Source organism: Lingula anatina, chromosome 8, assembly GCF_051362555.1.
Source record: "Lingula anatina isolate TDL-2025a chromosome 8, LinAna3.0, whole genome shotgun sequence".
NCBI classification, from domain to species: domain Eukaryota; kingdom Metazoa; phylum Brachiopoda; class Lingulata; order Lingulida; family Lingulidae; genus Lingula; species Lingula anatina.
Window position 1 is genome coordinate 17,175,731 of NC_141774.1, and position 228,074 is coordinate 17,403,804.

The 228,074-nt window shown below is 38.2% G+C and overlaps 15 protein-coding genes and 2 non-coding genes across 33 annotated transcripts; 7 read left to right on the plus strand and 10 right to left on the minus strand.

Moving 5' to 3' along the window:
• Positions 1-22,273: 22,273 nt before the first annotated feature.
• On the plus strand, positions 22,274-24,315 carry LOC147760493 (snaclec 2-like). The gene is made up of 4 exons (XM_087018795.1): positions 22,274-22,609; positions 22,927-23,089; positions 23,453-23,658; positions 24,170-24,315. The coding sequence occupies exons 1-4, from the start codon at positions 22,402-22,404 to the stop codon at positions 24,313-24,315; spliced, it is 723 nt and encodes a 240-aa protein (XP_086874921.1). The 5' UTR covers positions 22,274-22,401.
• A 342-nt stretch (positions 24,316-24,657) lies between these two features.
• LOC106166413 (uncharacterized) lies at positions 24,658-54,392 on the plus strand. The gene is made up of 19 exons (XM_024077615.2): positions 24,658-24,935; positions 25,240-25,427; positions 25,948-26,220; positions 26,473-26,598; positions 26,882-26,993; positions 27,570-27,688; positions 28,233-28,691; positions 29,259-29,714; positions 32,566-33,021; positions 46,046-46,146; positions 47,703-47,844; positions 48,102-48,248; positions 48,672-48,806; positions 49,260-49,448; positions 49,812-49,994; positions 50,353-50,535; positions 51,008-51,157; positions 51,599-51,754; positions 52,022-54,392. The coding sequence occupies exons 1-19, from the start codon at positions 24,658-24,660 to the stop codon at positions 52,210-52,212; spliced, it is 4,044 nt and encodes a 1,347-aa protein (XP_023933383.2). The 3' UTR covers positions 52,213-54,392.
• A 1,641-nt stretch (positions 54,393-56,033) lies between these two features.
• LOC106158750 (uncharacterized) lies at positions 56,034-90,569 on the plus strand. Its single transcript, XM_087018796.1, has 47 exons — positions 56,034-56,218; positions 56,715-56,830; positions 57,129-57,408; positions 57,881-58,125; positions 58,437-58,721; positions 60,479-60,664; positions 60,848-61,039; positions 66,295-66,432; positions 66,785-66,976; positions 67,243-67,348; positions 67,601-67,689; positions 67,998-68,081; positions 68,719-68,826; positions 69,184-69,357; positions 69,819-70,049; positions 70,474-70,626; positions 70,892-71,020; positions 71,413-71,538; positions 71,924-72,325; positions 72,862-73,017; positions 73,445-73,546; positions 73,926-74,045; positions 74,343-74,516; positions 75,050-75,298; positions 75,884-76,156; positions 76,532-76,697; positions 76,969-77,174; positions 77,512-77,619; positions 77,819-78,023; positions 78,396-78,589; positions 79,034-79,300; positions 79,552-79,677; positions 80,081-80,192; positions 80,389-80,507; positions 80,883-81,341; positions 81,651-82,016; positions 82,623-82,721; positions 83,539-83,642; positions 84,002-84,143; positions 84,371-84,517; positions 84,970-85,104; positions 85,391-85,579; positions 85,996-86,178; positions 86,690-86,881; positions 87,297-87,449; positions 87,764-87,919; positions 88,424-90,569. The coding sequence occupies exons 2-47, from the start codon at positions 56,794-56,796 to the stop codon at positions 88,651-88,653; spliced, it is 8,289 nt and encodes a 2,762-aa protein (XP_086874922.1). The 5' UTR covers positions 56,034-56,218; positions 56,715-56,793; the 3' UTR covers positions 88,654-90,569.
• A 124-nt stretch (positions 90,570-90,693) lies between these two features.
• On the minus strand, positions 90,694-99,796 carry LOC106158766 (zinc metalloproteinase dpy-31). 2 transcript variants are annotated; one of them, XM_013534861.3, is made up of 11 exons: positions 99,479-99,796; positions 96,969-97,103; positions 96,197-96,392; positions 94,742-94,874; positions 94,033-94,129; positions 93,562-93,756; positions 93,087-93,216; positions 92,580-92,714; positions 92,269-92,390; positions 91,712-91,857; positions 90,694-91,117 (listed from the first exon to the last, which is right to left on the minus strand). In XM_013534861.3, exons 1-11 carry the CDS (start codon positions 99,602-99,604, stop codon positions 90,973-90,975), a joined length of 1,560 nt encoding a protein of 519 aa, XP_013390315.2. In that variant the 5' UTR covers positions 99,605-99,796; the 3' UTR covers positions 90,694-90,972. The 2 variants fall into 2 exon arrangements, with proteins under 2 accessions (XP_013390315.2, XP_086875542.1); XM_087019416.1 differs by lacking the exon at positions 99,479-99,796 and adding an exon at positions 98,043-98,091.
• Positions 99,797-105,526: 5,730 nt separating this feature from the next.
• LOC147760494 (uncharacterized) lies at positions 105,527-121,795 on the minus strand. Of its 2 annotated transcripts, none has more exons than XM_086994331.1 (16): positions 121,103-121,795; positions 117,550-117,630; positions 116,953-117,133; positions 116,177-116,321; positions 115,574-115,646; positions 114,833-115,036; positions 114,172-114,310; positions 113,787-113,912; positions 113,143-113,273; positions 112,305-112,450; positions 111,469-111,590; positions 107,949-108,572; positions 107,555-107,737; positions 107,180-107,312; positions 106,748-106,816; positions 105,527-106,383 (listed from the first exon to the last, which is right to left on the minus strand). In XM_086994331.1, exons 1-16 carry the CDS (start codon positions 121,184-121,186, stop codon positions 106,317-106,319), a joined length of 2,508 nt encoding a protein of 835 aa, XP_086850457.1. In that variant the 5' UTR covers positions 121,187-121,795; the 3' UTR covers positions 105,527-106,316. The 2 variants fall into 2 exon arrangements, with proteins under 2 accessions (XP_086850457.1, XP_086850456.1); XM_086994330.1 differs by having other exon boundaries at positions 107,555-107,740; positions 121,103-121,715.
• A 2,224-nt stretch (positions 121,796-124,019) lies between these two features.
• Positions 124,020-124,092, minus strand: Trnav-uac (transfer RNA valine (anticodon UAC)). The gene has a single exon. It is a non-coding gene; the product is annotated as a tRNA-Val (tRNA).
• Positions 124,093-124,456: 364 nt separating this feature from the next.
• LOC106158770 (uncharacterized) lies at positions 124,457-127,383 on the minus strand. The gene is made up of 4 exons (XM_013534871.2): positions 127,198-127,383; positions 126,576-126,737; positions 126,007-126,194; positions 124,457-125,612 (listed from the first exon to the last, which is right to left on the minus strand). The coding sequence occupies exons 1-4, from the start codon at positions 127,315-127,317 to the stop codon at positions 124,604-124,606; spliced, it is 1,479 nt and encodes a 492-aa protein (XP_013390325.2). The 5' UTR covers positions 127,318-127,383; the 3' UTR covers positions 124,457-124,603.
• A 150-nt stretch (positions 127,384-127,533) lies between these two features.
• LOC106158771 (uncharacterized) lies at positions 127,534-138,251 on the plus strand. 4 transcript variants are annotated; one of them, XM_087018936.1, is made up of 13 exons: positions 127,534-127,636; positions 127,909-128,022; positions 130,268-130,392; positions 130,765-130,891; positions 131,191-131,380; positions 131,695-131,766; positions 132,468-132,706; positions 133,142-133,306; positions 133,528-133,602; positions 133,819-134,036; positions 134,172-134,216; positions 134,537-134,589; positions 134,999-138,251. In XM_087018936.1, the coding sequence occupies exons 3-13, from the start codon at positions 130,282-130,284 to the stop codon at positions 135,006-135,008; spliced, it is 1,305 nt and encodes a 434-aa protein (XP_086875062.1). In that variant the 5' UTR covers positions 127,534-127,636; positions 127,909-128,022; positions 130,268-130,281; the 3' UTR covers positions 135,009-138,251. The 4 variants fall into 4 exon arrangements, with proteins under 4 accessions (XP_086875062.1, XP_086875061.1, XP_086875064.1 ...); XM_087018935.1 differs by having other exon boundaries at positions 127,909-128,018; XM_087018938.1 differs by having other exon boundaries at positions 127,558-127,632.
• A 168-nt stretch (positions 138,252-138,419) lies between these two features.
• Trnaf-gaa (transfer RNA phenylalanine (anticodon GAA)) lies at positions 138,420-138,522 on the minus strand. Its single transcript has 2 exons — positions 138,486-138,522; positions 138,420-138,455 (listed from the first exon to the last, which is right to left on the minus strand). It is a non-coding gene; the product is annotated as a tRNA-Phe (tRNA).
• Positions 138,523-139,088: 566 nt separating this feature from the next.
• On the minus strand, positions 139,089-155,436 carry LOC106158761 (E3 ubiquitin-protein ligase RNF19A). Of its 3 annotated transcripts, XM_087018929.1 has the most exons (12): positions 155,264-155,429; positions 151,786-152,002; positions 151,083-151,329; positions 149,988-150,600; positions 145,537-145,733; positions 145,061-145,202; positions 143,989-144,151; positions 143,502-143,610; positions 142,952-143,113; positions 142,080-142,335; positions 141,553-141,708; positions 139,089-141,232 (listed from the first exon to the last, which is right to left on the minus strand). In XM_087018929.1, the coding sequence occupies exons 4-12, from the start codon at positions 150,551-150,553 to the stop codon at positions 140,581-140,583; spliced, it is 2,403 nt and encodes an 800-aa protein (XP_086875055.1). In that variant the 5' UTR covers positions 150,554-150,600; positions 151,083-151,329; positions 151,786-152,002; positions 155,264-155,429; the 3' UTR covers positions 139,089-140,580. The 3 variants fall into 3 exon arrangements, with proteins under 3 accessions (XP_086875055.1, XP_013390307.2, XP_086875056.1); XM_013534853.2 differs by lacking the exon at positions 151,786-152,002 and having other exon boundaries at positions 155,264-155,436; XM_087018930.1 differs by lacking the exons at positions 151,083-151,329; positions 151,786-152,002 and having other exon boundaries at positions 155,264-155,412.
• Positions 155,337-163,245, plus strand: LOC106158762 (uncharacterized). 5 transcript variants are annotated; one of them, XM_087018931.1, is made up of 7 exons: positions 155,337-155,481; positions 157,961-158,626; positions 158,840-158,931; positions 160,389-160,525; positions 161,014-161,174; positions 161,378-161,626; positions 161,963-163,245. In XM_087018931.1, exons 2-7 carry the CDS (start codon positions 158,048-158,050, stop codon positions 162,059-162,061), a joined length of 1,317 nt encoding a protein of 438 aa, XP_086875057.1. In that variant the 5' UTR covers positions 155,337-155,481; positions 157,961-158,047; the 3' UTR covers positions 162,062-163,245. The 5 variants fall into 5 exon arrangements, with proteins under 5 accessions (XP_086875057.1, XP_013390308.2, XP_086875060.1 ...); XM_013534854.2 differs by having other exon boundaries at positions 155,342-155,481; positions 157,961-158,620; XM_087018934.1 differs by lacking the exon at positions 155,337-155,481 and adding an exon at positions 155,535-155,883.
• A 273-nt stretch (positions 163,246-163,518) lies between these two features.
• LOC106158763 (uncharacterized) lies at positions 163,519-169,206 on the plus strand. The gene is made up of 6 exons (XM_013534859.2): positions 163,519-163,777; positions 165,759-165,831; positions 166,280-166,343; positions 166,604-166,728; positions 167,343-167,376; positions 167,878-169,206. The coding sequence occupies exons 1-6, from the start codon at positions 163,660-163,662 to the stop codon at positions 167,947-167,949; spliced, it is 486 nt and encodes a 161-aa protein (XP_013390313.2). The 5' UTR covers positions 163,519-163,659; the 3' UTR covers positions 167,950-169,206.
• A 344-nt stretch (positions 169,207-169,550) lies between these two features.
• LOC106158754 (uncharacterized) lies at positions 169,551-173,643 on the minus strand. Its single transcript, XM_013534836.2, has 2 exons — positions 173,220-173,643; positions 169,551-171,526 (listed from the first exon to the last, which is right to left on the minus strand). The coding sequence occupies exon 2, from the start codon at positions 171,509-171,511 to the stop codon at positions 170,225-170,227; it is 1,287 nt and encodes a 428-aa protein (XP_013390290.2). The 5' UTR covers positions 171,512-171,526; positions 173,220-173,643; the 3' UTR covers positions 169,551-170,224.
• Positions 173,644-174,284: 641 nt separating this feature from the next.
• LOC106158741 (uncharacterized) lies at positions 174,285-193,691 on the minus strand. Of its 2 annotated transcripts, none has more exons than XM_013534822.2 (3): positions 191,275-193,691; positions 179,076-179,382; positions 174,285-176,483 (listed from the first exon to the last, which is right to left on the minus strand). In XM_013534822.2, exons 1-3 carry the CDS (start codon positions 191,317-191,319, stop codon positions 176,413-176,415), a joined length of 423 nt encoding a protein of 140 aa, XP_013390276.1. In that variant the 5' UTR covers positions 191,320-193,691; the 3' UTR covers positions 174,285-176,412. The 2 variants fall into 2 exon arrangements, with proteins under 2 accessions (XP_013390276.1, XP_013390277.1); XM_013534823.2 differs by lacking the exon at positions 191,275-193,691 and adding an exon at positions 180,923-183,983.
• Positions 193,692-198,083: 4,392 nt separating this feature from the next.
• LOC106158760 (AAC-rich mRNA AAC4 protein) lies at positions 198,084-200,194 on the minus strand. The gene is made up of 3 exons (XM_013534852.3): positions 199,515-200,194; positions 198,822-198,984; positions 198,084-198,616 (listed from the first exon to the last, which is right to left on the minus strand). The coding sequence occupies exons 1-3, from the start codon at positions 199,710-199,712 to the stop codon at positions 198,426-198,428; spliced, it is 552 nt and encodes a 183-aa protein (XP_013390306.2). The 5' UTR covers positions 199,713-200,194; the 3' UTR covers positions 198,084-198,425.
• A 154-nt stretch (positions 200,195-200,348) lies between these two features.
• LOC106158758 (uncharacterized) lies at positions 200,349-212,525 on the plus strand. 5 transcript variants are annotated; one of them, XM_087019335.1, is made up of 10 exons: positions 200,349-200,537; positions 204,930-205,050; positions 206,057-206,204; positions 206,777-206,822; positions 207,124-207,227; positions 207,468-208,306; positions 208,692-208,840; positions 209,172-209,292; positions 209,644-209,703; positions 210,192-212,525. In XM_087019335.1, exons 3-10 carry the CDS (start codon positions 206,074-206,076, stop codon positions 210,869-210,871), a joined length of 2,130 nt encoding a protein of 709 aa, XP_086875461.1. In that variant the 5' UTR covers positions 200,349-200,537; positions 204,930-205,050; positions 206,057-206,073; the 3' UTR covers positions 210,872-212,525. The 5 variants fall into 5 exon arrangements, with proteins under 5 accessions (XP_086875461.1, XP_086875465.1, XP_086875462.1 ...); XM_087019339.1 differs by having other exon boundaries at positions 210,195-212,525; XM_087019336.1 differs by having other exon boundaries at positions 200,437-200,554.
• Positions 212,526-215,931: 3,406 nt separating this feature from the next.
• On the minus strand, positions 215,932-226,842 carry LOC106158744 (uncharacterized). Its single transcript, XM_013534826.2, has 15 exons — positions 226,644-226,842; positions 226,221-226,353; positions 225,915-225,993; positions 225,527-225,730; positions 225,154-225,292; positions 224,779-224,913; positions 224,368-224,483; positions 223,691-223,827; positions 222,615-223,261; positions 222,156-222,280; positions 221,793-221,920; positions 221,135-221,478; positions 220,603-220,753; positions 219,175-219,231; positions 215,932-217,232 (listed from the first exon to the last, which is right to left on the minus strand). The coding sequence occupies exons 1-15, from the start codon at positions 226,795-226,797 to the stop codon at positions 217,157-217,159; spliced, it is 2,625 nt and encodes an 874-aa protein (XP_013390280.2). The 5' UTR covers positions 226,798-226,842; the 3' UTR covers positions 215,932-217,156.
• Positions 226,843-228,074: the final 1,232 nt, after the last annotated feature.

Sequence of the window (228,074 nt, forward strand, 5' to 3'; positions counted from 1 at the left end):
TAAAATCTTCCGTGGCTGCTTTTCCATCCCGGTATACTTTTTGTTTAATTAATATTTCTAAAAAAAAAGCTTTTAGTATGTGAATTGAAAATGCCTGGTTTTCAGTTGCTGTTTCTTTTCCTTTCTTTTTTCAACCTTTTGCCTCAAACATTACGGATTGCATAAAACATAGCATAAAAAACTGCACTCTTATTGATCTATCGGATAAAAAAAGTCACGGTATTACTTAACCTTTGACATTGTATTTTCAATCAATAATCGGACCAATTACATGTGTACAAATAGACATTTCAATTAACTTGCCTTATAATACATTATATTCTAGCAACAAGCATCCTTTTACTACCGCATTGTTCTGTGGGTTTCTTTTCGTCCCTATACACGCATCCCTCGGAAAAACTGAGTTAACTTGGTCAAGCTTATGTAAAGACGACCAAGAGGTATAAGAGTGAGAGTCATACATTCAAGGACGTTGATAAAGTCCTGGTTCATACCGTACGGGCTAAACAGAACCTAGCCGCTAAAAACCGCTCACAGGTTAAAATGTGTGCACAGGTAAGCCCTTGCCTTTAGAAAAATCAGTTGATTCTTGAGAATGAATTATTATCTGCCTCTCAAGGTCACCCCGGCCACCCTCCCCCCCCCCCCCCCCCCATTAGGCCCTCCATGTTGATACAAGGGTTCGGTGATTAAACCGAATTTATAAATATTCCTGTTCGATATATTGATATATTGTGACTGATTACAGGCACGAGGTCAGTGCATGGAGAAAGTGTCATTGACTTTAAGATAAATAGTGACGCAATGCACTTTATATTGAAGGTGGCAGACCGCGAGGAATCAATACTTGAACCGAGTCAATCAATGGGGTCATGACCGGACTTCCTTTATTACCGCGATGTCTTGAATAGGTGTTCTGTTTCGTAAATCTGGTTATATAACTAGCATTTGTGCATCAATTCTGCGTTATGGTAAAAAAAATCAATTTGGATTAAATCTGTCAAAATGAATTTCATCGGAAACCGATATTTGTCTCTAGTCAGACTGCAATTTCATTTGTGGCGAAACGGAAATGTAACGCGTAGAAGACATAAAGCTAGATGTGTGCATAAAACGAAAACTCAGATGAAAAGAGTTAAGTCCCCTTTACACTGGACGGCGTCCTTTCTGCGTCCAGCAGTACGGCCCCATTTGAGAGTTAAAAAATTATAATACTTTACGGCCGACAACTGGCAGATCATTGAGCATTCATTCTGATACAAAATCGATGCTTGTGCCTCCTTATTAAGACCACCGCTATGCCAAATTTCATGGTCGCAGAAAGGACGCAGAAAGGACGCCGTCCAGTGTAAAGGGGGTATAAGAAAGTTGATAAATAGACAAATTGTCAAGTGTATCCTGCCCATCGAAATGAAAGCTGCTACTCTCTCTCTCTCTCTCTCTCTCTCTCTCTCTCTCTCTCTCTCAGAATCAATATTAAGTCAACGTCATGCAATTCAAAACTGCATTAAGTATAAATTAGAGTATTAATTAAGTATTCGATATCGTCACCATTGTGAAATGAACCGTTACTGCTGATATCAAGTATAGGAATCGATCTAGTTTTCTCATTAAGACCACCGTATACGTGACAAATGTCTATAAACGCGAGAGTTTAATAAGAATAAATTTCAGTTTGTCAAGCATTTTAGCATTTTGAAAAATGTATTCAGGGTATATATGTGACAGCGCCACGGAAAATCACAGCTTGTGGTATACTGAATTAACTTTTATTGACTTTCTGCTTGCAATTTCTGTGGTTAACACCGTGTCATGACTTAATACAATTTTCCCCACTATAGCTCCTTGGGCTTGGAAAGATTCCACTGTCGTCTGCACGATTTCCCGATAATTCGACACTAGTCTTATCGACAGACGTCGCAATTCCTAAACTTTAGTGTGATATTAGGAGGCTAATGAACAGGAGGCAGTCCGATTATGAGATTTTTTTATTGTTAAAGGCTGCTGAAAACAAAATGACTTAATGAGCTTGTATAATGGTATCCATGCATGGTAATACCATTTTATTTTAAAAGTGTGGTGAATTTCACGGAATACTGTACGGTACACTGGTAAAAATATACACGTGTTCTCTCTCTCACACACACGCGCGCACGCGCATACACACGCACACACATACACACAGAAATAAAAAAAAATGAAAATCAAAAAAGCAACAAAATATAAATTGTGTAAAACTACATAAAAAACATGTACATCAAACAGTGCGCTGACAAAAATAAAATAAAATAAAAGCTTTATAGAAATAATTGAAACGCCTAAAGTCCTCTTTTAATACAGACAACCCTCGACGTGATCTAATCTGTCATGTACATGTTGTAAGGGAAATAAAGAAATACTTTCTGGATTGATTTGTATCAAAAATAATTAAATATAGCTTTGACAACAAATATACGGATCTATACATTGAAGCAAATACTAGATTTGTCAGAATGTGTTTATTGATTTATTTACCTCACTTTTGTTGTGCGTTATAGCATTAGACAACAGTGGCATATCTCTATTAATCGAGATACAAGAAACTCCGGTTACACAATTCGATAAATATATAAATATTTAATGTCTTGGTATTTTAGTCGTCTGGTGTGTCCACCAATAAACTAATAAATGGCGCTATCGATGACTGACATGTTGGCGCAGTGTCCCGTGACCACACTCGCGTCACAGGCTGCTGATGTATTGACACATGGAATACACGCCCCCCCCTTCCTCCACGTCTCTCCTGTGTCTGTGTTCACTGTAGACATAACTAAGACATACCGAGTAAAATAGAGAAAAAATCACATGTACTGGAGGTTGGAGAACAAAACCTAGCCATTGCGCATACGCCGGGGACACCCCTTGTCATGCCATGTAGTCTTACCAGTGGCGGATATAGAGGCGGGTCCGGGGGGGCTTGACTCCCCCCTTCGATTTCTGGTCCCCTCTTGAAATTAGATTTTTTTTACTAGCTGAATCAAAGTTCTAAATCGCACCAAATGGCACCGTTCGCCCTCTAAAATACCAAAAATTCTCGGGGCCCTTCAGCTCAGCGGGCCCTAAACTCCAAGCCAAGTGGGGGGGGGGGGGGGGGGGGGGGAGGGGGACCCCCGGACCCCCTTCAAATAATCCTGGATCCGCCCCTGCTTACTGTGGAGTGCCGAAGATTTCAAACGGGTTTAATTTAGAAGCCGTATGAACAGTCCACAGTCAGTTGAATTTTCAGATGACAAGAGACATTTGAGTTCGTCATGAACAATACAAACCTAGCGTAGACGTAGAAAATATTCAGTGCAAGTGTAATACCTATGGCAAAGGGCTTGTGAAAATTTCAATCGCCTGTAATATACCATCACTGTTAGCACTGGGCACACTAATCAATTTTGCAGTGAAATGCAACTATTTTGTATATATTATCTATATTCTTCTTGTATCTCCAACAGCTTCGAATGAAGAGATTATATCACTTCTGGGAGCTGCACTTCAACACAAACGACCATCAATTTAATACAATATATGGTTTATAAATGATTTTTTTTCGTTTGCCCGTTCTTAATTAGTCTTCAGTTAACATCGATCCACATTAAATATTTATGCTGATCACGGTTATACTGACCAATACAACAGGTATTGATTAGCTGACCGATACATGACCTAATGTCAAGTGACCACCAAGGGTAACGGGAATACTAGTCGAGAGCGAGTCGAGAGCTACTCGGTGGCGACAGGAGCCAGTACTTCAACTACAGCCGGCAGCGCCGAAATCAAGCCCTGCGGGTAACCCGCTCTCTGGAGGACATTTTTTAGGCAACGTATGCCTTGTGATATCCCCCCACACTCTCGTGACGTTGTCAATTAAACGGGGGTAAATAGTTAAAAGGACAATGGCTCTCTTCTTCGATAGCGCTGTGAAGCAAGTTTTCGTCCTACTAACAGGTATGTGTTTTGATATATTATTTCTAAACTAAGGATCATATTTTCGTGGCGCTTACAAAAGATGTTGAAAAAGCAGACATTATTTTCTAAGCGGTGAAGTAGCAAAAATTCTGTACTAGTTTCATTTGCCATGAGGCATGTTTGATAGATCAAACAGGTATAGTGTTAGATATACGTATTATGAGAATAAATACTGTATATGATAGAAAAATGTATACATTAAGTGCATTATATGCCCGAGGGCTGAGTGTTTTTCTAAGCGGTGTTAGTATGCCATTATAAGAAGTAAATGAAAAGATACTATAGTACATAATGTTGGAGATAAATAACGGAGATATAATTCCTTAATGGCCACTTGGGTTAACTATTCCCGGCTCTACCGGCAGTAATAATGGGGCAAAGTGAGTCGATAAACCCGGCTCATTTTCGTTCAATTTTGAAAATATTTCAGCGTTATTCTGTACTGATTAATCTTAATTTCTTGAATTATAGTATATGTGTACGTTGTTTTTTAATGTTGGTCACAAGTTAACATTTACTATTAATCCCTAGTTCAAGTAGTAATTCAACCGAATCTCTTCGGGGTCCCAATCAAAATTACTCGTCCGACGATGATACTGTAAAGATCTTTTTTACGTATTTTCCTAGCATTTTGATTCTGCCTTAAAATGACCATTTTGAGATTTGATATTTCTGTTATGTTGGCAACCATGACTATGTACATAGGGCCTACGGGTCATTTAAAATAATAAAAGCAAGAATTTAAAAAACCACACGCAAAAACCCGTATATATTCTATGTTTTCATTACATAGTTCACATTTATTTGGCCCTTTTTGTACTAAATAAATTTATTGAAATTGTACAAATCTGATAAAGAAAACAATAGAGCATAAAAGTGAATCAGAATAATAAATCCCACGGAAAAAACTATAGTTTGGGAGAGCAGAGATTTTTTCTCACAAGGAAAGTTATTTTGGCGGGTAAGCATCACAACGAGTACCTTTAATTGAAATAGCTGTTTAAGGGAGCCCAGCTTGAAGGGGGGGGGAGAGTATTTGCTGATATTCCAATTCTGTGTTTCTTTCTAATATAGAAAACATGTGAAGTACCCCACGTAATAAGCTATTGTTTCATACAATTGATGCTTACTCATTATATATACATACAACACACATGTATTCTTGTTATACTTAATAGCGTGTGATACTGATTCACTTAATGCATCGTTGTTTATTTTTTTATCAGATGCGCATTTGAGAAGGATTTATCGACGTCAGGTATTTTTACTTAGGAGGGTTTATAATTTTGAAAGTCTCAACTGGGAAAGATAAATTAGCTTAAAAATAAAAGTAGCATAAAAACAGGACTTTCGGAATATTTCTTACCCGTAGAGTGTACCTTAAACTGTATATTAATTTATCATCGTTTCTCTTCCAGTGTTTGTCCTCTCAAACATTGAAGTCAGCGGGAGTCCAGACACCCCTGCGATGTGTAGTGCCCCCGATCCCCTGACCAATGAGGACGAGGCTGAAATGTTCTGTCTCCCGGGATTTGAGGATTTTGTGTGGTATATAGACCATGATGATACAGAGGATTATGCTGGGGCTGAGAGCGAGTGTAGCAGCGGCGGTGACGAATGGAAAATGGCGTGGATCGAGTCCGATGAGATACGCCAACTGTTGTATGACAGAATACAGATGGTTCCAGGGCTGAAGTAAGTGTTGGTTTATTGATATTGCCTTCACCAACGTAATTTTTCATCGGGATTGATTTGTTTGTGGACGATGTTCTTCATAACGCTTTTTAGCAGGTGTGAACCCATGCTGTGTAATATTGTCTACCGGAATGTTCAGTCAGAATGTTCAAATTGATGATTACAGACAGACTGTCTATCCGAGTCTGGGTTGCTTCAAATTGATAATTGTAATATCTGTTGTCAGTCACGCCTACTGTGGACACTTCATTGAGTCAGTCCACAGCTGTCACTAAATCCCTTTCCCATAGACCCCATCCAGAAAGAGTCCTCGTACTAGTTGGTTCTGCCCAGCTCTGCAGGGTGTCTCGGTAAGTGCAGTCAGTGCAATCGGCTTCATTGTCTGACGCACGCTTCCAAGAGCAGCTGAGCTGAGGGCACAAGAAAGTTAATTACCCCCTCGGAGGCGTGTCATTAAGTTAAGCTGTTTGCACTTAGCGAGAGATCCCGCAGCGATGGATGGACCCAACTAATACGATGTGTCTATCTGAATGTTTCTTTCAACACTATCTGTCAATTTAGATCGACCCAACTCCGTGGGGTCTATAGCTTATTGCAATCAGGTTACTTGAATGACGCTCCTTCTCTATTTTATTTTATTTATTTATTTTTTTTGGGGGTGGGGGTGGGGGGGCAATGGGCCAATTGCTCTTTGAAAAATGGAAGTCGTTTCATTGGTAAAACGCATTATTTTCTATAAATATTTTTAAAAACGTTTCTAGAGCCCACCCTTTCCCCATACAAAAGGAGGATTCCATCAAGGACAAATACTACCTGAGGCACATGGTTTTCCGTCAAAAAATGCTCGTTCCGGATATTGCAGTAGTAGACGACAAAGCATCCAGCTTACCTTACCTCTTATGATAGAAATACACGTATAAGCACTGATGTCCTTATCATTACAATGTTTTTAAACAACACCTTTTTCACTTTCAGACAACAATACATCGTGTCTCTGAAAGACATAGTGCCATCTACTGGCGGTGGAGCAAACCGATACTGGCAGTGGCAGACCCCTCATCTACAAGCAGCCGGATACATGCCTTGGCTTAACGAGTGCTCTAACGGAAGATGTGGGGACTGTGTAGCGTTGGATTGCACCTCAAGTGCCACTGCTTGCCAGTTTAATATGGTGGCGTGTGATGATCGGAGTTTTGCGATACTGTGTCGTCATAGTGGTTCAGGTATTTTTTTTTCTTTTCCTACATTTAAGCATGTCGGCTTAAAGGCACACTTGAACGCACGCCACAATGAATATCATTATAACTTTAGGATTAAGAGTCAATGTGAAAGCTAAACTATTACTATTGGGGCAGTTTTTTTTTCATTCTTATATAGTACCAGTACGTCATTGGATACGTACTGACAAATTATCCAGTACACGCACGCTTGCAAAAACAAACGAACGCATGCAAAACACACTGACAAGTGCAAGTTTTAAATTCCTGGTTCAAAGAATTAAGTACATGGTATAGCAAAAATTATCAACAAATTTTTGAACCTATTTGTCAAATCCCAGCCTATTTGTTTACGGGATTAACGTCCTGTAAACAATTTTAAATGAACCGTAAAATGCATTTGATAAATATTCCAAATATTATTCAACATGGTTATGCCACCGATCGACAGATCAAACCGTTCGATCACTTAATCATTTGGAAAATGTCACTGTTAAATCAATAACGTCCTGATTTTTTCTTTTTCAGTGATATATTTGGTCACTTAAAAGTACTTTCATAATCATGATCGATAATTAAACGTTCGTGGTCATCGTCGTTTCCGTCAAATCATAACGTATACGCTTCGCATTGTTGTGTTGAATGGAGTAATGAAGTTATAAATATACTACTTGTTTTTTTGTGAAATGATCTATCATATATGTACACGTTTCTATGTTTTTATTTTCACTGAAGTCCACCATTAATTTTGCTGAAACTTTTACCTTAATAATACCCATTCCATATATTTTTTTACGTCGTTCAATGTGATTAATCCCGTATTTTTATTTCAATACAAACAGCTGGCGGCAGTGGTTCGCAACCATCACAAAATTCACCAGGTACAACCTTGGCGTCATCAACAGTTACGACCACCGCTGCACCCACGACCGTTAACCCTACGACCACCCCTGCACCCACAACTGAACACCCTACGACCACCGTTGCACCCACAACCGATAGTCTGACGACCACCGCTGCACCCACAACCGATAGTCCGACGACCACCGCTGCACCCACAACCGATTACCCGACAACCACAGATGCGGCACCCACAACTGAACACCCAACGACTACCGATGTTGAAACGACCACCGAGGAACCCTTGACTACTACAGTGGCTGAAACCACGACTGAAGCCGGTAGGTAAACTATATGTACCGGTAGATTGATTCATACCAAAACCTCCTTGTACTTAATTCTGAATTTAATACAGGCCCGTAGCCAGGGGGAGTTCGGGCGGTTCGAAAGAACCGCCCCTTTTACTGGGAAAAGGTTCACTCTGGGTAAGATTTGATCTAGGTACATGAAGTTTTTATGGGAAAAGGTCCACTTTTTCAGAAAAAGAACCCCCCTTTTGAAATTGCTGGCTACGGGCCTGTAATACAACATCCTATGACCAGGGACGGGCGTCATGTTGATTATATGTAACACAGGGCCCGGTTTCCATTGATATGAGCTGGTATGCTTGTCATAGAGTTTGGCCTACTTACGTCAATCTCACCCTAACCTGTACGAATCTACTGTAATAGAGGGCAATAAATTAACCCTTACTGGTAGTTTCTTAAATAATAAATACCGATGTTCATTTTAGTATTGTAGTAGTACAATATTTCATGTAAGTATCATTCTGTTTTTGATATGTTTCGTCTAAGTTTACAAGTCATTTAAATGGTTAATTTTCCTACAGCGTGGTTATGGTTTATTTTCGGTCAAATTTGACCGGAAATACTTTCATTTTTAAATATGCCGCACACTGTCTATGGTATGTCTTCACCGTGCATGAGTATCTTTGCATTTTACCGTTTCTATATATTAAGGCCCAATTAAGGCCTATCTACCGGCAATTCAAAATCTTTGTTTACAGATGGAGACGAATGTGCCGGAAACCCGTGCCAAAATGGCGGAACATGCGTGGACGGTGTTCGAGAGTACTCGTGCATGTGCGACGCAGGGTATTATGGGACGAACTGTGGTTCAACTTGCGGGGGCGCCTTGAGCAGTAACACGGGGACCATTACCAGCCCCGGGTGGCCGGAGCCTTACCCCGCCAATACAACATGCGTGTGGACGATAACCGTGGCCGATGACCGGCAGATAGAGCTTACCTCGGCCAACTTCACTCTGCAGGCGGAGAACGGAAACGGAACATGTGACCACGACTACCTGGAAATAAGGTTAGATATAAGGGAGCCTTGGCTAAACTGCCTGGAATTTTTTTTTTTTTTTCTATTTTCAAAATCGTTTTTTAAAAATTAAAATAGCGTTAACTCCGTAACGTTTGCTTGCAAAGTCTAATAAATCCTTTTTGTGCGGTAAACTGGACTAGACAGGTACATTTTGACAGGCCCTAACACAAAACTAAGCTTTTTTTTTTTTGTTCTCCCTTGTACACGAACTCCACACGTTCTCTCCCTGCTGTTCAAAAAATTAAGTTAATTAATTAACCATGTTAAGCGCGGCGGCCCGTTGAGGCTACTCTTACGGCAGACAATACAGATGTGGAAGTGTACCGGTCTAGTAAGCGTATCGCTGGAAAAGTCCTTGCTCCCTTTCCACATTATTCAACAAAACACCATGTGTCAACGGATATTTTGATAATTTCAAAATGTTTCAAAGGTAGTACCAATCCCGTACAGTACTCCAGTATACATAGATGAGCCATATATATCTTCATTTCGTATGTATGTGAACATTCTAGAAATGGTCTACATGACACCTCACCACTTCTTGGAAGATTTTGTGGCAATGGTCTTCCCGGCCAGATTACCTCACACTTCAGTCAGCTGTATCTCAAGTTTACGTCGGACGGCTCCACTTCGGCTCCGGGCTTCGATATAGATCGTGCTAGGACAAGCTACCAAGGTATGCTTATTATTATTATTATTATTATTATTATTGTTGTTGTTGTTGTTGTTGTTGTTTCTTTGTTGAAGCAACAATAATGAATGCCACCTCACTCGTATAACACAATGTTTTAAAAACTGATATTTATAAATTAAGTTATATACATATCAATGTATAATATGATTCAAATAATCAATTAAATGTAAACAATGAATACTAAACAACAATGCTTTGTGGATATTACATTCAGCGTGGTATGAGACACGCCTTCAGGTCGAGGTTATCAAATAAAAGTGGGGACATAATGTGTATATAAACCACTTAAAATAACCAACGATATCTTGAAACCTGGACTTATTGCTGAGTTTCGTCAACTGTTTCTTATAGGTGTTATAGGTCTCTTAATATCGTTCCATTTCTTATTTCTACGTGGTTGGTCGTTCCAGATGGTTGCGGGGGCACCTTAACGGCACCAACAGGGTCTTTTATTACACCAAATTATCCCAACGACTATTTCTCGAACTTGGTGTGCCAGTGGACGATACGGAATGATTACGGGGGACCCATCGAGCTGAAATTTACCGACTTTAAATTAGAGAACGACCGTGCTTGTTCCTACGATTATATTTTGGTAAGGATGGTCTCTCTCTCTCTCTCTCTCTCTCTCTCTCTCTCTCTCTCTCTCTCTCTCTCTCTCTCTCTCTCTCTCTCTCTCTCTCTCTCTGACAAACACGCACACATTTTCCCGTCATTTCAAACTATGGATAATTTGTATCCGACAAAAATATACAAAGTTAAAGAAACACAACGCAACCCAACAAGACCAACGCTGGATATCCGTGTAACCACGCCAGTGGACTTCATGTTTCTCTTCTCAGGTGCGAGAAGTTGACCAGAACGGCGAATTGCGTTTACATCACTGTGGGACTAATCTGCCTTCAACATTATATTCCAAGACTAATCAGCTCTGGATTAAGTTCGTGGCGGATTTCTCCGTAGAGGACAATGGGTTCTGGGCGGATTATACCTTAGCCGGTACGTACAGGACCGTTCACTCGTGGCTAATAACGGCTGGGGATCGGTCCAACTTGCATGAACATCTTTTTTTTATGTTGCCCGTTGTTATCATGTAGAAGTTATACAAGAAGAGCACTGTTGTTGACTTACATTTTGCATGTACCTTCTGAGCGTCATTTTACATCCCGGTGTGACAGGAATGCTAATCATAGGAATGGAAGTCATTCAATTTGTTAGCACTTATTCACAATACCATTTGAGACTTACAATCTTAATTATGCATACACGTCATAAATACCCGGATTGCATTAATTTGTTTTAATGGTTTCATCAATTTAGTAATGTTAATGAGGCACCAAATGTTCATTAGTCGTATAAGATATTTTAATTAAATAATAGACACTCACACATGCGGTTTGATGTTAACTGACAATTTTTTTCAGTCTGCATTTACGTCATTAGATGTCGCTCGTGTCGCAACTGGTTAAATATGAATTTGCAAGAACTAAAGTAACAACAATAGGAAAACAGGAGGGACATAAGCGAATGCTCTTACCCTTGTAAGATAGTCTCATGGTGCCGTTCGCTGGGTTTGGGGTCACGTACGTTGGGTTGAAGGTTACCTGCGCTGCGTTAAAGGGTCACGTATGCTGGTTTGAGGGTCACGTTTGTTGAGTCGATAGTCACGTACGCTGGGTTGAGGGTCACGAACGCTTGATTGAGGGTAATGTACGCTTGGTTGAGGGTCACGTACGCTTGGTTAAAGGTCCCATTGGGTATATTCGTTAAGCATGAAAGCCAGTTTTTAATTCCCGAAATTTGTGAAATGTTCATTTTATTTATCATTATCTTTGAAGCAACCCATTCCCCTGGCTCAGGAATGTGTTTTTTTATTATCCACCCTTATTGAAACGAAGTCTTTATATCCGGTGATTCGTGATGTTCAGGATTTTTGACTCGCATTATCAGGGGAATATGAATAAAGATTTTATTAACTGTGATTTGTGAATTGATGACCTTCTTTATCGTGACCTGTGATAACCCCCACCCCACACACACACACACACACACAGACACACACACAACAGGACCCTGCCGACACGAGCGGCACTTACCTGCAGTGGCGTCAACACCAGTGCAGACTGCAGAAAATATCAGAAATAATATCCAAACGTACACTTATCTATGGTATCATAAAATGTACAGGTTTAATTGTCACAACATTTTGTGGAATGTCTTTCTTATTGTTATAGGATGTGATGAGCCTGAGAACATAACAGACGGAACGTATGCGTTTTCCGAATTAAGCGTGGTTTACACGTGTGACCCTGGATTTGAGATTGGATCCGGGGATGCTATCCTAAACTGTTCAGGCAACAACTGGGTGGGGCAGTTTCCAACATGTACTCGTGAGTGAAAATTAATTAGCTAATAACTTAATAAATGTAAACAAAATAAACAAAAAGTAAGTAAAACTTTGTATTCAATTTATTTGTCTTAGTTAAAAACCACAGATTTACAATTAATTAATTAATTTATTATTTTTATTTATCTAATTTAAAAGTGTAAGCAAAAAATATGCAAATACGTTTTGACATGCTTTAGCAAATGCTTTTAAGATGTAAATATAGAAACTGAGGCCATTATGGTGCGTGTGCACGTTTGTACATCGACTAATTTAGAAATAATCAACGATAGATTTTAAAGTGTTCAATTTGATGCTTGCGACTAAAATTGTGAAAGCTTTCCTGTGGCCTTTTGTTTAAAAACAAAAGACTGTCACTCTCATGTAAGCTTTTGCGGGATATCAAGGTAGGGACCATTGATATAAATAAAATTTCTGGAAGCATATACTACGGCATACGCATCTTTTTATGCAAAACAAATAACTGTGACATCTCCTTGTAAAATCTCTATTCATATAGTGCCAAAATGTGGAAATCCACCAACAGAAGCTAACAGTCAAAGAACAAATGGGACAGACGGCAATAACCAGGGGTCAGAGGTCACGTACACTTGTGACGTGTGTTCTCGCGTGAACGGAACTCAAACCCAACGAGACTTCACGAGACGTTGTGGCCCAGGTCAGACTTGGAACGTCACGGCGGGACCTGGGGATGCATGCGTCAGTAAGTGGACTTTTGTAGAGAAATTTTTCAGTGAATTATAAACAAGTGTGTGTAAATGTGTGTTATTTCACTGTATCCCAAATGAGTTTATCGCAGCAGATCTAATTTTCTTCGAGTATCTAATGTGAAATGTTACCTACCAGTACAAGTACGCTCACGGATACAAGTACGCTCACGGATTATTGTTTGATACTTTTTTGTGCACATAGATAAAGTGCTTATAACATTTATATTTGAAGTAAAATGGTTTTCTAAATAATTCAGTTTTCATTAATATCTCCATAGTTTACTTTATATTTAAAAAGGTAACGTCAGGCAACTGACACCTGAACTACGTTAACACTTGGTTTCAGCTTCTGGTTAATTTAATACTTTATTGTCATATAATAATATTCAAATTTATATTCCTTTCTACATAACGCAAATCCGGAGTCAAAATTTGAATATGCACGGTTTTGAATGGCATATGCAGACATATTACACATCGCATGCTGGAATGTTTCAGAATACGACTGTGGGGCGGCGCCAGATGGTTCCACCATGGGCCAAGCCATCATCTCGGAAAATCAAGGCCAGGAATGCGGGGACAGGGTGACATACACGTGCTACCCGGGATACATCAGTTCAGATGGGTACATGAGCACATCCGGGAACCACACGCACACTTTGCAATGTGCTCTGTACAGCAGCAATAACGGTGTACGTTGGATTGGACACAAGACGTGTGAAAGTGAGTATGGAAATACCGTAGGTGCTCCTGATTATATTTGTATTTTTAATTGACTCCCTTTCTTCACAGACACGGTATTAGAGCTAAACGTATGACGCCTAAAAGTAGTCATCGTAGAAAAAGATTCAACAATATTTTTTGCATTAAATGTTTCGGCACTGTGTCATCTTGGTGGCTAATAACCTTCATAAACCTTAGTTATCAAACCTAAGTAATGTAAGATTTGAAAATACTACATTCAATTGAGGGTTGTTTATTAAAAATATGTCTTTCATTTAATATAACTTGTTCTCAAATATCGACACCGTTTGGCTGCCTTTCTAGTGCAAGTCGACTGGGAGGGGTGTCTGGATGGAACCGGTGCCAGTTGGACTTCCGGTTTTGTTAATATCACTGACAGCTACACTGACACCGTGGCGGGCTGCAGGAGGCATTGCAAAAACCAAGGGAAATGGTTCTCAGTTCTGGGTAAGTATGAAGCTGAAGCAAATCCTAGCAATTATAGGTTACGTTGTCACAGAAGTGTGCCGTGAAACACACACACACACACACACACACACACACACACACACAAAAAATAAAAATAAAAATAAAATAAAAAACAGATGCCATACTAGGTTTGTTCAAAGAGCCGGTTCACTTACGTGTGTTTCATTACATGAATACATTTACAGTTTTATTCAAGTCGTCATCTGAATTATGACCTTCGTCATCGTTGCCGCCCTCGTTGTTGCCATTATTGTCATCGCCGTCATCACTATGATCATGATTTTCGAAAATCTGCCTCTTTATCAAACAAAGCTACTCAGTGAATTTGCAGTCTGACGTGTATCTTCAATTTCAGGCTATGGCAAGCGGTGTATCTGTCTCAACGACCCTGCCGGCAATGACACAGGGGTATATGTAGCCAACAGGACTGGTAACTTTAGCGCAGAGGATCATTTTAAGTGTAACCAAACGTGCATGGGCCAAGATGACTCTGGCTACAATTACTGCGGCAATTCTCATCAGGAGTATTACTCGGTGTATCCGACAATCAGTAAGTGCTGTATAGATTGTTCACCACCTGAAAATAGTAAGAGGTAGATAAAATGAGAATCTGATGACTGCTTTAATGGGGCATAGACTATGAGACTTGATTGAGGGGTTAATTGAGTACATTGCTGACGTTATATTATGGGTTCAGGTTTATTATATTTAATTTTCGGGTAACCAGTACAGCATACAAGGTATCAGGGCTTTTAAAACAGAATTCCCTGTCAAAATAAGAGTTTGCAATTCACATATTTCAGTTAGATAATAATGAAATTCGCTGTGGTACTGGATCTTACTTTTAAAACGGGGGTCAAAGTGGTTCGAATGTAATCGTTTTCATTATGATCTTATGTAAAATAAAAATGAAGGAATGAAAACTCCACTTTCACATGTTACAGCTTACAGGACATGGGCGTTGCCCGGCAGCAACGTCGTGACGTCATTGATGAGTAGTGCGGATAAGATCACTTGGCCGGATCTGACGCACAAGTCGTGTTCGCGGTACTGCCGTGGACTACAGCGAGGTCACATGTACATTCTGATCCACGTCACGACCTGTTATTGCATGAAGGATTTGGACCCGGAACTTGGTATGTTATTTATTCATTTTTTTTTCAATTCACCTTCTTGCAAATTGCTAGTATATGGGATGTACTGTGCTAATTGGTACTGTATTAGATGTGATATTGATAATTTTCACCCGTTCTTTTAAAATATCATGTATTGATAAAATGTGCCAAACTAAGATGACTTGTACTTGGTTTAAATGGTGTTATAAAATGAGGAAATAAAGACAATCGCGATATGTAAAAATTACAGACAGACCGTCGTGAATATGACACGTGATAAAGTCGACTTGTTAATCACATGGCACATTGTAGAATAACACCACCCACCCACACTTCCTTCAATAGGAGTATATAAATATATAGAAAGTAAACCATACAAAAGATGATATAAAGAGAAGGAAGGGACTATAGTATTATTGTAATGCATCAATGTGTTATTTCCATTACAGGAGGCGTGGTGGGGGCTACCCGGGGGTGCCCAGGCTACTCATCGTGGTACACCTGTGGGGACACAGACCGTGTCTACGCCTACATCATAGGTGACAATCCAACGCTTATAATAAAGCAAGCACAGAACGTTATTATAACGTTACCATAACGTGTATATGATCAAAAACCGTAATGGTAACGTTATGGTAGATCTTACGTTTTAAAACATTCAGTGTTTCCTGGGAAGATCTATACATTTGATGTTTACTTACCGGTATATACTTTTCAATGTATAGTGTCTGTTATAGATTTTACAGAAGATATACACGTGTAAACCAGTGCATTAACACTTATGAATTTGTTGCTCTCAGAACCAACAGACAAAAATTCGAACAAACAGCACTGTGTTTCGTTCAAAGTAAGTTGTGTTAGAATTTTAACCAAGTAAGACTAACAAAACGTACATGTATGCACGACTCAAACTGAGAGAGAGAGAGAGAGAAAGAGAGAAAGTGAGAGATGTGGAGATAACCAATAGTTCTTATTTAACAGATGGAGATTCGGATGTTTCCGGCTGTGACGTGCCCTACAATGACGGCCAGTGGCTTCATAATTACTACTTTATTGCTAACAGCAATGAGACAGTGTATTGTTACATCGGAGGTGAGTGTAGCACATTATATACACATATTGAACATGGAACTTTCTGTTCACACGCTGTTTTCCTGCCATTTTTAAATTCTTAAAAGACTAAGAACTTATATATAGCTGCATATTTTTCATCCTTTTGAGCTTTCTTTGTTCACATGTAGGCAGGGGTAATTTCAAAGCAAAAGCTCCCCCCTCCCGCTCCCCGCCTGCTGGATTTTCCAAAATTGAATCGTACGTCGTTTTTATTCTAGACAACAGTACGGCTTGTGCACAGGACTGGATATCATGGCAGGGACACTGCTACAAGTTTGAGAACGTCTACAAGACGTTTGACCAAGCGCGTGCCGCGTGCGCAGCAGAGAACGCACACCTTGTGACTGTGAATTCAGCCAACGAACTTATTTTTTTGCGTACAGCAATTTCTAGTGAGTTTTCTTTAATTTTCTTCAGGCGTGTTTGTCTTTTAAAAAAAGGGCTTAGTGTCTTGATAAGGCAGAAATGTTTCACCTAAGTATAATTTGTTTGATTGATGTAATAATGAAAAAGTACAAATAAAAATAAATGAATAGAGAAATAAGTAAATAATGCCCGAACTTCATAGCAGTAAACAGCAAATATTATCTTCTGGTTCTGGTCAGCTTACTCACGTGTTTTTTTTAAATCTAATTCAAACACACTGATGTTTCGAACATTTTTTCAGAGCGGCATTCTCTGAGGAGCATTCATTATCATTACATCGGTCTCTATGACAACGGCAACAATAAACAGTACACCTGGATGGACGGGTCGTTGAACAGATATGCGTACTTCTACAGCGGAAGACCTAACATAGCTGACAGGCAGTGCGTGGTGCTCATGTATTATTATAGCAGCAGGTGGGGCGACATGCCTTGTGGTAGTACCGCGGGGTCCATTTGTGAGAAAGATCCAGGTATGACATGAGGAATTTAAACAAACTTTTACTAAATATTGTCTTGATCTATTCTAAGTGAAATAATTAATTTACTTTTAATACTTATAGCAGGTAAGGCACTGGGATTTTTGGAAATGTGTTGGCTATTTTCCCTGTCCTTTTCAGTTTATTGTTACAAATAGCAGTCAGTTAAGAAAACATATCTCTACAAATACGCATGAAGATGGCTGCACCAGCAAATTGGAAAACACATCATTGAAATGGTCTAATTAAAATGAACCTACATGCTCTACGTCTATCTTTTTTTATTTCAGACTACATCGGATGTTTTACAAGAACAGGAGACGGAGAAGTGTCATTCACAAGCGCCAAGATGTCCATACAATATTGCCGGGAGACTTGCAGAGTTCACAACGCGGATTACGCGGCGCTTTTGAATGGGGACACGTGTCACTGTATTGGCATCGGTACCGTTTTTCTTCCATTCTGCTTTGATTAAGTTTTCGCCAGATATGTAGATGTATTTGTGTAGATAATGACTTTTTACAAACGTCTTTGTTTCATAGAAGTGAAGTTAGTCAAGATTTTCTATTCATTTATAAACAGTTTTTGAATTTCCGGTTGCTGAATAAAATGTTTATATATTCCTTTTAACAAGGGCAATAAACTGCTAGGACACATGATGAAACAAAATGGCATATGGACTGATATATGGCTAATGAATTGGTCTTTGAATTCAGGTGGAGCTAACATCACTGCGTTTAACATCAGCAACCAGTTACCTATGACGTCATGTAACACACCGTGTCCTCGCCAGTCTATGCAGTACTGTGGTGCTGCAGATAAATACAATGTCTACAGAGTTACGGGTACGTAGTAAAGTATCGCTAACACAAATGTCTTCAACATAATAATGCATTTACGTTCATTTTCTAAATGAGTTTGGTTTCTTTTTGTCATGCTTTTGTTATTATCATTTTATTGTCGTTTTACATTTTCCCAAAACAACAGTTTACATTTACTTGTTTTTGTTTTTTTTTTTTGTACGTTGTAAAGTATCGCTAACACAAATGTCTTCAACATAATAATACATTTACGTTTATTTTCTAAATGAGTTTGGTTTCTTTTTATCATGCTTTTGTTATTATCATTTTATTGTCGTTTTGCATTTTCCCAAAACAACAGTTTACATTTACTTGTTTTTCCTACTCAGTGGAACACTTTTGTGAATGGTGCTATTCTTGTTAATTGAAATTTACTTCTGGGGTGTTTTTCTTGTCAGGCGTATCAAACCCTGAATATGCAACGTCTTGTGAAGAACTGCAGCAAGTTGGCATTCCTGCGGGACAATATCTCACCAAACCGGGTACCTCAGCTGCCTCGGAGACTAACTGTTCTTATGTCAACGGTGAGTGGTCAGTATAGTTAAAGGAAGGATTGGCTTGGACTGAGCATCGGTCTTACTTGATTCATGAAATGATAGGACTACGAATGGGATTTAGTACGTAACGAGACGGGATCTCTCTCTCTCTCTCAAGTGAATAAGTGAGTTCATACATGTACAAGCATATTGGAAACTGTAGTTTGTAGCTTTAACATTCCGTAATGTATGTTTTACTTCATCCTTCGACCACTTCAGACGACTGTCCTGCTTCATGGATTACGTTCAAGGGACATTGTTATCTATTTTACCCCGGTACTGAGAGCCTCAGCTCGGCGGAGTCAATATGTGCGACTGATGACGGCCTGCTGGTCTCAATTCGCGACAACGAAGAGAAGACGTTTACACTGGACGTCCAGGCTCAGGTGAGAACATGGATCGTTATATATATATTATTTATTTATGATTTTTGCGGGAAACGTTTAAATAAATGATCTTACTTCTGAAATCGATGAATGAGAAGAATCTGTCATGTAACGCATGTTTTAGTGTATCCTTCAAACAAACATATATTGTTTGTTATCTCACCGGTTAAGTTGAAATCATAAATTGATTAACCTATTAATATAAGATAAAAAATGTTCTTATAGAAAAGCCTGTCGACTGGTTAGAGTACAGCTTATCAAGGGGACTTATCTGTATTAAAAATAAATAAAAGATGTAGTGTAAAGTGTAAACTTAATATCAGAACATGTGTTGAAAAGTTATGGAGGGAATTTATTATGCACACCACTTTCATCTCTCAAGTATAGAATACAAAGTTAAAAACAGTCTCAAAGCTTTATTTTATAATGTATATTGCTAGGGTGGAATGACAGAGAAGAAATTTAAGATATTCTCATTATAATAACCGAGTAGCAGTAAATTATTGCAAACAGTGGAAAGCGGTATTTCCATTGGAACTGTTCCGCCAAGTTGAAAACAAACATATCTTAAAAGTTACGACTCAGTGTGAGCCTATTCTATTGTCGCCTTTTGCCGTCTCATGGCCATTCTGTGACTGCGAATACTGACGTCATGCCAAGCCATAACGTCATAGTCCTTCGTTATACCGCCAGAGGTGCCTTGGCAAAAACCCATGCCGTTTGTTTAACATTGTACTTTTTTATTTCGACAGGTCCCTGTATACAGTTCAATATGGTGGTTCTACACTGGTGGATATGCCAGCTCCCAAAATTCTTTCTTCCGCTGGTCGGATGGAAGTCTCTTCAAGTACAACACATGGTATCCCGGTCGTCCATCCACGTCCAGCAGGCAGTTAATATTGTTGTCCGGGAACGCTCATAGTGTGAAAGGGACGTTGCTGGACTGGTATGGCCCTGATTATGGGCGGCAATTTATATGCAAGAGGGAATCAGGTGAGTGAAACATCTAAACAGTAGCTGATATATGTTGTCCTGTTTTTCCCGCGAGAAATTGACACTCACGATCAGGATAATGTTCGTCATTTTAAGCATGGGTTGTGTAATCTTACCAGGTAACCCAGGTAATTATGTCAGTACACCAATAAGGTAATTCTGTTATTTTGTTGAGATATGCTAACTCTCCGATTACACTAATACAAACCCACCATGTTACCTATCAGGTTACAAGGGTTGTTACACTTTGGCTTCCTCAACGTACCGAGAGGTTACCAATATCCCAAGTGCCACAGTGGAGCAGTGTATCGAAATCTGCAGGGGCATGGGACGTGCGTTTGCCGCCATGCAGAGCGCAAATTGTTTTTGTCTGCCCGATGTCGGCAGCATCACTGCCAGGGGGCGCTCTGAGTGTAGCACAGCCTGCGGGGGTTATGATAAACAGATGTGTGGAAGCTCGAGTCGACTGTCAGTTTATGAAGTTGGTAGGTTAATTTATATTACAATATGTGTGATGTTTATTTATAGTGTATAATGTATAATGTGTATGATGTGGACTGATAAATGTCCATTAAGTGATATGAGGTGTTTGTTAGTAATGTTTAGCAAGGCACCTTGTATGAAGTGCTTATTTGTAAACATTCGGTGGTAAGTGGTGTGTATTATTTATGATTACCAAATACAACCACATGTACCAGTAAAAACACATGCAACACATATCCAGTTTTTTTATCTTACTCCTTATGTTTAATGACAAAATGTTCTGTTCGTGAAGGGAAATACTTCAATATGGGCGAGAGCTGCGAGGAACTATATAACCTTGGAATCCGTATATCCGGTAACTACAAGATTAAGCGCTATGGTATAGAAATTACCGTGACGTGCAATTTTGCAGGTGAGTGTTTGATTTCCCCACGGCTATTTCCGTCATAATTCATAGTTCAAGTTTTATATATAACCGAACATATGAAAAACACATTGCCGAATTTTTTGTCGGAGTGTGACTTACTTTAGACTATTACGAATAATAGACAAACGGCAGATAAACAAACAGAGAAGTAGATAAGCAGAAAACCTTTTTTAACTAAACCCACACCTCTGAAATTTCCAGATGACTGTGACCTATTTCAGACAAAACATTTACCTGTACATCATTTGCATGTTCCTTTCCAGACAACAGTCCTGGTTGCCCTAATGGGTGGGTAGGATGGCGAGGCGACTGCTACATATTCAAGACCACCCCTCTGGACTGGTCAGCCGGGAACGACTGGTGTTATGGACAGGGCGGATATATGACGTCCGTGCTGGGCAATGGCGAGTGGAGCTTTATAAAGACCACTTTGAGAGGTATAGACGTCATAGCTTCTGATGGGAAGACGTCTTCCCGGAAGAATTATGATGGAACCAATATCACAAAATACATTTTTTACCGAAACATTGGAATACTATTACGTAGTCGATATTAATCATTTTAAATACGATAACATATTATTAAACAGAAGTTCTTATCTTTATATTTACCCATTTTGGCCCTACACGAAAATTTGGACCAGACTTCTATCTTACGTACAATCTGTGAAATACATTTTATTTAAGGTCCAATTGATATCAACCAATCGTGTCCCTTAATTGAGTTTTGTTAATAACCGATTTTCCAGGTATAAAGACATACGCAGACGAAACTAACTGGTTCATAGGTCTGTATGACCCACAGGGCATTGACCACCACACGTGGGTTGATGGTCACGTGCACACGTGGTCTCCTCACCTGATCCAAGGATCTGCGTCACAGTGTGTAAAACTAGTGCGCCAGTCGTACTCATCCAACGCTGGAGCAAATGACATGTATAAATGGACATATACCAGCTGTACAGCACAGGCTAATTTTATCTGCAAGAAACCTAAAAGTACGTCATTTATATATGATATTGTTTTGATTTTTAAATGTCTCATTTTCGGATTTCAGTCTTCATTGCTGTTTTTTACAATTATTCATCAAAAGGTGAATCCAATTACGCCTCCATACAGGGTTTTAGTATGTTTTAAAATGAACAGTTATAACACTTTCCGTATGAAACAATAACATTGACATCGATATAGATATAAGGACAGTACCTGTATCTTAATATCTAAGACACACGTACAACAAGGTATTTAAACACTAAATCGTGCCAATTTGATGGCATTAAAATAAGGGAAAAGCAGAAAACTCCATGAAAGATAAAAAACGATAAAAATTCATCTCCAGGCTCTCTCATCCAATTCTTTAGGCATTATCGGCTGCGTGCCAAGACCGCCCGAGACCAAGCAGACGTTTTTGAAGTACGCTGGCGCCATGACAGTCACTCAGTGCAGGACACTCTGTCTTGGACAGAACTCGACTTACTCCGGGGTGGTGGATCGGATGTGCTACTGTTATAATGATCTCGATGCCAGCGAGAGGCAGACAGTCGCCAATGGGCAGTGTAATACGCCCTGTGCTGGGAACGAGGCTCAGAGATGTGGCCACAAAACGGCGGAGAGGGTGTCGTTACATTATACAGGTAAAACAGGAAATACGGGAAATCTTTGTTTCGCTAGTTATTATTTATCACTTACTTTTGCAACTTTATTGCAAAAATTCGATTTCCAGACTTTACTCAAAACGTTATGATCGCACAGTAGCTTATTGTACATTTTCCACAATTACGATCACGAGTTATGCTTGACTTTTGCATCCATGTGAGAAAAAGACGTCAAAGCTTTAATAACTTTTTAGGTTGACAGTTTGTGACGTAAATAATTTTGTTCAAAAAGAAACCCGCTCAAGCACACACGCACTCTCACAAATGAAAAATAACATCTCGTCTCGTTAAACCAGGTCTTGACTGCCCTGAAGGATGGGTACTAGATAACAACCGATGTTACATGTATGATACTGCACCCAGAACGTACTACAACGCTTACGAGCATTGTCAGCACCAAGGTCCAGGAGCAACCGTTGTCAGCATAAATAACCAAGCTGAAAATGATTTTCTTTCGACGTGAGTTTGATATCTAAGCGCATATGTACAACAGAACAAAATTGTTAAAAACCATGGACACCAATTGGTTTTAAATCTTGTTTAGCAATTTATCAGCCTCAAATAAACGGATCACAAAATGAAGGCATGTGTAATGACTTGCTGTAGTTCACTGGCTGAATTTAGTAAGACCAATGTATGAATCATACATTTACCTACACTACAAGTGCACATAAACTTCATTGATCTAGTATGACGTAACATTTTGCCTAAAAGAGTTTATGATTAAGCCCAAAGAATTCCGAAAACACACGATACTATTATAAATGGAATTAATAAATGGAAAATGCACTTAAATAAACGAAATTAAAAATACCACACCAGGTTGAATATAACCGACTCGTGGCTGGGAGTTTACAAAATGGACAGCACGTCCTCGTGGACTTTGGAGGACGGCAACAGTGTCACGTGGACGAACTGGAACAGTAATCAGGTCACGAGTGCGCTGTGTGTCACGTGGGGCGTCAACGGCACGTGGATGGAGACCACGTGCTCTGAAAGCCATGGTGTCGTATGCGAAATGGCATCAGGTAAATTTTTTTTTATTTTTATTTTTTATTTTTTTTGCGTTGCATTCCCTTTTTTTATTATTATTCACCAAAAGACAAACAAAAATACATATGTAGACACACACACTAACACACACACACACACAATAACACACACAAGACATTCATTATACATTAAGTAAACATGTAGATAGCCGGCCTACGTACGAAACAGTAATTATTTTTACATACGTGTACACTGTGGAAGTGATGGTTTTTGTGATCCTTCAATATGTGCGATATACCTGTAGATATATAACCAAACCACACATGTACATGCAACGAGGTTTGACAAAACACACCGGTAAACTGAAGTGACATTACGTTTGAATAATTGGCTGCGTAGATAGTAAGTAAATCAAATAATAGATTTAGATGTTCCGGTAATTCATTTTACAGCTTAGCGCGAACGCCTTTAAAACAAACATGATGTACAGGTACATGTAACTTCACAGTGACATATCACTTACACTGTTGCTGCATCCTTCCCTAGGTCCTCCGGAATCACTGTTGTCTACGTGTCAGGAACTTTTAGACCAGCGGGTTCACTACAAAGGCACCTACCTCCTCTCGACTGGTCACCAGCAGTGTGGAATTTCAGGTACAACCAAGAGAATAAATACCGCAGTTTTTATTTAATGTGTGTACCAGCTGGCAGTGATACATCGAGTACTCTGACCGCCTTATTATCGCAGTAATATCGTAATACCATTGTTCATCATTCGATATCGGGTCCAAGAACGATGATCACGGCTCTGACAGTATGACTTTCTACATCCTGTTCATTGACGGGCATAAGTATTAAGCACTGTAGTGATGACATCGTTCACTGTAGCTCTATGCACTGAATAATGTGCAATGACGACAAAAAGTACCGCTGCCAAGTTAAAATCACATATGGTCGACGTCACATACATTGCCAATGATATGTATTGTTTAGAGCCTTATTCATTTATTGCGCGTCTGCAATGCATATACAGTATGTTTAATATAAAATTAAATTTGGGCTCGGTCTGCAATCTCAGTTTCACCAGTATAGCCATTTTGTCTGTAGATTCCACGACTTGTGCAGACGGCGTGTCCTACGCATTCCGCGGCAGTTGCTACGAGTTCGTCACCACGGGAAAGACGTTTGAGGAGGCACGGTACAACTGCGCCAGTCACGGGAAGCAGATCTACGTACCTGAAGACGGGGAGGACAGCGCCATGTTGTTGGACGTCATGAATAATATGGCAGAGCTAAACGGATATAATGAGTGGTGAGTCATGTAGACCCGTTCTTGGAAGATGCAGGCATGTATAGAAAAAGTATAATGCAATAATGTTAATAATGTTGTTAAATTATTCAGAAAAACGAAAGTGGACATTCATTATTATAGTTTCATTTATCTATTTATTAAATTTCTGTTTATATGCCTGTTATTTTTATAATTATAATGATTTATGAGTACCACTTTGGCTGCTTTTGACGGTTTCATAAATGTCAATATACAGAAAAATAACTTTATGCACATGGGCGCCATTCTCTTCACCTAACAGACACAATGAATCTCTACTCTACAGGCTAATCGGTATCTATGACCTTGGCTTTGACCACCATTACGTCACCACAGACGGCTCATTTCTGTTCCAAACCAATTGGAACTCTCCACCAACGTCACGTGAGCTGCAGTGCGTCAAACTGACAGCAGCTGGTTGGTCAGAACACGACTGTGCCAGCCCCCTGGCCTCCATATGTGAAAGTTCCAACGGTGAGGCGGTGGTCAAATGGGTTTTCAACTCACGTACTCTACTGTTAATACTATATTATTATTATTATTATTATTATTATTATTATTATTATTATTATTATTATATTGTCAAGTTGTAAAGGGGGTTTTGATTTACTGTTTGTCTCGTTGCTTGTCACCAGCCTAACTCAAAAAAGTAAGGGATAGGTTGTGATTAGGTTTTCAAGATGCATGCAGTTCAAAAATAGGTTATTGGTTGTGGTTTAAATCCTGCACAGTCCTTAATGTTCGCCAGCTAACACGTACCATATTATGTCGAAAAATGAAGAGTGCGTAGGACATTTAAACTGACAGCTGTGGTAGTCAGACTTTTCTAATACATGTATAATAAATATAAACCCCAAAGGGTTTATTTCTGCTCATTCAACGCGCTGTCTACTGGTATTATGTTGATACCATTACATCAGCTAGTCCTCAGTTCTCAAATAATAAGTTTTAAATGTTTAATATATATTTTGATAATATCTTTCTTCCTACACAGCTTACTTGGGTTGTTTCCCCATCCCCGCCTCCCCTGCTGGCTATTCCTACATGATCAACTCGACCTCAATGAATTCCTTGACTTGCCGGAAGTATTGCCGAGGTCTCGCGAGACCACAGCCGTATAGCGGCGTCAGCGGGATCTCGTGCTACTGTATATCGAGAATTGACGTGAGCACCAAGATCTCTGACAACGCTCAATGCACCGCGGCCTGCCCTGGGAACCCCGTTCAGACATGTGGTGGAAGTGGAACGATGTCAGTTACCATAACATGTAGGTGTTGCTGTGTTCCTTGCTATGTGGAGATTACAGCGGAATCTGCTGGTTGTGTTCCACATCAATGCGGTTCTTTCTTTCTTCCTGTCTTTGTGTCTATTAATGCATCGCTAGCTCGCTGGCTTTATATCTCTCTCTATTAATGCATCTCTCTTTCTCTGACCGCACCTTATTTTTGTTCACATTTCGTTATCAAAGGGGAATTTTTTTCTATTGTGATATTTAAGACTCCTTGTTTCTGTCCCCCAGCTATGTACTATATCAAAGAGGAGTCATGTGAAGACATTTACAACCAAGGTGTCACGATGCCGGGCTGGTATCGTATTCAGCCACGTGGATTGGACCGCATGGCTAGGGTGTATTGCTTTGGACCAGGTATATTTATAATCATATATTCATTCATATTTTTAATATATATATATATATATATATATATATATATATATATATATATATATATATATATATAATCTTTATACAGGTTGGTGTATAAAAAACGACCTATTTTACTTCCCATACCACGCTGTATTTATTTTATACAACATTTAAAGGTTAAAGTATTATAGCGTTTCTCTATACATGTAGTTATAAAATATGTCATCTAATTATTAATCATTTATCCGTCCATTTACTTATGACAATTACTTCATGCTTTCAGAAGTTGCTCAGGACTACCTACTGCAAGGCATTGCCGACAGCGCCATGGAGTTCTCCTCAGCATATGAAACACCGGGTCCAAACGGCAATCTGCAGGGGGCCAATTACATACGGTAATACTGTAGCTAGTTGTCAGGTTTTTGTTTATTTATTTATGACTTTGACTTTATATGCATTTAAGTAGGTATTATATCACATACATTGTGCGAGGGCCAGAGCTTTCCAAAATATTTTTCGTTTTGAGGGAGGAGGGGCATGCCGACAATACACGCAAGCAGGTTAATAACCCTATTACATGTATTTGCACCGCCGGTAGTATTCAATGAATTAAGAAATTCATAATAATAATAATAATGATAATAATAATAATTAACGGCAATCTGCAGGGGGCCTGCAGATATATATATGCGTACTTCCGATGGACTGTAGGAAAAGTAAACACAATATCAACTATGATACCTACGTTTTAACCCTGCCCCGCCCCCTCCCCACTACGACGAAGGACCTCTCTGCACCAAAATTTATTGTGGAAATTATCGGTATTTTTGCTGCAATTTTTTTTTTTTTTTTTTTTTTTTTTTTTTTTTGTCATCATCACTTTATTTTTTTCTACCTAACTCTCCGATTAGTATATGAACACATTCGATGACAAGAGTCCATAATAATTATTGAGCTTAATTGTTTTCCAGACTAGATGAGAGCAGCTACCAAAGTGTCAATGCATGGCGACAAAATGATTCGGATTCCCACCCTACAGTTACCATCACGTTCCCTGAGCTGTCCTATATCACCGCCGTGGTCACCAAAGGTAGGATTTTGTTTATTATTATTATTATTAGTAGTAGTAGTAGTAGTAGCAGTAGTAGCAGTAGAAGTATGAGTAGTAGTAGGAGGAGGAGTTTAAAAAGGGTTAGTAATTGGAGCGGCATAATCAGTAGGAGAACGAAGTATAGTAGTAGCAGCAGTAGTAGTAGTACATGTAGTAGCAGTAGCAACAGTGGCCGCAGCAGAAGTGGTAGTAGTAACAGCAGTAGTTGTATACTGGTAGTATAGTGGAAGTAGAAGCAGTAGTAGATGTGATAGTATATAGTTACGTTGTGTATATCTTACGAGACCATCATGCATGCGTAGGACTTGGACAATGTTCGTATTTTGCTCCTAATGAGATCTTTAAATATACTGTGGTTTGAAAAAATTATCCATTCTACTTAATGAAAGCAATGTGGATTTAAATGAGCTAATGTGCATTCGAGAAAATTGCCCTAAAACGACGTTCCGTTCATTTTTGAAGAATTGATAAACCACCATCTTGAAACTTCAAAGCACATCAATCCTGATAATATTTCCTCCAGAACCTGAAGAGTGGCTTACTTACACCACTCCGCCAGGCCAGAACGTCCCCCAAGTAGTCAGAGAGATCGACTTAACCGGAACAACCTTCCTGACTTTTGACGCCAAGGCACTGAGGAACGTCAACATCCTGTTGTCGACGAGCGAGCACGAAGCGCTAGGTACCGTTGGCTATTTCGTTGCATTCGGAAGCTCCACAAATGCGGGTACAACCTGGATTAAGTTTCACAAGGACGGTAGCGTCATGACTCAGGTCAGTACACCAGGAATCACTAGTAGTAGCGAGTTCAGATCGTACTGGGTCAGCTGGGCAAATGGAGTCGTGGAGGCAGGAACGGGGAAAACATATGGAGCCAATAGGGTCTTGACATGGACGCATTCGTCTCCGTACAATATCCGGGCACTCGCCGTGATGACGTATAACACCATTTCCGGAGTGGAGTGGCGAATTCCACACAAAAGTGAGTCAACGAAATAAAATCTAAATACCGTATAACATTTTTATTATTAAGTGATATTACATGTACATGTAGGTCATTTTATCTGTACTTAGCTTCATATTTGAAATGTTTGTTCACCAGAAAAAAATACTAAATTGTTTAGCATGTCGCACCCTTTTTTTTATTGAGAAAAAACGAGTAGGTCTACTGGAATTGCACTTTTATCACGATACACACATCGGTACATGTGCATAAACATGAGACCAACCGACGTTTGAACTGGATGAAAAGTGCAGTGTACGTTACATTTTCGACTGAGAAAATTACATTTTATACAGAAAGGATTACGGTATATGAAGCACTGAGAATTAAGGCCATCTGCATGTTTGTGGACTCTTAAAAAGAAATATAGAAATAAAAAAAATAATAATAATGAGCTTGTTAAAGGAAAAGCAGAACAGTAACAACGAAACGTTTATTATTTCCGCTGAAACCTTGCTGCAGAGATTGTGGCAATGTATTTTTGGCATTTTGTTTTTAGGTTCTTAACGTAGAATTCAATTACATGGGCTGTATTACAACTTTCAGAACCAAAAGGTATAGTGTATGCGTATGCACCGGAAGCAAACAGCGTCCACAATTACGTACCGGAAGTGAAGTTAACAGGGATGACTTCTATAACTTTCGAAGCAAAAGGGTGCCACGACTTGAACATATTCTTAGCAGAGAACGCCCAAGATGCACAAGGTGGGACAACCGGCTACCAAATAATTTTGGGTGGCTGGGGTAACACCAAGTCAGCCATTCGACGTGTGCATGAGGGGCCGATCCTTGCTGAGAACGCCACAAATTTTGCGAATTGCGCCTCCTACGTACCACTATGGATAAGCTGGGAGAACGGCATGGTGAGAATTGGCGAGGGTCTGGAAGTAGGGACGGGACTTTTACTGGAGTACAGCGACTCTGCCCCCTACAACGTGGCGACATTGACGGTCATGACCTGGTCAGGGAGCACAGGGGTCTTCTACAAGTTCCATTACACAGGTAAAATTAAGAAGAACATAGTAAAAAAGTTATGATTCAATTAAATTAATGGTTAACGATGGGTCAGAGGGTTGTGTATCACAAATCCTCTACAAGATCTTAGCTTCGTGATGACACCAATGCAGAATTCTTTCTGGACAGAATTGTGCACAGGATTACCCATATGGATTTTTTCTATAGGACTCTATCAGAAATGCGCCCCAAAATCATTGCCTCCTATAGAAATAAGACCTTCCTGTAGATAGGAGTCCTGTGGGACATCCTGTAGTATTCCTATACACAAGAGTCCTATAGGATACCTAAAGAGTCCTGTAAGGTTCTCGAAGAGTCCTTTAGGATTTCTGTAGAGTCATGCAGAGTCATAGGGTTCCAATATGTACAGGGTTGCTACTTAATATGGAATATTTTTTATCATTGTTATTTTTGAGTGCTGATTAAATATTTTTTGGCTTGATTCATCAAAAAAGTATATCATTGATTGAGAAAAATATCCAGTCTTCCATTGTGAGATATTTTGGTCAATAATATCAAATCTGACATAAGATGTCATTCAAAAGAAAAGAACACCCCCAGAAAACCATATCAACAGTTTGATGTCAGTATTAACTTTAAGCTAAGATATTAAAGAAAATGATAGCCTCCGGACAGTGATAAGTTACACAGTCAAAGAAATCATTACAGTAAATCATGAAAAGTCATCAATAGCGGGTATGACCTCCAGCAGCCGCTTGCAGCGCCCTCATCCTACATGCCATACCCTGTGACATGTTTTTTAGAGTTTGGATGTGGATATCATTCCACGCAGTGATATTTGCCTGTCGCATTTCATCACTATTTACCGGCCGATGACCATAGCTATTAATTCTCTGAGTTACTTCCGCCCACAGATTTTCAATTGGGTTCATTACTGGGGAGTTTGCAGGCCAGGGCAGTTGCTGAACCTACTGGTTTTGAAGAAAAACAGTGATTCTGCGAGCTCGATGTGGGGTTGCACAGTCGTCTTGGTACACAAAGCTGTTCCTAAAGATGACTCTTACAAATCGAAGCATTGTTTGCTGTAGAATGTCTCTGTAGGAACCCTGGTTGAGGTTGCCTCCCAGAAAAACCAACTGGTTCTGGACACCGGCATGGAATGCTCCCCAAACAGAGACGTTATCACCCCCTGCTTGCACCCTAAGTAGTACACAATCATTGTTTTATGCCTCTTGTACACATCGGCGGACACGGATTCGACAGTCAACCCCCAAAATTCCATATCTGACCTCGTCACTGAAAACGACGTGATTCCAGTGTTTTGGCTGCAAAAGCACGTGGTCCCCAGCCCATTGCAGACGTCGCTGTATATGACCTGCTGTTAACAGTGGTTTACGTACTGGTCTTCGTGCAAAATAACCAGTTTGCTGTAATCTTTTGTTCACAAGGGACCTTGAAACGGGCGTTTGAAAGGCATTCTGCCACTCTTTTTTGAGGACACTGGTTGTCTTTGTACGACCAGCACGGCGCACTCTAAGGAGAAGGCGATCCTGTCTTCTTGGTGTGGTACGCGGACACCCTGGTGGAAGTATTGGAGTAGGTGCCCCTGTTGTAGCATTTGTTTGGAGGACTTTATTAACGGTTCCTGAAAAATGTTGAATTGTCTGGCAATGGCTATCCGTTTCTAGCCATTTTCTCTGAGAGCAAGAATCCCATAGTAAGCTGCGTTGCTTAGCTATCGAACCATATCTTCTCTAAGGTAACTGACAAGTTTCAGAGCGATCCCTTTGTTGCTTCTCTAAATACACTCCAAAGATTGACCAAACCCATGCGCTTTTATACAAGGGCAGAAATTGCCGAAAAGACCACCCCTCACATTTCTGACCACAGAACATGCAACTGCTTACATTAATTGTTTCGAAAGTTGCATGGTAATTAGGTAACACACCTGGCTACACATAGAGTGACACCTCAGTTTTGGATTTAAAATAGTTGGAGAGAAATTAAATATTTTGTAGAACATTTTCTCGACAAAAAATAATATTCCATATTAAGTGGTAACCCTGTAATTTTCGTAGTCAGAGTTAGGGTACTCAGAGTGATATGTGTGAGTATGTTGCGACAAAAACCTCGCTGTGGTCGTAATTGGGGTATTCCTCACTGGCAAACACACTCCGTCTCATGAGAAACGATTTATTTTTTACCACCTTTTCACGAGAATAAACGGGTGACCTATTTCTTTAAACCGATCTTTTTTTTTATTTAGTTAATATATTCTATTAACAAAAAGAGCCGATAAACAACATAGGTAAATCGAGCATTTACTACTGAAATATACAGGCATTTATATATGAGAAGAAACTACACATCACATGAAGAATCACTTAAAGACACAATAATGTTGCGTTAGACTATTTGCAAGGTAGAAAAACCTTTTGACCAGTGGAGCTTTTATAAATTTCAAGTCACGTACATTAGATCTTTACTCTTCAAATTTGTGAACATTTTAAAAATAGACAATATGAAAAAAATAATGATTAACTGACACGAAAAACAGAACTGAAGCAATGTAGCATTTATAAATTCGACTAAAACCTTGCTGCAGAGATCGTAGAAAAACCTTTTGACCAGTGGAGATTTTATAAATTTCAAGTCACGTACATTAGATCTTTACTCTTCAAATTTGTGAACATTTTAAAAATAGACAATATGAAAAAAATAATGATTAACTGACACGAAAAACAGAACTGAAGCAATGTAGCATTTATAAATTCGACTAAAACCTTGCTGCAGAGATCAAGGGAATGTATTTTTAGGCATTTTATTTTTTAATCTCTTAACGTAAATTCAATAACGTGGGCTGTATTACAACTTTCAGAACCTAAGGACATAGTATATGCGTATGCACCGGAAGCAAACGCCGTCCACAATTACGTACCGGAAGTGAACTTGACTGGGATGACTTCTATAACTTTCGAAGCAAAAGGGTGCAACGATTTGAATATATACTTAGCGGAAAACGTTCAAGATGCGCAAGGTGGAACAACCGGCTACCAAATAATTTTGGGTGGCTGGAGTAACACCAGATCGGTCATTCGACGTTCGGTTGGGGGCGCGATCGTTGCTGAAAACGCCACAAACTTTGCAAATTGCACCTCTTATGTACCACTATGGATAAGCTGGGAGAACGGCATGGTGAGAATTGGCGAGGGTCTGGAAGTAGGAACGGGACTTTTACTGGAGTACAGCGACTCTGCCCCCTACAACGTGGCGACATTGACGGTCATGACCTGGTCAGGGAGCACAGGGGTCTTCTACAAGTTCCATTACACAGGTAAAATATAAAAATAAAATTCGTAAGTTAAAAAAATATAGCATTATTAAAATAATTATAACATCATTAAAATAAGTTAATGATGGTCCAAAGGGTCATGTCTCAGGTACTGTGAACCAGAAGTCAGCTAAGACATGACGCCACTTCCTGCTGTACAGAAAATGTGCACAAAATATTACCCTTATCAGGCCTACCCAACTACCAGACTCGGCACCTACGGATCCAGAATAAACCGGTATATCAGACCACACTACCCGTTTTCAAGGTGTGTGTCAGATCGCATTACAGAGTATCATACCCCATCACAAATTTTGTAAGCCTACCTGTCATCCGGGTATCGCGCCTCGTTTTCGTCAAGTAGGAGTCGTATGAATATAACAACATGGCGACAGACGACTCCCTCAATCAGGGGGTGGAAACGCTCTACTTATATGATTAAGACGAGCCTAGCCGTCAGTACCGGTTATTGTTTTGTGACCTTGAGGAGCAATTAGGTTTGGTCGTTGCGGCACGCATGACCAGTAGTTGAACTACCTGGGTGTTTTGTTTTTGACAACTGTTCACTCGCCATCGAGGCGCTTGTTCAAGACTACAGGCTGATATCTACTAGTACTACCAGTGGCTTCATTAGTAACGTTCCCACAATACTTAGTTTTCTGTCTGTGCGGACATACCCTGAAAAAGGCCAGCCTCGCTGACGAGAACAATGGACGTTTCTCACCCCTCTCTAGGATTACCCCTGCCCTCAATCTCGTCCATCCCGGTAGTCATGAAATATTTAACCCCCGACAGAATATGCTTCCGCTATCAAAATTAGGTCTACTTTTCTAAATTAATATATAAGTTTGCAAGTTCTTATTTACAAAACATCATTGGCTATGTCCGAACCCTAAATTTTATGTTAAAAATTGCGGTATTGTCAGATTTTAGCATAAACAGGGAAAATTGCAGCAGCTCATGAATCTACACTATAGCTAATAAGTCCCCGGTCACTTTAATAGCACACGCTGTCTACATCAGACGCGCTAATGCGCACGTCCCCGACAGTGTTAATGATAGGGGGATTACGATGGACAGCGCATGTTGCTCACAGCAGTAGGCACTGCCGCCAAAGTTAAACCGGTAATTAAGTCTTTAACTTGACTAAACATGTTTTGCTTTGTAACTTGCGTCCTTCAGTCTTGCTGTTGCGGAAGCGCCGGCGGGACATATCTATGGGCGGCCAAAAGGGCAAAAAATCATGTCGTCGATTCAGTTATGTTTCGTCGATTCACTGCCTTCCCATCGATTCAGTTTCAAGTTTAAACGATCCTGTCATAAATTCAACATCTACTTTCGTCAATTCAACTGTCAAACATTTCTCATCTACGGTGTATTAAAACCAATGCTATCACTATTTTCGTCGATCGTGTAACTATTCTCGTCGATCGTCTAATCTCGTCGATCGTCCAACTAATCTCGTCGATCGTGTAACTATTCTCATCGATCGTCTATTCTCGTCGATCGTCTCATCGATCGATCGCCAGAGGGCGCTGCGGTAGCACATTGGCCTATCACATGACTATCAAAATGGCAGACAACAAAATGATTGCTAGTGAAATAAGAATATTTTCTCAACAATTTCAATTTTAGTTGTTAATAATTAAAAGATATTCGGTTGTAGGGACATTATTTTCTAGTTGTGCTTAACTCTGACCATGGCTGGCCGAGTTAAAAATTACCGCGTGATTGACAGACAGAAGCACGTGTTGCTACCGCAGCGCCCTCTGGCGATCGATCGATGAGACGATCGATGAGAATAGTTACACGATCGACGAGATTAGACGATCGACGAGAATAGTTACACGATCGACGAAAACAGTTTGACGATCGACGAGATTAGTTACACGATCGACGAAAATAGTGACAGCATTGGTTTTAATACACCATAGATGAGAAATGTTTGACAATTGAATTGACGAAAGTAGATGTTGAATTTATGACAGGATCGTTTAAACTTGAAACTGAATCGATGGGAAGGCAGTGAATCGACGAAACATAACTGAATCGACGACATGAATATTTGCCCTTTTGGCCGCCCATACATATCTCCACCTTGCCGATATCTATCCCGACTCTCGACTTTAAAAGTATAATTGGTTTTGATTTTATCAAAGTCTTATTATATCAGAAAACCTGCATATTTTCATACGTTAAGAGAATTATAGAAACTGTAGAAAAAGCTACTCGTACATCAGGGATAAAAAAACAACACCTTGCAGCACTATTACCTATTATTCATCACCAGAAGTTACTGTTTCACTTTTTTCTCACAAATTACAAAGTCTGATGACAACTGAAAGCCTTTAGCCATACCTCAGGGCAGTGGGAGATAGTCTGGATTTGATTAAATGTAATAAAAGTATATTTTGAAGAATTTTCCTAGCCTTCGGCAATTTCCGCAAAGCTTCGGCATGCGCGGCAATACAGAGCTGTCGATATCTGTATGCGTGAACAATAGTATTGGTGGAACAACGGTTAACGTCGTTGAGTTGTCTGCTGTTACGCCTTCGCGGCCGAGTGCCTTATGAAGGTACAAATAACAATGTACTTACTGGTGTCTCAGAGTTAAACACAAAGCCAAAAAGCCAAAGAGATAAGCCTCAAGAGAAGAGCAAAAGACAGCCGCTAAGAGCAAAGAGGCCAAAGAGGCCGATTTATTTCACGTTACACCTTATATACAAGTTCAGATAGTACACGTTTACCAATCAGAACCAACTATACAATGAACAGTTTTACCTTTAGGTTACCAATCACGGGAGAGATTCAAACTTGCACACCGGACAACACTTTACTTACAGAGACATCTACCGGTAGCAATGTAAAACAATCTCAACTAACACAACATCGTCACACTCTCCCCCCTTTTGACGAACAAAACTCCCCCCTATTATTACAATATAAACCATTACTTTAAATTGTTAAACTAACAATTACTACAATTCAACAAATATAACAACTGAAATCTTACTTTACATTTAAAATAAGCAAATAATGCAATTAAGTTCATTCTTGTTATACCAAGATTCAACATTTAACTTTACCACAAGCAAAGTCAATCAAGTCCATCTCTCAGCATAAATGTTCATCCTTAGGAATGCAAAACAAAGTTTTAAATCCATTATCACTTTAAATCAACTTTAAAAGCAAACAAAGTGATTTTAACTCAAAGTTGCTCAAAACAACATTATTAATGATAACAATGTCAATGTGAAATGTCAAAATCATTATATAGTTCATTTTTCATCCATGTAGCAAAGTAAATTTCATCCGCCGATACCAATGACTACTGAGTTCACGATCCTCTGATGAAAGTTTCTGTAACAGATGATACAAAGTTCTCCAGTGAAACAAAGTCAACAAATAATTCAGAATCTCAGTCTTAGGCTCCATACCATTTCCATGAATATATATTTTCACAAAATTAATGTCCTCATTGGAACAGTTATCTGGCAACATTATTAGTCCTTCATTTTGCACATAGTCCATCAGTTCCCATATATTTCTCATATTTAATGTCAATATGAGGAAATGTAAAAATCCATTCACCAATTGGATCCACAGTTTTTCCTCGAATTCACCAGTTCCACATGAATGCACATCACCATGACATTTACGTTAAAGCGAATTGTCCTTCTCCATCGATCTGCAATACCAGCACACCAATCCTGGAGTCATATACCATGGCAAATGAACAGATTTCACATGACGTCCAAGATGTCTACTTAGGTCAGCACTGGACACCAGACACAAACCACACTGGACTTCTCTCCTCCGTTTCTCCCCTCTGCACTTTGAGTGGGTAACTTCCTCCCCCTCTTCACCAATTAGGACAGTAGGATCTTCCACCAAATCAGTGTCATCATAATCCGGGACAAAACAGGCTTCATCTAGTATGTCTAAATCCGTATCTGAAATAAACTTATACAATGGTTTATTTTCTTGAATGAACATACATGATAATGAGCTTTTCTTTCAAATGAATATTAAAGTAATATTACATTAATAGCATAGTATTACATTAACAACATAGTATTACAGCATGAACATAATATTACATTAATTACTAACATAGTATTACAGCATTGCCGCATTAACTATGTACAAATATTTACATAAACAAAGGTCATTCAAATAAAGAAAAACAAAACTTCAATTCCAAATCAAACCAATTCAAAAACCAAATCTTCTGGTACAATTAAACACAAATGTCTATATTCTTTCTTTTCCCATTTGTAATATAACTCAGTTATATATATATATCAGTTGTTCTTTGTAATTCCACAATTTTTTCACAGCCATACTACACATTACAACTGACTCTTTCGGTTCATTTTCTAACCAACACCTTCTCTACTGAAAGACTTTCCTAGGAATTCGCATTTTGTTTGGAAAAGAAAACACTTCTTAGGCTTTAACTTCAAATTGTAAGAACGCAATCTCTCCAAAACCTCTTTCAAATTCTTAAGATTATCTTCAAAATTCTTTCCTAACACAGCCATATCAATCAAACTCAAAAATTGATTTCCAGCCAGACAATCTAAACAATCACCAATGTTTGGAATAGTATAAGAATCTTTGATAGTTTTCTTATTTAATTCCCTATAATCCACACACCATCTAACACTTCCATCTTTCTTTCTTATCAAAACTGGTGGGGATGCCCATTCAGAATTTGATGGCTGAATAACATCAGAAGCTAACAACTTTTCAAGCATCTTTCTCTCTTCTCCTTCCATTCCCAATGGAGTTCTACGCAATTTCTGTTTCACAGGAGCTGCACTACCAGTGTTAATAGTATGTTTAACACCTTTCATGCACCCTAAATCAAGATCATGCTTTGCAAATACATCTTCATAATCTCTCAAAGTTTCACACAATACAACCATTCCATTTGAATCAAGCTCCTCACTTGATCTTTCAAATAAATCTTGCAAATGTTCAGGCAAATCTCTTTTCAAACTTCTCATCACTTCTTTATCCATATTTTCATCTATATTCAACTTCATTTCAGCTTTATTCACAGCAGACACCCTTGCTTTCTCATCTACATATTCTTTACATCTCACTTCAGAAGCAACTGTCTCAACTTCCTTAATAACACCCAACACACTACCTGCTTTCAAAACAGCATTTCTTTCTCCATCATTCACTATCTCTATAGGAACAACTTCATCACCTTTAACTAATGCACAAGATACCAACACTTGTCTATCAACACAAGGTTCTATCACATACTCTTTCTTTTTCTCTAACTCATAATCTGCACAAACAGAAATTCTCATCACCGTCAATGGAGGAACTACTATTCTCTTTTTCGTTCTCACCATATTTTCACAAATTTCAACTTCTTTCTTCATTTCATCAACACATTTCTCATCACTTTTAGCTTCTGTCTCATCATTCACTTTACTCAAATCAGAGTCACCTTCAACTTCTATGCTTCCCTGCACACATTTCTCTCCAATGATCAATGTTTGATCAACTAAATTCACCACACAATTTCTCTCCTTCAAAAACTTCAATCCCAACAACATATCAATTCCTTCTTGCAAATCTGCAACATACACATTTTCCTTATATTCTATCCCATCTATCTCAATACTCAAATTTTCTACTATATGACCCATCATAAATGCATTTTTTCCAGCAAGCATTAATTTCAGAGTCTCACAAAATTCAGGCACACCCTGCAATTTACTATAAAATATTTTATTTACGATAGTAAATTGAGCTGCCGTATCCACAACTGCTAATGTTTTCACACCACCTACACTAACAGGAATCACAAAATTTTCTCCCACTAATTCTCCAACATTCATCATTTTCACATTTCCACTATCCATAATCCGACCTTCAACATGAAGTAAGGGATCCGAAATCCGGTCGGTCAATTCGTCCCGTTCTAGTTTACCGAATTTCTTGCACCAGGAGGAGGATTCTTTGGCATTTCTCTATTTTGAGGGCAATTTGTTTGAATGTGACCTCTCTGTCCACATTTATGACAAATCAAAATAGAACTTGGGCTGGCATTTTTATTAACATTGGGATTAGGTGGATGTTCTACAATTTCATTCTTACAATCCCTTTGAACATGACCTCTTTCTCCACATTTAAAACATTGTGGTGGACCCCCTCTACTTTGATTTACATTTCCATTCTGGGGCGACTTTACCATTCTACCAGAATTTCTCTGAGAATTCGACGGTGACACCCATGCGTCATTCATTCTTTTCATCTGATCACACATTGCAGACATGGTTCTTTGCATATTGTAGAGTAATTGATTTCCACTTCCATTCTCCACACTCTGATCAGACATTCCAACTTGTCTAATATGCACATTTCTTCCACCTGTACCATACACAGCTTTGAAGTTATTGTTTGCAACTTTCACAAACTCTAAAGCTTCAAATAAATCTTTAGGCTCTTTATCCATAGCCAATTTTGCAGATTCTTTGTCACGACACCCTCTCAAAAATGAATCCACAGCTATTCCTTCACCACCTTCTGCATATCCCTCTCTAGATGCCATGAACACACGATGAGAAAAATCTTGCAAAGATTCGCTTTCACCCTGTCTCATTGATTGAAGTGCTCTACGTGCAGATGAAGCAGACTCTTTCATACTAAAACGTTTTGACATCACTTCTTTCAAACGTTTATATTTGCAGTTTCCAAACTCCACCGCATACTCAAGAGCTCTGTCTTCCAAACATTCAATCATTCTGCTAGTTTTTCTTTTATCATTCCATCCGTATCTTTCTGCCATTCCTTCAAACTTAAATACAAAAGCTTCCCAATTTTCTCTTCCATTCCCACTAAAACTAGGCATTTTATGAACAGGTCCTTTTTCTCTTTCAACTAAAGGAACTTTTTTCTGTTCAAATTCAGATTCACTTTCGCTTTCACTATCACTTTCACTCTCTTCTAGTTTCAGTATTGGTTTTTTCACAGGGGTTTCCAAACTTTTCTTTTTACTACTTCTAGGTGCAGGTGTGGGTCTACTTTTAATATTTCTAGGAGTCGGCCTTGGAATTTTTTCTAAATCATGTTGTAAATGCATTCTCTCATACTGAGTTTGCAAATGATCATGACGTGCTGTCATTTCATCCAATTGCAATTTCAAATCCATTTTTTCAATTTCACACTTCTGCAAACTTTCTACACGTTTTCTCAACAATTCGTTCTGTGTTTCAACCTGAGCATGTAACATCATTTCTTTTGCGGAATACTCTCTACACTCTTCTTCCATTTCCATTTCTTTTTTCATCAACACTTGTTTAGTTTTTCCCAACTCACTCTGAATTTTCACATTTCTTTCTTTCAACATATCATTTTCATTTTTCAAATCACACTTCTCACTCTCTAAACTATACTTTTCACTTTTCAAAGCATATTTCTCTTTTTCTAATGCACTCTTTTCATTTTCCAACACAGATTTCTCATCTTCCAATGCATTCCTCTCTTGTTTCAACTTTTTGTAATCAATTGCCATTTCTGAATTTTCAACTTCCAACTTTTTCACTTTAGCATCATTCATCTCCAATTCACTAGATAAAAATTCTATCTTTTCTCCCGCTTCTTCTACCTCATCTCGAAGATTTGATATCATTTCATTTTGTACCTTCACTCGCTCCATCAACTTTCTATACTTTTCTTCCCAATTCACACTCTCTTCCTTTTTCTCATCTCCAACTTTTGAACCTTCACCTTTTTCTTCCATTACACCCAGAATCACATTACCCTTCTTTTCCCATTTCTGCCATTCTGCTACACTAATACCAGTAATTTCTTCCAAATCACTCAACAGCAATTTTCCTTTTTGATTTCTCAAAGACACCAATCTATGAGCTTTCACCGGACCAATTCCTTTCAAATTTTTCAATTCTGTCTCAGACGCTGTCTGCACATTCAACACAACACTGCTTTCTACATTACCCGACGCCATTTTCACTTCCAGTTTCCCACAACCTATTACACAATTTTATTGATAATAGCAATGCAGCTGTGCCACAAAAACTACACAATAAAATACTTTCACCACTACCACACTTTACTGTTTGAAGAAAGTTTCAGCAAAAAGCCACTACTAAACTTCACAGTAAATACAAACAAATTTCTCACACTATTCAACCTACTCATATATACACCTATGATGAAACACTTTCAACACAGACGAACAAGGTAGAATAGTACTCTATCAATATATGCTATTGCAATATTGATAAAAATATACAATAAACAATTCACACTCACTCCTTCATTCAGCAAGTCAGTGAAAAACACAAATTTGAAACCTTTATTTTAAATAAATGCTTTTCTTTGTAAATAAACTCACTAAATTATGTTCTGTATTCTAATTACAACATAAGGCTCTACACGCACGGGCCTGTAATTACATGTGGTCTGTCCGACTACTACTCAGTACACGTGGTCTTTCTGACTACTACTCAGTACACGTGGTCCGCAATGTCTCCGCAGTTGTAGTATCACAACAGAAAATTAGTACAAAATATCTCTAAACTACTAAAATGAATTCTAAACTGAAAATATTTACTGAATTGCCGCGAGTATTAAACAACAATGAAAATGAAATATCACTGCTATATATTCCGACTAGTTCGCGTCTTGCAACAAGTCCCGACTAACACGTGTCACTATCTTTCCAACTCTCACTCAGTCATACACAAAGCTTTTCAAAAATTCCAATATCACTAATAACTACTAATTCTATCCTCTAACTACACAAGCTACACAAATTCTATCCCGTAAACTGACAACGTAAGCTACACAAATTGAATTCTGTCAATTTAACAACATATGCTACACAAATTGTATCCTTTCAATTAATAAGCAACACAAACTCTATCCTGTCGTAAGCTACACAAACTCTATCCTGTCGACTGCGCCAATTGTTACGCCTTCGCGGCCGAGTGCCTTATGAAGGTACAAATAACAATGTACTTACTGGTGTCTCAGAGTATAAGCACAGAGAGAGAGTCTCAAAGATCCGCAAAGAAGGACCAAAAGAACCAAGAGAGCTACAAAGTCAGCCGCAAAGAGAGCCGCAAAGAGGCCGATTTATTTCACGTTACACCTTATATACAAGTTCAGATAGTACACGTTTACCAATCAGAACCAACTATACAATGAACAGTTTTACCTTTAGGTTACCAATCACGGGAGAGATTCAAACTTGCACACCGGACAACACTTTACTTACAGAGACATCTACCGGTAGCAATGTAAAACAATCTCAACTAACACAACATCGTCACACTGCAACCTACCCGACGGGAGTTCGTGTCCCTGTCGGTACTTTTGAAGATTTTGAAATTGTCATTATTACAGATATCTGTTAATATATAAAACAGTCGTGGCTAATTGTTTTTGCAACGGAAAGCACAGTAGGAAGGTTTGTTGTTATTGTTAAAGTTATTATTACTGGGGACATAAATTAGTATGCTAATCTCTTATCATGGTATAATGATTGATACGATGGGTATCAAATAGAGAGCGGCCTTCCAAATATCTTTGCTGAATGTTTATAACGTAGGTACTATTATGCGCAAAAATATTGATACATGACGCAAACGACATTTACTAATTTTGGTAATATCAATTTTAATTAAAATTAAATTTAATTGAAATTAAAATTAAAATTTGTCTAAACGTGCATATTACCATTCACCTTGTTTAAAGGGTTCGCAACACTTTACATTCTAATACATTTTGCCAATTTTCATGTTTGCTAGTTTATTTTGATTTGAGAGAAAGCGAGAGAAGAACCTCTACTAGGGCCGCAAATTAATTATGAGTATTTTTCTTCAGTGCAAGAGACTGTGTAATGAAAAATCAATCTGTAACTCTGGTATAGGGTGGCCTTGTGTGTGTAATAATATACAAGTAGGGGCAGGGGTACAGTTTTATAGTACAAATAGTCATTTTATACATCTTATTGATCTCATCGTCGGGTCATTGTTTACAATAGCGCTTTGTCGCTGTGCGTACCTTTTTGCATTTGAGTTAGACTCAGTCAGTAACAGCTGGTGATTTTGTCTTTTTTGCGTTTCATTGACAATATTTTGGCCACCTAAGTAGGGAAATGTGGCTCTTTGTTTTGAAATGACATTTCCATTGTTCCTTTAAACATGCAAAAGTCAACACACTTACGTCAACATACTTACTTTGTAATACCAACCCAGGGGAAGAAACAAAAGCCTCATAAGGTGTCGTCATTCACACTGTAAAAGGTGTTAATTGCATGCTTCTATTGTTTGCCCATGAATCATTATGACAAATTTGTAGGGTTGCCAGATCACTGGCGCTTCATTCAATTCTCTATATCTGCCCTGCAGCCTGGGATGAGTGATACTTGACTGACCTTTGTTTACATCTGGAGATTTTCTTTATAATTCGATCAGTGTGCATAAATTATATTTTCCATCAGGAAAAATACGTGATAATGTTACGATTCTTATTTTACGGATACATAATTACAAAAATTAATTCCTGATTTAATACCCCCTATTTCAGCGCCTATTCCTGGCTGCGTTAATTATGGGGGCTGGAAAGTAATCCGTTAGAACGCAGGAGTGATGATTGCTACTCTTACCAACGGTGCATCACCGATCAACTAATCTCAGCCACCTGAAGCAGAATCACCAACAAAAGACAAATTGGACTACGTCTGCCTTCTTGTTGAGACATCTTATGTAAAAAAGGCGATAACGGTCAAAACATACGTGCTTCGTAGTTTATTAAATGTTCATCGTATTTTTTCGTTCGTTATTCTTATGAGTTAAGCAGCTTCACCTCCGTGACACCCTTTTTATTTATTTAAACTATGTTAGATAAACCATGGGTTTCACTCCAGATTTCAAGATCGAGCAGCTGATCATGAGGAGAGTGTAGCATGCTATAGTAAACTACCCCAAATATATATACAACACCTCCAGGGTTTCACGATCGAGCAAGTGATCATGAGGAGAGAGTGTAGCAGAGAACTTCATTAATGGTCGTCATAATTGGTGGTTGCCTTGGGAAAATGAGTTACATGATTACATAATACAGATACATAATAACATAAGATTAATACTAAAATTTTCCCTGATACAAAAACCCCTATTTGAGCGCTTATTCCTGACTGCGTTAATTACGGGTGATTAGAAAGTAATCTATGAGGACGCAGGAGCGATGATCGCTACTCTTACCAACGGTAAATCACCGATTTACTTGACTCCGCTACTTCGAGCAAAATCACACACCACCAAAAGACAAATTAGACCACGTTCGTCCTCTTATTAAAACAAAGAATGTAAAAATGTGATGTCGGTCAAAGAAGAGGCCTAGACTACGTGCTTCATGGTTTATTAGATAGGCCTATTCATTGGATTTTTTTATTTCATTATTATAGCTTCACCTCGCGAGACCCTTTTTTATATATTTAAAACACAGCACCCCACTGGTTTCGCGATCATGAAGAAAGGGAGTGTAGCAAAGAACCTCATTAATGGTCGTAATAATAGGTGGTTGCATTGTAGGCCTAACCTTGTTCATTTTAGTCGACAGACTAAGCTAGAAGAAAGAAAAGATCATTATCGCCTCTCTTTACTAAGGAACAATAAGGATGGCTAGTGGCAGCATTTATAAGTTCTTTTATTTAGAAACTTTCCGATCCTTTGTTTGGGACTGCGTCCGAGAAACGGCGATAACGACAGAGACGTCCTCGAACATTTTGGACTCAGTGCAAATAAAAAAAAATCCGTTAAGAAGTAGCCTTTAAATGTCCTGGCAAATAATTTTGCGATGGCTCAGAGAGTTCTAGAATGAATGACAAGCAACGACATTAGGGTTAATAATAGACTAAAAACTATCAGAGTGTAGGCCTGTCTTACTTCATTTCTAAGGCCATCTTGTGATACGAGTCATGCTACACTACAAAAGAGGGGGTAGCAGTGGATGATTTAATACAGGGATACCATCGATAGTATATCAATAGAAAATCGCAATCCTCAAATGTTTTTTAATTCATTAAATATAAACGGTCTTTTCTCGTACAATGGGTCTGGTATAGTTGTATTGGCCTATCAGTTGGAAACACGTGGTTCGTCTACAATTGCAAATGGCGGAGGTGCCGTGGTAGTTATTGTCGTAAAATTAGCTGGATACGGTGCACGTGAGAAAATTATTCATTAAATTTAGTTTTCGAGCGTCAGCTTAATCTGGTAAAATGCGAGACGAAAAAAATGATAGATAGAGCCTTATGACCCACTGTAGAATGATGCCGAATAATACATCAACGACGTAGTTAATCGGCAGATAAACGTGTTTCCATTCTCGGCTGACTGAGGAAAGGTTTGAGAGAGCATTTAAAGAAGAGGCGGTCGAACCAATAGTGAGTAGGAAGTGTGCTGCAATCAAGACGAACAATACCGATCATAAGTGGACAGCTAATAACCCCTAATTAACCCCGGGTTACGCGCTGCTGTGTTGACTCCTTGCTGGGAAGGGGTAGCGGCCTCCTACTGCTGTGCGTAATCAAACATTGTCTTCTAACATGCGGCTACACGACGGTTGCATTGTATTAATAAAGTAATACCTATTCATAAGGAAGGGGGCGGATGGTAATCTTACGAGAATTAAATCAGTTATCGATCATACGCGTACCAATAGTCGTGTTTTTTTTTAGCTATACGGTAGATGAGATGCACTACTTTCCAACCCCGCTTAGGATCATTGCTATCACATCGCGCACCAGGCAAAATCGGTGTGGTGGCTGATACTCTGTAATGCGATCTGACACACACCTTGAAAACGGGTAGTGTGGTCTGATAAACCGGTTTATTCTGGATCTGTAGGTGCCGAGTCTGGTAGTTGGGTAGGCCTGCTTATGAAAATCCCAATAGATTGTGTCCTGTAGGACGTCATATCAAAACTTCACCCCCATGAATTGAACATGTATGTCTCTTCCTTTTTGTAGTGCCTGGGGCTTCTGGACCGGACTATAAACTGCGGTATGGCGACAGTGTAAATGATCTTCTTTACTACGATGCCACGCAGGACTCTGCAGCTGCTAAATCGGTAAGTCTGTAACAAGCCAGTTATGACTTATGTAGATACAAAAAAGGATTAATAACATATCTCTGTGACAATTGAAACCCCGTACTGTTATGAAATTTCAAAGACATTTCCGCCTGTATGTTTATTCGGGCCTATTATAAGATTCTATTACTATTATTCCAAACCGATACTTTATTGCAAAATAATTGCTGAGATCGTGGTAAACCCCATTTGATGAAAGTGACTTGGCCCGAATTGATTTTTTTCTAAAAAACTGAAATAACTTGAAATAATCGCTGCAATCGAGGAAGTCTTCATTTTTTTTCTTTTTTAATGAAGAAAGTGACATGGTCCAAGTTGTATTTTATCCAAAGAAACTGAAATATCAAGTAAATGTACAACACTATCGATTTTTTTTTTCATTCAAAACTACGGAGCTTTGTTAGTATCATATTAACTTTTTTTAATTTTCATTTAAGTTTTATTTTATGGAATTTTCACCGCAGTGAAAAATAATTTACACCGCGGTGGGAATTAATTTTCACCGCGGTGAAAATAATTTTCACCGCGGTGAAAATTCCATAAAATAAAACTTAAATGAAAATTAATTTACACCGCGGTATTTTCCACCGCGGTGATAATTCCTGGCCATCTCGGCCCGGGTGATGCATACATGTAGGTTGTACGAATCCAAAATTTACCAGATGTCTGGAAGGTAAGTTGATAAAGATACTCACATGTACATGCACGCGGTTAAACCAGTTTATGTGCCAATCATCCCAGGAATGTGGAGGAAGCGGGCAGTATTCGAATAGATTAAAAATCACCGAAATGCTGCAATGTTGTACGTCGCTTTTCCCTTTATAATAACTTGCGTATTATTGGGAATATTGGTAAAAAGAAACCTCTCCGAAGAAACCGAGATTACATATTTTAAGATAAGATCTATGGGCAAACACATCACACTAATATTTAAAAATACATTGTCCAAAAATAACGTTAGGTATTTAGTAATAACAATGGGATTCCCTTTGCATAAAACTGCAAGCGGGACTTTAATTATATAGGTGGTAAATATAGATGGGAAACCTAAGTTAACGGCAGTGGCCCCACGAACAGATCCACCAACCTTGTGTGTATGTAACAATAGCATGCACCGTGACGGCATCTGGCAAGTGTAAGGTTCTCATTACCTATTCATCACCCGGGCCGAGATGGCCAGGAATTACCACCGCGGTGAAAATAATTTTCACCGCGGTGAAAATTCCATAAAATAAAACTTAAATGAAAATAGAAAAAAGTTAATATGATACTAACAAAGCTCCCTACAAAACGCTGTTTGGTATGGCAATACCAGGGCTTAATACTAGACTATATGTGTGTAGGTTAACAAAATATGAGAACGATTTGGAGATACCCCACGTTGTTAACGCCTGAAGCCAGTAAACACGCAAGGGTTAACCATTATGTACAAGTGGTTATTGTCCAAATGTAATATTTCCCTTCTGTACAAAACTGAGTTATGTTCAGTTTATGTGCTAATTAGTGTGTATAAATTATGTTACAATATATTTCAGTTTCCGGGAACGACGGAGACTTATGTTCCGAAGACTTCTCTCCTGAAGTCTCCCAAGGTCGCCAAGGTCGTTCAAATTGAACTGGACAGACCTGCTCCTTTCCGATTAGAAATTCAAGGAGTAGCCGCCGCTTCGTTTTCACGTAAGTTGCTTCCACATTGTGGATCTTGTTTCTCCTTGCAATTAGTTGCTGTTGATTTTGAGAATAATCTCTCTCTCTCTCTCTCTCTCTCTCTCTCTCTCTCTCTCTCTCTCTCACACACACACACACACACACACACACTTTTATTTTCAAAATTCACCTGATAATATTTGTATCTCGGTGCACAATGCTTTGAACCTTTCTTGGCAAATAAAATATCACATAAGAGATGCACCTATGTTCTTTATATTTACCAGAAAGGAGAGGTTATATCGGCTGTTACGTGGAGTCCGGTGACCCTGCGGCTCTAGACTTGCCATATTACGCTGGGAGCACCAGTAACGTTACAGAATGTATGGGATTGTGTGACCTGGCCCAGTATAGATATGCTGGGATATCAGAAGGTGTGTAATATACTGTGATGCGGTTGTGTCCATGCACCCTTGTGTCATAGATGCCATGTTGATGCATATTGATTTATTCCTTTTTATGCGTTTATAAACCGGTGTGATGATATGCTTATGCCTTCTGGTATTCTGTGCTGCAGGCGCCGGTTAGGTAACTAACTGAATAGAATAGCACAAAATTGATTGTTGGAAACTGTGAACATTTCCTCCTCTTTTTTATATTTTAAATACCGCGTTACGAGCTTAGCGTGTTTCTTTGAATGTTCTCAATTGTATATACGCTGATCCCCTTGCCCGTGGCTGTGATGTAACAGTGCATTTTCAGTAACCGATGGGTTATGTGAAACGTATATAAATATTAACGTATAAATGAAACTCAAAGTTTTGACATACCATGAGATTTCCACGTGGTTTTGATAGGAGTAAACTGTTCCTGTGGTGACATCATCGGGAAATACGGCCAGGCTCGGTCACATGAGTGTTCCATCACGTGTGCAGACACCCCAGAATACTCCTGTGGGGGGCGTGGTAGAAATACAGTGTTCCAACTGTGGGGTAAGTTTTTTTTTTTTTTTTTTTTTTTTTTTTTTTTTTTTTTACTGATGGGAAATCTTCCTTCGACAATTTTTTATTTATTATAAACCTGAATAATTTATGTATTTTTTTTTTATTTTGCTTATTTATTTATTTATTTATTTAGTTAGTTAGTTAGTTAGTTAGTTAGTTAGTAATTGCAGTCGTGTGTATATATAAATATACCATATGTGACTGACTAGTAATTTTTCAGTTTATTGTGGAAAGCTTCTTTTCGATTAATTCATCTTATTGATCTTGTAGGTTAAAGTCTTAATTTATGTATTTTGTCACTTATATTAAAGAATGCTTTGGAAAACCAACTACATAAAAACTCGTTACATACAATGGTTACAACCATAGATAGGATAAGCATATTGTGTTGGAATGTGTCACTGCTGTCACAACTACCACAACAATTACACTTCCTTTCAGACTCTAAATGTCCCCCCACTCCCACAGTGCAGCACGCTACAGCAAACAGTACGGAGCTCGGTCACATGACAGTGGTGGGATTCACGTGTCACCCTGGCTACGAGATCCCCCAAGGTCTAAACAGTTCGGCCATGGTCATCTTGTGCAGACAGACGTGGTGGGAAGGGAATTTGCCCTCTGCGTGTACACGTACGTAGTAAAATCTAAGCTTATGTTGATCAGGTTATCATTGTAAAACTCATTTTGTTTGAAAGGCAAAATAATGAACTCTCTCTCTTTTGCCTTTGAACATCACAACTGAGTAAATCAGAATTCACATTTTTATTATTTTATTTCATGTCAACGTGGTCATAGTATAGCCTTTTTTTTTTCTTTTCTGTATTGTATGTTTCTGCGTTTTTACCCCCGCACACCCAAATATGCACACGCACGACGCTCACACGTACATCATTCATTTTACGCATGCACGTGCACGTGAAATTTTGGACGCGCATCTTTCTCAGAATCGTCATAAAAATTAACCCATTAATTTGACCCACCTTGACTTCACAGCCATTCACTGCAACAGCACTGTGCCTCAGCTGCCTCATTCCACCGTAAACTGGACCACCACCACCTATCTCAGCGAGGCGACGTACACGTGTGACACCGGCTACGAATATCTAGGTGGCAGCACTGTTCGCACAGTCACGTGCCAGACCAATGGAGAGTGGGGCCCTCTGGTGAACTGTGACCGTAAGTCACGTGGATGGTAGAAGAACGAAACCCTTTGTGTTTTATATGGCGTATTTGGAAAGAATTGATGTGAATACAATATCGAAATTATACAGTGTATTCAAACTTACAAAACCTTTCAATGAATGTGAAATTAATTTTAATTATTCAACTTAAAGATTAAAAAGGGAGTATAAGATTATATCATAGCATCACTAATAGATAGCCTAAGCCTATGAAAATGTGTGTGTAATCTTTGAAAGCAGTTGGCACTTATATATATATATATATATATATATATACTACAGGTACATTTTCTTATATATACACTACATGTACTAATACATATACTGTATGTCGATCGTGTCCATGCTTCTAGCCGCTGAGTGCCCAAGCTCCACTTCGTTTACCAACAGCTACAAGGTGGAAAGCGGCACCACGTACAACAGCACTGTGCTATATACGTGTAAACAGGGTTATATCCTCCCTGGAAGAATCATGCAGCAGTCGGCCACGTGTCGGTCTGACAGGACGTGGTCTGGCTCACAGCGGGATTGCACAGGTAAATTAAATGTAATTAAATGTATTGAGAGCTCATACAACAGAGATAGATTTAAAGACGCCATGCCCATACGTAGGTCGATCAAACTCCGAGGGGTTTCTCGCTTAATTAGTTTCAGCAGCTTAAGCAGCTCTGATGTCTGGCACGCCTACTGAAGATGTTAGGGGGTAATTAACTATCGTTAAGCAGCTTCAGTAGGTGTGCCAGACATCTAAGCAATTTAAGCTGAAAGAAATTAGGGGAGATACCCCTCGGAGATGGATCGAGCTTATAAGATCATTCTAAGTATGGCAAGAGGTGAAGGTGGTTCATCGATGATTTGGTACCCTGGCACCAACGCGGTTTGCAAATTGTGTGAATTTGGATTGATAATTCTTTGTTTATATGCGTATCATTCCTGAGTGTGCATACTGTACGCGAGTGTGGTTAGGAAAACGTCTTTTCATATGGACTTCTTGTGTTTTCAATCCAGCTGACAACACTTACGTTGGCTGTTTCAATAATTTCGGAACCAATTCTCTGGACGCCCTGATAACACCAGTAACTAACACGCCTGCAGTGGCAACCAATTACGTCGATAGATGTCGCCTGCACTGTCTGGACAACAGTTTTAAATACGCTGGTAAGTTTTAAAACCGTTACCTTATCAAATGATAATGTACACTTTATAAAAGCAGTTGATAGATGTTATCATTTCATAGACAAAAAATTAGCGTAGATAGATAGATACCATAGGAATGATAATAAAAAAACTTTTCATAATTACACGACGAAGGTCGAATAATGATAATTATGTTTTTTTGGGGGGGTGATGAGGGTCCTAAGCATTTAGGATACAACACGTGCACGTTTGACTGTGTCCTACAAACATAATTATAATTTTGAAAAATGCCATTAAAAGCAACTCGATACTCTGTAATTAATCAAAATCCCCTCACTTCTAAGAAGATCGAATGCAATTTTCTCCCAAAAATTCATGTATAAACTGCTTAATCTCTGTAAAAAAATAATGCAGGTCATGTATAAACTGCATGCTTATAACATTTGTAAAATGTTAATACAGGTCTAGTTGGTGGCGACTCGTGTAGATGCGACAATGTGTATAACCCGTACCAGGGCCAGAATACAGACAGTCTGTGTGACACACATTGTTCTGGAGGGGACTCGGGGTTCTGGTGTGGAGGGGCAGGCACTGGGAAAATTATCATCCACAAAACTGGTAACGTATTGTTCCGTGTGTTTATATATAATTAGTGCCTGTATGTTCCAGAGTAAATGATAGTATTTTTTATACCATAGCAGTTCATACCTCGCGTTGTATCAATTTTAAACAGTCGCCATTGTTTCAATGTGATATCGTGCATGACAGAATGTATGCAATACTTGATACTTTTCAAACGATCGACTTTCCATCATTTATTCACCCAATCCATTATTTTCTAGTATACACCGATACACTTTTCTTTCATTTGTTTCCTTGCTTCAGCCGACCAGTGTTCTCCTATAACTACCGGTCACTCCACAATAAATACTACGGCACACCAGGTTGGGGCCGTGGTCTTGATCACGTGTGCTACGGGCTACTGGTTCCCGGATAATTACGGACATTATCGTGTAGTCACGTGCCGCCAAAATGAGGTTTGGAGTAATACAGTGCACGTCTGCGAAGGTACGTAGAAAAGTGATAAAAATGTAAGGTAAACTTTTTTATATTTCTTTATTAATTCTGTTTTCATATTTGATTACAAATGGTACGGATGGCTATAGCATTTTATTTATTTATTTATTTATTACATTTGCTCTCAGTGCAATATAAATGGTTGTTACTTGGAACAAGGTAATGTACTTGGTTTCCTCCAGTAACTTTGACGAGAGGTAAGTCTAGAAGTAAATCTAAGGAGAAATCCTTTGTAATAATTCACATCCAAACGCTAACTTTTGTTAAAGTAACTGCCCCATATGCATCAAGGTGAGTTCTTATTCCTTATTCTCAGTCTATTGTTTTCAAGGTCTTGCGTGCCAGACTGTCCCTCCGTGTACACGGAGTAATTGTGGCGAGGTCATATATGACTCGGATGACTACTGTGGTGTCTCTACATGTTTTTTTTTATATACTATGATGCGGATGTAATGTTAAAGTCGAATGAAGTTTGTAACTGGTACACGAATGCTACACCGTTTGAAAATATGGTGAATGCAACTGAACGTGTATGACTTGATGAGGAAATATTAGTTCAGTGTGTGTGATCGGCTCGAGAGTGCACTGACACGGTTCTGCTAGATGTGATCCAAATGGAATGTGTTTGCTGTGACGGCAATGGTGTGGCGGTAGGGCCCAGTGGGTCAAGGTGCTCTCCTGCGTGGGTCAGAAGGAACTTCAGCAATTTGCGTGTACAATTTGGCAGATTTGTGTGTGTGTATCAAGTAAAAATACTTCTGTGTGTGTGTGTGTGTGTGTATGTGTGTGTGTGTGTGTGAGAGAGAGAGAGAGAGAGAAGTTGCGTAGAGACAAAGAGAGAGAGAGGAGAGAGAGAGGGGAGGTTTAGGAGAGAGAAAGGAAGAAAGAAAGAAAGAAAGAAAGAAAGAGATAGGTGGTTGGTGAGAGAGAGAAAGAGAGAGATTGGGGAAAGAGAGAGAGAGAGTAGGCAGAAAAGAATCAAAGAAGACATTGGTGAAATGTAGAGTGGGATGTTGGGGGGGGGGGGGGAGAACAGTCCAAGAGGGATTGAAAATGAAGATGGGGATAAAATTGGTTTGATGACATGAGGGTAATAAACGGTGAAGGGGATTCAAAGATAGCAGGCTTTGCTGGGAGAGTTGCTGCCAGAGAGCGGACACACATGGTCATATAATTTAAAAAGATGAATGCATATAATATACTAAAAACAAATCAGACAGTGGATATCATAAAAGTTTTAGGACAGTAAGCCGATATGCAAGATTTTTTTGTTACGTGGATTCCTACATGACAGGGAAATACCATTAGCAAAGCGTTTTGAAATAAACCCTGACTGTTAGAATTACAAATATGGTAGCATTGTGTTCATGTCATTATATCAGTCAGAACACATATATGTACATTTTTCTAGATGGAATCACTGTTGAAGAGTTAGCTACACTTCGCATTAACACTTATTGTGCACATTTTTGTATCGATTTACTTTGTGTTATTCTATTATTGTGAGGAATATTTAACAATGGTTGCCGTATCGACAAAAACGCTTATGCCATTGATTCCGCATGCAATCTTACTGGTAGTAGTGCACGTCAACATCCCAGCAAGGATAATAACGGGACGGATATTTACTAAAATTGGAATATTGTCCTTCAGCCGACTCAACTTGAAAGAGACTATTGTGTAATTGTATAAACAAAGGATGTATGCGTTATGAACAGTTTGAAAACTGTTATGAAGGTCAATGAAATGATATATATCGTTTCACAATTGACTTTATTCTGCAGCACTTTACTGAACACTTTGATATGATTTCTTGTGAAAGAGTATTTATCCATAGACTGTAGTTTCAGGCCCTTACATTTCCTACATTTGTGTTAGAGCTAGGTTCTTTAAAACAACCAAATCATTTTACTTCAATTATTATTATTAATATTTTATTATAATTATTGGACCATGTCAGGTTTTATAGCTACATTGTTCCACAGAACCGTGTTGTTGGAAGTAAAATCGTAATGAGAATGATTACTTAATTAGTTTTTAATGAAAGTTTTCATCATGATGTTTCTATTATTGGATTATCCTTCTTTAAATCTGATTTAAAGGAGTTTAGTTGTACAAAAGTGTTTGAATAATATTTTTGCTTAATAAAGCTTTTTTGATACTGGTTTATTGAGAACTTCCTGGCGTTTTTGTGGCAATAATAATAATAATAGTAATTAAAAGCTTAAAATAAAAATTATAATACAGTTTACTGTCCAAATTACTCTTGTTTTTTTCTGTTTTTTCAAGCATGTCGTATTTAAATAACCTTACAAAGATTTTCTGTCAATGATATATCGACATATTTTCTTAGGACCTTTTTTTTTCATCACAGCACGTGCTTTCAGAATATCTATTCTCTCCTTTTGGGTCATCTTTTGACCGAATGCGATCTGTAAAACAAATATTTTTAGATCGTGCAGTAAACAAGAGAAGAAGGTGAGCGGCAAAGCAACACTGCAGAAAGCTCAACGAATCTCCAACTAACTATGAAACTCCACTGGGCTCTCAATCGATCCTTTATACATAAACTGTAGACTTGATCCATACACAAAACAATGACTTTAATTGATTCCAATAATGAACTGACTGGAGCTTTCGATTTTATGGAAGTGTTTACCTTCTGTTGCTAGAGTGTTTGCTGGTTGTGATTTGTTACTCTGCGTATAGAGCAAGTATAGACATTAAAATAGAAAAGGCCGAATTTCGCATGCCCAGTCCCAATCCAGAGATATTCTAAATCCACTAATCCTAATGTGGCATAATGCATTAATTGCTAAAAGCAGCACGACTTCATATATTAAGTAATATACAGGTAAGATGACGGTTACCCGTACTATTAGGATAAATTTTAGTGTCAATAACAAAAAATCGTGTCCCAATAAAGGTTGTCATAATATTGTTAAGAACCATACACGTGTATAGGTCGTGTCACTTATAATAATAATAATAATAATAATAATATCGATTGTCGGAATGGACTGTGTTCGTTACATACAAAAGACATTACTTTTATTATTGATCATGACTCATTCCTCTCTAAATGTGCCTAACTAACCGCCTGTCGTTTATTTTTCTTTTTACTAAAGTTTTTACGATAGATGCTAACTTTTTTTCGTTGTTATCATTTACGATTAATGGAAGCGAATGTATAAATATTACACTGACAAAAAAAACACTCTTACCAGATTTCATATCATTCAATTTGATTTTCTGCTAAAAACAAGATGTGAGCGCAGGGATAAAATTGTGTATACCCCATTCCTAGAATTGAAACATAATAGCACATGCACAAAAAATAATTTTGTTGAAAAAAGTTTATCAAAATAAAGGCAAATAAAGGCAAATTTATATATCATAGAAAAAAAGAAAAAAATGTAATGGATATTTGGTTTTAATTTTACCAAGGTGTCAAAGGATTGCCACGGTGCAATGAAAGCCTTTTCAGACAAAGAGTATTTTTAAATACTCTTAAAAGACCGAAAATTGGACAGACTCACACTTTATAGGGAAGACATTAGGGACACATTACACTACATACGGGCAATTCCGATTCTTGTGACCATTATCCAAGCTTCTATCTGCAGAGGCGATTTATTCCCATTTTCAGTCCAAAGAATTTCTAGTGTAACGACATCAGGCTGTTTGCGTTAGAAAGAATACACAAAAAAACAACTTTGGGTTAATTAATTTGGCATTGATATGGGTTCAGGATAACGATTTCCCACTAAACGAAACAACATAAATGCTGACTGTGAAGGCCATAGTACAATTATCGCTTTTTAAAATAAAGAAACGTCGATGCGGCTTTTTGGGCAAATGTTCGATCGAACCAGCATGAGTCCTTGGTGTCATTTTAGTCGATAAAAAACACGCAAATGTATCAACCAAGTCACTTTAACAGACGAAACTTACGTTTATGCACCGCTCTTGGACAGTACTGGTAGAATAGGTTCTCAATCAAGGGTAAGGTACATTTTATAATTGTTTTTTTTTTTTTTTTTTTTTTTTTTTTTTTGATGGTTTGGTTCTTTAATAAATGAAAATAAAAAAATCATTTCTTTTACCGTTTAGCAGCAATTATTCTTCGTTTGGTCGTTTGTTTACTGATTTCTTATACACGGCCTTTTTTATTTATCAAATGCAGGCAAAGTGATTCGGAAATAAATAATTCGCTGACATATGTAGTGCTTTAGTAAACGTGAAAATGCAAAGAAACCATACTTGTCTATACTCAACTGCAGTGAAATGCTAAAAAATCTTCTTAAATGTCTGAATTCTTATTTCTCACTTCCAATCAGCGATGTGTGATACTGTATGAAACAGAAAATTGTTTAGGTTGCCAGACCAAGATTCTTTTAATGGTATCATTCACTTTAGTTAGTATTCAATTTTTTAATCATCGCTTCTACTTATTTATTTGTCTATTTATTTATTTTAATTCTGAACTGTCTTTGGACAGTTTACCAACAGGTCACTGCACCACGTAAGGATACCGATTCCGTCCAAGGGTGCCGTCAGTCGTTCAGTCAACACATACGATGGTTACCCGTATATTTGTGACGCTCCTAGTATCAGGTATGTTAAATGATAGAGATTTATTTGAAACCAAATTAATGGAATTTTTTTACCGGTATTGGGTGTCATTGTAAGCAGACCTTGCTTGCTTTACCGTGGATACATACCGGTAGACTACAGTATGTGTAAAATACAATGTAGTCTCTGTAATATTGTATTAAATTACATGCATCTGCTTGTTTGCGGCACACTCACACACGCACAAAATAAGTCACTACAAGTTAAATTACTATTTGTCCTACACGTTCAAATTAAAAAGCTAAATGAAAACGTAATGCCTTTCCCCGGCACGTTTCAGTCAACCTGTTAGCTCCGGTCAACTGTGGGTACAGCCCAGCTGTGCCTGCCACGTGCAGCGCGCCCGACCCCCTCGCTACCACCGGTCAAGCGGAAATGTTCTGTGTACCAGGTATCGCGGATACTGTGTGGTACATTGACTATAACGACCAGAAGACATATTCAGAGGCCGAGGAGGAGTGTAACCGCGCCACCGGCGACTCCTGGAAGATGGCGTGGATAGCATCATCCGCTGAGCGCCAGGCGCTGTATGACCGTATAAAGGTCGTTTCGGCGTTAAAGTGAGTAGCTTCATTGCCAACCAATACTTTTAAGGGTGATTATTTAATAGTTTGGTTCAATGATTTAGATGACAAATAACGCCTCGCCGGTAGTGGTACTCAGATAGATAAAACTATCCTAACGTGGGCAGAAGTTACAAAAATAAATCACAATTTAAAAGCACTTAAAATATAATGGAATATGAAAATCAGTAGCTAATGTGTACGCATAAATAGAATCCAGTGTCTTTTTACGAGGCACATGTATGAAACATTTACGCGTGAAGTAATTTTGTTGTAAAAAAAAAGGTACAAAGATGTTTTTGTGTTTAACCATTTTATTCCCTCTGAACGGCGGCTAGTTTTAAATATGTCTTCAAAAGATACCCTGTATATAGTATCAAGCAGCCAAAAGTGACCCTCAAAGTTTAAAACCAGAATTGCAAAAAAGAAAAACGTTACAAACTGACAGCTTTCAATATCTGTATTTCAGAAAAGAGTACGTCGTCTCCTTGAAGGACGTCAATCCATCGGGTGGCGGTGGAAACCGAGACTGGCAGTGGCTGACCCCTCATCAGAACGCTGCAGTGTATATGCCCTGGCTTAACGCGTGCTCTAACGGAGGATGCGGGGACTGTGTAACGTTGGACTGTACCTCAGATACCGATGCCTGTAAGTTTAAGATGGTGAACTGTGGCCAACAGAGTTATGCGGTGCTTTGTCGCCATGGCGGAGCAAGTAAGTGTCTTTCCATCAACCGTACCTTCGATTTCTGAAAAAATATTATGTTAACTAGCTGAATCATAGTTCTAAACCGTACCAAATGGCACAGTTCGTTACTAAAATAACAAAAATTTCGGGGCTCTTCAGCGGTCTCCGAACTCCTCACAAAGGGGGGGGGGGAGGAGGGTAGGCTTTGCATCCGCGGACCCTTCTCCCCTTCAAAAATTCCTGTATTTGCCCCTGGTTACTTTTATACATGCGTCCGTCTTTTTATTGTATTTACTTCATAACTTAAATAAATAATGTACATTTCTCAATGCAATCAGCTGTTAACAATGAACCGACCACACAGGCCCCGACAACTGCAGCCCCTACGACCACCACTACAGTCGTAACAACCACCCAGGCACCTACGACCACCACCACAGTCGTAACAACCACCCAGGCACCCACAACTGCTGCGGAAACAACCACCCAGGCACCCACGACCACCACCACTGTCGTAACAACTACCCAGGCACCCACAACCGCTGCGGTAACAACCACCCAGGCACCTACGACCACCAGTGCTGCTACTACCACGGAAGCTGAAACAACAACGATGGGTGCAGGTCTGTACGCACTGTTTATTACCAAGATCGGTTTTTCTGTTCAACTTATACAATCCAATTATCAAATGGAATCAGTTATGGCCCGAATGTATTTGTAATGCCATTTAGTGATTCCTCTAATTCGATTCTGTGGTACCGGTGTACGGTAACAGGAATGGAATTCCTATGAATGGAAGTCCGGGCTCCCATATGATTTGCACAGGTTAGGGTTAGTTGGAATATTGGGTTAGTATATGGGACGAATGTCACCTGTTCAAAGTAATGGGAAGAGGACTACTGTACGGTTCCTAACGGACTTACACCCCATTTCCATAGATTAGATCGACCTACTTTAGATCGACCTAACTCCCTGGGGGTTCACGCTAAATAGCTGTCAGCCGGGCGGACTCGAAAGTTAATTACCCCTTACAGCTTGTAGTAGGCAGGTCGGACATTTAAGTCGGATTATCTGAAAGTAATCTAGTGAGACTCCCCGCGGGGATAGATCGATCTAAAATCTATGGGAATAGAGCCTTACATTTCTGTTACACCGGGTTTTGTTCTAAAGTTTCCACTACCGCTGCATTAACTATGGGCGCCATAGCTTGCGTTATGAAAACGCTCATTACCGATACAAGGAACCTTTTGCAAGTGTTTCATGGATATTATTTGTTAAAACGATTTGAAAAAAGTTTTAAAAATGGAGTTTATAATTTAACGTTTGTTTGAAATTTTACGCTTTGTCCTTTGAAATCATGTGGGATAATTATAAATGCCCGGAGCCAATGAATTTTCGTCAAAATTGTTTTGAGCTAAAATATAAATGTATTCCGTAAGAATCGACATTATTAAACCTTCTATTGTCTAGTCTAAATGTGAGACAACCCTATTAATTACAGGCTGTTTTTTCGTCGCCTTAGTCGCTGAACTAAAGGCACGTGTATGCGCATGTGTAATTTACCTTAAAATAGATAATCAATTGGAAAAGAAGAAGAAAAAAAAAGGAAGAAAAGAAAAACGTGAAATTAATAATTTGCGGACAATAGAAATTCCATAACACACCAGTTGGTCCCTTAAGAAATATCGATCGATTACCAATAGGTATTTACACTCTCGTTTTTGTTTTGTGCGAATAACATCAGTGCTCAAGGTACGTGTCGCGTATGTCGAAACACCGCCCAGATTTTTAACGGCTCTAAAATCTAAGTTTTTTGGGTTATTAAATGTGTTCATTTTCATGCAATGATTTGCTGCATTACCCCGTGAAAACTGGGTATAGACAGAAGCCAGACATTCGGCGAATGGTTCAAGTTTCTATCTCAGTTACCTCTTGTATTTGCAGTGTATTGATATTTCGTTCTTTTTTTTTCATTGTCATTAAACGATTAGTGATTGGCGCATGCTCTGGTTACTTAAGCTGCGGTAATTAATCAGTCTGTTTTTCTTTTTTTTTTAGCACAAACTGTAACCTCATTCCCTTTTTGGTAAAAAAATGAGATTCACTCCCTCTGTCTGTCTGTCTGTCTGTCTGTCTCTCTCTCTCTCTCTCTCTCTGTGTGCGTATATATATATATATATATATATATATATATATATATATATATATATATATATATATATATACACTGTCTAACTGTGCAGGTAAAACTGCATGTTTTTTAAAACACACGGTACAGTTCAAAGGCTTTTTCATTCATTTGATCCCCAACCCCTTATTTACACCTTCATTCAATGTATTAGGTCAACTGTCCTCGAATTTTCACTTTGGTGTATTTCAGATTGCTCCGACCCTGGTAATATCACCAATACCAACCGTTCTCCGGCCTACCAGAGTGCCGGGTTCTATGAGGGGGACACAGTCACGTACACGTGTGACCAGTGTTCATTCCTGGAGGGCGAGACATCCAAATCCTTCAACAGAACCTGCTCCAATAATGCCTGGAATAACGAGCGAAACTGTTCTCGTAAGTTTACTGCATGTGTGGATGGAAATATGTTTTTTTAGTCAACGTGTGCTGAAGTGATGTGCCAGGAATGGTAGTTTTGGAATGGATGTGGTCCACTTCCTAACGTTAAATGCAAATCTGTTCATTTCCTTATTGTACGTTTGTTCACCTTTTTATTTATTTATTTATCTATCTTGACAGGCTACAGCTGCAGTTCACCTGGTAACGTCACCAATGCGGTTCGTTCCGGTACCGGTGAACTGTGCGGGGACAGCCGCCAGTACCAGTGTTATCCGGGCTTCAAGATCTGGTCAGAGGGACGCTGGTCACACACCCACACAAGCACCTGTCAGGCCGACGGCCAGTGGTCAAACCCGGCCACAGAGTGTGTAGGTGAGCAAGGACAGAGGCTTGTGCTTGGTTCACAAAACGTTTATGATAGATAGGGAATGTGTTCGGCCCGGTGTTTTAACCCACGTGCGAAATACTAGTCCGCCGAGTTCTTTTCATGACGAGTTTAAAACCCGAGACATAAAGTTGTGTCGGTGTGACGAAACTTAAGGTCCGTGTAACAGAGAGTCCGCCCTCCATTTAATTAGAGGTTAGGGTAAGGCTGACGAAAATAGGTCAAAATCTAGAACGAGACTTACCTGTTTGAATTCATGGGAACCACGGAAACCCTCTATAATGGGGACTCTCTGTCACGTCACACCGGCACATTCTGACTGGCGGTGGTATCGCCTTTCACAAGTTCACTTCCTTCCGTTTAGTTAATAATTTTCCGTGTCGCACGTCGTGTGACTCTCTGATATGCAAATACTTTGCTAGCCTGACGATGACAGTTATCATTATTAATTGGTAAGAGGAACAATTGTTGACATTTTTATTGGACTTACAAGTCTTATGAGTGAAAATACATGTTACAGGTTAACCTAGTACGTTACTTAGTTGAAAATATTTTGCTAAAAACTATCAAGACAGCAGTAAAAATTATTTACAAATTATTAAAACTCACAACATTTAAAGCGAAGCATAACACCATTTAAGTAGGCTGTTTAAAAATTCTATTACTTTTTCATGTTCAGTTCCATCATCAAAACTGTTCCTACTAATACTGATCTCCAAATGTGCGACACCATTTCTAGCACGTCACAAACTTTATAATTACAAATGTCGTGACCTCTCTACAAGTGACACAAATAAAAAATGAAATCACTTGTGTCGCATTAAACGAAAAAATAATAAAATATGTGACTTTGTTTCTAAAAATCTAGTCCACTGACAAACTGGCAAAACTTTTTTCTTAACTAAAGTTGATGCCTTTTTCCACACCTGTTTTATAGCGTTCTGCTAAGACTACGGCACTGTCACTTTACCCTTAGGGGTCATCCATTTTTTATCATCATTTTCACAAATCTGTTGAGAGTAGATTTTTCCCAGACACCCCCCCCCCCCTAGGGCATACAAGATGAAAAGCTAAATATGACGACCTTTGACAGCAATGTTGACTAGCGTTTTCGCTATTTTTCAAAAACCTACATCCCCCCACCCTCCGGCGTAAGGTTTGTACACTTTGAAAATGATGATAAAAATGGATGGCCCATAAAAGATGTAATTTCCATCTGCAATTACAAGACTTGGCAAAAACAATATTCTAGTACAACAAAGTTAGGCTCACATCTGGGTCGTTATAGAACTAGATGACTTCGTAACGTAGAGAGTGGACGCGCTTCGTTCGCTTAAACTGTGTCCAACTTTCGCAGCACAACCAGTCTGCGTTTCAGAGTTCCAACGACGATAATTAAAACACGATTTAAAAATGCTCACCAACTCGTCCCTAAAAATTCGAGCCGACGCAACGAAAAGAAAAAAGTTGGTGTTGTGATTCAGCAAACTGATGAGGAACAGTATTTCCCGCCCGAGACTGGTGCGTTCCACGGGTCTCCCACGCCGTATAATAAAACCCCTGGAGAGCTGCCAGTAGAATTCAAAGCCGACGAACGGCCATGTGAGCAGGAGGAAGGCGACCAGTGTTGTTAATAGTAGAGTGTTTGTTTTATTGTACGTCGAACCACTTCTACCAGTCTGCTGCCGTCCTCCAGAAAGTCGTTGTCTTACAAAATGGTTCCTTTTCAGTTTACATACGATGGCGAATGTCGTAGCACCGACAGCTACTGAGATAATTAACCCTCCAAATATATCTGTATATAACACGGCGTGCCGTATATTAAGCGCTGTTTCTAGAGATGAGTAGCACATTGCCAGAGGAGGGGAACTGAGGCCCAAAGCCAGCAGAATGAGGGCAAAACAGGTCATCAAAGCCTTTCGTCTCGTGCACAGACTTGCCGCTCTAAACGGATGATAAACTATAATAACCCTCTCCACCGTTAACGCCAATACGTACAACTTTGAGAGGAAAAGAAAAGTGGTCTGCAAAGACTTTCCTACTGATTTGGCTGTACATGGCGTTTTTGTTGTTTTATCAAACGTGATGCACTCGTACGAAAAATACAAAAGACGCAGCTGGTCCGCGCCGGCAAGGAACAAAATGTAAACAAAGCTGGATTTGCGTCTAAGGCTCGGACGTCGAAGAACCACAAGGAAGGTGAGGAAGTTACTAATCAGACCGATGGCAGTCAGATTATACAAAGTGGTACACCAGCATGTCCACAGAGGAAGCCAGCACCTTTGTTCCGATGAGAGCTCGGGATAGTCGTAGCTGCGGGAAGTACCCTGTGTCATATTTTTATCCGCACCTTGTCCATGCATCTCCGTACAGTGAGTCTATCTCATTTACCGTCAGAAATGTTGCCTGTAAGTAAACTCTCGTCCTTCTTGGTGGTCGACGTTACTATATACTAGTAGGTTCAGGAAAGATCACAACTACTGGTACCTGTCCTGTTCAGCGCATTGTTCTAAGTGGCAAATGTCACGATCAATAAGTGATATTATACGGGTCGCCGAGCTGTACGTGAAATATAGCAGTTGTATTGTGGAGACTTAGATAATTCACGAGTAATGTTCGTGTGCAGCTCAGAAGCGTATCCTCTGATTGGCTACTACACCGCCCTAGCGACATTTTGCTTATACATGTTGAAGGCTTACTCTCTACTTGAGTGCACTTGGTGAAATTTATTCCGTGCAAAAATTTTTTTTTTTTTTTTTTTTGGGGGGGGGCAGTAGAAAAGTTGGAAGTATTAGCCAGAGAATTAAAATTTCTGTAATATCAATCTGTGGTAATATCAAGTCCTAGTGGAGGGTATTTAGGACACCTAGTGGTCACTTTCCTCGTCTTGGGCATCGGATGAGGAGGGTCGACACAAATCTTCTACATTTTTTTTGCACGCAATCTCAATTGCAAGATAGAATTCTGGCACATGCAAAGTATCACTTAATGGGTAATAATTTGTTCACCAAGTGGCGCACCTGACGTACTTTAATTTCAGAGAAGAGGCACTTACTTTTTTTTCAGAGGGGTGGCAATGTAAGAAACTTACCAGAAAAGATCACTTCTCCCCCTCCCCATTTTGTCATTAAAATAGTGATAATAGTGGCGGATTAAGTGGGAGGGGTCGGGGGATTCGGTCGAACACCCCGCTCCCAAACTAAGTTTTCAAAGTATAATGTGCATGATTTTAGAGAAATGAGCCCCTCCACTCGATCAAAGTCGGGATTGCCTCTTTCTCAATTTTTCTCTCTTTTTGTTACTCTGTGCGCCTCATTCAGTGGATCAGGTACTGGTCGTAGGCATTTCATCCTATTGCTAACTCATAAACAAAAGTTAACTCCCGTAGGGGAGTACTCCCTAACCTTTAATATTTATAGACTTAAACTTGCAGCTTGCACGACGTGGCATCTCGTGAGACAAAGGTCAGTTATCTAACTAACCTGCCTCCAGGGAAGTTAATTAGTAGTGAATCATAAGCTATTGCCCCTTATCTAAGATCGTCTCAGCTATTAATCAAATTGGTTCCCGACTTTCATAAGCACCTCGGTCCATGTAGCTACAAAAGGTTTATTTCTGACGCTCTTATTTGCTTAAAAATTCAGTGAAACATGTGACCACTTGAAAAATTGCTAAAGGTGGACTTTTTTAACGAGCAGTGTACCCGTCTTGCGACGTCAATTTACCGCTACACCGCGTTTTTTTTCCTCGCAACGCTATTGGCAACTTAGGATTTTTTTCAGTGTCAACGATCACTGCAGATTAGCCGATTACATAGTTAAACTACCTATTATAGCGCACAATCCTGGCGTAGAGCATTTTTACGGATGCTCTTATAACGTCACAGGACTCATTTTGGATATCTCCTCTTAATTTCCGTGGTTTTCCGATTGTCAACTTTATTTGATAAGACCAAGCGTGCGTTCAAATTACAAGCGGTTTTTTTTAATTATTATCATTATTTATTTATTTATTTATTTATTTATTTATTTATTTATTATGCTTGCAACCTCATACATCATACATGTACCGTTGTAGAAATGAAGTTAAGAGGTGTAAACATTGCATGGTTACTCGTACAGTCCCATTCGGTTTATCCCTTCAGGTAGAAAATCAGTTGTTGGGTCATGCTTTCACCTTCTGTCTACTAGTTTGCTTCCTATATTGTGCTGTGTACGTACTTCCTATGTTTTATTTAAACAGACAACAGAAGGTCACACATGTATATATATTATGAGCATTTGGCAAACATTTTATTTCGTAACGAGCGCCAGCAGTTCCCATATTTTATTGATCATATGGCAAATCCTATACATATGAAATAGACCTACGGGTACCTTGGCAATACGCATGTGAATCGCTGTTGTGAATCGCGATTGAGTGCTCTTCACGTTCACTACACAAAATAAATCTGCATTTTAAAGTTTAACCAGAAAAGTTAATTTATGTATGGTAAGTAAGTGAACATTAAAGGTGTGTTTATATTTTCTTGCTTACCTTTAAAAATCGCACTCGTACATTTGCCGCTGTTTTGGGAGTTAACAACACGCTTATCACTTTTTTTTAAATGATAGTAGAGAAAAATAAATTTTACGTCTCTTAACTAAAACGCCCTTAACGCTGTCACTTATATTAAGCTCATTACATACTTGGACGTCTTCCAATCTACCAGGGGTATAATTACTTTGGTTCTTGACTTGGTGCAATAGCTCACGGGAATCCAACTCCGTTGGCTATCTCTTATACATGTATATACCGTATGGAATTGACAGGTTTACAATTTGCTTTTGATAAAAACAATTAAAATGCCAGTGAAAACTAAGGCAAGTATCAGACCAATGCCAAATGTAACCTCGGTTAAATTATTTATTCATTTATTTATTATTATTATTTTATTTTTTTATTTTTTAGTTCTATTTTTATTTATTTATTTATTTATTTTATTATTATTATTATCTTTTAAATATTATATACCTTTGGACTCGAACTGTGCGTTCAATTTCCAAAAATTCTGCCGGCGCCCCTGAAATAAGCGTGTTCGTAATGCCAAAGGTAACAAAACCGATATAATCATAGAAACAACACTCTGTTCTTATATCTCGTTTAAAAAAATATTTCCCAAGAGACCAATCACGGTGGGTATTCAACTGTCGGAGGAGCTTTCACTGGATTAGATGTTCTTTATTCCCCCTTTTTTTTCCAGAGGATCCAGTCAACTTAGGCTGTGTCCAGCCCACTGATACGAGCTGGGCCAGCAGCTATACCACTGTCACAGGCACACGCACGGTAGACGCGTGTAGAACGCACTGTAAAGATCAGGGGATGGCGTACTCCATATTGGGTAAGTACCCCGGTACAGTACTAGCATATAATACCTGAAAACTCGAGAAACACCCGCAGTATAATGTATTTCAATGAAATGACATTACACCGAAATTGGGCTTGAAATTATACACCATGGTTTTGGTCTATTGAAGGTTAAGATAAATCTGCAAAGGGGCCACTTAACCATATTTACCTGGAATATTGTTGTAACAACAATGTTATAACAAGGTCCATTTACATGTTCATTACCGTCACCCGTTACCTACATGTAGCTACACAGATGTTACACCGCGTGTTTTCTATAAACACGTATCTTATGCACAGATACATATACATTGTACGATAACATAAATGCATATATTTTCCAGCGTACGGTAACAGGTGCCTGTGCTCCACGCCTGGGCTCAGCCATTTCAATTACGTCACGGAGCGAGCTCGCAGTGCAGAGTACACCGAGGATCAGCTGTTCAAGTGTAACCAGACCTGCCCGGGGTCTGATGACTCTTACGAATACTGCGGCAACTCGCACGAGGATTATTACAGTTTATACGGCACAATGAGTGAGGGAATATTATAATTAAAATTTATTATACTATTCTTTTTCCTCGTTCTCGGATACTTGGCCATGCTATACTCAAAAAGCAACGTGCACGCAACGCACGTGTGCATATAAAAATACAGCACACCCAGTATATGTAAATATAATGGAGTTTCTCAAGTGAAATATACCTCGCAAAGGCAATATTTCTTGTGATCTTTAAATTTTAAAATATTAACGTGGATCTAGATTTGCCTACCGTTTTATTTTGACACTGTCTGTTTACAGTTCATACCACGTGGCAGCTGCCTAGCGGAAACGGTCTAACTACCCGGATGTCAAATGCTGCCGACAGTCTGAACTATCCGGAGATGTCGCCCCAAATCTGCTCCAGGTTCTTCTCCTTCTCTCTCTCTCTCTCTCTCTCTCACACACACACACACACACACACACACACACACACACGCGCGCGCTCGCAGGCAGATATGAACAGTCGAAGGTGTCAATGTAAAGTGAGTAACATGCATACGCAAACGCAGTCAAAGCCCGAGTTTTTCCGGCTAGATGAGGTTTCATTAATTTTCAGTATTCACCATATAAAGGGTTTGTTTTTTTTAAGACAATAACATATTACTACATTTTATAGGTACTGCTACGGCAAAAGTTCAAACTACAGCTATGTTCTGGTGCGGCAGTGGGACTGTTATTGCATGGAAGAACCTGATACCGATTTAAGTAAGGTTTAACGAGTTTGGCTTATCCAGTTTACATAGAAACACAAAATAGCGAGTGCCCCAAACATACTGTATTTACTAGTAGTGCACAGATACAAGTTGTAACTCATTGTTTCAAACGAAACCCTTGTACTATCAATCTAGCGTGAGCCATGTAAGACGCCTGTTAAAAACAGATAAATGTATAATCTTCTACATACTGTTTGACGTCTCTCTCTCTCTCTCTCTCTCTCTCTCTCTCTCTCTCGTACCGTAAACTAGGCAGACACCCTGCGATTCACACGGTACCTTATTGCTTGTGTTCTTCAGGGGACATCGTGGATAAGGTGGCCAACTGTTCGTACAATGCCGAGAACTGCGGGGGCACTGACAGGGTGTTTGGGTACCCTTTAAGTAAGTGAAGTTTTCTTTTCATTCAGATGCTTATACCCATGTTATGTATCTTCTGATGATAGATATTCATCCTAAAGTTCATTCCTCACTTATGTATAGCTCTCTGTGAACGGAATATGTATTTACGTTATTTCAGGATTTTACCCGGGTTTTCCGCCAATGAATTTTCCATGACAGTTAAACTATCGTCCTCTACTCACAAACCACTACTTGATTCTTCTCTGATTTTGAATGCGATATTTCTCGTTATTTCTTATTAGATAATTAATCATTACTGACTGGAAAGTCATTTAGACCATCAAGTTTCCCTGAGCATTTTCGAAGGAAAATTTGACACGAAGTACATTAGGGGTTTGAAGTTATCATTTATAGGTCTGAATTTGGGAAGATAAATATCTATGAAGTGTATAAACTGCACATATCTATCTTAAGATATATCAGGCATATATACCATAAAACATTACCTCTGTGAAATTTTAAGGAACATTTCACTTTGATATCAAACTGTTACTCTCTGACCACAAGGTGTGCTAGTAACCTGCACAAAATGATCATATCGCTCATAGTTTAATTTTGTATAATATTTCATGTACAAGCCCCTGCTATCAAAGGGTATAATCACACCGTGTACTTCCAGGTGAGGAACCGTATATCTCCAGCTGCCAGGATGTCTATAACGCCGGTCTCTGGATCCATGGGACCTATTATTCGTCAGACTCGTCGTCTTTTTACTGCAATATAAAGGGTGAGTACTTTGGAACACGAACACTGAAAACGAATTTTAATCAGGCTTGTATAATCCGAAACATTGCTGTCAACGATGTGTGTTATTTGATTGGTGGTGTTATTATTATTATTATTATTATTATTATTATTATTATGATTATTACAAGTAGCAGTAGCATTAGTGGTGTTATTGACAGCAGTAGCAGCAGCAGTAGGAGTAGTAATAGTAGGAGTAGTTGTAGTAGACAAACTGTAGTAGTAGTAGTATATGTATGTTTCTTGTAATGCCGTTCTATATTACTAAGTACAGCGAAGATCTCTTCCTCCAGCCGTTGACTTCCATATTATAACTGCCGTATATTCATTATCAATCCAGAGAACTCCACGGCGTGTGACCAAGGCTGGATCTCCCATGGTGGTCACTGTTACAAACTGACCCACGTCCAGAAGAACTTTGACCAGGCCATCCAAGCGTGTGCGGCGGACAACGCCCACCTTGTGACAGTGAACAGCGCCAGCGAGATGAACTTCCTGAAAAACTTGATTCCTAGTAGGTTGCGTATAGTGTTGCTTTCGGTCTTAAGTGTTTTATATGGACATATAAAAAGCTTCTTAAGTGTTTTTTATCAGCTGAATATTCATGTCCTCAAGGATAAAATCGTCAGCAGTTGCAGCATCGACATTGCTGTCGTCTCATTGATGATGTCTCCTTTTATCGTTTGTATAAAGTGTAAAAGTGGCGATGACGTCATAGGTCGATATTTTATTGGGTGGTGGCGTCATCGGGTCAACAGCATGTTTTATAATATCTCGAAATCACTGATATAAGATCAGATGTTATAATTTTAGCAACCTTATTGCAACCTTGAAGCTTTATACATTTTAACCCAAATAGCAATGTAATTTCCAATATATGTGAAGTTTTAATTTCTATACATGTATCAATGGCTGAATTAACCCTTATCTAATATTTATTTTCTATTATATAAATTTACGTTTAACTTTATTAAGCTCGCCCGTCACTGCTGTACGAATGGTACTTTTTCATTGGATTCTACGACTTCGCTGACACTAAAGCTAGCACGTGGTTGGATGGTGCGTTAAGCAAATATAAATATTTCCACGGCGTCGCTCCAAATACCTTCGGCTACAAGTGCAATATTTTGATGCGGTCACAGCACTACAAGTGGAGGGACTGGTTATGTACGGAAACGGAAGGGTATATTTGCGAAAAATCACCAGGTATTGTTTTCTCTCTCTCTCTCTCTCTCTCTCTCTCTCTCTCTCTCTTATAGTATAATGTGGTATTTATATATCGCATCTTATACATCAGCATAGTAGCCCACGTTAAAGTATATACATAAAGAATTGTTGTTTTCAGCTCGTCAAAATACACATTGACATTTGAATTCAGACACGATTTTAAGCCGTCTGAATGACACCTTGTGGGTTCTTTGATAACATCTAATTCCTTGTGTGATGCGACTCTAAATATTACATTTGGTCGTATTTTCTTTCATACATCTTAACATCAAGCCAGCATGTGCATACTTCATATAAATGTGACGACAATATCAACATCTTTTATAAACTATGAATTTATTCGTACCATGCCATCATTGCACGTGGTGCTGTTAGATAAAGATCGCCGCACGTTCTGCTTCAGAGTACATTGGATGTTTTGACAGAGTACAGGATGGTGAGGTTGTTCTGACTAACAGTAAGATGTCCATACAGTACTGTAGACAAACTTGTATGGCTAAGAGTTACGACTACGCAGCCTTGCTCAATGGAAACGCATGCCACTGTGTAACCAATGGTAAGGCTTTAACAAGTTTATAACCAGACAAATAGTCGACTATATTATTCATTACCTTATTATTGTTCCATAAGTCTGTATACATCTATCGACAATATTTATTTAATTGCATTTTTCTTTTTTGCATAAGTCAAAGTTAAAAGTAGTACTTAAAATTTGAACGTTTAAACTAACGCCTGATATCTGAGCTCTACGGCACTCATTTGCGATTGTCTAGATAACCGTGTATTGGGGCAGGAAACTTAGTATGTTCTCTTTCCGCTAGATGGCACAAATGCCACGGCCTTTGACCTCCACTCTCCTCTCCCTATGACGTCATGCTCCACGCCGTGCCTGGCCAATGACAAACAGTACTGCGGCGCTGCTAACAAGTTCAACGTGTACCAAGCCTCAGGTAAGTGGAAGCCATTTTAATGGTTTGTCTTCTGTTTGGGATATTTTCATGTTAATTGTTTTAGCATTTACAAAGGTGAGCATCTGAATCATACTGAATGGTCATCATACTGAATGAAAAGCGCAATGCCACATGATCTAATAGATTTTTGACCAGAAGCACATTCTTAATTCTTCTTTTTCTACTTCTTTTTCCTCCTTTCCCCTCTTGCTCCTTTTTCTTCTTCTTTTTCTTCTTCTTCTTTTTTTTTTTCTTCTTCTTCTTCTTCTTCTTCTTCTTCTTATTTTATCTACCTGGGCAAACACCATGCCATAAAAAGATGGTTCCTTTCAAATAAATAATAATAAATAGCATTATCCTGTACACCATACAGTCTCCATTTGTCCTCACAGGTCTATCCAGCCCAGAATATGCCCAGTCCTGCTACGAGCTGGAGATGGCCGGACTGCCCAGTGGAGAATACATCATCAAACCTTCTGGTGGCTCACCATCTACCGTCAACTGCACTATGGAGAGCGGTAAGAGCGAGCGGAGAGATGTGCATATATAAATGAGTCAAATTCTGGAGTAAGAGTGAGTGAGTGGTAAGATTCAACGACAATTCGACCAAGGCATTCACTCGTCAAAAGAGTCTTCAGTTTAAATATAATGTGATCTATTGAAGGCCTTTTGTTTTCTTTTTCTTTGTGCCATTGGAAACAGGGGGTGGTTGCATGGTTGTTGTGTTTGTTAATTCTTTCATACATTGGATATTAATTGATACATGTATAAGAAAAAATGCAGTTTGTAGCTTCAAAATGACAATTTATGAGGTAATCAGAGATTTTTCCGGCACTTATTTTAAGTCAGATATGTATATACAGTGCTTTTCATTGCTGATCTTTTTTTTCTATGACGTCACAGACGGGCTGTGTTCAGTGGGCTGGATTGGGCACAACGGGCACTGTTACCTCTTCTCAGCCGGATTTAACTCTTTCACCAATGTGCGCGCGATCTGCAAGGCACGTGACGCAACCATGGTAACCTTGGATGACGTCACGGAGGGCACATTTCTCTACAACGTGAGGGCAAATGTGCCCGCTCTTTATGACAATTCAGCATACTGGCATGTTGGGGGATACGCTACAGCAGGCTACCATCACTATCAGTGGAATGACGGGAGGTTGATGAAATATTCCACGTGGATGTCTGGTCAGCCGAATCTTCATACTCAGCTCTGTTTAGCGGCGGATATGCAAAACCCTCCACAACTCTTAGATTTACGTTGTACAGACAACCGACATTACGTATGCGAGAAATATGGAGGTAGGTTCAGCTCTAGGCATATTATGACAAGCTTAGGTGCCAAATGTTCTATTTTGATAGGATGTGTATGATTTTCTTTATTCATCTCTAATGTCAACATATTGTGTGCAGTATAAAACCCATTGTCACCTTTGCATAGCACAACGTAATTTTAATAAACACAGAAATTTATGTGGCACAAAGATGACTCTTTTTGACTTCAAATCGAAGATTTAAAAAGCAAGTTTTAGATAAAACGCTTTTATATGTAAGGATGACTGTTAATTTCCCTATCTTCAGTAGCCTTCTCCTGAGGTAAAGAAACAGCATGCAACTAAGCTTTCATAACCTCAAACCTGTGTGTGTGTGTGTGTGGTTGTGTGTGTGTGTGTGTGTGTGTGTGTGTGTGTGTGTGTGTGTTTTCAATTTTGAATCGTTCTGAAACGCATACCCCAAACTAGTTTAAAAAATGCCCAGTAAACGACAAATACTGTCGGAGTATGAGGGCGCATTATCACGGCAAAATGAGTTATTGTAGCCGACCAATCACATTCCAGGTTACAAAGGCTGTTATGGGGTTGCCAGCACGTCGTACCGTGTACTGGCCAATATCCCAAGTTTGACGGTGCAGCAGTGCATTGAAACATGCCGGGGAAAGAACAAGGCATTTGCCGGACTCAAGCAAAAAAGCTGCTACTGCTTCGATTCCATAGGTAAGACATTTCAAGAATACTGTGCCATACAATAATAACATTTATTTGCAACTAAAGGTAGTTGGATTGTACAACAATGTAAAATATATACACACCTGTATAAATACATTGCGTTATATAAGAACAGTTAGACGCCTAGTCATTACATACATTTTGCACTGGGACGATCTCTATAAGAAAAAGGATAACAGGTTTACAAAGTAAACATGATTATTATAAGTTCATGATAGCAATAATGATAAGTAATATCTTAAGAGTTTGAAACAGTGGATAAATTAGATAAGTTGGTTCAAAAACGGTTCCCTTTGTTGTTCAGCGTTTCTCTAAGTTTTGAGTTGATTGACAACCATTTTTGCAAAATCCTGAATATCAAATAAATTTGCCCTAAATATCGTTCGATACCTTACCCTTATATTTGATTTCTCAGTGACGCAAACACAGGCACACAGCGTGTGTGACGTGGCATGTGAGGGCGGGGCGTACCAGAACTGCGGCGGTACGGGCAATGGTATGTCCATGTACCAGATAGGTGAGTAGTTCTGACTGACCTCTATCTGTTTGACTCGTTGGAAACTTTTCATAATGACATGTAAATTGTATGCACCAATATACTGATTTTGATTAAAATTAGAGCAATTTCAAACATAATTATTAGGAAATAAATAAATACGTCAGATATGGCATATAAATATAGTACGAATGAACGTGTGCATGGATACCAGCAAGTAGAGTCCTTTCCCTTTTTAAGCAAATATTGTTTATTACCATACGCATGTATGAAATAGGCAGATAGATAAATAGAAAGAGAGAGAGAGCTGGGGAATTGAGGAGGGTGCTCACGTCACATCCTCGATACAATATGTCCATAGTCCTTTTACATGTAGCATGTGCACACTGATTGTTTTCAGACAAGTACCCGAGCCTTGCAGACAGCTGTGAAGACCTGTACGACCAAGGAATTCGAATATCCGGGGATTACAAGATACAACGATATGGGGAAACCTTCATACAGACTTGCACATTTTACGGTAAGTCTCTCGGCTTGAAATATAGTCAAAAGTTATAATGCACGTTCTACTTAAAGCGCATAATGTACGAGTGGATGGTGATATTGGAACAGCAGATTAATAATGACAAATTTATCCGCCGAAACAAGAGAGATCGCGCGCCTAGATATTTTAAATATTTAACCTTACCCTCTACGCGGAATAATGACGGCGCGGTATGATTTTCAAGTCAAAACCGACATTGTCTCATAAGATGTTGTCGATGATATAACATGAAAAACCAGGTATAAATTGTTAATTTTAACAACTCTCTGTTAGAGAACAATCCTGATTGCCCTTCCGGTTTCATACGCTGGCGAGGAGAGTGCTACAAATTTGTGACGTCAGCGGCATCATGGAATGCTGCAAATGGCGCATGTCTAAACAGCGGCGCAGAGATGTTGTCCATACTTAACAGTGAAGAATGGGACTTTGTTCAATCTACGCTAACAGGTATATTCAGCGTCATATTGATACAGCTGTTTTATATAGTAATGATTATATTTTTAAGAAAAGTCACAGAGAAGACTTAGATTAGGCTTATCGTGCAACTAGTGTCAGTGCAGGTACAAGTTTCACTGTTGTCGTTTAATGTTCTCTTTGCGTATTTAGGGGATGGCACCAGTAAGGATATATACTTCACTGTATATAATAAGTCGTAAATATAAGTGCAAAAAAATTTGAGACTAGGATTTGTAACATCATTAAATAAAAGTGAACGATCTTGCAAAATGCAGAAAATAGATTAATAAAGACACTGGCTATATAAACGAGAGAAATGTCTAAGTCTAGTCAATTTAGCCTTTGATATGCTTTGCAGCAATTTTATCTATTATTATTATTATTATTATTATTATTATTATTAGTTCGTGTGTGTGTGTGTGTGTGTGTGTGTGCTGGATTGTTTGTGCCTTTGCGAACTTTCGCTCATTCCAAAGCTGATCATATGCCATTCCAATGAGTCACGATCTGATTCCTGGTTCTAGGCATTCAGTACAACGCAGCGAAGGCCGGTTGGTTCACGGGCTTAAGGGACCCATTTGGTGCCAAGCAGCACACCTGGAGCGACGGACACCTGTTGACATGGAAACCACACAGTATCCAAGGAACAGCCAATCAGTGCGTGCAGTTAAAGAGATACCACACAAATGGCAATTCCTACAACGCTGTGTCGTACCACTGGTCTTACGTCAGCTGCACGTCCTCTTTGCCTTACATATGTAAAATACCAAGAGGTGCGTATGGCATGCAGGGATGTTATTTTTTTACACTATCGGCGGATTTCTGACTTTTTGGGGACAGAATATCAGTTTTGAGATGGACGCAGATCTGAATTAAAACTGTATTTTGTATTAAGTTCATTCTGTCATATACTAGAAGTACTGGTGAATGCAAGGTGATATCCTTAAGTGTGGCACCTGTCTACCTTAAAAAGGCATCGGTAATTCCAGGGGCGGATTCAGGCCGTCTTCTGGGTCCTCCGTAAGACGGTCAGATTTTCAAGTTTACATTGACGGGTACCTACTTTTTTCTGTCAGAAGACGGTCAAAAGATGGATCAACAAATATGATATGAAAGTCTGTCAGAAAATATATCTGGACCCGCCCCTGATTTCTGCAAAACTACATAGATTCAAAATGATTATATATACAGTGACATGAGCATGTAAAACAAAATAGAGGCCTATCAAAATATCTGGAAATGGTTTCTCTAGCATACTGTAATGTCAAACGTTGTGGAATTTATAAATAGTGGTGATACGTTCATTTTTTGAACCCCACGACTGTCTCTCAACCAGTACTCTTTTCCCCCCTATCTAGACGTCATCGGCTGTGTTCCCAAACCGCCAGATTCAAAACAGACCCTCGTGAAGTACGCAGGCGCAATGAGCAACTCCCTCTGTCGGCAGATCTGCCGTGGCCAGAACAGCACCTATGCCGCCACCAATGCTAATTTATGTACATGTTATAATGACCTCACCCAGAGCGAGCGCCAGGCCGTGGCTAAGGCTGGCTGTAGCGTCCAGTGTCCAGGCAATGACGGACAGAGATGTGGACACGCGTCTCCGGAGAGGGTGACATTAAATGACGTCGGTACGTACAAGGAAATAAGATGGACTTACGTTAAGCATGTAAAGATGGATTTGATTAACGCATTTAAACAAAAGATGCCATTTGTCACCACAAACTAGTCACTGCATTAATGGTGACTAAATACATTTAAGTTTACTTACATTCTCATTGATTTTTATTCTTTTTAGAAATGAAAAGCACGGGTCTTGATTGACATATAGAAATCGTTACGTATGTCATTTTAACAACAACTATCTGCCATAACTATAAACTGATTTTATATATAACAATTTAATAACAAAGATCATTGACTGCAGTGCCAAGAAAATACAATGAAGATGTAATTATATATACTAGTGTGAGTGTAAATTACCCATATCTGTGTCCATATCCAAGGTGTCACGTGCCCAGCGGATTGGGTCCTGGAGAATGACCGTTGTTATTACCATGACAACAGTACCTGGGTCAAGTATTATGACGCCTACCTACATTGTAGAGACTATGGGGTGGGCGGGACTATCCTCAGTGTGAACACCCAGGCGGAGAGCGATTTCAGCAACACGTACGTACATGTAATATTCGCTACATTACGATGTCTACCTGTTAGGGCCTCACTCGCACTTGAAGGGGGGGTTGGGTTTGTGGTAAAGTTATACTAACGTGGGTGTCAGGTGTTGTTAAGGTGTAATAAAGCAAGGGGGCAGTTTTATTGTTTGCCATTCAAATATGTGCTACAGTAGCTACATGTCTATGGCGTACACATATAACACCCCTGAGTATAGTTCTGATTAAATCCCTTTCTTGTAATAAACGAAGGATGCGTCTTTTTACAGACTCAATATCAGCGACACGTGGATAGGTCTGTCTAAGTTGACAGCGTCCTCCTCCTGGAAGTGGGACGACGGAAGCAGTGCCTCGTGGACCAACTGGGCCGCCAACCAGCCAGGGACGGAGAAGTGTGTTACTCAGAACGAGACTGGGAGCTGGAGTACGACCCCTTGCTCTGAAACGCATCCGGTCACGTGTGAGAAACCGGCTGGTGAGTGATTTAATGCGCGTTTGTTTGTAAGAGAGAGAGAGAGGGAGAGAGATTTTATCTTCGACGAAAAAGGTAGTTGTATGTGAGGGCGCTTGAAGGTGTTAAGATGTCACGTAATTTCTCCGTTGTCTTTTATCTTAAAGCCCCTCTCCTCCCCCTCCCCCCTCCCCCCCCCCAAAAAAAAAAATAATAATAATAATAAAAATGGTAGGAAGAAAAACACTCATGATGTCAATTAAAATTTAGGAAGATAAACTCTAGCTGAACCGAACTGAACTTTAGCTAATATTCCACTGCGCAATGTCAAAACCTTTCTATCGGACTGTTGAATCTATAGGTTCACCGGATGCGCTTCCGTCCACCTGTGACAACCTGTACAGCCAGAGGCTTACCCTCAGTGGGACGTACTTGCTGTCAGGAGGTCACGAGACGTGCGGGCTCACAGGTATGATAGAGATGCGTATAGAAATGCGTACAGTTGCAGGCGCCCATTTGTCTTCATATGCATGACTTTAACTGAATTTAAGAGTCGGGCAACTTATTGAATTATTTTTTTGTATTTTATTTATAATGGGTGAGACGAAAAACTTTTTTGGGTCTTATTTTTTAAGATAAAAAATAAAGATGACATTGTTACATTTCAGATTCGTCACGGTGCCCTGACGGTGTGTCATATGCCTTCGGAAGGAGTTGCTACGAGTTCGTGCTCAGCGGGCGCACGTTTGAGAGCGCGCGCCAGCACTGCGTGTCCCACGGTAAACAGTTGTACAGTCCTGACACGGGGGAGGACGCCGCCATGTTGAGAAACGCCATCTCCAAGATTACTGAGTTGGCCGAAGTGAATAACTGGTAAGTCTTCTTGTTTTGTTAAATCTGTTTTAATAGCCAAACTCAACAACTCTCTCGGCATGCCTAGTCGTACTTAATTATACTATTTCTGTATAATGTTCTAAAAGCAAAACAGGTGGATTAAAATTTTATTAGCGTTTCGTACCTATATCTGTTTTAACTTATTTTATTATGATTAAGACTTAAATCCTGAAATCATTTCTGGTTAACCGCCATGTCTGTCATATAATTTTAAAGATCCATCTACTCTTTTTAAAAGCATGCTGTCACTGGTGTTAAAATGAAACATTTCTGTAAGGCACATAACAGCATTGATTTAACAGCTCATGGCGGTATCCATTCTAAAAAGTATTAAAATATATATTGCCTCAGGTTTATCGGTCTATATGATTTGGACCTCGATCACCATTACACAACCACAGACGGGTCGGCGTTGTTCTACTACAACTGGGCGGCCTCGGAGCCTCGCTCTAACTACAAGCGCTGTGTACGGTGGGGGGACACTGGCACTTGGTTTAGCGAAGACTGCGCCACTTCTCTGCCATTTATATGCGAGACAAATTCGGGTACGTCTTCAAAAGTCAATGCGAATTTCTCAAATTATCTGACACTGTTAATTTTCCGACAAAGAATTGCCCGGTAGTGTAAGCTAGTAGGTAACAATATACATGTACATGACAGTGGCTGGAGATGCTGAGCAATTTTTAATCCATTTTTGTCCATCCCGACACTGCGATCCAACCCATTTGTACGCAAAACTGAACAAGGGGTCTGTACCATGGAAATTAACCAACGCCCATAAAATGTAATGCAGTGTGTAATGTATTCTCATAATTTTATTCGTCAAGAATAAAGATGGCACTCTTCTCTCACGGAAACATTATAAGCAATGAGCGGCACTGTACGTGAATAATTTATCAGACGTTTCAAATAAAAGACGTAACTTCCTCACTTCAATTCTACATCTTCCATTGAAAAAATGACAGATGTTCCGCTCTTATATTTTAAAGGGTACCAAGGTTGCTATAACGTTCCTTCATCAACATCCGGGTACCGGAACAAGGTGGTCTATCCGCGCATGACATTAATGACGTGTAGAAAGTACTGCCGCGGAGTAGAGAGGCCTCAGCTGTATGCCGGAGTGTCTGGACAAACCTGTTACTGTATGAGTTCACTGACGACCTCAAAAGTCGCCGACTCAGCTTGCGATGCGGTCTGTCCTGGCAATCCGGTACAGACTTGTGGCGACAACGGAGTGATGACGGTGCTGGTGACAGGTATAGTTGATATGTACATGTTTGTTGCCTTTTGTATTTATGGATTCATGTGAATGCGTGTTTCTGTGTTTTTCGTGCGGTTGTGTAGTATTAAGATATACCTAGTACACTAATGTGCAGACTTCGTTAACTTTTGGGCCATTTCATTCTCACGAGTAAATACCCTTATATTTTTCTTATAATCAAAATATATGCTCAGAAGATAAGATGATGTCTACCACTATATGATAAGATAATGTTCCCTATTTCAGTCATGTATAATATACGGGAGGCATCCTGCGAGGACCTATACAACCAAGGTGTCGTAATGCCCGGATGGTACCGCATATTTCCGCGAGGACACGGGAGCATGGCGCGAGTCTATTGTCATGGTCAAGGTAACTCGATATTTTCACGAATTATCAAGCAGTAGGTAGGATTTCATCCACAAAATATGCCTTGACACAAAACTGGATTGTAAATGTCAGGTCAATTCACAACAACAAAAACTAGACCATCATGTCTTTTTCACCATTTTACCTCCCCTAAAAGATATATTAGGGCTCATAGCGTTAAGTTTAGTTATTTTTCATTCTTTCAAAGCTAGGAGATGCCAAAAGTATAACAAACTTGTACTCACTTGTGACTACTTATCATGATTTTTGATTCGCCTAGACTCGTTATAATCTGAAAAGCGCAGCGCCAGAAAATAACAAATACAAGTGATGTAGTTATCAGGGCATCTGTTGTGCGTAAAAAGGGTATACGTTATTAATAAAAAAGTTAATATTTCCATTTCAGAAAGAGCAAATGATTTTCTTCTACCAAGCGTACAGGATAGTGACATCGCTGTCTCGTCATCTGAAGGAACAACAGGATCTGGTGCTATATCGTATGACGGCAGTTATGGAAGGCAAGCACCGTGCTGATAGTCTCTCTCTCTCTCTCTCTCTCTCTCTCTCTCTCTATATATATATATATATATATATATATATATATATATATATATATTCTACGTGTACACATGCAAGTAATGTATTTAATTTTACTTTCCGGTTAGAAATCGACCAACATCAGTTACCGTCGCTAACCGCCATTTACTTTTGCAGATTGTTTCAAGAGAGCGCTTCGTTATATGATGCCTGGCGGCCGGCAGAGAACGATAGCAACTCCTACGCATCTGTCACACTCCCTGAAGCATCCTATATTACCGGATTCGTCACAAGAAGTGAGTCCGCAATCTTTATTTCAATTTCTTATTTACTTATCATTATGATGTAATAGGCACATTTTCTTCTCGTTAAAAAACACACAATCCATTGTCATCATCGAAAAATTTGGGCACTTATTAAAAGTACGATTTTTCCTGCCGACAAATCTGTAAGCTAGTCCTAGGCCCATCAGAAATCATGATAGGTAGTCGCAAGTGAGTACAAGTTTGTTATACTTTTGGCATCTCCTAGCTTTGAAAGAATGAAAAAATATTATTTGTGCAACATCCAATTCACCCGAATCACCTCATATTACTACTCAAATATACTACCTGTCAGGAGTTTTATATACTTCTCTTGCATACACCTTTTTTGTCGCCTGTCGTTTTCAGAGCCCCTGAACTGGTTGGAGAAATTCCAACCTGCCACAAATGGATTCAACTTCCCGGTGCCCGAGCTTGACCTGTCCGGCTTGACCTCTCTGACCTTTGAAGTAAAGGCCTGTAAACATATTGGCATGCTTTTGACCACAAGTGCGGGAGAGGCCGCTAGAGGCAGTCAAGGTTACAAAATCATGATAGACAGAGGCGGTGGAACCTCCATTATTCAACTAGATAAGGGGTCGGAGGTAAAAGTCAGCGTCACAAATACCAAGATTGCAGATTGTGCGGAATACAAGGCGTTCTGGGTGAGCTGGGCTAACGGTGTCATACGCGCAGGCGCCGGAAGACGGGTTGGCACGGGAACAATTATGTCGTGGACGGACAGTCAAAGACGGTATACTGTGACGTCACTCGCACTGTTGACGTGGGGTAGTTTTCCGGGGCTTCACTGGAGGTTTCCAATAACAGGTCGGAATATAATCGTACAATTCAGAGATAAAGTTGGTTGTATAAACATGTGCATCTTAAAACGAGTAATAACTTAAAGTGGTATTATTTACGTTTTTTCTTCCTTTTTTTTTTTTTTTTTTTTTTTTGTGATTAGTGAAAGACAGGATAACAATAAATACAATGAATATAAACAATAATTATTAACCAATCAATGCGAAAAGCATCGGCGAAGTATCAAAGCAACGTCAAATCGTTTTAATGCGGTATTTCGAAAATAGTCTTGAATAATGCAAGAAAAGTCAAAATTTCCCCCTTTTTTGTTTCCAGAGCCCCAAGGATTGGTATACGCATTCATCCGTGCACCAGATTCGGGTGCTTCCAAAAGCCACGTTGCTGGTGTGGACCTTTCCAATTCCACTTTTCTCTCCTTCTCCGTCAGAGGTTGCTATAACGCCAATATCATGCTTGCCGAGAGCGCCACAGAGGCGGAAAGCGGGACAGAAGGCTACTACATCATTATAGGAGGTTCGTCCGGAACCAGCGCTTCAATAAAACGCAGTTTTAGTCAATCTGGGTCAAATGCCGCAACGACGACGTCGTCTCGTCTTACAAACTGCACCGAGTACCTGTCTTACTGGGTGAGCTGGAGGGATGGGTTGATAGAGTTAGGAACGGGACAGCAGTATGGGGTTGGTATGTAATGAAGTCTAATATGTATTTATGCTCCGATTACGGTAATTAGTTGTTTTTTTTTTCAATGGGCAAAAATATCAAACTTTCATATCCGTAATTTTTTATAAACACATTAAATACATTTTATATAGTTTCCGTTTCCAGTGGTTTTATTAAATTGAATACAACTATAGACTAGATTGATTTTAAATTTTGCTGCTACCATTCAATAAGAAACTTTGATATTAAGAAAGTATCACTTAAAAATACAGTATCTGTAAAATATACAAATTCCCACATTGAATAGATCAAGCAATCACCGTACATGCTGACAAACATGCAAGGGACCAAAGTGGTCAAATCACAGTGTATACACATTAATAAAAGCAATTTCTCTTATTTCACGAAAGGAAAATTTATGGCAAACAATAACATTGACATACATATTTACATTGAGGGCTTATGAATGTTGATGGATATATAAATAATCATCATCATCATCATTTAGAGCCTATAGTGTTCCACTGTTGGACAAAGGCCTCAGCAAATAAATAATAAGTCAACTATATTGCAAGTTGAATTTCGCATGAAGGTTGTTCATTGATCTAAATACATCTTTGATACTAGGTGCTTTCCTGAACTGGACTGATTCCAACCCCAGGACTGTCACAGCTTTAGCTATATCCACAAAAGCTGGCTCGTCAGGAATAGAATTTGAAATAAACGGTTTGTGTTATGTTACGATATTTAGCTGTGTTGTGTTGAATCTCATCGCACGTATTGTATTTTTCATATTCTGTACACTATTATATTATATTATATTATATTATATTATATTATATTATATTATATTATATTATATTAAAAGATCAGCAACAGTAAAAACCTTTCACCTCAAAAATGTAACGTGGCACTTAATAGTTTCCGCTTTTAATTCATCGATCTTTTGAAAAATTATTGCACAGTGATAGCTTCACAACCACGTAAGGTTATAAAACGACTTTCTTGACAGAAAAATGACGGCACTTTCTGAGACCCAATTAAATTGAAATGATTAATTTATCCTTGTCGTTTTTTTTTATTTTATTATTTTATTTTTATTTTTTGCGGCGCATTTTGATTATTCAAGTGTAAACAAAAAAGCTTGGGTTATCAACCACATTTTAAAGTCACTAGTTTTAAAGAGGTAGCAAATTCTACGTACATGTTCCGGGATCTTCTCTTGCTCATTCCCAATGAAGCTGTCGGTCTACGTAGATCGATCCAACTCCGCGGGGACTCTCGCTGAATGCAATCAGTTTAACATATAAACACGCCTCCTAATGTTTCCGTCGTACTCCAGTAATCGCCAGCCTTTTTGTATTCTACACAACGCCAGGACATGTGTTAATCTGATTGCATTCAGCGAGAGTCCCCGCAGAGATGGACAGATCTATGTATTCCAATAGTTTCAATGGAATGAGTTTACAATAATCGTTATATTAAATTAAGGCCAAAGAAACTGACGTTTACTTTTAATGCTATGTGTACCTTTTCTTCCCAGCCCCGGAGTCAACGCAAAGCTACAGTTCCAGACTTCTGTATGGTGATTCAGAAAACGATCTAACGTACTACCATGCCACTAATGATAGCACACAAGCCGTCACGGTAATATGATTTAGGTTAAAAATTAATTGAAACTCGCAGTTGTATGCCCTATTCCAAATTTAAACAAGCATGGATTGCTACCGGATTTGAGTCACAAGGTATTGAAATCTCATATCAAGTTGAAAATAACAGTATTTTAGTGTAAAAAAGTGCTTTCAAATTGAAAACACCTGTATTGATATATGTATGGTCACAAGCTATAGAAATGTTTTTGATTTGGTCAATGAAGAGAATAAATTAGCATTGATGGCCACAATTTTCAACAAACACCGAGTAATCGTAACATCTGAATGAATGCCCACAAACATCCTCGCCTCTCTAATGAATACTCACACATCTATATAATACCATAACTTCAGTTCGACGGAAGCTCCGTGCCCTACCAACTGGTTTACCAATATCTAGAGAAGCCAAAGGTTGCAAAGCACGTCCGCCTGGAGTTTGACAACACAGACCGCGTGAGATTCGATATTCTTGGTGTACCGCTGTCTCAATTCGCACGTAAGATTATCATTGATGATTTCTAAAATCAAAAACCATATTGGTTTAAGAGAACGTCGCAGTTTATGGATAACTCAAAATATCAAAAGCGATTTGTTTTTTTAAACAATAATTAAAATTATTCAAATTAAGTTATCTGTGAATTTCGACAACTTAATTCATGTGACTGAAATATCCAAAACCGACACCTAGATATTAAAAAAAAACGTATTTTTATAACGTTACAGAGGACAAAGGCCATGTTGGCTGTTTCGTTGAGTCTGCTGATGGTACCGACCTTGACCTTCCGTTCCTGGTGGGCAACCTGCCCAATGCCACGGCGTGCATGCTGTCGTGTGAGGCACAGGGATACAGATACGCGGGGATCGCTGGAGGTAACGAGGTCCTTGCGAAAAAATTCAAAATTTGATTTTTTTTTCACGTGTTTTCATTAAGCCGGACAGGACGGACTATCTGAGTTAAATGCTGGTTTCCAAAACAGCCCATCTGGATTAAATGTGGGTGACAAGTACGACTTATACGGGTCAAATGTGGGTGACTAGTGCGGCTTATATGGGATAAGTGTCAGTAGCCGGAACGACCTATCGTGAGTTGCCAGTACGGGCTATTAGAGTTGTGTATCTAGTGACTTTGGGCACTAATTCGGTTTTTAGCAACACGATATCTTAGCAAATGGTCTTCACACATACGTCTTCTGGAACGTAAAAAATAAACAAAAAATTCATCTTGTGCAAAAACAACTTGGGCGTGTAGCTATTACTAAATTCTCTACATATATTTTGCTTTAATTAAAAGTACTAATTAATCAGTTTATTTGTTTCCTCAGGTGTAAATTGTTCCTGTGGTACTACCATAGGGCGGTACGGGATGGTGAAGGACTACGAGTGTAATGTACAGTGCCCTAACATGCCTGGCTACAAGTGTGGGGGAACGGGAAGGAACTCCATATACCAAATATGGGGTAGGTGACTCTGTACAATATTACAGCGTAACTGCTGGTGACACGATTCGCTAGTTTTTCGCAAAATTTTTCGTTATGAATTTTCGATGCTTCCCTGGATTAACTGAAGTGGTTATTTAGATATTTTACTAGATGTATGGACATTGAATTATAGCCAAAAAAGTTTAATCCCTTTGTCAGATGATTATACATATGTGCGGTACTGGAATTGGATCACAGGTACACGTGTTTTATTTCATATTCAATTGTGATTAATTAACGGTATGGTTTTATTAATTTCGAACAGAGACAACATGTCCAGAAGTCCCAAGTGTCCAGTTCGCCACTCCTAACACCACGGACCGTGTCCACAACACTGTGGTCAGTTACACCTGCAATCCCGGCTACATCAAGCCTGAGGGATTCTACTCCGCGGACAAAGTGGTCACGTGTCGTCAGACTACGTGGACGGGAGAATTACCCAGTCCATGCAGGCGTAAGAATATATATAAGCATAGATTTATGTTCGCTTTTTATACATTAGATTATTTTTATGGGTGCATTGTCGTCTTCTAGCGGCAACCATTCATAAATTTGGGGCGTCGTTAGGAGTTAAATGCTGTTTCTGACGTTAATTCTGACACGTGCGTTTTTTTTTCTTTCTTTCATTTTATTAGTACTGTAAAGCGATTCAGAGGGTGAAAAAAGATAATTTATCCTTAATTTTCCATTTTTGACAATTAATAGTTGTAAAATACCCCCCCCCCCCCCACACACACACACACACACACCTCTTGAAATCTGCATTCGCCTGTAAGTCTCGCAACGGCCCTTACTCATCAAGTTTTTTTAATGTTCTTCATGTAACCTAGACGTACTCTTCTACATACCGACTTATTTCTATTTACATAGCAATAGAATGCAACAGCACTGTCCCCAGCCTGCCTCATTCCACTGTGAACTGGACAGACATAACTTACCTGAGCACTGCCACTTACACCTGTGACACGGGGTATGCTTTACCTGACGGCTCCACTACGCATGTCGCTCACTGCCAGATCAGTGAAGAGTGGGGGCCGCTTAGGCACTGCCAACGTAAGTGTTTATTCTGTTAGAGATATTTATACAGAAATATGTATGATGTCTAGATGAGATGATAAAGCTGAGCCATACTGTACGTTTTTTACCCCTACCATCTATGGACCTTGTTCTCTGAAAAAATGAGTTTGCACCTTTCCATAGGTGTTTATTATTGCCGCGTACCCGTTCATCTGCTTAATTGTTTGAAGTTTATGATATATCTAATTTTTTTGTCATTCTGGATGTTTGTGTTGTAAGCTCAATTCCCCTTTACTCTATATAGTCACACTCTACATGTATGTATATTTTAACCTATGCAGCGGCATTTTCTCGCGCCAACCTGCAAGAAACAGCAAGTGCAACGAGACATTTAGTGTGGCGCAGGGATTACAAACGCGAAGAATATACATGTATGATAAAAATAATAATCTTCATTGCTTTAAGCTCATTATTCAAAAGACAGGCTTTAAGTAAGTATGTATTTGCAAATGAATGAATATTCCTGATCCAATGCTTTTCCTTGCAGCCGTGGCATGCCCAGCTACGTCGACCTTTACCAATAACGTGCGGACAATCACTGGAACTGGCACGTCATACGGAAGCATTGTGACGTATGTGTGTAACCAAGGCTACGTCGTTCCAAATACCCGGATAATGCAACAACGGATGACGTGTCAACAGTGGGGCAACTGGTCCAGTACAGCGGTAGACTGTACAGGTATGGATTTATGTACGGCTGGACTTTGTAGGTTACTCTTTGGGGCTTAAAATGGGTTATAAGGTAACTTTGGTCATATTCTACGCATTTTGATTACTTCAGAGGCGCAAGTGTGGAACGGGCTCATTGTTATGTGCCATCATTTTATTTAATTTTTGTGCCCCAGAAAGTGACTTGCCATTTATCCTTACATTGTATACAGCAAAGCAAAGTGCTGTTTTCATGAAACAAGAATTTATTAAGGAGATGTTATACGTGTATTTGAAGCGTTGAATATATATATATATATATACCGTGTATATGCGATTACATTTTTTTAGATAAAATTTAACCAACTGTTAAACCTGCTTCAATTTAGTTTCTGTTTATTCAAAGTATATACTCGCATCCACATAGTCCTGTAACTTTATTTTAGCGGACTTCACGTTTGTTGGCTGTTTCGCAAATTCTGGAGGAAACCAACTCAATGCTATTTCTATCGATGTGTCCACCATTAACGACAACACAGTGACGAACTACGTTGACAAGTGCAGGAAACATTGCCTTAGCAACGGATTTCCTATAGCAGGTACACGATTTTTTTTTTTTTTTTTGAGAAAACAATACTTACGTCATTTTAATTGAATTAATTAATCATTTGATCAGTTAATTAATCGCATTGAACATACAAGTAAATTGCATTATCTGAACTGTTAGATTCCAGGTATTTTCTCTGTGGTGAGATAAACTGACCCAACCCTGATTTACCATTTTTACTTCATTTTTTTATTTTATTTATTTATTTGTTTGTTTGTTTGTTTGTTTGTTTGTTTGTTTGTTTGTTTGTTTATTGCAAGACAATGGAAGTAATTCACGTCAAACTCTGACCCTCATTCCTTTCAGGCATGGTAAATGGAGACACGTGTAAATGTGCCGCCTCTTACGACACTTCCGCTTCCCCGTTGCCAAGCACGTCGTGTAACACCGCGTGTACAGGTGGAGACCCCGGCTTCTGGTGCGGAGGATCTGGGACCAACAACATTATGATATTCAAGACGGGTATGAAAGCATGAAAAAAAAATAATTTTTGAGAAAAATGATGTTAGGCCTCACTATAATGTGGATTCTTGGGAATCGATTGTTATTTGTATTTGAATATATTTTTGTATCTTTAAAGAGTTCAATAGTACGTGGGTGTATTGATTCGGTTCCTGAACTGTCATTCTCGTTCTTTATAAGAGAGTGGTTATAAAGATACAATATAAATCTAATCATATCTGGGGCAGGCATTCAAAATTTGTGTCAAAACACCTGTAATTACTTTCAGTATTGTATGATGATAGAATTCCTGTATGTCTTCTCTCCAAACTGCCTATGCCAAAAAGCGCACACAACTAAAATAGTAATAAAATGAAATTAAACGGAAAATATATCCTTTCGGACTTTACATTATTGACGATAGGTCATTTATCATTTAGTTATTATCCGGACCACGGAGAAAATAAATTTTAGATTTACCATGTTTCCCCTCAATAACTAAATGAATAAATGATTGGATTACAGCAAATCAGTGCCCGCCTCTTACTCTCACCTTGGCTACGGCAAATACATCCCTGCACGCCATTGGTACGGTGGTGGGTATAACGTGTGACCCTGGCTACATGTTTCGTGACACGGAGGCCACCACACGTGTCACTGAGTGCTTGGCCAATGAGCTATGGAGTGACGGTGTCCAATCATGTATGGGTAAGTGCATCATGGGATTGGTAAGCTTTGTTTTCCTCGTTGATTGATCCCGGGTTTCAGAATACATTTTTAGAATACATTTGATTAAATGGTATAAAATATGGAAAAGTGTGTTATTAAAAAGACCTTAACTGTGGTGGCTATTGAAAATATGATAACAAGCTAGTACTGTAGGAAATCCCCATCCATTTTTGTATGCTGTTTGGTTTCGAATAACTTCCGTTTTAATGTAAAATGTTTGTATATTAGAAGACTTAATACTGTTTAGACAAAGGTCGCCATGCTGAAAATTTAAACGGTAAGTAATCTGTCACTTTTTAGTACTAACCTCAGTTTTTTTCATTCTAAGTGTCTTATTAGTTTGACGTCCTATGTTGCACTTTTTATTGTTGTAAGAAAGTCTTAGTATGAATGTTGTTGCAGTGGAGACAGTTAGTTTAGATTTATGTCAGGGTGATAGTGCATTAGCATTAATACTGTGAGGGTTTGGTTGATTCTTCTGTGGTGTCATATTTTGAACTGGAGGCGTATGTGTTGAAATGACAAAGAGTGACTTCGGTGACGATGAAAAGTTGATGACATACTATGTCCTTTGGAGAAAGAGAAGTTATTTATCTTATATTTTGCCTGCCTGGTTGATATATTTGGTATCTTGGGAGCTGGTTAAGATGCGTATGGTGCATTCAGAGTTATTGACGGGAATGTGACGTGAGTTTCCTTGAATATGACGTATGTATCTTTGAGCGTGACGTAAGTTTCTGTGAACGTAACGAACGTACATGTGGTTGCTCGTATACCAATGATTGGATGCAAATATTTAATGTTAATGCCCAACGACCTGATAAAATGTGAATATAATGATGCTGGTGGTACTGATGCTGATGCTGATGAGACCGTGACATTGACGACCAAAATTCGGCACAGCAGTGACGACAGGACGACTCCACTTGGAATTAATGTCACACAATCCCTACAGAAGAGACTGTCACCTACTGTGTGCCAATACAAAGAACTCATGACAAAGATTCAGCGCAACTTCGGTGTGAAAATCGCAAACAGGCCGCTGTGAAACTTATATCAGACAAAACCTGCATTTTACGTTAAACTTCAAGTATTAACTGATGATGACAAAAAAAGACAAAGTATTTACATCGAATCCACTGACACTGTTGAAGTAATGTACCAAGAGTGAACTAAGCCGCAGACATTGCATCGTGGAATAAATTCGTTGGAAAACCACAATGTACTGTTTCAAGACATGTCTTCCGGTCATCACGCCATGCAATTTTGTTATACATGTACACGTGTTAAAAGTCGAATATCATTGTTCAAAGAAAAAAGCATCCTTAATGGAAGATACGATGCTGTAGCAGAAGATATTTTGAGGACAGAATCGGACAGATTATTGGATATCGATTCTACATTTGACACTTGTCATTATCAATACTCAATAAACTTCACAATATTAAACAGTTCGATGTTTTGAGACCGGTGATATGTGAAGTCTAATAAGATTGCTTTCTTTCATAAGACGATTATATCTGTTAAAGTCAGTACATACACACCTTTGTCAAATGTATAGGAATACGTCGATGTTCCGAATTTCTGAATGAATTGAATCGATTCGTATATATTTTATGTATCCATTTTATGTATTAGTTAATTTCAAAAGATGAGTGATATTGCTGTTTACATTATATTGTAATTTTAATTAAAAGTCATGGAATCAGCAAGAATCTATCAAAGTATATGTGTTTATTTACATGAACATTATGACATAACAAAGAATGGTTTTTATTTTTTAATACACAGATGAATACAAACTTGATTATCGCTGTACGTTATACAATGCAGTTGAATTATAAATTAAACAGAGGTAGAGCCGAACCTACACATACCACAATAATAACAATTTTATACAAAATAAGAAAATACAAATTTACACATGTACATGGTTTGACAAGAAACATCCTTAATGATTCAAAACTTAGAAATGTGAGACTTTCAGTTATCAGAAAATAGGGAGAACGGTAATTTCATTTCCTTTCCCTCTCGTTGTTTCAGTTAATTGGTTATAGTTATCGTAAATGAAAGAGTTATTCCCTTTGTATTAAATTTAGCTTCAAATATTGCCATGAACGATAGATTTTACATGTCGTTAAAGTAGCTAGAATGTAGAAGACGCCGAAGAACAGTTTTAATTAATTATTCAATCCTGTCATAATTTACAACTTTTGTATAAATACATTTCAGAAACGGTGCTTAGAACTGTTTTAAATGTAGCTCCTACTGTAGACATACACTCACACACACATGAACACACGCACACCCACATACACACTTGCACGCTTTAAAAAAACATGCAGCTACGACGGTACGCTCTGTACATGTAACTTGAATCCGAGCTTGTTGGAAAAGTTATATGGATAGTTGGCCCGGAAGAGGACCAGTGCTTGATTCGACTCCGAGATTATGGCAGGGAATGTCAGAGTATGGTAAAAGCCGCAAAATCTACAAATGAAACGATGTCATTTGATGTTAGTTGTAAGGCATGCCATTGTTATACATTTAAAATATAAATATACGAATACATTGAAATATAAAATTGTAAATTTTGTTGTTAATTGTTACATTATCAAGAACATTTAGATACCTGTACACTTATTCATCCATCAGATTTATGGTAGTGGTTATTGCATCATTCAATGCCACCCTGAAGTTTTTATATCTCAAGAATCCACGAAAGAGGTTATTATGCAATTTGCTTCTAGGTCAAACATCCCCTTTTTCTACTTCGTGCGTTCACTACTTAAGGCTCTAAATTCACATTACCAACACAGTGCCAGTAAGCAATATCAGGAGACAGTGCGAAAATGTGTCTCATTTAACGCTCACTTACGGTTCTCAGTCTGTCCTAGTACGTAATGTTTTTTTTTTCTCTTTTAACGAAATATATTCTTAATCTGTTCCCAGAAACAGTTCATGAACGGTTACATTCATTACAGACCAACATTGTAACTGTAAAAAAAATACACCAAATGTTCTAGAATAGATTGAGAACCGTAAGTGAACATTAAGTCAGACAGATTTTCGCAGGGTACATACCTTTGCCCAGTTCGACCGAAGTCGAGAGTATGTTTAATCTCCACGTAGTCTATACACAGGCCGGATACGTAGTGCGTTAATGCCATGGCGTAATACGTAGGAATTTTGGGTACGAATTCAAACAGAATTTTGCTACCAGGAGGTGACTAAAATATAAATTATATATATATATAGACATGTGTGCGTGTACTAGGGTATATTACATTAAGACACGTAATTAGTTTATTTATATATGAGATATTAACGGTGTTAACCCAACGCCATGACGTGTTGTGTGCCATGAGTATCCCATGTCCTTTGTAAACTGTCAATAAATGTATACTGTTTACCCGGTACAATGAAAACACCATGCATCTGGATGAGAAAATAACTGTATGCAACATGTGGGGTGAATGGTTTACTCGTCTGGTAATACCATAAATTAAAGACCATTTTAATTTTTTTTTTTTTTTTTTTTTTTGCAACATTTAGAAAAGCCCCACCTGCTCACGCCCCAATGGCGTCGCTGTAAATTTTTTGGAAGCGATTTAAAAATCGATTACAGTTTTATTCATTACCTGTATCAGCCAGTTGCATTCCTGGAATTCTTTATAGGTTTGATAGACCAGGGCGCTGTTAGGAGACTCTATTGTCGTCATCTCTGGTACATTTGTTAATGTTATTTTCCATCCGCAAACATCTAATGAAATAAAGGAGTATCAGCAACCGAGTTTACTGTATATACCTTAGCAAAAAGTATTGAATACATAATAAGCAAGTACTCTCTTCAGACTGCCATCACAAATGTGTGCCATCACGACGTGAACATTGTGTTGAAAATTGCAATTAGTTCCAATGCGAAGATTTTACCGAGTTATCCAGTACCTACCCATCTTATGTGGTGCGGGTTCTGCACAGTAAGCAGATCCCTTTAAACCATCCGGGCACTTGCACTCATTGCATTTTACGGGGTCCTGGTAGCCGCCATTTTTGCATGTTGGTGCTGGGATTCCGTTACAAGTGTCTTTTACGAAAAGTGAAAAAAATGACATATGAACACCACGACCTAAAGCGACTTCGCCATTTAAACATTAAACTATATTTTCTTCTTTACAAAATAAATTTGAAAAAAGTGCGAAACAAGTTAAAGGGGAACCTTGGGCATAGCGTGGCAAACTGAAACTGCAACTTGCAAACTAACAAACATATCTGCGGAAAATATGGAGAGTAGTTTACAGAATATACATTTTGTCGGGCTTTTCGCATCTGAATACGCACCTAGCAGTGTACTGGATATGCCTAGTGGTATTAAACTATTCATCATATTGAAACACATTTTATCCAAAACTATTCAAACGCATGATTCATACCGAAAAACTAAACAATCTATGCATACCGGCACAATAAACTGCATTGATGACCTTTATATCGCCAAATGCCAGTTTGAACCTCTGTCCCATACTGTTCTTGTACACGCTTTCCATCGGCTCGATTGTAGTTGAGCTGACTGTCGTATTGGCAAAAGACTGGAATCCAAATATTTTTATTATAATTTTTACTATTATTATTATTATTATTATTAATTCATGAATGCAGTGGGCCAAAATTAATCATGAATTTCACTGCATAGTGTGGTCATTGGAATGATATTATATGAAGTTTTTGGTTAATCCATTTAATGTTTTGTTTTTCACAAATAGGACACTTTGTTTTGGGGTCTATATAGTAAAGCCATTTTTAATTCACTAATCAACATTACAAACAGGTAAATAGTCATCACTTAGATATAGCGCTCGACGTCAAAAAGCCCATAAATAGTTAACTTAAAACGGTCACAATCGTCGGTAGTAAAATAGGATACTAGTGCTTACAGTAGGAACATAATGCATAATGGATCCATAGTCGTAAGGCGTTCCCTTATTGTCACCTTCTTGTTTGGCGAAATTCCCTTCCATCCCAGCTTTGATGGCGTCCCAGTTGATAACCACGTGTTTGTCTCTGTCATACCTGGTGTGCTCGTGCCACAGTCCCAGGGCGTGACCCACCTCGTGGACGATACGACCCACCTGGGAACACAGGAAACAATATTTTAATGCGGGTGCATTTGAATATTGCATGGTTCCACTTTTAACCAAAGCTATTTAAATTTCATTTATTTCAATACTCCTCTGACTTATAACTTAATCTGAACACATTCTAAAATTATTTTATTACTTATATTAGTCTAGAACGATTTTATTATGTGATTTCACTATGGGAATTTTGTGTGCGAATTTGTGTATGTATAATTTTATGTCTTTCAACCCTGAGGTAAATAAATAAATAAATAAATAAACACTTACCCCCAAGAGCACATCAAAGCAAGAAGGGTCGAGGTTGACGGGTTGTGAGCGGGGATAGCCGGGGGTGTGGTACAGCATCCCAACGTATGACCAGCATCTAGAAAAGTAAGAAAGAATGACGAAATATTTTCTCTCTGAAAGAAAAATAGGCACAGTTTAAGTTCCAAATTTAAATGAGTTTTACCCCTTTCCCGTCTTTTTGATATCTGGTAGACACGATTGAAATGATAACAAGACAAACCACTGCTTCGGTATCGCGTTCCTCTATAAAGTATAATAAAATTTAAAATCGAATCATCGCATGCCGACGTCTGTTCTTAAGTTTGTGGTCAAGTTCATCCTCAATACAGTTTCAAGATTAAAAGGGAAACTTTCTCATTTTGAAATTTAAATAAAAGGGTAGTTTCTTCATATCTGCAGATATTTCCAGCGCATTTTGATCACTTCATTGTCGGCTAACGAGAGAAACGGGGATATCAGTCTCATGGTGACGCCACTTGAGTAAGTGAAGATCCCCGCCCACAACAAACATGAAAACATCAATGACGCCCCTGCTGTGATACACGTCACAATGGGCAGGAGATCTTCACTTGCACCAGTGACGTTACCACGTAATTCATAGCCCCTGTCTCTCCTACAAATGACTAGAAAAACATTATTGTATTTATTAAAGGCACCAGAAAGTGACGCTCCCTCTCACGCTACTCACCCATCCCAAGCTCCAGTGAAGTTCAGGTAGGTGCTGTCAGGAAGGCTGGAGGGAAGGAAATATTGGAATCGAATGCACGTGGCCTCCTCCCACGCAGCTAGGGCGGCCCTCACTACGTCACGTTGGGCTGTAGCTGGAATGCGTTACAAACTACATGATAAATGTACACATATTTCTTATCGTTACTGTACGCTTCACAGAAGTATGGCATCCCGCCTCCATCCACGCCCGTTCACTATTTTCATCCACGTGCGATATTAATCAAGTCATTTAATTCACATTGGCTCCAGATCAAGTTTGGGCTGGGTTGGATCATGGTGCGATTTAAAACGTTGAGGAGAAAGGAAGAAAAGAAAAAGGTGGTTATTTTGCTAATGCAATGTTATTTATGTTATATTAAGTCAATTTGTTTCAGAAAATATGATGAGATGTCGTTCAAATAGAGAATGCAATGCATTCATAGTTAAAAACATTGGAATTCAATAATTACGCCTCTTCTAGAATTTATAATTTCATTACTTATAATTATAAAGAAATTGTGTACAAGTAATTATTATTTCTATTAAATATTAATGAAGATGCGTGTGTGAGCTTCTTCCAAATGGGACGTGATTTTCACTCCCTTATATAGCTGTCCTTTATTTCCTTCAAAGAAGATCCTAAAATGGAATTAAAATAGCAACCGATATATAAAGCTGACAGCTAATTACACACCTCCTTTTTAGACCATAAATTCTGCCCACTTAAAAAAATGACATTGATAAGTGCTTGTCATGGTTTAAGTTTAACATAAAGCAGTTAGTAAGAAACACCCTTTTTATTGTTTGGTTCATATTTTTGTATATTATCATAAAAAGCACTTGAGACATACAATGAAAGTGCAAGCTTAACATTGATGGGAAGAGACGAGACTGGGCGTTTTAATTTACTTCTTAATTGATAATCAGATAATCTATATTCTGAGTACGTGGTATATGTAAGTAGTAATACTGACATATGCACGCACACACACCCAATCAATGAGTGCTTATGTTAAATATACAAACAGAGAGACACGTACACCGAAGATAAGGTCTTACATGTATGAAACATTTAGATTTAAACAAAAAGTAGACATAAAAAAGAAGCTTTAAGTCCAATTTAATATTTGACAATGATTAACATAATTAATGTATTTCGATTACCTAAATGTAAATGCATAAAGCAATTTCCTTAACAGTAATTAACAAAAGCTATTCTTTTCATCGAGCACTGTTGGTAGTGCGGAAGCGTCTCCATAGTCCAAAGATTCATTGGTCCGAAAAATTGTAGCATTTTCATCAGTTTTTTAATCAAGGGTTCGTTGGTTCGAAGGTTCCATAGCGAACATTAGGACAAATGAACCTTCGGACTAAGGCAAGGCACTTGTAATGATCACACTTGTCTTAAAGTTTAACCAGTAGTTTTTGGACTTACGAATAGGCCTTTTAGACGTCTCGTCAAAGGTGTATGGTATCGGCTTCCCCAATGGCCAGCGATTGTGAACCAATGAAATGCCTCGCCTTCGCCTCTGTCCGTGTCCCGTTAACTGCCTCTTGATAGCCGCTAGCTGGACCGCAGTGTAAGCAATGTCACCCAGCACGTTGTCCGGTTCTTTGGATGTTTTCTGCACCTGGAAATTGATAGAAGCCCCATTTAAATGGTGATGCACTGGCACCCCTCCTGTTAGGATATATCAGCGGCTTCCACTTACAGGAAGTTCAAAAGAAGCTGCACTTCTGCTGTATGTCAACCCGATCTGTTCTAAAATAATAAATTGGGATGTTTCCAAGTAAAACAATGTACTTAGAGTCACTTCACGAGGACAAGTAACCCGGACCCCCCCCCCCCCCCCCCCCCCCCCCAGCCACCACGGTGCCGCATCAACATATCACTGTAAGTTGCAATTTGATTTCTAAAAATTGTTGAAAATATTTGTTTTTAAAAATCAAATGGAGTAAATATAGATTTTGGAAAAAAAACTCTGCTTCATGCATGAACCTGTGTTGCAATGACCATATGCAGGAATTCTATAAATTACAGATACTCCATGTAATGCAAAGTCAAAAAATGAGTGCGATAATGATAAATAGTGCCACCCCATCATGCTTTGTGGGAGAACGTATACGGGTTGTCGGGAAGCGCGGTTGCTATTGACTGCTAACGGTTTATGGCATAAAAGTTGCAAAAATTCTAAAACATTCCAAACCTGCACTGGTCTTTTATGCATCTTCATGGCAATGTTGTCGATATCCTTCTTGATCAGTTTCACTTGTTCCATTTCTTGATCTGTGATCCCGAACACGGTTTTTGATAAAGGTACTTTGCTCTCTCCTTGTGCAACCTTTAAGAAAAAGGCCAATACTGTAGTATCGTATAAAATAAAAATAACCAATTACGTCTTTAGAAACTATTAACAAAATCAAAACCAATGTCACAAAACAAAATACAAAGTAAATTAACTTATAAACAAGACTTTACAAGGAAAAGTCGTTAAACGTTCAGGCCTACCCAACTACCAGATTCGGCACCTAAAGATCCCGAATTAACCGGTATATCGGACCACACTACCCGTTTTCAAGGTGTGTGTCAGATTGCATTTCGGAGTATCAAACCCCAGAACAAATTTTGTAGGACGACCGCGGGCTCATCCACGCTCGGCTGTCACCTTGATTGGATAGTAAACGACTGTCGTAAAAATCATTACATGATTTTAAAACCGGGTGCATAAATTTAAAAACCACCTAGAACAACCTTAGACTGTACTCTTACTTTAGAGTACTCTATTTTATTGTCTCTATGGGGGTATATGGGGACTTTACGACATTCGGTTTGAATGCTTTAACCACTTTTGATAGGGCTTTTTTGCATTGTATTAGATTAATGTGGCAGTCTAACGTTGTTCTAGGTGGTTTTCAAGTTTATGCACCTGGTTTTAAAACCATATAGCGATTTTACGACAATCGTTTACTATCCAATCAAGGTGACAGCCGAGCGTGGGCTCATCCTGTCGGTGTTCTGACTGATACTCCGAAATGCGATCTGACACACACCTTGAAAACGGGTAGTGTGGTCCGATATACCGGTTAATTCAGGATCCTTATTTGCCGAGTCTGGTAGTTAGGTAGGCCTGACGTTGCCAAGTAATCGCCTGCTCATCTTTTACCTGTAGAAATGGTCCAAATGTTCCCTGTTAGTAAAATGCGTTACCATAGAAATTGCACTGTATCAATTTATTTTTCCTTTGGGACACAAATTTTGTCAAAAAAAAAAGAAATGCTACCTAAAACAAACTTGTTTAGATTGTTCAGCTCTCTCTCTCTCTCTCTCTCTCTCTCTCTCACACACACACACACACACACACACACACACACACACACACACAGAGGCGCACGCACGCGCACAATCTCTCTCTCTCTCTCTCTCTCTCTCTCTCTCTCTCTCTCACACACACACACACACACACACACACACACACACACACAGAGGCGAACGCACGTGCACTCTCCCTCTCTCCTCTTTAACCCATGCCAGACTCACGGAAAGAGACAGAAGCTGTACCTACACAGGTTATGTGTCCTTTTGGATTTAAAGCGTTATGTCTCGATAATACAGGAAACTGCAGGCGATAATTTCGTATCATTATATGTAATAGATCACGGAAAAGCCCCATCGCCACTCCTTGTTTAAGTGCTCTTGTGTAAGGCATCAGCGTTTTTATCTTTCGTTTAAGTTGCATTTAACACCCAATTAACATTTCATAAATTGAGTATTGATGTTAAATGAATTGACCTCTTAAATTAGAGTAACGAATCTATCTAGGGAGACGTAAATAGAGTAGTAGGATGTAGTAATGCACCTAAAGAAATCACTTTGTCTAGATCATCACGTTTTATAGTTTTTAATTTCTATATTAAAGAAATACACATCGTGTAATTTAAAATATATATAATCTTTACTTCGTTGCATTTTTGAAATTATTTTTCTCTTAATCCCTTTATATTCAGCTATATCAATTATATTCTCTCTCTGCTTTTTTGCATTGTTTATCCCATTTTTTCTCTGTTTCCATTTGCAGTGCACACATATGAACAGCCTAATGTGAAGACCGTTGGTATAATTTAAAGTTAGAACGAACTGTACTTTATATTGAATGATACTAAAATTATTTAATGTCGCAATCAAAATTCAAAACCAAGCAAATATAAAATGTGTTCATCCAATTCACACAAGGGTTTCTCTTTGTTAATTATCGCCATCAAAGGCCACGACTGACACATTTATTTCATGTTTACTCAAGCAAACACAAAGAACATTTCTCCTATTTTGTTGCGATAGTACCCTTAATGTCCTAATTAAATGTTAAGAGGTTACAAACCCGGTCTCGATTTGCACATCACATGAAAGCCCCCTCTCCCTATATAAATGGCGGTTAGGTGATACACGGTTTCTCACTATTCAATTTTAAGTGTTCGGGGTACAAAAGAAATTTAATGTCTTTAATTGTAAATAGCCGACAAAATCATAGATCTTGCCATATGAAAACGAACCCAGGTTTCCAAAGATTGATAGGACCACTGGTAATATTAGTTTTAAAATTTACAAGCACTTGCTCTGCTGCGGTTAGAGGTACGGATGGTACAATAACACAGTCAGCAGTGAGGGGGTATAATCTACTGCACTCTTTGACCACAGATCTGCCATAACTCAATGTATTACCTTGTTCCTCAGGCGGCTCGCCTCTCCTGTTTCCACCAGACCGATGTCCACTGGTTTGGACACCGCTGCAACGATCAGTGCTGACCAAACGGCCATTCCAAAACCCACCGTTGACATGACCATCATTTGAAAGTTCCCTGAAACTCGGCTAATGGCTGTATCGGTGGCTTCAGCGGTACGGAAGACAGACTGCGGATAGCCTGGGACTCTATTGCTTATTTTATACCCATTTAATATATGCGGAGGAACACATTATCCGCTGTTAACTACCATAAGTACTCTGCGATTTATTAAAAGTTGAATATCAAATAGTAATCAATGATAGCCAATGCCCTCAAAGGGTAAGTCATGATTTATTATTAATAGATGCAAAGATAAAGACTGAAGTTTTAATTGTCCAAAAAGTCAGTCCGTTGAAGCCATTATAGTGACACTATTAAATTTATGCCCTATATTTATGCGGCTTATGAAATTTAATTTTATATTTGAGGTCTCTAGCGCGCTCGTATGCTATTTACCATGTAAGACTGATTTATTGTTTTAATTGTATATAGGTCTTAGTCCTTTGGTCTTTGTTTTCTTTCACATACGTGTATATGAGGTCCTTTCTGTATATTGTGAGTCCAGTCGAAAGTTTTGTCCCCTTATTTAACCTGAAGCAGTATCTGATCGAAAGAGTTTAGGATCAAATAGCAAGTTAAGCTGCAGCGCCTACCCTCTTTTCAAGAACAAATCAATGTGAGAAAAGATGGGACAGGAGCACATTTAAGAACTACAGGCTGACTGTTTTACCCACTTAAATCTTATACCACGCCAATTATTTATTTATTTATTTATTTATTTATTTATTTATTTGTTTATTTTTCGCTTAAGATTTGTAAAGATTATTTTGCTGCGATGATAGGTATTCAATAGAAATGGTCAAAGTTATATCCACCTTAATTACCACACGCATAGGGCCTACGCGTACAAAAACGCTCGCTACTTAGTATCTAGTTTCACCTGTGCCCCTGTAGTAGTTATCAGTAAGACATTAAGCGGAATTTAAACGTCTTATAACGCTGTACATCTTAATTAAAAAGTAGGCATCCATTTCCCCGAATATAGCTCCACTATATGATGCACCCACGCTCCCGAAGAAAGCCAGGTGGTTTTAATACCACTTACGAGGGTGTCAACCACTAACACTGGCGAACATGTAAGTAACTATAGTAGCACGTATTCAAAAAGAAAGCACATATTCTACGATAACAGGTGGTTCAACCATCTATTTCAGAAGTGTTAAAATGACACCTAAGTCCTTACATATCCGTAGCTAGGTGAAGACAGATGTTTGGACTTGATCCCCCATCGGCACATGTTTAAATAACATACAACCCAGAGATACTGGTAAATGTACCTTGAATATCGACCTTACTCATTGGTAAATGTCTCTCACAAATAAAAAAGAAAAGAAAAGGAGGGGGGATATCCAGCTGTTTCGTCAATTTTCAGCCTTCAATCACTGTTTTTCTACACCCATTACAACCTTCAGCAAGCTATTTCTTATCATCTATTTTAATTAAAATGTCTGCTCTTTATGATACGAACTCGGACATGGATGGACATTCTCAAGCATTTGTCCTCTTTTTTGGTTAAGAAAGCGTACGTGCAGAATAATCTGGGCATTTTCTAGTGCAGTTAAGACGCTTTGTCCTAATAATTGTTCTAAATTCGGCGTAGGGACGCATGATACAGGTATCAGTACATGTATGTGAACGAGAATATTGTCACGTATTAGCTGCAGCCCCTCCGTCAAGCGGGTGACAATCTAAGGGCCCATTCCCAATGAAAACATCGTTCTACATATATCGTTGGTAAACCTCTCCTCCTGACGTTGATTAGAACACAGAAAAGTTGGGCCCAGTTTCGTCAACACTGCATAGGGCTATCCAGAGGATAACACTATCCACTGTATAAAATTGTTATCCTATGGATAGCAAGAGAAGGCTGGTTAATCTGATTGCATTCAGCAAGAGTCCCAGCGGAGTTTTATTGATCAGCGTAGCACAGTAGTTTATTTGGGAATGAGCCCTAAAAGGTCATTTGACCTAGATCGTAAAAAAAAACAAACTTTGCGTTATACCCAATTCGTGCCGCCAAGTACATGGGAGGCGCTTGTAGGTACACTCAAAGCGATTTGGAAATGGAAATAGTTCCATTTGACAAACAAGCTGCTCAGAAAGGATGGAAAAAACGACGTATTAATATAGTCTAGCTAAGCTGCAGTAGGGCTGCCAGTATTTGATTTCTCATAAAGTATAAATCTGATATTCATCAATTCTGTTTGAAATATCTTAAAATATGTTGACACGCGCTGTTCTCCAAGGCAGAGAGAAACGATAGTCTCAAGTGCGGCGAGTTTAAGTGTGGGGTTATAACAGCTTTTAGAAGGAAATTAAAAACACAGTAGACCGCAACTGGAGTGGAATGGTTTCCTCTAAATGGTACATGTACCAGTTATTAAGAAGATACAATGGTACTGAGAGTGCCCACGTGCACTTCCTTGAGAGACCTCAAGGACAATTTACCCCCAGCATATACAGGACGGCATACATCCCAGTTAAGTGACTGGGTCCTACTTGATAGACACACGACAACCGCAAGTCCTTGATACAAACAGGGACAAATGATAGCCATGTACAGTACGAGTAGATGCTGGATGAATTCGATCAAAAACTACGATTCCATTTTTTAACCTGAAATAGCGGTTAATTTAAGCACAACATCTTTTCAAAGTGGTGAGCTTAATTATTAATATAACTAGTAGACATTTGGCGAAGTTTGTGTTCAAAGTGCTCGTGCATTATACACAAATCTTCTGTGAAATGTTTTATGTCTCTGAAGTGTCAACTTTTTTCATTCTAATAAATCCACCAGTCTCTATTTCTTTCAGTCATCGTTTACATACGTAGGTTCTACAGGCATTAAGAATAATCTGCTCGCATATACAAATATATCATTTATCTTCTATTATAAACAAATAGAATCAAACAATAAGTAGTACGATTTGATTAATACTGAGAACACTCCTTATGCACAGTATAGAAATTATAAGCAAAAGCTGACGTTAGAATTCGTCATATTTTTACCATTGATGGTATGTGGTTAAACAATGTAAACAAAACAACAACTGAAGGCAAATTGACAGATGTCCCATGTCTGTGGAATGATAAACTAAAGGTGAAATTTTTGTGTAGGATCTTGACGCCATATACGACACCGTCAAACTATTGTTTTTCCTCGTGCGTCATACATGGAGTATTATATATTTTCATACCTATTTATATGTATGAATATATGCAATAAGATACAGGTATTAACATAAACGTAAAAGTACCAGTCCCCGAATTTTGATAATAATTCTAATGCCACACGACTAAGTACACTGCAACAAAATGTGATCGGTTGATTTGCCATTACTTTTATATTTTCAGAGTTCTAAAGGCGTTTTCTCATTACCAGATTGTGATAGAAACAGCTGAATTTGAAAACGTCTTCAAATAATATTTTTTCTTCCTTTTCACTTAGGAAAAACTGGGGAAGGAATAAAGGGAAAAACAGAGTACTGTACAAATTTATGCTTTCAACTTCCTTGCTAAAAGTACAGTACAAATACAAAATTACGTGCAGTAGTTATCTGTATATTATCTTATGTTTGAAGAATAAATTTTAGACATTCAAACTGCTATATGTGATACCCTGAATGAGTGCATTGGCACCTAGGTCATGTCATCAAAGATAAATGGGTGGACAGCGACCTAAACAGGGACAGGGGCTGGACACAGTATGATATATATTTACACTAATAGCCTATTATCAGTGACTATTTATGGACTAATACGTACATGTAGGATTATGCATGTACGCTATATGTGACTCATTACGATAGCGTAGGGGATTTAAGAATTAGATTTATTTTTTTAATGTTCTTAATAAGGAAGATCGTCATCGTCATCATCATCATCATCATCATCACGATAATCATAATCATCACTCCATTATTATTATTATTATTATTATTATTATTATTATTATTATTATTATTATTATTATTATATAAACATTTCGTGAAAGCCACAAAACACCATTACAAGAAATTGGTGTCCGATGCCGTTAAAATGGGTGTCAATATTTTGGGTGCTGCAATAAGCAACAATTTCACATTGTGTAACATTTGTGCTATAAATTACATATATCTCCGTGAAATTATTATATGATAAATGAAAGTCATTCCTTTACTGTAGAAGATATCTAAGGTGCTAAAATGTTCAGTAATTGAACATTATACAACATTGGTCAAAAAGGTGGTCCCACCCAAATCCCATGTACTTTTATTTACAAATGATCACGCCACAGGTGTAAATTGCAATAAGCAATGCTTTTTATTTTAGATACCATATCTTACATGATTGATCGCTAAGAAAATGCAAAATAGCGGTGAAAATATCTATATTTTATAACATAAATTCAAATTTAGAGTTTGCTCCCCTCTAATCCGGTTTTTCACTGTGACTTCTGCAGAGGTAAAGAAATGTCTGTTAAATAAAAAAGACACCACCAAATGTCACCAGATTTACACAAAATTAGCAAAAGGATGTGCGCGTTAAAGGTCACGTGTCTAAAAGCGTGTGTATCTACCGCGTACTACAATTATCTCTGACAACTTAGGCGATAATATCCTACACACACCCTTCCAAGAAGCCTTCTGCAACATGTCTTCAGACCCTCATCTGACCATTGATGGAATACAAGAAATGACTTGCTTCTTCAGCAAAACCAGCTTCCTTCCAGTGATGGTTGACCAAGTTCCGGTATTTCTGGGGTCACTGAACGTAATATTCTCAGCTGATATTTCACTCCATCTGATAGAGCTTACTTCGGGGTGAACTCCAGGATTCATTATGACAGCGCATTTGCACACGGCTCTTTTCTGACAAGTGGTTTGTTGCAGAAACAATGTTCTGTCATTGGTGGTTTTAGGGGGTGTCATACGCAAGCAACCACCCACCATTATTATTTCTGTTCATAATATTATCATTAGCAACAGTGGCGGATTTAGACATGAGGTCAGGGGGGGTCCTGACCCCCCCCCCCCCTTTGATTTCTGCAAACTATATCACACCAATATCTCCCTGTTGAAGTTAGAGTTTCGACTAGTGAATTATACTTCTGAACCGTACCAAAGGGCACCGCTTGCTCTCCAAACAAACAACAAAAATATTGGGCCATTGAGCATTGCGGACGCTTTGCAGCGAGACAGATTCAGACAAGATGATGTTGTCTGATAAATACACTAAATTTCGCAGCGCCTACAAGTATTTTCATTTTGTGGCGCTTTGTAAGTTTAACGACACAATTTTCTTACCTGCTACGTCATCTCCAAGATTGCAGCAGCCAGTAATTCCAGGCCCGTTACCAACAATTGTAAAGGGGGGGGGGTCCTTTTTTATTTTATTTTATTTTTTATTTTTTATTATTATTATTATTTTTTTTTTTTTTTTTTTTTTTTTTGTAAAACCTAAGTTAACCTAGATCAAATATACCCAGAGTGGAAATTTTTCCCAGCAAAAAGGGGGCTCTTTCGAAACCCTTCGACCCCCCCCCCCCCCCCCCCCAAGCTACGGGTCTCAATTCCATGTCAAGCACCTGCTGCCACCTACAGTAGGTTTCCGATTTCCGGTATTCTGGAATGCTGAGTAACTAATGGTGTCTTTTTTTTAGTAAAATGATGCACCCACTATTACTTTCATTTGTAAAATAAAAACCGATATTATGAGTTAATTTCATCCCTCTTATTGGTACATATCTCTTGTTTCGTCCCTCTGTTTCACTCTCCCTATCTCTCTCACACACTTTAACGAGCACGCGCACAAGCACACTCTCCCTCTCCCTCTCCGTCTCTATCACTCGCTTTTACAACAAAACACACACACACTTCTAACGCCTGGCCAACACCTTCTTCTTTGCCTCCAACTCTCTTGTTTAATCACAAGGTTTAAGTACAGAAAATCACTGCATAACAAGTGATTTGAAAATATTTGAATTTATTGTAAGTTGCACTCCAAGTACAAAATAATTGCATCAACTTTCTAACTAAGCATTCTTGTTCGACTCATTATTTCAATTTGACATTTTATTTGTCAGGCAGTATCTCGAAAATTCATTAATACTTTGGTAAATTAATAAATAAATAATTAATTAATCAAAATATCACATTTTTGGCAAAAAATAGGCTTGTAATACATCAATTCACTTACGCAGTTCACTCAATGTTAATCAAATTAAAACATCAGAATTTAGATGCCCGTGATGCTCGTGACAGAATATTTAACAATATTGAAATATCGATCCTTATTTAACTCAATGACTGACGTGCTACGAGACTAAATTAATTCATAATAAAACACATAAATTGAGTCATGACGAAACCTGAAAATAAAAAAAAATGCACATAAAACTCACAATTAGAACAACGGTTCGTTTTTCCCTTGGATCTCACTGACATCCCTGCAAGAGTATAAGTCACACTAAAACTTCACGATTTATCACGTTCTTTCCATTGTTGTAACGGTTCCGTTAGAATACCGATCAATAAATAAATAAATAAATAAACAAATAAATAATAAAAAAAAATACCGCCTCAGAAAAGAAGTATGCTCACGCTAAATTTCATAACTGAACCTTTGGTCGTTTCCAGCACGGCCATTAACAGTAACTTTTCTATGTACCAACCACTCCGCGCTAAGCAAATACTCCTTAATTGGCTTAAAATATGGGTATACTTCCATGCAATGACCTATTCTTTGAACGTGTCCTTTACACACAGGCCATTTTCCTCGTGAGATCCCTCGCAACATTTACATCTGTAAATAAATAGATAATTATAAATGAATAAATAAATAAATAAATGTAATTGAAAAAGATATCTGTGTCTTCAACAACAGAAACAAATAAGGACAACAGAAAGCAAAAAGTAAAGAGAAAAAAGAAGGTTATTTAGATAAAGTCGACCCAAATCACTTACAGTCTTTCAATAATATTAATAATAGTTAATTGTTTATGAATCACTTTTTTCTTTGATATAAAAAAGACGGAAATTTTGAATGAATTTCTTCAGTAATGTATTAAGCATTAGACAAACAAATTAACAATTAAAATGTTTAAAATAATTAATTCTTAATTTCAATCTAAAACAAAATTGCCTAAGATAATAATTAAGTAACATACTTAGATTTATCGTGATGGAACAAGCACAAAAACGCCGTGCATGCCCTGGTTTCACACGGCTGCTCCTCTCTGGGAAATGAAATAGTTCAAAGAATTGTCACATTTACTGGTAATATACGTTTTTGGGTATTTAATTAACCAGAAAAAAGTTCATGCACCATATACTTAGAACAGCAGTTCAGTTTTAGGTCAACTTTTACATTTCGAAATTACCTAAATGCATGCGAAAAATAAATCAACCAATAGTGCATCCTGTTTGACGATTTTGAAATCAATTAAATTTTTTAATGCTATTAACATGAAAAGAATGTCTGTGGTCAACCAAGAATGCATATATTTCTAGAAAGAAGGCGAAAAAAAATATAACACAAATATTACATCTAGTGTAATACTGACTATTATCTAAAATGGGCAATGAATATGCGCCGATACCTTATAAAACAGCCGCCAAGCCCGTCATTAATTTGATAATCGTAGCAGAACTGGAACCGCATCTGCTGGCCACACCCGCAGTGGAGGTTACACGTCGTCCAGGGAGTCCAACCGCCATACATCCAATCGGGAACTGAAAACAATAGCAAGACTAATAAATAAATAAACAGACAAACAAATAAATAAATAATTGAATAAAAACTAATGCAAGGCAAAACAGGCAACATGAACAGCAACACATTTCGTAATTATGAAATGAAGCAACGACCAAGAGCGTCCATTTTATACTTAAATGATTCACGAATTAGACGAGTCGGCATAAAATGAATTCAAGAAGGAGGATTATTCCAGACGGACTCCAGATAACACACGCACTTTTACACATTCGCCTCTTCTGGTCAAAGGCGGCGCCGTCACAGCATGTCTCCTTGCCTGTCACGCGGTCTCTGCAGGGGGGCTGGAACCCTTGTGCTCCATTGCACGCGCCACATGTGTGGTAAGGAATAATGATGTCCATGGTTGAAGTTGGCCTCGTTGTCGGCGCTTTTGTGGTAACTCCTGCTAAAGATATATAACACCTCATGTGAGAAGGCTTACAGCTAACTTACTAAAGGTTTACACAAATTTAAGTAAATGTAATCATTAAGAATCGTGGAATGTTTCACAGCAAAACTGGATATTGTACTTTTGTTATGACTGTTATAATTAAAACATTGTGGAAACTATCTGTAAAGTGGAAACTATTTGTAAAGTATGATAATATTGTTACCTTCGACGGCAATGTCTCTTGGGTCTACGTTTATCGGGCGGGAAATCTCTTCCCCCGTGATGGTCTTTATGCCAACGGTGTCATTACCGGACGGCTCGGCCTGTGGCGTTGTAAGCTCCTCCAGCTGAAGTGTGGTTGTAACCGCCTCTGGCGTTGCTTTGGGAGTGGTTGCTTTCGTGGCTGAATCTTTTGTCTCGTCGCCTTCTTCGTTTTCAGTTTCTTCCTTGTGTATGTCTTCGTCTATTTCTGTTGTGGTTGCGCTTGTGGTTATTTGGCTGGTCGTTGTGGTGGCGATGGTTGTTGTAGTTGGTGTAGTTGTAGTTGGTGTTGGTGTCGTAGTTGTCGTCGTTGGTGTCGTTGTTGTTGGTGTCGTGGTGGTGGTTGTTGGAGTCGTTGTTGTTGTTGTTGTTGTTGTTGTTAGTGTGGTAGTTTTCGTTTTTGTTGGTGTCGTGGTGGTTGTTGTTGGAGTCGTTGTTGTGGTTGGTGTGGTAGTTGTCGTTGTCGTCGTTGGAGTTGTAGTTGTCGTTGTTTTGGTCGTAGTTGTCGTTGGAGTTGTAGTTGTCGTTGTTTTGGTCGTGGTTGTCTCGGGTGTCGTGGTTGTGGTTTTGTAATTTTTGTTGATTTCTGTAATATGGCACAATCCTTGCATTCATTTACGTCAATATTTTAGCGACAATAAGTACATTTACATTTTTTAACTTAAAAGTAGTAACAATACGTACATTTACATTTTTATAACCTTAAAAGTAATTTAAGACACTATATAAATGGAATATATATAACCAGTCATGGGAACTGAATAGCCGATTATCAAAGAGTGACCGTCTATGTTTTACTTGTTATCATTTTAGTCGTCTATGATATACACAGAAAACTTGGACTTGTATGCTTCCTTACGTCAGCCGTGTTCCCAGTAAGATTGGGAGGACTCTTTTTGGTGAAATCTAATACTAAAGTCATTGCTTGGCAGCAATTCTAACCTCTTTGTTGCCCCGCTGCTGTTGTTATTGGAGATAGAGACATTTTCACGTACATGTAGAGCGATCCATCTGTGGCGGTAAATTTTGAGAGATTAAGGGCAGAGTAACAAACCCCAGTAAGCATAAACCCCGTTCTCGACACGCCATTTGAACTTTGTAGGTAGGAGACATTTTTCCAAAGAAAGCCTATTCCGGGTAGAACTTTCTCCTGGATATTAGGAAGCGAACTTGTGAAAGCGAGTGAAGTTCCTGAAGCATACATGGTAGAAAATCTAAAAACACAGCCACAGATGCAACCCGAAGATATAACGCCCGTGTGATAAGGACTTAAAGTGATTGTTCAGATAAACAAAGACCTGACCCATATTGATGCTTTAAACTTTATTTAATCATAGAATAATTTCGACAACTGCACATTTTCATTTTAATGAAGGCCTGAAGCGGCCCAGGGAGCTTGTCCCTTGGAAAACCGAAATATATCACAATGCAATTCGTTGTGACATCGACTCGACTGAAGGTATAAAATAGGCTCTGTCGTGGACCTCTCTCGAAGCGGAGATCGGAACAAACAGAGCGTTATCGCAGTGAAAGCCGCTTAAATGCAAGAATGACAAAAGGAATGACAAAAAGTGTAGGTAGGCGACACCACCTGCAATCTTGAATTTGATTTAAGCATTCTATTTTTGGAAGTATGTAGTTTGTACCAAATTCTCGATATCTCGTAGACCAAAAAGATAAACTGTGGGTAACTATTATAAGAGGAAAGCCATTTCTCAAGAAAAATGTCCAAATTATGATTTCAATTAAATAGCACTTCATAGGGCATATATATAGATACATACGGGGGAAAAGCAGCGCGAGGAAAAAAGAGTCACTTTCATTGCAGACGATTCATTTTGGCAGGTCGCACAATCAAGTGTCTTACACCACTAGAACTCTTGAAACCTAATCTTTATCTTGGTAAGCGAGACAAAAAGGGATATATGATATGAGGTATAGTAACCCGTCTTAATATTCTTTGGATTCTTTATCTTCCCTACTCGACGAAAATCCACGTGGTTTCTGACGTCAATCAGTAGAGCATATCTAGCGCAAACTCTCGCCTGAAAAGATAAAGAAGGCGGCTTCATTCTCAATTTCCGCCCATTTTATCTTATGCGCTTAAAGGGAATGGGTGGGGTGGGGTGAATGACTGGAGACCAACTCAAGCTGGAAAACCGGGTGATTAAATGACTTCGTTGTAGTTAAAGTACTCCATACCAGCTTCCTATTGCAACTTTCCGTAAACGAGACTCCGATCAGGAGAGAAAGACGCCTTTGTTCATAAAGATTTTTTTCTTTTTTTATAGACAGGTATCGGCTAAATAAAATTATACGTAATATTTTAATCAATTATTAAAGTTTCCGTCCAGACTACCGTCTTTCTTATGTTAATTCCCAACACTGAGACTCATTTCACGATTTCCTTGTCGAAACACAACAGTCGAAAGTTATCTTTACAGGCACCTTAAAGTGACAAAGTGCTAGATTCAAAACAAAAATTAATTCCATGTACATAAACCATTTCTTGGTGGACTTAACTGAGGACAAATAATACTTTTTGGTCATATTTTAATGATATATGTCATAATTTTATTTCTAAAAACATAATCAATTCCACCTCCTTTCAAACCTCGCCACCCGTCAACCATCTTGACACCATTTTAAATAGCAAGGAATCCAGACGTCTGTATGAGAATTGAGCTCCAAGGGACGGAATATCTTGAAAACCCATCGCTTAAGCGTAGGTTGAGCACTTTTTCAGTCTCCCAAATGGTTAGAAAATTACGGCGAGTGTCAGGAACAGAGGATCGTAAGTTGATGTTGGTTAGTGGGATAAAAATACCGTCTACACCTGAAAAAAATTCGTTAAGTAAGAATTTTCCTACACCTTTAAAGGTAACGAAGGGTTAACATTTCGACATTATTATCTAAGTCAATATTGTGCAATTCCCATATCGCTAATACTGTTTTCTTTGGGTTTTACATCTGAGTTTTTTAGAAATGGAAAAAAAAGACATTTCCCTTTAAACAATATTCCAGCGCCCATTTGTGCACCAGTACACTTGGCGCTTATTCATAGTGACCGCCAAATCTGCACGGCACATACATAGTGACACTGCATTGTGGGATCGATGTGAGTTTAATTTGTCGGCTTACAGGGAAGGGTGTGTTTCCAGTAAATCCCCTCTATATAAACTTTAAAAAAAAAACAAGTGCGATCATATTTATTCTTTATTGACTAACAACGGAAGAAAATACTTACAGGTACGTGTAATAAGCATTAAAATAGTCTCCCTAGAACTTTCTCTTAAGCCTCCTGCCGTACCCTGTGGGACGAGTGGGTGGGAGGAAGGGACAATTAGAGGTATTAGATTTGCTGCCAGTCGTGACCATAACTCAATTAAAAGACCCGCGGGAACCAGTAGCACCAAGAAGAGTCTATCCAACTCCAGTAGAAACCCGTCTTATAAAAAAAATTCAATGACATTGACCCTTACTTGTGCTTACTAATAACTTGAACCCTCTTCGTGGATAAGCAAAACCATAAGTTCGGAACAAGACCAGGGCGTCGCTGTTTTTGGACCACTGTGTTTCTTTTGGAAGAACAGTGCCACAGAATCTGAAAATGGAATTTAAAAAGACGTAGGATTTTTAACGCTCTGGTAATGTATTAAGCAGCGACGGGTCCAGGATTTTTTGAAGGGGGGTTCCGCCGATGCAAAGCCGATCCTCGCCCCCTCCCCTTGGCATGGGTTCGGGGCCCACTTAAGAACCCCGAAAATTTTGGTATTTTAGATGGCGAATGGTGTCATTTGGTACGGTTTAGAACTATGATTCAGTTGGTCAAAATTATAATTTCAAGAGGGGACCATTGGTGTGATTTTTTTCAGAAATCGAAGGGGAGATCAGGACCCCCCTGACCACCCTCTAAATCCGCCTCTGTTAAGCATATGAAATAAAGTATGTAGGACAGATATGAGCGGTGGTGTATAAAACTTATAAAACAGGTACTGTATAGGACTAGATGTCTTGTATAAAATGTTTCTTTTGGAACCTTTAATGCAACGCTATCTTTGTATAAAGTTGAGTGGTGATTGTGCCATTTTTTCTTTGAGTTTTGTACATGAACGCTTGACCCTTGGTCGCTTTATGACATGACCTCCGTCTCGGTCAGTGGGTGGACTACTTCAGCACTAAAAGGTTGATAAGAAATATGAAGAGGACTACGGAGGCCAATGGTCGACAACGTTCTTAAAGCTAGAAGAAGAACAGGGCAAACAGAGAAAGAGAGAGAGAGAGAGAGGAAAAAGCTGTCATATGTACGTCAACTTACTGTTTTCCAGTGTTACCGAAGTCGTCAGAATCCTTGATCTCCACGTAGTCAATACACTGCTCCCGAGGCTCGTTCCAGCCGACCTCTATGTCAATGAGGTTGGTAAGGGGTAGAAACTGGAACGTTAGTCGATGCCCTGGCTCCGTCTGAAAACAGTCAAATAAGGCATTTAGTTACATATCTATGCAAACTCTTACAACGAGCAGAGTTCAGGGGCGGATTTAGGCCGTTTTCTGGGTCTTCCGGAAGACGGTCAGATTTTCAAGTTATCTATTTTTTTCTGCTGGAAGACGGTCAAAATTGGAGGATGAATCAACAAAGATAATTTGGAAGACTGTCAGTAAATATCTCTGGATCCGCCCCTGGAGTTAGACTATACTAAGTCTCTGTTCAAAACTAACTTGATCTGCGGACTAGCTGAGCCGGGAATCAAGTATGGCGCGACCCATATGTAATAACGCGATGATTTCGCAACAAGCTTTCATGTGGATCGAGCCATATTTGATCAGAGCCTTAACCCGTTTGTCCATGTGTGAGAAATATCTATTACGCTGATACTGGTATACTTACATTCACTCATTTGTTTGCCTTAGCCTCTGAACAAAAAGCTTACGCAGAGTGGCGTTAACTAGGTTCCACATTTTTACCAGGTAAAAAACGGAGGGGGGGGGGGGGGGGGCACTGAGCAAGACTGTCTAAACTAAACGTTAAAAGATAATCTACAATGAGTAGACGGTTTGAATGTCAAAATGGGTCCCAGCATGGCTTGTGCGCCTGTGTGACTGTGTTTGTGACTGCGTGTGTGAGCGCCAGTGTTTATATGTGTGTAACTCCTTACCTTTATGTACCACGTACAGCTTTGTCCCATTTTATAATTTCTGTCGAAATAATCCCAATGAGTCGGATCGTTAGGCGACTTCAGTACCAGACGATCTCCGGGGACAAGGGTGTGCTCCCCACCACATGGATCTGTCAATACAAAGCTTCTGATTGGACAATAGAACAGAAAATTCTGATTTTGTCGAATATCAGCAAATCAGCTAGTGGTTTATTTGAATATTACTATTCATATTAGATATAACATCATATATAAATGAGGGAACTTATGCCAACCCTTACTTCGATCAACTATCTGTATTGAGTGGACAGAAATTGGCCAGTTATCTACATGTGTATTGCGATACATAAATAAGGAATTTGGACCACCATTGAATATATTATAGTAATAAGAGTTAACAGCCTGCACTGCCTCGGTCGTTAGTGTTGCCACAGGAAAGTAGTCATGGTAGTACAAATCTCAGCATAATTATAAAGTAGCTGATGTCCAATTTTGGAATACAAATCCCGAACTATTTTCTTGTCAAGGTGCCTTCAACCCTTGTTTACAACAACAACAACAACAACAACAACAATAATAATAATAATAATAATAATTACTACAAATAGTCAATAAATAAAAAAATTGAAACCGAGTATGCTTACCCATCACATACGGCTGTACTTTGTCACAGATATCCCCAGCAAAACCTTCAGGACATATACAACTGGAACAGTGGCTGGGATTGGTGTAACCTCCCCGCTCGCACGGTAGGGGAATCATGCAACGATCTGAGATTAAACGAAGACTTTAAGTGTATGTCCAGGGTCGAAGGCTGAGAAAATGCTTACTTGCTGTCGCCAATTTGTTGCAACTTATGCTCTCTCTATCAAGTACATGTATTGGATAGGTTCCTTTGAACAACGCAATGTCGAAACTTCAAGTTACAAGTGCACACTTACTGGTATTTACACACTGGCTATTATGGGGTGCTGTGGGCTTACAAGAGCTTTATTTAAAACTGAATTAAACACGGCAATTTAGACGCACCTACGCAGTACTGATTGTTGATCGCTTTTGCATCGTAGAAAGAGATGTGGATGCGCTGCCCCAGAGCTTTCTGGTAGAGTCCCAGGCCGTCACGCTTGCTTACTATGGTGTCTGAATTGTAGCCATCCTTAACAAACGCCTGCAAGGGTATTAACAGGAAATGATGATTATTGATAGAATGAATTACTACTGCCTTTAACCGTGGGTTTTTGAAATTATCCTGGATGGTTATTGTGGAATCCAAAGTGCATCAGTTGCATTTCTTTGTTTACCTGTACATCTAATACCGGTACATCGTGTTTATCTCAGCCCATTACTGCTTCCCTCTCCCTCTAAGACTGGGTTCCCACAGATTTAGATCGATCCATCTGGATCGACTTAACTCCCTGCGGGTTCACGTTAAATTGCTGTCAGCTTCCGGGAGCCGAGCGCGCACAAATGTTAATTACCCCCTTACAGCTTTTAGCAGGCAGGACAGACATTTAAGCCGGTCAAGCTGACAGCAATCTAGTGAGGCTCCCCAGGGGGACAGATCGATCTAAATATCTATGGGAAAGGTCTCTAACACATCGTTGTAGTGTGTTTTCGTCTCATCTAGCACATTGCATTATCCTGATCTGTCACAGACACGTTTTATGACTGAAGTTACAGTACCACTTACCTTTCTATGATAGTGCATCAAAGACCCATAATCGTAAGGAATCCCGTCAGTCATCGCTTTGTCATAGGGGACGATCTCAAAGTTACCCAGTTTGGCTTCGTTGATGTTGTTTGTGAGAATGTCTACGTATAAATCCCTGTCTGGTCTCGCTTGTTCATGCCACAGGCCCAGCACGTGCCCTATCTCATGAAGTGGGGTGCCGTACTGGATTTCAAGATAAAGAAATTATCAGTAGGCCTAATTACAGCGTTGCTTCCTTTATCATTTTTTACAGGCATATGTCAATCGTCGCTCTTTTGGTTTAATTAAATTTGATACAGTATCCCTTTTATTTATTTATTTATTTATTTATTTATTTATTGGCTATTTAATCGATAAAGGCCTACCACGACGTTCCTCTCGCTCTTTCAGCCTTAACATCATTTTCGGAAATTTTTAAAAAACGTCACTTTAAATGATACAATCGGTATAATCCACAATCGAATTCTAATTCTGAATGTGAATCTAGGCCCCTTTCACATTCTGCAGACCATTAGGCTTTTTTTCTCCTTCACAAGTTCTGCAAGTTCGCTTTCTGCCTAAGTTACAATTAATACAATAAGGTAACTTAATTTTAATTGTCGAGGGCGAATTTCCTAAGTGATGGGTAGTATTGGAAGTGTTTAAGCACTCAAATTGGAACGGTACAATGTAAAAAAAAAAATTACACGATTTTGATTCGTGTGGAGTTGCACTACTTACGCCTTGGACACACGTGAAGGCCAGGTTCACAATCTGGGGACTAGCTTGCGTGCGCCCTACGTAGGACCAGCAGCTGCAAAACAGAGTGTATTTCTTAACAGAAAAGCTATGACACGTATGTTGTCTTCGTTTAGGCGCGGTTTTGGTAGAGTGGTGAGATGTGGTGGTCCTTGCAAATGACGATGTAGATGTAATAGAAGAATAATATGAAAATGAGATTTTGTGCAACAACAAATATGTAGTACATTACTACATATTTGCTCTCACACAAAATCTCAATTTAACTTGCAAAGCATCAACATTAAATCTGCGCCTGCCTTTGACTTACCGTTATGATAACTTAACTTAACCGCCATCGAAAAGTGTCTTAGACCCCATTCCCATAGATTTTAGATCGATCTATCCCTGTGGGGAGTCTCACTAGATTACTGTCAGCTTAGCCGGCTTAAGCGTCTGTCCCGCCTACTAAAAGCTGTAAGGGGGTAATTAACTATGATGCGCGCTCGGCTGACTGCAATTTAGCGTGAACCCCCAGGGAGTTAAGTCGATCTAAATCTAAATCTCTGGACCGATCTAAATATCTGGGAATGCACCCTTACTTACCCCTCTGCAGCTTTCACAAATTTCAGGTAAGGTTTCCAGGAGGGGATTTCTTTCTCTTGGGCGGCGGAAAACTCCATGAAAGTCACACAGGTCACACTTTTCCAAATATTTATAGCGTCATATATATTAGCCTTTTCTTCGTCGGCTGAAAGGCGAGAGGATAGGCGCTTAATTAGGAGACGTACCGTTCACAATGGATTTTGTCAATCTAGCTAATGCGCATTAACTCCACCAGAACTGTCGCTACAATCATGTTAAAAGGATGAAACACTTACTCTTGTTTACAACGTACTCGTATATTTACCAGTTTTATTTTTCTTTTTTTTTATTTTACTCAAAGCCAAGAGGAGAGGCGTTAGTTCTTTAATCTGGTTGCAATCAGCGAAAGTAAGGACTCATTCCCATTTAAACTATCGGTCTGCGTAGGTGGATCCAACTCCGCGGGGACTCAGCTTTTCTAAATTTTACTCAACACCAGGAGGAGACGTGTTTTAAAATCATTTAAATAGGAAAGAGGCTACAATGACAAGGTACAATGACATACTGCTTTAGACTTAAAAGATCGGTTTTAAATACATGTCTAAAACCAGTTTCGTACTTAAGCGCCAAATGTGAGGGAAATGATGACCATCACAAAACGTGTTATTTAAAATTCCAGATTGACGTGTTTCGATGCACTTATAAAAAAAACAAATGTATAACTCGATTAAACCAAATCTCTCTCTCTCTCTCTCTCTCTCTCCAAATATATGTTATGAAAATATCACAGATCTTACTAAAGGCGTGATCCAATACATAAGGCACTGGCAGGCTCCACTTCGCAGTGGGTAACACCTGGAAATTCAGTACCTTTCTCTTCCGCCTTGCCTTTCCTACTTCCTTCATATAACGTAACTGGTCTGCAGTGAACGCTATATCATCTTCTATATTATCTGTTATATATTCTGTTTTTAAACCCTTGAAGAAATTGAATAAGGTGCATGTAAGTTTTTACTTTATGGAATAATAATAATAAGAAGAAGAAGAAGAAGCTTAAGAAGAAGAAGAACAGTTGATTACCTTTCAAGGTTAATCGGTCTTATGCAGAGGATTTACATGTAGAGAAAAGAGAGGGAATTAAAGTAGCCTACATAGATCACATAGGTCATTGTAGATCAGATCACTTCAGACATTTTTAAAATCATGTTTAATTTTCTTTTGTATGACAACTTGCATGCTGTACACAGAGAATGAAAACGCCTTTTTATCTGATTATTAAGAAAAACTTCTTTGATGATGTGTTGACACTACGACTGAATCATAGGTAAACAAGGGCACCCCTTCTGAATTACTAATTCAATAATCAAAAAGAGCATCTGTGTTTTATTTTTTACCTCTTGTATGTAAAGCTCCTTTTTTATTTTCAAAGCTTCTATAAACTCTGCCTTTGAAAGTCCATTATACTTCAGGTATTCCTGAAAATAGTAGAAAACATAGGGTAGACCGGGGCTAAACGCCCCCCTTAAGCAAGAACCGCCACAGTTTTCCCTGCTGAAGGTATAGACCGTTGAAAGTGGGTGTTAACTATGAAGGGCCGCCTGGACTACAAACTGATAGGCCTACTAACACTTTTGGAAACAAACAACAGAAAAACTTTATAGGTAAAAAATAAGTGAATTATAAAATCGGCCTTTTTTCTGCTGGAAATCGGAAGTGGACAAAACATCACGAGACGCGTATTTATACGTAATACCTGAAAAAAAGCGAGTAGGCGTTTGAGCCCGACTGGGTGTTTAGCCCCGATGTAGCCTACCCCATAATTAACAGAGCGATGATGCAATCCAGATTTTTGTTACGCGCCTCCTGCCCATCATCCCCTCCCATTATTATACCTGATAGGCACCATACTTACCACTACTAGTTATTTACAAGTAGCTCTTATTTCCCAGGCACGTGTTGCGTGCATGTGCGTGCATAGGCCTACATACGTGAGTGCGCTGCGATGTGTGATCAAGGATGCAAGAGTTTCCTCTCATGAAAAGGGACAACTGGAAAACTTGGAGTGTGCGTGTAGGCCCCTAGTAACTTCATTGCTCACTGAGACTTATACTGTACATCAATAAATCAGATCAATCTTTGAAACATTCTTCCATATACTTTTAGCACAGTGAGACTCATCCACCATTGACGAATGCCCATCGCAATACATCACATTTTGCGAACAAGATACCCCTCCCTACAGGCAACGACCTCTGTTTCAATCACGGACAGGTCCGCCTCTCAATTGACAGTTGACAACAGGTTGAAATACTCTTACCAGGACATTGTCACGGTAATCAGTCTAGGACAGAAAACACGTCAAGGTACTGAAATCACCACTTGGTCAATGTTTTTCTTGATTTGAAGTGGAATGTTTTGACAAATTTATGACTGCATGGTGACCTTGTGATTAGATATATGACCTTTACACGTATGACCACGTGACTTTGATCGGAGTTTCACTGATTGCGAAAATAAAGCGCTGTCCGGTGTAATGCCCCCATTTCACACAGACCACGAATCCCACGAATCGCCAGGAATTGACAAATTTCAGGATTCGTGGTTGAATCGTAATCAATTCGTGAAGTTCTTAACAGATCCGTATATAATCGTAGTCAGTTCTTGCAATTCTTGGTCAATCGGGAATTCGTGACAAAAATTTGAGCTGTTCAAAACTTTGGCCACGAACTCCCGATTCCAAAAAACTGAATTTTTTGACAATATTCGTGCGATTCCAGACGAATCCCACGAATATTCGTAACACGTATTATCGCACCTGTATCGTAACTGAAACGTAGAGCGTGTCGAATTAGGACAGAAAAATTTGCAAAATCTCACGAATGCTCACGAATCCTGAAATTTGTCAATTCCTGGCTATTCGTGGGATTCGTGGTCTGTGTAAAATAGGGGCATAACAGGAATGGTATTCCGCTAGGTGCCGTTGTCCGTTCCTCATTACTTTGTACAGGAGACATTCGGCCCATATACTAACCCCAACAAGGTAGTTAATTAATAATAATTTCCACCAAATGTACATGTTAAATATTCAAAGAAGTTTAATATCTTCCGCAAAAGTGTTTCATTAATTAATTAAAATATTTATGTGTCAGGTTTTCGTTCTATATAGGCCTACTATATTCTTATCGTATAATTATTTATAAATCATAAGATACGTCTCCGCGGGCACCTGTTATCTAGTGGGGACCAGTCGAAAATGAAAAAGGACACTTGATCCGATTTTAGGTCACGGAAAATACCATTTAACCACACAAAGACCCTTAATGCTTTTAAAAATGGTTTATCAGGAATGATTCAAAAGTCAGGACACCTTTTCATACAATGTAGCAAATTGCGTATTCCACCCATTTGCAGATAATTTAATTGAGTTGAGATGTACACCACACATAATCTGAAAAATTCGTACGTCTCCTTTTAATGGATATAAGTACTAAAAGTTTGTGCCCTGCTTGAAGTTTTTTTTAATGATCCATAATTTGAAAAATATCTGATAATTTGTAGACATCAAAGCGATAAATTATACTTTGACTGTGAGAGCTGGAAATTGGTAATAATATATTTCATTTTCACTTTGTTCATTGCGTAATTATATGCTTATATATTTGTTATTAAAACTCAACTCTAATATTGTAATTTTTTTCAGTTTTTCTCAACATGCACACACAGTAGAATGTCTGCCAATTGATGGATTACGTTTCGGAACGCCTCTTTGCGCTTATTCCACATTAATAACGCGATGATTTCACTGCACTGGTCTAGTGACGTCACTCACTTATATCCCATGGCAACAACAAGCAAGCATGTTCAACAAGCATGTTCTTTGGTATTCTTCTGCCGACCTTTGACCTCTTGTGCATTGGCTCCAAAACGTTTTTTCTACCGTTCGGATTGCTTGTGATCGTCGTATAATAAATCTGTTTATTTCTTCATTTGTTTGTGTGTGTGAATCTATTTGATCGTCTTGTTTTTGTTTTCTTATGACGCATGGAATCGTCCCTATGATTATCGAAAAAGCCTTTATCCTGGTCCTAAATGTAAAACGACCTATCTTTTTCAACTTCAACTCCATCAATTTTCATCTAAAATAAAGAATGCACTTAATTTCATGTAACGCGTGTTTTCCTTCTGTTTTATGGATATTTGCGGTCATTCTTTGGCCATTAGCTTGCTGTGACAAACGCTTTAATTAGTCATTATAGTTGACGAATAAAAAGATAAAAGGAGTTCACCCGAAATCCGTTAAATTTCATCTAGTTAGCAACATAGATTAATTGAAATATCCCCTGACGAGCACCGGAGTACACAAGGTACTTGTAACATCTTAGCACACAGCCTGAGACGCCGCGTCTGAAATTATTTCATTTTTTGCATATGACATTCCATGCATTTTTCCTATTATGTAAAGTCCCTGCGCCTTGTTATTTTAAAACTTATAATCGTAAAAACATAACATCGCCACAAAGTGCAAAGTGTTGAAGTAAATACTATCAAAAAATAAGTAACTGGAATAAAATAATATTAATAATAATAATTATAATAATAATAATAATATTTAGGAAAAAGGCCTCCGAATCAAAGTGGCCGTTTGTCTTTTATGTCTTAAGGAAAATAAAGAAGTAGTGCAAGTCGGTGTCTGCTTGACAGAACCGGCTTAAACCATCATTAAACGTTTTAAAAATCTTTGTATGTCTCAAAAAAAGAAAAAAAAAACACTAAGTGGTAAGGATGTATACTTATTTGGTATCTAGCACACGCTTTCAATATACGCCAGACTAAGTAGGTGTAAAGAGCAATTACAGTCTTGTATAACAATTACCGGTGCATTGCACCGCGGGGGGTAGTTTAATGCGTCTCATCCACCTCACCTTCGGGATAACCGTACGTACTTACCTCTGTTGTTGAAACTGGCTTCGACGTCGTCTGAACAGCGAATAAAGATGCTACACAAAATAGCACTGTCGCGTAGCGATCCATGTCACCAACGTCGTTCGTACTGCAATAAATAATAAAAAATGGCGCTGGGTTTCAGTTTACGTTCTCTACTGTTTGTTTGCTACGTCTGTTTGTTCCACAAGCTTGGTTCCGGTGGGTAATTCTTATGTTCTAGAAAACAAAAACTAAAGCCCTGCTAGTTGTTCTATCAGTCTTGTGTCAAAGCAGTACTACAGGGGACAGATTCTCTTGCTAAATCCTAAGTCGGCAGTCCTGTATTGTCAAATAAGTGTGTGCGTCCACGCACTTTAGAGAAGTCTATATATTAGTTATTGCTGTCCAAGTAACATTGTGATAAGGTGTGTCCATCGTTGCTATGGTTTAAGTCCGGTGTTGTAGATTACCGGGTACTCCAAAAGTTCCGCCATTATTTTGTACCCATGTTGACGGTTTGCTATTCCTATGAGGTGAATACCATGATAAAATCCACGGTGTGTTGTGCACCAGAATTTGGTGTATATGTAGAATTTGGCGCCCTGCGTGAGAGCAAAAAACCTTCAGATGCAGACGACACACGTAAATGTGGCCTATTTTCCTTCTGGGTGAAATAAAAGGAACATTTAATCATGTTTAACTGGTTAAAAACGATAAACATACTGAAGTATTTGTATAGCATCAAGGCATAGTCATTTCATCCCCAGTCACCAAAAACTTGGGTCTTTTTATGGGTTTACACATAAAATAACAATTTAGACCACAAATAGACGTGCGAGGAATTGACAAAACTGGGATTCGAACCACGCATGCAAACAAGTAAGGTAACTTGACGATTAAAAGGAAAAGATGCCACATATGATGGTAAAAAAACAAACTAGCATGTGTAGCCTTTATAGACGACTTTTCAAAAAATTAGGCAGATGAAACTGACAACAAACTGAACAGGAAAAATGCATATTTACAAGCACATGAACTGATAATAAATCGAGTCTCATTCGCCAGGACAATCTTCAATTTGTTAAACTTAAAATATCAAGAGGATAACGAATTAATCCCAACAACTCTGATTATGGACGGGCATCAAAGGATGACACAACGAAATATGATAAAGAGAATAAAAGGCAATGAAAAAGAAAAGTGCGTGCAATAGCGAAAAAAAAAGTGAGAAATATTTTTGGAACCCCCCAGGATGAAGACAAATGAATTCAAGAGGAATAACCTGGAGAGATTACGCACTCGCATATTACTATTGGCGCATTTATGGCCTATTGAGTTTGCTGTCCGCCTTCTGTATTGTCCAAAACAATTCTGACGTACATAAACAATATAGACTTTCTATGGATGTCGGGCCTTTACGCCAAAGGGTTGATTTTAAATGTATATAATAATTCTCTTCAAGAGCGTGTGTGGTTTTGATTCATAATGATGCCTTCCATGGGCTATCAGTGATGTGAAATTATATTGCTATTTAATTGAATTACTCAGCTTTGCTTTTATGCATGCAGTCTTGATGTTTAGTTCTATTTATATGCAAGATAAAACTTCGCCGCGACAACTAAGTCTATATTAGATTTTTCGGGTATATCAGATGAGACGCATATGATATTTTGAACGTAAAGTTGAGAAAGGTCAAAAAATTAATTCTATTTGGATTAAAAGGTTGACAACATACACAATTCTGCAAAGTGCTTCAAACTAAACAAAGACAAAATTATGTGACAATTGCAAATCGCGATAGAATGTTTTAATGTTGAAAATTTATAAATACACGACGAGTTTAAATTTCAATAAAATCTTCAAATGGGGAAAACACTGTTAGAAAAATGTGAAAAAGATTTGAATTTCGAGTCAATAAGTGCAACACACTCACGTTATTTCATATATCCTCCCGATGGTCTTTTGTGCAAAGAGTGATGTATTTCCCCATAAACCTCCGCTCGTTGACATCTCAAAAAGCTCGTCTGCTTGCCAAATGATGGACGTAAGTGTTAGAAATCAGAGAGGAATGCGCATACAACTCTACCTGCGTTTTGTACTTTAACTGTGGCATTCGTACCTAAAGATTTCGAAGGTTTTTTGTCTGTTTGTATGAAGTCTAGAGGAAGTCTTTATGAAAAGGGCGGGTAGATCAAGTAGTCAAGCTGCATTTTTTAAGAAGAAGACCCGTCTTTTTAACAAAGGTAGTGGTTAACATCCAATTTCGCTTTTGTTCCGTTTTGTACGTAAATTCCGCAAATGAACCTTCAATATCTTTTTTGTAACCAAGGGCGACACTATAATCTACAATGTTTTTATTAATGTCGTTGAGCCATATCTATAGATATCCATTCATTGAGATAGGATATATTTAAGGAAGTGAATGACGCTTATCATATACTAGAAACACAAGCCTTTATGATACATCAACCTCATTACGTATACTTTCAAACCAAATAAGTCACATATTCCCATAAACCTTAACATTGTGGTGCAACATGTGAACGCGCGTACATTTAAATTTGTTCAGTTTACTGGACATGATGTACGTTGAACTTATTTTACTCTCTGCCTCTGAAGATCTTAATTTCTTCAAGTTGGAATAAAATAACTACTTAATTATACAGCAGAAGTCGTAATCCAAACACTTCTAGTTATATTAGTTAGTTTAATAAATCTGTAGTCAAACTAAAACTTTATTTAAAGATTCATAATGCTCTGCAGCATTAGGAACGAAGGGCTTTTATGCATTTTTAAAACATGATACCTTTCTACACAGCTCTTTTTACAATGTCAGCGGTTTGAGCGTGCGTCCCCTTCAATTACAAAGAGGAACGCAAGAAAGATTCCTTATCAGGAACATTCTTGAATTACTTACAACAAAAAAGTAAAATGAATGGCATGGTTCCGCTGGGGATCGAACCCAGGACCTTCTGCGTGTAAAGCAGACGTGATGACCGCTACACTACGGAACCGATGGATAATAGTACGTTCTCCCTTATCTTCCGGTTGCCCTATGAGCCATCGATGTAAAATAACGAAGCACTAAATGTTTACCTTGTTCAACGTTCATTTATTTCCCGGCAATTTGAACTTATTGTTAAAAGATGTGATATCAATTAATATAACGTCATGGGTGTTGTTCCCCAAATAAAACACGTATATATATATATATATATATATATATATATATATATATATATATATATATATATGATTTAAAAAAAAACACATACACACACTAGACAACATATTGGTATGCTGTTGAACAGTCTGGTATATTTTTGTTCAAGTCTTAGAAGCTTTCAACAGTTAAGATTTGATTTAAACACACTCCAAAGTTCTTTCCTTTATTTCTCATATACTTTATTAATTATTTTAAGAGAAATAACTTGGACAAAATAAGACAAGATAAGAATAACCCTTTGTTACATAGCAAAAAAAAAACTCATTTTCTTCCATTGGTTGGCAGTTATTTAAAAAACATCATATCTGCAATAAATTATCCAGATCATCTTCATTATCATCAATAAGAAATATATTGCTAGATGGTGATTTCACGTCTTTTATCTCACCACAGTTGATATCAGTACCATCAGTGACAGACGTCGATTTTGATTGCTCCTTACTTTTACACATAGACTTTGACATAACAGTACAGGTGCTGACACCTACAGCTTGAGGTGTTCTTATTAAAGGAATGAAACTTGGTTTCTCAGAAGCTACATTTAATCTACTAAAAATGACATCATCCTGTAGTATAGTTGTGTCTACATCAGCTGACGAGGCAATCCTTTTTTTATCTGTCCTTTTATCAAAAATTGACTCAGAATGTATTTCTTTCCCAAATGTCTGTCTACAGACTGCATCACCATTTTGTGACTGCTCGTTCTGATAATACATCTTATCAGAGGCTATTCTCGTATGTAAAGATGGCTGGTTTTTATTACTCCTGCTGTTATCTACAAAATGTCCAAAACCATGGATATCAATTCCTGAAATATTTTCTTTATAATCAACATTATAAGTATCTTCACCATACCCCACATCATCTTGAACTTCACTATAACCATCACCAGAACTGCCTTCATCTCTGGCCACGTCTTGGTCAATGAATTGTGTCCACTTTGACTGTCCAGCTCTGGTCCCTGTGCCACTAAGTCCACTCTCACTGGACACAACATTGGTTGACTTTCTTGTGCACATAAGAGGAGAAGGTTTCGGAAACCTAGCCCAACTGGACATTCGACCATTGTGGTCAGGATTCAGTGTGCCATTCATATGGTCTTGCATATTTAAATGTCTACTATTCTCAACTGTATAAGATTCACTGCCTCTTTCTGAAATTATACCACTCCTGTTAGCTGTACTGGGCTGTGTGTCCGTCAATTCGCTGGGGTAGAATGGGTCTTGTCTTGAATACGACTCCCCTGTATCTGTATACTGGTGCCCTCTTTTGTTACTCTGATAGGGGTGATGTCTGGTATCCTTGTATCTGAAGAAATAGTAAGAAATATAAAATTTGAGAAACAACAGTTTTGTTCTACAGGGCTGTAGTCAGCAATTTGAAAGGGGATGCAGCCAGTTTCTTTTTCAGAAAAAGTAGATGTTTTTTCTGGGTGTAATCCTCTTAGTTGAACCAACTTGACAAAATTTTGATCCAGGGCAAACATTTTCTAGCCAAAAGGGTGCTCATTTTGCATCCCACTCCCATCCTGTCCATGGACCCATTTGCAAATATAGCACAATAAATTTTCTATTATTATTTATTGAAGTCTCTTCTTGCAAATCTGTTGGATGCCTCGTGTGCCACATCGGCACAAAGAGGATAGTTAAATGAAGTGAATAATTTTAATGTTTGCAGACAAATATCAGCACAAAAAACTCACTTCCTCCCCCTCTGCTTTCTATCATAATGTCCTCTAGATGTATGTTTGTACTTCTGCACACTTGTGGTGTAAACAGTGACATCCTCCTCCTCCATGTCGCTTCCTGGTTGTACTTCCTGGTCTTCCTCAGTCACATATTTCCCCCACTTGCTCTCTGCTACACCAGCTGATGAACCTACTTGTAGGTACTGAAATGAGAAGAAAATTTAAGTTAAAACTATGAGCCTCAGTGTAGCACAAACAGACAGAAAGACATATACACACAAGCTAATCGTTGGTCATAATGAGGGTTGGAGACAGAAACTGCTCCCACAGGCAAAAACTTTAAGAAAAATACTAATTGACTGATAATAATTACAGATAAATAACCAGTCCTTTTTTTTACAAAAACCAGCAATTTAATTCCAAAACCTTCTTTCAAAATAATAAAATAAAATGAAGATACTATCACCTACCCTTACATTTATGCTATTATATATTTACAGTTATTCTCTAATCTATATGAATATTGCAATCATTATGAACAAAATTATAATTTAACTCTGAGACCAAATTTTCACTTTTCGTACCTCGGACCCTGTTGAAATGTTTTCATTCCAGTCAACTTCCTCACTGGTGACCTGGGCAGCTGACGTCCAGTTCTCTTGGTCAGCAGTGTCCACCTGGCTTCTCATCATGTTTAACTTTTGGACATGTTTCCTGCAGTCAGCTCCTGACCCTTCCCCAAACACCTGGGATAAGAACATGAAAATTGTGTGTGGTGACCGTGAGTACAAAATGAGTTGATGAAATACAATTGGGGTTGGGGGGGGGGGGGGGGGGAATGAAATTCAAATTCCAAATTGAGTATTCATGCCTAGCTCTTTTACACATTATGTGACAAATTCTAAGTTCTTATGACATAATTTTGAGGGTGAAAATTAAATGGGGCAGTTTTTGACTGATCATTTTTGAAAGTGGCGTCTGAAAAAAGACTAATTAACATGGTGTGACTGAGACTTGAATAACTTTTGATCTAACTGAGATAGATTAAAACTTTGAAAGGTTTATTTATACTCATAATAGTAAGTATCTGTGTTTTAATTTTCAAGTCTCTAGCTTAACTAGAAAACAAGTATATGTTGATTTTTTTTTCAAGAAAGAGATGTACATGTAGGTCAGACGTTTGCAGTTTATCCTGCTTACAAGTACCTTAATAACTGATTGCTTTTGACCACATAATTTGCACGCCCACTTATTGATTTTCTTCACTTGGTGAACTTGAAACATCCGGCAGGAAAAGCACTGCAGTACGTGGAAAACTTGCGGCATTTTTGTAATATAACACCTTGACGCGCCTTTCAATAGAACTGATGAACTATAGAGGGCGCATTTCAAGACATGCTCCTAAGTTAAAAGATGCTAATCTTATGTCTCATTTTACTTTATTATCTACCACACAAATCATTTTTGTTGACACATGCAAACGGGTTTATAAAAATGAGAAATACTTTACTTTGTTGCATTTTATTATTTTATTTTTTCTAGTAATTTGTCTTTACTTCCTTTTCCCAACGGCGCCATCTAGTAGTCACATGTTACGACTGTGTGAACGAGAACGCATGACAGGAGAGCTGGATTTTAAAAGTTGGTACGTCACATATGTTCCCAGTTTTGTAATTAGCATGAAAAACTTTAAAGCCGCCAATCCAACATTCGGCTTTGGGTAATGCTACATAGCACGCTGAAATGTAGTGACAGTATTTTGGACGTAATTGTTTGCATATATTTTGACACTTGTAAATCTTATTTTGATTTTGATTTTTGTTTGGTTCTTCACTTTTTGGTGACAGTCTCTCTCTCTCTCTATCTCTCTCCCTCTCACCACTTAGTGACTTATATGTACGTCTATTTTCATTTTAGATTTAAACGCTTGAAGTCACATTAATGATTAAGACTCCAGTTCGATAACTGATCTGTGTGAGTGGAGACCAACCTCACAGTAATAACTTGTTGGGAGTTACTTTAAATTGGTAGGTTAGTCCACCTGTTTACTGTTTACTAATAGACTATGCATTTTACATTTGATTTTTCAAATGTGTGATAACAAATCTTTGGTTAACAATGGGTATTTTCATCAAAACACGTATGTACCAGTAGCTATGATAGAAGAAATTTGAAAAAAATAAACGCTCAATATTTTGTTGGTATGATTGTGTTTGTTTGTTTTTTATGTACAGACACAGATGTGTCTGTACATATAGCCATCATCTGCGTCTGTCGTCGCCGTCGCCGTCGCCGTCGCCGTCGTCGTCGTCGCCGTGCACTTTTACCGATAACACAATAAGTGGAAAACCATTTTACCTTTTGACTTGAAACTTGCAGAACTGATGAATATTCATAATACGCAGGTCAAGTTCGAAAATCAGCATGATCAGGTCACTTTTAGGGAATTTATGCAGTTTTTTCACTTTTTTCAGCATATATGCAGCACCGATAACACGATAAGTGGAAAACCATTTAACCTTTTGACTTGAAACTTACAGAACTGATGAATATTCAAATTACGCAGGTCAAGTTCGAAAATCAGCATGATCGGGTCACTTTTAGGGAATTTATGCTGTTTTTTCACTTTTTTCAGCATATATGCAGCACCGATAACACGATAAGTGGAAAACCATTTTACCTTTTGACTTGAAACTTACAAAACTGATGAATATTCATAATACGCAGGTCAAGTTCGAAAATCAGCATGATCGGGTCACTTTTAGGGAATTTATGCTGTTTTTTCACTTTTTTCAGCATATATGCAGCACCGATAACACGATAAGTGGAAAACCATTTTACCTTTTGACTTGAAACTTACAGAACTGATGAATATTCATAATACGCAGGTCAAGTTCGAAAATCAGCATGATTGGGCCATTTTTAGGGAATTTATGCTGTTTTTTCACTATTTTCAATATAAATGCAACACTGATAACACAATATAAGAAAAACGGATTGGCCAATTGTAATTATACTCACAGGAGTGGTCAATCTTACTAAAACGCAGGTTGAGTTCAAAAATCAGCATAATCGGGCCATTATTTTAGAAGTTATACTGTTTTTTCACATTTCCTCAGATTCAATTATTAGGCATGTTAACAGTCTCATTATTTAACTAATAAGATGCCTAAAAGTGTTTGTTTGATATTTCCTGCATCTTTACAACATTGTTAGTTGATTATGTAAAAAACATGGTAAACTTGTTATCATGTATTGTGTAATAAAGTGTCAAAAATGGAAATAAACTCATATCATTGCAGTTTGTCAGATTCAATCATCCACTATGTTCAGAATCTCAGAATGGAGGAAATTGGACATTTAACACTGTTCTATTGATACTTTTCCCATCTCATAAATTTTCTTAGTTGGTCATATAAAAATGGCAGTAGAATGTTTATTTTGTTTTATGTTAAAAAAGTGTTCAGAACAGTGCTGTCTTGTTTACATTTTGGCATTTTCAAGGTGTGACTTTGAAGTTCCATGGGCCTGAAGACCTTTGCTAGTCACATTTTCTGAATATCTGTGATACAAATATTTTATAATTAAAAATTGATGGTCATTAAGCTGTTAAACATTATGTAATATTGCATCAAAATTTGAAGAAACCCCTATTTTGGGCACTGCTTCCATGATGACCATTTAAGGAAAATCATGTCACTTACTGTTCTCAAACTTACAGGAAAGAAACAAGGGATTAAAATACAGCTTCAGTAGGCAATGCAGTCTGTTTGGGTTTTTTTTTTTTTTTTTTTTTTTTTTTTTTTTTTTTTTTTTTTTTTTTGGCAGTTAAACAGTTTTTTGTGAAAATTTAATTTTTTACATATTGGCATTTTCAAGGTGTGACTTTAAAGTTCCATGATCCTGAAGACTTTTGCTTGTCACATTTTCTGAATGTTCATGTTACTAATATTTTATTAATAACATTTGATTGTCATTATGCTGTTAAACATTATGTAATGTTGCATCAAAATTTGAAGAAACCCCTATTTTGTGCACTGCTCCTATGATGACCATTTAAGGGAAATCGTGTCACTTACTGTTCTCAAACTTACAGGAAAGAAACATGGGTCTAACATACAGCTTCAATAGGCAACGCAGTCTGTTTGGTAAATTTTTCTGGCAATTTAACATTTTTTTGTGAAAATTTAATTTTTCACTTATTTGCATCTTTATTTTCTGTTTTTTTGTCTGTACATTTGACAGCTTTGCTGCCTTGTTTTTTTTTTTTTTCCAGAGTGAGACATAGCAATGGCACAATACGATGTTCCTGATGAGAGCGACCTCATGGAGTGTCCTTACGACCCCGTCCACATGATACGGGCCAAGAGGTTCCCCTATCACCTGATGAAATGTCGCAAGGTCAGTGCATGAGCATTAAGGTCCCTTTTCTCGCTCTCTGGATATTTTGGAGCATTCGTTGCACGTGTGGAGATCGAAACCATTTAATGGCAAAGGACAGTAATGTCAGATGTAGATTCAAGGGCTTTGGGGGTGGGGGTAAAGGTATCACAATTTTGCCTCCTTTCCCCATCCACCTCCCCCCATTCCACCCCCCCTCCCCCTGCCCTGCTTGGACGCTTGGATCAGACAATGTGTTTTGTATATACAGTTGTGCTTGAAAGATAAGATTCATGTAATAACACTGGGTGAGTGACTTGAAACTAATTTTAGAGAGAGGGGATAGTTATTGAGCAAGAAGTTTTAGACAATCTTGTAGTCCTTGTCTTACAGAACTATGCTGGAAAAGACATGAAGACGTGTCCTTTCAATGCCAGACATGTTGTGCCGGGACCAGAGCTGAGGTATCACATTTCACGCTGTCCAGATAAAGCCATGCTACAGCAGGATGTGAAGAATGGTAATCTTGGGATTGACACTAGTACTATTTTTGGAATTGTGTCCAATTTTGTTTTTCAGTTTTGTATGAACTTTATGAAATTTGATCCAACATTTCAAGAATTAATAACAACTACTGTGTCTTTCTCAGAAGAACATGATCAACAAATGATAAGGTCAGAATTACCATGTCAGTGTGAAGATGAGTGCGCATGCACACACACACAAAAAATTTAGATTGAAAAAAATGTAAAAAGATGGAGAAGATATTTTTAGTAAGGGAGGCTTGAGAGTAGAATATAACCTACACTTGAATTACAGCCATGGAAAAAGAAGAAGACGAGGGTGCATATTTCAAAGGAAACACCTCCGTACCCACATATTTCCCAGAGTGGGACCGACCTGAGCCTACGGAAGACTGGGATGCAGAGACTCCTGGGATACCTAGAATAGGCGTGGACCCTAAGGAGCTGAACAACCCCACTAGAACTTATATCAAGGACTTGGTGGGGTGAGCACTAAATGGCATCTGCTGAGAAATTGACACTCTGAGTTGAATAAAACCGTAATGACATACTTATGACATTCGTAATGTCTTAGTCCGACTGTCTGTATTTTGTTCACTGTCTGCCTCTGTGTCGTCTGACTAGTGCAGTGTCTGTCCAGTTTTGATTATCGTTGTTTAATAGTACCTATCTTTCTCTCTCTCTCTCTTTCTCTTTCTCTCTCTCTCTCTCATTATTAGATAAGTATAAAATATAAATTTAGAATAACTTTATAAAAACGTAAGTGACAGAGGATTGTCTTCATTTTGTTTCCTATCAGAATGACTCCTGCAGAGAAGAAGAGACACAAGAACAGACTTCAGAGAAGAGCACAAAGAATACAACAGGGGCTGTAAGTTAGATTTAACTGACTGAATATTGTTTGTAAGCACCTTGCCGGGGACTGTGATGAATTCATAAGTGTCAGATATAAGTTTGGAATATTTAAGCAATTTTTATTACACTACTACTAATACAGTGTACAAATGATTTTTGAGGAATGGCTGTGTGTGTGCCTGCTTATATTAATTTTCTTAAGTTGATAAATAAAATAAACTTAAATATTTAATAATTGTATCTAGCCAAGATTTGAATCAGGATTGTATATACCCAGTATTTATAATATATGCAGTGAAGTGAATTGCGTGTCTGAATGCAAGACTTGTTATGTGCGAGTTTTCTTTTAAAGGGTTAATCCTACACACCTGTCTTCTATTACCCATTCAAGGAAATAGCTATGGCAGGGTGGGTGCTGGTTTGAAGGTATCAGTTAGATTCATTATTAGCAATAGGTTAAAGGTACACTCCATGAGATTTACCTGCCAGTGTGGATTTTCCCGGGAAAATTAGCAATTTTCTCATACAGCCACCATTTTCCTATAAGCTCCAATGGAAATATGTACATCAGGTAAGCTCTGGGAAAAAATGTTTAAGGAGTTGAGTCATTTTTAAGGTGTATGTAAGATTTTGTAAGAAGCTGTGGATGGCACAAAAAAAAAAGGCATTTTGGGGATTTGTAGGTGTACATTTATGCTTTTAAAACTCTACCCTCAGTCCACCAGATGCCTCGGATGAAGAAGAGAATGAAGAGAAGCCTGGATCCCAACCAGAGTCCCAGCCACGTGAGGACAGTCCCAGTGGGCAGCTCCGGCTGCCCAAACAGGCCGCACAGACCCTGCAGATGGCCCAGCAGAGCAGGGCAGCGGTCAAGCAGCAAGGACCGTCCAGTGTGTTTGCTTACTCTCTCAGTCAGGCTGGTCTAGGGAGAGGAGTTGGTAGAGGACTGGGGAATGGTGAGTGTATAATAATAGTAATGATATTAATAATAATAATAATGACAATAATAATAATAAAAATGAACTAATAACGATAATAATAAAAGGGTTTATTGTGCTCTGCAATATGTACAACACGTATTGAATGTATTGCCTGCTGTTTTTGGCGTTTCCTTTAACATTTCTACCTAAAAATGACATGGCAATTTATACTGCATATACTACAGTAATATGTTTATTAGTCAAAATTCTGAATAGAAAATAATGCATATCTTCGAACATTAAACCATGTAATGTGCAAAAAAAGGTTTTGGTTATACCGAGATGCTGTTGGGGTATAATCCTGATAAAAATGTAACTGTAGCAAAACCAGAAATCGTTAAGTACTGTTCAAATTGATTAGTGAACTTTAGGTCTTTTGATAAAGAAAAATTATGCAAATTATCTCCACAGGTCAGATTGGTGCTAACGGAACGGTGCCCCCAGGGTTCTCTGCACTAAATGGCGTCCTGTCCCACAGCGAGAATGCACAGATGCTTGCCAACCTAGCTCGCGGGCGAGGTATCGCTAGGGGGATAGCTCGTGGCAGTCCACCTTCTATGTCTCCTACTCGACCAGGTGGGGAGACTGGGAGAAATTTTAATTTAAAACAGAAAAATTAAAATGCTATTTTACTTTAGATAATAAAGTGATGTATACTGATTTTGATTTATTTATTTTTTAATTATATATTTCCTTTGTTCACATTGCTCAGGGTATAGTAGGTTCGTTCGAATTTGTTATAGTGAATATTTTCACTCGTGAGTGAGCTTTATTTGAACTGTACTTTTCTGTTCCAGGTTCAACACCCCCAGGTGGAGCCCCAGTTTTCCAGGTGGGCAGAGGCCGTGGTATTTTGACCACTGGTCAGCCAGGTGAGAACTGGAGCATTCACACCTCAACCCCCCACCCCCCGCTCCCCACCTCCACATATGATAATATGCCATTTATCCCAGGAGAATTTGTCAAACACACATCCACCCCCATGCATATAACAAAATTCCATTCATCCTGGGAAAATTTGTCAAGCACGAGTTTTTCAAAGGAAGAACTTGCACTGTACTAAATAAGAATTAATGTAAATACTCCAGGCTCTCCATCCTTTGTGGTGCCGAACATAAGCCAGTTACAACAGCAACAGAATGTGGGTCAAGGTGACCAAGTTCACGGTCAGGGTGATGAGGCTCTAGGTCAAAATGATGTGAGTCAAGGTCAGGTGCCCCAGGATGGAGATGAAAAAGAAGAAACGGAAACAGCTGAGGTGCAGAGGGTGAAGGCCATCAGGAAAATCCAGAAGAAGCTGAGACAGGTATGCCAAGAATGTGGACTCAGTACTGATGATGCTTACTATTTAAAAAAAGTGGAAGAATATTTAGTAAGATGATGCACTCAGTGATTTTTTTTTTCTGATTTTCAACCTCTTATTTTTTTAATTTACTAATAGATAGCAGACTTGGAGGCTGAAGGCAAAGAATTGGATGAAGCTCAGGTAGGTTTTACTTCACCACCTATTTATTTATTTATTTATTTATTTATTTTTGCTTCATGCAACTGGATGAAGCTCAGGTAGGTTTTACTTTACCACATATTCATTTATTTATTTATTTATTTATTTTTGCTTCATGAAACCTATGTACTGTATGTTAAGCTGAACATCTTTTATCTTATGTTTTATACATTTATTATTATTTTTTTTAATAAAAAAAGGCTTGTACTTCTAGTGAGATAAATTGATTATTATTATGTTGATATTGGAGTCTTTGGAGATTCTCAGATTAAACTGAATGCTGCTGTTGATTTGTCTTTTAGATGGAAAAAGTCTCTAAGAAAGTGGAACTGGAAAATGAATTACAAAAACTCCAGTAAGTAGTAAGACATTTGGGATAAATTTTGCTTTATTACACATGAGCACAGCTACATGTAAGTAGTACTGCAAAGGCATTTAATACATTTAAAAGGGTAATCAGTATACTGTTATAGACTTTTTATCTGTATGGAGATTTATACAGACTCAAGTTTTAAGCTTTTGGTGATAATTCCTAATCTCATTTTGAGTCATCTTGATAATTTAAAAAATTTTGAAGTTTATGCATATTGACAGCATATAGAGCTAGATAATGTTCTGTTCTCTTGTTTCTGTTTTCAATGTGTCATTGATTTTAATACACATGAAGTGAAAACTTAAAAAAAAAGTCATCTGTATATTCATGTTATTAGGCTTACACCATGGAATGGTTTTAGCATTAGCACTGGGTATTTTGTATTTGATAGGATGCAGTAGTGCCTCTGGTCTGTTGGATGAGTGCTGTGGAAACAGAGAAAGGTCGACAAATGATACGGCATACAAAAAACTAGAAAAGATGTGACACATGTCCAGTTATGTTCAGATTATTGTCTTATGTTATTTCCTTATTGTATAATTTGTCTTAAGAACTTGATAAGTTTTTCAGGTAGTAGTTAGATGTAGGTGTAAGAGAAGTAGAGGCATGAACCTCACAGAAAGGATGGTGCAAATAATATTTAATATTTTATACTGATACACACTACATAAATGTTCATATGAAGATAACATTTTTTTAACCTAAGCTATTATGTTTTCTTACAACCAAAACAATTATAGATAATGGATGACTTAAAGTTTTCACTTTAATTGTACCACCAGCGTTAGCGCTGGCGGTACACATGGTTTCGGTCCCATCCGGATCGTTCCGCCGGCTCCGTTGGCTCCGCCGGACGGCTACCGTTACCGCTTCTCCTCCTAGACGGTAAGGGCCCCCGTACCCATCTCATGGATTTAGGTCACCTATAATCTCAACTCGTTCCACGTAAAATTTGGGCTTTGTCGGTATTGGGGTCTGGGTGTGGCACTCATTGCAATGCACCCTTGTCTAAAAATGGCAAAATTAAATGCTAATTATCTACCCTACGGAAGGAGTTATGGGAAAAATTTCTATAGACGGCTTTCCAAGATTCATATGTGTAGATTTCAAATATACCCTTGGATTTGACCTTTGACCTCTACTTCAAGGTCAAATGGGCCAAAATTTTCAAAAAAATGAAATTTTTTACGAAAAAAATTTTTTTTTCCCTGTTATTCAGACACCACACAGACTTAACCAATAATATTATTGGAAAGTGTTACCCTTCAGGTCATCTTTCATCTCCATGAATTTGGGGTCAATCGGTGCATTTTCACGGGAGTAGCGGCCATAAGATACCGAAACTGAAAACTGTCTCTAATTCGGGAACCGTTAAAGCTAGAGACCCATTCTTTTTTACATTTTGTAGAGCATGTAAAGCCCAACACTGGAGGTGGTCTCGGTTTTTTTGTATTCCATACGGTTTTCGAGTTACGCTGTATCAAAAAGTACATATTGGTGGTAAAAGCAAAATGTGCAGTACGGTAATGGATAATAAATTTTGAACTCTGGAAAAATAAAACATAAGGCTTGGCAAAGCAGACAACTTGTGTTCAAAAATGACATTATTTCATCAAATTTGAACTTCTGAAACTTCAGAGCACCTCTTATTTCAAGAATTTTGACCAAAATGACATTTTCTTTATTTTAATTAATTTTTTCTGTACGAAATTTAAGGCACATTATGGTAACTCCAAAATTATAACATCTAGTCCCTTATATCTCCAAAACTGGCAGAGATAGGTCCATAGTTACTATTGAACTTGAATAGGAAGTCATATACTGGCAATCTTACTATGACCTTGAAATTGACCTTTGACCTACTTTTCACCATGAACTGAACTTTGCAAATTTTTCTTCCCTTTTATCTCCAAAACTGGCAGAGATAGGTCCATAGTTACTATTGAACTTGAATAGGAAGTCATATACTGGCAATCTAAATGTGACATTAAAATTGACCTTTGACCTACTTTTCACCATGAACTGAATTTTGCAAATTTTGCTTTCCTTTTATCTCCAAAACTGGCTGAGATAGGTCCGTAGTTACTACTGAACTTGAATAGGAAGTCATATACTGGCAATCTAAATGTGACCTTAAAATTGACCTTTGACCTACTTTTCACCATAAACTGAACTTTGCAAAATTTGCTTCCCTTTTATCTCCAAAACTGGCAGAGATAGGTCCATAGTTACTATTGAACTTGAATAGGAAGTCATATACTGGCAATCTAAATGTGACCTTAAAATTGACCTTTGACCTACTTTTCACCATGAACTGAACTTTGCAAATTTTTCTTCCCTTTTATCTCCAAAACTGGCAGAGATAGGTCCATAGTTACTATTGAAGTTGAATAGGAAGTCATATACTGGCAATCTAAATGTGACCTTAAAATTGACCTTTGACCTACTTTACACCATGAACTGAATTTTGCAAATTTTGCTTTCCTTTTATCTCCAAAACTGGCTGAGATAGGTCCATAGTTACTATTGAACTTGAATAGGAAGTCATATACTGGCATTATAAATGTGACATTAAAATTGACCTTTGTCCTACTTTTCACCATAAACTGAACTTTGCAAATTTTGCTTCCCTTTTATCTCCAAAACTGGCAGAGATAGGTCCATAGTTACTATTGAACTTGAATAGAAAGTCATATACTGGCAATCTAAATGTGACCTTGAAATTGACCTTTGACCTACTTTTCACCATGAACTGAATTTTGCTTCCCTTTTATCTCCAAAACTGGCTGAGATAGGTCCATAGTTACTATTGAAGTTGAATAGGAAGTCCTATACTGGCAATCTAAGTGTGACCTTGAAATTGACCTTTGACCTACTTTTTATCATGAACTGAACTCTGCTAATTTCTTTCTCTTTTAACTTCAAACTTGACAGAGATAGGTCCATAGTTACTCTTGAACTTGAATAGGAAGTCATATACTGGCAATTTACTGTGACCTTGAAATTGACCCTTGACCTACCTTACGAAGAACTTAAATTTGATTGTACCATATATATTTTTTGCAATAGTTAAAAAATTCTTGTTGATTGCATTTTTACAGCTTGTCAAGCAAAAGACTGGTGGCTGTGTCCCTTATTTTGTGTATGTGGGAGTCTATACGAATGCGTTTGCTCCAGCTGGTGGTACAATATTTGGAGGCGGTATCGCCTCTCTGATCCTCTAGTTTTGATATATGATCTTTTAATCAAGATTTAAAAAAAAAATTTCGAAAAATGATGAAAATGATGTTAAAAAGTGGGACAGTTATCTTTTCATTTTAATTTTGTTGAATGTTTCATTTGAGAATTTTCGTTTCTCTTTGTTCGTAACACCATTATATTGTGCCTTTTTTTTTTTTCTCCAATAAAAATCTTTCAAGTTACATTTGTCACACAATGATTGGATCTTTGGAGTCGGATATACAGAGTGCATCAAATGCCCTTTATTATTATTTTTACATAATTACATTCAGTTTTAATCTCAAAATAAGTTTTTAACCACAACTGTAGTTGAAATGATGTTTTAGACTACTTGCTCTTTGTCATGTTTTATGTACAACAAAGTGCCAACAACAAACAATAAATGTCTAATATATTTTAGTAAACTGTGGACATCTTGTTTTACTTCCTGCAAAAACTTTATTTAAACAGTTAACTGATCTGAACAACTTGTGTATGATTTCTAACAAATTAAAAACGAGTAGGATGTTTTGGTCTAGAAGTGGATGTAACGGAAACGATGTACAATTATGGAATAAAACCGAAAAAGAATTTGCCGCGAGCCGGGATTGAACCAGCGACCTTCAGATCTCTGTACAATCTTGTGCTACACAAGCCGGCTTCAGTCTGACGCTCTCCCAACTGAGCTATCGCGGCTGCTGCAAACAAATGGTCTAAAGGTATAATAAGTACAAAAAGGCATAAGGTATGTTCAATTTACGTTATTGTACATTCTAATTTAGTCAGGAGTATAGTTTATATTGAATAATATTCGAATTTACTCTAAATGGTATAGTATTTTGTATACAGACCGCAAATCTCCCTTCTTAAATCAACAGCAGCCTCGTTTTCGAAACCAACATGTAGGTTACGCCATGATCACAGCATGAATCAGTGCCATTGGTGCTACTTATTAGAAATCATATTTGAATTTCCCATCCTCAGGTGAGAAGCATACCACCTAAAACTAAGCCATTTCTCCGAACGCACCTATGGTAGTGTTTCCCAAATTCAGGCCACGGACTGAAATCATCTTATATGGAGGAAAGGCGCGCATTGGTCCGTCACATAGAATAACTGGACTAAAAGTGATTATCACGCCCACGACTGGCTAACGTTTACAGTGTACATGTATATTGCCAAGAAAATGTACACAGTAAATTATAATGTAAAATTGTTCCTAAAGTAGACGACTTAGTGCAGTACGAATACAATTCACGCACTTCAATAAACAAAATTGTTTTTATTTTCGAAATATATTCAGTACAATATAACATTGATAATTGTCAGCTTCAAGTTTTTAATGAAAATCAAAACGTTGACAAAACTGAAGAGGATTGATTATGGCCCCAGACATTAACCAGAAGATGTTTGTCAAAACAAATGACCTCGATCTTCTCCTACTTCTTCCATGAAAATAATATGATATAAAGTAGTACTATATTATTATAGTGGCTGTATAAAAGTGTAATAACACTGAAAAATAATGCCTAAATACATATTAGAAAAACTTAATTTTTCTGCCAATTTTAATAGAATTCATGTCCTCATACTTTATAAAATAAGGACAATATGAAGACTCGTAAGGTTCACTGCACTGAAGTTTTATTGTTTCTAATATTGAGCAATCTGTATGTTTTGGAGGGTTATTGATACTTAATTTCATATACTATCGTTTCCCCGTCAAGATCTACACCTTGAAACTAATATCTGCAGATGAGGTAATATAAATCTTAACGTAAAAATCAAAGATGCCAGTATTTACTGTTTTATTATTAAAAGAAATGGTAATGATGTTACACATTTGATATAAGGGATCACCAGTGATGGTTCAAAAAGTTGGATACTGTAAGTGTTGGGGCTATATAAAATATACCATGTCCAGTAAAGACAGGTTTGCAGTTGAAGCAACTAAATGACCATGCATACAAAATATATGGTAAATTAATGCATTAACAATTTGAAAGCATTCCCTTTTCATTTCAGCTCGTGATGATCAGTTAACAAATGTTCCTCTTAAAATTTCCACCCAACATCCAAATGATAAAAAAAAATGATAAAAGAACTGAAAAGATAATCAAAGAGTAATACTGACTGAATATCAAAACTAAAAAGAAAAATGCACCAACAGTAAAAACATTGCACATTATAAGTCAACTCACAAGAATTATACAAGACAAAAAGCTGTTTCATCATTTGATATATATATGAAAAAAAAAAAAAAAAAACATGCAATTCTAAGTAATTCTCGGGGAAAAATTAAGAGAACCAACTTGAAATTAGTCACTACGTATATCCAAACTGCAATAATGGCAAATGTACCATCAGAATAGAGCCAAGTTAATTTAATAATTGAGGGATGGAGTCAAATTGTTTTAGCTGATAAATATAAGCAAGCAAGCACTTTAGACAAGTTCATATGGCTTTCTGTAGTAGTAGTTTTATCTATTACCCTGACAAATCAATTTCTCTGTGGTTTATAAAAGTTGACGGATCATTTCTGGTTAGTGAGAGCTTCCAGTAATGGATATGAATACACAAAATGATATGATAGACATCTGTTAACCATACAACAAGCAAATTGTCAAAATAAAATATTTTTCTTAATACAAATAGTCTTTCAAATTGATATCTATCAATGGATTGCGATTGACATGCCACAGTTACTTGTATAACAGTTTTCCTGTGTGTTTTGAACACTCAGAATTTAGGATTCTAGAAAAAAGAATCGGGAGAAAGTCTGCCCTGTTCCAGCGCCAGTTCACAACTACGTCTTCTATGACTACCAAGCCGCCCACTTTTCTCTGGTGACCTTTGACTATGATTCTCTTCTACGATATTGCATAAAGCGCCCTCTGGTGGTGACGGAATGTTCTTCTGTTGAGGGGAGTGACTTGCGGGGCGATCGCTCTCCACCTCTGTCAGGCATATGTTCGTGCCTCGGTTGCTCACATGAGAATCCACGCTCTCATATGAGGTCCCGCTGCTACGTGCGCTGCTCATTTTCTTAAAAAAGCTGGAGTGGTCGGTGGTAATCTCGAAGATTGTATCGCGAGGGCCAGTCTCATTTTCAACATCGAGACTGCCAATGCTGAGCTTCTCTGTACAGTCGTGGTACCGATCCCCACTGTTAGGGCGCCGAATTTTGCGACCCCGGCCCAAGTAGCGTCCCTCCTCGTCAACAAATTTGACACTTCGCCCAGATGTGGGTGAGCTTTGGGAGGATGAAAACTTGACGCTTCTTCCAGACAGAGGTGATCCGTGGCTATTTGCACTGCGGCCTGTTGTTTGATTGTTGCTATGATTACGCTGATGGTCTGAAGTTTCGTCCATAGGGGGCACTATGGTTGGGTTACCATCTCGGTCCCTGCAAGATGCAAAAAGATAAAAGTTGTGTTAAGTACACACTAAAATGCGTTAGATATCATGATTATAGCAAAGCTTTTTTTTTTTGCTTTATTTATTCTTAACCTGCATTTCAATTATATGGCAGTTATGGGGGGATTCCAGTTACACAAGTATACCGTTACTTATTCACTCTGTTCCTCTCTTTACTTTTCTCTTTTTAAACACTTTTTAAGTTCACTTTAACAAGTTGATAATATTTATTAGTCTAATTTGTGATGCCTTATGTTCATTATTTATTATATATATATTTCCCACTTCAGCAGCTCTGTAGTTAGATACCTGATGGTAGTAATGGACCCAGCCAGAGCTTTCGTGCTGACATCGTCGCTGTAGATGTTGGATTTGTCGCTGAGACTGAAGTTGGCCGACTCACTGCTCAGACTGGCGCGCTTCTGGTAGCTGTGATTAGACGACACATCTACATGGACCTCCAGTCTGAAACAGTCCAGTGAACAGTATTAAATATATATGCATGTGCATGGCAGTGTGCAGGTGTAAAAAAAAACAAAAATGTTTACAATGTTAAGACTTATTTGTTTGAGATAGCAACAGGAAAACACCCCCCCCCCCCCTCCACACACACACACACACTGTGACATTCTGTATATTATCAAGTATGTATGACCATATGGTAAATGGATTCTTGATGTTATCAATACTAACAATACCATTAAACATAATAACAGTTACTGGTCAAAGTCAAAAACATGTAGTTTACCAAGAATAAAACACACAGCAATATGGCACTTATGCCTATTCCACAACCTCCCATGCTGAAACTACAATCAATGTAGGTCTCTCCTCACCTGTTGGAAAATCCACTGGGTCCCGCCACGGCGCTCCCCGACAGACTCCCGTCCAGCAACACGGAGCCAGCCAGGGCACGGTTACTGGATGAGTCGCGGTCGCACTCCTGCTCGTCCCGGATCACCCCGGCCCTGTCAATGTGACTGCCACTGGCACTGAGACTGTTGGTCATCCCTACAGAGGCCTCTCCAATACTGGGGCCTATACTGGGGTTGGCAAGACTAGGGTGACCTGTGTCTACACTCTGACTGTCTCCTGGGAATACAAAGATGATTTAGTGGTTAATATTCACCCTTCTGAGCCCCCACGCCCACCCCTACCCCTCATTCCCTGATTACTGCCTTATTCAAAGAAGATGAAACTGTCAACACATGAGTATGAGAGGGGCAAACACCTACTACATTGCTACAGGATCAGTGAGATGAAGACGCCTCCTAGGCCTGAACCACCAGGCATATCAATGGATTAACACACCAAAAACCTCTGCTTGGGAGGGTACTGGGGTTCTTAACTTTATGGACAACCGGTGAGGCAAACATGTTTTCGACTTGTGAAGATTCTTTTGTGTATAGCTACTTATATTTGTCTGATCTTACCATCCAATATTTCATCTGCTTGCAGTCAGACTTCGTCTTCAGACAAAAGAATCTTCACAAGTCTATTACAATGCTAATGGAACTGTTCAACACTAAAACATGTTTTCATTTTGCTTTTTGATTTTTTTTCATTAAATAAACAGACCCTCTCTTTATAGCTTTAGAAAGACAACATTAATATATCTCTACTGATATTTGACATCAACGCCCTTAAAAACAACTGCCATTTTGTTTGCAAATATTGTATCATAAAAATCCACCGTTCTACAGCTTACCAGCATAGGGTCCAGACACACCAACAGTCACCTCCTGGTCATCATCAAACTCGAAGCGGACCCCTCCGTCCCCCGTAGTAGACACCCCACACCCACCGCTACGACACAGGGAGATGGGGACCACCCCATACACATAGGCCAGCAGGATTGGAACGCCTATGCCTGGAATGGACAATATATATATATCCAACTGTTTATTACCCTGATAATGCACTGATACTGGCCAGGTAGAAATGGTGTCAAGTTTTGTCCAGTTTTATGTATGTTTTAGACAAAAAAAAAAGTATATATATATATATATATATATATATATATAATTATAAGATTTTTACAACTACTTCATTTGGAGACATAATTCTGACAGCTGTGTCACTGATATTCCTACATTTGTTGATTTTGCTGATTACATGTGCATCTTACAGATAATTGAAAAGATACAGTCTTGCTACACTGTCATCTAAGTGCTTATTTCTCAAGGACTGTAATGTATTAGACTTAATGAAATAAATGAGAGGGAGAGAGGGAGAGAGGAGGGGAAGGGTGAACTTACCCACTGCCAGACCAGCCAATATAGGTGACAAAATGATGGAGGCAGACACCCCACCTGTCATTATCAAATTCCTCTTGTGTTTAGGAGCATGCTGGTATTTAGCATGGAGCTGAAAAAATGAAATGTTCACAGTTAAGACAACCATCAGCCTTTAACACTGTGATCTCCCTCCAGGTCAATGCTGTGAGTGCTCTGGCAATGTACTGAATTCTTTACAGGTTGCTGACCCTTTGAAACACTGGGGTCCAAGAATCTACTGTCTCAACACAGATGGGAGGCCAACAATTACTTAATTAATATATTGTGAAATGGATCACCAAAATATCACTGCTTCTCAGTTAGAAAATTTCAAACCCTTCCTGAATAATTTATTAATTTCCCCACTTTCACTGTCTGACCTTAACTGTTTCTTATATAACAAACCAACAAGCAAAAAAAAAAAAACTTCTTGACAAAGGTATTTTTAATTTTTTTTATTATTATTTACCTTTCTCCCGATCCACACAGGTATTCCTATGATCATGGCGGGCACGGCTATCCCAGCCACAAGCCCTATCCCAACAGGTGCTCCCACCAATGTCCCCAGCTGCCACAGGATCTTCTTCTTACGGCTCCACGGCTTCTTGCCCCAAAATGTGCAGCCAGATGGACTGGATGGAAAAAGAGAATTTGTCAGCATTTTACTCGGACAGGATGAAAAACCAGAATTGTCAGCATTATCTCAGACTGGATGGAAAATGAGAATTGTCAAAATTTACTGGCATTGTAAATGATTTACTGTTATATACAAAATGTGTAGACTGCCAGATGGATAAAACATGAAAAATAAATGTCAAAAGAGTTGAAGATGGGTGGACGAGATGGGGGAAACATGTCAACATTCAATGGGCCTTTGGGTAATTTACTGAAGGTGCTGCTAGATGGATAAAAACAAAACATGGAAAAAAATGTCACCACTGGTGTTATGATAAAGGCAACTTATATAATGTGCAGCACCAAGGGAATAGATGGAATGGAAATCGTAAAAATTACACCTGTTCTAGAAATGATTTAATTGCTTTGGCGACAGAAAAACAAACATAATTTTTCTTGGAAATTTTCCAATTAGTCAAAGGTTTGACAGTAAGATCACATTTCCGCTTTCCCGTTATTAATGCTTAGCTCACATTTTGATGCCAGATGTTATTGATCCAGAGAGAATAAACAGTGAAATATAAGTTAGTTGGCTGGATAAATTGAGTTATCATGCAAATGTCACGATAATGTTTTTTCAATCAAACAAAAGTTTCATAGAAAGTTAACATAATCAAGAAAAAAAAAATAACCTTAAGCTGATAGCATATATAGCATTGCTTCATTACCCTGGGCTACTATTATTTCATCTCCAGTCAAAATGCCAGCACGCTAAATATTTTATCCGCATAAGTCTGTTAAACTTTCCAATTTAAGCCTGTGCTTTTTGACCATCAGAAGCCCATGGAAAATCTTGTTTCATGCTTTCTACCATGTGCGCGCACGCACACACACACACACACACACACAAGCATACACACTCTCACCTCAGGTAGTGAAGGTCAGATATCTCCTTCATACAGAGCCAGCAGAACTCTGCGCCGCACACTGCGCACGTCATGTGATTGCACGATCCGTCGTCCATCTTGATGATGAAGGCACTGCACCGGGGGCATGGCTTGATGTCATCTGGAGAGCATTTAGAATGTGTGTTATCAAATAAATATATTTTTATGTTCCATAAACTGCACATTTTATACATTCAATATACATTACACAGAAGTAAAATTGTTTGTTTATTATTTATGTTATACTGATTGGGCCTACACAGGAAAGAACTATCATACAGTGATTGGCATGAAGTAATATTACTTCTAAAATATTATATTATGGTGTATTTTAATAATACTTTAATAATTTTAATAATATTTTTAAAAATACAGATGTCCAAAATTTTTCATTTTAAGATTATTTTTAAAAAATCAAGAAAACTGCCTAAAAAAAAACGGGAAGAAAATCTTACTGTGCGAGGCGGAGTCATGGCTGTAGCTGACAGAGGATGACCTAATTAAGTGTGGCGATCTCTGTGCCCTGGCGGCATCACATGTCTGGTTGGGATGCCAGAACTGTTTGCAGTGGTAACAGAAGGAGGTATAACACCCTGGACGCTCGCACTTCAATTTGGGGCAGCTGGCGCACCCTGTTGCTATCACAGCGTAACTGGAATTTTTTTTTGAAAAATTAATAAATGTATGTTCAGAGGGACAATGAGACTGAAAATAAGCAAATCACTGCTTGAAAAATTGGACTCAAGTCTCTGAAATAGATCGACATACTCTATTAGAGATACTTTTATTGGTAAATAAATAAATAAATAAATAAAACAGACATAACCTCAGAAAGCAATATCTTTTTTTGCATTGAAATCAATCTCCAAAAGAAAAGGCAAAACTATAACCTTACATTTATGATCCAGTTTAATTGCTACTATACATTCTTTCATGGAGAGTGCAGTAAAGCATTACAGTGATTCCAATAAGTAATGGCTTGTTTAATTACTAGTATAAAGATTAGGTCAAAATGAAACTACTAGAGTACAGTAGGGTCACAATAAGCGAAAATCTGGCCGTGTTGTCAGAAAAAAGAAGCTTAATGGTTTCTATTTTTGTCCATTTTTTTTCTCCCTCTGGGCATGTTCATGATGTGAAATATTCTTTCAAGATCATGAAATGGAGTTACCGTATTATATTAAATTTTTTCAAATAAGTATTTAAAAGTACTTTCTGTAAAATAATATATATATGCAAGGCTGTGTCAATAAATCTAAATAAACTCTTCACTTTTACTACCAATTTGTTTTTATTGTGATCAGACAAACCTCATATTTTTCTTCTAAGAGTTTAAGCTACCAACCACACACACACACACACACACGCACACACACTGAGCACCCAGAGGAATAGCATGATATTATGACACTCAGACTGCAACAACGGAGAAAACAGAACTGATCAGGTTTCTTTTTTTCTTTCCAGAAGCTTGTCAAGGCTGACCTACAATTGTTATCCAGGATCTTCTCCATCTCTAACCACATACACATTATATTAAGACCCAGACGTGGGTGAAGAAAAACTGTGTGATGACTTTTGTGAACTTATCACTCTTGCAACTGCATGCAGAATTTCTTGTGCTTCCTCTGTCATTTATATGGCAGGACACATGAGACTGTTCATTTTATATAGCACGTGTACAAAATGGTTTTAATTAAGTATATTTTGTGAGGAACTAAAAACAACAAAAAAAAATCTTTAAAAAGTAAAATACTTGAATAAATGAGGAGTTTGGGCAGGAACACCAAAATTTCAAGTAATTATCACATAGCCTTTTTGTCTTCACATGTGGTTTTTCTTCAGAATATAAGAAATTTACGATGGCATAGGCTGTCTGACAAGTAAGATAATGATGTAACAGTAATGGAGATGAAGAACAATGCTGCTCTGGAATGGAGGTAGGATTTCCTACATTCCAGGTAAACATGTTGATTAATTTCCAAAGAAAACATCAGATCAAACCTGAATTTAACCATCCCTTCCCCTTTCATCAAACAATTATTTTTTTTTTCCAAACAGTCACTCACGAAAGAATCTTCTTGTTAGAACAAGCACACAGTATTTTTCACACAATCAAATCCTAAAAAAAAAAAAAAAAAAATCCCCAGTGAAAAAAATACATTTTCTGGACAACGCAGTTCTCCGCCTCTGCTCAGGGGGTCACGTGGAGAAGTACTAGTAAATCTCACGTGCTGGAAAGTAAAGGTCTTTTAGAGGACAATTACTTTTTGTTGGCTCTAAGAATTGCCAAGGCAAGGAGGTTATGAAATGAATTGCCAAGGCAAGGAGGTTATGAAATTATGTTCAATCACATTGTTGACTAGCAGTATTCCACATGAGGAAAAAAAATCCGGGCATATTTTGCCACAGGAATGACATATTTTACTAGTATTAGCTTGAAAAAGTAAGGAATGACGTATCACTTACTAGCACTGTATAAAGTAACAGTGTTTAAATTGCATAAAGTTTGACATCAGAGTTACTTCCCCCATTTGCGTCATTGAAAAAATGTTAAATAAATAAAGCATCATTGCTGGTAGTCTGCAGGACAAAACAGTTGGGTGTCATACCAAAGCCAACCCTTACTACTACTTCATCTTAACAACTTAAGAGAAATCACTACACTGGACACAGGATGGGGGTCAGTGAAATCTCTCCCCCCCCCCCCCTCCTATCCCCTCCCTCCTTTCACATGCAGCTGAGTCTACCAATCTACTTGATATTCCTAAGCACCCAAGTCGCAATATCACATGCGTCATCAACTTTGCACGTCCCAGAAAGTGTGGAGCCAATTTGCACAGGAAACAGCAGATGGCAACTGTGGTGTGTTAACAAATTAACCAGAAGAGGTAATTTTTACTTTTAATTTATATACATATTATGTATTTGACACTCAGACTGGCTTTCCCCTGCCTCTGCAGATGTGATGGCTGTGATGACACTGAAATGGGGACTTTGATCAGTTGCCAACATTTATCCTTACGTTTTATTTTTATTATAACTATAAAACTGTATCACAGTATGTCACCTATATTCCTTTTACTTTATTTTTAAAAAAATTAATATGGATATTTCTTCTGTACTTGCAACTTATGTAAAGATAAGAAAAGAATTATATCTCAAAAAATAAACAGAAAATAATTAAATAAATAAATAAGTAAATAACAAAAAGGTATGTGGGAGGAAGATTAAAATAAGATATATGGGCATTTTTATCATACTAGCATTTTATGTTTAAAAAAGGCAATGTATTTCAAAGGGAAGCATTTGTTTCTTCTTATGGTTTCTTTCCAAAACATTATCACCATGTCAGGCAAAATCACGTCCCCAAAGGTTTCCGCTATCAACACTTCAGACCCAGGTGGCCTCATCAGACGGAGACTTCTGTATAAGCTCTTAATTTTTACTTTGTTCCTCTCATCTCTGATTCTAAAAAGTGCGCCAAGGGCACTGTGATGACTTTTCTGTTTGCGGGTCTCCATTTCTTGGCACCAAAACAAGGACATTCTGATAACAATTGCTGTCTAATGGACTTCTATTCAGGGCTTTTTCTTAGCAGGTCTGTGTATAAAGTACTGTTACAGAGCTATCAAGTCTCTCTCTCTCTCTCTCTCAATCTCTGAGTGAGTGTGTGTGTGTGTGTGTGTGTGTGGCACTGAAATTCTGTTTTTTTGTTCTATTACAAAAAATACCTACAGTATGCACTAGTTGTCAAATGTTGTGAGGAAGGGGTGGTGGAAGACTTAGGGACTGTTCACATGGAAAGTCTATTTTCTAAAAATCTATTTTCTATTCGCGGTATCTTGCAGGGAGTAACTGGCTCGCGCTGCCAGTAATAACGCCGCGGGGTATTCAGGGCACAGACGGTGAACACAAGATACCGCGAATAGAAAATAGATTTTTAGAAAATAGACTTTCCATGTGAACGGTCCCTTAGAGCGCAATGTGCGACTTCTTAATGAAGAGGAAGGAACAAGCCACATAAGGTAACATGACACTCAATTAACAGCAAAGCTGATTAAGGTTTATTGAGCAGTTCTGACTAAAAAAAGAATGCAATATCTTGAAGAATTCCCTTGACTACAGCTTACACAAGATAAAATCCTGAACTTTCCTGACTAAAGCCTTACAAAACTGTTTTCAAGGATATGAATTATCAATGCTTTGTAACACAAAAAGAAAATGTTTTCAATTATTAGCATTTTTCCAAAGTAATAAGGAAAACTCCGGCCTCACTTTCACTTCAGGTAAATGTCCAGAAATCACTGCAATAGTCTAGCAATTTTCACTGCTGTAAAAAGGCTAGTTGTCCGAATAAAAAATTATTTGGCAATTTAGTGACTTGTAAATCAGTCACATGGGGACAATGTGTTAAATTAAATTTTGCAAGGATGAGAAAATCTAAGAGCAAAGACATGCATTAATACGACCCAGAAACTAGACCCACTTGACTTAAAGAATGGCGTTTTGAATTCTGGGAAGAGAAACCTGTTTCAAGACAGACAAATTAATGAAGGTGATTTGATTCAGCCGCTGAAAAAATCACCACTCAAGTTGTACCACTAGAATGGAACAGCATGAACTGTCACTGTCATTCACCAGTCTTGACGCTGACTGTGGTCATAATTCATTTTTTAGAAAAATCAATTAGGTACTAGTAATTATTTGTCACGTGAAGGTGTTTTGTAAATAACATTGAAAAGTGCCATTTCTAAAAATTTTGATTGAAAAATGCACAAAAATCTTACAAGAATGTGTGTGTGCTGGTGCTCGTGTACTAGTAAAGATATTAGAAAAAGTAAAAGAATTTGAAAATACCAAATTATTATCCATTTGTACCACTGCCATCAGTTCCACAACTCACCTACAGTCTGGTGCTGGGCACCACCTGGCGTCAGAATCCATCACCAGCACGCGTCTCAACATGAACTGTTCATATTTGCACATCAGGGAGTCATCGTTCAGGATGGCTCGAATGTCATTGGGGTGGTAGCGCTCTGAGCACTCGGGACAGGCAATGTTCACCCTGCTCTCTGTGATCTCTATCCTCAAGTATTGTCTTAAGCAATCACGACATGACCTGTGGTGGCAAGTACTGATTCCCGGGAAGTTTTCCCTCGGCTGCTCGCCCAGACACAGAGGACACTCGTGGGTCTCTCCCAGGGTGAACGGTTCGATAACCTCCCCACCTGTCGCCCCCTGGAGGGCAACTGAATTGTCCTTACTGCTGTCTGAGGTCGTCGTGAGGCTGACCTCTGACCTTGCCTCAATGTCAAGGCTGCCACGTGACCTTGACTTACCACCGTTTACGTTAGGGTAGAAAATATGGCGCAGGGAAAATCTGCGACTTTTCCTCTTTTCAGAATTTTTTGATGATTTAGAAGTCACTGAATGTGAGTCCGACTCTCCTTTCTTTCCCATCTTGAACATGCTCACACCAGGTCGAAGTTCACGGGGGTCAAGGTTACAGAAATGACCTATAATGAACAACAAATTTCTCAAATTACTGCATTTTCTTTAACTTCAACACGTATACTAGCATAGATACAGATTTCTTCAGTTGCACTGTGTGCTTAAGCAGCCTTACAAATATTATCATGAACATGTATAAATTCAATTACTAGACAATATTAGGGTTTCAACATACTGTAAATGTAAAAATACAATTGCTTGCTCCCTCCTGTATCAGTTAAGAATGAAAACCTATACTTTACAATGCAGGCTGAATTAAAAACCACTTGTTAAGTTACCTTGAACATAAATCTTATCAAAATTCCCCGAGAAATTTGTAAAATTATCTTCCTCTTATAAGTAACTGACTATGGCCCATGATGCACCTTATCTATAGATATTGAGAACTTAGTAAATATTTAAAGAATACTCCTTAAAGATCAAATCTTAAAATATAGATTCAAAATGTCACTAAAAATACAAATAACTTTTATAATATTATAAATACCTGAATTGTGACTAGAATTCTTTTTCCTTTTATGCTTTTTTTCACAAGTCCTCTTTCAATTTATCCATTTTCCTCCCAGGCAAGAAACATGCAGGCAACAAAAAACTGACATGTATCCTTAATACTTGGAACAGATCTCTTGAGAAGGTTATCAGCGAACATACAAAAACACGCCTTCTTATCCCACTGGCTGAATGCTGACAATACTCAGAAATGAGACTGTGCCACTGATCTAGACCTATTTAATCTGAAATAAATAAAGGTGGCGATTATTTTTCACACAAATTCACAGGATAACCATATAAGGCAATAGGTGACTGTGTCGCTGCGTTGATCAACAAGAAAATTACTGAGGACTTACTGTAACGAAGTTTGAAAACATCAGAAAAAATTGGAGATTACATGATGGTTATAAAATTAGGTGGCCGAGTTTCAGGAAGTGCCAAAAATGTCACAGGCTTCGCATACACTGGCGAAAAAAAATTTTTTTTAATGATGAATAACAATAATAACACCATTTGCTTGTTACTGAGTTATTTACTAGGGTAAAATTTAAAAAAATATATTTCTGGCAGTGTCATGTTAGAAAGAAAACCAGAAGTGACGCGCAAAATATGGGGAATGCATCTTGTCACACAAATGAGACTGTAATTCTTAAGAACTTAAAAAAGAATGATAAAAATAAAAACCACACTGCACTTGCTAGACTGCAGTTATTTCCGACTCTGCTCTACTCCAAAGCCTTCTAAATTGCGCACTTAAGTCGCGAGACTTTGGGCTATCTTAGAGCACATTCAAAAAGAGTTGATCTGCGGATCTGTTAATCTCCAGATTAAATGTGGCCAGCCCACTTGAATAAAATGCAATCCCCTGATGATCTTCTCGGCTCCACATGCACCATCCCTGCAGGAGCCTAGCAACTAAACACCAAAGTCAAAATTTAATCTGTTTTATAGAGGCAGTATTAGTCGGCTTGCTTTTAAGTGACACTGAGGTCCACCATATTTAGGCTTCGTTCACATGCAATGTCTATTTTCTAAATTCTATTTTCTATTCGCGCTATCTTATGATCACGGTCTGTGCCCTGAATATCCCGCCGCGTAATTACTGGCAGCGCGAGCCAGTTACTATAAGTTACTATAAGACATAGACTGCATGTGAACGAAGCCCAAGTCTGCCGATCAGATAGTCCGCAGATCATCTGTTCTGAATGGGACCTTAGCTGTCATTAAGTCACATGGGGGAAACTGTCAGTCTGACCAATCATGATCACCTGAAGATGTACAGTGATGTCTTCATCAGCAAACAGTACCGTTGCCAAGAAATTGCTTTTCCTTTTTTTTAACATTCAAATAACCATGGTTATACAATCCACAAAACAATCAATAAATTAAAAAAAAAAAAAGATTAAGCTGGCAATCTCTTTTTTCCTCCTAAAACACCAGGTCAATCATTAAAGCCAGTGATAAGGCCTCCAGTACTAGTACTCAAATATATAGAAATTCAGACATTTTATCAGTGTTATCATTATTTACTTCAAACTTCTAGTGATTACAGGTACGTTAAATACAACAATTTAATAAAACGATGAAAATAGCATACACTAATAGATATTTCTGTAGATAATTGATACAATGATATAATGGTAGTCAGAATTGTGTGTATGTGTTGGTACATTCAACCAGTGATATTTTTATAAATATAAAGTGTCTTGTATAACATGAAACAGCCTTGAGAGATATTTACTAGGCGAAAGGTTAAACACAATCCCTTATCCACTTGTGTACAGTAATCTGCCTTCAATTATGTTCCACAGCACAGAAAAACCATTTGAAAGAAGAGCTGAGGAAATATTTTCTTACCCTTTAATTGAAAACAAATGTATTGCGTGTTCTGCCTAATGAATCTGTAATGAGCCACTCCTTTTAAGTTCGAAGTGTGCCGATTCCTTCTATATGACTGCAACAACCAATTTTCCATAAAAAATACTTTAAAATACTTTTTCCTTACAGTTCATCATCTATATTTTCTGTGCTATACTTATACTCAATTTAACTTTTTACGCACTTTTTTTTCTCTTCAGAATGTAGGAATCATATCTATGACAACTGTATTATTTAAAAAAAATTATGTGTCATCATTTAACCTCACAGGAAATGGTCAGACAGCGGTCTCTCTGTTAGTATATAGCCAGACATCTCCGACCATGCTCTTTCATTATAATTTTACCAACTTAAGTCATCTTACAGATCTATCACAACTGTATTATTATAAACTCTTCCACACATAAACAAAACACAAATAATTTCTGAGAAAGTTAAGTCTAAAATTCTTAATCCAATACAAAAAAGCACATTACAAGTAAGCAAATTGACAATCACTACAAAGCTGTTGTTAGTATAAACACAGTTGGATTAACAATGTACTATAAGATAGTGAATTTATATTATCTGACCAAGCACTTGTAAGACTTAATTGGATTTTAGGACTATCCTACATATTTAGCTTCCAATACCATCATGTTGGGATTTAATCTGTTCCGATGCCCAAAATAGACCAGAAGAGGATGCTGCTGCTTTATCTATCATTATGACTAATGCACAATAGCTATATAGTAATCACTCTGTAATTTAACATATATATGAACATAAATAGAATACCACAACCTCATGATGTCAACCACTGGGTTGATTTTGATGTCTGTTTGACCTTTGTACCACACACAATATACAGGAGTGGATTGGGAGATATTTTCTGTCAGTACTCCAAATTATCTTTGTTGATCCATCCTCCATTTTTGATGGTCTTTTTACAGAATAAAATATATACTTATCAGTGTAAACTTTAAAATCTGACTGTCCTCTGTAAGAACAAGAATACGGTCTCAATCTGCCCCCTGATATATTGTGTTAATAATGTTTACTAACTAGTGTATACCTAAGCCCTTCGGCTTAAATCTTGCACACTGTTCAAAGTGGTTCAAGTCAATTTATATTTAAAGAAGAACAATAATAATGACAAATAATTATGAAATAAATTACTGTATTTATCTTTGAAGATTTAGGAGAATGTATTACCAACCTCCCACTCTCTCCCCAAAGAAAAAAATGCATTCTTTCAATTGTCATTGCTCTCGCAAAAAAAAAAAAGATGTACACATTCAAGAATAGTCCTTCTCTACCTAGGAACAGCCACAAGTAGCATTCAAACAAACAAACATGCCAAAATAATAAGACGGACAAAACAATGTCAATTCAAAACTGAAGTCAAAATAACTCTTCACATACAGCACATACTAAGAAATTTAATGAAGAGTACATCACTACCCAACATTACAGATTCACAATATCATGATATTTCATTTTACTTGAATTCCATAAAAAAAAAACAGTGGCTTGTGCCATGCAGGTAGACCTGACAATAACACTAAATGTGTGTGTGTGCGCACACGTTCATGAACCCTTGCACACACTATAATTACTTGATGAAATTAAGACTACTGTCCACAGAGTCCATCACATGGACATCCATGAGTCATGGACTGATGTCAACTGTCAAAATCATTCCCCAGGGGTAGCGCTAACACTTGCCAATTTAGCCAAATGGTAAAACTGACTTAAATTGGCTAAACAAAAAGGGCTTGATTTGACTCATTTTAGTCAAATTAAAACCATTTGGATAACAAATTGACAAAAAAGTGTTGATTTGGCTAGTGAAAAAAATTGCTAGTGCAACCCCAGCTCCCTACCAACTTGACTATCAACTCCCTGCCGTTTGCTAGGTGAAAAAAGTCATCCATCATCTCAGAAAAAAAAACACTATTCCCATACTGATTATGCTTACAGATTTTTTTGTCTTTCTTTTCAGAACAAATGCGACATCTCAAATTCTTAATTGCTGGTGGTTTTACAAGCTAACAGTCCCGTCACATCAGTATGGCAGTACTCCACTAGTACTAGTACGTTTGTACTCACAAAAACAGTTACTAGAGCACTTACTCAGAATCAATGAGTCTTTCGAGAATTTGTCAACAATATCTATAAGGACAACAAAAATATATCAAAACATAATGTAACACTCGAAATACATGACTAATTTTTCGAAATGTTTTCTTGTTCAGCAGAATGTTCTAAAAGTAGGTCAACCAAATCGACACAACCCCCACCAAATATACGCCTTACCTGTTTTCCAAAATTCAAGTTTTGTCCGTCCGTTTTAATGAGACTTATTCCATCGTCTAAACTTAAGGGAGTGAGAGGAAACTAAGTAAAAGGTTAAAGACTGTTTCCCAAACAAATACATTCAGTTTCAATATGGCATTCGGTAAAGGATATGACGTCAAGAACGCGGAAGTTATGACGTCAAATAACAACATGGCTGCGCCCTTAGTGCACTTCCGGTAAGCAATACACAGAGTTTATACGTGATATTCCATCGCTTTGTCCACAGAAATTGTCCGTTTTTGCGAACAATATATTGCTCAAATTGCAGTTCTTTGTAGGAAGGGACCAAACAAACGACCGTGTCTTTTTAAAATATATTTTGCCAAAATTAAAAAAGCTAAAAAAATGACCTCCCACGCTACCGAGAACACGTCACTATCTGCCAACTGCAGCACTGAGTGACGCCAGCATTACGTTTACCAAAGTTTGTTGCACCTTCAACATAGAAAAATGTCCACGTTTGCATTTCACCTTAACTCTGCATCTATTTTGAAAGAAAATTTCAACTGATAAACTGATATTGTACTCGTACTTGCGGGGGGGTTTTGGATTTGGAAACCGCGTACGTATATTTAACGGTACAGTATAATTATACCAGTACTCAAATACAGGCCAGGGAAATGAATGTAGTATTTAAATCTGTTACATAAGCTGCTTCTTTGTTTTGATGAGTAGCAGGATAGACCTTGACTATGAGGTAAAACTTTGATTGCTTTTATACCCTGAACGATTAACATTTCTTATTTATATTCAAACATAAAATCTGTGTCGTGTGTTTGTGTGTGTGTGTGTGTGTGTGTGTGTGTTTGGAGGGGGGGGGTGTCCTGCCCCACCCCAACCCTTCGGTTTCTGAAAAATATATCACCCTAATATTTCCCTCTTGAAATTAGAATTTTGACTAGCTAAATTATAGTTCTAAACCATACCACAGGGCAGTTTGCTCTCCAAAACACCAAAAGATTTTCGAGTTTAGCAAGCCCCGAACCCCACACCAAGGGAGCGATGGTTGGCTTCACCTCTGAGGCCTGTCATTCTGCACCTCCCCTTCATATAATCCTGGATGCGCCCCAGTTTTATATGTCAGGGCGTCTCGATAGTCCGAATTAAGGTTCATTGGTCCGAAGGTTCATTGGTCCGAAAAGTGGTAACATTTTTATCGATTCTTTAATCAAGGGTTTATTGGTCCGAAGGTTCTATAGTGAACATTCGGACCAATGAACCTTCGGACTATTGAACCTTCAGACTATCGCTACGGCCCCTTATATGTACACATGTAGTAGTACGTTATACAGTATCTTATATGCCTCGGTTTTCGGTCTTAGGATGTATTCCCAGAGATTTAGATCGATCCAGGGATTAATATTTTGATTGACCTAACTCCTTGGGGGTTCACGCTAAATTGCAGTCAGCCGAGTGGGCGCGGTAGTTAATTACACCCTTACAACTTTTAGTAGGCGGGCCAGACGCTTAAGCCGGTGTCACGTGAAGAAACCGTCGTTGTGAATAAACCGTTCTGGCGGATTATTCACGCGGGGGTAGCATTCTGTTGACTTACAGTACGTAGCTGCACATGCATTTCTGACATTTCCCCGTAGAGAAAGTTGTAGTATTATCAAATACACAATTTCTTTTTAATGAAAATGACTGAACTCTGAATTGAAAGAACATTGTAGAGTGAAAAGATTTATACTACGAGTCTTTGATCTGCCACGTTTTTTACACAGAGCAAAACAGTTCAGTCACGATCAAAAGCTCACTTCCAACATTCCCCCGTATACTGTAATAATAAGATTATCAAATACATACTCTCTCATGACGAAAACCACTGAATTATGAATTGGAAAATCATAGTTCAGTGCAAACATAGCGCCTACTAAGGACGACATCGTCATACCGGAAATTACTTCTTTCAATCTACCCTCAATGCGCATGTGCAGAACGGTTTCGTCACGGCATGGGTCTATCACGCCACACCGGCTAAGGTGACAGTAATCTAGTGAGACTCCCCACAGGGATAGATTGATCTAAAATCTATGGAAATGGGGTCTAACACGCTAAAGCAAGGGCTCATAATATATAACAAGTGTTACAAACTCTTTGAGGTTATTAATATCTCATGTGGCTATGTGTGACATCACAAGACATATCCAAGACTTAAGATTTTAATCTTTTGAATATATATATATATATATATATATATATATATATATATATATATATATATATATATATATATTCATATAGGATTTATTGCTTAGTTAATAGTTAAAAAATTGTAAAAGTATACATGCACATGTACCAGGAGGAGAAACTATTGGCCTCACAAAATGTAAAACATACAGTACCTTTTGATTTTTAAGAAACGAAACTGTGTATCATCCTGCTTACTGTCACAGGAGTTGAAAACACTGCATGCTATTTTTGTGCAAAGTGTGAAAGATTTATAGGAAAAGAATACTGCAAAAAAAATAGACAATTTGAAAATGTATCGTGCACCCTTTTCAATTGGCAGATGAGTTTGTTGCACTAAACATAATTATATATTTTGTGTGCATTTTCAGTTTATTTCTGCATTTTCTATTTGTGCCAATATTGTTATTATTCGTTTATTTGTTTTGATGTTTAAAATTGTTTTTTTTTTTTTAATCTTAACAGGTGCGCCAAGAAAAGTCAACACATTCAGTCTCTCTCACCTAACACAATGTGACCCGACTTCACACTCCAGTCTGAGGCCCAGTGGTCATGAAGTTTCCCACTAGGCGGCGCCTGTTTACAAGCAGAAGAATTCTAAAGCTCCTCATCCTGATAGTTTGTGTTTCCATGATTTATTTATCCTTCCAACTGCTGTCCATACGCGTCTTGAGCAACCATGCCAAGAAGGAAGACGAGTTTCGTAAAATAGCAGACGAAATCAACAGCGTCGATGTTGACTGGAAGATGCCAGAAAAGAAAAAATATCAGAAGGATGAAAACTGGCTTGGTGATCCTATCAGAGGAATAGATGAAGCAGCACATAAAAGTAGTAGTGTAGTAATCATAAAGCAAACCCAGAGGCAGACCAAGAGAAAAGTGGATAAAACCAAAATTCAGGAACTTTCAGAGAAAGGTGTTGCTGATCAGCTGCAAACTAACATGGCACATAAAACCAAGGACTTGATACAAACACCACAGGGTTTAGGCAGAGGGGAGATGAACACCAAAAATAATCAGCAATCTCTCGAGCATAAGTCAGTATTTATCAGAGGAGTGTTGCCCAAAGACCAACATTTGTATATTGCTCTGCCAGGGAATGTGTTTCAGTGTATTCATAGTAAGGTACATGTACGTGCATTATCATATTATTTCTATGAAAAGTTTTCAATGTATGTATTCACTTGTCAGTTTTTTTTTTTTTTTTTTTTTTTTTTTTTTTTTTTTTTTTTTTTTTTTTTTTTGATCTGTTACCAGATTGAGTTGTATTTGTTTTGTTCTCAGAATCCCAGTACTAGTACACATTTTATACATATATATATATATATATATTTTTTTTTTCAGGAGAAGATTTCCAATGACTTTTTCAATGATGACTACTGTGACTGTTCAGATGGCAGTGATGAACCCTCCACCTCTGCATGTAGCAATAGCAAGTACGTAGGTTTCTTAGGGAAGGGGATTTTCTCTGTATTTTTTAAAAGAAAAAAATGGAGAGAGGGGCAGTTCACATTTCACGAAAAATAAAGTCTATTTTCGTGAGAGAGTGTCTTGATATTATCATGAGCTTCTGAGTTAAAATGCTGCTTGAAACTTACCTGAAATATACATGTACACCTATTATAGAAGAGGAATATATGACAAGTTTGTGTGTATATAAAACAGTCACTGACTTTGGCTGAGGTCTATGTTGTTTTGCAGACACCAGAAAAGTAAAATTGAGCTAGGCACAGCTTATGGGTGGCCAAAAGGGCAAAAAATCATGTCGTCGATTCAGTTATGTTTCGTCGATTCACTGCCTTCCCATCGATTCAGTTTCAAGTTTAAACGATCCTGTCATAAATTCAACATCTACCCTCGTCAATTCAATTGTTAGGGCCTAAACATTTCTCATCTATGGTATATTAAAACCAATGCTGTCACTATTTTCGTCGATCGTGTAACTATTCTCCACGATCGTCTAATCTCGTCGATCGTCCAACTAATCTCATCGATCGTGTAACTATTCTCATCGATCGTCTATTCTCGTCGATCGTCTCATCGATCGATCACCAGAGGGCGCTGTGGTAGCACATCGGCCTATCACATGACTATCAAAATGGCAGACAACAAAATGATTGCTAGTGAAATAAGAACATTTTCTCAACAATTTCAATTTTAGTTGTTAAAAATTAAAATCTATTCGGTTGTAGGGACATTATTTTGTAGTTGTTTTCAACTCTGAGCATGGCTGGCTGAGTAAAAAATTTGCGTGATTGACAGACAGAAGCACGTGTTGCTACCGCAGTGCCCTCTGACGATCGATCGATGAGACGATCGATGAGAATAGACGATCGATGAGAATAGTTACACGATCGACAAGATTAGACGATTGATGAGAATAGTTACACGATTGACGAGATTAGACGATCGACGAGAATAGTTACACCATCGACGAAAATAGTGACAGCATTGGTTTTAATACACCATAGGTGAGAAATGTTTGACAATTGAATTGACGAAAGTAGATGTTGAATTTATGACAGGATCGTTTAAACTTGAAACTGAATCGATGGGAAGGCAGTGAATCGACGAAACATAACTGAATCGACGACATGATTTTTTGCCCTTTTGGCCGCCCATAACAGCTGAGTTAATTTTCTACTATGGTTGAACACTGCAAACAGGATATTGACTGAGAGTAGAAGTCAATATAATTGTCTTAATTATTATCTCGCTCAGTACTTGAATTTAAGTGCCAAAGTTGCAAAATTGCTGACATCTGATAGGTAGAAAAATTGGCAATGCCATCAACATCACATTTTATCAAACTTCAAATTCATTAAATAAAAGATCATAATTTATGCTATTTATAATATATAATGACATATTTGTCTTTTCCATTGTATTTCAGATTTTACTGTACATTCCAGTTGGCTGACATGGAGCCAGTGTCAGTGACAGCTAGCAAGGTCAATGACGGGATATGTGACTGTTGTGACGGCAGTGATGAATGGGCCGGGAAAACTCTCGATAAAGATTTAAAGAAAGGTAACCCATAGCACTTTTCCTGAAGCCTTTGAAATCCTTAACACCAAATTTGAAAGACTTTTAATATATAATTTATCTACAGATTTTTTTTGTTACTCTCACAGAAAGGAATTGGGTAGTGCAATACTCTAATAAATAAGCAGTAACTAAAAAACAAAAATAGAATAAAAAAATAATAAAAATGATTACAAACAGGAAAAGATGGGTAATTACTAGACAAAGTATGTATTATTTGCAACAGATTTTATCCACTCCACATATTAACCTAAAACACGCTATAATGTTATTATGTATAGTTGGATGATATGTCACTTGATTGACTCTTTTCATCTATAATATTTATTAATATTTAATATTAGATAATTTACTTATTGTCATTTATACTGAATATAGCAGTAACAATAACAACAAATAAAATAATTTAAAATGAGCACCAAATTTATATCTTACTAAGTCAATTCTACAACAATGTTTAATTTTACTTTCAGATGCTCAGAAACATTACAGCATTTATCAAGCACCCTGCGTTGACCACTGTGACGATCTACGCAAACTGAAGCAAAAACAGGACGCCATAAAACTCATGGGTGCCCGACTCAAAGCGACTTATCTTCAGTCAGCAAATGAACACGGAAAAGCTGCTGATCCTGTGAGTCTTCAAAGTTTAGACCGCGTTCGCAACCTCTCACCTCTACCCCTTTGATACACTCCACTGTGTAGGTTTCAGGCATTATACAGTTAAGTTGTAATGTTAATTTACTCAGTCTCAAAAGCCTTAAAATATAATAAAACCACTTTCTCCATCCAGCACATTTTTTAAAACTAAATTTCTGAAAATATTCTTCTCTCTAGGTGTTTGGCCCACAAGGTGTCTTCTTCAAGCTGAGCCTGGAGTGTTTCCACTACTCCGCCCCTCACTTTGATTACACCATCTGCCCCTTCAAAAGTGCCAAACAGCGAGAGCGTGAGTCCACGCACTCCGATGTTACCATTGCGCGTGGCACTGTCCACTGGTTGTCCAGTCAGCAGGGTCAGTACAGGATTGAGATGAAAGATGGAGATGGCTTTGCATGTCCTGGTGGTATGCGGCGGTCCTTAGTGGTGAGCTTTTTTTTTTTTTTTTTTTTACTGTGGGACTGTGAGCAGCATATTTCATCATTTTTAAATTAATCATATGTTTGTGTGTGTTTATGTACATGTGTTTATGCCAATATTCATGATTTTGTCATTTAAAGTGAGTGGATTTCATATTTTTTAAATAAATTGTATGTGTGAGCACTGTGTGTGCACTGTGTGTGCATGTTAACTTGCCTGTTTGCCTGACATTGTCATTAAAAGTAGGAAAACAGAAGGTTTACTTTTTTCCCGTTGTTGACAATCAAGTTTTATTTTAAAATACAGTTTTAAATCTGTGTATTATTTCCTTTTGTTCCTCAGATTGACTTCAGCTGTGGCTTGGACAACATAATTCAGAGTGTCTCTGAGTCAGAACTGTGCAAATATGCTGCAAAATTTACAACTCCTGCTGCTTGCTGACCTCACTGCAAGGCATGCTGATGTCATCACATAACATGCTGATGTCATCACATAACATGCTGATGTCATCAGGCAATTTGGAAAAAATGATGATGTCAGACTTATTCAGCAGAATGGTGACATCAGAAGCAATATGTCAGTGTAAAAAAATCAGCATTTATGCCAGTATCAAAAAAAAAAAGCATAGACTGTGTCACTGCAATGGGTGCTGATATTATACTACCAGTAGTAGGTTGCATTGATGATGTCATTTGTAAAATTTGCTGACATCAAAGGTAACAGTAATGATGAGACTGCTGACATCATAACATGGCTTTGTAAGTTCTGAAATCAAATGATGACATCCAGGCATGAAGTGGTATATTGTTAGTTGTAACATACAGGTGGTCATCTTGAAGTATTCACAGAGAAGAAAGTTGAAAGTTCAAGCTGACACCCAAAGCAATAATTGTGATGACACAAAATTAAAAGTTGATATTGTTAGAGAAATTGATAAATAGATGTCACTGCTTTTTACTGCAGTCTGGCAGATGTTTTGATCATGTAGAAGGAGACTTTTTTCATCTTATCAGAACTCAAAATGTGAGCCTTTGTTATTTTGGTGGTCCATAGTTTTTAAAATACATGGTAAATCAAAGATGTGGCATCAAATGCAAGGCAACATTCCAGAGTTTATATTGTGGACAAATTAATTTGTCCTTGTTTATATTTGATTCATTTAATGAAGAGAAAAATGTCTAATTGCAATATCTTTAATTATTCCATGGATATAATTAATTTTCTATTTCTTTCTTTTATTTATTTATTTATTTATCTATTTATTTATTTATTTATTTATTTATTTATTTTTCATTTTTTGTACAATTAAAGAGGGTGACTGCAATGGAAATAGGAAATATCAATGTATCTTCCCACAACTAATGTGAAAAGGAAGAAAGAAATGTTATAGTAAATATGACAAAGTTTAGACTTGTAGGACCTTATTTGTTGCAGGTCATTTTTAAGAATTAGGCAGGAGAGAACTTGGCTGCCTGGGAGTAAATATTATTATTATTATTATTATTATTATTATTATTATTATTATTATTAATGAAAATAATAATAAATTTGTTATTAGACTAATTATAGAATATTGCTGTTTTTTATGTGTTATTTTTATTTAAAATAAATATTTTATAGCTCCATTCAGAAGCTGTTTTTAAGGCTGATAGTGCTACACATATATAAATTGTTTCAAAACCATCGACGCTGAGGCTTTTATTCTTGAACAAGATAAAGAAACGGCACGCGTAGACTTCTTCTTTTCTTACGTAATGTGGTCTAGTTAAATCTTGTTTTTAGAAATGTCATCTAAATAAAACGATACACCTGTGTATCGAAATCGAGGCTGTGCGCGGAAAAGGGTCCAAATAAACAATAAAGAAGTTGGCCAAGTTTATTCTAAATATAACACTCTTACACAAGCGTGCGTACTGAGAGTGACCTGATATTTAACGACGCATGTTTGTCATTGTCTGCAACACTGAAATAATTCTGCCTTACCCCGCTCTCTTGTTAGTCTAGGGGTACAGATCGGTTGACAGGTACTAACGAGAGCCATGGCGTTCCGTGTTCTCCTCACCTTGATGGCGTTGGCGTTGCCGTACGTTGTTGACAGTCACTTGTGCCTGATCAGTCCTCCGCAGCGTGGGTCTATGTCTGGCCTCAACAAACCAGGTAAACGTTATAGTTCTCTCAGAGTTAGGGAAATGGTTTGATCTCTCTGACGAGTGTACTGCTCCCCAGTATTTTGATGAGAGTACTACTGTACTATTAAGTTAAAACATGTAGTGCAAATAGTGCAGATACCTAGCTAGTATGCAGTGCTGTAAACACAATAAATGCGACAGGTTGCATGTTCAAGCTTCAGGCCTGTAGCCTGGGGGGTTCGGGGGATTCAAAAGAACCGCCCCTTTTGTTGGGAAAAGGTCCACTCTAGGTAAAATTTGATCTAGGTACATGAAGTTTTTATGGGAAAAGAACCAACCTTTTGAAATTGCTTGCTATAGGCCTGAGCTTTATTCTTAAGAAAATTTGATACTCACTAACTCGGGTCGGTCGTGGGCAGGTCACCGGTATGTGTGTGTGTGTGTGTTGGGAGGAGGATGACAGGATCGAAAGCACGGCCCCTTTGGCCTGAAAAGATGGAGAGAAGGTCTGTGTGTCCTGAGACCACTTTAATCACTTGCTTCAGTGTACAGGTACGTGCCAGAGACATTGTCTTTTGTCTCTTACAGGTTTCAAGTACAGGGACAAACGTGCGTACAGTGTATGTGTTGGGCTTAACACACTGTACAATCTCGGAGACATCTCTTCACAACTGACCGCGTCTCTCCCTCTCCCCCGGCTACTTATTATGTAAAAGTAAAACGCTATATATATATATAGATTTCCGCATATATTTTTTTAAGTACCATTATTACAGTTAGGGTGAAACCTGCACTTGTCCTTTGGCCCTCTACCATTCAAGGTTTTCTTTGAGACAGGTGCGCGCAGACATGTAGGGTAAATAAATGACCGCCATTCGGTGTGCTTTGAAAAATATGAAGGTCCTTTGGACATTGATATTATTGATCAAGCTATAGCAAACAGCTGCATATTCTGACTCATGTATTTGAAGAAATCTATTGAAATGCCGGTATGGGTTATAACCATGTCGATATATGCTGATATACTATATGTTATAGTGTGAATTATGAACAGTCGGTACGCTTGTTTACATGTATCTTTGCTTCACTTTTTTCGCCCTTTTTTACTTAGCAGAAAATTATCGATGTTATGAATACTGACAGAAGGGCTGTGAGATTTCAAGAGTGAATGTAGTAGTAGTAGTAGTAGACAATCCTCCAAGGTCGCCACGTCTGCACAAAAAATCCTCAGGTCGGGTCGGCTTACATAACGTGTACACACTGATCTTTTGTAGTCTCAGTACAGTGCACTAAGGCCGTTCTATAAGCTGGCCTAGTTTTTTTTTATTTCGAGATGTGGTTGGCTGATATGAACATAGAGTTATATAACTCTTTGGCATGAATAATGTACATTCAGAAAACCATTTTGCACTGTCTTCACTGTACTTTTTTCTCCGCGATCTGCGAACTTAACTGAATATGGTTTGGTGGATTACATAAAACGCCCCGAGTTAAAATTTTGATTCTCTCATAAAACTGGGCTACGTATGGGAATAATTCATCTTTAGGATCTGAGGTCGAAATTGTGTAAAATGCTTATTTCCTTCAACGAAAATTTTTTGTGAATGTGGCACAAACAGGTTATGTTGGTGGACTGATTACGTAACATTTTAATTTCTGCATTATTTCTTTTACATATTTTTTATTTTCTTGCTTCAGTAAACTTTTTAACTAGAGATTTTTTTTATTTTGTTCACGTTATATTATGAAGTCTACTAAAGAAATTTGGATTTTAGATTCAAAATGAATAATCATTATTAATATTGTTATAAAATACATTGTAACTTTACATTAAATTTTAAGTCTCTCTCTCTCTCTCTCTCTCTCTCTCTCTCTCTCTCTCTCATGATGATATATAATATATATCATTTACATGTATATGATACTATGATACTTTATATAACAGTATAATATTATAAAGGACTTTGATGATCAAAATTAAGTAATCTTTTCTTATTCTTCTTATTAAGGAGCCACGGATTGTGGCCTCACCAAAGGGCCGTGTGGAGGCCGGTCTGCCAAGACACCCACCATAGCGCTAAAGTAAGACTGGGTTCCCACAGATTTAGATAGATCCATCTGGATCGACCTAACTCCCGCTAAATTGCTGTCAGCTTCCGGGAGCCGTGTGCGTACAAAAGTTAATTACCCCCTTACAACTTTTAGTAGGCGGGACAAACATTTTAAGTCGGTTAAGCTGACAGCAATCTAGTGAGACTCCCCAGGGGGATAGATCAATCTAAATATCTGTGGGAATGGTCTCTAAGAATAGGGCGAAGTAATAATGTCCTTGTGCATTGAACTCGGGCTTGTTTTCCATTAGATCACGTGAAGTAGTTGGGATATACACTCCCATGATTAGATGAAGACCTAGATGAGAAAATAAACACCTTCAACTAAAATAATTATGTTAAAGCAATTGATAAGAAATACATCTGTAAGTTATTTATTATTATTATTATTATTATTATTATTATTATTATTATTTTAGGTCCGACACGATATATCCTCTAGTTTTCCAGAAGAACCTTGACCACTACACTGAGACTAGTCCGGTATGACGCCCTCCCCTACCTTCGCCTCCCCCCCCCCCACCCCCACCCCCACCCCATCTCTCTGCCCCGCTCTCTCTCTCTCTCTCTGTGCGTACATGTGCCTTTTCTTTCTTTTTTTCACATCAGTCGCACATAACTACGATATGAATGAATCATTTATGTGACAATATATATAGAATAGTAATAAATCAAATAAAATATAAAAAATTAAGTAAAAAAAATATCCGTATAGTATTTATGTCATATTGTGTTTATCTTAGGGCTATTTCAATGTTTTGATGTGGGACCCTATGAAGAATACCAGTACGGAGTTGCTTGAAATACCAGACGAAGGGGAGCCCAGTCTTCACCTTTACACATATGAGATTACCATTCCTTACGTGGGGTAAGGTTTGCGTTTTGCTGGCTTGTGCTTGTTTCTTTAAGCTAAGGTTTTAGAAACTAATCATCTAATCAACAGTTCGTGATCTCGCGCTTCAGGTTTCTGCTCGCGAACGCCGATTTAACGACTCGGACCTCCATTTTTTGGTGAGAAAGTAAAATTATTGAACGCGAGCACTGCGATGCAAATCGGGAACCTTTAATTTGCTTACCTACAGTACATGTTTGATACGTTTTTTTTATGTGCCGGATATTATCGAGAGCGCATCATACCTGTATTGTAATTTGTTCGGGGTTCAGAAAAAGAACATGTACACAAACAGGTAGAGGCCCGGATGAAAGCTAGTTCATGCTTTTTTACGCTCCCTACATACCACTTGTTTAACGTTTGTGTCATGGTATTGCGGTTTGAGACGTTAATTCGGCGTTCGCGATAACGAATCCAAGGCTCCACGTGCACACAAACACGCGCCCACGCGCACACATCAGACAACACATGAAATTGTATATTTATACATGGCAACTTAAACTGAATAACGTCGCATAGTGGGAAGAATGAGAGAGAGAGATTCAGAGTTATTAGAATTATCAAAAATATTGTCTTTGTCTTTTTTTCAGAAAAGTAAACAAAGGTGTGAAACGATACTTGCAGGTAAGTTACACAAATATAATACATGAGAAGGTAACTTTTGTCGTTATAAATAAAAGAAAAATAATTTTCTTAAGTTTACAAAAGAAACTACGAAACTGGTCGGGGTTATTGTAAAAATGCTGTAGCTATAGGAGGTCACAAAAGACTGTCCTCATCTTACCACAGTTCACCTTTAATTCGCCACCCTCTACTAGGGCCAGCGATGACATCAGCTGTATGTAAAGATTCTCGAAAAGTTCCCAAAAGTAGCCAGCGAAATATTTATCAAAATCTAATGTAAAAGTGATCCGTGACTATGGCTACCTGTAAATGCACGGATTTTATTCAAACTTGATATTCGCTCATGCCCCTTTTTATGGACTTGCACCAGATTATCTTTGTGAATTTGTATCCATTACTCATCAAATGGTACGTTTAGATCTAAGTACGAGTCATTATTAAAACCTCAATGTGCAAGGCTTAATACATTTGGAGAAATATATCTCAATTGTTACTTTTCAGGTTACCTATGTCACGAAGAACAAGAAAGCACCGGCTGAATTTTATCAGTGCGCGGACTTATACATTGTGTGAAGAAAGCAGTGTATTATCTATGATAAACCCCAGATGTTAACACACCAAACACCAGTATAATGCTTAGAAACAGTCCAGGAAAAAACTTTGTAAATTTGTTCAGTAACTTGACAATTTGTCGTCTTTGGAACAGGGAGTTCCTAGAACCATGCGACCCAAAGGGCCAGCTGGTGAAGTTCTAGGAAAAGCCTGTTGAATTAATATGAACATATACATATTTTTCATATCGGCCCACAACAAGTGTAATCGAAAATTCTGAGGCCGCAACTATTTTAAGTATGCAATCTAAGTAATAACAAGATGATATGCTATATATCGATTCGTATAAGGTTGTTAGCTGCGTCTCCCCAAATATATAATTAAATATACATCTGGATTCACTGAAAACTAAAATTTACGAAACAAACTCCATCGAAATTGAACTTTTCTTTTCATTTTGGAGATAACAGTTTCTTTAGCATAATAATTTAGATGGTAATCTGTTAGGTTATTACTCCTATTATGAAGGGCATATGTGCAGTCTACTTGACATCTCTGATGGATTTTAGACTTTAAATACTCATTTATGTATTTCTTATTATTATATACGCACACACACACGCACAAACGCTACAAAAGGAGGAGATAATTGCAACTACAGTTTGGAATTCAAAATGTCAAAGTGACTACACAAAGGTCAATAAAATAATAAGTATTTTTAAACTTTGATGCAAAATTGGAGCTTGACAAAGACAAAAAGCGGAGTTACTATGGTGAGGAGAGAACTATCAGCGCCCTGCTTATTATCTTATTATGAAAGTGCATTTTTGTCTCCGTTAATTAGCGCTTTGGTACGTGACCAGTTTCAAGCCCACGTGTTCCACAAGTATTTTTATACGTGAAATCGTGCAAAATCATAAGGATAAACCTACATAGATATTAATTTGGGCTTTAGGGGATACTATACGCTCAATGCGTCCGTGCGTACGCCTGCGGTTGCCCTTAGTCATAATCTGGACCCAACTTCCCGTTGTTCACTGCACACTGTACAAAGCACAACCTCCGCTGCTGTCAAAGCGCTTAAGGCGGATCCTCATTGGCGGATTCACGTCATGGGAACAGAACAAGCAGAAAATGCGATAGTGGCGAAAGCAATTGTTTTGACGGTTTTGATTGTGCTTCTCGCGGTATTTGTGTTACGAAGGATATTTCTTAATGCAGGGAGAGTTGTGTAAGATTGTAAAAAATCTTTTAATAAAGAACGTTCTTATTACGCTACCCAAAGCTTTTCTGTTGAGAAATTGAGTTAGCGAGTTGCTGAATTTACCGGTGTTTATTTATTTATTTATTTATTTATTTATTTATTTATTTATTATTATTATTTGTTATTGTTTAAACCCATGCTGTCCAGCACAAACTTGTCCGAAAAGAAAAAAACGGAACACTCTCTTTATACTTGACGAGAAGTGGTCAGTACCCTGTAGGCCTATGAATCGCTAAACGACAATATATTGGCGTTTTCTCTCAGAAAGAGAGAGGAGGAGAGGGACAGAAGGGATAAGGAAGAGAAAAAGAAAGCTTTACAAAAAAAAATTAAAATAATAATAACGAATTTAAAACTATTGCCCTTTGAGTAAAATTCCTTTGTTTATTTCAGAAAACGGCTTTATCTTATTAGATAAACTTCTTGCGCGTGTACTCCTGATTGTAGACTTGATCAAATTTTAAGACTTAAACATGTTTTTAATTACCGACATGTGTATCAGATCCAGTAGATCAGGATATTTAATTTGCTTTGTACACCATACAATAATTCACCTACATGTATAAGAACGGGTGAGCCAATACAACGTTTGCTATCCTACCAGACTCTCTCGCTTAAGACACATATCCACATACAAAAATGTATACATGTAACAAAATACTCCGAAACGAAGGGAAACTCAATTATCGTAACTTGTTGGCAGTTAAATGGATAACAACTGTTCATTTTGGCCATAAAATGAATTTTCCTGGAGTATACAACAATTTCCCCATACTTACCAATAGTTAATGAATCCATTTCTACATTCAAAGTTAGTCCCTGTCTTTTTACAGATTATAACAGAGTATAGCCATCTTTCGAGGTCACATGGTCCGATGGCAAGCACAGATTTCAGAATAGTGCTAACTGCCGTTTTTGTGGTAAAATAGAATATATTATATTTTTATGAGTTATTTAAAATGTTTTATTGTGAAATATAGATCTCGTACGAAGAGCTGTTATCCCTTTAAGTCTTTTTGCTTATGGGATGCCTTAGAAATTCATCACATTATGTTCATTCTCGTACCATGATTCGTAGCCATGCATTACAACTTCGGCAGTGAAATCCTCTTCGTGCAGCAGTCGTTCACGCCAGCTAATAGTGGTCTTGAAACCGACATTGTGTGAACCGTTGACCACCTGCCAAGCATCATGAGAGCTATTCACGTGAAAAGGAGTCACGTGTCTCCCTTTTGAATCAATGCACGTTTTTCCTTGGCACACGACATAGCCGAGATTTGGACCACTGATGCTAACAGAGACCTGACAGTCATCTCGAACAACGTGGTTTTCTGGCGAGATTTGAAAAGTCACGTGCGCCGTTGCGCCTTCTACTATCACATCCGGGTAATCCGCATCTCTGACTGTCGGTTCAGAAAATGGCTTCATCAAGATGTCGCCATAACTGCTGAAGTTGTCCGGCGGGATGTATTGAATCTGTACATTTTCAGGAATTCGATGAATGTTGTTAGTATCATTTTGGCCGGCATTTTTGATGATTGCGGGTTTCCCATTCTTTTGGCTGTCCGCCACAAATTCATCGATTTTTTCGGCATCCAAATTATCAATTGCAGTGCAATATTTCTTTTTTTGGCCGGTGGCACGGTCGAGATCTGCCTTCACCTCTCTCTCTGCTTTGTTAAGCTTTATCTCCACCTCCTTATACTGAACATCGATACGGGCCTTTTCTTTTTCACTCCAAAGACTGAGCTGCTGCATATAACCATTGTGAATCTCATCAACCTTAGCCTTCGTTACCTCTTTGCTAGCCGCTAATATCCCTCTGGATATTCCAATCTTTTCGAGCTGCTGCTTGAAATCACTGATCTCGGTTTCAACTTCAGCGATCTGATTGGTCAGCTGTTGTTGCATGGCAACCTTTACGTCTACGAGTTCTTTGACCTCACAGTGCTCCTTGTTGTGTGAAAGCAGCAAGCACTGGCAGCATACTGCCTTGGTGTGGCTGTCACAGTAAAAGTTCATCACTTTGCCATGAAGTGAGCATTTGCCAGTCGGTCTCTTGATGGCGTCACACCGTCTACTGGGCATGTGCTGTAGGTAAAAGTTGGTCTGAAGCCCAGGAACCCCACTTGGCTGAAGCTTGGTGACACGCCGACAAATGGGGCACTTTATGGTACCACCACTGGCTAGTTTGTATGTACAGAAGAGGCACAAGGTATGATGGCAGGCCAGAAGCTTAGGGATCCTGTCTGTTACGTCATACGGCTGGACGCAAATTCCACAATTTCCTATGTCAGACGAGGAGTCGTGGTCAGCCATTTTTATGTTTTGCGCCTGAAAAAAAAACATGTAATGATTTCTTTATACCATTGCCTGATGTTTACCGCTGGTATTTTGCCCCTATCTTTTCGAATTTAAGTATGTTTTGATATCATATATGAATTGAATTTTCAAGGAAAACATATTAATTTAATAAATGCTATTTATTAAGGATAAAATCATGGTAGTATAAAATTTATCTTCCACATGACTTTCTTATAAAATAATTTTGGCCCTTTATTACGTGTAACTTTCTGCTGTAGCACTATCAGGAACGCAATAGAAAAGTGAAAGCAGAAAATTGGTTAATACAGGGAGTTCGCATACATTTTAAAAAACCCTTTGACTGGGATCCAATACTTAGACCCTATTCCCATAGATATTTAGGTCGATCTATCCCCCTGGGGAGTCTCACTAGATTGGTGTCAGCTTAACAGGCCTAAATGTCTGTCCCGCCTACTAAAAGCTGTAAGGGGGTAATTAACTATGGTGCGCGCTCGGCTGACTGCAATTTAGCGTAAACCCCCAGAGAGTTAGGTCGATCCAAATGGATCGATCTAAATCTCTGGGAATGCAGTCTTAGATCGATCCATCTGGATCGACCCAACTCCCTGGGGGTTCACGTTAAATTGCTATCAGCTCAAGAGGCTTAAATGCCGAATCAGCTAGGGGTAAAGATAATTACCCCCTAACAGCTTTACTAGGCGTGACAGGCGTTTTTAAAAGCTGGTTAGTTTGATAGCAATTTAGTGAAACTCCCGAGGGAGATAGATCGATCCAAATATCTGTGGGAATGGTCCCTTTGAGTGGGCACAGACTGTTAAACAGAGATTAGTACCGGCGAGGTGATTCATGGAAAAATTTTAGAACAGGCGAAAATTAATGCACTCTCGGATGTCATCCATAAAATTAAATCAGTATGAATTTATCGAAGAAAAAATACACAAAGGCAGAACTGATGAATTAACTAATCCCCTATTCAATCTTTGAACAGTCTAAGCGCAGTGCATACGGTTATAGTGCAGAGTATGTACTTCAACAGATTTAAATTTCTCGCCACATTTTCCCCACTTTTTACTTAAACGCAGACAACCATACTATTCACCAGGTAAATGTTGAATGTTTGTGTTTAAAATGTTTTTTAACAGCGAATTCAAAGCATCAGAGTCGATCTATCGCACGGGGGTGATCTTTGCCTGCGGATATCCAGAAATATTTAGTCAAACCGACCTAAATTTATATAGATTATATAGATTAATTTGATTAACAAATGCATACACAGTGTTTTGAAAGGGTGAGAAATTCCCTGTTCGATTAAATGCTGATTAATTGTTTTGCCATGGGCCTGGGTTTAAAAAGATCCACTTGAAAAATCTAACTTAATTAGCTGATAGTCCGGGGCCGACATCATGTCTAACAGAGATGAATAAAAAAATCTAGGAATTCAGTGATTCCGCGGAAAAAGTGAAAATCTGATTTTTTTATAGGCATAGTATAGCACACTCATTTAAAATTACACTTATTTTGTCATTTTAATCTACTCAGGTGGATGCATATGTTACAATACATAAACAAACTAACAATAAAACCTGCGTTAATGGGATCTTTTGTATACTGTATTAAGACCGCGCAGGCTCCTGATACTTTCCAGCGAAGACCCCACCTGTTTTTTAAAGAAATTTGTAGAATATAAAACAAAACAAATTACCTTATGTAAGAAACTGACTTCTCACCAACCGCGAGAGATGCACATCCAAGCGCTTTGGTATCGGTTCCTTACTGGAATCGCTTTAAAAATTCAACTAGTTTTATATCCACCTCCGCATCAGAAGTGAAAGTTTGTCTTCCGTGTATTTATACATAGAATACATGTATTCGGGGAATAACCAACCTGATCCAATCTTATCTTTTGAAAGTAAAAGTGTCCTGTTTTACCGTGCAGACATGATCCCCGCTATATGGACAGGGAACAATTTCATACATTGTTGATTTGTTAAATTTGTTACAATAGGAGACGTCATCAGCACAAGGAAATTAACCACTTCTTAATTAGTTTCCTTTCACAGATGCGACCACGTAATGTCACAAGACATCCCGTCGTCACGGGCACGTGTACTTTGAATCAGCATCATTTGTGTTTTCACAGGGAACACAGATTTCCGTCAGAAACGATGAGGATCTAGTCACCATGAAGCTGGGGTTGATTTCTGTGGGCAAGACGATAACTGGTCTACCCAGCCCACACAGAACGTTTTATAACGTCACCATAACGTTACCACAACGTCTTTTTTTTAGTGTTATGATATCACTTTCTGTGTTTGCTTGTTAGGATGTCCGAACTGACGTGCTACCCCGCTCTGCAAACAGACCAAATACCCTTTTGGAACAAATACACCAGTGTGGTTACAGAGTCGATTTAGTCTGGTATTTTCTACGTTTTCATTGAATGCACCTTCACATGTTGTCGTTAGAGGCTTCATTATATCGGTCTTTATTTTGACCCAAACACTTCCCTGAATGCGATTATCCCCGTGATTCCCTAGCGATATCTCAGAGGGCTTTTATTTGACCGGAGGACCTTACCTCTGTGGCTTCCGAGTGTACAGCTTCCTGTCAACGCACACACAAACTCGCGCGCGCATACATACATATACACTCACGCACGAACACGCGCGCGCACACAAACACGTACAAATGCGCACACACACACACACACACACACACACACACATACCTCTTCTAAAGACGCTGTTATGATCAACACAAATGAGTCTAAAATTTATATATTTATTTGAAAAAAACTTCTTAAGATTACGACCAGACAAGGGAGTGGGGACAGTGTTAGCCGCTCACTCCATCAAGTGTTCTTCTAAGTATTTAACACAACTTCTCTTAACTTCCTCGTTGTTCAAATTTCATTATCATAATATGAAGTCATTACTTAAAATGCTCTTCTTCATTCCATATACACACCATAGTTAAAGTTTTCATACTGATGAACTGTCCATGGAGTCCTTAGAACGCTTAAAGTAAAAATCGTTTCCATCAAAGCCGATCCCTGTACATTTTACCGCTACAAACACGAGCGAAAAACTTTTCAGATCAAGCACAAGAACAAACTGAAATGATATCTGACATATAAAATGTCACGAAATATATTGGACTACAATGTTCTCTTCGTTACCTGTATATCTGATACGTATAAAAATAGCTTACATTGGGTAACAATATCAGTGTTATGAAAGCAAACTTAAAAATAAACACCATTTTGACATTTCAGCTTTGAGAGTTTACATGTAAATGTACGTGAATGAATGGCTCGGATTACCAACACTAAATACGGGATATGACCAATCTTATTTTATCTTTCGAAAATTTCATGTTTAACCAGGCGGAAATTTTTATCATCAGGTTCTATCATACGTCAAATGTTCAGACGTTAAACACTTTCACATAATCAGGAAGTTTGAATCCTTTAAACAAAAAACCTATTATACTGGTATTGTCTATTTATACTCCTTACAAGAGTCCTTTTCACTTTCCGTTTCAACGATTTACAGCGTCTCATAGTTGCCAGGCATTGAGGGCCGTTTAATTTGCGTATATTCCCAGTTAATACAAAAGCGTTTCGGAAACGCTGAAGAGTATATTTTGTAGCATTATAAACACGTTTTTTATAACGTTATATATGTCTATGTTTCTGATACAAATGGCTACATGAAATATTTGCATAACGTTTACATAACATACATTAGCATGGTCAAGATACTGCTATGATAAGCTCCATTAGTTAACATAAATAATAGTTTTATGTTTAAATTATACGTGTATATAAAAGTATATAAAGTCTGCACAAACAGTTCATTGGTGTTCATTTAAAATAATAACGTTGTATAAATATCTAATGTTTTCTAATCTAATGTTTTAGAAAAAAATGATAACGTAATGATAATTATTTTAAGACATTGTCAAACGTTTTGCGCCTATTAACTGGGTTACTTACAAACTTTATCGTTTTCACTTTTCACTCTCTGATGAGTGATTGTGATTGCTGCCACCCCAATCTTGTTGAATTGTCACTCTACACCTTAAACTATTTCCGTGTAGGCCTATTGTTATTCAAATCATTATTAAAATTGCATTTTTTTTCATGATTTTCATTCTGTCGTTATCATACTCCTATATATTTTTCATGCCTAATATTCACATCGTTAGCACTGTTGTACTGATATGTCCTATGTTCACATCGTTATCGCACTTATGTTTTTGTGTATTTTTTCAAATCTTTATCAAACTTGCATTTTAAATGTTTTTTTTAATCCACATCGTTATCATTCTTGTCTTTTTCACTTTCCTCATATCCAAGCTTTGACGCAATCTACATATATATCTGTTCTACGCTATTTGCCACTTCCATTTCTAATTGTACCCAGTGTTCCTCTCTAAATATTTAAATTAGTATCTTCCGGGTGAGATAGAGGGCTTGCCAATCAAACACAAGATAGGCCTATACCAAAGGCATTTCTCTAGGTATTCAATGACGGTGCACTGTCTTTTCTTTCCGGCGAAAATTTCTACGTCATCACTCTTGTTTCGAAAGTTGTTTCTATTCTTGGTCGCGCCATTTTGAACACCATCATAAAAAAAACACCTGATGTTTCCTCGTTAAGCAGTGATCTTTGATTAAGTATGAAGGGCTGCTTGAAGCGTGTGCACGTGAAATGGGGACCATTTCCAAGTTATTGAAACAAAACAATGTTATTCCCTCCAAGTGTCCCCGGCTCGCCTGCATCGCCCTCTATAGGCCTACCTGGTCGATGTGAAACGGGCAGTGACGGAGACCGAATATTGTGTTCACTTCCGGTTTAGACGGGAGATGCCCACGCTGTAGGCGGCCATTGCTATGTGCCCGTGACGTTCTTCGAGAGAGAAGGAGGCGTTGGGTTATATTTCATGACTTTGTCATTTTGTTCTGAAATATAGAAAAATATATTCTTTTATTAGTATAAAAGACGAGTACAAAATAAAGATACCATGAACGATTGAATTAAAATATATATACAGTCGAAAAGATATGAATCCATTTACCTCTTGCGTGCGGTATTATTTAGTTCAGTCATAATAGAAATAAGGAGATGAGAATTGATTAGATATTCGGAAGTACATTTAGACCCTTGATGAATAAGTAGAAGTCTAATCTAATGAAATATCTGTATCTGGCTCCAGTTTCACGCATGCACACACACACACACACACACACACACACACACACACAAAAAAAAAAAAAAAAAAAAAAAAAAAACTTAGCCCTACGTCAGGTCCCTGACTTGGATTTCCATGAGAGAACTGTAACCTGTTCCTGATAGCGTATGGTGTGCACATGTGGTCATGTAACATTGGTTTATAAGTTCTTAGATTATTAGGGCCTAAGGGACGTACGTTTTTTATTTTATTTATTATTATTCATTATTTATTTATTTATTTATTTTTTGGTGTGTTTGTGTGTGTAAAATCGGAACCTGGAATCTTACTACATTAAATATTACATCTGTTTTATGACAGAAATGGCAGGGCTGATGGTTCAGAGTACTTATTGCATTTAAGATGACCGCCACGGGTTCATCTCAAGCTAAAGTAGACCAACGTTTTTGGTTGAACTGTTCAGACCAAATTTTAGGCTACAATTCGCACTTCAAACTGGCCCCAATGTCTTATTAAGACTACATATGGTAAATATCCAGCGTTTCGATCACGAACAATACAGTAATTATTGAAAACAATGCCTTTGGACACGTTCATCCCCGGAAGCAATTCTTGTAAAATAATGCACGCAAGTCCCGAATTACAAAAATCAAAACAAAAATGTTTCTATGTTGTATTTGACGTGTATATTTCACCAAACAACAAAGGTCAACTTATCATCTGTATATACGATATCAATTTTTTTGCAGTACGCGGAGAACATTGTAGTCAAACATACAACAGTTCGATCAAAGAGCTAAGGTAACTTATGTCCATTTTCTGTATTTTATAAGATTACCAATCAAGATAAAAGGGTCTAATTAATCAAAAAGCATCAAATCCACCTAAATGCCAGTTTTTAAATTGATAGTACCCCTAACACCCAACTTAAATTCCACTCCAGGAAAAAAAGTTATTAACATTCTCTAGTTCGAATAAAAGCGTTCTGTAAGTCACAAATAACGCTCAAACAGACTGAAAATATGCGTTATCAAAGAAGACAATCTGCTTGCCTTTTGGACCTTTTCACCTGGTAATTTTTATTACTCGTATTTATAGTTAACAGTTCTCAATTACCGGGGAAATTACTGGGTAGAAAGACGTCCAGGAAGGACATAGACCACCATTAGTGGTTGAGCCTTGCTCGTTAATCTCGCAGTTATCCGAGATTACCAGAAATAAGAGCCATGATCAAACCCCATTAGTTGTCCTGAAGTTCGGTGATAACTGAAGGTGAAAAGTGATTTGGCAGGTGCTAGAACCCGACACGATGGATAAAGTCCGCACATGGCTATGGCAAGTATTGTAATAATGAGCGAGCAAGGACTGTAGCAGACAGACGGAAGCAATAAGAAGAAGCCGATCACGTAAGGCCTGGGTTCGAGTTCTCTAATGTATCCTTAATTGAAAAAAGGGGCCATAATGCCATGCCTAAGCATCTTGAGCAAACACTGCTGAGATGCGAAGTAATAAATTTCAAAAAAATAAGAACGCGTTCAGAATCGAACAAGAGAGACGTGGCTGTTACAAATAAAGAAGAAGGGACTGAGAAGCACTTTAAAAACCGATGATTGTATTTTGTTGGCACCAAAATTCACTATTTGGTCTTTTAACGGTGACGCCGACGCAAAAGGTGCATTATGCCCGAGAGAATGGAGGACATTATTCCGAATTTACAATATATCCGAAAAGATGTAATGGTTCATTAACTTGGAGGTCATTGGGAAAAAGCTCAATTAAAGAAATTGTTTTAATTTGGCGTCAGGGTAGGGGAGAGGGCAGGGGTCAGGTAATTTCGAGAACTCTGTAATGTTACCATTTTCCTTCCTCCCAGTCTGTAAGAAACATCTTAATTTTCCCGTCGGCGTCTGTAGATGAATGTCATATAGTCTATATGGTGTCCCTCGGCATTGTTTCAAACAATTCTCAAAATCGGGTGTGATTTATGTTCATAAATTTTGTTAAAATAATTAAAGGCCTTTTACCACACAGAATATTCCAAATTTTTCTTAGGTCGTCACTAAAAAGCATAACTCTTTATCCTTTCGGAATGATAATATTTATACCATCTAACCAACAGGAAGGCCTATATTGCTGGTGATGAGGCTAATTTGATCCAAAAGTTTTTATAGGGACTGGCTTGGATGCTGACCAGTACTCACTCGCCCTTTTTGCCCAATTAATCTTCGTACACCTACCATTGCAATTTCGGTTGAACAAGGCGCATCGGACGAGAGAGATGCCAAGAAGATGACCAGAAAAAGATGACCAGAAGTATGACCAACAATCCCCGTCATACCAATCCATAATCCAGATTTCTTACCTGCCAAAATGACCAGAACGATGACAACACCAATCGCCATAGCAAAGAAGGTCATCCACGCGCACAGGCGGCCGCTGTCAATCGTCATCCGCTCAAGATGGGACGAACTCTTTCCAAGGACAATATCGTAGACATTATCGTTGCCGTAGGGATGTTGGTTGTCTTTCGATTTGGTCGTCTGCGCCTGCGTAAGGATGGTGTTGACAATATCGATAGACGTCGTTGACGGTCGGGCAGCGAGACGTGCCAGTTTGGCAACATTTTCGTCGTTTTGGAAGGCCGGGTTGTCATAAGACTGTTGGAATAGCTGAAATAAGATTAACAAGATGCTTCAGATTTATAAAATCAAATCTTGGCAATCCACTTAAATGTTACTTTTCATTAAAGCCCCTTTACCTTCAAACCAATTGCGGAGAGAAGCCACAAGTTTTACCCGTAGTTACCTTTAAGAAATACGTGGTGAGTTGGTTTTCGGGAGGGGCATCATGGAAGATGAAAAATTCCTCTCTTCAATCGCCCCGTTTCGCCTTATGTGTCTACGTAGACGATCTCAAATTTTGATGATTTTTCTACCGTTACTGTACTGTTTAATTATATTATCAATCAGGATATGCATGAACTTCTTACTCGATTCGACTAGACAACATAAATCTCTTTTCGACCCGACATAAAATCACTTATACATCCAGGCATTATTTGTCCTACAAATTGGGTGACTATATTGAAAACTATACAATGGTTTATAAACAGTGCGGCAAGCATTATACATATATGATGCATTAACATCATTTTCAATACGCCACGATTCCAAAAAGTATTCACAATCAGAATATTCTGTTACATAGAAATGCCATGTTTATAACTGATTAAATGCAAAAACATGTAATGTGTTTTCAACATTAGAATGTTCTCTATTTCAGAAATGTAGAGTATACACTAGTACCTATAGAACAGTTATTTTAGCCCTGTTGTGTGTGTGTCTATAGCTATCTATCTATCTATCTGTCTGTATGTCTGTCTGTCTATCTGTCTATCTATCTATTACAGTCTAGCATCTCATTCAGATTAATGTGACGCAGTGGCATTTTACTTTGAAACTTGTATAGGACATTTTCGTTGGTTTCATATGCATGTTTAATCAATTAACTGGTGCGCTATTTGTCCAATGATTTAATGAAGCCAATTCAAGTGAACAAACGTGCTAAAACAAAAACCATGGGGCCAGTGACAAACCAAGCATAGACACACTCCTGCCTTGAAATGGATTTTTTTCTTTTCAAATTATATCAACGCACTGCCAGACGTTTTTCCCTATGATGTCTACTGCTGTTAACGTCAGAAAACAGCGTTAATGGCTTGGTTTTATGAGTATACAATAAAGACGATTGTGCTATATTTGTATCAGGCATCAGTCCGTCAACTGAACCAATGAGAACATGTTTGATGTTCTGGTGGTGTACTGATCAATTTCACTTATTTGAACATGACGTGTGACTGGCAGGTTTATTGATATAGTCACCCAAGCGCACAAACGGTATATCGCTGAGGCATCAGCTCTGTTCTTTTCACATTTATACCTTCTGCATTCGATTACAGAGAGAGAGAGAGAGAGAGAGAGAGAGAGAGAGAAAGAGGGAGAGAGCGTCATCTTCCGTATACCAAGTACAAAGATGAAGAGAGAGAGATATTTTGTATAGAGAGCAAGAGAGAGAAAGTACAAGTAAAACCAATGCTTTGTTTTACCTTCAATAATCGTAAATGTAAATAAAGGTAGAACAAATCCCTTATCCTCCTTCCCAGACAGAGCAGAGACAGTAGCTTACAGAATTCCATTAGCTAACACTTACCCTTAGTAACCGCGGTCTGGAGTGTGGGCCTGCCATTTACAAAGCCACCTCTTCGTGATTTCGTGCGTTTATTAAACTGTCAACTCCTAACTGGCCTCCTTTTTACAATTTTTATTTCTTGCATAATTTACAAAGCGTTTATCTGAGTTCTACTTGTTGCTGTCCGTAAATTCTGAACTGTAGCGAATATCACGAATTGGCGACAACTGCCACAGGTTTTACTTGCCGCATCCAAGGTGCGCCACACAAATATTCCTGTTTTATATTTCAGACATCTGTGATCCCGTTTGTGTCCTTTCGCTATTTCTTGCATCACCAAAACAGAATAAAACCAACGCTGTTTCTAATCCAGCGTTTGCCTTTTATTTGAACTGTTTCACCACAACAGAAAAAAATGCCGTTGGTGTTCTACGGCGTTCTGCTGCCCCAGCCTGTTATAGATAGTAGTGATGACCTCTATTAGCTACTTGTAATCTTCTTGTTTTGTAACAAGTGTCAGAGATAGATCTCTATTGCTAAAGACTGTCACAATACTCTCCTATTCAATGATCACTGTCTTATGTGTCACCTCCGTTTTGTACTCTTCTTGCAGCATACGATAATATAATTACCTTCATTATCTGGTGCAATAGATCTCCGTGATAGTTTCCTTTATGGCTTAGAGAAAGTACTTGAAATGCTCCTAGTATACGCATACAATGGCATAAGTACCTTTTTTTAAAATATGGTTTTCTCTTTATTCTGTTTTGAGCAACTTGTCACGTCTCTCTTCTGCAGTGCAGCTTAGGCACGGAATCTTTGGTTAGGATTTCAATAGAATAATGTGAAATATCCTGATAAATGCCTTTCCTCGTGACTGACTTTTGTTTTCTTATTGCGACTTGGACACTGCTCATGTATACGTTGAGAGCAAGAGGTATTTCTGGATTGTGAACATCGAACTGGTGGTAAAAGCAGATCAATTACCTTTGCTCTACCAGAACTTGCAATTGTTGAGTGGTGTTTGCCTTTCTTCCTTGTTCTCACGCGAGTTGGTACGACGGATATACATATATGTAACCATACCTGGCATCGGACTGTGCTGCCTTCTTAATACAACAGAGGATATCGTCTGGTGTGAGAGCAGTTAGCTTTCTAATCGTGTTCCACGAAAAGACGAAAACAGCAGCAAGTGTAGACCTGTTCTCAGTGATTTTTCCCTTAATGTTTGGGTCAAGGTTCTCCCATCTGCTTTAAGTTAATCTGGCTTTACAAAAGCTGGTCAACGTTTTTATTTTTGAATGTGTACATTCAATCTATCTAAGTCACGGCTCCAAGAAATCCAAGACCATATACAGTGTGTAAGGCACCTGTAACCAATTTTTTTATCAAGCTGAATACTGATCAAAAGTCAAACCACGGTTTATACCTGTTCTAAACCCAAAATGCTCTATTCTAAATGTCACCATTAACAGAACGTCTTGCTGCATAGAAACGTCATCTGTATTTTTTGTTCCTTTGTACCATCGGCGTCTTCATTTCCGACTCCAGAAAACGCTTTTATACAGACACGTCCATGGGATATTGTTCCCAGTGTTTACTCCATTTACAAAGGCAAAATGCCTCGTTGCAGATATTGCTGATTTCTCTGTCAGGTTTCTATGAATCGTAAAGAATGCACTACATAAAACAGCCAACGCGCTCAGCTTCAGCACAGATAACGGACACAGCAAGAGGATGAGTTTGTTTTTTATTAATAAGTGCTACTCAAGCGTATCACTAAATCACAATTGCCTTCCTAAACAAGTAGATTAGTAGATTCCGTCTCCTGATGGTATTGATATAATTCGTCCATTTCAACCGCCCACGTTGGAGTTGGATTTGTAACAGTTTCAATTGCCGTTCTTAAGCTTACAGTTATACCCTGGGTACTAAAACGTGGCTTTGCTAACAGCAGAATGCCATCAGTTAATTTGTTTCTCTATTTAGATAAAAGACCGAACTGACCAAGCTCTAATGCAAATACGAAGCTCTTGGTATCGCTGTTCCACGAATACCAACCATACAGCGCACTGGTTCCCTTCTTGATAAATGTTTGTTTTCAGGCGTTTCTACGTTGACGCTTCAAACTCGGTCGTCGAACGAGTGTGAAATGAGTCCCAAAAGAGTGTCAAGGGAATGGCGATGTCCCTAAGTAAAACAAATGACCATCTCTGAGCTCAGTTCCGTTGTGAGCCAGGCACGCTGGCCTGAGTTAGTCTATACCGCCAGAGCATGATCTCACAAGTCCTTCACAAACGTGGACCAGCACTCATGGACAACAAAGTGTCCACTTCCCCGCCTCGAGCTGTGATACAACGTTAGTTGGCATGACAACGTGCGAGATCATCCAATTAACACCAACCAGTCCTGATTGATTTTCCCAGACGCATTGGGAGGGTTATAGTAGCGTCTCTGCTGTACTGTACATAATGTCCTGTATTAATCCATTGATTACTTACGTAACGTTACTCGATTTCAAAGCAGCAAAGCGAAGTGATATTGACTGCAACGGCACGTTGGGACCGATTCCAAGTGCTCATATTCTCCGCTGAACATACGATTGAACGACAAGCAAACTGTTTCGAGACACTACTATTCGCACCGAAAAACAGGCCTCATCAAGCGTTAGTACTACCTGGCCCTCAGACTAATTAGTTTGCGTGTTATAAGTATTCGAGCTTAACCAAAGCAGCAATCTATCATCTGGAGTTATAATGTATTGTTTTCCACAAGATTCTGACAGAATACTTCAGTGCTTAATTCACAATGGGGCCATCAGCCCTACCTAGGTCCTTTTCTCGGCGGTATACTTTAAAGTTAAAACTTTGAGAGATTGGCAACTCCATAGTTTAGCTATTAGTTATGGAAGTGGTCTCTGGTTCTTTTTCTGCACTCTACTGCGTGTCAGTGAGGTTTACAATAATTTCTTTAAAAAAAGGGGGGCTGATTCAGACTTGATGATAATCTAGCCCATCTGCCACTGAGAGCTAGCATAAGAACAATAGCATCCACTGCCAGACAAGGTTCCCTTTACTCTTGCTTGAAGCCCCCCCCCCCCCCCAACCTCTCCAAGTGCTGAGTACCAAGCAAAGAGAACGCATCCTCTAACCACAAACGGTTGGCCACGTAATCGGGACTCGACACGGTCAATTAATTAGCTTAGATTAAGTGCAGGGCGCGAATTTCTAGAGGGATTATGGAGGGGAGTATAACTCCCTGTAATATAATTGTACTGGGGCAAGTTCTCAAAGAGGAACGGTCCATTTCAGAATGTCGCTCTGTGTGAGGGGGGTCTGTTGTCATATATACCTGTACTACCCTCTATGCATCCGTCTAACCCTTATCAGTATTAATGATATGGGAGCCCAGACTTCTATTCCTTGGATAACAATGGTCGTGCAGTATATATATATATATGCTCTGTAATTTTCTACCATTCCTAACGTATATAATAAGAATCGATAGTTCAGATTCTATAATGTGACTTTTCAAAGGTTTAATTTCAGGATTAAATTAATGCCAGCTATCTTAGCTGCCTCACCGGCATTTGATTTTCTTTGCTTTATTTAAACGATGCCAATTAAACGAGATTAACGTGCGTATTAATCCTTTTTTAAGCAGAAATTACTAAATGCAGTGGATCCTTAATAAGAATGGAAACTAATATAAGATTTATAGATATACATGACATATCATGCACTGTATCTTCAATTAACACCCCATTTCCATAGATTTTAAGATCGATCTATCCCTGTGGGGAGTCTCACTAGATTACTGTCAGCTTGGCCGGCTTAAGCGTCTGTCCCGCCTATTAAAAGCTGTAAGGGGGTAATTAACTATGGTGCCCGCTCGGCTGACTGCAATTTAGCGTGAACCCCCAGGGAGTTAGGTCGATCTAAATCTTAATCTTTAGATCGATCTAGATCTCTGGGAAAGCACCCTAAGTTTCAATGTAGGCGGATCATTATGTGCATGTTGTAAGTTGCATGCTCGTCTTCAGTATATCAGTGAATGCTCACAGAGCAACAAAAAGCTTATTTTTTGTCCAATTAACCTTTCAATATAAAATAATATACATGCTCATGTAGAAATATTTTAACAGTCTCCAGTGATCCTGTAGATATTTTATTACTATCCCTATTCCCTCCCTCCCATGCTTGCTACTTGGCTATTTCAAGGAAACGTACCCTGTAATTATCATGCGGCCTCTATTGTTCGACCATACGGGGCAGGGTTGGGAGACCATGCGGCCTTTTGGTAAGGGGACTTTCCGGCGGGACTGTAAGTATCGGCAAAAAGACCAATCGATAACAGATTAGGCGTTTTTTGCGCCAGGTAATCCTGGTTATGTGTCGAATCTATCTACCTACCTTTCTATCTATCTACTTATGTATGTATCTATCTATCTGTAGAAAGATGTAAACGATATAAGGGCAAGGCTTGTTTTGTGTGGCATGAAAGAAGACACGCTGCAGGTGAAATGACCTCTATTTATTTATCTATTTATTTATTTATTCTATTTTGAAGGCCACCGTTATACGAATTCATTCAAGGGAATAACACTTTTGCACAATGCTGATGTTGACATCGTCGAACCACACTAACAGCTTTCATAACTCCCAGGTCGACTGAAGTTACCAAAATCGATACGTTAATTCCGTGTGTCTAAAGATACCAATAATATTAGATCTACAGCCCCATCAATATCACGTATATTGTAAATGAGCCATCCACTGTCGTCAGTACGTCTTGTATTACTTGCCTACAAAAAAGGGTAATTGTGTGAGTCGATGATTATATTTCAAATGACTTGTATTATATGGCCATTAATAAAAGTGTAAGCCATTGGTCATATTCATTGAGGTGGAATTGACCAAAACAGAGGCTTGTCAGATAGAAATTTATATTTATTGGGTATTACATCTTTTTGACCACAACTCCACCTAGTGGTAAAACAATAGCACTGAGAAAGACTGCAACAAAGTGCAGTTGAAAATGTCTTCACATTTAGGTTTTGCCTCGTTCTTTTTTTAGATGAAAATATGACTCTCTTAATACTATATTATATCACACCTTAAGGCGCCAATCGCTCCGAACTAATCCAGGCAAAGCAAAAGATAATGGTAACAATGTGAAGATAGTAGTGCTTTGTTAAAAAATGGTTTAAAACTCAGTCCCTTAGTCCCTGACTGCGTCTTGCACATGTTGTGAGGGGTTGTTTCTGGGATAGAAAATCTGTTTCATAATTTAAGGATCTACATGTACACGGTTGTTAAGCTATTATTTCTCATTTTTATTGCATTCAATGAAGTCCTCAGCGAACAGTGTTACGACGCAATAAACACAATCACCAACCTATCAATCTCTGTCGCGCGTGTTAGACTGAGAGCTACTCCAAATGTGGGAGATGTATGTAATGCTTATCGCATTATGCAACAATGTGAAGTATAAATGAAAGTTGCACTGGTTATAGATTTCGTGCCTGCTAATCTTGGTCGGTCAAATGGGTGTTAACACTGTAAATTGAAAACAGACAATGTGATGCAGATGTCGAGATGAATTAACTTTCAAGTATGTGTTAAATAACCACGGTTGAAGTCTTATTGCAAGTTTTTCGTACGCGTGTATCACAAAGGCATTTTTTCAAATCACTAGAAACATTCACACACATGCCCCATATACACCACGACAGAATGGAACGATGGATATATACAGAGTTGACATTTAATATGGAATATTTCAGTTTCGAAGGTATGCCTAGGTGAAAATGCGTTCTTTTTTCACAAACTCCGATCTCATATAAGATATGTGAATGGAGAAGTGTGTAGTCAGGTGTGTCGCTACCAATTAACTGAACACCAGGTTTGTTGCGCTGCTGCATTATGTAATATGCAGTGATTTAATTTGGTAGTGCTCCTTTGGGCAGGCCAAGGCTTGGTTTTGGCAAAGCATGGTTCTGTCAAAAAACTCTCCATATGTCGGCAACTACTGCATAGAAAAATTTGATATTTTGCATGCAAGTGGTCGGGTTTGCAGTGTGTAAAATGAGCTATGCAGTGCTTTACAAATTTGTTAATCTGTGGCAGAAAGGCACGAAAAAGACAGGCATTGCCAGACAGATAATTGTGCCAAACGAAACGGTCCGCACAGTTTTATAGAGTAATGCCCAGACTGATGTACCTACACAGAGGCCACACCCTATGTATTGAAATCTTACCACCAGGGTACAGGACCCACTGTCTTTCGGGATATGCTGTTGCAACTAAACAAAAACCACCCAGTCTGTTCAGAATGAGGGGTAAATTACCACCAAAACGCATTTTTCAAGGCCCTTAGCAAACACCAAACTGGTTTTAGCAGGTTAAAATACCAGACGACCTCCGAGGAACCCACTATAAACAGCAAAACATCATTGTATGTTTCTCTATTGAATTGGAGACCTTGACTGTTTCTGGGTTGAACACTGAAATCTCGTGGCTTTCTTTATTGAGGTCAGATTTCACCTGTACCGCTCAACAGTCAAAACAGAGTTTACAGACATCCAGAAGAGGCCAACGACGAAGCGTGTGCCGCGTCTTAAGTGACTAAGGTCATTAACAGCGTCAGTATATGGAGTGGATACCACATTGGTGCCAAAACACCAATGGTAGTCATCGACGAAAACCTGAACCAGATCAAATAAAGAAATAATCTGGGAACCACTTGGCTATCATTTGATAGGGGACAACTTAAGAACAATTTTATGTTGCACGGTGAGATTGCCGGTTCACACAGAGCACTTTTAATAGCAGTTTACTTACAGAACCAAGGGAATGAGCAGCTACCTTGGTCATAAAAATCGCCATATTTGAACCACATAGACAATATGTGGGTAGGCCATTTCTCTCCGAATCAATGGCCTACATGTCCTACAACAAAACTGGACCAAATTGGGCAGATTTTGACCGATGCCTGGAAAGTTATTCCAGATTGAACTTAAAAAACCTATCCTAAGGAATGCCTTGCCACTTGACAGCGCTGGTAGCAGCCGGAAGAAGTCAGGCGTAACAGCGACCGTTACTGTGACTAGACACTGACATGAGGGGCCTTTGTGGAGCGTTTAACTCTTTTACAGACAATAATTTGGAAAATATGGAGGTCCAAAATATCCCTTTTAATGGTTGTCGTATGACATAGAATAGGCAATGTGTTTTTGTTTGCTCCTCTGGCGAATTCCATTAATGAACTGATGCCACAATGACATCAAAGAGATAATTAAAAGTTATTAAAACACGATTTTAATCCTTATTTTCATTTATCAGTCTGCAAAATAGGAAAAAAACTGATGAAAAATGATTTGGAAAAAAATATTCCATATTAAATGTCAAGTCTGTATTTAAAACTGATCCTCAACAAGACACGCTACGTTCCACCTATCAAGAAACGGCCTAGCCTACTTTAATGTACTTTAATTTGTCCCTCTTAAGGAGTGATAATTTGGTTATATATCAAGCTATTGCTGTGACACGGGTGTTGTATTCTCTTGCGTTGTGTACATTTAATTTAAAGCGATCCAAAAACACCGATGTGACAAAATTGAGGCTCCTCGCAACAAAGAGTTGGTCCTCCGTTAGATCCATACATGTTAATGTAAACGTTCTTTACATAGGCCTACATGTATGTAACGATTCACACCATGCTGCAAAATGTGCACTTAATGTTTTGTCAACAATGTTCTAAAAAGCAACACATCTACAACTTAAAACGTACTTATTGTTACATGCCTGTATCTATTGACCTTTCTTCGCAGTCGCGGATACACGGGTCACTCCGCTGTTTCGCTTTCATTATCATCACGCGAACCATCGATTGGCTTACGTGTATGTGGTTCTATTTTTCTCGACCAGGCAGTGGCAACTTGGCTTTTGGACATCCGATATGGTCAGCATGGAATTAATCTGTATGATAAGCGGTAAGCCCATACAGGCCCAGTGGGGGCACGTTTTGTCCACGTGTATATGAAATCAGCGCACTCAACGAACTGATTGCTGAAAACGACACGAGGCAGTAGTTCAGCTTGCTAGTAGCAGTATAGAGGGCAGTGGCGAATTAAGGGGGGGTTATCAGGGGGACCTGCCCCCCCCCCCTTCGCTTTCTGGGGGAAAACCATCACACCAATATTCCCCTCTTGATATTATTTTGAAGAGCTAAATCATAGTTCTAAACTGCACCAAATGGCACCGTTTGCCCTCCAAAACACTGAACCTCACACCAAGGGGGCAAGGGTCGTCTTCGCATCCGAAGCCTGTCATTCTTAAAAAATAACTGGACCCCCCCTTTCTGGACCCGCCCCAGTTAAAGAAAAGGTACATGTATCATCTGAATATAAAACATTTAGCAAATGTGTGCATAGGTCCACAGCTACCATCGCAGCTCTCAATATAGTGTTCAGTATATATGGACGCATCTCCCGCTCACATGGCAAACTAAACTCGAACTGAAGTGGAAGCTGTATCATCGCGTTTAGTGAATGTACCCCCATAGCACTTTAAACGGTAATTGATTGTCGAAACATTCCTTTTAATATTTGGAAAATAAGACACTTAAACGGAAGAAGAAATGGCTGAAATTTGCAAAATGACACAAACTATCGATTTTCATGAGAAATAAGTACCAAATGATTTAAACCAAATATTGAGTAGCACTGATAACTGAATAACCCCCTGTAAAATTGTGTTAGCTTTGAGCACAACAGAAGAGCAAGTAAATATGAGTGAAACGAAAACAAGGAAGTTGACGTTCATGTATACATAATAAATAAAACCTGTTCACATCTCGATGTTATACACCGGGAAGTGGAAATAATTTTGAATAGTACAACCCTGGCCCTGGTCGTAGTTAATATGGCATATCCTTGAACATTTGCAGTGTACACAGAGAAACCATTGGAAACGCAAAGAATCGATATTCCCATTGTTTCAGAGTCTGTTCACTCTCTTAGTATCAGAATGGACAGCCTGTCATTGTGTTCCATGAAACCGTATCGTATTTTCCACTAGAGGAAAGTTGGTTGATTAATAAATATCAACATTGCAAGCCCTACATTGAGTGCTTAAATGTCATCAATATTAACCAACCTGAATGCCTTAGTGTCGCGATAAGTCCTCACTCTATGGGTTAAATATACTGTAGCGTTTTAATTGCAATAAAAATTCTACTATGGCAAAGACAATGTGATGAATTACTGATTCGATACGGAGCGATATTTCACTTATAGAGGAGCGAAACAAAAGGGAAAATAAACTGAAAGTAATTCTAGGACTAAGATGGGGCGATCTGCCTTTTATGTTGTTATCACAAGAGAGTAATTCTAGTACCTGGAGACACAGGTGCCCAATAATCCAGCACGTACAGCATACACGTAAATGTTCAATATTGGCAGCAATGAAATGATATTGTCATGACGCACGATAGATTGTAATTAGTAGTGCTGGCACAATGACGGGGTGATACTTAGGGCTCATTTCCAATTAAACTATCGGTCTACGTACTTGTAGATCGATCTAACTCCGCGAGGACACTCGCTGAATGCAATCAGATTGACAGATGAATACGCCTCCCCTTGTTTCCGACGTACTCGTATTATCACCAGATTTGCTATTCTTCTCAACGCCAGGTGGGTCTTACTTAGAGGTATGTAACTGGTATAGAGGCTGTAACGTTTCTGTAAAATAATATCACTGGTAGACATGTTTTTATTCAGGAGGGGGCGTGTTAATCTTTTAATCTGGATGCACTGAGTTTCAATGGGATTGAGTCTTTAAACTATCCATAAAAGAGATAAAAATATCAATAAAATAAAAAAGCATTGCGCACACACACATCCCCCCCCCCCCCCCACACACATTTATATATATTTTAATAGTCCTACTCAGTTATGAAACACATTGCAAATTTTTTGGCATTCTTTAAGACAAAAACATAACTGCACACAGTTGTTCCATTATTTAGCTTATTTATCAATTATTCACTGACTATTAATTTATAAGTCCATGTATAAAACATATATAATCTAAAGTCATATCATTTGATATGTCGTCCATGGAACTGTATTTCCGGTTATTATTTTTTCTTCTTTTTATTTAATTTTTTTATTAAATATATATATATATATATATATATATATATATATATATATATATATATATATATATATATATATATATATATATATATAATTTTATCTATTTTATAATAATCATTTTTGTATTGTAAGGCACACTAACCTCCAAACATTAAAGAATCAATAGAACAACTCTTGGGAAAAATTGTTAACATAAAGAGCGGCTCACCTTTGATTGGACTATCTTGCTTTTTTTGTCCACCACCAGCGCCATCTTTGGGTGAGTTTATGTGGAAAACCTTCAAATGTGCGTGTTGCCCATTGGAGTGATATATTACCACCCTGTTGGCTCTTCTTTATTGTATGAATACCTGTCGACAATAATTGTTCTAGCAATTTCTCTTCCGAAAATTCCTTCCTGCTCCTTTCAAATTTTGAAAAACCGATTTCCATATAAAGTAGCCAGTCTTTTAGGCCTGTATCCAGTTTTTGGTATTTCTGTGTGAAGAAGGCAATCGAAATGCGCTTTTAATGTGCAGGTATACCAAATTCAAAAGACCAATATTCGCTAGCACCATCTTCAACATGTCTTTCGTGCATTTGCTGTGAGGAATTCTCGTTGTCATAAATATGTACTTTTGATTGCGTGTTCATCTTGTAACTGAATCCGCAAACTGCTACTGTTTTTCCTTTGTGCAGTTTTGGCGATACTTGCTTTCCTTTTAATATCTCTCTTTTTGAATGACAAAAATATGTCTACCAGTGATATTATTTTACAGTAACGTCGCAGCCTCCATACCAGTTATATATCTATAAGTAAGACCCACCAAGTTATTGTGACCAGTATATTGGTATACGACATTCCAATAGGGGCAAGTCAACTGCCTCCTCTTCTCCGGTACGTTCTGGAAGCTGTGGAGTGTGGACGTATATGTATATGAACAAATATGAAGTTTAACTACTGTAGCGGTTACTCCTCATATGCAGCATATACCCTGTAGGCAAGATGTTCATCTGTAACATAACATTAAAACACGTACGCGCGTTCCAGTGCCCAGTTCTTGTTCTTCACTCAGCCCTAAGTTGTATGAGCACGTAATGAACTCCAAAGCGTTTCCTTATTGCCAGGCCTTTAAATAACTCTATTCCCTTTAATTCCCTCCTAGAGTTATTATTGGTTAAATTCACCGTTGAGGTAAACCGCTGCTTACCGAACACGAGTCGATACAGATGTAATATGTAGTTCAAAACAGAGCGCACTGTATAATACGGGATGATTGGTTAGGTCCTGTTTCCATTGGGGAAATCAAACCATGTCTGCTATACTTTAGCATGCTGGTAATACATACAGCAAAAAATTATTGCTATCGACTTGCTCAATCCCCTGCAGCTGCGTCTAATGTGACGGGAATCCTGAGGCGAAAACTAAGTCCGTCTGGAACGAAGTCAACCTAGCTGCATCTTGTGATAAGCCAGGCTGTAAACCACAAGTCACTCTCTATACCAAGGCTGATCTACAACCAGGATTGCTTGTTCGAACATGTGGAACTTTTTGACAAACTGAACAATTCCCTTCAAATTGCTTCTTCGGTGCAAGTATAAACGTCTTTGACGAACGGGCAATGCACCACCCTAAATGCTTTTCAGTGTGTCCCTTCGTGAACCCAGCGCGTTATACACACATCAGATAAGGAATGTATAATGAATATGTCATTTCAACACTGCACTGAAGAGTTATTGTATTATTTGTTCGTCAAGCGATGGGGTACTTCGCCTACAGCGAAAAAATCAGCTTGTCCATCGACGTTCCAGGTTGCGTTCCATTTGTATTCTCGGTAAAAGAAACCTATTAAGAATTGATGGGTATTTGAGCCTTCCTCACCGCGTGACAGTGGCTTATAAGATCATTCTGTCTCTCAATGTGGTTGGCTAATCTAGAATTAATTTTTCTATTCCTCAGATGTGCTCTACAGCAGTTTCCATTTTCACGTACACAGCCTGGGCAATCAAAAAGAAAAAAACAACAATAACAAGTGTCTGAATTAGTATGTTTAGTATTGATATATCATTTCACTACAACAGCAATATACAATCAAATCGGCGCCGTCGGATTACCGCAGGTGCGCTTGATAAACATACTGAAAGGGTCGCCAAAATACTTAAACAGATGACGCATCATATTATACCTTGGTTACCAGGCGTTTTAGGTCAACAATATTAATTATTGGTGATGGCCATTAGTCATTTCTCAAATGCAGTTTTGACATACAGTATGCCGTCTGTATGCTGTTCATGCTGTATGGAATGAAATTGGTGGAATCGCGTGTTGAGTTAAAGGGGAACGGATTTCACAATTTCAGCTCTGTCTGGCAACTATAATTGCTGTACAGAATTTGGATTATTGGAGACAACTTTAAATCATGAATGTCTCTATCAAGTTATTATAGCTATACTGTCTAACAAAACGAGGTGAAGATAAGCATTAATATTAATTCTTCTGCCTTAAAGAATTAAAAATGGCAAGCGTTATGAATGCACCTTATCTTATGCCATGGAAAATATATTATTGATTATGATGTCATCACAGATTTTTACACTGTCCTAACTTGTCAACCTTTAATAATACAGATTTTCTATATGCACCAGTTATATTATCACATGGCGTACACAAGGTCAAAGAAATGAATGCACCTGGACAAGAATAAGCTGAAGTGAATTGCATCAAATATCACAGAAAAAAATTAATTTTATTTCAGTGGTTTTATTGTTTTCAAGGTCTGAATGCGGAAAGAAATTAAAGTAGCTTTGAGGGATTTCAAAATAGAAAATAGAACTTTTGGAAATTCTCAATTGCGTGTACATGTATTCCCCCCTAGCAAAAAAAGGTGTCACCCCTACCGCAATGTACATTGCTACAAGGATGCCCACAGATTTAATTTTATTATTATATAACAACTAGGAAACTGTAAATTGGGGATGTGAGTAGTACAACATTGACCTACCTAGCGTGGCAATTGAAATACTCAAATACCAATTATTTTTAATATGCGGTTCCCAAGTGAGAGGGATACTTTCTTTACCAAGCGGTTGGTATAGGAGGGAGTTTTGACGCGCCAAATTGCCAAAAGGTCTGGTTGTTCCATGAGAGCCATTCAGAGGACAGACAACATCATAACCAAACAGGCACAGAACAGGCACAGAATTTATGGAAGCGTAAGGGTTTGGAGAACAGCTGGTAAGAAGCAGATTCCCAATCTTCTGCCTCTGGTCGACAGGACGCACCCCACATACGTCATACATGGGGTGTATTGGTTACTGTGGAGTAAGCGAGCTGGCAATGGTCAACTGGAACCTTAACACAGACCATTGCATCCAAGTACTGGTTAAGAAAAAACAAGGAATTCTGAGGCCCATGATCAACCATTTATGTTACAGAATAATAATGCTACTCCATGCCGGCCAACGCAAAGATAGGCTGGTTATGTGTGAACCAGATCTAGACCTCCTTTGACCAACTCAATTCCTAGGGCTAGATGAGAACATCATTCAGAATGTGTAGGTTATCCTAGGAAAAGGATAACTGAGGGATAACTCCCTTCAGCAAAATTAAAAATTTGCAGCAATATTACAACAATATAGCAGCAATTTTGCTACAAATTACTAAATGTTTGCGGCAATCAGTTTGCAGGAGTAATAATATCTACCACTGGGATATTTAAACATGACTATATTTACAACTGGGATATCTAAACATGACAATATCTACCACTGGGATATTTAAACATGACTATATTTACAACTGGGATATCTAAACATGACAATATCTACCACTGGGGTATCTACACATGACAATATCTACCACTGGGATATCTACACATGACAATATCTACCACTGGGATATCTACACATGACAATATCTACCACTGGGATATCTACACATGACAATATCTACCACTGGGATATCTACACATGACAATATCTACCACTGGGATATCTACACATGACAATATCTACCATTGGGATATCTACACATGACAATATCTACCACTGGGATATCTACACATGACAATATCTACCACTGGGATATCTACACATGACAATATCTACCACTGGGATATCTAAACATGACTATATTTACAACTGGGATATCTAAACATGACAATATCTACCACTGGGATATGTAAACATGACAATATATACCAGTGGGATATCTAAACATGACAATATCTACAACTGGGATATCTAAACATGACAATATCTACCACTTGGATATCTAAACATGACAATACCTACCACTGGGATATCTAAACATGACAATATATACCACTGGGATATCTAAACATGACAATATCTACCACTGGGATATCTAAACATGACAATATCTACCACTGAGATATCTAAACATGACAATATCTACCACTTTGATACCTTAACATGGAAATATCTACATGAAGCCGCCGGCGAATGGCGGTTGTCCATTTACCATTTCACAACATGATCCATACACATCATATATATCTCATGGTACACCTGTTCTAAACCCTGGTTGCTTGCTGCCACCCTGAGTTTAAGAGAACCCTGGTTCCAACTTACCTATATTTTATCAATTTGTCTCTGTCCTTTCTGGTGACAGCCTGGCTTTAATAAGAGGTCACAGGTACCAACTTACCTCTGTATTATCAGCTTGTCTCATTCTTTTCTAGTAACACCCTAAGTTTCAGAGGTCACAGGTACTAACCCACCTGTGTATTATCAGCTTGTTTCTGTCATTGCCAGCCTTCTCTGGACCTCACGGTATACGCTACCGACTTTAAAAATAATTTCAGACATTCCTTTGAAATGTTAAACCCTGTTGATGACAATCACCTGTAAAATACGTTTTTTTCCTTTGAAATATCAATCCTTGGCTGTTTGCAGCTGGAGAGGAAATTGCTGTGGCCCTTGTAAGTGCGTCCATTAAGTGATTTAATCTATCATGCAGTCGCCTTATATCAAATTTCGCGTGTTATCTCGTCTGCCTGTAATTAACGTGAGAGCTATAAATGGACGTGCGTTTTTGCAGACACTGAACATAGTCAAATGGCGGGGTTATTATTATTATTATTATTATTATTATTATTATTATTATTAAGTAGTAGTAACAGTTGTCGTTGCTGTCTTTGTAGTTTGTTATTATTATTTTTATTATTATTATTGAGTGCTAGCGGTAGATAAAATCTACATGTTAAGCTGTATTTCTCAAGCTCTAGGGTTACCATGCATGTGACAGAAATCTATCAAATCTTGTAATTTCTTTGCATAGTTTGGTAAATCTTTACATGAACCTCACCTTCAGGCAATAATACCTGAATAAGTAACGCAAGGTGATACACTGTGTTATCGAATTATTGCATTCCGGAAAAAGAACTCTGACATGGATTGGCCAGTGCGCCGATCCTTTTTTATTTCTAATTTATTTATTCATTTTATTTCATTTTTATTATTATTATTTTTTTTTTTTTTTGCAAAACACGTAGAATGTTCTACTGGCAAATTATTTATAAGAACTCTACTTCAGTTTATTTCATATTATTTTACTCCAGCGCAAATCCTTTCAATATCTTTACCATCATTTTTTAATACCAATTGCAGAGTTGTCGGCTGAGAAAGACACTTGTGGACATCTGTTGAAGACCTAGGGCAATACAAGCAAGCAGGTTATACGTGTTACGGTGTTAGTAACGCGCGTGGCACTCTTGTAGACGCTGTCAGAAAGAAAGATCATTGTATGATAAATATGGACTGGGAGTAATAAGAACGCTTACTCTTTGCAAAGATTTCTCCCGAAGACTACACTTCTGCTGTGCGCGAAACACTTCAGCCATTGTGAGTACTGTATATACATGTATAACCTACTGTTTCGAATGACGGGTACAGCGGAACAAGCAAGAAATAAATGTATCGTCACCCATGTAACCAGAAAAAGCACAGAGCATACATAATTCACATACAAGATAAACACCTGACTATTTCCGCAGAATTCATTCAGTTCATAGATTACATGTACAGGTATTGATCGTATTCTGCCATATGATCGCTGCGGAACTTCCCAACTCGTTATGTGTTCTACCTCCAGGGGAAAACTGTAATTATATATGAAAGGAATCTCCGGAAGTTACGTGCCAATCAGACAATCTGAACCAACTGAAGCACTGTCGACATTAATGGATCTGCAGCATGCGATTTGCCAATCATTTCAAACTTAATTTGATCCTCTTCCATGGCGTAAAGGAAAAGGGGAACCGCAGTTTCATCAACTACAGTTGCACTAGAGTTTTCCCTGTGATACAGGTTTCCGTTAATTTGTACAGCTTCGACCCGCCCACCATAATGACTCATTTACACGTACGTCACTCTAACCCTAACCTGTGTGAACTTTCGCGTCCACTTTTTTTATTCATTGGAGTGGGGCACATAAGCGTTGCAAAAACGGGTACACAAGACGCACTAGCCTTTGTCCCCCCCCCCCCCTTTCCCCCATTTTCGTTTTTTTTTTTAACATGCCTGGTAAAATATTTCAATTTTACACCTTCGTGCCTTTTTCTGTGGTGTGCCCAGTAGCTCACAGCTGTCTTTTAACACTGTGTTTGTTAAAAATAGCCCCTTACCGTCCCCAGTACTAGCAGTCAAGTGAGCCGGTGTGCCTTGTACTGATAGATTGTACTGATAGATTGTACTGATAGATTGTACTGGAGAACATCAGATTTGCAGCGCCCTGGGAGACAGTAACCCAATTATCAACCAAGGCGCTTACTCTCGGCTGTGAGTTTTGGTGTTTTTGTTTTTGGATTTACTAGCATATAAACTACACTTCATCACCAATGAGTAGGTATGAGTAGGTATGAGTAGGTACAAGTTTAGGTACAAGTAAAAAAATGCAATTTATGGTTTAAAAATCATGTTTAACCTGGTTATAAATTTATAGAGAAAATCAAGATAGAAGATCCATTTTCTCTATGCAAAGCCCCAACCGCGGAAGAAAAAAAGTTACACTATACATATTGTGATAAAATTTTATTTTAAACAAAATATACAGTAAGATAAAATTAAAGAAGTAATAATTTTAAAAGCTGAAAGAATTTTAATTGAGTTAATGGGAGTGCTATTTTCAAAGATAAACTTTGGCGAGATAGAATGACGATCACATTAAAAAAAAAAACAATGCCAAAACACTTGTTTTTATTTCGATTCACCAATAGTATACCAAACATAATGGATAAAATCAAGTCTTTGAGATATGCCGAGTATTTAGAAGTTTCCTTTGATCTGTTTGCTCTTTTTGATCTCGATAAAAAATTAAGATGGGTGAGTTTTTCTGACACCGGGGTGCTCTACTAAGGGTCACTTGTTGGCGAATATCTCTTCTGCTTGGTGCGCCACTGTCACAAGTACCACAGTATTGGACTTCACGTGCTCGTCTATGACGTCATATGCCCTGATCAACACATTGGCCACGTGGTTTGACGTAGCCCACACGTGGAGGATCTGCTTGGCCCAGGTTTCCATGGTGTTGTTGGATGACTGGAGTATTCCTGGTAATAAAATATGGTCACACAAAATAAATAATTTTAAAAAATAATAATAAATAAAAAGCTAAATGCAAGTGAAATTTATGTTGTGCTTGTAAGTCTTCTATAAGACCAGTCAGACTAATCCATTGTAAAGTGCTTCTCGTGTTTATCTACCTAGGCATTCGCCCCCTGTGGCTCTAAGTTTTCAAGCTAATTAGCTAAGTACCTTTCAACTTCTTGTTCAGCAGCCTGATCGCATCCTCGTGCGTGAATTCCCCTCTGAAGTTCATAGCACGTGTTACTGACACGCCCAGCGTGCTGCCAAACATGCTGCACGTGTAGTCTGTGATGGACCCTCCCTCTGGGAAATACTCGACTTCCATCTCTGTCTGGAAATATATTATAGGGCGTTTAAATAAATAAAATCCTACATGTAAACTTTTAAATAAAGCTATGATGAATAATATAATTTATTATTAATAAGTATAATTTATTGTGTATTGTGTTCAGTGAAATTCCGCTCTATAAATTAGGATGAACATCCATTATTACTGCAAACATATTTGATAAATCGTGATCAAAATTTGATGATTGATTTATTCTATAAGCAACTTATTGTGCAGTCAATTATGCTTTGATTAATGTAAATAGGTTGTTGGAGATTTACTTGATAGACTACTTTAGCTGATTTGTTCAATGTTTGTGAATTGCCTCATGCAAAACGTGTTATTTTTCTTACATTTTTCTGTGCACAAATAAGTAAATAAAAAAATATTAAGAATAAATAAATAAATATGATGATTATAATGATGATGATATTAATAAATGAAAATATATAAATGTCATAAAATTGCTCGTAAAAAAAACTATTACGTACCAAATTTATAAAATAAATATATAATACATTTCATAAGAATACCTTCAGCAGAGTGGCCCCGAAGCAGCTTTTCATCATTTCATATGACAACACCTCAGAGACGACCGAGTTCCCTCCAGCGTTAGGCACATCTCTTATCTTGATGGCTTGCTCCGACAGCGCCATCTTGTCCATCTGCAGCATGGGACGGAATTCACATTGAAACACGCCGTGGGCTTTGTTGTCCTGGACAATTGTCATTAATTTGAAGGTTTCTTGGCGTAATCTAACAAAGAAGTTCTTGCCGATATAACAGTTAACAGGTTGGCGGATGGCGTGAACTCCGCGTTGGTTTTTGACTCGAACCGCGTTGCATGTCACAGGAGTAAATTGTGTGGGACCCGCGCAAGGCGCTCTCCGCGTCTTCCTCGAGTCTGAGATCAAAGGAGTCCCATTCTTCAAGAAGAGGCGAAGAGGTAGGGGAGAACGACCGGTGCCCTTGAACCTTAAAAAACCGCCTCTGCGTGCGGCCCGTCGTAAAGTTGTTTCGCCCAGCAAGCTGCATTTTTGTTTTCGTCTAAATTATATATTTCTACGATACTTGGCTGCCCAAACGTTTACTAATAATATTTGATCAGTTTGGCTATGATCATATAGTGGCCGGTACTTCTCAGGTTATTTCGTATCTACCAGGTTCTACATTTTTCAGAGATTCAATGCTGTAAAGATGGTGCAATCCTTCCATATATACAGTCGCCAGGGGAAATCCGTGCCCAAAATAGAAACTAGAATGATATCATTTTCAACCAATCAACGCGCCGATTAATTACGTCAGTGCAGTGGTTAAAAATAGAACTTCTCGTAGAAGCGAGATATTTCAGGTTTATTTCGTACAAATGATTGTTTTGGATACAAGCATATGTACCACATTTGATTATTAAATGTCTATCGTAAAATGTAAAAACCGGTTACAATAAGTGAATTTTATATAAATTTTACACTCGATTGACTATAAACAAACAACATGGCGGAGAAGCGACTGAGCCTTCTTCCTTGTTGCCGATAAAGGAACGCATTCTCTCATAGGTACGGGTTTTATGCAGGTATTTTACGCAGAAATATTTTCAATACTTCACTGTAGTTGAGCTGTGCATTTAAAAAGGCACAAGCCTAGCATACAGATAGAGGCGGATGTGAGAAATGCTGGAAATATGTCGGCCACCGTGACCTCGCCAAGAGGTGATACTGTGACCTGGGACTATCTCATGGATCACTGAACGTCTGTGAGTTTCGATTTTGTAGTCGTTGAAAGGAATTTCAGTTGTCAGTTGTATGAGCCGGTGTATCTTTAGTGTTACCACGAAGCATATGTTAAAAAGTTTACCTCTAACTTGAGTGTTAACACAGGTTGATGGGCTGTGAACTGAGTGAGGCACTGGATGACATAACACAGTGTCAGTAGGTCTATTTGGAGTCTGTGGCGTCAGGAAGATTACGCTTCTGCTCAGGTATCCAGCAGTGAGAAGCCTCATTTTAAGACTTAACCCTGCTACCTATAAGTACAATGTTTTAATAATACTTGCCTTATTGTACGCTGAGGTAAGGAGGGTTAATTAATAGTCACACAACCTTGCACAATACTGAATGACATGTGTAGCTTGTCTCATTAATAAGAAAATTTGTTTAATGGACTTGTTTTAATTTCTATTCAGTCAGGCTATAAGACAACTAAATTGAAAATATTGTAGAAAATTCCTTGGAATTCATTTTTTTTTTGGGGGGGGGTTGGGGGCGAAGGCTAGGGAGATTTAGTTGTGAAAAGTTGTCAAAAGCTGAAGAAAAAATTACTGACAAGCATTTTAGTTTATTGCCACCACTTTATAGTCTTTCGAAGAGCTTCCATAATGTGGCATCCTATGCAGAAAGAAAAAGAAAGATCCCAGAGGAGAGGAGTACTAGTAGCTGATCTATAATGACATAGGTGAAAAAGTCAGATCTAGACAGAACCAAATATAGACCAACATAAAGTAGTTTGTTTTATCATTTTGATAAGGACAGTTAAATGAAGATCCCAAAGATAAATCTGTGTTTGTGAACTGATAGATACATGAGACCTTGGCACAGATTTCTTAACAGGAAGTAATCAGTTATCTTTTGAGGTGTGCATGGGGCATTTTGAAATTTGTGGTATGTTGAACTGTTGTGCTGACAAAGTTTTTACTCTTGAAAGCTGTATTTTACAAAAACTATAATTCATACAGAGTTCAAATTTGGTATGAATATTGAATATATTGATGAATATATACTCTTAATTTCACTCTTTTTTTACCTCATAGATACTTCAAATAATTGAGCTGTAATGTTAGGGTATATATATATATATGCATAAAGGATCTTTTCTGTGATAAATGAATGAGTTGTGATTGACTGTGCCATGAAATCGGCAGTATTCCAACTCACCATTTCCCATAGGGTTGCTTGTTTTTTCTCAACACCTAGACTCTCTTTGCCAGGCAGTTTGTTGGGATAGCTGCTGAAAACTTCACAAGCTAACCTCTTATCTATAGATTTTTTTAGTTCCTTGTTGGATTCCAGATAGTGTCACTGATGGTGCAAAAGTCCAATTGAAACATAGGGCGCATTCCCATAGATTTTAGATCGACCTATCCCCGTGGGGAGTCTCACTAGATTACTGTCAGATAATCAGGCTTAAATGTCCCGCCTGCCTACTACAAGCTGTAAGGGGGTAATTAACTTTCGTGGCCGCTCAGCTGATCTAATCTCTGGGAATGGGGTCATAGTCTTTGTTTAGTTATCAATCTTATGGTAACTACAAAGATTTTGAAGATAGAGGTATATAAACTTTATATATATATATATATATGAAGACTTTTAGATGTGAAAATTCAGTTTTCAAACCCCTCCTGGAACTTTCATGAGTTAAACTGCCTCAAGTCCCCTGGCACCTGCTTCTAAATCTCTGTGGATTACAATCACTGCAAATAGATCTATCTATAACAATCTGCTACAGGTGGTGGTACTCCAGCTTCACACATACTGTAACATTAGGAAGTTGGAACATTTTAGTATTTCATTTGTATTTTAAATACAGCACTTTCTGATATTGAAAAACATTTGATTTTGGGTCATTACTGCAACAGTGTCATTAAGTCTATGTTTCTTTTTGAAAAAAGTTAGAACTATCAAGGATATTTTTTTAAATAATTTATACAAACACTGACAAAATTTAAAGAGGAAGTCTTTGGTAGTGATGAGTCAGATGTGTGCTGTCCTCTATGTTATTTGAACACCCTTGTGTTTGATAACTTCTATAGTGCTCTTGTGAAAATGAAAGCATTGAGTGAGTGTATGTATCTTTATTGTTGATGATTCATGTGTAAAACATTGCGAGTGTATACACTATGGGAGTTTATCCAGTGTACAATTAAAGGCTTGCAATCCTGTGTGCTTTAGGAGAAAGGTAGGATCATTTTTCTCTCACAAGACCGAGAGAAGCAGACTTATATTTAGTAACTGTGGATATTTGCATCAGTATTATTTTTATCACAAAGTCAAGTAATGTTGGTTTTCAGCTATATAGAGCTACAACTACTAGTACTAGTACTCCCTCTATATTTATTGCCAAAGCTTACTAGTACACATCTTGTTGTTGTGCTAAGATTGGCGAACTGGCAGTTCTGATTTTTAGGAGCTAATGCTTGTTTAAGGTGGATACCAGGGATGGACCAGTCATAGTAAGCAGACCTATAGGAGTGAGGGTGGGGGTGGGGGTGGAAAAAAACACTATTGAGGCAGAAGGACACTCTGAAGCAAAAAATCTATTTTATCGTGCCAGTATTTTAATGAAAACTGTTCTACAAAGATCTGTCTTTGATTGATTTGATTTGATTTTAAGAAAGTCGAAATTAACAACTAGTAATATATATATATATATGAATTTTTTTACTTGAATGTTGGAAAACATTTTGATCAATAAGGAACGTCTAGTACGTACACTTACTAGTACTATCACATGAATGGTTTAGAAAAGTTTTTTTTTTATTTTGCTCTCATTTCAGTTTCTGCTTTTTGTAAAAAAAGTAGAAGTTAATTACTAGATTACTGACTTTTTTTTTCGTCATCTCATTCTATGCCTTTTTTGATGCATGGAAAGTTTTTGACTCAATAAGGTCAGCTGTTACATATATATATATACAGTACATAAGTGTCACGTGTACAAGTATAGTTTTTAGTCTACTTTCTCCTCACACTTCATATTAAGTCATTCTGGTGCCAGAGAGTGCAAAGTATTAAGAAGGTATTAGAGTACCCCTAGGTGTGTCCATTACCCAAAGTTTAAGGCACATTCACTGGTAATTGCTGTTGTAAATGGCTGTCCATCAACTTAATGGCACTTGCATTAGAATAACATGAAGTTAAGTATTAGTCCAGGAATGAGCTGAAAGCTCACAGATGAACACTATAAGGGGTATAGATGTTAACGTTTACGTCAAGTATCTTGGGAAAAAGATGTTATGGGCAAAGCAGAAATCACCCCAGTTTACAATATTGTATTTACTATTCAGTGTAATGGGCGATTATGATATATCAATATCCGTCATCTTTACTTTCTGTTTTGTAGGTGAAACGTGACTGATAGAAATGCAGTGGTGCACTGTTTCAGGTTGATTGGGACAACTGTCATTTGCTAATAGGGCAGAAAGATGTCTATTTCACTGTCAAGTGTAACATTTTAAAACTGTTGTAGAAGATTAGCTCTCTTTCAGCTGCAGCTGTTAAGGTCATTTCTTTTAACAAATAATTTAAAACTTTACTTGTAAGATTCTGAATTCACTTCAAAATATTTCAAAGAAAAAAAGTCATTTTAAATATGCTGCACTACAACATTAATATAAAAAAAAACAAAAAAAAAATTAAGGTATCTCAAATGAAAAAATTATAAAAAGAAAGTTACTCAATCTTCAATATACTACAGAGGTGATAACACACGTATACCTAGTTCAGTAATATTTCTTTTGCATGATATATGCATGCACTATTTTGTGTTTTAGTGTAAAGTACATGGCACTGTTTTTATGCCTCTGTCATAACAAGTCAGGAACACAGGATATACTGTGTACATACAATTTCTTTTTATGTAGCACAACATGATGTGCCTGTATACTGTGTACATTACGGTGTCATATCATGCTATAACAGCTGTAACTTTCCTCACAGTTGATTTACATAATGTGCATAAAGTACCATTAGCTGTGATTGTTTACTTCTCATCTGGCGAGTTCACACGAGGAATATTTCGGATTGTATACATGTAAGAAAAAGAATTACCCCGTATTTTCCACTCAACGCATTCTCTCTCTCTCTCTCTCTCTCTCTCTCACACACACACACACACACACACACACACACACACACACACACATGCACACTAATCATGGCCTTTCTTGCATCTTCCAGTTTCTGATGCAGTGACATCTATACACCAGTATTCAGAGGAAGAAATGATGGGCATATCAACCTGTGTCACATATCCTACCACTAGAATCAAGGCATGGAAGTAATCATGACACAGCAGCAGGTGAGACTTCTAGGATTGACTGGTTTTTCTGCTTTGCCACAGTCGGGTGTGGGATGATTTGAAAAAGGGATCACATTTTTTTTACTGGGAAAATCCCCCACTGTCACTGATTTAAGAAAGGGATCAACCTTTCTTGGGGATGGCTGTTACTAGGAGACCAAACATTGTGAAGGAGAAGGAGATACTAGTATATAAACCAACCTCATATGGAAAACTGCATGAAGCAGAGACTAGCAACACGCATGTGATAAAAGGTTTAGATTGGTGATGACAGCCTTCCACCTGGGAACTGTCTGGTTGTTAATTTGCTCTGTGACTCAGGGGGATTTTTTTTTTTTTTTTTTGGGGGGGGAGGGGGGGATTCCCCACTGTCACTGAGCCTCTTAAAGAGGCCACTGGCCTTAAAGTGCATGTTTATGGGCAAGTTACCTTTTTTATACTGAAATTTTTTGATGAGACTACTGGTATGACTTTCAGTGTTTAAGGGACATTTCCTCATTTTTTTGTTCTAAAGCTTGTTGAAGAGGCTACTGGCAGGACAGTCAGTGTTCACAGGGATATTCCCTGTTTGTTTTGAGCTTTTTGAAGAGGTTACTAATGGCATGCAATGTTTAATGTCAGCATGAAGTAAATGGCTGAGGTTATTAAACACGTTTGAACATAGACACTGGTGGCATGCTACCTTTGACACCAGTACAAGGTTTTATGGTTTTGTGTGAGAAAACAATGGTAAAGCCTAGATTACATTTACACTTTTCCAATTTCGCATTTCCTTAAATTAATCAAGATCATGGTTGCAAATATTTGTCTTTCATGCTTTGCCTAGACTACCTTAAGAAAATAAGTAAACTGCTTTGACAGGTTGACGTAAAAGATGCTGGACCTATGATCCAATGGATAGAACAAAAAACTCTTTGACCCTTTCAAAAAGTTGTTGGACTCAGGCCAGTGACCCGGCGTTTATTTGAAACACTTTTAATCTCTGATTCTATGATTCTATTTCCAGTAATCATCCAGTAGAAGATGTCCCCAGTGTTAGCAGCAAGCAGTATTCAGTTTGGTCCAGTGTATGTGGTGTCCTGTGTGGCTGTCACCCTGATTCTCGTGGTTCTTCTACTGCTGTGTGTGTGCACAGAGACCAAAAAAGACAAGCAGTAAGAGTTTATGGTGTAAACTTTACTTAAGCAGAGATGAGCTTTTTCCGCAGAATTCCACATTTTTTCATTTGATTCTGATGGTTCCTGAGATTCGTCAAGATCTGCAATAAAATCTGGGAAGGATAAATCTTCAGAGGTTTTTTTTTTTAACCTAGGCGTCTGCTTAGGGGTTAACAGGGAAGTCATTTAAAGGTGTTGGGTGTAGTTAATTCTAAACTTCTGAATTATTAGGATTGGAATCTTGAGACATTATTTCTATATCTGGCAATGTTTGTGATAGCACCAATTTCCAATCTCTGCAACTGTGCATATAATATAATTCTTCTAGGTAAAATCCATCTCCATTCACTTTATTTCTGAACAGTATGGTATTATATGATGGAATAAGATACAGTAGATGACAAAATATATGTAACACAACAGTGATATGATATGTCATGGTACAGTACACTACAATGCATTGCAATGCAATATAATTGCAATGAGTATAATTCAACAAACAATTTTCAATTGCAGTGTGATGAAATATGATATGAATAAAAAAATCATTCTTTCTTTTTTAACCTCAGACCAGCTAATGAGATAGAATTACAAGAGAAGAGGCCTGTTTCAGCTGTAAGTAAACAGTCATGGGCATCTCAGATTACACATTCACATGTTTCAATCCTAACTCCTTTTACAAGAAGTATTTTCATTATAAAGGAAGTTTTTTATCTTATACTTAACAATTCAGTCTGGTTGAGGACATTTCTGTGAATGGGTGACTTACATACTTAGTATTATTTTCAAGATTCTTTATATGGACACACAAAGTGCTGGCTTCATCTTTCATTGCTGATGTGTGACTTTTAGTACATATATTCAAAGCACTTAAAAGGCAATGAAGCGTACGTTTTTCATGGATTTCCTGTTACAGGATGCCAACGATGTTAGAGTCAGTGTGACGGAAGAGGCAGAGACAAAAGAGAAAAATGGCAGAGTGACCAATGGCAACGAATCTCAAAATGGCAAGAAAACACGGTAGGTACAGTTGATGTGTAACTGAGTCCTTCCAGGGTCAACTTATGTATATTTAAGGTAGCTTAAGAAAAAAACATTTTGAGATTTTAATTCAGTGTTATTCACATTTTACAAATCCCAATATTGCATTTGGGACAAGTCATTTTGACTTGTAGTTTTTAATAGAAATTTTATTTAAGACTCTAAAAGTTTAGTCTCCCTCTGTTCTTTTCTATTGTGGTTTTGTATTGTGGTTCCCAGGAACGACTCGAGAAGCTCCCAAAATGCAGCTACCTTGGATCGCGCTCTGCCAGCCATTCCCATCACCCCACCGTCCGATGTTTTTCAAGAGGAAGAAGAGGACAGCGAGAATTACGATTTGATTCAGCGTGGAGGAGACAATGCCGCAGACGAAGGAGAAAGTCCCTATGACCTAGTTGGTACAGACACGAAACGGGAAAACCCGTATGCCAAGGTCAAAGGTGCAAACGGTGGAGGAAAGGATTCCGTTGATCCATATTCCAAGGTCAAGGGGAAAGGAGAAGATCCTTATTCCAAGGTCAAAGGTGAAGCATCTTCATCCTATGACCCGTATTCTAAGGTCAAAGGTGATCTGGAGAACACGTATGAGAAGGTTGAGGATGATAAGAGGGCTAAAAATGGAAAGAAAGAGCCGCCATATGATAAAGTGAAAGAACCTGTGAGGGAGCATCAGTATGCAGAGGTCAAAGGTCAGAGGGAGCATGTGTATGCCGAAGTCAAAGACAAGAAAAAGAATCCCCCAATCGCAGCCTTTGGGGACTCAAATGACATTGATAAACATCGAAAAAGACCAACATCACAGCCAGTGGTATCTGAGTATGTGGGAGATCCTGACTACGAACTTCCACCAGTGCCAATAAAAAACTTTGGTGAGGAGGAAGATGTGAGCAATGATCAAACAGACCCCTCCTCACCACCTAATGGAGCTGTCAATCAAACCCTGGCAACTGCCAATCAAAGTCCCACTCCTCCTCAAGCCCTGCCCTCAGCCCCACCTATTTCCCCGCCCCTTCCTGCTCCTACTGTCATGGTATCTGCAGCTTCATGGAATGGTGAAGGTAAGCAGAATTTGTGGAGAACTTGGTTAATATTTTTCTTGTTATATAAAAAAATATAATACAACAGATTTTAGTATAATTATTCTGTAACAACAGCATAATAGAAATAAATCAGTTTCTTTTTATCATCATCTTCCAACATGTGATGAAAAATTGTTGATGAATAAAGTAAATAAATCATGACAAATTATTACGAACTAACTAATATTTTTTGTCAAGATTTATTTGCTTTTTTCACTAACAATTATCTAAATGTGTGGATTTCTAACATTTTCTTCAGTAATATCCATGCACAATCTACTATCAGCTGCACTCTCAGCTGCAAAAATTATGATATATAATTGTAACTATAATTTTATAATTATATGCACCTGTTATGTTCTAGTGGACACAGATCCATCTTACACTAAAGTGACGGCCAGGGAATCTTTGGCAAGTATACGAGCTCGTGAAGCTCAGAGAGAGGCTAACGAGGAAGATTTCTATGAGTCTGTGACAGACGCTGATGATTCTGTAGAAGATGACTACTGTAAGGTACAGATGAGGATTAATGTGGTAGCATATTTATAGATAAGATACACATAGACAATCTTGAATTGATTTACCAATGAGTAATCATCAAAATATCTGTTGAAATGTGATCATGGCAGTTTAAATGTACAGCAGAGTCCACAAACTCTGTCTTCTTGTGAAGAAAGATGGTTATGATCAATGACATATTTTGTCCATGTTACAACCCATAAAGAAGAAAAACATCAACACTTGGATATGCTCCCAGTTAAATAGTCCTTAAACATCAAAGTTGTATGGAGTTTGCTTTATTTTCATATTGTTATATATGTATATTGTAAACTTTACACACTAGGTTAATGACACAGATCTGCCGCCCCCTATCCCCACCACGGAGAGGAGTCCTCTGGCCAAGTCCAAGCATCTGTTTAGGGAGAGTGTGACCAGTGACCTGTATGCAGAAATAACTCCATCAGGTTTGTAGATTAAAGAAAAAAATACTAGGAACTTGGAATATATTGTGTGCATAAAAAGCTCCCTCAGCTTTGTATGATAGAGGAAAAATAAGACTAGATCCGATACATATTGTTTAAAAATAGAATGTTCAGGTTTGTGTTATAAATATAAAATAATAGACAATATAAATTTTTAAAAAATCAACATACTGCCTGAGCAGTGCTCTAGGCAGTTTTATCCAAAATTACTTCATTTACAGTTTCTACCACTTCTGCCAATTTCATTCTAATTAACATTATTCCACTTATCAAGGCCAGGACTGTCAATGAAAAGCTATGCTTAGTTGACTGACAGCTTGTTTTGTGTTCCAGGCTCTACGCGGAGCTCTGCATATGCTTCTGTCAGAGGAACGAAGGAAGATGAAGAAGAGGGTAAGAGTATGAATGTGTTTTTTTACCCAATCATTTTTAATCCTTTATATATAAAGCAAAATTTACCAAAGAGTGGTTAGCTAGCTCATAAGCATCAATTATAATTAAATTGCAAACCAAAACATGAGTTGTTCAGTAAAATAGGTACTTCATAGTGTAGTAATGATAAAAGAGTTGAACATTTGTGCAGAGACTGATCATTTTTCACCTATATTATTTGAGAAAATAATACCCTATATTACATGATTACTCATCATATGATTCTGTTATCTTGCGTAATTGGTAAAAAAATTATAAGCTCAAAGACCCTTCTTTCTCAGACTAGTTATCAGTCAATGCTTGGTAAATATTTCGAAGTCTTGGCCTTTATAATTTTAGAACACATCTAAAGTAAATCTAGCTTAGTATGAGTATGCACAGTTGTAATTATCTTTATTTGTGTAGCCACATACACAGCATTATTTTATTTTGTGTCATTTTCTTCCTAGCAGAGGACTCCTCAGAACCTGGCTATTCAAAAATCAAACACAAGAGGCCACACACAGCATTTGAATTTCCGACAGCTCCCACGGCTGCTGCAGCAAAAAGTGAAGGTCACAATCAAAACAACTCGTTCCTGTACGCCAAAGTGGACAAGAAAACAAAAAATAGAGACAAGCTAGAACCTGTAAACGGCACAAACACTGCAACAAAAATTTGCGATGTGTCGGAACCAGATCCGTATGATAATATCAGCCCGAGTTATCTGATGGAACCAGGACCAGTGTTACGTTGTGTTGAGAATGGGGCAAACAACGATGACATCAACACAGCTGATGCTGGGTATCAAACTGTGACTGATATATTTGGAGGTCAAGGTCAAGAGGATGACCTTGACATTGACCCCAATTATGCCACTATGGATGACACAGAGGGATTGCGACCTTCACCCCAACAGAGTCAACCTATTAATGATTCAAACCCAAAGCATCAAAATAAGCATTTATCAAAGACTAAAACAGCTGCAGAGTCTTCTGTCCCGCCTCCGGATGAAGAACCACCAGAGGGCATGATTCACATTAGCCAAGCTAAGCTCAGTCCCACACCTCTGACCAAAAGACCAGTGCAGCATGTGTACCAGGAGATCGACATGAAGGGGGAGGTGGAGCCCCCTGCCACACACCTATAGGTGTCACCACGGTCATCAAACATGACACAGTGGTGGGAATTTTTCTCTTCTTAATTTTAAGTTGTGAAAACTTGATGTTGAACTTTCAGTGTCATTTTCTTTTTCATCTTGTAGCTGTCACTTTAACATATCCTTTTACCAACCTCAAGGAGATGTTTCTGTGAAGGACTTTGAAACGACTGTTCATGTAACTGTTGTAGACACATATGGCACAACAATAGATGGCACTGTTGTAGCTATAGACATCCATTACTGTAGATATTTTAGCGAGTGCTGCACTGCAGTGATATTGTGGTGTTAACTGAAGTGATTAAAATCATTTACAGACTGCAATGTAGTTTTTAAGAAATGTTTGGATATGATGTCATGGAAGTATTATATATAATGTGTGTGCATTGGCTCCTTTTTGCATTTGTAATATCACGAGGAAAGAAAGATTTTACATTTTTTTAATTATGGGACAAATTTAGGAATAAGTATAGATATCTCTTTTATTCTATAAATAGATTAAGATATCTCTTTTATTTTATTTCTCTAGGTATACATAATGCACATATTTAATTTGTTACCTGTAGACTAATAAGAACAATCAGTTTTGCGTGTTCAGTATGTTTATAGTTGTTACATAAGCAGCTGTGAAATAAGTGGAATGAAGCTTCTTTGCTTTTAGATGTGGCTAAATTTTCCATTATTTAAAAAAGCACACATTTTCTATTTTTGATGATGCAGATTAGTTGGTTTTATAAAAAAGGCCGAATGGCTTTAAGTAGAACAGGGTGAGTGAGCCTTGTTAACTGTAATATAGTAAGCAGTATGTATATATTGTATTGATGTAATGATCACGTATTATTTATTTATACAAGCACTTAACTGTGGCTTAATTTACATATTCCTGGTGCCATTAAAGATAGTAGAAATAGTGCATGTTTATTGACAGCGAAAAACTCTCCAAGTTGCGGAATAATAGAAAGATTCAGGGTTACAACCCCTAAATTTCCTAACTTGCAGATGTGTTTCCACCCCACCCACCCTCCCTGTAATATCTACCCCTCCCCCGCAAGTATAACCTTGGATCCACTGGAGAGGAGAGTTTTGTAGTTTTGTATAACTTTTATGGTTACATTTGTATGGGTTGCTTATATTTATATTGGCTCTTAGCCACTGCGGTGCAGCAAAAGCTCTCTTAGAATGGATCATCTACTTTTCTTTTACTCAGAATGATGTAGTAGGTAGCTAGCTTTAATGTTACCACATGTGGTGCGTCTTTAAGTTACAGAGGCGAGTTTGTAAGACAGTCGAAAAAACAATGAAAAGGACCCGTTTTAAACTGTATTTATTTCATGAATGGGACAAAAACATCTTGTAAGGGTAAACTACTGATACCGTAATACAAGTCCATTGTTTCAGTCGGCTGTTTCCCGTTAGTGTTTCGCTACCTATACTTTTACTAGCTTCAGGCTGCGTTGAACGTTGTGCAATATTGTCGCTTGTTGTTTTTGTCTGTTTTGCTTTGAGAGCAGCAAAATATAGTTATGTTCACGTCAACACTGCATTTATGTCGATAGGTGTTAGTAAAAGAAATACAAATTCCAGAAATGTAAAACAATGATTTTTTTTTATTATTATTATTATTTTGAATAAACCGTCAAACGTATTGTGTTGTTCGTTTAATGTCACAGTACAATGGTTTGTGATGAGGAATGCTGAAGGAGGTCAAATTTCAGTGTATTCAGATGTCAGAATAATGTGACTTATTTCATATCTAAAAGTGAAACACTTCAGAATGACATTGAGATGTTTTTTAATTACTATTATTATGCTTAGATATAACAACTTATCAAAGATCGTGATAAAATTGATTTTATATCAATAATATTTGTTATTGCAACTAAGAGTTGGACATGAAAGATTGATAAGAATAACCAAAACAATTGAGTATCCAGTGAGACAAAGGAAGATTTCACTATTAAAATATAAATTCAATGTGTAGCTTTAAAAAATTCATAACATAAATGAATTAAATTATTAAAATAGTAAATCAATCAGTTTCTTTTAGATAGATAAAATTAATGAATTTTATACAATAAAATTATGTTACGAATGAGATGAAGCGCGAAAACTAGAATGAGGTACAATTGCAGCTACGTACGTTTGAAATTTAAACGCACGCAGCACATGACCGTCTTTGACAGCAGGGCATTGTTTTAGTTGAGATTCTTGCCGCATTTTACAAAAATATTACTTCATTAATTGAAAGTAAGGCAGTCTTCGGGTGGGGGAGGGGGTCAATGTGTAATAAATGCTTACGTTTGACAAAATACCTTTTTTTATTTCTTACCTGTTAAATACTTATCTTAATTGCAATAAAAATAAACACCTTTAGAGCAAACTTACCTTTATGTTGCCACTACGTACTTTTGCACAGGGTGGCCAAGCGATCAATGTTAATTTCGCTGCTCCGTAAATTGGTGTGATACAGTGATCGGTGTCCGACATAATTCTATAACTAATTTTGTCAACATCATGAAAATAATTGACTGCTATGCTGTGGTCTAGAATCCGGTGCCTGCATTTGGTTTGAATTTTTGTTTGTTTGTTTCTTTGATATGAGAACCTAATCGCGATCTTCCATTTAACAAAGGCACCGTTATCTATTTATTTACTGAGGGTAAAACATTGTAAATATATATTTTATCTTCCCCATGGCGCTTCTTCACTTACTGTTGTTGATGAAAATAGAGATGGCCCAGGATTGTAGTAAACATGGCCCAGGATTGTAGTAAACATTGCCCAGGATTGTAGTAAACATTGCCCAGGATTGTAGTAAACATTGATCCCGTTTTCCATACAATTTTTCCTATAATTATAAATCATAGATGTATCTTAAAGTTCAATGGTGCATACATTTTACTTTGGATGTCAAATATTGCCCAATGGGGAGAGAATGGGGAAATCTTTCATGCACGTAACCTGTGTACCAGGGATTTAAGGGGATCGATACATAAGGCAATTTCTCTAATCCTCTCGATAATGCGGAAAAAAAAATGTCATGTGAAGGGATATAATTCTGCCGCATCAAAAGCACAGAGGGGTGACTTTACTCACTCGGGTCGATGACGCTACTGCAAAGTTTCTGAGTTGAAAACTGTGATATTGATTTCAAACAGATCTCCCTCATCTGAACAATTATAGACCAACACGGTTTTACTGCATATTTAATTGCAATTATAACTAAAAGTTTCTTGAGCATAAATTATTTGCAGCCTTTAGTTTTGTTACATACTCGTGAGAGAAGACAAAAAATGTGTTTTTTTATTGTGTAGCAGCTACATGTAGGGCTTTAGGTCGACATGACTTACTTACGGATCAGGTAACTTGCGCGATTTAGCCTGCAAGAATAGGCCAATATATATGTTGGACACCAGTTTTTGCTTATGTTATAGCGCTCTCTCTTGGCCTACATTGAGTGACTGAGCCTCTCTTTTTCTTTTTATGAACGGCGATAAAAAGACAAAGGGCATATTTAACTATACAATTCTCGGAATAGGAAGAAAAACCGGAAACTTGGACTTTGATACTTAATGTACAACTTACTATATAATATTTCTATATTTCCGTAAATATACGAATTTGTCACTTTTCCCTGCTCACGTTGAAAGGTCGTGGCACCCCAGTGAATGGTCTTAGTAACTGAAGGGGCGTGGTTTGGTGACTGAAGGGGCGTGGTTTAGTAACCGAAGGGGCATGGTTACTCTAAGTGCATGCTAACTGTAAACTGTGGCAAACCAGAGCACTTCATTTCTGGGCCGTGGGGTCATAATGACATTTCTCATAAGGATATAGCCATGACTTAAGGATTGGGGTAAACAAAAATAAGGTAGTGAACTTCTGACCCAGCCCGTATTCCTTACTGGTTTTGGTCCAGTAATTGGCATATATTGTCAACGTAAATGGCAATCATTTCCTCTTGGTTTCATGTGAAGATGATGTCAATAAAAGCACAAAAACATTTATTTTATTTTTATTATTTTTATTGAGTATTATAAAACTGAGGCATCATGAATGATATATAACGGGTATAATATACATTTTTCCTTTAAATACTGGATAAATAATACATATTGTTTACACACAAAATGACACAATCGCTAAACATACACATTAATAACATACAGTAAATAACAAACGTCGTTGTTTGTTCTTTGGTTTACTAGATTTAAAACTACTGGATTCAAACCTACACACGTGAAACTATAACGCCATAAAACGTGCGTTTCCTCAATATTCACGACCAGTCAGCCAGTCAGTATATACTTCATCAAATCTTTTTTTTTTCTTTTTCTTTTCTTTTCTCAATGAGCTATTCAGAAACTCGTGACATTCCATCACGTGAGAAGGCTGTTACAGGTGTGTAGAAAGGTAAAAGTTCGACAGATATCAAAGAAACGTGACAACTACTCCGCATTTTAAAATACATAAACCGCCACGCACGGCGGAACTGACGCAGACGGGACCAGTATGTGAAGAACCAAAAGTATGCAAACCGCGTGTCTTGCCTTTGTTTTTTATGTGTATCAGATATTACGAGATAATGACCGTTTTGACTACGTGCATTACATGCGGCTCTTTCAAAAGAGACGGGTCAATAAATTAAGGTTATACTTCACTACAATCCGTGGTAGTATGTCGAAACTTGCGTAAATTAAAGAAAAAAAGTTGCTTGAAGCATATAACTAGTACCTTTTACTCTATACGGTTTCAGTGAGCTGAAAAAGCATGTTCTTTCAAGCGAAGATATTTTCAAGTGTTGAGGGATTTCCGAAGTGTATATGTGACACATTATAAATAAATCATCCGTTTTCTAGTTTGTGTCCACAGCTAAATTCTAAAGAGCATGCTTTTAAAAAACACATTGTAATTCCGACCGCCGTTTTTTCCTATACTCTCACGTTTGCATTCTGAGGAGAAATACAATGAAAGTATAAAATAGACATGTACAATAGCTTGGTGTGCGGGAACTTTTGAGACACTCCCCACGTGTGGAAACAGGACACATAATCTTCACAACTTTAAACATCAGGTGCCGGTTTAATAATGCTGTTAATGTACAAACTATGGGCACTTACAAAGGTAGTTTTTCTCCATTTAAAATTCACAATTGCTCATTTGCTCTTATAATTCTGTTTTTAAGGTGACTCCAGAAAGGAGAGAGAATTCCGCTCCGTATATGAACATGTAGAATTATAATCAGGTTTATACTCATGACCAAAAAGTGGCGTTGAACTTCTTTTTCTCTTAATCCCATTTCTACGATGAATATTGTCAGTCATTTAATTAACTGCCACCGTAAATCTTATCCTCAATAACTGATCCACTTTCTTGTTTGTTTTGAAAGTAGTCTTGAAAACAACACACCTTTTTCCATATGGTAATGCTAGTTAATGTCAAATAAAACCGTTTGTCAGCAACTTTAAACGCCTTTTCTGCATACTGTTAGCAAGTCTGACGTCTGTAGTATATTTCAGTGCATAGTCATTTTAAATAGAATCTGCAGTTTATCTTGGTCTAAAGGTTCATGCTTTCTTTTTTTACTGGAAGACGTAAATTCTTTATGATTCCGATTTATGTCACCTTTTGTGTACCAAAAGCTCCAAAGCAAAAGCAGCTACACATTTAATGCGAGATCTTTATCAAAGGGGTTGATAAATAAATAAATAATAAATATATGTTCAGCCCCTTTTTGAGGTAGGGTGCGTTCAAGCCTCAGTCCTATCGAATTGACATCGTATGATACAGAAAAGCGCCCTGCATCAGTGAAGGGTATTTCAAACTGTCAGGGCTTCTAGAGATTTTGAAAGATGGTGTCCGTCCTGCAAATTTTAACATATGAGCAGTAATGCCCATAGAAACGTGAAGCATCCGGATTATTGAAAGTTGTTTTCCTCATGTGCCGTATAGACAAATTTCAAACAGTTTTTTCTTTCACTCCAAACATCTCCAACGGAAGTTAATCTTTCGAAGGACAGAGATAAACATTTAGCAGATCCTGATTGGAAGTGCTCGTAGTTGTTCAGGGCATTAATATAAGTAACGCATGCGCCTCAAAAGAACTTCAACTGGTCACCGATGTTTCCTTTCATTTATGAAGTCCGCGTGGTCGACGCAATCGTTTGAACCAGTAGTTACTGTCCCTGAGCCCCAACTTGTTTGGTTTTGTGGTTGTTTCCCCATGCTCATCATGGAAGTTGTTAAATAATATTTTCTCTACTCTACTCCGTGTTGTCGTCACCTTCTTACGTCTTGGCACTCTCCGTTTACATTTTTCATTCCCTCGCAACATTCACTGCACATGTTAGACATCCTGGAAAATAAATGAAATGTTTGATAATTATATTTTCCATTGAGTTCGCAATACACCATTAAAACATGGAATTCGTGGTTCAACAATCTTGTAACTCTTGTAACTCTATGATACAGTTGTCCGTTAGACAATAGGCTCTCAATTGATAAGCCTCAGATACAAAAAGTTAAGTTTTTGCTTTTTAATTTACAATTCAGTGCTTTTATCGTCCTGTGTTATGTTCATTTTCATATTATCTTTATCCATATGCAATAATCATCATTAAAACCACCTCCGAATACGCGTACTTTCATATCGTTACACATTGAATTCGGTACACATTTAATAGGATACTGTATGCGTTAAAACTCGGTCAGTACCAAGTGGTATATCTGGTATAATAAGAGAGGAAAGAACTGCTAAAGAATGAGTTTGCTACATGTACTTATAATTATTGCAACCCTATTGCAACAATATTAATGAATGATAAGGTTATTCTGGGTAGGGTTTTGGTGGTCCATATATAACATTCATTTTACAACATGTTTATATGCAACGTCAGGTGGTATTTTGCATTCCGAATGGCAATATATAGAGGAATATAAATATCTCACTGTATTGGGAGCTATATTCATAGAAGAGGATAGTACTATGGTGCTCAAGGAGACAGGTGGATGAATATTTGGTAATGATTTCACCAGAGGAAATCTGGAAGATACTGTATGTGATGAAGTGATGGGAAACCAACGGGATGAAGAATAAAATGATTTTATGCAAAGGAAAGAAGAATGCATAAATATAGTAGGTATATATAAATGAAACGGGGAGAGGAAAATATGTTTCTTCAATACCTTAACTATAGTGGCTTTAATATCAGTGTCAAGTTAAGTGTCCCCTGTTCTGGGATTGGTGGAGGGGGGGGCTTAGGAAAGGGCATATGTAATACTGTACCTATAGCGGCCATGATTTTGTTTTTTAAAACAAGTGTCCCCTATTCCATCCAAATGTCCACCGACAGGGGTTGCAACTGTCACAAAACGAACAGAATTTTATAGGTAAATTCTTAATTTCAAACAGTAACTAGTCATAGTTATTTTGTAGGGATACACGTGTACGATACACACACCTACATGAGACTCTTTGTTGTGATGGTGGAAGGAACCAGGCTTAATAATGCATCTTCATTTCGGGATTGGGGAGGGGGTTGGGGGATTAGGAAGGAGTTTGAGAGTGAGGATACGACGAGTAATTAGGTAGGGTGTGGAGATAGGGGGTATGAGTCAAACCTACCAACGGGATCCAGAGGAACAGAATGTTCGTATCATCCATTCTATTTTCCACACACAACTGAGACAAAATTTTAGACAACACATTAAGTTTTATGGTTCAAAAACTACTACTCCCTAATCATTAGATAAATATTAATATCACGTGATGTACACTGATTTGAACATGTTAATGCAACTGTATAATAAAAATCACATTATTATGAAACTATTTAACAGAAGGGTTGTATCATAAATTGTTTTAAAACTTTTTTACTACACCCAGCGTTCTTTTTTTTTTCAAATTATTTAAAAGTACCTTTGGGTGCTTGGAACCACGCTGGGTGGTAAACGAAGCAGTTGGGTCAATTTGTACCAGTGCGCATCGCTATAACCATTAAACTACATTCACGGGATGGGGCCTTCTGAGGGAAATTAAATTCTACAAATGTCCCAAGATAGGGTCAGAGTCAAGCACCAAAAGACCAAAAATGTGACGATCTTAATTCCTCTCACGTGCTCTGATGTTCTGCAATTTGAAATGACGTCTTCCATGACGTAAATAACGTTATTAGAGCAAACTGTTTGTTTACACATGTTGTAAGGTAAACAAGATTAAGTTCAGAATGTAAGGATTGTGTCCGTTTTGTTGCATTTTTTATATTAACTAGTTTTTTGTTACAGTTGAATTTACTTACTTGCCGTTTTGGTCCCCGGTACACTCACACGCATTGAAGTTGCATCTTTCATATTCCCTGTGAACATAAGAAAATACAATCTTTTCATACAGTTTTCATAAAGATGTTGAAGTAGTTAATGACATATTTAAATGTAATAAATAGCATAATATAATGAATACTTATTTTTAAAATAGAAATACTGACTGGTCTGAAAGAATACGCATAAAGCTAAGATTTGTCGTAACGTTGAGGATAATAGGCACTTATTATTTTACAACTATTCTCATAACAACCCTGGGCATTCAGTTAAGATTTTCATGAATTACGCAGTTAACCAAATAATTGTTGAAGCATATTTCAAATTAAGAGTCATAGAGAGGCGTACATGTGCATGTTTCTTCGCGCCACCATGTGCGCGTGTTTGTACGTTGCCATAATTTGTTAAAATTAGACATGATCTCCAGAGACAAGAAAAACGCTTAAACGCGCATTATATCCGTAGCGGCAGCACAAAAATTTTCTCAATGAGTTAAAGCGTTTCATTAAGACATGCATCTTGCGTTTTACAACCGGAAGCATTTAGCACTCTCAGGTGTCTAATAGCGTTTTAATGGATATCCATCTTAATTCTTGTTTTATAACCGTTTCATCATTCTCCACTTGTAAGGCCTTGTCTCCCATGTTATACAGAGCCAGGCTAAAAGTCTTATCACCAGTGGACTAGCTCTTGTCCAGGAATGATTTTTATCACTCCTATTCATCACAGGCTGTTATAGTCACGTTTTATTAATAAAATTAAGTGCACGGGTCACTACTTTTCCAAATGGTTTCCTGCTATAAAATGACGGTCATTGTGGTAAACTGTATATCGGATCTCCAGAATGGCCGTGGACAAAAAAACATTTCCATAAATTTCAATATTTTTCTAACAGGGCATGATACCGAAACTAACGTCTTGTTTAAACACTGTATACAGACAAAGCTTTACTCTGAAATTCATGCATTATTGTTTTTTTTCGCTGAAAATGCCCATTTTTCATTTCATTTTCTGCAACCGATGACTATGTTGAATAAACGTGAAATGTGCCCAAGATCCAAGCAAATGGAATAATTTAATGTCCACTTTATTTGTTTTCCTTATTTAATCTACTTATTTATCCATTTATTCTGTTTCTTTTCGTATAAAGACCGTATGCCGCCAGGGGAGTTGTTAGCAGTTTCTTTTGTCCCAGACCAACAGAAAGGCGCTGTCCTTTTTTTAAGTCAGCGTCTAGCTGAATACTACAGGCGGTAATTATCAACTTTTTAGCACGTTTTGTAGGCCTTCATCAGTCACCACCCACCCACCCCACCCCACCCCATCCCACCCGGGACCCAAATATTGGTCCCAGCCTAAAGCTATCTGTAAACTCATATAAATTATAGGAAATACCCTTGAATACTCACGTTGACTCGCATAGTATAGGTATAGTTCTCTTCCTATTAATACTGTCCAGTAGTCGACTCTCACAGCCTCTGTCCCTCCAGCGAGTGCCACACCCACCACATGGTCGACTGCACTTTGACCAGCTTGACCACGATGACCAGGAGTCAGGGACTGAAGGAAAAATGAGATAAAGATATTTTATAACAACAGTATATTTTGTGTTAAAGATTCCAGGTATTAAATAGAGATTGGGGGTGTATTTCTTTTGATTTATAGTAAAGAATGGCATTTTTCGTGTTTAAATGGATTTTTAACAATCTAACAATTAATGAATCGTGTGAATTTTTGACAGTAAAAAGACCGTACAGTTTTACCTGGAAACTTTGGAAGAAGTTTGGGAAAAATCGATTCCCTCGCCTAAGCCATTACAAGAGCAATTTATGTGTATAATAAAAATGACGAATATGTACACACACACACACAAGCCTTAAAATGACAGAGGCTTAGTTTTTGTAATGAGCAATACAGGTTAATATTTCTTTGTTTTCATACCTATGCATTCTCCATCGACTTTAATGAAATTATCACAACACACGTCATAGCTCCAATAGTAATAGTTCCTTTTACAAGCAGGAAGTTTGGTGCCAGTCAGCGCATGCTCACAATCATTACATCCGGGTTCTTCCACCACCATCCTGGTGGGAATTGGAATGGTGGTAGTTGCCGTGGTGGTTTCTGCTGTAGATGGCGCTGTAACTGGCAGGTATCTGTACGTTAGGCGGAACCCATGGCGTTCTCCGTATCCCATTAGACCTTCTGCAAGACCGCGGAACTTAATCAAAACTTCGTTGGTTTCGGAATATATGTACGTCGTTGGTTTGTCCATACAGCAGAATCTGGAAAGGAATGAAAAAAATAGTAATAGAACAGCCGTCGACAAGAAGAGTGTTATGAATTTAATAGAACTTTAGAAAAACAGATAATAGATGTGACCATTTGAAAAAAAAAGAGTTTCTTGGAACTATGGGACGAGATGAGGCATCCCCTTTTAAAAGTGTCTAAAGATTAAAGTGTCGAAAATCTTTCCAATAGGGGCTTATCGAGATTGAAATATAACAGCACAAATAAACCATTGGGCAGTATCCCTCCGACAATAAATACAGAGTAATACATAACAGCTACTGCCTGTCAAAGTAAAACATGTGGTTACCTTTTGGATGTCTCGACCAATTTTTGTCCGTAATTAATCTCCACGTAGTCGACACACCCATCTGGTTCACAGTACATTCCATAGCGAGGCCCGCTGAAGTGAAGTTCTATGCGAGTGCCCTCTGGCGACTGCAGAGAAGAGCCAATTAATTTCCATTAATCTATTTGTACATCTACTTATTTGTTCCGGCACTGCGTTATTATTGTCGAATTTGACTTTAAAGAAACCAAAGCTTCAGCACGCAAAAAAGATGCAGTAAGACCCACCAGTTAGGTTTAATACTTTGTTTCCGAATTTCAAAGATGCAATACTGTGTCATAATAATGTCAATCACAAGTATAATGACAGTCCAAATATCCCCACCTTGATGAGCCAGTTACACGTCTGCCCGCCACGGTAGGAGAAGAAGTGCTCTGGAGACCAGTAGTTTGGAGAGTAAAAACTGTCTTCTTTTTTCTCAGCGTAGAGAGTAGCACCGCAGCCGTCAGCTACAAAACAGTAAGTAGATTTAGGTATACTTATGGGCATTAAAACTTGGTCACAATACCAGAGCTCGTTACTTGAGCATGAAAGTGTTGGTTAAAATATTTTGCTATCAGGTTTCGTCAGGTTTCAGCCCTCTTCTGTGTGCTCTATCAAATCTGATATATAGGAAGTAACAATGCGTTCTTGCAGCTAAAGGAATTCAATGACAACCAAATATTTATTATTATGCTCTCATAGTATCCAAAGCAACATAATTACTAACAAAAAACCAAATGTCATTGCACTTTCTAAAAATTCCTGTCAATCTCTCGCAAATTCTCACAAACTCTCTCTCACCTCCAGTTGACCACTCGAAAGATTCACAGTACCAGCCGCCAAACCCATCCGGGCAGATGCACTTGTAGCAGGCATCCGGGTCCTGGAAGCCAAAGTGCTCACACGGTCTCTCGAGGGGCTCACGTGCGCACGGATCCCCAGGATAGACATAGGGCGTGGGTCGGGGCGTGGTTGTGGTCGTCGTTGCGATCGTGGTCGTTGTCGGCGTCGTTGTTGTTGTGGTTGGTGTCGTAGTAGTAGTTGTGGGCGTTGTAGTTGTTGTTGTTGGTGTAGTAGTTGTTGTCGTTGGCGTAGTCGTGGTTGTTGTAGGCGTTGTCGTAGTAGTAGGTGTTGTTGTAGTTGTAGTCGTAGTAGTAGTAGTAGGCGTTGTCGTAGTTGTCGGAGTTGTTGTTGTCGTCGTAGTTGTAGTGGTCGTTGTAGTTGTTGGCATTTTCGTTATGACTCTCCTGGTAGTTCTCGGACGCGGAGTTCTAGAATCGTAGATAACCCTCTCTGCCGTTTCCTCCACGAAGACGGCTCGAAACGAAATCTGAAAGCCGCGCCTCTCTTTGGCGGGCAGAGTTTTCGTCTCCGAGGAACGGAACAGCACGGTGGCGAAGTTGGTCTCCGAGATCATGGTAGCGTTTGGTTTATCTGTACAACAGAACCTTTAAAGAAGAAAGCAGTCACCGTGAAGTGATTTTTGTATAGGAAAAGAATTGCTTCCCAGTTAGATGGCAACAAATTCGAAAGGTAGATAATTTTTTTTTTCAATGGCTTCATTTGCTTGAGAATTCAAAGGGCACCTGTAGCCTCCCCCTCCATGTATACTTGTAGATAGGGTATATGTATACAGTCATATAAGATTCCTAATTAAATGTATCTGTGTATTTATCGTCAACATTTCTCTGCCGTACCAGTATTACACCGAACATCAGTGGACGTTCATTTGATTTTTAGTGTTAGGTATTTTACAAACAACAGATCTGAGCAATTTGCAGCATTTCATTGATGAACAGTAGCTTTGTTTAAGTCTATTTCTTTCAAGCGTTGAATACTACCACGACACCGTTCGACAGCAAATGGAATCCACTTACCAGGCGCCTGTTGTTCCCAGACTTTGACCATACCGGACCTCAACGTAGTCCACGCACGTGTCCAGGTAATACTTTCTACAATGGAGGCCAAACCTGGGCCCCGAGAACCGCATTTCTACCTTCATATCCTGTGGTGCCTGGAACATGGATAAGATTATGGTAAACGGGATGGATGAAACGTACACATGCGCTGTGTGTGTCAAATGTATGGGTCAACCATCGCTGTTTTAGGAACATAGTCAACATATCTGAAGTCCTGGATTAAAAGCAGGCATGCACGGTAGGCGCTGCATGTTGCCTATATGGCACTTACAAGTCAGTTCTGAGAATAAAAGATGTAGCTACTCAGTACGTCAAATTCAATAACAATAAATATAAACATTTATTAAGCAGAGAAATTGTTTTACATTTGCTGACTCTTTAAGTTACTGCAATAGTACCCGGTATAAGTATATAAGTAGTAGATAAGATCCATTCAAATACAAGTGGGTATTGTAAGCAGAAAACTTGACTGTGAAATTAAGTTTGGCACTTATCATTTGTTTAGGGATGTGACTTTTTGTATTTATTTCATCACAAATTTAATTGTGGCAGTGAGTGGACTTTATAGAGTGGGAGGACACATATCAATCAGTTATCTGCCGAAAGATGGAAAACAAAAAGGAAGTTGTGCTAACCTTGATGAGCCAGTTGCACTCCTGTTGTTTGGGGTATTGCCTACTACGACTGACGTAACCTGGAGATCGTATGATTTGCCAGTAGTTGTTAGCAACCTTCACTCCACCACAACTTTCTGGAGAATACAGAAGGATTCCATCAGCTGTTGTGTTGGTATAACAGCTGGTGTTTAAACTGTTGTTTACATTTAATATTTTCATGTCTATATATCTTGAGTAACTGTCTCAGGAAATGAGGCTATCCAGGTGAATAGTCTATTGAATGTGAGATTCTCCTTTAGTACTAAATGTGTGTGATACTTTGTTATATTGGTGAAATAGCGTTAAATGGCAATATGTAATTTTTCATTTAATGTACGCTAAAAAAAAAAAAAACTTAGAGTAACAAATAGTAAGAGATTCAAAACTCACCTCCTACAGAGGGCGCTGTGGTAGAACAGTAAGTGCCGCCAATGCCGTCAGGACAGACGCAGCGGTCGCAGTAGTTAGGGTGCTGGTAACCATCAAAGCCACACTTTCTTTCCAATTTATTCCAATAACAGGAATCTAGGTAGAAGCAAAATCATTCATAAGGCCTGGACACGAATGAGGCGTCATTTTTGTCATGTTTAAATTCCAGTATGTTATGCTCGTTATTTGTAAGAAACAAAGCCTTATGTAGATAACGTGTCGCCAACAAGAACTATTACACTATAAAATGATGTACACCTAAGAAACAGTGCGTATTACGTGATCAAGAAGTGCGTAATACGCATACACAATGTGTGTAGCATGTGATCTGCTCACCTCTACCTTCTCCCTGGCAGTAATACCGGTTGATGGTCTTTGCGTCATAGAATGCAATATTTTCAGCGTGGCCCATGGATTTTTGTAACAACGCATCTTGGGTTTTCATGGTTTTGTAATTCCACTGAGATGCGAAGATCTGAAAAAAGCAGCGATAATGATACTTAGAATGGGGATTCTAGTGTTAATGTTGCCACAAACCTTAAGTTATGGTTATGCACTTGCATAAGATTTCAATGTACATGTGGAACGTATAGTAAATATTCATCGGACATTTCATTAAAGATTTCAGATTAATATTTCCTTTCGGTCAAAAGAGACAAGATTGCTTTTTTTTTCTACTCCAGTCGTTAAAAACGGAAAACTATCTCACCCCAGCTTCGTAGTGCATGATAGACCCCACGTCGTAAGGCGCCCCGCTGGTGTTAGCGCTGAACTCTGATACCATACGGAAGGAGCTTTCAAACCCCTGGAGTATATTGTCCCACATCACTGTGATATAGTCGTCCCTGTCTGGCCGCGCGTGTTCGTGCCACAACCCAAGCGCGTGGCCAAGCTCGTGTGAGACCACCGATCTCTGTAAATGATATATACGTTTTAAGAGATGTACTTCTACAAATAATCCAAGTTGTAGAACATCCTTATCCCCAAATGAAAAAAGTATCGACACAATTGTACAAGATAAAATGTATTCCATGCGCTGTTTCATTCGAAGTCTGGAATCGCTTGTAGCAGTAATCATTTTGAAAAGCGTAACTCACGTGAATACACTCGGGGCCAAGGTAGATGGGCTGGCGATTGCCTGTGGCGTATGGGAAGCGTGCTACAAAGGACATACACCTGAAAGAAAATGAGTTTTTTTTCTTGATGATTTATTCTTAAATCCACAGTCCCATATGGTTTATCATAGCTTTGCATGTTATTATATGTATTGATATTGACTTCCTCTCTCTTTCTCTCTAACACACACACATACACACACACACACTACTGTTTGTTATTGATTAACTGCACATCACCAACCATATATAACCCTTACAAATTTGATGAAAAAACCTTGAACTAACCCTCCTATGGGTTTCACGAATACCATAACCGTGCTATCGAACTCCCTCTGGTCAAGTATCTCCTGGAAATACACGCACGTCTTCTCCTCCCAGTGGCGGATAGCCGCTCGAATCACCTCTCTTTCGTCCTCATCTTGAAATGAGAATTCACAGATAGAATTTAATTAAGATAATTCCGTAAGCCTGATATTTTTATTACAGTCACTTGTATAACAGGGTGCTTGTTTAGAGGACGGCTAATGATGTTAAACGTAACGTTGAGTCAGCATTACTGTGTGTAGCGAAATATACACATTATTTTTATTAATTTATATTATTTAGCTTGTGGTGTGTTGTTTACCTTCTTTCCAAAACACTATCCCAAAAAATATGCTTCGAAAGTGCACAGAATTGATTGATTAGATGAAGGACTGTGTTGCTCACCATGTGTTTCATTTTCTGCCCTGTTAAAAGCATAATAAATAGGCATTGGCCACGCCCTGCTTTTTCTGGGGTTCTTATACAGAGGATAGATCTTGCGTTTTGGTCTTCCTCTACATTTGTCTAGCGCTTCCTTAGCTTCCTCATACGTAAACATGATGTCCTGAAGCTTTATGTCTTCTAGACAGAATCCTTGGGGTGGGCACTGAGCAAATGGAAAAAGAAATGCAAGTTTAGATGAATGAAAAACAGTTTCCATGTTTGGGTTTTACAACTATATTTAATACAACTAACGCCTTATTTTTCCTAGAAATGTACTCAAGAATCGGGTTACACTAAGTCACACTAAAAACGCTCAATGATACAACTTTAGATGTGCAACGCGAGGTGACATGAAAAGGCTTTCACGTTTGAGTGCGGGCTCGATACATTTTACGTCCCCCAATGTCACGATTGCGTGCGATCTTTCAATGTGTATTCGATGCCATACACAGTTGTACTCATCACTTCGTTTTGGTAGATATGTATACATTATTTGCAGTCGGGTATCAGCGTTGTGTGGATCGGAGGATAAGGTAACCGCAATGACTTCAGGTGAATCGTCGTCAGGCAATTATGGCGGGTGCCATAAAATTGGCTAACATTGAGAGGGTATCATGTAAATGGGGTCTTAGAGTTAGCACATGGTGAGAAAACGATGTGGTTTTCGTTTAACCACCACAGTGTTGATAAGCTTTTATGGAGGGTTATCTAGGTACAATTGCGCACAGTCTAAGGTACTTGAAAGTTTTGAATAAGTTCTATACATGAGTGTCGTGATTGAGATTTGAAGAAGCACCGGTCCTTTGAACTTTCTGGTTATACTTTTGGATCATAGTTGTGATAGGATGAATACAAAAACTAAAAAAAAATCGCCACATTTTAGGTCAGGCAATGTCATCGTATCATCTGAATACAGAGATTTTGACAAAATGATACAAATCATTGCTAACTTTGGTGACATTCTTGTGCCACAGCAGTTATTCGCATCAGTGATTTTCTAAATTTTCTGATAACCACGTTTTCCACAAACTCGCAAAATGATAAAAGGTGATGCTGAATACGCCCTTCAGACCTATACCGAACTGATATTACACAGTATTGAAAAAGATAGACGGTTTTAAACAGAAATGACAATAACACACGACGCACCTGTTTTGATTGTTTCAAGCATAGGCACCTATGCAGTTCTCCCAAAACGCACGTGGTGGCTGTGAACTCCTCTTTGGTCATCCCCCGATACTTCTGCCATTCCCGAAGTTCATTCCTCTCCTGGAATAATATCAAATAGAACGCTAAATTGGTATCATATTCCTTATTTAAAGGGTTAACACAGGTTTGTGTACAAGTAAACATATGCCAAGATGGCTACCCTTTCATGCATTTACTACTTGG

Coding starts and splice junctions, on each gene's coding strand:
- LOC147760493 (XM_087018795.1), top strand. CDS start 22,402: ATGACAGTCACTCAGTGCAGGACACTCTGTCTTGGACAGAACTCGACT. Junction 22,610..22,926: donor GGTGTCGTTACATTATACAG/GTAAAACAGGAA, acceptor TCGTTAAACCAG/GTCTTGACTGCCCTGAAGGA. Junction 23,659..24,169: donor CGTATGCGAAATGGCATCAG/GTAAATTTTTTT, acceptor ATCCTTCCCTAG/GTCCTCCGGAATCACTGTTG.
- LOC106166413 (XM_024077615.2), top strand. CDS start 24,658: ATGTTTAATATAAAATTAAATTTGGGCTCGGTCTGCAATCTCAGTTTC. Junction 25,428..25,947: donor CATATGTGAAAGTTCCAACG/GTGAGGCGGTGG, acceptor CTTCCTACACAG/CTTACTTGGGTTGTTTCCCC. Junction 48,807..49,259: donor TACAGTGTTCCAACTGTGGG/GTAAGTTTTTTT, acceptor ACTTCCTTTCAG/ACTCTAAATGTCCCCCCACT.
- LOC106158750 (XM_087018796.1), top strand. CDS start 56,794: ATGGTTACCCGTATATTTGTGACGCTCCTAGTATCAG. Junction 73,018..73,444: donor CTACTGCTTCGATTCCATAG/GTAAGACATTTC, acceptor TTGATTTCTCAG/TGACGCAAACACAGGCACAC. Junction 82,722..83,538: donor AATAGAATTTGAAATAAACG/GTTTGTGTTATG, acceptor TTTTCTTCCCAG/CCCCGGAGTCAACGCAAAGC.
- LOC106158766 (XM_013534861.3), bottom strand. CDS start 99,604: ATGATGGTCATGTCAACGGTGGGTTTTGGAATGGCCGTTTGGTCAGCA. Junction 93,217..93,561: donor TTATGCATTATGTTCCTACT/GTAAGCACTAGT, acceptor TTTGGATTCCAG/TCTTTTGCCAATACGACAGT. Junction 92,391..92,579: donor ACCCGCACCACATAAGATGG/GTAGGTACTGGA, acceptor TTATTTCATTAG/ATGTTTGCGGATGGAAAATA.
- LOC147760494 (XM_086994330.1), bottom strand. CDS start 121,186: ATGGATCGCTACGCGACAGTGCTATTTTGTGTAGCATCTTTATTCGCT. Junction 117,631..121,102: donor AGCCAGTTTCAACAACAGAG/GTAAGTACGTAC, acceptor TACTATTTTCAG/GAATACCTGAAGTATAATGG. Junction 111,591..112,304: donor TTCGGTAACACTGGAAAACA/GTAAGTTGACGT, acceptor TTCCATTTTCAG/ATTCTGTGGCACTGTTCTTC.
- LOC106158770 (XM_013534871.2), bottom strand. CDS start 127,317: ATGCCGCAAGTTTTCCACGTACTGCAGTGCTTTTCCTGCCGGATGTTT. Junction 126,738..127,197: donor AAAAGCAATCAGTTATTAAG/GTACTTGTAAGC, acceptor TTCTTATCCCAG/GTGTTTGGGGAAGGGTCAGG. Junction 126,195..126,575: donor ACATTTCAACAGGGTCCGAG/GTACGAAAAGTG, acceptor TTCTCATTTCAG/TACCTACAAGTAGGTTCATC.
- LOC106158771 (XM_087018936.1), top strand. CDS start 130,282: ATGGCACAATACGATGTTCCTGATGAGAGCGACCTCATGGAGTGTCCT. Junction 132,707..133,141: donor TGGTAGAGGACTGGGGAATG/GTGAGTGTATAA, acceptor TTATCTCCACAG/GTCAGATTGGTGCTAACGGA. Junction 134,037..134,171: donor TCCAGAAGAAGCTGAGACAG/GTATGCCAAGAA, acceptor ATTTACTAATAG/ATAGCAGACTTGGAGGCTGA.
- LOC106158761 (XM_013534853.2), bottom strand. CDS start 150,553: ATGTTCAAGATGGGAAAGAAAGGAGAGTCGGACTCACATTCAGTGACT. Junction 143,114..143,501: donor ATTGGCTGGTCTGGCAGTGG/GTAAGTTCACCC, acceptor TGTCCATTCCAG/GCATAGGCGTTCCAATCCTG. Junction 141,709..142,079: donor CCCAGTGGATTTTCCAACAG/GTGAGGAGAGAC, acceptor GGACTGTTTCAG/ACTGGAGGTCCATGTAGATG.
- LOC106158762 (XM_087018931.1), top strand. CDS start 158,048: ATGAAGTTTCCCACTAGGCGGCGCCTGTTTACAAGCAGAAGAATTCTA. Junction 158,932..160,388: donor TCTGCATGTAGCAATAGCAA/GTACGTAGGTTT, acceptor ATTGTATTTCAG/ATTTTACTGTACATTCCAGT. Junction 161,175..161,377: donor ACGGAAAAGCTGCTGATCCT/GTGAGTCTTCAA, acceptor TCTTCTCTCTAG/GTGTTTGGCCCACAAGGTGT.
- LOC106158763 (XM_013534859.2), top strand. CDS start 163,660: ATGGCGTTCCGTGTTCTCCTCACCTTGATGGCGTTGGCGTTGCCGTAC. Junction 163,778..165,758: donor GTCTGGCCTCAACAAACCAG/GTAAACGTTATA, acceptor CTTCTTATTAAG/GAGCCACGGATTGTGGCCTC. Junction 166,344..166,603: donor ACTACACTGAGACTAGTCCG/GTATGACGCCCT, acceptor TGTTTATCTTAG/GGCTATTTCAATGTTTTGAT.
- LOC106158754 (XM_013534836.2), bottom strand. CDS start 171,511: ATGGCTGACCACGACTCCTCGTCTGACATAGGAAATTGTGGAATTTGC.
- LOC106158741 (XM_013534822.2), bottom strand. CDS start 191,319: ATGGCGCTGGTGGTGGACAAAAAAAGCAAGATAGTCCAATCAAAG. Junction 179,383..191,274: donor GCAAGATAGTCCAATCAAAG/GTGAGCCGCTCT, acceptor ATCTTATTTCAG/CTATTCCAACAGTCTTATGA. Junction 176,484..179,075: donor CGTTCTGGTCATTTTGGCAG/GTAAGAAATCTG, acceptor TCTATATTTCAG/AACAAAATGACAAAGTCATG.
- LOC106158760 (XM_013534852.3), bottom strand. CDS start 199,712: ATGACAATTGTCCAGGACAACAAAGCCCACGGCGTGTTTCAATGTGAA. Junction 198,985..199,514: donor TCGGGGCCACTCTGCTGAAG/GTATTCTTATGA, acceptor ATATATTTCCAG/ACAGAGATGGAAGTCGAGTA. Junction 198,617..198,821: donor GCTGAACAAGAAGTTGAAAG/GTACTTAGCTAA, acceptor TTTTATTACCAG/GAATACTCCAGTCATCCAAC.
- LOC106158758 (XM_087019335.1), top strand. CDS start 206,074: ATGTCCCCAGTGTTAGCAGCAAGCAGTATTCAGTTTGGTCCAGTGTAT. Junction 208,307..208,691: donor AGCTTCATGGAATGGTGAAG/GTAAGCAGAATT, acceptor GTTATGTTCTAG/TGGACACAGATCCATCTTAC. Junction 209,293..209,643: donor TGCAGAAATAACTCCATCAG/GTTTGTAGATTA, acceptor TTTGTGTTCCAG/GCTCTACGCGGAGCTCTGCA.
- LOC106158744 (XM_013534826.2), bottom strand. CDS start 226,797: ATGTTTACGTATGAGGAAGCTAAGGAAGCGCTAGACAAATGTAGAGGA. Junction 221,479..221,792: donor TTGGTCGAGACATCCAAAAG/GTAACCACATGT, acceptor ATTCCTTTCCAG/ATTCTGCTGTATGGACAAAC. Junction 220,754..221,134: donor AGTCGATGGAGAATGCATAG/GTATGAAAACAA, acceptor TTTTTCCTTCAG/TCCCTGACTCCTGGTCATCG.